This window comes from Rhinoraja longicauda, chromosome 11 (genome assembly GCF_053455715.1).
Source record: "Rhinoraja longicauda isolate Sanriku21f chromosome 11, sRhiLon1.1, whole genome shotgun sequence".
Classification (NCBI taxonomy): Eukaryota; Metazoa; Chordata; class Chondrichthyes; order Rajiformes; family Arhynchobatidae; genus Rhinoraja; species Rhinoraja longicauda.
In genome coordinates, this window is record NC_135963.1 from 47,620,325 (window position 1) to 47,888,302 (window position 267,978).

Consider the following 267,978-nt stretch of genomic DNA (forward strand, 5'->3'; position numbering starts at 1 on the left):
AGGCATTGGAGACATTACTCCGGTTCACCCTCCGACTAGCCCACGCTCCTCACATCCAACGTCTCCAACTCCCTCCTGATTATGCTGCCTTTCGAGCTTACAGGCGGGGTCCCGGCCCTGCCCACCAACAAGCCTTCAGGCGTGTTTCCGGTCCCGCTGAACTATGAGCCTTCAGGCATTTTTCCGGTCCTGCCGACCGATGTGCCTTCGGGCAGGTTACCGGCCCCGCCGACTGACGAGCCTTCGAGCACGTGACTGGTCTCCCTGACCGACAAGCCATCAGGCAGGTCCTGACGAGCCTTCAGGCAGGTTCCCTTTCCCACCAACAGACGAGCCTTCGGGCAGGTTACTGGTCCTGCTGACCAACGAGCCTTCGGTGGTCCCCGGTCAGGCTGTCTGATGAGCCTTCGGGCGGGTTCCTGGTCCCATCGACCACCGAGCCTTCAGGCAGGGTTCCCAGTCCTGTCGACAAGCTGAGCCTTCGGGCAAGGTCCCGCGACTGACGAACCAGGCACCGCGGCATCTCAGGAAGGCCTCCTCTGCGAGGCACCTCAGGAAGGCCTCCACCGCCTATAGAGCTTCCTATTTAAAACCGGTGCTCCTTCTGCTTTCTCTCGTCTTCCTCTTCCTCTTCAAGGTCCTAAATGAGTATTTCTCCTCTGTATTTACCGAGGAGAAGGACAGTAGGACGGAGGAAATTGGAGCAGTCACTGGAAGTGTCTTGAGAGCAGTCAGGGTTACTGTCGAAGAGGTACTGAAGGTACTGTCGTGTTTGAAAGTAGACAAATCTCCAGGGCCTGATCAGATATATTCGAGGACATTGCGGGAAAATAGAGAGGAAATTGCGGGAGGCCTGGTTGAAATTTATGAGTCGTCCTTAAATGCAGGGGAGGTGCCGGAAGACTGTGTGGCGCCTTCACGCCCATGTTGGTTTTGCATACAGCCTGTCACCGCTGGCAACTTGCCAGCAGCCTCACAAGAAGGTCCAGCCACAAGAGCTCAATAACAACTCCAAGGTCAGACGCACTAATTGGCCTTATCTGCACACGGATTATGATTGGTGAGAATGTAGGTAAAAGTGGCTTCTGGAATAAACACCACTTAGGTGAGCCAGACACCTACTCTGCCGTTTATTCCAGAAGCCACTTTTGATGGCGCAAGCTGGCGGGAGACGAAAAGATGGACGGCGATGTCTGGAAACTGAAGTTTCTCCGCTGCTTTCTACTGGTGCAGGGGCACCTGATAGATATGCTTTAATCAGCCAGGAAGTTATCACAAAAAGCTGGAGTAACTCAGCGGGTCAGGCAGCATCTCAAGAGAGAAGGAATGGTTCACGTTTCGGGTCAAGACCCTTCTTCAGATTGATGCCATGGAAGGGGGTGGGACAAAGAAAGGATGTAGTTGGAGACTCCTGACAGTGGGAGAACTGGGAGGGGAAGAGAGGGACGGAGGAGCTATCTAAAGTTAGAGAAGTCAATGTTCATACTGCTGGGGTGTAAGCTGCCCAAGCGAAATATGAGGTGCTGTTCCTCCAATTTGCGGTCGGCCTCACTGTGATAATGGAGGAGGCCCATGACAGAAAGGTCAGACTGGGAGTGGGAGGGGGAGTTGAAGTGCTGAGCCACCGGGAGATCAGGTTGGTTGTGGCGGACTGAGCGAAGGTGTTGAGCGAAATGATCGCCGAGCCTGCGTTTGGTCTCGCCGATGTAGAGAAGTTGACATCTGGAACAGCGGATACAATAGCTGACGTTGGAGGAGGTGCAGGTGAACCTCTGCCTCACCTGGAAAGACTGTTTGGGTCCTTGGATGGAGTCGAGGGGGGGAGGTAAAGGGACAGGTGATGCATCTCCTGCGGTTGCAGGGGAAAGTGCCTGGGGAGGGGGTGGTTTGGGTGGGAAGGGACGAGTGGACCTGAAACGTCACCCATTCCTTCTCTCCTGAGATGCTGCCTGACCCGCTGAGTTACTCCAGCGTTTTGTGATACCTTCGATTTATACCTGCATCTGCAGTTATTTTCCTACACTACTTTAATCAGCCAGCATTGACGAGCTCACAAAACAGGCTGACATTGTCATGGAGACAACCACTGCTCTGCAGGAGATTGGTTAGTGCAACAACAGTAAAGCCAGAAAATACACAGTAGGAACTGCAAATTGCAGCGCTCACTGCACAAGTCAAGGCTTTGGCAGCCCAGCAGAACCATCCCCATTTCAGGTTTAACGTAAACCTGGGGGTTGGAAACGACGAGGCCCGGCAGTAGAGGCGACTGCTGTCCGTGGGCAAACGAGCCACCGCCTTTTTCTCAGCGACCGCTCCTTGGGTATGCAATATCTCATTGACTCCGGCGCCGAGGTATCGGTCGTTCTTTCCAGTTCCCAAGAGCATTTTCACCCTAACCCCGGAAGTGTTCTCACTGCCGCAAACAATTCTAGCATACAGACATTTGGTCTGAAATCAATCCCGCTCGACTTCGGTTTGCAGAAAACGTTTCGCTGGATTTTCACAATCGCCGACGTATCAAAACCCATTATCGGAGCAGATTTTCTTGCACACTTCTTTTTGCTGATGGATTTTAAAAATCGCAACTGAAGCGATTACTGCACCCACGCACAGGTGAACCACATCTGGCGTCCAGCAATGACTATCTCTCACCTTACCAGCCTCTAACCTAGCACCCGCCCATATCAGGAGTTACTTAACAAATTTCCATGATTAATAACTCCGTCTTACCGGCACAATGATATCAAACGTCCTGTCATGCATCATATTCAGACCCGTGGCCCTCCAGTTTCGGCAAGAGCGCGCAGGTTACCTGTAGATCGCCTCAAAGTGGCAAAGGCCGAATTTGACCATATGTTGGAGCTCGGGATCATCTGCAGGTCTAAGAGCTGCTGGGCATCACCTCTTCACATGGTCCCGAAGAAGTCTCCCAGAGATAGGCGACGCTGCGGCAACTACCGTTCACTAAACAATGCCACTATTCCAGATCGATACAGCAGCCCACATTTGCAGGATTTCGCTGCAACCCTACAGGGTAAGCGGGTGTTCGCAAGCATCAATCTCATGCACGCGTATTATCAAATTCCAGTCGAGCCTGTCAATATTCCCAAGACAGCCATGGTCATTCCGTTCGGGACGTACAAATTTCTACGGATGCCGTTTGGTTTACGAAACGCAGAGCAATCGTTCCAGCGTTTCATGGACCACGTACTCTCCAGCCTCGATTTTGTCAACGCATACATCGAGAACATGTTGGTAGTGAGCTCCAGCGAAGACAACCACAAGAAACACCTGGGATTACTGTACCGGCATCTCGACGAATATGGGATTATCATTAACACGAACAAATGCATGTATGGCAATCGCGAACTCACTTTCCTCGGGCATCGTGTGATGGAGAACGGCATTATGCCTGGTAAAGCAAAGGTGCAGGAAATCCAAAACTACCTAGTGCCAAATTCGTTAAACCAATTACGGCGATTTTTGGGGATGATGAATTTCTACCACCGCTTTCTACCGAACACCACAGGTTCCCTATTACCCTTGACCAACTTACTCAAAGATTCAGCCAAGTCATCTTCAAAGAAACCGTTGTGTTTACCCGAGGATGCAGTGCAAGCCTTCAACACCGCTAAGAGGACTCTCGCCGACGCAACTTTGCTGGTCCATCAAAGGCCCAATGCCATATTTTCGCTCACCACTGGGAGCCGTCGTGGAGCAATGAGTCAATGGCAGGTGGGACGCTTTAGCATTCTTTTCGGCAAAATTATCACCCACTCAGATGAGGTACAGCACGTACGAGCGAGAACTTTTGACTATGTACCTCACCGTCAAGCATTTCCGCCATCTGTTGGAAGGCCGTCCCTACCGGTTTCCAAACCGGTCCCTCCACTGATCATTCTCGGCTTGACCACCCGCAGGCCCGGGGCTCCTCTGCTGGACCGAGCTGCCTGCCTGACCACCACGAGGCCGAGACCCTGGTCGCCATTGCTGCCACGAGGAACAGCACCAACATCCAATGTCTCTCCGACCCTCATCGCCTTCCCGGCTGATCCTAGGCCTGGACTACCAAAGCTACCGCCGCCAATGATTCTCACTGCCTCCCTGGGGCCACCGATATTGCTGCCGCCAACCCTCCCCGATTCCTCGGTGCATCAACGCTGCTGCCGTCGACCCCTACCATTACTCACCCCCCCCCCACACAGGCATCCCTCCCTCAGCAACTCCGCCAACCCTCACATCGCCAATACCCACCAGCCGGCCAGAGCCTCACCTGCATTCCAGGCTCAGCTCCAGGCCCACAGCCTCGATGCTGCAGACTCCAACACTACCTACTGCTCCCCTCCTCCTACAGGGAACCTCAGTAATGATTCTACTGGGTCTTCCCTCTTCTAACCAGGTTACCCTGACTACCCCCCACCCATACACTAGTCCTCACGCCACCCACCTGTCTGAGCCCCACCAGCAGAATCCCGCCTCAATTCCATCCACTCCTTTGCCTCCCTCTGGCCCCATCTCAGCATTTTCACTCCCCTTACCTACTCTAACCTCACCCGCTCTTAACGTACAACCCTCCGCTCACTCTGCAGCAACCCCAACATTATCATCAAACCCGCCAACAAGAGAGGTGATGTGGTAGTCTAGTGAGCTGAACCTCTACCGCGCTGAGGCCAGGCGCCAGCTCTCAGACACCTCCTCCTACCTACTCCTGGACCATGACCCCACAGATGAGCACCAGGCCATAATTTCGCAGACTATCTCTGCTTTTATCACTTCCGGCTGTCTGCCATCCACAGCCTCCAACCTTATCGTTCACCAGCCCCACAAGATCCGGTTTTACCTTTTCCCCAAAATCCATAAACACAACTGCCCTGGCAGAACCATTGTTTCTGCCTGATCCTGCCCCACTGAAATTATTTCTGTGTACCTCGACTCCATCCTATCCCCCCGGTCCAATCCCTCCCGACCTATGTCCAAGATATCTCACACGCCCTTCGTCTCATTAATGACGTCCGTTTTCCAGCCCACCATTTCCTCATCTTTACGATGGACGTTCAGTCACTCTACACCTCCACCCCCCCCCCCCCCCCACCAAGAAGGCCTTAAAGCCCACGTTTCATCCTCGACCACAGAACCAGCCAATTTCCCTCTACTAACACTCCGCCTAGCAGAGCGGGTCCTCAATCGCAACAATTTCTCTTTTCACTCTTCCTACTTGTTCCAAATCAAAGGCGTGGCCATGGGTACTCGTATGGGCCCAAACTATGCCTGTCTCTGTAGTATCATCATATCATATCATATCATATATATACAGCCGGAAACAGGCCTTTTCGGCCCTCCAAGTCCGTGCCGCCCAGCGATCCCCGTACATTAACACTATCCTACACCCACTAGGGACAATTTTTACAATTAGTACGTTGAACAATCCCTGTTCCGGGCATGCACTGGCCCTATCCCGGAACTCTAACTACAATACATTGACGACTGCATCAGAACTACCTCCTGCACCCATGCAGAACTCATGGACTTCATTAACTCAACTACCAATTTCCATCCTGCACTCAAATTCACGTGGACCATGAATACCTACCTCCCCTTTCTTGATCTCACCATCTCCATCACTGGAGATAGACTATCGACTGACATCTATTATAAACCAACTGACTCTCATGACTATCTTGACTACACTACATCCCACCCTGCCTCCTGGAAAGACTCTATCCCCTACAACCAATTCGTCCATCCACACCACATCTGCACCCAAGATTAGGTGTTCCATGCCAGGACATCCAAGATATCCTCATTCTTTAGGGAAAGGGGGTTCCCTTCTTCTATTATAGATGAGGCCCTCACATGTATCACAGTACCTCACAGTTCCGCTCTTGCTCCCTCTCCTCCCAGTCCTAACAGGGACAGAGACCCCCTAGCCCTCACCTTTCACCCCATCAGCCGTCGCATACAGCACATAATCCTCAGACATTTTCACCACCTCCAAAGGGATCCCACCAACAGCCAGCCACATTTTCCCATCTCCACCCCTTGTTGCTTTCTGCAGAGCATTCCCGCCGCAACTCCCTGGTTAACTCATCCCTTCCCGTCCAAACCACCCCTTCCCCAGGTAGCTTCCCCTGCAACCGCAGGAGATGCAACACCTGTCCCTATACCTCCTCCTTCGACTCTGTCCAGGGACCCCTACAGTCATTTCAGGTGAGGCAGAGATTCACTTGAACCTCCTCCAACCTCATCTACTGTATCAACTATTTCAGGTGTGGACTCCTATATATTGACGAGACCAAGCAGACTGGGCGATCGTTTCGCTGAACACCTTCGCTCAGTCCGCCTTTACCTATATGATCTCCCTGTTGCTAAACAATTTAACTCCCCTTCCCATTTCCATACTGAGCTTTTTGTCCTGGACCTCCTCCATTGTCAGTGAGGCCAAATTGGAGGAACAGCACCTCATATTTCACTTGGGCAGCTTACAACGCAATGGTATGATGCTTGATTTCTCTAACTTCAAGTAACCCTTGCATTCCTTCTCTCCGTCCCTCCCCCACCCTAATCATTGTACTGCTATCACTGTCATCCTGTACACTTTCACTGTATAACTTGTTTTCACCTATCCCACAGTCAACAATGGACCATTGTAGGCTCCACCTTTGCCTGATCGTTGTTGATTTTTGCATATCTTCCATTAATTTATTCTGTGTGCCGTTTATATCTCTCGTTTCACTTTCCCCGGCTCTCAGTCTGAAGAGGGGTCTCGACCCGAATCGTCACCTATTCCTTTTCCCCAGAGATGCTGCCTGACTCACTGGGTTACTCCAGCTTTTTGTGGCAGCCTTCTTCAACATCCTGTTAACCTTTATTGCCACTTTCAGGGAACTATGTACTTGCACTCCTCTGGTTCAATGGTACTTTATTGTCACATGTACGTGTAGTGACATTTTTTTTTTGCCATTGAGTTCAGTGACAAGCCATAAGGCATAATCATACTAAGTATAAGAGTGTAAGAACCATAGAGTCAGTACACAAGAGATGCAACATTTTGGGCACCCTTAGTAGTTACTCTGTTCCCTCTGTTCTACCTCATTCCCCAGGACACCACCGTTCTCTAGTACTACCCTAGTTTCTTCTTCTTCTTAAGCCCTTGGCTCCTCTAGGGAGCATAGGCCATTGACAAATGTCCTCCACCTCACTCGGTTGTTGGCGGTTCTTTCGAGATCTCCCCAGTTGAGCCCACTCCCAGACATTTCTGCCTGGACACATCTTCTCCAGCTGTTCCTGGGGCGACCCTTTTTCTTTTTTCCTTGGGGGTTCCATTTCAGAGCTTGCCGGGTAATGTTTGTGGCAGGTTTTTTGAGGGTGTGTCCAATCCAACTCTATTTTCTCTTTCGAATTTATAAGTCAATGGGATCCTGGCTTGTTCTTTTCCACAGGTCCACATTGCTTACTTTGTCTCTCCTCCAGATGTTTAGTATTCTCCTGAGGCAGGTGTTAATGAATGTTTGCAGCCTGTTTGTGTGTTTTGTCATTTTCCATGTCTCTGATCCATACAGCATTACCTGCTTCACATTTGAATTAAAGATGCGTAATTTGGTGTTAATTGAGATGTATTTTGAACTCCAGATCTTCCTGAGCATGTTAAACACCACCCTAGCCTTATTGATTCTGCTTTTTATGTCTGCATCTGCCCCTCCGGTGGTGTCCACCACACTGCCTAGGTATGTGAATGTTTCTACCTCCTCCAGGGCAGTGCTGTGCATGAGGATAGGGTTGCTGGTTTTGGAGTGGATCTTCATCACCTGGGTCTTTGCTGTATTGGGTGTAAGTCCAAGCTTTGTGGCAGCTTCTAAGAGTCTGTCCGTCTCCTCCTGCATTTGTATCTGTGTGTGTGAAAGGAGAACTATGTCGGCTGCAAAGTCAAGGTCATCTAGCAGTTCCCACATTGTCCACTGAATTCCATTTCTTTTCCCTTCAGTTGTTTCCATCATGATTCAATCAATTGCCAGTAGGAACAGGAATGGTGACAGTAGACATCCCTGCTTGATGCCCGTCTTGACACTAAAGCTCTGGGAGAGCTGGCCTGCATGCCTAACTACCCTTGTTTGACTTCCCAAAATGCACCACCTTGCACGTAAACTCACATTTGCCATTCATCCGCCCATTTATCTAGCTGTACAAGAATTCATTGCCATTTCTTGATAACCATCTTTACTGTCTATGATACCATACTATTTTAGTGTTATCTGCTGTGGTGTATTATGATAAGAATCGACGAGTGAGACGGGTTAGCATACAACATATAGCTGCTTTACTTCAACACCACCAGAGAGTGTAATACAGGTATCCCACAATGCTTTATACCCGGAACTACGGCAAGGCTCAGCTGCCAAAACACAAAAACTCAAAATGGTAAATACACCACATTACCCCCTTTTTAAAATAAAGGTAATCTTAAATAACTGAAATTAGCAAGTGCCTTATTACTAACAATAACCATTCCCAAAGTTACTACTATGCAAAGTTTTTTTATTCACAAAATGCTGGAGTAACTCAGCAGGTCAGGCAGCATCTCGGGAGAGAAGGAATGGGTGACGTTTCGGGTCAAGACCCTTCTTCAGACTGATGTCGGGGGTGGGACAAAGGAAGGATATAGGTGGAGACAGGAAGATAGAGGGAGATCTGGGAAGGAGGAGGGGAAGGGAGGGACAGAGGAGCTATCTGAAGTTGGAGAAGTCGACGTTCATACCACCGGGCCGCAAACTGCCCAGGCGAAATATGAGGTGCTGCTCCTCCAATTTCCGGCGGGCCTCACTATGGCACTGGAGGAGGCCCATGACAGAGAGGTCAGACTGGGAATGGGAGGGGGAGTTAAAGTGCTGGGCCACCGGGAGATCAGTTGCGTTAATGCGGACCGAGCGCAGGTGTTCAGCGAAGCGATCGCCGAGCCTGCGCTTGGTTTCGCCGATATAAATAAGTTGACATCTAGAGCAGCGGATGCAATAGATACTATGCAAAGTTACTTGTTATCACTAGAGACCCTCTTGTAGTTTTAACATGTCTCAGTCCATCTGTGTGTTCATATTAATGAAAACAATTTAAACAACTAAACAGTCCTTCATGCCGAACATTTCCTTTTTTTTGTAATGAAGCTTAAGGGACATAGCGGTCTGGAGGCTTCCTGACCCTTGATGATCGGCGTGGACTCAGCGGCGCAGCAGCTGCAGCTGTACGGTCCACAGTCCCTGGCTCGCTGCATGATGACATGTCCTCCGGCTGTGCGGGTTGGCTCGGTGCAGAAGTGTCAGTGTTTGAGTTTTCAGTGTCCTGATCCAGTCCATCTCCCATGACTCTGAATCTCAGCTGATCTCCATGTCTCCTGTAGGTGATGTCGGTGTCTCCTCCTTGTACTTTGTAAGACACCGGTCCTGTTTGATCCACTATGACTCCAGGAATCCATTTGCGTCCTCCCCCAGCCGTATTGTATAAATACACTGGGTCAGCCACTGAGAAACACCTGTCTGCTGCCCGGAGGTCATGGTGAAACTTCTGCTTGTACTGTTTTTTACGAACAGCGGCTGCTGTGTCCAGACGGATGAAATCCAGACGGGTGCGCACGTGTCTGTTCAGACTGACCAGTAGTGCAGTTTGGTGTGGTGCGATACTGCATCAAAAAGAGGGAGACCCTGTCCTCCACATCCATTGCGGTGTGTGTCAGCTTTTTCATTCCACCCTTGAATGACTGAACGTACCGTTCTGCCAGGCCATTCGAGGCAGGGTGACCAGGAGCACTTGTAGAATGAAGGATTCCATTCTGCTGCATGAAGTTTATAAACTCCTCTGACGTGAACTGCGTTCCATTATCCGTGACAATGTGCTCTGGCAATCCATAAACTGCGAACAGTCTTCTCAGTCGTGTGATAGTGGCTTGTGATGTGATGCTAGACATTTTAAACACCTCCAACCACTTGGAGTAAGCATCCACCACCAACATGAAAGTGTGTCCCAAAAATGGACCAGCAAGGTCTATGTGTAGTCTTTTCCAGCTCTGGCCAGGAAATTCCCATGGATGCAAAGGCATCTGACGAGGCATCCTTTGCTCCAATTGACATGACTCACATGCTCTGCAAACTTGCTCCACCTCTGCATCAACTTTAGGCCACCATACGTACTTGCATGTTAGTGCTTTCATTTTCACAATTCCTGGATGGCCAGAATGCAGCTCCTTTAACACAGTTTTTCTCAACTTTTCAGGAATCACCACTCTGGTGCCCCACAGGACACATCCTCGCTCTACTGAAAGTTCACATCTACGCGTGTGGAAAGCTTTCAGAGTCTCATCCACTTCAGCAGGCCAGCCGTCCATGACAAATTTCAGCACCTTTGACAACACGTTGTCTGTGCGTGTTGCACGTGCCACTTGGTCTGCGTACAGTGGAGCCTGCTCAAGATGTTCAGTTAACAGTGTGTATACGCTGTCAGTGACGGCTGTGGTCCCTGCGTCGTTTGTGTCAGGCAGCGGAACTCTTGAGAGGCCATCTGCATTACCATGTTTCTCTGAAGCACAGTACTCAATGTGATAATCATAGGCAGAGAGAATCATTGCCCATCTTTGGATTCGAGCTGCAGCCATGGTAGGTAGGCTTTTGTGTTCTCCAAACAGTGTTAGCAGGGGTTTGTGATCAGTCACAAGTTTGAATTTCCTCCCCCACAGGTACTGGTGAAACTTCTTTACACCAAAAATGAGCGCCAGTCCCTCTTTCTCAATCTGAGAATATTTCTTCTCAGCAGGGGATAATGTGCGTGATGAGAAGGCGATGGGGCGCTCCTCCCCTGTAGGCATTTTGTGTTATATGACAGCTCCAATGCCATACGCTGAGGAGTCACAAGCCAGAGTGAGAGGAAGCTTTTGGTCATAGTGCACCAGGATCTTGTCACTTGTGAGCAGCGATTTGCACTTGTCAAAAGCTTTCTGTTCTCGACTTTTCCACTCCCACGACACCTGGTCTTTCAGCAACCTGTACAGGGAAGCAAGCACGGTGCTTTGGTTGGGCATGAACCGTCCATAATAATTCACTAGTCCCAAGAAAGCTCTCAGCTCTTTCACACAGGTGGGGGCTGGTGCATCCTTTATTGCTCTGACTTTCTCCGGTGACGGCTGAATGCCCTGGCTGTTTAACACATGACCCAAGTATTCGATTTGTTTCTTTCCAAACTCACACTTTGACTCCCTGACTCTCAGTCCGCTCTCCTGCAGTCTCTGTAGCACTTTATGCAGGTTTTTCAGATGCTCTCGTTCAGTTTTTCCTGTGATGAGGAGATCATCCAGATACACCACTACATCCAGATCTTTCATGAGGTTCTCCATGATTCTTTGGAAGATGGAGGGTGCTGCGCTGACAACAAAAGCCAGTCTGTTATAGACAAATAAGCCTCGGTGTGTGTTAATGGTCAACAGTTTTTTTGATTCATCCTCCAGAAGTACCTGCTGGTACGCTGAGGCGAGGTCGATCTTTGAAAACACCTTTACTCCACTGAGGGTTGCCATCAGCTCCTCTATCCATGGCAAGGGATAAGTCTCTGTGGTGGCAGCTTGGTTTACAGTGAGTTTGTAATCTCCACAGACGGATGGTATGGTCCTTTTTTTCAACTGGAACAACGGGTGCTGCCCATTCACTATGTTTGACTGGAGTAATTATGTTGGCCTTTTCCAGTCGGTCCAATTCAGCCTACACTCGTGCTTTCATGGCAAAGGGCAGTGGACGGCTTTTGCAAAACTTTGGGCGGGCCCCTGGTTCCACCAGAATTGTTGCTTTGACATCACGCAGAGTGCCAAGTTCATCTTTAAACACTTCAGCGTGTAACTCCAGTACATCCTGTATTGATGTCAGGTGAGGCATCTCCTTAATATGCTTTATGTCTTCCTGATGAGACTTGTCACTGGCATGTTTAATTTCTTTCCAGTTTAAGGTGAGCTTTTTTAACCAGTTCCTTCCACACAAAGCTGGTCCTGCTCCCTTTACCACAATCATTGGTAGCAGTTCACTCTGACTCATATTTGACAGTGGCTTCAAACTGTCCCAACACAGGAATAACCTCCCCTGTGTATGTCTTCAGTGTGACTTCAGCAAGCCCTAGTGGTTGCTTTAAAAAGGTGGTCTGAAACAGCTCCTCTGAGATAATGCTCACGGCAGCTCCGGTGTCAATTTCTAGTTTGACTTCTTTGCCATTAACCACAAAACATGCCCTGTATGCTTGTTTAGTTGTTGCCATTTACTAATGAAAACATGGGCAACACTATTTCTTCTGCCTCCACATACTTTGTGTTTTTATCAGTCTGTCGTTTATATCTGCTCTGTGTCGGTGCTGCCGCCACTTTTCCTCTGCATGCCCTTTTAATATGCCCGGTTTTACCACAGTTGTAACACTTTGCATCTTTAAAGCGACACACCTGTGGGCTGTGATTTCTGCCGTTACATCTATGGCAGTTCCTCCCCGTTTGCTTAGCCGTGTGCGCATCCACTTTATGCACTTGGTTCGGACGTACCTCGTGTCCCCGCAGCTGCTGCGTGTCTCTCTCCGCAGTCTCCATGCTGAGGGCGATTTCAAATGCCCGTGCAAAAGTCAGGTTGGACTCCGACAACAGCCGGCGCTGGCTTGCCTCGTTACAAATCCCACTGACAAAACGGTCCCGAAGCGTTTCGTTCAACGTCGCTCCAAACTCAGTTAACTGCACACTGTTTCAGCTCCGCAACGTAACTGGTCACAGACTCGTCCGCCCACTGGTTGCATCGGTTAAAGCGGAATCTCTCCGGATTAAGCAACGGCTTGGGTTCAAAATGAGTCTTTAAAATGTTCACAATGTCGTCGTAGGACTTATTTTTTGGCTTCAGCGGCTGCACCAGGTTCCTTAACAGACCATATGTAGATTCTCCCATCACACTTAACAGAGTAGCCACTTGCTTCTCCACTGCAATGTCGTTAGCCTCAAAAAACTGCTCTAAACGTTCCACATACACCGACCAAGACTCCGTCTTTGGGGCGAACTCCCCTATGGAACCTATCATAGGCATTTTCTGCTTGTTTTATGCTCGTCGCCAACTTTAACTGTGGTGTATTATGATAAGAATCGACGAGTGAGACGGGTTAGCATACAACATATAGCTGCTTTACTTCAACACCACCAGAGAGTGTAATACAGGTATCCCACAATGCTTTACACCCGGAACTACGGCAAGGCTCAGCTGCCAAAACACAAAAACTCAAAATGGTAAATATACCACATCTGCAAACTGCAGTGCTCTAAGATTGCTTACCATCAACATCTCACAGGCAATTAAGGGGGGGGGCGGGAACAAATGCTGGCCATACCAGCGACATCCTAAACCTGAAAAATATTATAAGAAAAATAAATGGAGCATTGAGTCCAATTTTGTGTCCAATTCAGAAATCCGATAACTGTGTGAGAGTCAATACAGAAAAGTACAACTGGGCAGCCAATGGGAAAGAACATTGTTAAACAAAAACATGGAAACGGGTTGCAATCTTTTTGAGAACTTGATGGTCTAAAATGGCCATCGATACAGCCGTACAGGTTAGATACAAGGTACAGCTCTTGGTTCAAGCGATCATATGCCCCCGCGCAGCTCTTGACCATCCCTAAGTGTGAAGTGGTGGAGTAAAAGCGGGAGGTCGTTATTGCTTCTGCAACAAATAAGGCAGCAAACAATCTGAATGCTTCAAATACTGCACTGGGGATCTGGTTCGGGTGGCACCGAGCCATATATCAAAAATTGGCTGAAGCGGATAGCCATGGTCATAAGTAAACTGGGTCTGTGGAAGCAGAAAATGGGGAAAATTTTGGTCATCAGGTGTGAAATGCAGCGGGTCCCTGCTCCTATGCCACAGCAATCCTGGGTCGTCTTCCAGCTCATCTGGGGGTCAAAGATGGAGCCGGTCCAACGGCTCACAACGTACAAGTCAGCAAACAACAGGAGCAAAAGCATGCCAAATGTCACCCTCATCCTGATGGCCACCTTCGTGTGTGGCTGCATCAGGTTGTGTGTAGAGTCAAAGTACGTGGGCACTAAATGTCACTACCAGTAGAGGTTCCACCTGTCCCCCGTGTTGCGAAGGATGGCCTGGCACAGAAGCTGCGCAATGTGCCAGTCAGCCGGACATTGGAGCACCATCTGTCCTTTGTGGAAAAGTTATTCCAGACTAACACCTTTGACCACAAGCAGTGGTCGGCACAGAACATCTTGCAGGCAGTGCAGGGAAAGGATTATAGATAGATCCTGCGGCATTTTTCCCTGAGCAGACTTCCCAGCTTGTCTGGTGAAATACCTCATCGCCAAAACTCACCAACAAGCACCAATACCTTGCTTGGCTGGAGGTGAGAGGGGCCCTCAGTCAGATCCTTTCTGCACTGTTGGAACGTTACTACCAGTGCACGCTGCCCTTGCGAGGGCTGCAATGGAGAGGAGACGGTTGCCCACCCCTTTGCAGCCTGTTACGGTTTATCCTGAACAGCTCCATAACAGAGGACTCTCTGATTTATGGACTGTTCCCAGGGACGCATTCAGAGTCAAGTGCTGCTGGAAGGTCATCAACTTGGTGAAAGACGCTCTTTGGTCGGCCTGAACCGTGTTGATCTCCCAGCGGAGCGAGATGTCCGTTGGGGAATGTTGCCGACTGGCTTGTTGCAGACTGCAGGAGTACGTGCTGAGGGACGCACTGAAGCTTGGTGCAGCCAACGCCAAGGAAGGCTCTGTCGGGGAGGGCCGCAGTCTCGGGTCCTTCCCTGCTGGACATGGGGGGGCAGGGTGTGGTGGAGACGCCCCTCAAACAAGGGAAGGGTGATATCACCCCAGGGGGTTACACAAGGGCGCTCGGTATCATTATGTTTTTTGGGGAACGCCAAAGATTACGCTAACGAATGTATGTACAGCCGCAGAGGAAGTTTTGCACTGTTCTTGTTCTGTACGTATTTTTTTAAACCCTGGATCAAGTTTATTTTGATTTTGTTTTGAACACACATGTTCGCACCTGTTGCCTCGCCGCCGGCGGGAGGGGGAGGGGGGCGCTGGGTCCGTTGGGTGGGTGTTTGGCGCCCGCCGGTTTAAATGTGAGCTTGAGTGTCGCGTGGCTGGCGCGCGCTCCCACCCATTGTCTTGTCTCGTCGGTTTGTATCACCCGCGGCCGCGTCGGGGGTTTGGCGCCGATTGTGACCCCCTCCCCCTCCTACCTCCCCCTCTCTCCTCGCGCTCCCGGAGGCAGTTGGCCACAGCCCCAGAGCAACGGGCGGGTGCGGTCATGGCGTCGGCCTCCACCGAGACAGACATCACCTGCGAACAGAGCCAGAACCAGGACCAGGCGGCAGAAGTTGAGCTGGATGATAAAAGTGCTGGGAAAAACAATGGGGCCAGTTCGGTCCGCTCGTTGACTTCGTCTCCTCGGCCGGTAAAAGCGGCACAGCGAGAGCTGAAGCGCAGACCGACGGAATCGGAGGAGGTGGAAGAAGCGCACGTTCTGCCCTCGGTTTACGCGTCAACTGTCAAATTCACCCCAGAGAGCAGGATGAACATGTACTGCGATCAAATTTTAGCTTCTTGCAAGGTAGTGACATGTAAAACAACACGGGAGTGAAAGGAGGTGCATATATGTCTGGGAGGCAATCACTTCATTCACCATTCCTCAGCAAATGAAGCAGCCCATGGCTGTTGAGTGCAGCACCTGGACGACAATTAGACATAGACTTGGGGTAAAAGGTTCCAACTCTAATCTATCAATACCTGTCATAAAAGTCTCCTCTCAGCCTCCAACACTCCAGAGAAAACAATCCAAGTTTGTTCAACCCCTCCTTGTAGCTAATACCCTCTAATCTAGGCAGCATTCTGGTTTTTAAAACGGCTCAAAGTGCTGGAGTAATTCAGCGGGTCAGGCAGCATATCTGGAAAACATGATAAGGCGATGCTTTGGGTCAGGACCCTTCTTCAGACCTGCTGATTGGTTCCAGCACTTTTGCGTCTTTTTGTATGTAAACCAGCATCTGCAGTTCCAGGTCTGAAGAAGGGTCCTGACCCAAAGCATCGCCTTATGTTATCCAGCATTCTGGTAAACTTCGCATGCACTTTCTCAAAAGCCTCCATATCCTTCTTGCAATGAGGCGACTAGAATTGGACACTAAATATATCCGAATTTGGCGTCTGAAATATCAAAACTCTGGAACATTGAATTGCCAGTAAAGTCCCTCTTGCAACCAAGCCTCTGCAATAGCAACAACGTCACAGTTCCAAGCAGATCAGGCTCTACGTTCATTGCTTTACCCACAATACTCCTTGCATTGAAATATTCTTCAGTGCATCAGTTTCATCATATTCCTTAATCTTGCCTTAACTGTCCTTCCTTTGAGACGTACTGATTCTAACTTCTACTTCCACATTAGTCCTCTCATTTGCGGACTTTCTACTCTTGTTCCCACTCCCGTACCACTCTTGCTTAAACCCTCCTGAGTAACCCCTATAATTTTTCTGGAAGGATATTGGTCCCCATGGATTCAGGTGCAGTCCATTCCTCTTGTACGATACGATAGAACTTTATTTATCCCAGGAGGGAAATTGGTCTGCCAACAGTCATAAAACACAACTAGATACATGAAACATGAAATTAAAGTGACGAGTGGAAAGTCCAGGATTTGGGATGTGCAAAGATTGGGGAGGGGATGACAATGGACCAAGATATCTGAATTTTTTATCTGAAAAATCTGAATAAGATTAATGTAATAGAGTTCTTGATTTCTGCAGGATATTTTCCTTGCTCAGATATTGGTTTACTTATTTCAATGTGGAAATTGAACAAAATAATGCTAAAGTTTGCAATTCCTTGGTTGGCCATTAAGGTTCAGTGATTACAGCAATTTGGGAAGGATCTGAGTCATCCATAAGTGAAGCCAATGTAATGAGAGGTGGCGGAAGGGAGAAACCAAGCAAGATAACAACTATTTTCCTTTATCATATTATATTTTTTACAAATAAGCCCAGCCAAAGGCAGGGTGGATATTCATTGAGAAAATCTCCATTTTACTCTACATTTGCTTAGATAGGTGGCATGGTGCCCAGAAATGTCTTTGCCTATTTACTGTGACAGGCCATGTCTACATTTCAAGTGACCCTAAAGTAATACCGCACTTGGATTTTTTTTTACTGCATCTACGCAAGATTTAGAATAAGAATAAAAATTGCAAAAAAACCCCATTTTGGCCGATTGTGATAACAGCTCTTTAATTGTTCCACGTTTTTCAAATCACTCGAAATAACCTTTTACTACATACATTTGCTATTTTTATGACTTACTGCCTTTGATTACTATTAGTATTTGGTGTGTTTGCCATCTACGATTCCTTTGATCCTCACTCAGATTCGTACCTTCCAGGTTTTCTGTGTATTCTGCTTTCCAATGTAACGATGAGTTTCAATGTCAGCTATTGACCATTTGCAAATATATTAATATCCTCCTTGAAATTGTTCCATTCCCCCTCAAATTCACTATCTCCACCCCATTTTGGTGTCATACACTACTTTAGAAATTGATTTTAATCCCATAGTCTACAAAGTTATTTTTAATTCTCATTGGGAGGAGGTGGTATCTAAAACTCAAGGGTATAAAGGAGAGTAAGGAGGTTTAAAAGAGATCTGTAAGAATCCCCTGCACTCTAAAGAATAAAGACCTAAACTACACAACCTTTCCCTACAGCTCAGGTCTTGGCGATATTCTTGTAAATCTTCTCTGTGCTCCTTCTAGTTTTATGGCACCTTTCCTACAGCAGTTTGAACAAAACAGAGCAAGTGCAGCCTCACCAACATTTTGTACAATTGTAACATAATGTCTATACTTAATTCCCTGACTGATGAAGGCAGTATGCCAAAGGCTTCGTCACCCATCTATCTGTGATGTCGCTTTCAGGGAACTATGTACATACTCCTCGACCCTCTGGTCTGCAATACTTCCCGGGGCCCTGCCATTCTTTGTGAAGATCCTGCCCTGATTTGACTTCACAAAATGCAACATCCTACACTTTCTTGAATTAAAATGCATTTTCCATTCTTCAGCCCCCTTGCCAAGTTGATCAAGATCCTGCGATATTTTTTGATAATGATCTTCACTATAAACGATGCCATCTGTTTTAGTCTCATTTTCAGATTTACTAATCATGTCTTGCATATTCTCATCTAAATCGTTTATATAAATGACAAACAGCTGTGGCCCCTTCACTGAGCCCTGAGGCACACCACTGGAGACAGGTCTCCAGTCTAAAATACAAGTTTTCACCACCACCACTGCTTTCTACCAGCAAGTCAATTCTGTATCCATTTGGCTAGCTCTCCCTGGATCCCATGCGATCTAACCTTTTCAGAGTAACCTACATATGGAATCTTTTTCAACTGTACTGATGTTTTGAGTTGTTAATGGAAAGAGTAAACATCAATAAGGTAGTAGAATATTGTACAAATTCCCAATCTCACTCGGTGACTCGGTGCCCTGCTCCTTCAGGGGCTCTCCAGTGGTGTTCTCGGGGGGGCTTCCATGCACAGGGCATTGGGGTCATTCCTGGAGGGAAGCTTGGTGCCGTCCAGGCAGTCGGGCCAGCCAAAGTTGAACTGAGTCATGATGGGGACGCAGCGCCGCTGTGCCTGCTCACACATGGGTCTGCAGCCAGGGATGGAGGTGGACCCTTGGTCGGTGCACATGGGGGTGTAGAGCAAGCACAGGAAGAGCCGGAGGTGGACGTGACAGCCGTACTCGACTAGCGGCGCAAACTCGTGCAGTTTGATGGAGGCTTCCCGCTAGTTCTGGTGACCCATGTAGTTAGGCATCCTGTTCATGTTGCAGCCTGCTGTCTATGTTCAAGACATATGGACTTCAGCAAGGCCTTTTTGTAAGGCTCCATAAGAAAGATTTTACTTTTAAAACGTGCACTTTCCCATATCTACTTGTCATTAAACTGGAAAGTCTACAGAGCAGATTTACAAGGTTATTGCCAGGACTCAAGGGCCTAAACTATAAGGAGAGGAGGGGCAGCCCAGGACTTTATTCTGTGGAATGCAGGAGGCTGAAGAGTGATCTTGTAGAGGTGTATCAAATTATGAAGTGAATGCAGTGTCCTTTACCCAGGGTAGGCGAATCAAAAACTAGAGGATGTAGGTTTAAAGTGAGAGGGGCAGGATTTAATAGGAACCTAAAGGGCGACCTTTTCATTCAGAGGGTGGTAGGTATATTTAATGAGCTGCCAGAGGAGGAAGTTGAGGCAGATATTAAAGCAGCATTTAAAAGGCACTTGGTCAGATATGCAGGCAAATATGACAAGCTTAGATGGGGATTCTTGGTCAGCATGGACGTGTTGTGCCAAAGGGTCAGTTTCCATACTGTAGAACTCCATGACTCTACTTTCCACTGTACTTTCTCTTAATTGGGATAAACTGAATGTGTTGTTATGCAAAAGATATGTTCTCTCCCAGCTTCTGTTCTCAACCCTCAATATCATGATTTCTCCAACGTATTTACATCATGGTTTACATCATAATTATGACCTTTTCTGCACGTGGCACAAAAACTCTTCTCCCCACTGATTCACTTCAACCAATCTGTAGGGGTGCATTCTATATTCTCACCATTCTTTGGGTAAACAAGATTCTTCTGAATTTACTACATTTTTGGGGATAATCTTGCAATGAAGACCTCCAGTTATGTATGAACCATTTCAATATATATTTTAATGGCCACCATTGCCGAGATAGCCATTTGTATTTTTATCTGGTCTTATTCATTCCCCATTGCTAGAAGATCCAATAGTAAATTCTCCCTCACTAGGATTTATACATCTTAGTTTAGAAAACATTATATTGAAACTGCATTCCCTGATTCTTTACCTCTTCAGTTCAGTTAATATTTTGTCGTTGAAATCTCCCTTCATTATTATTCTGCGTTTTCTCTTTTCATTGATTTATCTGCATATTTCTTTATCCACCTTTCATCTGTTATGTAAACAACTCAATATGTGATTGTTCTTTTATTACATTTTGTTTTGATCTATATGGATTATATTTTTGTCTTCATTATAGCTGTGTACCTATTTCCATTGCTTTCAATTTATCCCTTACAGGTACCACTATTACATCTTTCCAGTTACCCACTGTATCTTATGTTTACATTTCCTTACATCGGTGAGACCAAGCGTGGTCTAGGCAACCGTTTCTCTGAACAGTTCTCTGAATAGGTATCACTTTTTGTTCTACACTGTGCAAAATATGGCAAATCTCTGCATTGAACTACATCTTCCAAGACCCTGATTATAAATCTATAAAGCTGCTTTGACCCAACTGCCATACCTCTTCTTGCAATTTGTGCTCTTGCACTCTACAACATAATCTGAAATCTCTTGCAGGATTTCTCAAAGTTTGCATTATTTCATTCTTTATTATCATAACCAAATTTCAAATACTTCCTCTTCTTCCTATTTACTAATTAGATAAAAAAAAGTAACCAAAAGAGATCTCGGCACAGAACTTAGGGGGTCACTCAAAATATTGTAAATAAACGCTGCGTTCTACAGTTTCTCTTCTTGAAATGATTGGATGTGATCTTCCTGTGTTAAGTTTAACCTAGTTCAGATGCAACAAACTACATTCCCCAGCTAATCTGAACTCTGCTAGTGAGCTACAGAAGAACACAAATAGGAAATATCCAGTGAAGAAGAAAAGCAGTTTTGGGACTGGGTGCAGCTTGGTTTGTGACTCCACAATTCTTTAGCCTCTGCAAATGATAGCTTGATTGATGTAATATAGTGTTGCCTTAGAGGAGAACACTGCAATACGTAAAATATTTTGTAGTGTGACAATTTTGATTAAATTGCATGACCTGGGCTGTCATAGTGCAAAGGGAGTAGATGGGGCAGAATTTCCTAAGTATCCCCAGGAAAGATTTCTGAAGCATTATGTGGATGGCCCTGCTAGAGAAGGGGCTACACTGTACTTTCTCTTAGAGAATGAAACTGGGGGAGCACTTTGGGATCAGTGACTATAATTCTATTAGTTTATAAAATAGTTATGGAAACAGATAGGACAGGTTTGCAAATTAAAATCCCAAATTGGGAAAAGACTAATTTTGATGGCAAAGGTTGCTTGGAAGAGACTGTTAACAGGTAACGGCATGTCTGGCAAGTGGGAGGCTTTTAAAAGTAAAATAGGGAGAGTTCGATTACCATGTTCCATTTAGAGTGATGGACAATGCTGGCAAATTATGGAAACCCAGTTGATGAAGGATATTGAAAGATTGAGGCATATGTTATGTATAGGCAGCTAGGATGAAGCAAATCCCTTAAGGATTGTAAGAGATGTAGGAAAACACAAGGGGATATGAGATATTTCTGCCAGACAAGGTAATAGACAATAGGTGCAGGAGTAGGCCATTCGGCCCTTCGAGCCAGCACCGCCATTCAATGTGATCATGGCTAAAGGAGAATCTTAAAAGATTCTATGAATATATTAAACATAAAAATTTAGCTATGGAGGGAGTACGTTTGGTTGCATATGTGTGGAGCCATGGGAGATGGGGTAGGTCTCAAATGAATGCTTCTCGTCTGTATCTTGGAAAAGGACATGGACGCAAGTCAGTTCATGGAAGAAAACAATGATGTCCTGAACATTCAACGTTCTGAAGGAAGATGTGCTGGGGTTCTTGAAACACATAAAGGTGCATGTCTCTGGGGTCTGACCAGGTGTATTCAGGACTTTGTGGAAACTAATGGAAGAAATTGTTGGGCAGGGCCGTAGACATTGGCTACACAGAATTTTCCAAAGCCTTTGACATGGTCCGATGTGATAGGCTTGTCTGGCAGGTTAAATCACAGGGTGAGCTAACAAAATTGGCTTGGTAGTGTCAGAGGGTAGTAGTGGAGGGTTATATTTCACATTGGAGACCTTTGACATGTGGTGTGCCACAGGAATTGGTTGTTGTTTGTCATATAGATGATTTGCAAGAGAATGCAGGTGGCATGATTAGTAAATTTGTGGATGATTGGTGGTATAGTGGACAGTGAAGAATGTTGTCTATAGTTGCAGGTCTAAAACAAGAAGGCGTAGGTTTAAGATGCGAGAGAAAAGATTTAGAAAGAAAAGATTTAAAGGGGATCTGAGGGGCAAGTTTTCAGAATGTGGTAGGTATATGGAACAACATGCTAGAGGAACTGATTAACTGATATAACTATGAAGTGTAAAAGACATTTGGACAGGCATGTGGATTAGATAGGTTGAGAGGAAGATTGACGAAGCGCTTGCAAATGGAACGAGCTTTGGCAGATACCTAAGTTGGCACGGATGAGATGGACTAAAAGGCCTGTTTCTGTGCTGTATAACAATGATTTAATATTAAGTTGAATTGAGCTGGAATAAAATATTTTTAAAATAATCTTTGTTATTTCTACAAAGGCGGAAGAAGCAGATGAAGCTATGAGCAAGTACCTCACTGAAAAGCTACGAGCAAAAAGCACATGGTTAGGAGTATGGAAAACAAATCCTGAGCTTTTCTTCGTAAAGTATGATGAAGGATCTATACCATATGTTGGTATTTTAGTTGAGGTAGGTTATATATATTTTTAATTCCAGGTTCTAAAGTCAGCTCATTGAAGTTGTTCTGTTTGTTGAGAAAGAGGACGAAGAAATACTATCATCCATCTTCAGTTGTGATGCTCCATGTATCACTAGCAATTAATAATGACTACATTTACAATTCTCACTCTATGTTGAAAATTCTAATCAGTTCCAATTACTTACCTCTTCCATTCTTTTTTTATTTCCAGTTGGCACTTAATTTTTATTCTCCTCACATTTACATCAACTCTCCCCAAATTCTATAACTCACCTACACACGAGGGACAATTTACAGTGGTCAATTAGCTTCTTTGGGATGTGGAAAGAGGAAACTCAGGCAATCAGAGGGAGAATATGTAAACTTAACACAGGCAGCACCTGAAGTCAGGATTAACCCAGATCTCTGGCTCTCTAAGGTACAACTTTACTAACTGTGCCACTGTGTCATTTAAATATTTATTTTTATATGGGTTGTAACACCTTAATGTGCAATGGCAGGAGGGCTTACAGGTTTTTCTTTTACACATAGAGCTTTTGAGGTGGCAGTATCAGACTATTATTTATCTCACCATGTGTAATCTTTGATTATGTAATGTGCAAGATTTAGTCATGGATAACTTCATGTCCCAGAAACTCATTTGTGATGTGAGGGTGTCTTTTTTATTTAATGATCTTCCAGCAGCTGTTGATATTTGTCCTATTGCATGTGTCTCTGGGAACAACCCACTATACTATGAAACACAGTTGTTGAAGATGAACATTGACAAAGACCACTGCATCTCTTTCCAGATTTTCTTGGCAAATGGGCATTTTAAAAGTAGGTGGATGAATGTAATGAATTATAAGGCTCCTGACCCGAAATGGCATCTGTCCATTCCCTCCACAGATGCTAACTAACCCGTTGAGTTCCTCCAGCACTACGTGTTTTCCTCAAGATTCTGATCATATGCTGTCAAAGGAAATTAACTTGGGCACGGACATTGTGGGCCAAAGGGTGTGTTCCTGTGCTTTACTGTTCTAAGTTCTATTAATTGGGATGGATTTTGTTGTGTTTTTGGTAGACATATTGATTTGTAACTAGACATGTGGCAAGTCAATCCAAAAGGCATTGAGATTAAATAAATACTTGAGACCATCTGCAATGTAGCAACGCTGATCATTCTGGTGAAAGGTGATTGATCCAAATCATTGACTTGTGTTTGTTTTCATGAATTCTGCTGACCAGTTTGAAGTTTTCCTGCATGTGCTATTTATTTTTCAATCTGCATTATTTTGTGTTTGGGATCTTTATACTTTTCACAATGAAGCTCAACAATATGTGCTTAAGTAGTGTCTTCATGTGACAAAGCTTCCCATATTTCACAGAAATACACTAAACCAAAAATTTAAACCAAGACAAAACAGAGACAAGACCAGGTGATTCTGGAGTGTAGATACACATTTTAAGGAGAGTTGTAAATGAGGAGGAACCATTAGAACGCAGAAAGATCAGAGGATTTCCAGAGCCTCATCCTTAAAAATAGCTGAAGAAACAGATTGTGGTGATGGGATGAAGGAAGCAACAAATAAACAAGAATCCAGAGTTGGGGGAATGTAGAGTACCTTGAGGATTAGATAACATTACAGAAGTAGGTAGTGTAGGAAAAAAACTGCAGATGCTAGTACAAATCGAAGGTATCACAAAATGCTGGAGTAACTCAGCAGGTCAGGCAGCATCTAGGAGAGAGGGAATGGGTGACGTTTCGGGTCGAAACCCTTCTTCAGAAGTAGGGAGAATCAATACCGTAGCGAATTTTGAATATGGAGATAGAATTAATTAATTGTGATATGAGCAGACCAGGGCACATATAAACAGGAGTGATGATTCAGCATGATTTTATGAATTACAATATTGACAGGAGAGACTGGATGAGCTCCAGTTTATGAAGGGTGAGAGTCACACAAGAAACAATTAGAATATAAAAATATGAAAATATAAACATTGATGAAGGATTCAGTTACAGAAGTAAACATAAGTTCAGAAACTGCCATCTGTTTTAGTATAATTTTGGTGTAGTTATCGTGAAGGTTGAATTAATGAATGAAAAGAGAAGAATGTTGGGCTGTCTGCCTTTGATATACACATACTTGGAAAGAGGTTAATTTTCTACAAGACAATATCTTTGTATTTTTTGTTCCACTTTCTTACCTCATTACCATTTCAAGCTCTTAAAGTTATTTGCCCACTCTGGTTATAAAATCAAAGTATGCAATGAACAAAGGGTTATACAAAGGTACGTAAAGGTACCTGTTCATGCAGAATTAAATAATGTTGAACAGATGGTGCCTTAAATGATTTTCTCAGTGTATGATGATAATCTTTTCACATATAGAACATGCACTTCTTAATGAAAATTGAATTTCACATTAATTCTAGGCAGTAACTTTTCATGTTGTATTTAATGCTTTGTAGGTTACATGTAGGCCACGACAGAGCCAATCTCATCTGCGAGCTACGGTATCAGTTATCGAACCATATTCTTCTAATATCGCTAATCTACCAAGAGAACTTGTTGAGGAAGTTTTGGATGAGTTAGACCACTGTGTTCCATTGTTGGAAGTTTATCCAATAGATGATCAGGATCCTATTGCATGCAGTATTGCTCAAGCTCTGGAAAATGTTAGGTAAATAAAAAAAGTACTATATCAATAATTACTTCAATTTCTGTTCATCCTTGTTTCCAATTATATCTGTTAATGACTTTTCAGGTTTTTTTATGATTTTCTATGGAGAGATTGGGATGATGAGGAAGGCTGTGAAAATTACACTGCACTAATAGAGGAGCGCATACGTTTGTAAGTCATTTCCATAAAATTGTTTCCAACAGTAACAACTAAAGACAAATGGAAAATTTAGAGATCACTGAAATTCAGCACTATATTGAATGTGTGTGAAAATGAACTAAGAAATTAAATGATTTTAAAATAATCTATGAATTCCAATCATGAACATGGGATATCTGTAGGCATAGAGAGTCCAAATACTGATGCCATTTTACCTGCCAGCACTATTTCTACTTCTGAATATATTAATCTTTACATGAAGCTTGGAGGTATGTTCAAAGCACCTTCACAGTTGGCGTTGAAGCAAAAAAACTGCAAATTATGTTCAATTCGGTTTAAAGTAGTTGTCGATAGAGATAGAGAGGGCACACGAGTTATAATGCAAAATTGGGGGTATGAGAGTGGGAGTTGCTCAAGTTGATTGGAGTAGATTGTTTGAAGGAAAAGGAATGTCAGGAAAGTGGGATGTTTTTAAAAGGCTAACAAAAGCTCAGGCCATGCACGTTGGAGTAAAGGGAAGGCAGGCAAAGGTAAGGAAGCTTGGATGACGAGGGAAATTGAGACTTTGGTCAAGAGTAAGAGGGAGGCTTGGAACAAGTATAGGCAGCTGGGATTAAGTGTACCTCTGGGCAAGTTTTGGGAACTACGGGGCAAACTAAAAAAGGAAATCAGAAGGGCAAAAAGGGGACAGGAGCACATTCTGGCAGATAGCATCAAGAATAATCCCAAGAGATTTTATGTACATAAAGGGAAAAGGGGTAACTAGAGAGGTGGGACCCCTCAGGAATCAAAGCAGTCAACTCTTTGTGGAGCCACATGAGATGGGCAAGGTCCTCAATTAGTATTTCCCCTCTGTTTCTACCACGGAGAAGGACAGGAGGACTAAGGAACTTGGGGCAGTCAATGGAAGTGTCTTGAGAGCAGTCAGTATTATGGTCAAAGAGTTGCTGAAGGTTCTGACATGTATGAAGGTAGACAAATCTCCCAGGCGAGATCCAATTTATCCGAGGACACTGGGGAATTAGAGAGGAAATTGCAGAAGCCCTAGCTGAAACTTACGAGTCGTCATTAAATACAGGAGAGGAGTAGGAAGATTGAAGGGTGGCAAATGTTGTGCTTTTATTCAAGAAGGGCTGCAGGGAAAAGGCTGGGAATTATAGGCCAGTGAGCTTAATATCTGTAGTTGGAAAGTTACTAAGAGAGTATTCTGAGGGATAGGATATACATGCATTTAGGTGAACAAGGACTGATTAGGGAGAGTCAGCATGGTTTTGTACGTGGGAGGTCTTGTCTCATTAATCTGAATTAGTTTTTTGAAGAAGTGACCAAAAAGGTTGATGAGGGCAGAGCTGTAGATATATATATATATGGATTTCAACAAAGCATTTGACAAGGTTCCACATGGTAGGGTGCTCTGGAAGGTTAGATTGCATGGATTCCAAGGAGAGATAGCTGAATGGGTAGAAGATTGGCTTCAAGGAAGAAAGCAGAGGGTAATGATGGAAGGTTGCTTCTCGGATTGGAGGCCTGTGACTAGTGGTGTGCCTCAGGTTTGGGCTGGGCCCATTGCTGTTCGTCATCTATATCAATGATTGGGATGAGAACGTACATGACAAAATTAGAAGTTTGCAGATGATACAAAAGCGGGTGGTATTGCAGATGGTGAAGATGGATGTCAAAAATTGCAGGAGGATCTTGATCGTTTGGCCAGGTGGGCTGAAGAATGGTTGGTGGAATTAAGAAATGTGAGGTGTTACATTTTGGAAAGTCTAACTTGGGCAGGACGTACACAGTGAATGGTAGGGCTTTGGGGAGTGTTGTGGAGCAGATGGATCTAGGAGTGCAGGTACATAATTTCATAATTTGAAGTTAGGTACTGGGATAAATTCTCTATTGAACTGTAATTTAGATGTGATTTCTTTTAAAATGCTACCAGATGGGGAATAATTGTAATTGTTAGTGACCATATGGTAGCAAGCAGATTTTACCAAACAACTGCTGTGTTATATTATTTTTCTGTTTACATATATTCACCGATTGATCTTTGTTAATCATTTTTAGATTTTATGATATTCAAGACGGTACAATACCAGGCCCTGTAGGCCAAAGATTTAAAAGAACTCTGGAAAAATATAGGAACAAACGTGTAGAGCTGATTGAGTACCAGAGCAATATAAGAGAAGATCCATCAGCAGCTGAAGCAGTGGAATGTTGGAAAAAATACTATGAGATCCTCATGATTTGTGGATTATTAAAAATCTGGGAAGATTTGCGTCTTAGGTAGTGACATCTAACTAAATCTTCGATATGTAACATTTTAATGCTAAATCATATATTGAAAACATACGTTGTATTTTGTTACTGCTATTTTACAATAATCATTTCCCTTTGAGAAGCTCACTGCACAATTATTGTGTTAGGGTATATAAATTACTTTAAAAGAAATTTGGTAACCATTTGAAAAAGAGGAACGTCAGTAGGTTCTCAGTTGAGTAATGGATTTAGGAGACCAATGTACAGAACTGCACTGGCACACACGACCAACTGAAAGCTTATTTCTGAGGTATAATTTTCAACTCCTTTTTCACATTTTCACACAAGATTATTTTTGGTCTTCTGTCCTCATTTCTTAACATTTCTGGCTTATGCATGTTGTTGTGAAATTTTGCATCCTTTCCCCACAGTTTTGTCAACTTGGAACTTTTTATAGACGGCATAATGGCAACGTGAAAATTCTCCATTGATTTTCTCTGACTATCCTAGAAATCACTGTTTTCGTTGATTTTTGTTATTAATTCCAGTTCAACAGGCAGTTCAATGTTTTTGATGTTTGTTTTAATTTGTTTATTCGTTTGTTTCTGCAAAGACAACTTTATTTTCATGGTTGTCATATTTACTCTCAAACTCAAGCTTGAAAGCAAACAGTCAATATAAGTCCTGTACCTGCCAAATCTTTTACGGATACCTTGCAAGAGTCCTTAGATCTAGCATATGATATCTGGTATTGCAGTTGTTTCTTGATAGGATTATTCTGGGAACCTGTCTCTGAAGATAAAAGGAAGGAGCATATAGAGAAAGAGCATATTGATTGGAGGCAAGTTTGGAAAAATCCTTAACTTTTCAATAGAGTGCAACAGATCCAGACCAACATGCCTGAGGTCTCTAAGAAACTATAAACAAAGGATTGAATTCTATAGGAAAGCAGTACCATCAGGGCCATTATACCATTCAACCTCTTTAAATCTGGATCAATGTGGTCTTCCTTATGATGAGAATATAACCTCAGTTATTCTAAAGTTCATACTTTAAATACATCAACGATTGATGTATCATTTATCGTTCTTCCAAGAATATCCCTAAACAGCCAGTTTAAACTCATAGTTTCACACAGGTTGCAGAACTCCCCCATATCCAAAGTGTTGTTGACTGTTCATAAATTACCACGCAGGCTCTTTGAAACAAAGTTGTCACATCATGAATAGCATGCAACTGTTGTTTGATGTAAACATTCTTGCTTTTCGAGAAACTGCCGTAATGTATTTCTATGAATACTTTCTCATTATTTGCAACGATTAGTAAGATAAAGTGTGGCTGCTTGAACATGTAACTATACCCTGCACTCAGCTTGTATTATCTCCTCTGAATCCAGACTGGACAACAAGATTCTTGTTTGTTTCACTCGAGTCATCTGATGCCATCATTAAAACATGTAGATGATTAATTATACTTTTCTCCGAATGGAGATTCGAGAACCTGTCATAAATCCAACATCAGTGAGGAGAAATGTCTTCCTTCATTTGGGAGTGTTTGAATTTTCAATCTCAGAGACCTATGAATGCTTGGTTGCACGGTTAATTCAATACTGAGATCTCTAGATTTTTGAACCCTAATATTATGGAAATAGCCATACAGCCCTACATGTGAATATAAGTAGAAATCCTATGATTTTCCCATTCGGCCAAAGGAATAATTACATGCGGAAGGAAAATATTAGTGTTCCTAGTGCAAAACTAGAGTCATGTGGAACAATGCAATAAACAGGAATAATGTGAAGGAAAATAAAACCTTGGAATGCTGGAGAGTTCATTCCATTTATTTTTATACCACAGATTGATTCTGGACATATTGCATATTATGATCTTGTAGCCATCTTTTGCCATACATGTTTGCCAGTTTTGTTTGGTTAGTTTTGTGTGAAAATATGCCACCTTTCTCTTTTAAATATACTGCACCAGTAATTTTTACAGTTGTATCTGAACATTTTGGGGACTTAATGGGTCTTTGCTTCCTGCACCTTGAATACGTTGTTTCAACAGAGAAAATAAAAGTCTTCTTCAAGATTCCACAGGCATTTAAGAACTTGTGATACTCAAATTGATAACTCTTAAATGACAAACCACTGGTTTTGTGCTTGCAGTTTGCTTTAACAATGCAAAGCAACCACACATTTTGGAAATTGAGACAGTCCCTCTTTTGGAAGTTTGATTAATCACGTCCATTTCTCATCTGCAAAACACAAAGTGCTGCAAGAACTCGGCAGTCAGGAAGCATCTGTAGAAGGAAATGTCAAACATTTTGGGTCGGGATCCTTCTTCAGACTGATGGAGTAGAGGGGCATATCTGAAATAAAGAGGTAAGGCAGGTGTGGGACAAGACCTAGCAAGTGATAGGTGGATCCAGGTGAGAGGTTGATTGGCAGATGAGTCAGGGGGAGAGAAGGGTGTCGCAAGTCTCTTGTGTCTCCATCTCTCATCAGTTTTTGTTGCAGATTAATGTTGACCCCAATATCTTAGTGATTATTCTATCAACTGGTTTTATTTCCTTTCTCAGTCAATATACACGAGTCCTGGAACAGCGGATACAGTAGATGAGGTTGAAATGCAGGTTTAAACCAAAATAGACCCAAATTGATCATCTTGTGGGCGCCGTGTTTCTTTAGCCAACAATGGACCATTGTGTGCTCCACGTTTTCTTGATCATCGTTACTTTTTTGCATATCTTTCATTCATTTGTTTTATATCTAACTACATCACCGTCTACATATCTTGTTTTCCCTTCCCCTGACTCACTTCTGAGAAGGGTCTCGACCTGGGGCATTGCCTATTCCTTTTCTCCAGAGATGCTGACTGGCCTGCTGAGTTGCTCCAGCTTTTTGTAATGAATTTTACCGTTATTTTTCACCAAGGTAGGTCACTGCAGTTTTAAAGAAGTTAATATTAATTTTTTGGAGACCTCAGGGGATTTGGGAGAGTTTCTCACTGACCCATTACCCGAGTTGCATAGTCTCTTGCTCAGAGTAGGGGAATCGAGGACCAGAGGACAGAGGTTTAAGGTGAAGGGGAAAAGATTTAAATGAAATTTGAGAGGTAACTTTTGTCACACAAAGCGTGGTGGGTGTATGGAACAAGCTGCCAGAGGAGGTAGTTGAGGCTGGGACTATCCCAACGTTTAAGAAGCAGTTAGACATGTACATGGATAGGACAGGTTTGGAGGGATGTGGACCAAACGCAGGCAGGTGGGACTAGTGTTGCTGGGACATGTTGGCCTGTGTGGGCAAGTTGGGCCGAAGGGCCTGTTTCCACACTATATCACTCTAATATTGAGTTAATCGTTAATGCAAACACCACATAATATATCTGTGGACCTACAGGTTATTTTAAAGATGTTTTTAACAGAACCTCTGAACAACCAATGTATGAATATGTTTACTATGCTACTTTTGGAGTATGATGTTCCATTTTGGCCACCCTTTTATAGGAAAGATGTTGTTAAGGTGGAAAGTGTGCAGAGAAGATTTACAAGGATGTTGCTAGGACTCAAAGGCCTGAGCTATGGGGAGTGATGAGCAGGCTAGGACTTAATTCCTTAGAGCGCAGGAGGATGAAGGGTGATCTTATAGAGGCGTATAAAATCATGAGGGGGATATGGTAAATGCAGAGAACATTTTGCACAGAGTACGTGAATCAAAAACCAGAGGACATAGGTTTAAGGTGAGGGGAACCATTTAATAGGAACCTGACGGCCAACTTTTTTATACAAAGGGTCGGTGGGTATATGAAACGAGCTGCCAGTGGAGGTAGTTGAGGTATGTAGTATCACAACATTCAAGAGAGATTTGGACAAGTACATGGATAGGAAAGATTCAGAAGAATATGAGCCAAACGCAGGCAGGTGGGACTAGTGCAGGGGGTATCATGGGCAAGTTGGGCTGGAGGGCTTTTTTCTATGACTAAACAGGATTAACAAGGCTATAAAACAATTAGCTTGTGGATTCTGCAGTACTGTGAAGACAATTCCAATAAAAAACTTATTGACTTTGTCACTATCTTAAATTTGAAAAGACATAATAATCCTAATTCTCTATCAAATTTCATACCAAGGTAGATTTCTTCAAAAGGAGATAACTGAACGAATATAAGGAAATGCCAAACTAAAATTTTGATCATGCAATGCAAGGTTTATGTGCATGATAAAATACAATCTTTATGATTGCATCAGCTGCACTAAACCATTGATGGCCATAAGCATATCTGCATTATATTGATTTTTGTTCAGAAACATGTTGGGGTCAGATAATGTGGACTACTCATTCAGAAGCAGATGTTAACAGCAAATGTATTTTGTTAGATGTGATTTGTTCGGATACATCCCAGGATGTGGAATCCGGTGCTGAGTACTTTTTTACAAGATATTTTAGCCTAAATGTTTATCCCTTCCAAAGGTTCTTTCTTGGGCTGCTCAACTAATGGGCATCAGGGGCGGCACAGTGGCGCAGCGGTAGAGTTAATGCCTTACAGTGTCTGAGACCCGGGTTCGATCCTGACTATGGGTGCTCTCTGTACAGAGTTTGTACGTTCTCCCTGTGACCGCATGGGTTTTCTCTGGGTGCTCCGGTTTCCTCCCACACTCTAAAGAAGTACAGATTTGTAGGTTAATTGGCTTTGATAAAATTGTCGCTAGTGTGTAGGATAGTGTCAGTGTATGGGGTGATCGCTGGTCAGCACGGACTCGATGGGCCGAAGGGCCTGTTTCCGCGCCGTGTCTCTAAAGTCTAAACTAATTCCTGATCACAACACTGTTCTTTATCGCCCTATTCCCCACTATTCCTTAGAATCCAATTATAGGCCTGATTCATGTCTCTCTCAATCTCTACTGTGCCAGCAAATAATCATGAATCATTTTACACAACAAGGTAATGTAACTTTGGGTAAAAAAAAACTCGTGTTGCTCTTTAATGCTAAGGAGTTAAAGCAGTTTATTTTGCTTAATGTTCCTTTCAGAGCGCATGGACCTTTCTTCCCACGAATACTACGACGCAGGAAAGGGCAAAGACCTTCTGGAAAAGTTGTTACTCATATTGTGGCAAATATGATGACAGCTGACATGGTGAGTTATTTCACTTTGTTGCAATTACTTCAGCTATTTAAAATGTCAGTCTGTTCCTTGCAAATTGAAGTGTGCGCATGTGCGGGACTCTCGGGCGGGCGAGGCCTGTGGAATCAGCGATAATTTCCAGACGCTTTGAAGATATGTATTACGGAAATTAGTTCCTTAAAGCTTAAATAAAGTTTAAGTAAATTGGAATTTTCATTTGCCTCACAACAATTTAAGCAACTCAATCTCAGAAGTTAAGCAGTGTGACGTCGAGATGGAAAAACTATTGAAACCACAACGCTTGGATCTGGATCCCAACTCACCTACTGCAGCAAAGGAATGGAAGCACTGGCTTCGTACACTAAATAACTTCTTTGATGAATGTGGCGACAATGCACCAGACAAATTCAGGACATTAATAAGCTCTGTCTCTTATGATGTATATAATTACATAGAGGAATGTACAACATGATTCTGCTATTGATGTACTAAGCAGACTCTTCGTTAAGACACCCAATGTAATATTTGCTCGACACCTTGCTACTCGTAAACAAAAACCTGGTGAGTCACTTGATGAGTTTTTACAAGAACTTCAAAGACTTAGTAAAGACTGTGCCTTCAAAGCAGTTACAGCTGATCAATATCGACAGGAACTTATTCGAGGATCGTTTATCAATGGTTTGGCATCGCCTTTAATACGATAGTGACTATTAGAAAACAAAATCTTGGATTTACAGTCAGCTTACAATCAAGCTTACTCATTAGACTTGGCTCAGAGAAATTCAGATGCTTATGGCTCATCTAATGTGTATTCTGCTGCAACTACTACCAAAAAATTCACCCAAGTAGTAACATGGAGCAAGCTACCAAGTACTAACATGGACCAAGTACTAACCCGAGCATTCTGCGCCCGGGATGAGGTGTTTCACACTAGGGCTTCCGAGATGTCCTCGTTCTTCAGAAAACGGGGCTTCCCCTCCTCCATTATAGATGAGGCTCTCACTAGGGTCTCTTCTACATCCCGCAACTCCGCTCTTGCTCCCCCTCCCCCCACTCACAACAAGAACAGAATCCCCCTCGTCCTCAACTTCCACCCCACCAGCCAGCGGATCCAACATATCATCCACCAACATTTCCGTCACCTACAACGGGACCCCACCACTGGCCATATCTTCCCATCCCCTACCCTCTCTGCGTTCCGCAGAGACCGTTCCCTCCGTAACTCCCTGGTCCACTCGTCCCTTCCTACCCAAACCACCCCAACCCCGGGCACTTTCCCCTGCAACCGCACGAGATGCAACACCTGTCCCTTTACCTCCCCCCTCAACTCCATCCAAGGACCCAAACAGTCTTTCCAGGTGAGACAAAGGTTCACCTGTACCTCCTCCAACCTCATCTATTGCATCCGCTGCTCTAGATGTCAACTTATCTACATCGGCGAAACCAAGCGCAGGCTCGGCAATCGCTTCGTTGAACACCTGCGCTCGGTCCGCATTAACAAAACTGATCTCCCGGTGACCGAGCACTTTAACTCCCCCTTCCATTCCCAGTCTGACCTTTCTGTCATGGGCCTCCTCCAGTGCCATAGTGAGGCCCGCCGGAAATTGGAGGAGCAGCACCTCATATTTCGCCTGGGCAGTTTGCAGCCCGGTGGTATGAACGTCGACTTCTCCAACTTCAGATAGCTCCTCTGTCCCTCCCTTCCCCTCCTCCTTCCCAGATCTCCCTCTATCTTCCTGTCTCCACCTATATCCTTCCTTTGTCCCGCCCCCCTGACATCAGTCTGAAGAAGGGTCTCGACCCGAAACGTCACCCATTCCTTCTTTCCCGAGATGCTGCCTGACCTGCTGAGTTCTCCAGCATTTTGTGAATAAAGCAAGCTGAAACAATTTCTACTGATAAATGTGCCCTTGCTGCAGCATATACTTATCCAAAAAGGAAGTATTACTTTTGCGGGGGTAATATTCATAATAGAGAGATATGTCCTGCTCGAGAGGCAACTTGTAATAGTTGTGGCAAGAAGGGACATTATTCTAGAGTATGCAGGTCCAAAGCAACTACTAAAAGTGTGACTGCTGCCATGTATATGTCTTCTCTATGTGCAATTACAGCTGCATTTCCTCAGAGCTTGTCTCACGCAGCTACAACGGTATCCATCAATGGCCATACACTTAATGTACTACTTGATTCTGGCAGTTCAGAAAGTTTTATAAATGAACAAGTTGTGTCTCGACTAAATCTAACTATAATTCCTTCAAATAGAGAAATCTCGATGGCTCTGACATATCATATCATATCATATATATACAGCCGGAAACAGGCCTTTTCGGCCCACCAAGTCCGTGCCGCCCAGCGATCCCCGTACATTAACACTATCCTACACCCACTAGGGACAATTTTTACATTTACCCAGCCAATTAACCTACATACCTGTACGTCTTTGGAGTGTGGGAGGAAACCGAAGATCTCGGAGAAAACCCACGCAGGTCACGGGGAGAACGTATCTCTCAATGCTCAAATTTTTGGATCTTGTATTGTAGACTTTATTCTGAACAAAACTAGTAATAAATCCGTATGTCTTGGTATTATGGAAAATTTGTGTAGCGATGTAATTCTAGGTCAGGATTTTCAGAAACAGCACAGATCACTTCAAATAAGGTATGAAGGAACTATGCCTGATCTTGTATTGTCAAAGTCACCAGTATTGTGTGTTTTTTCTGCTGCATCTGTTGAATGTCCTTCATTATTCACTAATTTATCCTCTTTAAGTGCAAGCCAATTGCTACAAAATCAAGACATTTTAGTAAGGATGACAAAAACTTTATCACCACAGAAGTAACTAATCTTTTACGAGAAGGGATCATAGAGCCCAGCTCTTCCCCTTGGAGGGCACAAGTTGTCGTGGTTAAGGACCCCTTGGAGAGACATGGAAAGAGACTCTGCATTGATTACTCTCAAACTATAAACCAGTTCACGGAGCTTGACGCATATCCATTACCTCGTATAGAAGATATTATCAATACGTTAGCTAAGTATAAGGTATTCTCTACTTTTGACCTAAAAAGTGCTTACTACCAAATTCCTTTGAAAGAATCAGAAAAGAAATACACCGCGTTTGAAGCAAATGGAAAATTATACCACTACTGCAGAGTTCCTTTTGGTGTAACTAATGGTGTGGCAGTTTTTCAGAGAGAGTTGGACAAACTTGTTGAACAGGAAAACCTTAAAGATACTTTCCCTTATCTTGATAATATGACTATTGCAGGAAAAGACCAAGCTGAACATGACAAAAATGTACAACGGTTTTTAGAAGTTGTACATTCTAAAAATCTAACATTAAATGTCAATAATATCAGTGTCATCAATTAATATTCTTGGTTATTGGGTTGGAAATGATATGATCAAGCCTGATCCAGAAAGACTCCGCCCACTCCGAGATACCTGTTCCAGCTACATTAAACTCTCTACGAAGGGTTCTTGGCATGTTTGCATATTATGCTAAATGGATACCAAATTTCTCTGACAAAATTCAGCCTTTGATTAGAGCAAAATCTTTCCCCCTTGACTCTACAGCAATTGGTGCCTTTATTTCTTTAAAGAAACAATTAGAATCTGCGACATTACACGCCATCGACGAGGATCTCCCCTTTGTTGTTGAATGTGATGCCTCTGATTTAGCAGTATCAGCAACATTAAATCAAGGAGGACGACAGCGGCTTTCATGTCGTACTCTCCAAGGTAGTGAATTGCATTACCCACCCGTCGAAAAGGAAGCTACAGCAATTATTGAAGCAGTGAGAAAATTGAGTCATTTCCTTGCTCGCCAGCACTTCACTTTGATAACAGATCAGCGTTCAGTAGCTTTTATGCTAGATAATCGGAAGCGAACAAAGATTAAAAACAGTAAAATTCCTGAATGGAGGATTGAATTATCTGCATCTGGTTATTCAATTGAGTACCGCCCTGGTAAGGATAATGTTGCTCCGGATGCATTAACTCGAGCATTTTGTGCCTCTACATTCTTCTGCACTCACTGATCTTCACAATGGGCTGTGTCATCCTGGAGTCACTCGTATGTTACACTATGTTCGTTCCAAAAACTTGCCTTTCTCTACAGAAGATGTGAAGATGACGTGTGCTTCATGTAGAATCTGTGCTGAATTAAAACCAAGGTTTTTCCGTCCTGAAGAAGGAAGATTGATCAAAGCTACTCAACCTATGGAACGTTTGAGTATTGACTTCAAAGGGCCTTTACCATCCTCCTCTCAAAATGTTTATATACTTACCATAGTTGATGAATATTCGAGGTTTCCATTTGCCTTTCCTTGTCCAAATATGTCAGCTGCTACGGTTATCAAATGTTTAGATCAACTGTTTTCATTCTGTGGATTTCCAAGTTACATACATTCTGATAGGGGCACCTCATTCATGTCAAAAGATTTAAAGGACTACCTTTCTAATAGAGGAATTGCAACAAGTAAAACAACACCATATCATCCTATTGGAAATGGTCACGACGGTTGAGAGGTATAACGGAATCATTTGGAGAGCAGTGAAACTGGCTTTAAGGTCAAACGACATACCAGATCGGCAGTGGGAATGTGTTCTACCAGATGCATTACACTCCATCTCCATCTCTACTGTCAACTGCTACCAATACTACTCCACATGAGCAGTTCTTTAACTTCAAACGGCATTCTTCTAGTGGTACTTCTCTGCCATCATGGTTGACTAGCCCTGGGCCTGTGTTGCTTCGTCGATATGTCCGATCAAATAAGAATGAGCCCTTTGTTGATGAAGTTGAACTGACTGATGTCAACCCTTATGCAATTATCAAGTATCAGGATGGATGTCAGTCAACCGTCTCACTTCGTGACCTTGCACCATGTCCATCTTCTCCATCAGCTCCATCACTCCTTGCTAATATTAATCGAGAACTTCCTTCAACACTCCCATCATCCCCTATGAAAACTTCTATAAGTAATTCTAAAATTAAAAATGTAAATAACAATATGAGTGAAGTTCTTTGACCAAGCAATATATGTACCACCAGCTATTGAAACACCATTATCTCCTGATGCTCCAGTGCTGCGACGGTCATCAAGACATACTAAACCCCCTGACCATCTCAACATAAATAGGAGGGAAGAATGAAGTGTGCGCATGTGCGGGACTCTCGGGCGGGCGAGGCCTGCGGAATCAGCAATAATTTCCAGACGCTTTGAAGATATGTATTACAGAAATGAGTTGCTTAAAGCTTAAATAAAGTTTAAGTAAATTGGAATTTTCATTTGCCTCACAACACAAGTGTTGAATAGAAACATAGAAACATAGAAAATAGGTGCAGGAGTAGGCCATTCGGCCCTTCGAGCCTGCACCGCCATTCAATATGATCATGGCTGATCATCCAGCTCAGTAACCTGTACCTGCCTTCTCTCCATACCCCCTGATCCCTTTAGCAAAAAGGGCCACATCTAACTCCCTCTTAAATATAGCCAATGAACTGGCCTCAACTACCTTTTGTGGCAGAGAATTCCACAGACTCACCACTCTCTGTGTGAAGAAATGTTTTCTCATCTCGCTCTCTGTGTGAAGAAATGTTTTCTCTTCTCGAATGTCAGCCCTGGTATTGTACATTATTCATCATCAATGTTTCTGACACAAAAAGTAAAATAATTTATTATGTTGCTTTTTCCAAGATCATGATCAAATGCAATCACATGTTATTGATTCTGATCTTCTAAACACACAGTTAACCAATTTGCCATTCACATAAAATCTATTATAACATCTCTGAACTTCATAACACATGATACATTTCCAGGATTACATTTTGTACACTAACTTCTATTTCATCTGCATTGCTATGAATTATTTGCACTATCAATTCTGTAAGATTTAATGAATGGCTGATGCCATCATTTTCACTTGTATTAATTAAATCTAGCTTAGCATTACGCTTATAGCTTATCTTGATTTCTTGGAGGTGTAATCATCAGAACTGCTGATTTTTAATTCATCTCGCAGTTTGCACTGAATAAGTTATAATGATTCCTTATAACATCTCCATTAAACTTTTCCCTTCTCACCTATAGCTGTGCCCTTAAGTGTTAGTTATTTCTAGTTTAGTTTATTGTTACATATACTGAAGTACAGAGAAAAGCTATTGGTCATTTCTCACCTTAATTCTTGACAACCATCTTACTGTTTATGATACCACCTATTTTACTGTTAACTGCAAACTCATTAACCATGCCTTGAACATGCTCATCCAAATAGTTTATACAGATAGCAAACAGCAGTTGGATCAGCATCAGGCCTTCAGTCCCGAAAAACAATCTTCTACCACACCCTCTGCTCCCTTTTGTTAGCCTCCTCATGTGAAAAAAAATGAATGCTGATGGCATATACGGTACGATAGAACTTTATTTATCCCAGGAGGGAAATTGATAAAACACAAAATACATGAAATTAAAGTGACGAATGGAAAGGATTGGGGATGTGCAAAGATTGGGGGGGGGGGGGGGGGGGAAGGAAGGGAGTCAGTCTACCCCATGACAGAAGGGGGAGGAGTTGTACAGTTTGATAGCCACAGGGAAGAAGGATCTCCCGTTGGCGTTCTGTACTGCATCTTAATGGAACCAGTCTGACCATGAATCCAACTCCGCCCCAGGACGGAGCCAACCTTCTAGATGAGATTGTTAATCCTATTGGCGTCCGTGGCCTTCGCCCTGCTGCTCCAGCATACGACAGCGAAGAAGATGGCACTGGCTACCACCGATTGTTAGACCATCTGCAGCTTCCTACTGCAGACATGAAGGAGCGGAGTCTTCTCAAAATGTCCAGCCAGCTTTGTCCCTTCTTGTACAGGGCCTCAGCATTCCTGGATCAGTCCAGTTTACTGTCCAGTTACACTAGCAAGATATTTATACTCCTTGGTAAACTGCACATACCCACAATTTATGGAGACAGGGGACAGGGGTGTTCATCTCCTAAGTCCACCACTAACTCCTTAGTCTCGTCGGTGTTGAGCTGCAGGTAATTTAGCCCACCACTCAACAAAGTTGCTGACTACACCTCTGTATTCAGCTTCCCACTCCTCACTGATGCTGCCCACAATTGCAGAGTCATCTGAAAACTTCTGCAGGTGGCAGGAGTCTGAGCTATTTCTGATGTCCGAGGTGTAGATGGTGACCAGGGAGAGAAGATTGTCCCCTGTGGGGCTCCTGTGTTGCTCGCTACCATGTCCGAGTCACAGTTCTGAAGCCTGACATATTGTGGTCCTCCAGTCAGGCAGTTGGTGATCCAGGATACCAATAGAGTGTCCACCCGCATCTTCGTCAGTTTGCTTCCCAGCAGTGCATGCCAGATGGTGTTAAAAGCACTGGAGAAGTAAAAAAACATGACTCTCAGAGCTTCCTAGCTAATCTAGTTGAGCATAGGAAAAATGGAGCATGCGGATGATGGCGTCCTCAACCCAATCTTTGTTTGGTAAGCGGAATGCAGGGGGTCAAGGTAGGGTTTAACCAGGGGTCACAGGTGAGTAAGCACTAGCCTCTCCAGGGACTTCATGATGTGTGAAGTCAGCGCCACCGGTTTGTAGTCAGAGGAGCTGGGACGTGTCCTCTTTGGTCCAGGAACCAGGCAGGATGTCTTCCACATCACAGGACCCCTCTCCAGGCTCAGGCTCAGGTTGAAGATATGCTGGAGTACTCTGCATAACTGGCTGGCACACGCCTTGAGGACCCTAGGGCTGATACCATCGGTACCCGTGGCCTGGAAGGAGTCTACTCAGCTCTTTCCTCATCTGTTCAGCCTTGATGGTCAGATACGACAAAGAAACATTAATTACTTCATCATATGGCAACACACACATCAGAAAGCAACACATTTCATCTTTTAACATTTACAAGTGTTTATTTGGTTTACTGTTTTAAATGTTTTCTGCAGGTTAAGGATTTCTCTGCTCATACACTGATTCAACAACATGATAACTTGGACGCATCCTTGGATAATTGTTTCAGTGGTGACACGGTAGTAATTTTTCCAGGAGAGTATCACGCTTCAGGATTTGGAATGCTAACAGATGATATCATCATAAAAGGTATATGATGGAGTAATTGATGTACTCTAATATATCACCATATTGAAATGTTAATTACATCTGGAGGTTGATGAATGTTTAGTATGGTGTATTTCAGATTGTATAATATCTGCACAGAAGGTTCCCTTTCAACATGATCCCTCGTTGTACAATTTCCTCGTGCAGTTTCACTTGATATTTCTACATTTGATTATTGAGCGACCTGCCATCTTCTCTAACCAAAGAAAAACACTATTAAGTGAAAACAGATTGCGGGAAAATCACCGCTTTTGTAGTGTATAATTTTTATTACAACATATTAAGATGATTTAATTAATTGGGTGGTACAAATCCAAACATGGATTTTGAATTATTTAAGTGGGCAGTACAGAAATATTGAATTTTATGGATGAAAATACATTTAAATACATTCCTATTTTCACATAAATTATTTTATAGCATCGATGTGCCTTTGTTTATTTAGCTGCTGATACTTCTGCAAATGGATGTGTAAATATCAATATTTTGTTTCTGTATGGGGTGCTCAGGTGGGAATTATACCTCTGGTTTGGAGTGGGGATGTTCTTGTCAAGCCCCTATTAAGCTTCTTGGCCACTATAGGTCCCTACCTGATAATCAACTGCCACACATGGCTCTAAACAGCTCTTGCATGTGACAGCGGCCTTACCCTAGAAGCTATGGAGGTCCTAAATAGACATTTAATCTGCGATAGATCATTAAAATACCTCAAACAGTTGTAGAAAATAATCAAAGTTTTTTTTTTCTAAAGCTTTGGAAGATAGTGGTAGAAGTAATAGCTTTGTAAGGTCCCTTGACAAATTCTAGTAGTGTATTTTGTAGGTAATGCCTCCCTGACTCTGCCACTGACAGATAGAGTGAAAGATTAAGATACTGCCCAAGGTGCCAATCAAAAGGGCTGCTTTGTCCTAGAAGATATTGAGCTACTTGAGCATTGTCACATTCATCCTGATTGGTAGAACAGTCCCAATCGACTTCCTAACGTGCCTTTAAAATGATGGGAAAGGTTTTGCAAATTCAGTGGGGAATCAACTTCTACAAATAACATTTCCAATGAGGAATGATTCCAACCATTGGTGAGTTTTATTCCCGATTTCCATTAATTTCAGCTTTAGGGTGCCTTGATACACAGGAAGGTAATCATTCACTCTGCATTTAGCCTTCCTTTTCTAGAGGAGACTACAGTGCATTCAGAAAATATTCAGACCCCTTCACTTTTTCCACATTTTGTTACATTACAGCCTTATTTTAAAATGGATTAAATTATTTTTTTTATATCATCAATCTACACACAATACCCTAGAATGAAGAAGTGAAAACAGGGTGTTTAGAAATTTTTGCAAAGTAATTAAAAAGAAATAACTGAAATATCACATTTACATAAGTATTCAGACCCTTTGCTATGACACTCAAAATTGAGCTTATGTTCATCCTGTTTCCATTGATTATCCTTGAGATGTTTCTACAACTTGATTGGAGTCCACCAGTGGTAAATTAAATTGATTGGACATGATTTGGAAAGGAACACACCTGTCTATATAAGGTCCCACAGTTGACAGTGCATGTCAGAGCAAAAACCAAGCGATGAAGGAATTGGCCGTAGACCTCCGAGACAGGATTGTGTCGAGACACAGATCTGGGGAAGGGGATAAAACATTTTCTACAGCATTGCAGGTCCCGAAGAGCACAGAGGCCTCCTTCATTCTTAAATGGAAGAACTTTGGAACCACCAGGACTCTTCATAGAGCTGGCCACCCAGCCAAACTGAGCAATCGGGGGAGAAGGACCTTGGTCAGGGAGGTGACCAAGAACCCGATGGTCACTCTGACAGAGCTCCAGAGTTCCTCTGTGAAGATGGGAGAACCTTCCAGAAGGACAACTATATCTGCAGCACCACCAATCAGGCCTTTGTGGTAGAGTGGCCAGATGGAAGCCACTCCTCAGTAAAAGGCACATGCCAGTCCGCTTGGAGTTTGCCAAAAGGCACCTAAAGGACTCTCAGACCATGAGAAACAAGATTCTCCGAAACCAAGATTGAACTCTTTGGCCTGAATGCCAAGTGTCACGTCTGGAGGAAACCAGGCACCGTTCATCACCTGGCCAATACCATACCTACGGTGAAGCATGGCGGTGGCAGCATCATGCTGTGGGGATGTTTTTCAGCGACAGGAACTGGTAGACTAGTCAGGATTGAGGGAAAGATGAACGGAGCAAAGTACAAATTAGATCCTTGATGAAAACCTGCTCCAGAGCGTTCTGGACCTCAGTCTGCGGCGGAGGTTCACCTTCCAACAAGACAACGACCCTAAGCACACAGCCAAGACATCGCAGGAGTGGCTCAGTGACAAGTCTGTGAATGTCCTTGAGTGGCCCAGCCAGAGCCCGGACTTGAACCCGATCGAACATCTCTGCAGGGACCTGAAAGTAGCTGTGCATCGACGCTCCCCATCCAACCTGACAGACCTTGAGGATCTGCAGAGAAGAATGGGAGAAGTTACCCAAATACAGGTGTGCCAAGCTTGTAGCGTCATACCCAAGAAGACTTGAGGCTGTAATCGCTGCCAAGGTGCCTCACGAAAGTACCGAGTAAAGGGTCAGTAGGAAAATAACTGCAGATGCTGGTACAAATCGAAGGTATCAGAAAATGCTGGAGTAACTCAGCGGATCAGGCAACATCTCTGGAGAGAAGGAATGGGTGACGTTTCGGGTCGAGACCCTTCTTGACTGATGTTGAGGGGGGGGGGCGGGACAAAGAAAAGCTTTGTAAATGTGATATTTCAGTTATTTCTTTCTAATTACTTTGTAAAATTTTCTAAACACCTATTTTTGCTTCATTCTGAAGAATGTGTGTAGATTGATGAAGATTTTTTTTTTTAATCCATTTTAAAATAAGGCTGTAACATAACAAAATGTGGAAAAAGTGAAGGGGTCTGAATAGTTTCTGAATGCACTGTACATTTGGAACAGCAATGCAGCATTAAATCCTGTTAAATGTTAAATAGCTCAACATACGAAATTAGGATGTCCATGGTTCTGGGGAGCAGCCCAATAGGTTAAACAGTTATCCCTTTGTTCTCAAGATAAGCTCCACTCTTGTAGCATTTTTTTCAGTGGTAAAGTATTGCATTAGAATATGAAGGATTATAAAAAGCATCTGGACTGTGACTATGTTTGATGTCAGTCTTCTCTGAGTTTTCATGAGTTTGGAAGCATGAGTTTACATGAGTTTCAAGCCATCATCAGCAAGATGCTTAGTCAGAAATAGGAAAGTAAAAAATAAGTTAAGTTTAAGTTTCAGAGAGGATGGAAAAGGAATAGCTAGAACAATGAATATCTCTGATAGAATGAGCCCATGGTTGTCATGGGAATAAATCGCAGATTAAGTTATCTGGTTGATAGATTAATGACAGAAATTAGGGACAAACCATGAACAGAAGAATGTAAAAGCATTCAACTGGGGGTAGTTAAAACACAAAGGAACACAAAAGCAGAGCTGTATGACATACCCAGTGAGAAAGAAAAATAGAGCCAATTTTACAGATGGTTGACCTGCAGCTAGCCAATTCTGACATGATCAAAACAATTGAGTTAAGTTGTAGAATTAGACTTTCCTTTATTTACGTAAATGTTGGCGTTTCTCAGATATGCCTGTTTAACTTTCTGAATAAAGTAAAGTCAGTTTTTCACACATGCAGAAATAAATATTACATTTCCAAATATAATTGATATTTAATCTCAATGTATTGTTTGAGTAATACTTAAAATTATATAATTACATCTGGCTTTCCAAAGTGCCCAATTAAGGCTTCATGATCCAGAGAGCATTAAACAAATCTGTATCAACTGATGGGAATTATTTTTTTAGAAAATCGCATCAGTAGTGAGATTGAAATTGATAGAATGTATTTATAAAGCAGAATTTGAACTTTGTTCTAATCAAAGGTGACTAAATTAAATAAATTGTTAAAACAAATTCAGGGCAAAAATGTTTGTTTCACTGACAGGCGCTGGAAACCGTGAAGAAATCGTAATCTTATCAGATCCTACACAAGACAATTTTGTCGCATCTAAATCCCAAAACATTAGCTTAATTCACCTTACTTTAGTACAGAGGGGAACTACTGATGGCATTGTGGTAGTAGAATCAGGTCACATGACGCTTGAAGACTGTGTTTTGAAATGCGAAGGCACTGGAGTTTGTGTACTCACAGGAGCAGCCTTAACCATGAAAAACTGCGAACTGACAGGAGCTCAGGTTAGTATACTTAAGTGACAATATAGAAACTGCTATCTGCATAAATACTTCACTGCCACAAGAAAAATATGTAACTTGATGCAGGATTTTGCATTGTTAAAGTCAGGACAAATGTATATCTGTTGCCCTAAGTTTGGGAAGTGATCTATATGCAAATAAATATATCTATCAGATGTCTCTGAAGAGACGAATCGAAGACCTAATACTCGATAACGGGTTCAGATAAGATTTTTTGATCTTCAAGCCAATATATTGTATCCTCAAATGGAAATGCAGGGGAACACCACCTACAAGCTCCCCTCCAAGTTGCCTATCTTCCTGACTTGAAAATATATTGTTTCTCCTTCAGCATTACTGAGTTTAAATCCTGCAATTCCCAGCTTGAGGCATCATCTGCATTGAACTTAGCTTGGACCCATTGGGAACCGTGCAGATTGTCTTTGTGGCATTTCTTTTGGGGCAGAAAACGCACATTGTTGTGCATTTGATTTTCATAAATTGCACTTTTTTGGAGGGCACTGGTGATGCTTGTAACAATGTATTATCAAAATCAAAATGATGAAACCATCTTCCCCATAATCATTGCAGATTAATATTTTGTGCTGTGGTGACCAAAGCGTATAATGTATTGTCTATTGTCTATAATCCTGATTTGGTTAGTCTAAACATATTGTTTTTTCATGTGACTTGAATTAAGCATGTAACACAATACCAATAGAAATTTTGTTTAAAAAAAAGTGAATTATAAATCAGTTGCAGTATGTCGGAAAAAAAACAAGTATTCTTGGTGTAGACACAAAATGCTGGAGTAACTCAGTGGGTCAGGCAGTATCTCGGGAGAGAAGGAATGGGTGACGTTTCGGGTCAAGACCCTTCTTCAGACAAGTATTTTTGGTGTGATCTGTTCAGTTCTTTTTAACATCTTAGTAAATCTTCATTTAATTAGTGTATTCATTCTAATCTTGACATTCTCTAAAGAATAAAGAGAATTACTTCTGGGATAGTACGGATGGGATACATTTTCATAGTGTTGGTGATTGTGTTCTTTCTATAATGGGTATTTAATTAATCAAGCAATATGTCTCCCGAACCCATAAGTTGAAAATGAACTTTGACACGTCTATTATTCCCAGATTTTCCAGTTTATTAAGTCACTGTAATTATATTAAAACCACATTTTTCAACTAAGTGATCCGCAATTCATGAGAAGAACAAATTAAATGGACATTTTTTTATTGATTGCATTTTCCCCTAATTTATGTTTGAAATTTCATTGTTTTGTTTGATTAATTTAAAAACATTACACCTAAATTAGTAATTCAATTTTGCATAGGCATTGATAATTTCATTATCTATAGGTTTCAGTGACCACAAAAATATTAGATACTTGCTGAAGATGTTATGTTGAAGTTAAACATTATTTTTTACAGGGACCAGGTGTTGAGCTATATCCAGGAAGCGTTGCTTCTTTAGAAGGAAATGATATATACAAATGCAGTAATATTAAAAGTTCTGATGTCCTCAAGAGCATGTTAGGTGGAATTAAACTGAAGGTAAGACCAATATATTTTACATTCATTCCTTTTAATATTTCAATATTTCTCGAGAGTAATTTAATTCTGGAGAAAAGACTGGAAACATTAGCTGTTGACATGTAATTAAATAATATTTTATGCTGCAGAGGCTGCAGTTTTTGTTAAATAATTTACCGAAATATAAGTGCTATGAACTGAGCCTTCAGTTATAAACAGTTAAAATAAACATAGCACAAAAAGCAAGGAAATTTGTGTTTGGTAGATTATTTCTTTGTTGTAACAATGCTTCTTGGCAATAAATCTTATACCATTGGAAAGCCTGTTTATTTCCCTTTTAAATGGTGCCACATTTGTAAGGAACATGCATTTGTGGGATGAGCAGCAGAGCTGAGTATATGGGTTGCGCCCATGAAAAATTTGTCAAATCTTCTCTGCCAATGCCAAACAGCTTATTCTGCTGTTGCTATTGACTCTTGTTTTGAGCTTCTGGTACCCCCAGGTACTGACAATCAGGTGCCTGATTGGCACCTGATTGGCAGCATCTGTGAGCATGGGCCCTGCTACAGTGGTCAGTAGGTGTCTGCTCCAAGAATCGGCATGCCACGTTTGACTGATCTGGATAGGGCCCGTGCGATAGGGCAACTTCAAGCTGGTGTTCCGCAAAACCAAGTTGCGGCATTATTTGGAGTGAGCCCTAGTACCATCTCCAAAGTGAAGGCCAAGTTCCATATAACGGGGGATGTCAGAGACAGGCCGCCAAGTGGGCGTCCCAAGAAGACGACACCCGAAGAAGACCGTTTCCTCACCCTGTCAGCACTTAGGAACCGTAGGCTGTCTTCTACAGATTTGCAGTCAAGGTTTGCAGGACGATATGGCCGACGGCTCTCTGCCCAGACAATTCGGAACAGACTGCACGCAGCCGATCTCCGGTCTCATAGGGCTGCCAGGAGGCCTGCCATGACTGCCCTTCACCGTCAGGCCCGTTTGCGCTGGTGTCGGCAACACGTGCACTGGAACCTGAACATGTGGAGGAACGTTATGTTCAGCGATGAGTCCAGATTCTGCCTACGGCAGTTGGATCATAGGGTCAAAGTGTGGAGAAGACGCGGAGAACGCTATGCTGATTGCTGCACCGATAGAGTAACATCTTTTGGTGGAGGCAGTGTGATGGTGTGGGGCGGCATCTCCCTCACTGGAAAAACGAGGCTTGTCATCATTGGAGGCAATCTCAATGCAGAGAGATATCGAGATGAGATTCTGCAACCAGTGGCAATCCCATATCTCCACAGTCTGGGACCGAACTCTATCCTCCAAGATGACAATGCTCGCCCCCAGAGCAGGGTTTCTCAGAGACTACCTCCAGAATTTGGGAGTGGAGAGGATGGAATGGCCTGCCAGCAGTCCTGACCTCAACCCCATTGAACACTTGTGGATCAGCTTGGGCGTGCTGTTCATGCCAGAGTGACCAACACAACCACGTTGGCTGACTTGCGACAAATGCTGGTTGAAGAATGGGATGCCATCCCACGACAGTGTGTGACCAGGCTGGTGACCAGCATGAGGAGGAGGTGCCAGGCTGTTGTGGCTGTGTATGGTTCTTCCACACGCTACTGAGGCTCCTGTTTATTAAATTAATAAATTGTTAAATTGCCAATATGTCTTGTTTCTTCAGACTTCAATCATCCAATCCACCAAACAACACCGAACAAGAGTCAATGGCAGAATAAGCTGTTTGGCATTGGCAGAGAAGATTTAGCAGATTTTTCATGGGCGCAACCCACATACTCAGCTCTGCTGCTCATCCCACAAATGCATGTTCCTTACAAATGTGGCACCATTTAAAAGGGAAATAAACAGGCTTTCCAACGGTATAAGATTTATTGCCAAGAAGCATTGTTACAACAAAGAAATAATCTACCAAACACAAATTTCCTTGCTTTTTGTGCTATGTTTATATGTTTACACTTTGGTAATACAAGGTGGAATTTAGAATTCTCACATAACGTTCCATTATTTACCCCACTTTCATGAAGATGTTGCTGTTGCTAAGTAGTCACCATAATCTTTGGATAGTATCCCAATTACCTCAATCCTGGGGAAATAACAAATTGCTGGAGGAACTCGGAGTCAAGCAGCATCTCTGCCTCACACACCGAACAACTCATCTAAAAATTAACTTTGCACATACCTTCATATTTTCAAATAGCATACACTTACCAGACCTAAGAATTGCGGAAGGTTAGGAAGAGACTCACATCATTTTCAAACGCAAACTCAGATGCAGACATTTTGCATCATGTAAAATTTAGCTTAGCGTGCTATTAGACAGTCTGTGTGGTTTGCATGTTCTTCCTGTGACCATGTGGGTTTCCTCCCACATCCCAAAAAGGTGTGGGTTTGTAGGTTAATCAGCCTTTATAAATTGCCCCCCTTGAGTGTAGGAAGTGGAAGCGAAAGTGGGATGATAGAACTAGTGTGAACAGGTGATCAATGGTTGACATGGACTCGATGGGCCGAAGAGCCTGTTTCGACGCTTTATCTGTAAACTATCTCTAAGCTAAAAAGGTGGATGGGGTAGCTAACATACCAGTTCTACAAATAACTCAACGGAGGATTCGATTGGGATAGTCTACTGCTGCAGCTGATGGGTGCGCACTGTGAATTTCCTGGTATTTTGGCAGGAATGTTGGGAAGTATCTTTAATTTTAGGGAGCATGAAAATATCCTTCATCAACCTTTGTGCATAGGTTTGAATTTATTCTTCTCAGCGTAAAGTTGTTGCCTACTCCATCAGTAAACATGCAGGCCAGCCATTCTGCCATGTCTTCAGGCCAACATCTGATTCCAAATCAGAAACCCACCAATGCTTTGCTATGGTAGTTCAGACCTCTCAGAAAAGTACAGCTTTCTGCCATTTTGCCAAGTGTGGTTGCCACATATTACTGGATTGAGAACCTGTTGCCAGAAATGCTAGGCACGGAATTGCTTAAGGTCATTTGCTGCCTGCATTGGGCAGTCACGCACACAAAGGCATGAAAGACAGGTGTACAATATAACTTTTTATGTGATTTTATTTGAAATATTGATACGTCATTGTAATATTTTGCCAATGTAATCAATTGGATCATGCCGACTATAAATTTGCATACTCAGTTGGGAAATCAACGCTCAATGTTATTGCAGTTGGTCTCAACAACCCAGCCAGAAGCCTGGCTCCGTATATTGCATCATCCTCTTCTTCCTGCTCTAGCCGTTTCCCTAGACCTGATGGCGAGAACTAAGTGGCTATGATTTCAAGTTATGTGCCGTCATATCATCTTTGAGACCCACTGTGCTGAATACTGCATGGCTCTTTGGAGTGATCCGGGCAACAGAATCACTGCTTCAGAAACGGAAATCTCCAAATCAAAGATATAGCCATGGGCACTCGCATGGGGCCCAGCTATTGCCCGCCTCTTTGTAGGGTATGGTGAACAATCCCTATTCCAGGCATACACTGACCCTATCCCCAAACTTCATCTCCTCTACTCATTCTTACATTCTAGCCATCTTTTGGTCTGTAAAGCGATTGGTGTCGGAATGGTCTTTTGCTAATTTTTTGCAATATTGGTGATTGGATACCAGAAATGTTTGTGCTGTGTAAGATCATATACAAAACAGAATCCAGTGATTGTAATTCTTTCTGGCCGAAGTGCAATTTCACACAATACCTGCCAGGTGGGTGGGTGGTAAGTCTTTTCTGATATTTGGAGGGTGAGGTAGCACAGCTAAGTGGATTGCACAGCGTACATTATTTGGCAGGTGATAGTCACTTCCAGTGTTCCAGATAATCAGGTGCAGGCAGTGTCTCTGGCTACATCAGCTGAACTCCATGTTTAGGAGCTGGAGTGTCAGCTGGAGTCATGTGTGGAGAGCACAGATAGCGAAGTGATCACACGACAATTTAACAGGAGCAAAGAAAGCACCAGGATGAGGTACAGGAGACTGCTAATCAGTACTAATCTGAAACCAATTTTCCCCTGTAGATAATATGGTAATTGTTTTAAAGGGATTATCCTGTCAAGCATGAGTGACCTTCCATGATTCCCAAAAAAGCAAGCACACATACGACACTAAAGTGGAACCATATTAGCGTCCATTGTTGGCCAAACAAGCAGTCAAATTTTGTGTCCAATTTCTCATACTGATAACGTATCAGGATAGTCTACTCTGATCGTGGATCTATATAAATGCATGTTGTTCCTTTGTCTTCCAGGGAAGGTTTTTACAAAGGTAATGAATGTGATTGAGGAATTGCTGAGATAGGACCTGATATTTCATTGTACGAAAACTGCTTTATTTCCTTTAGGTTCTGCCACCACCAAAACTGAAGCTCCATAACAATTATGTTCATTCCAACAATGGCTATGGTGTTACCATAATTCAGCCGGATGATAGATATTGTCATGATGCAGATGAGAATGTATTGGAATGTGCTGCAGGAGGTGATAAGAGGGATGATCTGGTGAAAGCAATGCAGAATATGAGTCTTGAAATGAACAACAACAAGTTTGAAAACAATTCAATGGGAGAAATAGGCGTAATTGTTTGTTAATTACTCAGATGGAAAATACTGCAAATTAGAAACAGTTGAAATAGCCTTGAGTCAAAAACAGATCCGTAATTAACTGTTAACAAAATTTGTTCAATATTTTTATTTGTAATGAATACATCATTTAAGAAGCTCACATATAAACTCAAAACAAAAATAAAAAACAGTTCATACATTCTGTATATTAAACTATTTAAGCTAGCTTCTCCATCAACATATTGGGCAATAAGTGTGATGTTAATCTGTTCAATAGCTGTGATTCAAACTTTAAAAAAGTTTCCAGCCTGCTGCCAGCTTTTTTTAAATTCTCAATTAAAAGCTGATTAAAGACATGGGACTCCCACCCTTCCCTAGAGTTCATGATCTTTCCACACTTGTTTTGGATTGACTGTTTATATTTAGGAACAGGAAAGTTGAACATTGAGTAAGCTTATGACAAATTCAAAATGGCATTGAAATGGTGCTGATTTTCAGAAAAACATCAAATGTCTGGGAAAGTTTGTGCACACAGACACACAAGTTCTTAGAAGATGGAACCATCTCTGTAAGGCCCGTGAGGCTTAATAGAAGTCTTTCAAGCCTAACATCTGACAGCACTCAGATCTACAAAATGAAATAATGTACTTTTCACTACAGGTTGTAGTTGTATTTAAGGGTGTAATGGAGTATGTATGTATTTCATTAAATGACGTTTAATTTTGCAGTGTCTATTGACATTGCATTATGAACAAGGCGTATGTATGGGTGTAAATCCTCTGCAGAATTACAAGCTTTGTGCAGATTGATTTGAAAGCCTTAAAATTTGAAACAAAATAAATCTGCATCAAAAGAAGAATTGCTTGATTACTTTTCACATTTAAAGTTCAAGTTGCTTTTACCGACCAACAGGAAAATGGGGTATTGATTTTTGAATTTATACAATGATTGTTTCTGTAATATCATCACAGATACACTATATAAAAATGGTAAATAACATTTGGTGTAGATCCTCGATTAAAATAACATGTTTCTCTATTCCTCTGGCTAGAACTGGACTGTGCTTCCTACACTCTTGGCTGAATATTCCAAAAAGAAACATTTAACCACTAAATTGGTTCTACCATAAATCAAGGTGCTCATGACATAATATGCCCAGTTAGCTGAAGACTTAATTTCCACCACTTTGTTGGTCAATTCAGTGAAATAAGAACTTCCATGGAGTCCTAAATTAGAGAAGACAAACTACTTATATGCTGATTTTATTGAATCAGGAGAGAATTACCCAAATATTGTCCATTCATAAATATTTCAATTTCAAATGTCATGTAATATTATTTCTGTTCACTTTTACGCTTCACTGCCTCTACAATTCACCAGCTTCACCATTTGTCTTGGACACCAAGCACCATCCTCTAATAATTCATTAACCTTACATATTATGTCCCACAAAAACTCAAATTCATCTATTATTCTGCCCTCACTGACTGACACTGGTTTGCTGATTGCCATCATGTTAACATTCAACCAAACCCCATCAGTGCAGTCATTACCCAGCCTGCAGAATATATATTTATTCAAATTAATGAATTCACCTCAAATCCTATTGTTGGTAGCAGAAAGATCATGTGCTCATTTCACGTTTTCTGGAGATTTATTTAACTCTTCTTCACCAACTAAAACCATCAAGAACCTCAAGAATGTCTGACATATCTGTAGTTGATGCCCAAATTAAAATTGAATAGAAACAACGATCTATCATTAAATAACCACTCTGCTGTTTAAGAATGATGAGAGGGGTAAACCATGGAATTATAAACCAGTTAGTGCTCAATTATAGAATTTAAACATATGGATAACATAGGTACCTTGAAAGTTTTTAGGTAAATCAGTGTGATTGACATGTTTAGGAAGGAATTGCAGATGTTGGTTTACACGGAAAAAAAACCCCCCACAAAATGGTGGGGTAACTCAGCGGGTCAGACAGCATCTCTGGATAAAAGGAACATCACCCATTCCTTCTATCCAGAGATGCTGCCTGTCCCACTGAGTTACTCCAGCATTTTGGGACTATTGACATGTTGCTTTCTACCCTATTAAATTTGCTAAGATATGAAGTTTGGCAGTTTGGTAAGATTATAGCTAGAAGCATAAAATAAGGAAATAAATGGTAACTGCCTGGGCAAAAGTGGAGCAAACAAACTTCAGTTTAGCTAAATTTCTCAAGCTCTCGAAGACTAGTGCATTTTCTAAATGGTGAAAGGCTGAAACCAGTTGCTTGGACTTGTAGTTTTCATACATAGATCATTAAAAGTATCATGATCTGTACAGAAATAATTTAAAAGGTTATTAAAGTTAAAAGCTGCAGATTTTGGAAATCCATATACACAGGCTATTTTATCATCTGGAATCAAACCATCCCTCGGTCTATGCTTCTCAAAACAGAACATGGTTCATTGTATCTACCGTAATAAATTCTGATGCTGCAAATAAAAAAGTAAATTATGACTGCTTCAGCATTCAGTTATTGTTTCAATAACTCACTATCACCAATTCTATCGGAGAAATAAAATAAATGGTTCTCTACCACAAGGTCAAAAAAGAGTGCTTTGTCTTCAATTGAGCTTTCCTTGAATACACATTATTACCCTCTGCTCGGTAAAGCAATGAGCAATCATTTGATCTCCATGTACTAGAAGGCCTGGGTCTTTCCCGTACCATGTCCCCTTGGCTCACTGGTGCAGGACTCTTCACAGCAAAGTGAATGACGCTGCAGACTCCAGTTTACAAAACTCAATTCATTAAAATAATGCAACAAATTATCATTAACAGGCCATAGAACAATCCCTCTCCTCTTTAATTCCTGCCATGGAGCAACATACTCTTCGATTGAATTAATCTAAAAACAGCCATTAAAGAGTTTGTTTTCATTATGACAGTTCTCATTGATGCTTTTAATGTATTACCTCATTACGCAAATACAAATCTTTCCGGTTTTTATTTCTTCTGCAATACAATGAAAATATGAAGACATTCAAAACTAGCTATTCACTATATAAATGTTAATGTGCTTGGAAATTTTAAGTTGGTATTTAGATGTGTCATAAGTATATGCCCTCCCTGTATGATTGCACCTTAAAATGCAGACCATATAGAAAACATTTGCATAAAAACAAACTGAAACTGATTACAATTGCAATGTGCATGCACTGTTGTTTTACTTAAAACAATTAAATACAAAGCTGTGTTACTATCAATGCATATAAATTGTGCACAAATTGTGCACAAATGCAACTTTTGGTCATCTGTATTTTTCTAGACGATACCTTGGTCTTCATATCCTCCTCCATACCCTCCACCACCCCGGTTACCACTATATCCTCCACCACCTCGGTTATCACCATATCCATCACCACCCCAGTTACCACCACCACCTTGGCTCCCACTGTATCCACTGACACCCTGGTTCCCACCATGTCCACTGCCACTCTGGTTCGCACCATATGCACCACCACCCCTGTTATCAGTCAAACTATCACCACCATATCGACCACCACTGGTCTGGTTACTACCGTATCCACCACCACCCCCAGTGTCACAGCTTCCATCACGGCTCTGGTTACCAATGCATCCACCACCTCGGTTGCTACTGAATCCACTTGCACCACCACGAATACCATCATTATTATCACCACCACTCTGGTAGCCTCCACTTCCACCTTGAGAGGCACCATATCCTCCACTTCCAGCTCTACCATATCCTCCACCACTACCACTTTGGTATCCACCACCACTGTTTTGGTAGCTGCGATATCCACCACTTTGGTAGTTTCCCCCACCACCTCGTCCTCCTCCAGAATATCCTGAACCATAACTGCCACGAGAACTACCATATCCATTTCCTCTTCCATAACCGCCTCCTCCCCTATAACCTGAAGCACGACCACCATATCCTTGACTGTCAAAACGTGCCATCTTGGGAGGACGAGGACCATCACCAAATCTGTAAAAACAAAAAATAATTTCATTAATAGCATGAAAAAATTAAGAAAAGGTTAGTGTCAATAATTTATACTTATCTATTTTCTCTCCAAGGTCAAGCTTTCAATCCTGTTAATATTCTGTACAAAAGCATAACTATATGTTGCTTATAAAGCAACATACAATAAATGAATTGTAATTGCACTATATTCCCCCTAAAATAAATTATTACATTTCTTTGTTTCATGTTCTAAAACCACCAACAAGTTAATAGTTGCAAAGCAAAAGGCAGACATTAATGAATAAAAGGCAGTCACTAGTGTGTGCCTTTTGCTTGTCTGCCTAAGAGGCCATTCATACAAAAATAAGTGTTCAGAGAAGTGAAAGGGTGTTTGATGAATGTGTAACTGCTGTCCTTAGTTCTCTCTTCGCATAACAGCCACATGCTGAAGAACCAGAATGCCGGCTGAAATCTATGACAGAAATGAAAGTGAAACGTATCAAGCTTATACAGGTGAAAAGGTATATTTGGTATTGGCTTTTTATTGTTGTGCACCAGTGTCATAGAGTCATAATCAGTGAAAAACTTAATTTTGCTATTCAGCCAAATCATATTACATACGAGTACAAACAATCAAACCATACACAAGGTAGTGCAAAAAAACCTGAATGCAGAACAGTGTTATAATAGTTTGGGCAGATTGCACATTGCTCATGGTAGATAGGAGGAGATTAATTTGCATGCAATTAGGATGTCCTGACCACAAATAAAAAACATATTTTAGGGTGCTACAGTGACACTGCAAATGGTGGTGCTGTCTAACTGTTCCAGGCTCTTGGCACTGGTTTCATTCTCCAGTGCTGTTTTTGTAATATTTGTACAATGTCCCTGCAACCACATTATCTCTTGAGTGCTTCAATTCCCATCCACATTCAAAAGATATTGCTGGTTGATAGACTAATGGATTACTGTAAATAATGCATTGGTGTGTGGGGGTAGTCTCGTTGGCAATGGTATAGTTTTATTATTTACAACTGTACTGAAATAGTGAAAAGCTTTTGTTTGTGTGCTATCCAGTCAGATTATACACGAGCACTATAAAATAAATATAAACACACCAATAAAATAGGATGTACAAAGAGAAAAATACTCGAAAACGAGAAATAACATGAAACAAAAATAACCACTCATGATTTACTTTGGAGAGGTTTAAGTTTAGATTTATTGCTGTTACGAGTACCGAGGTTCAGTGAAAAGCTTTGTATTGCATGTTATTCAATCAATTCAGATTCATAAATATAATCAAGTCACCACACAAGTACGATAGGTAGAAAGATACAGTGTGTATGGGATAAAGTTATTAGCATTGTAGCTTACCAGTTTCAGAGACAATGTGCGCAATGGGGTAGATGTGAATTCGGACAGTACCCTACTTATTGGAAGGACTGTTCAAAAGGACAATGACCCACTGCAACCTCATCCCTGTCAACGCAGTCCTCCACCCACTCAGCACCAATCATAATATTATTTCAATCTCACTGACGAGAGGCACATCCTCATACCTACCCCATTGACCATGAACCAGGCCACAATCTCCCAACCTTCACCGATTCTATCACCTTCAGCGATCTCTCCTGCACAGCCTCCCAGTTTATTACTGCCCAATTGTTGTCCATTTCTATCTCCTTCCCAAAATCCACCAGCAAGATTGTTTCTGCCTGATCATGCCCCACCAAACACTTCTCCAAATACTGATTCTATATTGTTGACCCTTATCCCGGCCTGACCTCACATGCTCTTCGCCACCTCAACAACTTCCTATTCCTAGGCCCCTATCACCTCATCTTTACCATGGACATCCAGTGCTTCTGCACCTCCATTCCCAATCAAGGAGGCTTCAAGGCCCTCTCTGGTTCTTCCTCAAACAGAGAACCAATTAAGTCCCCTCAACTAACACTCTGCTCTGCCAGGAGGAACTTGTCACCATTAACAACTTCACTTTTGACCTCTCTCTTCAAGATAAGGATGCAGCAAAAGGCACTCACATGGGCCCCAGTTATGACCATTTTTTTGTTAGTTATACTGAACACTCCTTGTTCCAAATGTTCCCCGGTACCATTCCTAATTTGCTCTACTACATTGATGACTGCGTCATGGCTTCCTATCTGAGTTGACTGAAATACAAAGCTTTTCACTCTACTGGTGACAATAATAAACCTAAACTTAAACCTCGCCAAAGTAAATCATAAGCAGTGATTTAAAAAAAATTGTTTCTTCCATGCAGAATGCATTGATTTCATCAACTTTACTACTCTTTGCAAACTTTCTGAAGAATGCAAACAAAATTTTTGACTGTAAAACTCTTGCATTGAAATACTTGCATTCACATTGATCAGAATATGCATTCTAATTCATGTGACCTCATGAATTTCAAAGAATTACACAAAGTGCTTTCTAAAACTTAACATGCAGTTCACCTTGTGTTTGCCATAAGATTAATGCCTGCTGCTCCAGGTTTTGAAATCTGCCGGATCATATTCAGCAGCCGTTCATGTGTAGGGTCCATTTGTCGTACAAATTCAGGATCCTTAGCAACTTCAACAACCAGTGCCTCCATTCCTGCACGCAAAGCAACAATTGCAGCTGCAGCATAGTGTGGCATCTTCAACCTTATCCTACAAAGCAAAAATTACTATAAGCATTTAATGCAACCAACATTAAAAGGATCAACATGGTCGATCCTTACCCAGGAATCCACAACAGTCAAATAATAAATTCATACATCAACTTCAGGGAACATGTCTTAATAAATAAAACATGAGAGAATTATAGAAAGAAACAACTGCTGATGCTGGTTAATACACAAAAAGATACAAATTGCTGAGATAACTCAGCAGGTCAGGCAGCATCTCTGCAGAACATGGTTAGGTGACATTTCAGGCCGAGACCCTTCTTCAGACCTTCCAGAGATACTTCCTGATCTCCTGAATTAGTTCAGCAATGTGTCCTTTTGTAAATTATATAACTATTGCTTAACTGTTTCTAAATTGGCTACACTATACTTAAGTTTTTTTAGGACACAAGTTAAATGATACGCCATAATTTGCATTTTAGTATCTCCAGATCTTTACTCATGAAGGGGAGTATCTCAATGCATACGGGGGTAGGGCGGCATGGTGGCGCAGCAGTAGAGTTGCTGCCTTACAGCGAATGCAGCGCCGGACTCAGGTTCGATCCTGACTACGGGCGCCGTCTGTACGGAGTTTGTACGTTCTCCCCGTGACCTGCGTGGGTTTTCTCCGAGATCTTCGGTTTCCTCCCACACTCCAAAGACGTACAGGTATGTAGGTTAATTGACTGGGTAAATGTAAAAATTGTCCCTAATGTGTGTAGGATAGTGTTAATGTGCGGGGATCGCTGGGCGGCGCAGACTCGGTGGGCCGAAGGGCTGTATCTCTAAATCTAAAAAAAAATCTAAATCGGCAACGTTTGAAGAAGCAGCAAGTATTAACTGAATAGAAACATATCAATACAGTGTTAACTTGATGTTTTTTAAAAGGCCAAAGACAAGTGTAAAGTGGAGGCAAATCAAGGTAACAGAGAGGTATAAGCATGAAATGCAACTGATATGGTGCAATCCAAGAGCACTTGGGATGCACAAAAAATGCTGAGCTTGCCAGCAATGTTTATAACTTTAAAATTAAATTAACATTTTTGAACAATACTCCCATAAATAACAAGTTGAATATGGAGTATAGTGTTCAGTTTTGGTCACCCTGCTCAAGGAAGGATGTCATTAAGCTGGAAAGAATGCAGAAGATTTACGAGGATGTTGCCAGGACTTGGGATCTATAGGGAAAGGTTGGACAGGCTAGGATTTTATTCCTTGGAGCACAGGAGGCTGAAGCGTAATCTTATAGGTGTATAATATTATGAGGAGGGATAGATAGGGTGAATGCACCCTATCTTTTACCCAGGTTAGGGAAATCAACAATCAGAGGACATAGGTTTAAGGTGAGAGGGGAAAGATTTAATAGGAACCCAAGGGGCAATTTTTTCACTCGGAAGGTGGTGGGTATATGGAACGTGCTGCCAGAGGAGATAGTTGAGGAAGCTACTATAATAACATTTAAGAGACATTTAGACACATACAAGGTTTATTGGGATATCGGCCAAACATGGGTAACTAAGTCCAGCTTAGATGCAACATCCCAACTCGGCATGTATGAATTGGGTCGAAGGGGCAGGTTTGACTGTAGATTATATCTCAGATACCAATTTGATATTCTTCTTTAACAGAGATAAAAATTAAATTACTGTAAACGTCAAAGTTACTTACCATTCATCCATCAAAATAATTTCACCGTTTCCTGTCACCTTCTTTGAACCATAAAAGAGTAACTGGAGTGGAGTAACTAAAGTCATTGCCTTTGCGGATACAGCACGGGTTCGGATCTAGAAAAGAAATAACCAATCACTACTACCCAAGTAATATGACAAGCTGCCAATTTTTCAAACAACATCTTTTTTTTTTTAAAAGAAAAATAATAATTATAGGACTGAACAAATTTTCCCTACAAAGACTGTATCTGGTGAACAGATTAAGATTTGAATGCAAATCTTTCCAGGCAACCAATTTCAAAGTCCACTAACTTTTATGAGGTAGAATAGAATTCTCAAGTACAGTTCCAAAACAAGTTTTATTCACGTTCTCTGCTTCATTTTGGAAATAGCTTGTGCACAAGTTTAGACTGCAGCCTTCCAAAAAAGACCAAAGAAGGGAAAAACATTCAAGAGGGAACTTTTGCATTAAACTACATGATTGCATCCATTGTTTAAACTTCCTCCATTAAACATTGTAATTCAGCAAGAATCGGGAATCTATTGTAACATTATCATCTTACACCAATAGCACTGGAACCAAATTGGGAGAATGACCTCTTCTGGAGTGCTCAATTTAAAATAAGCCTAACTTTAAATTTGATTCAATTTGTACAGCAACCAGTTAATTGATTTTACTCAATTTAAAAAGTTGCAATCTATAACATTTACATTTCAGTCTGTTGGCTCAATGAACATAAAACATAAAATAGTGCAGCACAGGAAAAGGTCCTACGGGGTGCCATGACCAACCCTTATCTACCTCCACGTAATCCATATCCTTCCATAGCTATAAGCATATCCATGTGCCAATCCAAATCTCTTAAATGCCATTATCGTATCTGCCTTCACTACCACCACGCCTGACAGTGCGTTCCAGGCATTCATCGTTCTGTGTAAAAAAAACTTGTCCTCCACATCTCCTTTAAACTTTGCCCCCCTCACCTTAAAGCTATGCCCACTGGCATTTAATATTCCCATCCTGGGAAAAAGGTTCTGACTGTATACATCTATGTTCTCATCATTTGATACACTTTTATCAGGTCTCTTTCAAAGCTCCAGCATTCTAGACAAAACAGTCCAACCTCTCGTAGTTAAGGTCATAAGGAATAGATGTAGAATTAGGCCATTCGGCCCATCAAGTCTACTCTGCCATTCAATCCTGGCTGATCTATCTCTCCCTCCTCTCCTGCCTTCTCCACATAACCTCTGACACCTGTCTAGTTGCTAATACTGTAATTCAGGCAACATTCTGGTAAACCACCCTTTTCAAAGCCGTCATATTCTTTTTGTAATGGGGTGGCCAGAACAGCACACAATGTTCCAAATGCAGCCTAAAGTACTATAAACCTACATCATGACTTTCTGATTCTTATACAATGCCCTGTCCAATGAAGGCAAGCATATTCTCTGTATCTCACTTATCTATTTGTGTTGCCGTTTTCAGAGAGTTATGGGACTGGGACACCAAGATTGCTCTGGATATCAATGCTGAGTTAAAGGTGAGTTAAACCTGAGTTAAAGGTTTTATCATTGTGTATTTTTCCTTTACATTCGATTTCCCAAAGTGCAACACCTCACATTTGCTCAGATTAAAAATCATCTGCCATTTCTCCCCCTCATTTCTGGAGATGATCCACTCCTGCTGCATACTTTTGAGTTTTCCTCACAATCCACAACCCCAGCAAACTTGGTGTCATCTGCAAACATACTAATCAACCCATCTATGTTTACATCCAAGTCATTTACATATATCATCAACAACAGAGGTCCCAGCACAGATCCCTGCACAACTCCATTGGTCACAAACCTCCAACCTGAATATTGTCCTTCTCCCACAACTCTCTCAGTAAGTCAGTTATGAATCCATAAGACCAAGTCACTGCTAATTCCATGCATCCTAATCTTCTGGATCAGCGTACCATGGAGGACTTTATCAAATGCCTTACTAAAATCCATGCAGGCTCAACATCCACTCTCTTACCCTCATCAATCACTTTTGTTGCCTCCTCAAAAAACTCAATCAACTTAGTAAGAAACCACCTGCCGTGCACAAAGCTGTGCTGACTGTCCCTAATTAACCCATTCTCTGCCAAATGGGAGTAGATGCTATCCCATAGAATTCTCTCCAATAGCTTCCCTGCCACTGACACGAGGCTCACCAGCCTATAATTCCCTGGATTCTTTCTACTTCCCTTCTCAAACAAAGGAAAACCACTGGCAGCTTTCCTGTCCTCCAGGAGCTCGCCTACGGCAAGAGAAAATGCAAAGATCTTCATCCAGGATCACACTGTTGCCTCTGTCAATAACCTGGGATAGATCATATCAGGCCCAGGTGGTTTATCCACCTTGATGCTCTTCAAGGGCCCCAAATACAAGCACATCAAATTGACCTTCACATCCTTGCCAAGATTGGTAAAGTGAGAAAAAAAATCAAAATAATTACAGTTCCCACTATGTTTCCAATTTGTTTCAAATACTGTACAAATGGAATCAAGGGGAATATGGCAACAAAACATTTGAATGTAAAATAATGATGCAAATGCAGATCTTGCTCTGGACAATGAGAAGTGTGTAGCTGTTATTACTCACCTTTTCTCCAAACACAAAGAAGGGAGAAGGATATTTTGTATCCTGATTGCTGAAGGGACAATTGACAGAAGACTTATGGATAAGTGCATTACGACCCTCTGTTGTTAATATTTTTCGTTTTTCCTTGTGGTAGCACACATTTGGATAAAGTCCAAAGCAAAGAAGTGAGATAACCAGATCAAGGTTATTATCTGGTCCAGTATTGTTAAACACTTGAGTCATCAGACAGTCTATTTAGAAGGGAAGGGAAAAAGCATTGATCAATATTGAAGTCATACTTATTGAAAAAGCATCTATTCTGTCCCAATTCCTATCATATCAAGGAACACATCAGATAGCATGATCCAGGGCCCAAATCACAATATAAAGGATCTGCCATTCAGTACCAAAATGAAAAAAAATCTTCAGCTAGAGGGTAGTTAACCTTTGCAGTTTTCTCAAGAAGATGTACTCATTGAGTATATTCAAGACAGGAAACAGTCATCCAGTGTGGAAACAGGTCCTTCAGCACAACTTGCCCACGCTGACCAACATGCACCATCTATACTAGTCCCTTCTGCCCGCTTTTGACCCATACCCCACAAAACCTACCCTATCCATGTACCGGTCTAAATGGTTTTTAAACATTATGATAGTACTTGCCTCAACTACCTCTTCCGGCAGCTTGTTTGATACACCCACCACCCTTTGTGTAAAAAGGTTGCCCCTCACATCCCCAGTCAATCTTCCCTCCCTACTTCTACTGGTTCTCGGTTCCCTTACTCTGGTCAAAAGACTGCATTTACCCTTTTTATTACGCTTATGATTTTGTACACCTCTATTAGATCACCCCTCATCCTTCTGCGTTCCAAGGAATAAGTGCTGGCAACATCCTGGTAAATCTTCTCTGCATCCTTTCCAGCTTGACAACATCTTTCCTACAACATGGTGACCAAAACTGAACATAATACTCTAAATGTGGCCTCACCAACATCTTATATAACTGTAACATGACCTCCCAACTTCTATACTCAATACTCTGACTGCTGAAAGCCAATGTAAGTAAAGCCATCTTGACCACCCTTTCCACCTGTGACACCACTTTCAAGGAACTATGCACCTGCACCCTTAGATCCCTCTGCTCTCCAACGCTCAGAGTCCTACCCACATTAGGTCCTGTCCACATTAGACCCCAAAATGTAACACCTCACATTTCTCTGTTATTAAATTCCATTAACCATTCCTCAGCCCACTTGCACAACCGATCAAGAACCTACTGCAATTTATTTTTGACAACCATCTTCAGTTTCTACACCACCCACTTTAATGACATCTACAAACTTGTTAATTATACCATGTGCATTCTCATCCAAATCACTGATATAGAGGACAAACAATAAGGGGCCCACGGGCAACAAAAAAAAAGGGGATCAAAAAAATTGGATTTTGTTTGAAATTTTACACACAAAATTACCAGTTTCAAGCCTCTTTTAGTGCATTTCAAAGTGCTGTGTTTTATATTTTAACCCTGTCTTAATTAATTTAGTCTCCTTTTTCCCCTTCTGATTTCCTTTATCTTGCTCCTCGGCTCCCAAAACTCCTCTCGGGATATATTTGATGCCAGTTGCTCACACCTGCCCCATGTCTCCTTCTTACTCTTGACCAGAGCCTCAATTTCCCTCATCATCCAAGCTTCCTTACGCTCACCTGCCTTTCCATTAATTATAATAGAAACATGCATGACCTGGACTCTCATTAACACACTTTAAAATCCCCCTTTGGATGTCCCTTTTCCTTCAAACAATCTGTTTCAATCAACTTGAGCGAGTTCCTGTCTTATACTTTCAAAGATGGCCTTGCCAAATTTAGAATTTTAACTCATAGGCCCTCCCCGTTCCTATCCATAATTATCTTAAACCTAATAGAACAGAGGTCGCTGGTCACAAAAGGCTCATCCATGAACACTTCATCCACTTGCCCCTCCTAATTTCCCAAGACTAGATCAATAGATAGATTCTGAATATTAAGTGAATCAAGGGATTGGGAGCTGGTTCATGCCACTGAAGTAAAAAGAAACCTCAAAGAACAGTGAGAGTAGATTTAACAGTCACATTTCAAAGAGAAACTGAAACATATCTGAAGGCAAAATATCATTTTGATGCGAGGACAATGTGTGGCTACCTCAATAGTTCTTTTAAAGTGGTGGCATGAAGTTAATATTGTAAATGGCAATGCCCTAAGTTTTTAAGATTCCATGATTCCTGTAATAATTTGCTTCTCTGACAGACTGAAGGCATTTACCCCGGTGCTCACCCACAACACACTTTAACAAGACCATTGTCTAAAAAAAACAAGAGATTATTTTTTTCTCACCAAATGAACAATTGTATTATTGTATAAGAAAATAACTGCAGATGCTGGTACAAATCGATTTATTCACAAAATGCTGGAGTAACTCAGCAGGTCAGGCAGCATCTAGGGAGAGAAGGAATTGGGTGACGTTTCGGGTCGAGACCCTTCTTCAGACTGATGTCAGGGGGGCGGGACAAAGGAAGGATATAGGTGGAGACAGGAAGATAGAGGGAGATCTGGGAAGGGAGGGACAGAGGAACTATCTAAAGTTGGAGAAGTCGATGTTCATGCCACTGGGCTTCAAACTGCCCAGGCGAAATATGAGGTGCTGTTCCTCCAATTTCCGGTGGGCCTCACTATGGCACTGGAGGAGGCCCATGACAGAAAGGTCAGACTGGGAATGGGAGGGGGAGTTGAAGTGCTCGGCCATGTGCTCTGTTCCTTTTTCTTGAAAAAAGTCTTCACTAAGATAACGTACTAGAATGCGTAACCGATCCAGAAACACACTGCATCAACTGAAATGGATCCTTCTATTTGACGTCACAATGACCAGCTACTTATAATAGTTACATCGGCATTAAACAGATTTGACATGATCAAAAAATAGATAAATTTACCTTCAGGGAAGCCAGAATTGATGAGGATGTCCTTCAACTGAACCTTAGCTTCCCATGTCATCCTCAAAGTAGCCATGTTTAATCTTTTATGCTCACAAAATCGTATCTCTGCATCTTCTCCTCCCATTCTAGAAAGCAGAAAATAGAAGTGCTCAAATTAAATATATTTCACAGAATTACCACAGCCCTATACTATACAACAATGGAAATGCAGTTGACTGATCATCAGTCTCTCTATTCATCATTGGAATACCTTGCATCGTCCCAGGCCTGGAAAACTGACAGCAGGGCCACATGATCTGAATATCTGGTTCCTGAAAAATTCCTGTGCACATAGCCAAGGCGTTTGCCTTCATTAATGAAAGGCTCTGGAAAACAGGTAGCAGCAGATATGGTGCACACAGCATCACCAACACTGCAACAAAGAAAAACAATTCACCATTAAATCCTCATCGACAGGAACACCTTTCCAACCTCATTCGTAACTAAAGAAATTCTAATACAGATTAACACATTTGTCAAACTAAGAACATTCAAATAAAATCAGAAAGGCAAAAAGGGAACAGATTTCCCACACAGCTAATGCTTATGGAGCAATATCATTAGTTTAATTCAGCTCCAAGGAAAACCCACCATCCACAGGAAATAATTAAAAACATGTGCTCCAAATCCAAACCTAATTCTTCTTGCAACCAAAGATGATTTGATTAGAAATTCATATCGTAAGTTAAGTCTCACATTTATCAAATTTAAGGAATCTAAAAGTAATATCCCTGAACTTTCTTGATAGTGTGCAAAACATATCAAAGAGGTTTTGTGTTCCCACATAATCCCATTTCCTGCATATGATTAAAATCTTACAGCGTATTTGTGTTTGATGTTTGTCCACTTGGAGCATTTTGTAACCCCTACCCCCACTCAAGATATTAAGAAGGTGCCAATTATAGTAGGGATTGTAATATCTAGTCCTATAAGCTCAACTGTTGCCTACCTACAAATTACCTACTATTATGAAAGGAATATTGGAGTATAAATATACTGTGACTTTCTCAGAAACCAATAATTCACAATTATTGAACGAGCAGAACATATGGATCAAAGTGCATATTATGCTTTTATATCAAATATGTATGCCTAAAACTTTCTTTGGACTGACAATCTCACAATAGCAATATACTTTAATAAATGACCATTGGACATGTTAGATACATAACCACCGTACTGTTGAAAGGTAAAGTAATATAACATCAAAAATGCCAGAACTCCAAGATATCCTTCATTGCTTCCACTCTATAACAGTAGGAACTGTGTACACAGAAACGAAATAAGTGTTCAGAATATATCAGACTTCAATATGTCAGGACTAACAAGACTTAAGTGGGTTGAATCTGTCCTAACATTTCAAGTTTTATAAATAAGTTAAACTTTCAAAAATTATTCAATAAGAATCCGCTATGTAGTGACATTCAGAAAGTTTTGTCAGGATGAGGGTTTATCCTGTCTTAAAAATCGTGGATAACTCAAAACTCAGGTTTCCATTTGCATATCTTTAATGTGAAGTATAACAAGAGTATGGTAAATGTGTCATCTATAGACAAAGAAGCCAATTATTATTAAAGACGAGTTTTGTTTCAATAAATCGCTTATCAGTTTCACAGTTCCTCATGTGGCACATTCCAATTCCTGGGATCCAAATAGTAGATCATCCCTGAGTTACAAAAATGTTCATGTTGATCTTGTTCCTAACTCGGAAAATACACACAATCAATCAGTATAAGGTAACTGACTTAGTTATCAATCCCACTGGCAAGGGAGGTGCTGTGGTAGTCTGGCGCGCTGACCTCTACTGGACAAAGGCCAGACGATAACTCTCAGACACCTCCGCCTACTTATCCTTGAACCCTGACCCCACTGACGAGCACCAGAACTTAATCACTAACACTATCACTGATCTCACCAATTCCGGCGCTCTGCCCTCTAATGCCTCCAAACCTTATTGTTCCCCAGCCCCGCACGGCCCGATTTTAACTTCTCCCTAAAATCCACAAACAGAACTGTCCTGGCAGACCCATTGTTTCTGCCTGTTCATGTCCCACCAAATTAATTTCCACCTACCTCGCTCGACTCCATCCTATCCCCCCCGGTCAAATCCCTCCCTACCCATGTCCAAGACACCTCACGTGTTCTCCGTCTCCTCAATAACTCAGTTTCCAGGCCCCCACTCCCTCATCTTTACCATGGATGTGCAGTCACTCTACACCTCCATCCCCCACAAGGATGGTCTTGAAGCCCTCCGTGTCTTCCTCGACCGCAGAACCAGCCAATCTCCATCTACCAATACTCTCCTCCGCCTAACAGAGTTGGTTCTTAACCCAACAACTTCTCCTTTGACTTCTCCCACTTCCTCCAAACCCGAGGCGTAGCTATGGGCACTCGCATGGGCCCTAGCTATGCCTGCCTCTTTGTCGGGTACGTCAAACAATCCCTGTTCCAGACGTACACTGGCCCCATCCCCGAACTCTACCTCCGCTATGTTGACGACTGCATTGGTGCTACCTCTTGTACCCATGCAGAACTCACTGACCATAAATTTCACCACTCATTTCCATCCTGCTCTTAAATATACAGACCATCTCCGACATCTCCCTACCGTTTTTGGATTTCACCATCTTCATCACAGGAGAGACGAGTGACCGACATCTACTATAAACCTATTGACTCCCACAGGTATCTTGACTACACTTCTTCCCACCCTGTTTCCTGTAAAAACTCTATCCCCTACTCCCAATTCCTCCGTCTACGCCGCATCTGCGCCCAGGATGAGGTGTTTCATGCTAGGGCATCAGAGATATCACAAAATGCTGGAGTAACTCAGCAGGTCAGGCAGCATCTCAGAAGGAATGGGTGACGTTTCGGGTCGAGACCCTTCTTCCGACATCAGAGATGTCCTCATTCTATAGGAAACGAGGGATCCCCTCCTCCATTATAGATGAGGTTCTCACTAGGGCCTCTTCTATATCCCACAGCTCCGCTCTTGCTCCCCCTCTCCCCATTCGTAACAACGATAGAGTCCCCCTTGTCCTCACCTTCCACCCCATCAGCCAGCGTATACAACAAATTATCCTCCAACATTTCCGTCACCTCCAACGGGATCCCACTACTGGCCACAGCTTCCCATCTCCACCCCTTTCTGCTTTCCGCAGAGACCGTTCTCTCCGTAACTTCCTGGTCCACTCGTCCCTTCCTACCCAAACCACCCCCTCCCCAGGTACTTTTCCCTGCAATCGCAGGAGATGCAACACCTGTCCCTTTACCTCCCCCCTCGACTCCATCCAAGGACCCAAACAGTCTTTCCAGGTGAGGCAGAGGTTCACCTGCACCTCCTCCAACCTCATCTATTGTATCCACTGTTCCAGATGTCAACTTCTCTACATCGGCGAGACCAAATGCAGGTTCAGCAATCATTTCGCTCAACACCTTCGCTCAGTCCGCCTTAACCATCCTGATCTCCCGGTGGCTCAGCACTTCAACTTCCCCTCCCACTCCCAGTCTGACCTTTCTATTATGGGCCTCCTCCATTGTGATAGTGAGGCCCAGTGCAAATTGGAGAAACAGCATCTTATATTTTGCTTGGGCAGTTTACACCCCAGCGATATGAACATTGACTTCTCTAACTTCAGATAGCTCCTCTGTCCCGCTCTTTCCCCTCCCCCTTCCCAGTTCTCCCACTGTCCTCCTGTCTCCAACTACATCCTATCTTTGTCCCACCCCCTCCCCTGACATCAATCTGAAGAAGGGTCTCAACCCAATACGTCACCCATTCCTTCTCTCCTGAGATGCTGCCTGTACTGCTGAGTTACTCCAGCATTTTGTGTCTACCCAGTATATGGTAATCATACCTCCATAGTATTGTGATGAAACAAAAGCACATATGACTGACAAGAAACAGATAGCAATAGAAACAGATATTCATAGGAATTAACAAATATATGTACAGGTGCCTATAAGCCGGGCTCATAAACCAGGGACAGCCTTGGATTGCTGCATTGGATTCAGGAATACAATACTTTCCAAGTAATCTCTGTGTTAACTTACTGGAAGATGCAGCCCATAATCATCATTTTGCCTAGACGTGGTTCAATAGGAAGACGAGCCAGGATACGGCCCAATGGAGTCAGCTCATCATTAGTATCCAAAGCATCAAGTTCTGAGAAAGAGAATAACTTTTATTAAGCCACACCATATCCAATATATTAAATGCTTATTAAATGCATTTGGTGTGCAGTCATAGCTATACAGTATGGAAACAGTCACCTTGTCTATACTGATCAAGTTGGCAAATGCCTATTAGAGAGAGCAAGTCAGTAGATGGGCTGGCTTCAAATAGTTTAGTTTAGATATACACTATGGAAACAGGCTCTTCAGCCCACTGAGTCCACACTGGCCACTGATTACCCGTTCACACTAGTTCTGTTATCCCACTTTCTCATCCACTCCTTACATAATGGGGGCAATTTACAGCAGCCAATTAACCCACAATCCCACACGTCTTTGGGATATATGAGGAAACAGGAGCACACAGAGGAAACAGGAGCACACAAAGGAAACCCACATGGTTACAGTGCAAACTCCACAGACAGTACGAAAGGGCAGGTTCATATCCGGGTCTCTGGAGCTGTGAGGCAGTAGCTCCACCATGTATGGAAGAACTCGTAACAACCTATATCCCAAGGACATGGGTTATTTGGCCATTGTAAATTGGCAATAGCGTGTGGATGAGTGGTGGAGGATAAAGGGATGGGGATCATTGATGGGAGCAAGATGGGTCAGGGTAGGATTAATGTGAAAGTGGATGCTTTGTGTTCAGCATCGACTCATTGGACTGAGGGGACTGCTTCCATGTTGTATCTGATTCTAATAACCTGTCACAAGGTTCAAGATATTAGGAAAGGTAGTGGGACAGTATTATTCCTAAGGCTTTGAAGGACGTGTCTAAACGAGAGTGGTTACATATGTAACATAGCAATTGGTTGAAAAAGCTCACAGCTCACCAACTCTGGGAGCAGATCAGTGGGTTGGGGAGCAGTGATGGGACTTTACGCCTATTAGCATATTATCTGTTGTGGGAAAATTCTGGAAGAAACTAGCTATTCGTTTGGAGAAGGTTAGTGCAATCATAACAAGTCAACAAGGGAAATTCATCTGAAGGCTCGTCTGAAGAAGGATCTCCACCCGAAACATCACCCATTCCTTCTCTCCAGAGATGCTGCCTGGCCCGCTGAGTTACGCCAGCTTTTGGTATCTATCTAAGGGAAATTCATCTTTGACTAATGTGCAAGAATTCATTGAGGATGTAACAAGCAAAGTTAATAGAAGAAAACCAGCATGCAGTGTTTTAGAATTTTCAGAAGGCATTTGATAAGATGCAACATGAAAGGCTGGTGCACGAGGCAAGAGCTCATAGTATTAGGTGAAGTGTGTAAATATGAGCAATTACTAGTAATCAGAGAGAAATCTGAGAGTCAGAATGAATGGAACGTTTTCAGATTATAGTCATTGAGTCATACAGAGTGGAAACAGGCCTTTCGGCCCAACTTGCCCTCTCCCGCCAACATGTCCCAGCGACACGATCCACCTGACTGCGTTTAGCCCATACCCCCCTAAACCTATCCTATCCATGTACCTGTCTAAATGTTTCTTAAACATTGAAATAGTACCTGCCTCAATTACCTCCTCCTGCAGCTTATTCCATACACCCACCTTGTGTGGAAAAAGTTACCCCTCAGGTTCCTGTTAAATCTTTCCCCCCTTCATCTTAAACCTATGTCCTCTGGTTCTCGATTGCCCTACTCTGGGTAAGAGACTCTCTACCTGATTAATTCCTCTCATGATCTTGTACACCTCCATAAGATCACCCCTCATTCTGCGCGGCAAGAAATAGAGTGCTATCCTTCTCAACCTGTCCCTATAGCTCAGGCCCTCGAGCCCAGGCAATATCCTCATAAATCTCTGCACCCTTTCCAACTTGAACATTCTCCAGTACTTTCTCCAATTTTGATTTCACATTTTTCATTACCTCCTCAGTTACCAGTGAATGGTTCATCCTTCCCATTCAATCCCCCTTTCTAATTGGGATAAAATAGTAATTTGGGTCATGATGAATACTAGTTTGGATAAATGAATAATTCAATCTGTACTGATGTTAATACAACTGTCCTTTCCATTTAGGTTTTCAATGTTTCAATATTACTGAACTATCTACCGATGATTAAATAGAACAGAATCTCACAATACAAATCACAATGCAAGTGTATGTCTCTTAATTTCTTTCTAGTATTTCCCATTCAAAGTTGCACAACTTTTAAATACAATTTAGCGGTAATTTACAGCAAGGTAGTTTCACCCTTTACAAGTAACCATTAGTTTTATATATAAAGCAGCTTTTATATCATGTAACTAGGATTCACCTCGCAAAGTGTGTTCTGCTTCAATAACTGCATCCAAAGGTGGGGGTTCAATTGCTTTAGCCAAGAATGGTCCAATTCCTCCCAGACGAAGAAGTTTGATGCTCAAAGCCACTTCGTGAAGAGGCGTGCGGAATATCTCAGGAGTCATGTGCGTCTCAAGTCTGAGAGTAGACAAAGTTAGACTGTTAGTGAAACACCACCAGAACCTAATACTATTCAGAAATTCATATTTTTCCATATTAATTGATAATTAGTTCTGAAAAAGTTGCTAACCATTTTAACTCCCCATTCTGTCCTGAGCCTCCTCCATTGCCAGAGTGAGGCCACATGCAAACAGGAGGAACGTTGTGTAGCTTACAACTCAACGGTATGAACATCGAATTATCCAACTTTATCTAACCTCTACCAAACACTGCCCCTCCCCTAAGCCCCAGCTGACCTTGCACGTATCTCTCCTCTCCCCTCCCCCCCTTCTCCATCTACATTCCTGAACAATTCGCACCTCGCCAATCTTTCGGCTACACAATTTTGCAAATCTCTAACCTTCTATCTCACATCTTGTGTGTGTTCATCTCTGGCCTTTGTCCAACCAACTGCCGAGCAAACACCCCCTAGTCTTTGTTCACCTATAACCTGCCATGCTTTGGCCTGCCCCTCCGCTCATTCATTCCTCCCAATCCTGCAATCAGTCTGAAGAAGGGTCCCGACCCGAAACATCAACTAACATGCCTTCCAGCAATGCTACCTGACCCGCTGAGTTACTCCAGCATTTCTTTCCTCTGCAAATTTAAACCTATTTCAACCAATTTAAAACTTGAATACAAATCTATTGAAGATCAAACTTCAGTGACCTATAATGTAAGGCTCACTTATAAATACTTCTGCTCATTTTGGACTTTAAAAATCAATTATTTCATTCATACCTCTCAAATCGTGCCCTGCTGCAGAGATGGAAGCAGAAGCCAGGTCGGACACGACCTGCTCTACCCCGTCGCTGCTCCAAATTGGTTTTGGAAGCCCACACTGTGGCGTAGTTGGTCATATTGTTGTGAGATGTAAAAAGCTTCATTTTTTGCCTGAAAAATACATGTAAATAAAATGAACACAGTTAACATGAGAATGACCAATTCAAACTTGTTAATGAAAGATTTCTGAGTATTTCTGAATATTTCTTTAGGTATGTCTAAGGCACGATATCATATCAAAACTCAAGAACTCAAGAAATACAATTCCGGCATGCAAAAGATGAACCATCAATTGAAGCAATGGCAAATCATTCATCATCTGCTTATAAATTCTTCACAAATTACAAGCAAAAAAATCTCATGTCTATCCTACACAAGAACTTTATGTTTTATTAAAAGCACAAGAGGATCACAGTAGTCGTGCTAAATTACGGCAAGCTTATTTTCTCTTGAATTACGGGGCCGCTGAAAGAGGGATTCATGTTGAAGCTGATGTGATAGTGGCGCTCTGCCAGGAATGGGTGAGGATACCAATCAGTTCTTAGCCTATGTGGAGCAAGAAGTTCAACTGTTTGAATGAATATTTATTGACCTTTGCGTATCAAGACAGAGATTGTATTAAACTCGATGGTTTCACTGTCTTTCACAAACTTCCACTTTCTTAAAAAATTCCCCTCTGCCCTCAATTTCTTCCAAAATCTTCTCCAGAATATCCAATTAATTTTTTGCGCCCTTATTTAAAAACTTTGCTTCCTATCTAGTATAATAACTAATATTTGCATCCCTTCACAAATAAGGGATCATTCATCAAGGCAGATGAGAAAATAAATCGCTTCGCCCAGGTAATGACTCTGGATTTCTCTACCTACCAGAACAATGGAGGCTTCCTGTTATGTTGAGGAATATGAAGGAAATCATGGGGTAGAGGGTTAGTACAGGTATGTGGAACTGATGAAAAATATCAGCCTTGATCTTACGGAATTGCAAAGCTGGCACGTGGACAAACGGCTTAATTCTGTGCTTTATTATATTTTTATGTGGTATTTGGAAGGATTCATAAATTTGTTGTTATTTGGCCAATCTCACATCCAAATACAGGAACAGAGCAAATGTTCATTGACAGTTGCTATGCGGAATTTTTTTGCTATATCTTTTCAAAATACATACCATATTCTAAAAAGATTCTTCTCGAAACCACTTTATGAAAGGTTTAGAAGGACAAGGGTCAAAAGCAGGCAAATGAGACTAACTTAAGACAGGCATCTTGGTCGGCATGGACAACCTGGCTCGAAGGGCCGGTTTGGCATGCTCTATGATTCTAGAGAGATTCTGAAACATTAAAGTTGCTGTTACATTCATATGAACTCCGGCAATTTATTTATTCAAATATTTGCAAATGTATATTTTGCTTAAAAATTAAAAAGTAAATAATGACGTACTTGCATGAATCAATGACATAAACCACATCATTGATGGTAATACTGGTTTCTGCAATATTTGTGGCCAAAATGACCTGGTGAAGAATAATTAAAAAAGATCATTGCACATATATTTGACTTGTTTCACAGAATTCCACACTGCTTAATATTTATTGCAAGGATACTGAAAAAGCTTCATCTACCTCGCAGTTTTTTTGCTGATTCAGTGCTGATTACAGAAAAGCCTACTTTATATTCCTTTTATAGGTCCACAACCCACAATTTACCCTTCATTCCACCCTCACCAGAATTCAGTTTTTTAAAAAAATTTGTAGTTGTACTCTAAATACAATGTTATCAACTAATAACAAGAGTAAATTCTCATTCGTGTCTAAATTAGAATATACTACTGTATCTAACCTTTCTCACTCCTGGCGGTACAGGATCGAACACCCTGCGCTGTTCCTCTCTTGGAATCTGCGAATGTAATGGCAGAATTCTGTATCTGTGGTTTCCTGTTAAGTAGAAAAAGGTTTTAGTGCTTCACTAAAATACTTCACTATTTCTCATTAAGAACATATTCTACCTTTAAAAAGTATTCTACAAAATGCTTCAATAAGTCAGGTAACTTTCTTTTAATATTAACATTAATTTTTGCAGTTTACATATACATTTAATAATTGACAAGTTTAAGATTCGGAAACTTATTTGACGTTCTAAATTTTGTTTTACTTAGTTATCTTATATCAGAGAATTTTTATGAGAACGATCATTTCCATAGTAAGTTGCACATCAAAATGTCTCAGCCGAACACAATTCTCAACTATATTGATATCAATCAGGATAGTCAAAATAGTTATTCTTAGTATTCACTGAACACGTTTATAAAATTTTGGAAGATAAAATACAACAAAACTACTTTTATTTCACACCTTTCTAGGTGTTATGATGAAATGAATGTGGCTAATATCCTTTTTTAAACTATGGACAGTAGGAAAACCATAATTACTCTCAAATCACATGTCATAAAAGTTGGACTGAGGATAAATAAACATTATTCAGATCAGCAAATAAATTGGAGAAAATAGCTTGCATAAAAAGAGAAGCACAAACCAAAGTGTGAATTAACTTCCAGATGTCTTTGCATGGCAAAAATCAAGTTCCACCCAGGCAAGAAAATAAGAACTGCCCCATCTACATCCAATGTTTCAATATACTTGAGTAATGCTTCGACTAGTTCAAATGGGGTCTCCTTTTCACTCATCTGAGACAGAGCACGTTTGGTTTCTGGCCCATAATCATCACCACAAATGTTGTTGCAGTTAACCTGTAACAATAAAAGTGGAAGAAATGGTATTTATTTCATTTAAATTGAATCAAGTATGTTGAATTATAATAATGTCTACATTACTTTTTTTCTGACCAATTGCTGGTTTTAAAGGACAACTAGCAAAGAGTTGGGCCCATTCCCACACCCCCCATTCTCTCCTCCCCCAACCCCAATCTTACTCTCCCTACACCCCCCCCTTTCCCCAAGAGCTCCCCTTTTCCCAGTACCCCTCTTTCCCCCACCACCAAGCCCCCTCCGGACGACCCCTGTTGTCCCCCTCCCCAGTCCCCATTCTCAGACCCCCACATTCTCTCTCCCCCAGACACACTCTTACTCTCCCCCACCCCCCCTTTCCCCATCACACCCCTTTCCCCTACTCTCTCTTGCCCCCAGCACCAACAGGTCCGGGGGGGGGGGGGGGGGGCGGGGAGCGCATCAGTGAAAGGTCCGGGGGGGGGGAGCGGTTAGTGAAAGGTCCGGGGGGGGTGGGGGGGGGTGCGCATCAGTGAAAGGTCCGGGGGGGGGGGGGGGGGGGGGGGGGAGCATCAGTGAAAGGTCCGGGGGGGGGGGGGGGATAGCGGGGAGAGGGTCTCCCGGGTGTGGGAGAGAGGAGAGAAGCAAGGGGAGAGGAGCAGAGACGCACAGCAGCGCCACGCTGAAAGCCTTCAATAAATCAGTAGGAGGGGAGTGAATGGGCATTTTGACGTCACACGCTGAAGGCCATGGAAAAAACGGCCAGAATTATTTTTTTTTTACTAAAACCTCTGTAACTTAAAAAATATACGACCGAATCAAATAAAAATATCATTTTCCAGCAGCATTCAGCGTGGTGATTAAGGCGGTGCAAAAATCGTGGCACTATGGTTCACCATTTCTGCCGAAATCAGCCGAAATAACTGAGAGAAAAAAAGTTATGACTTTTAAACCTCTGTAACTTTAAAAATATACGACCGAATTAAATAAAAATATCATTTTCGGCAAGCGTCCAGCGTGGTGATTAAGACGGTGCAAAATTGTGGCGCTACGGTTCACCGTTTTGCAGAAATCAGCCGAAATCACTGTTACAAACATACATACAAATCAGAGTTTTAGTAGTATTATTATTATATTAAGATGTGGAGATTTATACATTGAGAGTTTAAATATCTCCAATGAAATTCCAGATTTGTTTCTACCTCTTCATCATCACCACCACCATCCTCATCTCGGTCCTTTTTCTTCTTGTCCCTCGGAGGAGGAACGAAACGAGTCATCTGGATACCGTCTTCCAAGAAATATTCTAGAATAATCAGCAAAAGTACTTGAAGTAGTAAATTAATCAAAGCAGAAATAACAAAAATCTGCCTTATAATTTGAAATCAAGAAAGGCAGGTCACAGATTACAAATGGTAAAAATCTGTAGCCGGGGGTTAATAGTTTAGGCTGATTTCAACAGCAGACAAACCCACAAATCAGACAGACGTAACAATTAAACATATGCTACAAAGATGTACTGAATTGTTCGAATGATCAATACCCAGATGCATCTAAAACCCAGACTTAACATAAAGGGTCAGCCAACTGGGATTGAACTAAGAAACAATTATTTCACACAAATATTTGCAAATCTAGTCATGAAGCATGAAAATAGCTACTAATAAATCAGTCACATTTACTATTCTCCCTGGGAGAAAAATATTAAAACTTTTAGCTTGAAGATTTTTCTTAGAATGATGATTGATGTGTCAGAAATCAACTCATTTTCTCATTAAACTCTCTTTCAACTAAATTACTTACTCTGTTAACTAAAACAATATGCACACATTGGAGTAAAACACAAAGAGCTGGAGCAACTTTGTGCGTCAGGCAACATTTGTGGAGAAAATAGATAGGTGACATTGTAAGTCAGGACCCTTCTCCAGACTGATTGTAGTTGGAGGGAGAGAGCTGGAAAAGAGGCACAGGCGGAACGAATCCCGCAAATAGAGAAAGGTGAGAAGGTTTGAATGGCACATGGATGGAGTAAGCGACAAAGGCTAGAGATGATAAGGAGCGAAAAGGGTATGAGATGAAGAGAGGAGTGAAATGTAAAGCTAGAGGCAAGGATATTGGTGGAAGGGGACAGTGAAGATGGGCAAGAGAGGGAGGAAGGAGAGCAAGATAGTGGGAGAAATGGGTGTACACCAAAGTAGGGAGAAGGATTTGGGGCACAAGAAAAAGAGAGGGGGAAGGGGAGGAAGGCGTTACTTAACAATGGGGAATTCAATGCTCATACCATTGGGTTGGAGGCTACCCAAGAAAATTAACTTCTCAGACTTAACGTAACATCATCCCTCCCCCCCCCTTCCTATGCTCCAAAACCCATCCCAACCGCGCCCTGATGCGTACCCTTTTCTCCCACAATATCTTCCTCTTTTCCCCCACTCTTCCACCTTTATCCCTCCCTCTGGCTTTACCTTTCTCTCCTGATCGGACATTCTTTTGTCTTCTTTTCAAGTCTAGCCTTTGTCAATTACTCCACTCATCTGCCAATCAAACCCTCCTCACCTGCACTCACCTATCATTTGTCAGGCTATGACCAACCCCACCTTTTTTCCAGGTTTCTCACCCCCACTACAATCATTGTGATGACCCAAAACATCACCTATTCTTTCCCTTTGCAGATGCTGCCTGACCTGCAGTTAATCCAGCACTTTGCATTTTACCAAGATACCAGCATCTGCAGTTTCTTGTGGCTCACGCACAAACAGAACGTGCTTTAAAAGATGCACAAACCATTAGAAAGGATAAAATTGCAAGATTATTATGTACCTTGAACAGCGAATGTTCTTCCATGCACTTCGATTATTGGACAGTTAAAAAAATACTCTCTGAACATGGTCGTGTCAATGGTGGCAGACATGAGAAGAACATGGATATCAGGGTATGTTTGGACAACATCACGTAAAACCACAAGAAGAAAATCAGTCTGAAAGAAAATTATGGATAATTTTGATTTACAAAATTGAACTGTTCAATACAATACAAAGATTATTGAACACTGGAAAATAATCAAAGATGTATAATTGCACTGGAACTGGGTTAACAAACTCTTCAAAGAAAGGGATATTTGGCACACTCATTGAGAAATCCAAAGTGGGGAAAGCTTAAACTATTTAGGCAAGTATCTACAATCAAGCCCTGGTCAAGGTTCAAGCCTTGAAATACAATCCACAGATATATCCCAAGCAACTCTGCAGTGAAAATTGATTTAGGCATTTCAACATCACACCAATTTCTCATCGATTGTCCTAAAGAGAAAATTTGTTCTTTTACATTTTGTCAAAAATATCTTGTTGATATAGAACAACAACCCACCATTACCCACATTACTGTAGTGATTGACAAATAAGCAAGGATCTCTAGATCATGATCTGGCACATACTCTTTGGTAATAAATCTTTCGAAGTTTAGGAAAAAAAATCATAAACATAAAACTATTTTTCAGGCTGAGGGGAAATTTCTGGATTCAAGATGCCACATAATTGATAAACATCAAGAAATCGGAAAATTGAGGCAGTACTGCAAGATTATATAAACCATGCCCTTTATCGCATTCAAAGTTTGTAAAGGCAAAGGGATAGATTGTGAAAGTAATAAATGCACTACATTGCCAACTGGTGGCTTGTAAAAAAGGGTCAATAAAGAATGTCAATAATAGACCTCCACTAACAAGACATCCCATAGAGTTCAGGTACTTACATTAATATCTCTTTCATGAATTTCATCCACAATTACATGACTTATGCCACGAAGGCCAGCTTCTAGCTTCCTCAGCAGTACACCTAAAATAGTATAAAATGCATCATATTTACTAAGAACAAAGCATTACATTTGATGTCTATCTTTGGGAAGACTGCATGGTTTGGGCCTGACCCATGTAGTGGTGTAATTTTACTTATCTGTATACTGCTCAAGCTCTGTTATTAACTGCGATAATATATATCTGACCCCACGTCTATGCCACCTCACTAAAGGCTCACCACGTTGAAATCTGCAAGATATTCCTATTGTGAAAAAACATCAACCTAATCCTTTAACCAGAAAGACAATAGTGATAATTTCTCTTCAAAGTTGGACTTTTACATTTCTTCAAGTCTTCCTTCCTGAACTGAAGATGAATTGGTTTCAGTTCACAAGTTGGAAAACAGTGCCATCCAGTTCAACTGAGGGCTCTAAAATTAAACATTGATAAATTGCCAAGCATAGAAATAGACAGGCCAAGCATTTAAAACAAGCAAGGGAGGAAATCGCACAGGGTCTATCATTTCTCAATCCTTTCTGGTTGCATATGTGGCATTGGAGGACTGGAAGACCACTAAGATGACATTGGCATTCATAAAAAAGGAAAAAGATATAGACAGATAACTTTGGAAAAGAGAGCCCAGCATCTCTAATTGCAAAAGTTCTGTTGGGCAGGAGCGGGCAGGGTGGCAGAGGCTGGTGGGAGAAAAGAGGAGGGGGCCTAGCGGTGGTTGGGTGTGCCTTGTCATTGACGGCAGACTAAGGCTGTGGTGTGGGCCACCTCGGCCAACCTGTAGGGTAGTTGATGGGGAGGAGCTCGTTAGTGCAGGCCAGCGCTTAGTTTTAAGGTGAAACAAAACAAACTGCTGCAGTAAATCAGATTGAATCAGTCTGAAGAAGGGTCCGAACGTCACCTACCCGTGTTCCCCAGGGTTGCTGCCTAACTCACAAAGTTACTCCAGCACTTTGTGCCCTTTTGCATATTAGCCAATATCTGGAGTTCTTTGTTTCAACTTCATACTATAATAACTTACTTGGTTATAGTGGACAAATGGCAACAACAGACACCACTCTTCCCCTACGGTCTATTAAAACAAGTGTTAGTTTTTGCAAAAGTACTATTTAATTAAGGTGAGTTAGCATAATTTGTTACACGAGGTTCGGAGTTGATTAAATTGACTGAATTATTTTACAGAATAGCAAGGGATATCAAAAACGTGATGCATTTTATGTAGCCTAAGTAGATCAGAAAAGTAACGTTGTTTACAAGTTGATTGTGGATACAGTATTCATCTGAGCTCAGTGTGAGTCTCAGTAATAATCACAGATAACTTGTACTTAAATGCAGGATCATAGAAAAGACCACAAACAAAAGCCTAGAGGAACTCAATGGGTCAGGCTTCATCTGTGGAGGGAATGGACAGACAATGTTTCAGGTCACGACGATTCTTCAGACATGGAGTAAAATAAAGGTAAAGCCTCGCAAGTGATAGGTGAATACAGATGAGAAGGGTGATTGGCAGATGATTGGAGTAAGTGACAAAGGCTCGGGGTGAAAAAAGGGACAAAAAAGTCAGATAAAGGTAGAGTGGAAAAGGTTTTTTTCTTTTTTTTCCACCTTCCATCACAGTGAGGAATGTGGAGAAGTCACTGTGGTGGATGTTTATGTTAAAATGTATTTTGTGTGTCTTGTTGCTTTTTATTACTATGACTGGCAAATCTAATTCCTCGTATGTTGCAAAACATACTTGGCTAATAAAGTATGATGATGATTATTATGATTATGAAATGCAAGCTGGAGGGTTGTCGTGGAAGAGGACGGGGGGAGGGAAAGAAAGGGGGGAAGTATAGGGGAAATATGGGACCGAGATGGCAGATGTGTGAGAAATGTGTGCGCATTGGTGTGGAGGGGGCAGGCGGTGTTCCGAAGATGTTTTCTGTCCATTTTCTCTACAGATGGTGCGTGACCACTGAGTTCCTCCAGCAATTTGTTTTTTGCTCAAGATTCCAGCATCTGCAGATTCCTGTGTTGTCATAGTAGACAATTGCCGGTGTTGCCAGTGTGAATGATAGCAAGGAAGAAAGTTCCAGACCACAGAAGCTGTTAATGACTAGATGGTCACAAACGTTGCAAACAGAATTTAATTTTTTTTAAATCAACCTAAGAAAAAGAAGCAGACCACTGGTCCCTACACTTTCTCTGCCATTCACTATCTAAGCTCCATTTTTTTTTGTATCAGTTCCATCTTTTAATTTACCTACTATTTAAAAAATCTTTCAATGGCAGTTTTGGATATACTCAATAACCAAGCCTCTACAGCCTTCTTGGTTGAAGAATTCTGTAGAAGCATTGCCGTCGAAAGAAGAGATTTTTTCTCAGCTCTTGTCTGAATAACCAATGTCTCATTTTAGTTCAGTAAGACAACGATTTGGAACAATCCAATTAAAGCTAAGCTTCAAAAAAAATTGCTTCCAAAATTAAAACTTCCCCACCGTGTGCCATTCCAGCTTTCCCTAAATATCTGCATCTTGTACAAGGCTTTCAAATCATAAAAAGTAAAAATTAAAGTGATATGGTCTACAAGGACTGACAATGGTAAATGTTACTGTAAGATAGCTGTCATGCAAATACCAACCTACAGTACAGAACATTATGCTGCCATGTGGCCTTGGCAATATGGATTCAAACCGAACACTGTAACCACAGCTCTTGCCCAGCTCTTCTCCTCGTTCATAACCAACACGCTCTGCAACTGACACAGCACTAATACGTCGAGGCTGGAAAAGGACAATGTAACAGTGAAAGCGTGATGTACATAACTTCCAGTACTAAGGGTTTACCTTACAAAACATCTGTATGTATTCTCACAGTACCTAATCCGCTTCATGCTTACAAGAAATTGAAATTAACATTTTTTCCATTTACTTTTATAGTTGTTTAAATAATTAACTATCACATTAAAAATAATATACCTTTGTGTCAGAAAAATACTTATATTCATTTAAATTGTGCATTACAATTTTTTTGTGTGCTATCTATGACCTACACATAATTTCTAAACAATAACCTTAAAATTGCAAGCTGATGTTCAGTTATTTGGAAGCATTTTTTGAGATGGGTGAGAAAAGAGAACAATATCTTTTTTTTTGTGATTCCCAGATATTTCAAGAACTTCTCTAAAGCTTCTAAACTATTGAGAAACTCCATCAGTTTCGAATTATACACAAAAATGGACTGCACAGATAAACATACCCAAACCTATATGGACATTGGAGTTTATGAACTGTGGAAAATCAACTCATATTTAAAACATTATTAGTAGTACAAATTGATCCCAAGGCACTTTGCAGGAATATTATGAACCAAAAAAACTGATGCTGAATCGAAAATTGATTTTAATGATTGTTAAAAGTGGGTGCGGAGAAGAGGTTTAGGATTCAATTTCAGACGTCAGGGCTTTGGGAGTTGAAGGTACACCTCTCAATGTTGGAGCAATTAAATCTGAGCATGTTCAAAAAGCCAAAACTAAAGGAAGGTGGATGTCTTGAAGGGTTATACGATTTAGTAATGTTTAAGAAATAGGAATGGGCAGAAAAGCAAATAATTTGATGAGGAAAATAATTTTAAAATCTGATGAGTTGCTAAGCTAGGAGGCAGTGTGAGTAATCAAACACAAATGTGATGATTTCACTCGTGCCTGAGGGGAACGATAGTATACTGGTAGTACTTTAGAATGGCTTCCGATTTTGTAAATAAAGCAACACTAGCAAACAATCTATTGGAATTGTCAGATCCAGAGGCAACATGGAGGTGATTTTTAGCAGCAGTCAAGCTGAGACAGGGTAGAGATAAGCTTTGTATCCATGTCATCACAATCCTAACAAAGTTCAAATCTCAGTTCAGGATTATGAACAATCAGGTTCATTTTCAGACAGATGTCGGGGAGGTGGATGACACCAGTGGCATACTCAGGAACATTCTGTAATCTATAATTGATGCACGACAGGCCCTATAACTTTGTTATGTATCCAACTGCAATAACCTGTCCACTGTAGGTTTATCTAAAACCAAGTGAACAAATCCATTCCTTTGCAGATGGAGTCGAAGCAAATTAAGTGGACAAGCAAAGAGACTAACTTGTACATTAAAATAGTACATTGGTGGCCTGTCTTCCACAAGTATTTCTCACGCACCTGTGTGACTACAATGTTGCATTCGGAACCTTTCCCTTTCTTGATATAATCATCCAGAATGTATTGAGGGACCTGAGTAGTTTTACCACATCCAGTTTGCCCTCGAATAATGATTACTGAACTACAATTGACTGCTTCAAGAATTGCGGCTTCAAAGTTTTTGACCGGCAGTTGGGTTCTATCACTCAGTATCTGTGTATGAAACAAAATCCAACTGTCAGTTAGAAGACAATTGCACGTTTAAAAATAATCAATTAGTGGGTTCAATACAGGTGCTCCTCAGCGTACAACGGAGATCCGAGAAACCCATCGCAAACCGAAAACATTGTAAGTCAAAATGCATTTAATATACGTGATCACAAGGCCGGAAGCGAGCTGTGGCTCGCTACGGGTCGCTGCCATTTGCGCCATCGCAAAGTCGAAATATCGAAAGTCGAAGCATCGTAAGCCGGGGAGCACCTGTACATCCAAATTATTCCAAATTTCCAGTGTTACAAATAAAAATAACTTATATTTGTATATCATCTTGGAAATATGAAAACATAGTAAAATATTCACAACTAGCTACATAAAGAAATACTAAGATTGATAAAAGTTTAGTAAACAAAAAGCTAGAATTTAAGGAGCAATTTAAAAGGAGAAAGAGACATTAGAGCTTTAGTTTAAGTCCCAAATAAAGGCAAGATTGACAATGACACAATGATTAAATTCAGGATGCACAAAGATTGCAGAAAACGCAGATGTTGCCAGGTTGTAAAGTCAGGGGAGTTTTCAGAGTTAATGGGAGGTATGGAGTCTCAACGAGATTTATACTCAAATGCGGAGCCATTGGTAAATTGGTCCAATCCCTCATAAGATTTTGTTTACTTCAGAGATTATTTATTTCTCTAAATTTTAACATGAATTAGCGCATCTTATCTCCTCACAGGGTAATCCTCACTCCACAACTCAATCTTGGAGATTTACACTGCCACAAACTCACGTACTGGACCAATATTGTGGTCTCACTAATGCACCATACAACTTTAGCAGGACTTGCTTATTTAATTTATGGCATCTCTCTAACTTCATGTTGTACCTCCATACCTCCTTCCTGCACCTATACATACAGATGTTTACCAATTTATCACCATTAAAAAAATATTTCCCACATCATGCTACTACCTTCTTATTCATTTGACAAACCTGCCCTTGTGCTCATGCCTCACAGGTCACAGTCCCACCTAATCCTCCATCAACATCAGTAGCAAACTTAGATATGCAACATTTTGTCTTTTCAGTTAAGTCATTTATGTAAATTGTGAACATACGAGGGTCCAACATCGATCACATTACTGTGGCACCAAATAAATTACACTGAAAAATGTCCATTAATTTCAATTCTCCTTCATTAACTAATCTCATATTTCTTCCTCTCTGCCAGTAGATTGCCCACAACCTCAGCAACTTTTGTTATGAAACAAACTTTTAAGTGGCACTTTAAAATTCAAATATGCTACATCTGCAGAATCCACTCTACACCCCCAAATCAAATATATGCTTTTCATACAGTCATGCCGAGTGCCTAACCATATCATAATTTCGTAAGTTCGAGGAGCAGAATTAGGCCACTCGGCCCATCAAGTCTACTCCGCCATTCAATCATGGCTGATCTATCTTTCCCTAATACTCCCTTAACCACCCGTCACTTGATTGAATAACTGGTATTTAAAATTACTAACTGAATAATGCAAGGTATCCATTAAAAATATATAGTTACATACATTTTGCAGATTGGTATCATTCTGCATCTGAAAATGTAGCTCATCCTTCAAATCCAGACTGATTTGCTCAGGCGTTGCCTATAAAAAGGATAACAGAGTTATACTAGAACATCTGACTATGTCTGTTAAATAACAAATAGAAAAAACATTTTCAAAGGAATCTTCCACTCATAAGATCAGATGAAATCAAAAAAGATCATGCAACTGTATTGCTGAGGAAATTGTGCACCATTGACTTTTTACAAAAGTAGGCAATGTTTTTGAGTCGCTCTTTGTCGGATTTGAGAGTTGAATGAATGATGATTGCAATTAGTAGGTTGTCTTTGTAAACTATTCAATTAAAGTAAAATTGATTCTCATTGAAACAATGACAGCAAATGTTGGTAATAGCTGGAGTGGCCAAACGATAATGGATATTTTCAGCAGTGGCTTTAATTTGGGGACCCTTGATTGTACAAGTCATCTTCATCATTTTAACAGATGATGTTGATTATATGTAATTAGAACAGACTTTGACTTTATGATAACAATTTCAAGTTTGCAAATCCAAAAAATAAAAACCATATGCTGAAATGCTTCAAACCTGAATTTTAGAACCTAATGTGAAACTGGCATCTATACTGAAATGGGGAATGAGTAGTCAGTATTTCTAAAATGGATTTAAATTTTGTTACATTTACATTACACTGCCCTCTTCGATATAATCTGTACCAAGAATGCCATTTTTGATTAGAATATTCAAGCCACATATTGAGGCCTCTGCGTTCATAATTAAACCCCTAGGCTCGTGATTGAACACCTCAATTAAAGATGTATGCCAGTTAGATTACGGAATTATTACACCTTAACCTACAAGATCATGATATCCATTGTTGTACACTTAAAGCAAAAGATAACATATAATGAAGACCATTAGAAATTGTGGATTTATACAGAGCATGTATTGCACTAACATATGCAAGTGGTCCTTCGTCTATGTTGCTGCTGGTCCAAGGATTCCAGTTCACTTGAGGAGGTGACCATGGTACAACTCCTGCAAAGCTCTGTCGCATAGATGGTTCAAAATGGGCAAGCTTCCCAATCGTCAGTGAAACTGGATTGTCTGGGTCTTCGGGCTACGGGATAAAACAATTGCAGATCATTATGACAATTAGCCTGTGAATGCACCAATAAACAAATTAATCATGTGAACTATCAAAATGATTGCTTTGGGACAGATCCTCTATGTCAGCTTCTCTTGTGGGAAATACCTCTGTAAGAAGGTGAGGAAGTAAAGGCATCAAATCTCTTAAATCTGTCTCTAGACAATGTCTCTAAACGGCAATTACTTTAAAAAAAATCACCACCTCTTGAAGCATCCCAAGCACTTCTGTGATGATGACTGAGAACCTGAACATACACTAGATTTGAGTATAATCCAGATAACAGTTACAGAGATGAAAGCTGAGCAATTCATGTGAAACATAATTTTAAATTCTCCAAATGATTCACCCTAAAATGACAATCGGCTTCTGAGGTGAAAGTTATGCTCCAAGTAATTATCAGTGCTTTCCTTCTTTACTCCTTTTGTACATTGCAAATCCTATAGACGTCCAACAGTAGCTTTACCAAGAGCAGTCCAGTGCAGTCTCCCTTCAGGTATTCCTATGTAGTTCTACTGATCACTCATCAATGATCTGATTATCAACAGGAACATTAAGTGTAAATTGTATTAATTGTATTAAGTGTGAAAAATCAGTACACCATCCAAATATGTGGCATCACTGCATTAACTACCAACAAAAATGGTAAACTTGATATCACAACATAGAAAACAATGATGTAACATTTTAATCTAATTTTTAAATCAAATCAAAACCAATTGGTTAGATTCTCCAGATGTTTTTTTACTCAATTACATGTACTTACTGGTGGGGCCAACTGCAATCCCAGTTCATTGACAACAGAATCAAGCTGGCGTTCCAGATCCCCTGCAATATTCACCTCGTATGGTTCCACCTGAAGAACAAACAATTCTAACTTTTAAATCTGTTTGCCCATGATTGTGGTATCATAAACAAGTACACTTTAGTGCAAAACAAAAGTTACATGCTGGAGTTAGATAAAAGCAAAGTCCGACACTAAACCATTCTTGAAGTAGTTGGCATTACTGTGCATTTTGCGAGAACTTTAATTTTGCATGGAGCTGGAACCCAAGTGATCCTGGTTGGGCAGTAACTGCTGCATTTTTCAACGTAACATTCAGAAGTAATTATTCTGCGAGTCATTAAGTTACATACTTTTTCAATCTCTTTCTTTTTTGTATGTCCAGTGAAAGCTTCAAACACTCCTAGATGGTAGAGCTGTCGGACCAATGACAGTGCACATGATTGTGCAGCCAGCTTCTTGTTTGAACCATGTTCACGGGCTGTGATTTCTTGAGGGAGAGAATGACAGAAAGTTCAAATTCATTTATTTATTTATCTATCAGCACATTTATTTTTTCAGACTTTCCAATCTGCTAACTCAATAAAAGACAGATAAAAATCAGGTCAAGCAATACGATGCTCTGACTTGCATCACTTGCGAAGTTACACTATCATGGTACCTAATTTTCTGATATTTTGCAATTTCAGATAAACTCGAGTTTTAATCCTCAAATGTGTTTTTTAGAATTTGGTGATGACAATCAAAATGAGCTCGTATAAATTAAACAGGAACTTACTTTTCAACCACCGGAAAATAATGTAAAATTTCTTTTCATGGCAATTGCCTTCTAAAATATTTGGTGTTATACATATAATTCCAAACCAATTCACTTTAAATTATGGCCCAATACACCTTGCTTTACAAAATCACAATCAATAATCAAAATTATCCAGCTGACTGAAGACAATACAAATTTCAATGAATGCGGTTTTACTAACTAGGATAACAGATTGTCCAGTCAGGATATTTCACAGGCATTATCAGTTTATTATGGGAAATGATGACAAGGATGCAATGTAAGAGCATTCTAAATAGAAAAAAACAGTAAACTCTCGTTACAACGGACAATGGGGGGGGGGGGGATGGTGTTCGTTATTGCTGACTGTCCACAGTAAACAGCTAAGAGATTTATTCCAACCACCCAGCAGTCACTCTGTGAAACAACAAGCTGTTTTGAAATGAAAAGTTATTTTCAATAGCTCAAAATTTATTTTTGTCACTGCTAAAAATATTTAAGGCTGTTTGTAACATTGTAGAAGAGTTAAGTGTCCATTGAAGCAATTGCTTGTCAATTTAAATTCCTTGTCAATTTCAATATCCTCCACAGTGTAACGCGCAGCCTGTGTTCTTAAAGAGACAGCCCACTACAACCAAAATCCATAATAAAGTCTGGAATAATGAGGGTTCACTGTAACTGAATGAAAGCTTGACATTCTTTGCAATCTTATGCTTCTAGAGGTACAACATATTATTCAAAGATATGTACAAAGGAAAATAAAACAACAAATCATTTTTCAATTCCTCTAATACCAAGTACATATTGATGGGATTTATTCACAAAATGCTGGAGTAACTCAGCAGGTCAGGCAGCATCTCGGGAGAGAAGGAATGGGTGACGTTTCGGGTCGAGACCCTTTTTCAGACTGATGTCAGGGGGGCGGGACAAAGGAAGGATATAGGTGGAGACAGGAAGATAGAGGGAGATCTGTCCCTCTCTTCCCCTCCTCCTTCCCAGATCTCCCTCTATCTTCCTGTCTCCACCTATATCCTTCCTTTGTCCCGCCCCCCTGACATCAGTCTGAAGAAGGGTCTCGACCCGAAACGTCACCCATTCTTTCTCTCCCGAGATGCTGCCTGACCTGCTGAGTTACTACAGCATTTTGTGAATAAATACCTTCGATTTGTACCAGCATCTGCAGTTATTTTCTTATACATATTGATGGAAATTTGCCTGGTCCAAAACCCAAGGATAGCTTTCAAAACTAACCCTGAAGTGGATGCAAAACATAGAAAATAGGTGCAGGAGGCCATTTGGCCCTTCGAGCTTGCACCGTCATTCATTGTGATCATGGCTGATCATCCACAATCAGTAACCCGTGCCTGCCTTCTCCCCATATCCCTTGAGTCCGCTAGCCCCTGGAGCTCTATCTAACTCTTTTAAATTCATCCAGTGAATTGGCCTCTACTGCTTTCTGTGGCAGAGAATCTGGGTGATGGCCAAAACTGGGAGGTGCATGTTTTTGCACATGGATCAGAATACTTCCTATTCCTTTGATTATTACATGTTTTTCTGTTTCATTTGCTGGTATAAATATGCCATATGCCATGATCACCCATGTGGCAATTCATTCTTAGCAGCAGAATGTGAATTATGATATCTTTATTGCACTATGCAGCAACTGTGGGATAGACAACCCTACACACTCGCATTCAAAATGAGACCCTGTCCAAACTTCCATCTTAAAACACAAAATCCCACTGATGACTATAAATCATGAGTACAAAACCTTTATCCAACAAGAATCTTACCTTCATGTTACTGCTGCCTAAAAGCACATTTTCTTTTTACTAGTGCATTCATCAAATATTGACTCAAGTGCACTCCTTCCCAAATGTTAGTCCTGAGCCAAGCTCCTGATATTATGTTAATCATCTACATTTACTCTGCTGGGCATTTTCTCATTTTTAATTCATTAAGAGAAAGTTGCCATTTAAATAGCTCAGCAATTACCAAAGTACAAAACAACAAAAGACAATGTGACTGACAGGAATATTGTGATAGAATTGTCCATTAATTTTTGCAAAATATTTTTATCGAAAATTAATAAAACATAAATTGTCTGCCTCTTTTATTTTTTAAATTCAATTCACCTCCATAACTACAATCTCCACTAAAGTTAAAAATTCTGTGCTGTCCTGCAGAAATATTCTCCCAGTTTTATTCTCAGTATACCTAATTTGTTAATTCACATGCCACGTTAAAGTCCTTGAGAAACTTTTACACAGCAATCAAGTTTTGATCATCACTTATTTTAACAACTTCCATACAAGCTTTATTATCAACAGCTGTTCATGTCCAAACTTAAGTGGCTACTTACTTCTTCCCAGTTGTCTCACGTGAAGAGACATCTCTGCAATAAAACTCCTGCAATGACATGCACAACATCAAATTAGCTCCATCATTTTAGCCCTTCTACATTCCTGATTATACCAAACTGTAAAATAAATTCCAGAAAAGCACATGACATTTGATTAAAGAAACTGTTAGTTTTTAATTTATGATTTAAGAAGGAATGCAAGACTCTGCAAATTTCTCATTTTGCAGCAGTGGTCACAAAATCTCACGGTAAGTTTTTAAACATACAATATATTCTACCTTTTGATGGGTACCTAAGTAAACCAGATCAATACTCAATGCATTTTCAAAACAAGCACAACCAATTTTAACAAAGTGATAGAAGCATTTGGAATGATGTGTAATTGATGGCACTAGTGACACTGGATAGTAATTAAAGATGAAATATTTATACTCATAATTGCCCACAAGGTGATTTTCTAATTTGAAACATGGGAGATGGGAGGAAATCCAGGGGAGCCTATTACAAACACCAGCATACCTTGAGGGGGATGGGTGTAACATAGCATTATAGCCAAACCCTCAGTATGCAGCCTGAGGGTTTGGCTATAATGCTATGTTATACCCATGTTTGGTACAAAGATACCAAATTGCAATAGAAGAAAATCAAAAATAAACACCAGAATTCTGTGAGATTATGGTTAATTTCTGGGTTTACATCAATACATTTTTTGCCAAAAACAGCAGGGTACAACTTAATTTTAAACCTCCCATGCAGTTTGATCTTGTTGAATATAGCAATTTCCATAATCCACACTTTGGCCATTATAAACAGAAATGTTGGGTGGGAACATTTAGATATAAAGTATTTAATAAACTATAAACATTTGTGAATCCACATTGTACCTGCGTCAGAAACAAAATAGATGACTGATGCAATGAATAAAACAATGCTAAATCGAAAGCATCGAATTTCCCAGTTTTAGGAAGAAGTGTGCTCACTGGAGCCCAATTTTTAAAAAAAATGTTTACACACAATTTTATAATTCTGCATTACTATTTGGAGCCCACTAAACTACATAATCAGTCAAAACAGATTTTAATTATGGAGACAATCTGTAAAACATGCACAGACAAAAATAAAATTATGATTGGTATAGAGGTTTTAAGCTGCAGAATGAATTTCTTCATTTAACCGACTGCAACCTGAACAAAATATAAACAGGTCAAATATAATAAAAACATTCATGCGTTTAATATGAAAAGGACCTTTAACATTGGTAATAGCATTTCATAAATAATTAATTTCAACTACGCATTAGTATTTAAATGGAAAACTGTTGAGCTGGAACTAGTTTGCTTTTCAGACAATCCCATTTATGAATCTTATTATTCAAATGATCTGATGCCTTAAACATATGCATCAACACACAAGTTTTCGGCATGCATTTTCGAATATATCAAATGATATGACCGAAAGGTTCATTTTCAATTTTCCACTGGCCAGGAAACAAGTTCTTGGTATCCACAGTTTTCCTTTGATACTTAACATGCTTCTTTTTATCTGTGCAACTCACTTCCAATCCTATATTTGGTCAACTGAGATCAAGCACAGCAACTTCACGATTCAGAGAAGCCTGTTTATAGGCCCAATATCCACCATTCTTGGATGCCAGTATGTTTCTCTGCCAAGCTCAATAAAGTTCCAATCTCCATCAGCCCTAGGTCCCCTAGAATACCTACAGGAAAAGTGACACCAGAAATCAATAGCTGTGTATGATTGCTTTGACCATTATCCTACAATGGAAGGATTCCATGTGACAGCTTAGTGCGGCCTAAGCAACGTCACATGTTTGCAAGAGAGATTTCTGGTGTCACCGCACTCCCATGAGAAATTAAATAAGGGATGGACAGATTTGTCACTTTAATTCAGAAAATTTATATCAACATTTTATTCATTACAGCAGTCAAAATGTCTGCCACAATTTTGGAAATTAGTGAATACAGTACTTTAATAAAAACATGACTGTACATTCACCCCAATGGGTTATTACAATTAATTTATAGTGATATTAAGTCGACAATATCGGCCATACTCAGCAGGTCAGGGATCATCTGTGGAGAGAGAGGCAATTAACATTTTGAATCTATGACCTGTTGGAAGTAGATAAGTTAGAAAAGTATAGGTTTTAATATGCAGCAAAGTGGAGCAGGGGTGAGAAGAAAAAAATGTTAGGCTGAGAGACAGAAGAGATTATTGATTATTGATTATTAGTCAATAATGCAAGATAAAATAATAATGGATAAGCTGTTTTAAGGGGCACTAAAAATAATTTGAAATCAAATTCAAATGGAATAACTCAGGTCAAGCAGCATCTCTGGAGAACATGGATAAGTAGCGTTTCAGGTTGGGACCCTTCTTCAGGCTAATTGTGGGGATGGGGGAGTTAGAAAGCTGGAAGAGGGAAGGGCAGAACAAAGCCTGGCAAGTAATGGGTGGATACAGATGAGGGTTTTTTTAAAATAGGTAGACGGTTGGATCCATTGCCAGAGATGAAAAGATAAAAGGAGTGAGAGTAAAGGATTGCAGAGTAGCAAATTGTGAAGCTAGATGAAGGAATGTAGGTGAAGGGAAGGGTGAAATAGGAGCAAGTCCAGGTGGGACACAGGGGAAAGAGGGGGAAATAGGGGGAGGTGGGTGGCTACCCCAAATTTGAGAATCCAATGTTAAAACTCTTGAGTTATGCTACTCAAGCGGAATATGAGATGCAGTGTCTGTTGTTTGCATGTGGCCTCACTTCAGCAATGGAATCTGCACAGGACAGTAAGGTTACCATTCCCATACTGACCTTTCTGTCCTGGACCGCTTCCATTGCCAGAGTTAGGCCACATGCAAATTGGAGGAATAGCATCTCATATTACACTTGGATATCTTACAACCCAACTCCACGGACATTGAATTCTCCAATTTTAGATAACTAAACCATCCTCCTCTCTCCTCTGTGGATTACACATATTTCTCCCCTGCCACCTACATTTCTCCCTCGAACTTCATAATTTGGAACTCTTCTCACACCTTCTATCTTTTCATCTTGGTCTTTTGTCCAACCACCTGCTTCTCAATGCACCCCCCCCCCCCCCCCCCCCAATTCACCTGTGTCCACCTATTACCTGCTTGGCTTTGTCCTGCCCTTTCTCTCTTCCAGCTTTCTTTCCCCTCCCCCTCCAATCAGTTTGAAGAAGGGTCCTGACCTGAAAAGTAACCTATCCATGTTCTCCAGAGATGGAGTTACTCCAGCAATTTGAATCAGAAGTTAATACTGTTCCTCAATCTTACTCTGAACTTCTTTGGAACAGCATAGGAGGTCAAGGACAGAAAATGGGAATATAAAGGATAGGCTCAGGTAATCCATGTGAACTGAAAAAAGGCATTCGCAACCAGAAATGGGGCCAAGCTGTGCCCCTCTGTGCATTATTTGAAGTAATGTTAAAGTCCTACCAGAGCTCCTTTCCCTGTCTCTTTTCCAAGATACCAAAAAGCTGCAAAACTACTTTGTACTTTTGGTCTGAATAAGGAACCATCAAATTTGTCGCCATTTTCCTCTTTTTTTGTTCATCTTCATACAATCTCCTCTTTCTATGTTTTGTTAACTTGGCACCATTTTCCAATGACGTTAGAACTTTGCAGATTCAATTAGGAATTTAACAACTACAGCTAATTCAGGCAATTTTATTTTCCGGCACAGTAATCTCTCTTAGTAACTGCAGATATTGATTCTTGTTTCCTAAATACATCTTCTCCATACCTTTGTTTCTTTCTTTGTCTCATCACCACTCTTCTTTTGCTTACAATATTTCCCTTTCTACCATTCAATTTCTCATGCCTTACACTTTATTAATAATTTCCCTTTTGTTCTCTCCATCCCTTCTTTAAAATTTGTTTGTCTAATTTTTCAGCATTCTGTCCAATGGTCATCAATTTGAGCCTTTAAGTTGTTCCAGTATTTTTTTTTCAGATTTCTAACATCTGCAGTATTTTTCTCTACATCAACATATGAGGGGGTGTTGAATATTTTGCACCAACAAAATTTACAATCTGAAGACCCAAGTAACTGCAGATGTTGGAATCTTGAGCAAAACACAAAGAACTGGAGGGGTTCAGCAGGATAGGCGGCATCTGTGGAGGGAATGGGCAGGCAATGTTTCGGGTTGGACGGGGATTGGGGAGAAAGGTGGAAACGAGGTGGGAATAGGCTAAAGCGTGGAAAGTGAACAGTAGTAGAGCAGCAGAAATCACAGAGGGGGAGCAATGAAAGAGGGTTTTCACAGAACTCCAGTCAAAGCAAGGAGAACTTCTTCAAAGTGAGCATTCTTTGTGGAGATTTGGTAATGGAGCAGTAAAATGGACACACCGGGAAGTGCAGATGGTGGAATTGTGAGCAAAATACAAAATGCTGGTAGATGTCATCAGATCAAGCAGCAAAACACAAAGAACGAGCAGAATTACAAACATTTGTAACCTCTAAACATAACAAACAACTTGGAGGATTTGTCAACAGATCTCTTCTGTTTGACTCAAGAAAGTTACCCCCTCCCAATGGGAATCACCCAGCCTTAGTATAATGACGCAAGAGTTGTGTGAAATTTTCAGATTTTCATCCCCAATTTGCAGATGTCTACTACAACATAGAAGTGCTCTTAGCATTCATAGGGGTACCAGGCTATTACCCCCTAGAAAGCTGTGTGTAGCAAGGCAGGCTGGCTGAGAAACATACTGGTACCATAACTATGACATATGGAATAATTTGATTTTCAAGCAAACAGAAAGTTTCATGTGCAACCTGTCACATTTTTGTCATTCAAGTTTTTAAAAGACCTGCTTATACTGACCTTTTCACAGATCAGTATACAATACTTTTTTTTTGCTCCTATGGTATAAAATGATTGGAGAATTATAGACACAAGGATCTATAGATGTTGGTTTTCAAAGAAAGACACAAAGTGCTGGAGGAACTCCGTGGGTTAGGCAGCATCTCTTGAGAACATGAAAGGGCGATGTTTCAGGTCGATCTCGACCCGGAATATCACCCATCCAAGTTCTCTGGAGATGCTGCCTGGCCCGCTGTTACTCCAGCACGTTGCCGCCTATTTTTTTGGAGAATTATACTCTGAAAAATCTATTTGAATTGACTACCAGTTAAATTAGTCAATTCTTCTGCTTTCATATTGAAGTATTCAAAACCAGTTAAAATACAATATCCATGAAATACAATGAAGGCATTGATAGCAAGGCTAGCATTTATTATTCATCCCTTACTGCCTTCAGAAGGTGGTTAGCCATCTTCTTAAACAGCCGCAGTCCTTCTAATGAAGGTAATAAAAACAGAAAATGCTAGAAACACTGAGCAGGATAGAAGAGATTCTTCATCAGAATTATGACTTAAAATGTTTCTTTTTACAAATATGCTGCCTATCCTGTTGATTGCTAGAAGTATTTTCTACTTTTATTTCAAATTTTCCAGTATTTTGTTTTATTTCTATATTTTAGATTTTTAGTTTAGTTTAGAGATACAGCACAGAAACAGGGCCTTTGACCCAACATGTATGTGCCAACCAACGATCCCCATACACTAGCACTATCCTACGCACTAGGGACAATTTACAAAAACCAATCAACCTACAAACCTATACAACTTTGGTGTTTGGGAGGAAACCGAAGTACCAGGAGAAAACCACGCAGTCACGGGGAGAACATACAACCTCCATGCAGACAGCACCCTTAGTCAGGATCGAACCAGGGTCTCCGGCACTGTAAGGCAGCGACACTACTGCTGTGCCACCATGCCATCGTCACACTTTCTGTTTTTAATTTTTGGAGGAAATACTGCATTAGTGCTTCTGGATTGGGTTTTTCAAGATTTAGATCCAGACAATTTAAGTCAACATAATGTACGTGACTAAGAGTCATCAAGGTATACAGCGTGGAAACAGACTCTTCGGTCCAACTTGGTACTCAAAGCTAATCTCAAGGTTTCATGTGTCTGTTCGAGAGAAACCTACATGAGTCAGCAGAAAACTCGGAAGCCCCCAGCCTCTGACCTGCTCTTGTAGCCAAAGTATTTTCATAGCTAAACCAGATAAATGTTATAGTCAATGGAAATACAAGGAAATTAATTGGGGGGGGGGGGGGGGGGTGCAGGAGGAGGGGGCATTGTGCTTTGCGATAGCTGAACGTCAAGGGTAGCTGCCATAATCCAAATACAGAATTTAGGTCAAAATAATCTAAGTTATGTAACCTAAATAATACAAATCCAACATAGAATAGTTGCTCAGGTTTACATATCACTTCAAATGACACAAATGAAGTAAAGTAAAATTTCTAGTCTATTTACATTCATTTAGCATTATGAATTTTACATTATATCAACCTTGCATTCGCTATTGTTTAATAATATTATTTGTTTTGCTCCCTTACGCTACTATCTTCTTTGGCATTCTTTGTCTTGATGACCATTTTCAACCATTGTATGACATGATGGTGGTCAAATGGCCAGAAAAAAAATTAAGTATTTCTGCACTTAGCATAACATTATCTAAGTGACATTGGAATTATCTGGAAGAAGATTCACCTGTCTTTCCGTCTCTGTCAATGCAAAGTTCAAGTCAAATGGGTAAAATACAGAATTTTTTAGATTTTGCTCTCAAATAGATTATATCAATTGTTTTTGCTATCTAGAAAATCTGCATCAGACAAATCAATCGTGGGCATAAAGTAACCAAGTGTCAAATGTTGATAATTCAGAAATGCAAGAACAGTTTGAAATTTAATGAGATGCATTTTCCTTTTATCATTAACAGTTTATCCCAAGTCTTAAGTGGCGCACTGTTTAGAACACAATCTGTCCTACTTTTGGGATATTAAGTTCCAAGATTTTAAATGTAAATAAACCAAACGATGAAAGTGTGCAGTTTGAGTTGGGTGTGATCAATCATCAAACTATATTAAATTATATATTTATTATAGTAAATGAGAAAGCAATATTTAACAAATTAATACCCAACTTAAATGAAATATATTTAAGGCACAAAACCCAACATAAAGTGTGGTCAAGCTGTCCAACAAAACGAGTTAAGTAAAGATCAAAGGAAAAAGCTAAACATGTTGTTAAAAAAAGCAGAACAAAATATTTTAGATGTCAGCAAAGGTAAGCCAAGAAATTGATAAAGAAAAATAAAGCATACTCCAAAAATAATTGAGCAACAAGGACTACAAATGTTTCTGTAGATATAAAATAAATTAGATGTAATTCTAGCCTCTTACAGACTGAGAAACAAGAAATTGCAATGGAGAAAAAGAAAATGGCAGAAATTAAACCAATATTTTGAGTCTGTCCTTATGGAAGAAAATACAGAATACCTTTAGGGGGGGGGGAAAGAGCAAGTCGGGTTGAATGAGGAACTGAAAGAAATTAAAATAAAAAACACCAGAGAAATTAAAGGAGCAAAATGCAGATAAATTACCAGAACGCGGAGGCTGGCATCTCAAAATTTTGAAAGAGGTGGTAATTCCTCTGGTAAATGTCATCTTTCAAAATTCTGCAGTTTATTGAACGGTTTTATAGACTGAAAAGTCACAAATGTAATTCTACCAATTAAGAAAGGAGTGAAAAAACGCAAAACTACTACCACTTAATGATATCAATCGTTGTGAAATTGCTTGAGCCTGTTATTAAGTGGGATTAAGGGCACATAAAAAGCAAAATAATTGGATACGGTTGAATGAAGAGAAGAGAAATAATGTTTGGCAAATCCAAGAGATTTTCTTGATAATTAGTCGAACAAATAACAGGGGATCAAAGGATGTGGTGCATTTGAACTTCCAGAATGCTTTGGAGAAGCGCCACACTATAAATCATTGAACAAAATAGAAGCACGTGGGTTTGGAGTAATGTACTAGCAATGGATTGAGTATTGTTTCGAATCAAAACAAACAAGTCATATTTGGGTTGAGGTGCTACAGATTTGTGCTGAGGGGTGCTAGTCTTTCACAGTTTGCTGGTAAAACATCACATGTGGGTTGTGCAGAGGATTCAGAGCGGCTTCAAAGAGATAAAGGCAGGCTGAACTATTGGAAAATAATACAGCAAATGGAATGGAAAAGCAGGTAATAGAACAATTGATTTCTGAGATTGGAGAGAAGTTGTACCCATGTAAGAGGTTAAACTGATAGCAACTGGCACAAGGGGCCATTCTCTGCTTCTCTTGTTTATGCTATGCTCTTTATGTTGGCCGAGGCATATAGGTCAGAATATTTTACACCCGTCTTAAAAAACACTTCATACCTTGGATAATAGTTCACCCTAAAGCTATGTAGCACTCTTGTAATATTGCAATGTTATTAGGTCAAGAAAAATAAATCTCTGGAGTAGAATGTCAGCCTGCTCTTCAAATCAAAGGTGAATATGTCAGAATAAACCAAGTATGACAATTATTAAACATTTAAGATTAAAAAAAAGTATATTGATCCAATTATCCACCTGAGCTAGCTCACTTTACTTATCATTTATTCATTTCTCTGGATTCCATTACACGTTATTTCCACTTCAAACAAAGCAATATACCTGTCACCTTCTTCAATGTGGACAGGTTGAAATAACAATATACACTGATAAGCCAAAACATTATGACCACCTGCCTAATATGCTGTTGGTCCTCTGTGTGCCGCCAAAACAGCACCGACCCGCCGAGGCATGGACTCTACAAGACCCCTGAAGGTGTCCTGTGGTATCAGGCACTTAAACATTAGCAGCAAATCCTTCAAGTCCTGTAAGTTGCGAGGTGGAGCCTCCATGGATCGGACTTGTCGATCCAGCACATCCCACAGATGCTCAATCGGATGGAGATCTGGAGAATTTGGAGGCCAGGGCAACACCATGAACACTTCATCATGTTCCTCAAACCATTCCCGAACAATGTGTGCAGTGTGGCAGGGCGTATTATCCTGCTGAAAGAGGCCACTGCCATCAGGGAATACCATGCCATGAGGGGTGTACCTGGACTGCAACGATGTTTAGGTAGGTGAATCGTGTCAAATTGACGTCCACATGAATGGCCAGATCCAGGGTTTGCCAGCAGAACATTGTCCAGAGCATCACACTCCCTCCACTGGCTTGTCGTCTTCCCACAGTGCATCCTGGTGCCATCACATCCCCAGATAAACGGCGCACATGTTCACGGCCATAATAATAATACATTCCTTTATTCGCCCCACATTCCTTTATTCGTCCCACATCGTCCACACTGTGGATAGTGCTATCCACTATCCACAGCAGCAAAGTGGATAGCAAGAGATCATTCATTAACGTGATCTAAAACAAAACGTGACTGGCGATCTTCTTCCACTGCTCCAAAGTCCAGTCCCGACGCTCGAGTGCCCAATGTAGGCGCTTTCGACGGTGGACAGGGGTCATCACGGCCTGCGGCTACGCGGCCCCATACGCAGCAAGGTGCGATACACTGTGTATTGTGACACATTCCTCCCATGACCACCATTAAAATTTTCTGTGACTTGTGCCACAGTAGACCTTCTGTTGGTTCGAATCAGACGGGATAGCCTTTGTTGCCCCCGCGCATCGATGAGCCTTGGGTGCCCAACACCCTGTTGCCGGTTTGTGGTTTGTCCTTCCTCGGACCACTGTTGGTAGGTATTCACCACTGCTGACTGGGAATACCCCACAAGCCTTGCCGTTTCAGAGATGCTCTGACCCAGTTGTCTGGCCATAACAATTTGGTCCTTGTCAAAGTCGCTCAGGTCTTTACTCCTGCCCATTTCTCTTGCATCCAACACATCAACTTCAAGAACTGACTGTTCACTTGCTGCCTAATATATCCCACCCCTTGACAGGTGCCATTGTAACAAGATAACCAATGCTATTCACTTCGCCTGTCAGAGATCATAATGTTTTGATTCATCAGTGTATATCTGTGTAGGAAGGAACTGCAGATGCTGGTTTAAACCGGGTGGCACCAGCAATGGCTGCCTCACCAACAGTCTGTCTGTCCCTTCCTTCTTTGTTGTTTTATAGTATGTGTTAAATGTATGTTTTAGTGTTCTTTAGCTTGTTTTATGGACGGAGATGCGATTTCTTTTCCGTATCGTATCTCCGTCCGCACTGCAGCCTAACATCATGGAGCTGGCGGCCTCTTGCTGGAGTCCGACTTCGTGAGCTCCAACCGCGGGAGCCTGCAGGACTTAACATCGTGGAGCTGGTGATCCCTTTGCCAGGGATCGACCTCGGGAGCTCCAACCACGGGAGTCTGCAGACTTTGATACTGGATCTCGCGGTCCCTGGTTAGAAAACGACTTCGGGAGCTCCAAGCCGCAGGGGCTTCGGCCGCTCCGACATGGGAGCTTCGATCACCCTGACGCAGGGGCTTCGATCTCCGGCTGCGGGAACTTTGATCGCCCCAACAGATGGTACGACTGCCCCGACCACGGGAGAATAAAGAGGGAAGAAGATTAGACTTTATTGTCTTCCATCACAGTGAGGAATGTGGGGAATCCGCTGTGGTGGATGTTAACTTTTATGTAGTTGTGTGTCTTGTTGCTTTTTTTAAGAATAGCTGTATGGTAATTCGAATATCACTGTACCTTGATTGGTACACGTGGCAATAAAAGACCTTCGAAACCTTTGAACTGGAGATACAAAATGCTGGAGTTGCTCAGCGGGACAGGCAGCATCTCTGGATAGAAGGAATGGGTGACATTTCGGGTCGAGGCCCTTCTGCAGACTGAAAGTCTCGAGAAAGGGAAACGAGATATTGATGATGATGTAGAGAGATATAGAACAAATGAATGAAAGATATGCAAAAATGTAACAATGATGAAGGAAACAACCCAGTGTTATGAATATTGATTTCTCTAACTTCAAGTAACCACTGCATTCTTTCTCCCCACCCAAGTCACACCAGCTTTTCGTTCTCACCTAGCTACAGCTAACAATGACCAGTTTCCTTCATCATTGTTACTTTTTTGCATATCTTTCATTCATTTGTTCTATATCTCTCTACATCATCGTCTATATCTCTTGTTTCCTTTTCCCGTGACTTTCAGTCTGAAGAAGGGTCTCGACCCGAAACCAGGGCTGTGGGGTCGATACCCAAAACACCCGACGTCGACTCCTTGATTCTAGTGTATCCTACACTGATCCCGAACCTTAGGTATAATAATTCTAAATCGGCTATGATGACATTACACAAGATGGCATTTCATAAGAACTACATGAATCATCAGCCTATTCAAAAATTATCCAGACATGTTCACTCAGTAGCAGGTGTAGGGAAATCAGCTGGTGATGGCGTTTGTTTACGTTTTGTTTCTCGTCATTCTGCCGCCAGATGGCAACACTGATGTGATTTCTCATTCTCTCGGGTGGAAATAAGGTGTGCGGCATGTTTAAAAAGTGAGATTTTTTCCCAATATACGTAGTCTCTGAAATTTATGTTGAGGTCGGAGTCGGAACTTTTTTACCGACTGACTCCAGCAGCACCGAAATTGCTCCGACTCCACAGCCTTGCCCAAAACGTCACCTATTCCTTCTCTCCAGAGATGCTGCCTGTCCCGCTGAGTTACTTCAGTATTTTGTGTCTATCTTCAATATAATATGTCTATCGCAGGAACCCAATCTTATATCTGAAGTAGGGATAAATTGGATCGCATGAAATGAAAACCTTGAACAGAATTTATGCAGAATTCCTCAAATTGATTACTCCCCAACCAAAATATGTCAAACCTGTTGTGATCAGGTCCCACTTGAGCATATTTATAGTCAGCTTGAATCTTCTCTTTTTGGAAGAATTGATTGAGCTGAGCTTTGGAATTTTCAAGTGTCCAGTTGCCATGAAGACCAGCATTCAGATCCAACCCTTCACACTCCAGAGTCTAGAAAAAAAAGTTATTGATTTAGAGATATGCACAGAAATAAATTAAAAAAAGATATTGGAAGTAGATATTTGATCAGACAGTATCAATAAGGGGAGAAGAAATATCTGATAACCTTTTCTTAGTACAGGTTGATTTTCTAGGACCCTTGGCTCCAGAACCTTTCTGGATTATCAGATTATCTGGACAAAGAGTCATGTGATAATGAAACAACAATACACCTCTGGCCCGCAAATGACACCCCTCTCGTGTGTCTAAACCACCAGAAACTTAAATAAAACAAATATAAAATGTAAACTGAATGTGATTGGAATGGCCTGCCAACCCATCCCCAGTTTGCACTGTCATGACAGAGGGACGTGACCGTAAACAGCATTTGCCACTTGAATAATGTTATATACAGCAGATAATCCTCCAACATTTTCACCACCTCCAACAGGATCCCACTACTGACCACCTCTTCCCATCTCCACCCCTTTCTGCTTGCAGAGACCGTTCTCTCCGAAACTCCCTGGTCCACTCGCCCTTCCCACCCAAACCACTCCCTCCCCAGGTGCTTTCCCCTGCAACCGCAGATGTTCACTTGCACCTTCTCCAACCTCATATGATCAGCCATGATCACATTGAATGGCAGTGCTGGCTCAAAGGGCCAAATGGCCTACTCCTGCACCTATTGTCTTTCTACTGCATCCACTGTTCTAGGTGTCAACTTCTCTACATCGGTGAGACCAAGCGCAGGCTCGGCGATCGTTTCGCTCAACACCTCCGCTCAGTCCGTCTTAACTTACCTGATCTCCCGGTTGCTCAGCACTTCAACTCCCCCTCCCATTCCAAATCTGACCTTTTTGTCTCCATTGTCAGAATGAGGCCCAGCGCAAATTGGAGGAACAGCACCTCATATTTAACTTGGGTGGTTTACACCCCAGCGATATGAACATTGGCCTTCTCTAACTTCAAATAGCCCTTGCTTTGCCTCTCTCTCCATCCCCTCCCCCTTCCCAATTCTCTCACCAGTCTTACTGTCTCCGATTATATTCTATCATTGTCCCGCCCGCTCGCCTCACATCAATCTGAAGAAGGGTCTCGACCTGAAACATCACTCATTCCTTCTCTCCAGAGATGCTGCCTGTCCCGCTGAGTTACTCCAGCATTTTGTGTCTACCTAATCATTCTATTGGTTGGATGGATAAATGGTGTGACAAACGTAGCGTGGTATTAATTCTTGGTTTGGATGAACTGAATCAACTGATGCAATATCTCTTAGCTGGAGAAAGCATCAGATTAAGTTGGGCATGTTCCATACTTTGATTTGTGTAGGGTCAATCCTAGTCCAGTCTAAACTTAACTTTGCACCATTGTAAATAACCTTGTTCGGAAGTAAAAATCTTGGTTGATGCTAACTCTGAAAAATAGAAACCCATTACAGCTTTATTACCACCCTAGTCTGAGACTAAATCCCCTTGCCACATTACAAAGTATATTTATCAACTAGACATTAAATGTTTTATTAACATGCAGTTATGAACATATGTAACAAAGAAACCCAAATAAATTCCTGAATCTATGATCTCAATAGAGGTGCCCTCTTTTCAGGTGATTAATCGTTATTGGTTCAGTAGGATTTATTTCAATCTGAAAACTAAAAGGCAAACAGCTGGTCTCGTGTTTGGCAAAAAAATAATCAAACTGTGGTAATGAAGTAATCAAAGTCCTTCACATTACCTCATTATTTCACAAGAACAACAATCACTTACTGCTTGGGCTTCTTGTTCATCCCGCTTTTCATAATACTCCTTTAGATTGGCTCCACGTTCCCAATAACCTCCGAATCCCCTTTCCTTGCCTCCAGAATCTATATCAAAAGTCATTTTATGCAATATTGAATAAACCAACATTGTTACATTCTTTCACATTATAAAATTATTGCCAGTGTTGTACATCATAGAAACAGCCCTTGCAACCCACTGTATATTGGCTGATCATTATGCCTACATACAGACCTCCCAACATTTGATTTTACAAATTCATAATTTTGATGTCCAAAATCAGAATTTTACATCAAAATTCATAATATGGCGCGTAATGCAACTTTTCAGCAAAAAAAAGTATGCACGCCAAATGCTCATACGCGTTGCGCTACATTCATGTGTGAAAAACGACTATTATTTCCAACAGTCTGTAGTTCTTGGACAACTTGTACAATGTCAGGCCTATCATGAGTCTATTCTACTATTTATACCACTGACATCAGTGGTGGGGAAGATGCTGGAGTCAATTATAAAAGACGGAATTGCTGAGCATTTGGATAACAGTAACGGGATCATTCCGAGTCAGCATGGATTTACGAAGGGGAAATCATGCTTGACAAATCTACTGGAATTTTTTGAGGATGTAACTAGGAAAATTGACAGGGGAGAGTCAGTGGATGTGGTGTACCTCGACTTTCAGAAAGCCTTCGAGATTAGTGGGCAAAATTAGAGCACATGGTATTGGGGGTAGGGTACTGACATGGATAGAAAATTGGTTGAGACAGACAGAAAGCAAAGAGTGAGGATAAATGGGTCCCTTTCGGAATGGCAGGCAGTGACCAGTGGGGTACCGCAAGGTTCGGTGCTGGGACCCCAGCTATTTACGATATACATTAATGACTTAGATGAAGGGATTAAAAGTACCATTAGCAAATTTGCAGATGATACTAAGCTGGGGGGTAGTGTGAATTGTGTGGAAGATGCAATAAGGCTGCAGGGTGACTTGGACAGGTTGTGTGAGTGGGCGGATGGATACATGGCAGATGCAGTTTAATGTAGATAAGTGTGAGGTTATTCACTTTGGAAGAAAGAATAGAAAGGCAGATTATTATCTGAATGGTGTCAAGTTAGGAAGAGGGGATGTTCAACGAGATCTGGGTGTCCTAGTGCATCAGTCACTGAAAGGAAGCATGCAGGTACAGCTGGCAGTGAAGAAAGCCAATGGAATGTTGGCCTTCGTAACAAGAGGAGTTGAGTATAGGAGCAAAGAGGTCCTTCTACAGTTGTACCGGGCCCTGGTGAGACCGCACCTGGAGTACTGTGTGCAGTTTTGGTCTCCAAATTTGAGGAAGGATATTCTTGCTATTGAGGGCGTGCAGCGTAGGTTCACTAGGTTAATTCCCGGAATGGCGGGACTGTCGTATGTTGAAAGGCTGGAGCAATTAGGCTTGTATACACTGGAATTTAGAAGGATGAGGGGGGATCTTATTGAAACATATAAGATAATTAGGGGATTGGACACATTAGAGGCAGGAAACATGTTCCCAATGTTGGGGGAGTCCAGAACAAGGGGCTACAGTTTAAGAATAAGGGGTAGGCCATTTAGAACGGAGATGAGGAAGAACTTTTTCAGTCAGAGAGTGGTGAAGGTGTGGAATTCTCTGCCTCAGAGGGCGGTGGAGGCCAGTTCGTTGGATGCTTTCAAGAGAGAGCTGGATAGAGCTCTTAAGGATAGCGGAGTGAGGGGGTATGGGGAGAAGGCAGGAACGGGGTACTGATTGAGAGTGATCAGCCATGATCGCATTGAATGGCTGCTCGAAGGGTTGAATGGCCTACTTCTGCACCTATTGTCTATTGTCTATAGAAAGGTTATTGAACAAGGATACTTTTTGCAACACAGAGAAAAAATTGTTTCGTTTTGTTTTTTCTATTTTGCTTTTTCCTTACACATTCCAATTCTCTTGGTATTGAATGAAAGAACAATGGTCATAAAATGCATGACTAAGTTATGAAGAAAGAGTTGATATATGCGACTCGACTAAGCATTTCATAAGCATCCTCGAAGGATTTCATATGCGAGTCTGTGACCCTGCTAACAAGGATCGCATCGATATTGACCATCCGAAAACAGTCTGTAATTTCGATCACTCCTATACCAGACCTCCCAACATTTGATTTTACAAATTCATAATTTTGATGTCCAAAATTCAGAATTTTACATCAAAATTCATAATATGGCACGTAATGCAACTTTTCAGCAAAAAAAAGTTTGCACGCCAAATGCGCATACACGTTGCGCTACATTCACGTGTGAAAAACTACTATTATTTCCAACAGTCTGTAGTTCTTGGACTACATGTACAATGTCAGGACTATCATGAGTATATTCTACTATTATAGAAAGGTTATTGAACAGAAATACTTTTTACAACAAAGAAAAAATTGTTTTGTTTTGTTTTTTCTATTTTGCTTTTTCCTTACACATCCCAATTCTCTTGGTATTGAATAAAAGAACAATGGTCATCAAATGTATGATTAAGTTATGAAGAGGGTTTCATTAAAAACTGCACATACCTAATTTAATTGAAGACATACTTGCTCCAGTGGTCTTCAACAGCAAATCACAACGGTCCATGTCCCGCCCAACCCTACTCCCCCCCCCACTCCCCCTCTCCCCACCCCCCCCTACTCCCCCACACCTGCCACTGTATGTTTCTTTTTTTTCCTAGTCAGATGTGCAGCACTTTGGTCAACGTGGGTTGTTTTTAAATGTGCTATACAAATAAATTGACTTGACTTGACTTGACCTCCTCCCCTTTCCCCCCAAATCCACTCCCCACTCCCCTCCCACACTTTCTCCCCACTCCACTGCCCCCCTCCCCCCAACCGCCCCCCATCCTCTCTCAACATTAACGTGCCTCACGCTCCGCAGCGAGGCCAGGCCAGGGCAGCGGTGAGAGGCCAGGCCAGCGGCGAGATGAAGCCGGGCCAGCGGCGAGGCGAGGCAAGGCGAGACCAGGCCAGCGGTGAGGCGAGGCAAGCAGCGGGGCATGTTTTTTTACGGAAAAATGCGAGGCGAAATCAGAATGGCGGAAATGAAATAAGAAAGCGGACAAGACGAGGCCGGGCAAGCGGCGAGGTGAGGCGAGGCCAGGCTAACGGCGAAGCGAGGCGAGTGCAGCGGCGAGGCCGGGCCAGCGGTGAGGCGAGGCAAGCAGCGGGGCATGTTTTTATACGGAAAAATGCGAGGCGAAATCAGAATGGCGGAAATGAAATAAGAAAGCTGAAACTTTCCACCAAATTCGGAAGGGTTGGGACGTCTGCTATACCATCTGGCACAGCGTTTCTCAGCCTTTTTACCCTTGCAGAACCCTTGAAATAATTTGTCTCAGGGAACCCCTACATTAAAAATTCGTCACTTACAGCTCATGTCACTGACCACTAAAGCCGTTTCACACTGGCGCCATATAGACGTCGCTAAATATATTCCCTATGAATATTATACTTTTCAGGCATGTGAGTGAGGTAAAAAAAAAAAAGGAAAAGAGCCGAGCGCTTGCCCGAGGTGTAGAGCGGGGGTCAAAAAATTGGAGATTTTACACACAAAATTACCAGCTTCAAGCCTCTTTTAGTGCATTTCAAAGTAAAAACGGACATTACAAAATAATGTGAATATGTCACTGTGTACTAATAACATTTTTATTATTTTAATTAATTTAGTTATATAATCTTGCACTTAAATGTAATATTTACTCATTACAGTTCCACCACTGATTTCATGGCACTCTTGGTTCCAGAGCTTTGCTGGTTTATCCAGCCAGCCAAGGAAGTCGGCTATGGGGATAGATGTGCTGGCTCCAGCTTGGCTGGAGTTCCAGAGCCCCTGCTGCAGGTTGCAAATTCAATACACCAATCGGCCGTGGAAGTCCCGATGAGGTCGAGATTGGCTGCCTTGCCCAGCCTAGGTGCCACATTTTCAGGGAGACTGCCAGGGCGGTGGAACCCTAGCGGCCTCTAGCAGCCGAATTGACAAATTGCAATTACCGACTGTCTTGCGGAAAAATGTGAGGCAAAATCGGAATGGCGGAAATGAAATAAGAGAACGGAAACTTTCCGCCAAATTCGGACGGGTTGGGAGGGGTGTGTATACTAATCATAACTGTTTGGGTCCTGCCCATGTTAGACTTTCCAAAATGCAAAACTTCACATTTCTCTGTATTCAATTCCATCAACCATTCCTCAGCCCACCCGGCCAAACAATCAGTTTGTAATTTTTGGCATCCATTTTCACTATCTGCAATACCACCCACTTTCATATAGTTTGCAAACTTGCTCCGTAGAAAGCATTTTATCAGGATGCATCATAACCTGGTTTGCCTCCATCCAAGACCGCAAGAAATTGCACAGGGTTTTGGACGTGGCCCAGACCATCAAGCAAACCAACTTCCCTTCCATTAACTTCATCTACACTTCACGCTGCCTCAGCAAGGCCATCAGCATAATTAAGGACCAGTCTCCACCCCAGTCACTCCCTCTTCTCCCCTCTGGCAAGAGGTACAGAAGTTTGAAAATGCAGAAACTCCCAGATTCAGGGACAGTTTCTTCCCAGCTGTTATCATGCAAGTGAACAGTCCTCTCATCATCAGCTAGGATGGATCCCAACCTCCCATCTACCTCATTGAAGACCTTTGAACCATCTTTCATCTGACTTTATCTTGCACTAAATGTTGTTCCCATTATCCTTAATCTGTGCACTATTGATGGTTTGATTGTAATCATGTCTGGTCTTTTCTTTGACTGGACAACATGTAAACAGAAGTTTTTCACTGTACCTTGGCACACTTGACAGTAATAAACTTAACTAATCTAAACGTACAATTGTACACCCAGCTTTAGTCTGATTTTTAGTTGAGTCTGATTTTTGCCTCATTTTGCAGTCACATAAACGCGAATAACTGACGTACGTCATCACAGGTCTGAAACTGCCAGTACACTAAAAAAATACAGAAATACTCACCATCTGCCTGCTTTGTAGCTAAATGAGGAGCACATGGAGCACTGGGTGGCAATTCCCCTGGCACACCAGCTTCACTGTTATCAACAGCATCAGGTTCAACCCCCTGTCAAAATTAAATAACCTAACATAAATATTCATCAAACAGTACTGATTTAGTTGTTTTATGCATTAAGTTCAGGTAACTGCAAGCATGAAACTTCTACTCTGTGATATGCTTAAATCTTTCTACCTAAATGTTAAAGTTGAAGAAAAGTACTAACAGATGGAAGTATTCCAAAGACTGAAATAAATTTAAAATGTATTTCTCCTTACAGTGCCGATATTCTAACTATTGTTAGAATCCACACAGAATTGTCTCAAAAGCAAACGTGGAAAATATTTTAAAATTAAATATCCGTTTCACTCTTTATCAACACAAACTCTAATATAGAAAGGAGAATAGGAGAAACATTGATCGAAGCTGTAAGTGCACTAGCCTTCAAGCTGGGAACCTCATCTGCTTTCATCTCTCCAGTTCGAACCAGGTAATTGACAAAGTCTCTGGCAGCATTTGTCTGGGCATCCTTCTTGCTGGTAGAATTTCCCAGACCAGTGTAATTAAATCCATCTACACGGACCTAAGGGAAAATAAGTTTGATGAATTAGTACATTTTCAGATTCTCTTTCCTTAGTGTTGTTTTGTACCTCTGCATTTAAGTTACATTATATACAGCTGCTTATAGCAGGTATTAGAATACAAAAATGATCATTCCACTCAAGATCTCAAAAGAGATAATAATCAATGCTGATTTTAATTGTAGTCAAGTCAAGTCAAGTCAATTTATTTGTATAGCACATTTAAAAACAACCCACGTTGACCAAAGTGCTGTACATCTGTTTAGGTACTAAGGAAAAAATTAAACATACAGTAGCACACAAACATATCAGCACATACAAAACAGTTCACAGCGCCTCCTCAATGGGCCTCAAACGCTAGGGAGTAGAAATAGGTTTTGAGCCTGGACTTAAAGGAGTCGATGGAGGGGGCAGTTCTGATGGGGAGAGGGATGCTGTTCCACAGTCTAGGAGCTGCAACCGCAAAAGCGTGGTCACCCCTGAACTTAAGCCTAGACCGCGGGATAGTGAGTAGCCCCAAGTCAGCCGACCTGAGGGACCTGGAGTTAGAGAGGTTAGAAGATTTTTGATGTAGGGGGGGAATGTCCATTTAGGGCTTTATAAGTGAATAGGAGGAGCTTGAAGTTGATTCTGTACCGTACAGGGAGCCAGTGGAGAGAGGCCAGAATCGGCGTGATGTGGTCCCTTTTTCGGGTACCCGTCAGGAGTCTCGCTGCGGCGTTTTGGACCAGTTGTAGGCGGGACAGGGATGATTGGCTGATCCCAGTGTATAGGGAGTTGCAGTAGTCTAGGCGGGAGGAAATGAAAGCGTGAATGATTTTTTCAGTCGTCGAATTGGAGGAAAGGTTTGATTTTAGCTATGGTACGAAGTTGGAAGAAGCTGGCTTTTACCACAGCGTTGACTTGCTTGTCAAACTTTAATGCAGAGTCAAATATCACGCCGAGGTTTTTGACATGCAGTTTGACTAGGCAGGATAGGCTTCCAAGACTGCCTGTTATCGATTTGATGGAGTCGGGGGGGCCAAATAGGATGACCTCAGACTTGCTCTCGTTTAATTGGAGGAAGTTCTGTGCCATCCAACATTTTATGTCCTCAAGGCAGTGCAAGAGGCTGTTTAGATTTGACCGGTTGTTGGGTTTCAGGGGGAGGTAAAGCTTTGCCGTGCCTTTGAATGATTTGGCCAAGGGGGAGCATGTATAGAGAGAAGAGAATGGGGCCTAGAATGGAGCATTGTGGAACTCCGCAGGAGAGGCTAGCTGGAGAAGAGGAATAACTGCCGATGTTGATGGCGAAACTCCTATCTTTGTGGTAAGAAACGAACCAGCTCAGGGCAGTGCCATCAATGCCAACCGCGTACCGGAGACGGTCAATAAGGATGGTGTGGTCCACTGTATCGAACGCTGCGCTGAGGTCGAGAAGGAGCAGGATTGCACAGTCGCCGGTGTCGATGGCGAGAAGCAGGTCGTTGTGTACCTTCAACAAGGCAGACTCTGTGCTGTGGTGGGCTCTGAAACCTGACTGGAAACCTATTGTAAGATCCAATAGCCACAGACGTTGGCCATTTTGTCCAGGATATACGCTCCATCTTTCAATAAGAACATGTCTGATCTTTTGCCTCAGCTCTACTTTTCTGTACTTTTCTGTACTCATCTAGGTTTCTTGATTCCATTAACATCTAAAAATCTGTCAATCTCTGTAATGTACACAGCGACTGCGCCTCTACTGTGATCATAGGAAGAGATATACAAAAATTCATGTCGCTTGGATTAAGAAATATCTCCTCAGCTTCTGCAGTTGTATAGGGCCCTGGTAAGACCACATCTGGAGTATTGTGTACAGTTTTGGTCTCCTAATTTGAGGAAGGACATCCTTGTAGCGCAGTACAGCGTAGGTTCACGAGATTGATCCCTGGGATGGCGGGACTGTTAAATGAGGAAAGATTGAAAAGACTAGGCTTGTATTCACTGGAGTTTAGAAGGATGAGAGGGGATCTTATAGAAACAAATAAAATAATAAAAGAACTGGACAAGCTAGATGCAGGAAAAATGTTCCCAATGTTGGGCAAGTCCAGAACCAGGCTTAGAATAAAAGGGAGGCCAGTTAAAACTGAGGTGAGATAAAACTTTTTCACCCGGAGTTGTGAATTTGTGGAATTCTCTGCCACAGAGGGCAGTGAAAGCCAAATCACTGGATGGATTTAAGAGAGAGTTAGATAGAGCTCTAGGGGCTATTGGAATCAAGGGAATATGGGGAGAAGGCAGGCACGGGGTATTGATTGGGGACGATCAGCCATGATCACAATGAATGGCCGTGCTGGCTCGAAGGGCCAAATGGCCTCCTCCTGCACCTATTTTCTATGTTTCTATGTTTATCCTGACGGAACAACAACTTGAGAGCATGACCCCAGGTTCTCGAGACCTGAGCGAGAGGAAACATCTCTGTGATTTTAATGTCGCAATAAGATCACCTCTGCTGGTTTAAACTCAAGAGTATAGACCAGTCTGCTTAACCCCTCAAATTATCAACTGCACAGTCCAGGAATCAATGTGGTACTGACATTCTACATGCCTACTACATTTGCGCCATTGCAAATAAAAATGTGCAATGTAGCAAGCTCAACCTGCACGCAATATTCTAGTTTTAGTAGTGTGGCCAAGCACTCCTCAAAACAGTGAGCTGGGATTTACGCGAAAAATAGACGAGCTGACTCTGGACTAACGTAGAATCCAAATCCACAAAACTAGCTGGACCAGACAATCAGTCTGCACTCACAGGTAGTGATCCTATGGCAAGAATAGGTGCTACTGACTTCAATGCAGGTCTATTGATTTACTGATTGAATATTTAAAACAAGTTTCGAAGGCTGGCATTAGAAGCTCCCCCCAAATTTATTATACTTTGAAATGAGGAGGATTGGCCCTCCCAATATGTCATTAAATTGGTCAAGCCCAAACAATGATCTGGAAGGTCAGAGCAGGGCTATAACTAACCCCCCTCAGCAAGCTAGAGCATTAAGGACCAAAGGCCGTGAAGGTCTATTCTAAGGGGTCCAACCAAGAGAGCAAAAACAGCACCACCACCCAGTAAAACATGGTTGATGAAATATTGGTATAAGCGCTCAGAAAATATAGGAACATCAGTGGGATCCTTTAAAACTGGATTTTTTATACACAAAACACAATACATAAAAACTTTATTTTTTATACACAAAACCTTTTCAATAATGGCCAAAATTCTGTTTCAAAATTGGTAGTTGTAAACTTTCTATAATTGAACAGCATTGTCTTTTGAACTCTTATAATTTAACAATATTTTCTACTTTTTTCTATCATGTTAGATGCCAAATCTATAATCTCCCATTGATCTTCAATCACACCAGAAAAATTGAGCATTAATCAGGAGACACATGTGACTGCAGATGCTGGAATCTACTGCAAAAACTATACCGCTACAGCAACTCAGCAGATTAAGCAGGTCACCCATTCCTTCTCTCCCGAGATGCTGCCTGACCCGCTGAGTTACTCCAGCATTTGATTGAATGAATGAATGAATGAATAAGTTTATTGCCCAAGTATGCATATACAAGGAATATGCCTTGGTGCTCCGCTCACAAATGACAACACAAACATGCAGTTAACAATTAAGAATAATGCATAACCACATCAAAACATTAAGGATACAATATTACGGTCTAAACATGTGGGTGAAAATAAACCAGAGCAAATAGAGACTACAGACTTTGGTTATTGAGTAGAACTATCACTCGTGGGAAAAAAGCTGTTTTTATGTCGCTTCCTGGCACTTGCAGTGTCCAGTTCGTCAATGGGGGGAAGGTTGCAGCCAACAACCTTCTCAGCTGTGCGAACGTTCCGTTGCAGCCTCCGGATGTCATGCTTGGTGGCTGAGTCAAACCAGACCATGATGGAGAAGGTGAGGACAGACTCAATGATAGCAGTATAGAATTGGACCATCATTGCCTGTGGCAGATTGTGTTTCTTCAGTTGTCGCAGGAAGTACATCCTCTGTTGGGCCTTTTTGACTGTGGAGTCGATGGTGGCCCCCCATTTAAGGTCCCTGGAGATGATGGTTCCAAGGAACTTAAATGACTCCACAGATGTGACTATGGTGTTGTTGATGGTGAGTGGGGGGAGGGGAGGGGGATCCCTTCGAAAGTCTACAATTAGTTCCACTGTCTTGAAAGCATTGAGCTCCAGGTTGTTGCGATGGCACCAGGACACCAGCTGTGTACTTCCCCTCTGTAGGCAGATTCCTCCCCATCCTGGATCAGTCCAATCAGGGTAGTGTCATCCGCAAACTTGAGGAGCTTGACAGAGGAGTCTGTGGAGGTGCAGTCGTTGGTGCAGAGAGAGTAAAAGAGAGGGGAGAGTACGCAGCCTTGCGGAGCTCCTATGCTGAGGGTCTGCGGGTCCGAGATGTGCTTTCCCAGCCTCACATGCTGGTTCCTGTCCGTCAGGAAGTTGATGATCCACTGACAAAGGGGTTCAGGCACAGTCAGCTGGGAGACTTTCATATCTACTTTCTTGTACTCTCTATTTTGTATCTACTTTCAATTTTAACCAGCATCTGCAGTTTTTTTTCTACATAGATCGAGCAGCCTCTTGTATAACTTTTTATATATTTCAAAAGAAAACTATTTGTAATGCAAAATATAGACAAAACAAAATCCGTGCAAAATTCGTAACAACTTATAACTGATTCTTAAACTCAATAGAATACAGACACAGTCTGCTCTTCACAGACCAAACCCCTTATAGGTTTGCATAAGATTATAAGTAGACCCACTAAAGTTTGAATAGCCTAATATCCAGTGCATACAACTGTTTTTCAAATCGATCATTTTAGCAAAAAAAAAGACATAGGTGCAAGAGAATAAACATAATTCAATATAAAATATGCAAAGAATTTTGAAAAATGAACACGGTGTAAGATGTAGAATTTCAGTGGGTGCAAGTTAAAAAACAGTCCATCTTAAGTCAAAGTGCAAGACAAAACATAATTCTGTTACATTTGCTCTCTATCCAAACATTTCTGCAAACAGATTTGGTTTTGGACCCAAAATCTTCAATTTTCAATGGAATAAATGCAACCAAAAATGTCATACCTCACACACAAACTTTTGTCTGTTCTTGTTACCAGCTGCACGGATGTCATAATTTGGTGTAACCTTGCGTTTTCCGCACCAAGCGTACAAAAAATTCTTTATGTCCGTCATGACTTCACTTGATTGTTAGTCAACATCAATGTTAAATTTTGCTCACTAAGGAAATTAAACATTAACCACATGTAAATAATACATTATAACCGTCCATTCTTGAAAAAAATCACAATTCATTTTGGTTTCCCGTTTTAATAGTTATCCAATCTTCATTATGTCTCAGTGGCTATTTCTTGCCATTCTGAATAACTTCTCTATACAAATGCTAGTTAGAGGAGTGACCTTAAAAGGTATACAAGATTTTGAGGGGATGGTCAAAGGTAGATGGTCACAGTCTTTACGCAGGGATGGGGAAGCTTAAACTAAAGGGCATAGATGTAATGAGGCACAAGAGACTGCAGATTCTGGCAACTGTAGCAAAAAAAAAGCTGCTGGAGGAAATCAGCAGGTTTTGGCAACATCTGGGGAGGAAAATCACAATCACAATAAAACTTTATTAGCCAAGTATGCTTTGCAACATACGAGGAACTTTATTTGCCATACAGTCATAACAGTAAAAAGCAACAGGACACACAAAATACATTTTAACATGAACATCCACCACAGTGACTCCTCCACATTCCTCACTGTGATAGAAGGTGATGTTTCGGGTCAAGACCCTTCATTTAAACACAATTGATTTAAGGTGAGGGGGAAACAATTTAAAGGAATCCATGGGGCACACATGGTTTTTACACAGAGTGGTATGTGAAACAAACTGCAAGAGCAAGTGACCGAAGTGGGCACAATTGCAATTAATCATACTTTAGTAATTTAATTACTAAATTGAATATAATGTAGAAAGGTAAATGGTTTCGAAAGATTTTGAGGAATATTGGACAAACACATGCAAATGGAATTGCTTGGATAGACAATTTGGTCGGCATGGATAAATTGGACTGTTTTCTTGCTCACCAACTCAATGTCTATTTTAAACATCACTTTGATATCAAAGGAATTATATTTGCAGGTGAAGCAAAGATTTAAGTTAAACTGGAAGATAAAATAATATGTATTTAGTGATGACAATGTGCTCTCTGCAAAACTGAGGAAACTAAAAGTAGATTGAATGACAGCTTTGCAGAACACCTTATACATACTACAAGGGTGAACCTAAGCTACCAATTGTTGTCATTTTAATTCTACCTCTACCAAGCCATCTGTATATTTGGCATCATACACTGCAGTCACAATGCAAAATAAGCACAATGAATTGCACCTCACCCTGCAAATAAACATGAAACAGCCTTCCAGAATCAATCAAAGCCTGTATAAATAAGATGATCAGTTTTCCAGATCACTTGTATAAATAAGATGATCAATTTTCCAGATCACTTGTATAAATAAGATGATCAATGTTCAAGATCACTTGTGTCAGATGGCTCCCCAATAAGCACTGTAATAATGGAGAAGACTCCTTACACAGCTAAAGCAATCATTGCTTGTAAGTTGTTTTGTTTTGCTCAATATCATTTGCCGGTTTCAATGTATTTATTTATACATGAATACTTTTAGAACATTATACAATGTTTATGGGGGATTCTGCTGGTTACAAAGACAACTTATTGTAGCCTCAATGTGTAGGAAAGAACTACAGGTGTTGGTTTAAATCGCAGGTGGACATAATGCTGGAGTAGCTCAGCGGGACAGGCAGCACCTCTGGAGAGAGAGTGGGTCGATGCTGCCTGTCCCGCTGAGTTACTCCAGCTTTTTGTGTCTACCTTTATAACGGCCTCATATTTTTTTTCACAGAAAATTTATGGCCCTGTCCCTTTCAAACAAGAATAATGCTTCAGCAGAAGTGTACCATAATTAGTATATTAGATTGGTAAGTGAATTGGTACATTAGATTGGTAAGTGGAATATGAGTGTGCGCGTGGTCTCATGGTGGTAACGGGGGAAGCCCAGGAAGGACTGGGACTGGGACTGGGAAGTGGAGATACAATGGTCAACAACCGGGAACTGCAGTTTGCCCTGGCGGAATAATTGTAAATGTTCGGCGAATCGGTCGAATTCCCATCCACCCACTGAACGCCACAGGGAGAAAACTCTGCGCATCGCACTCGCTCACGGATTTGAAGGCACGTTTCAGCCGATGGCAGCTCTCGCTTGCCTTTGTGCAGCTGAGCGCCTCGCAGGGACCGGGCCGCCCGGTCGCAACGTGCGCGGTAGCGGGCAGGAGCCCAACGCAGGCGCAGCCGGCCTGCGGCACCGGACCAGGCGGCGCCGAGATACGGCCATCCCGACATCACACACAGCGCGGTGTCCACGACCACCGTCGGAGGAAGGTGGTGTCGGTGTCGCCTCCTTCCCTTCGGCCTGAGAGCGGCGGCCGCGTCCTTCCTCCTCCTCCTCCTCCTCCCCCTCCCCAGTTCCCTGAACAGCGAAACTTCTTTCTCCTCACCGTAGACCGCAGCTCCGGCCAGTGAGTGAGTGAGTGTCCGGTCGGCGAGTGTCCGGAGTGAGAGCGGGTCCCGTCGCTGAGCACCGGCCGACTCAAGTGGAGCCGCGATCACCCGTCGGCAGCCGCACAAAATGGCGCCGGCTGGCCACCCGGGCAACCCAACTGGACAATAGAAAGGGGAGACCTCTAACATCGTACAGCATATTTCTTTTTAAAACTTATTTTGGCCAAGGCTTTTTAAAATAATGATTATGCAATATATTTTGTTACAGTAAGTTCATTAAACATTGTGTCTATCACTTGATTTTATATCTTGATTTGTTTAATTTCCTTGATTTGATTCCCCTCCCAGTTCCCATTGTGCACCATTGGTTTATGCTGCAGGTCTGCGTGACGTCATGGGCTGCAGCAGTGGGCGGGGTCTATGGCCGTAGGCGGGGCCTGTGTGAGTCTGACATTAAGTGTGGACTAATAAATGTCATACGGAAAGGTGTGGAAGAGTGTGTTCCTATGACAACCATCCGAATGTTCCCCAAATGGAAGTTTTGGATGAACCAGGAGATCCCCAATCTTCTGAGAACCACATCTCTGGCATTCAAGTCAAGCAACACAGATTCATCGAAGTCCAGATATCACATTGCCTCAAAAAGGCTAAGAGACATTTGCTCTAAACTGGAGGATGAGGTGGACGTTCAGCAGCTGTGGCCAGGCTTGCATGCCATCACATCTGATAAGGTGAAACCTTAAGCATCAGCTCAAGCATCAAACTCAAGCATCAGCGAAGCATCACTCCCAGATGAGCTCCATGCGTTCTCTGCATGCTTCAACAGGGAGAACACTGATATGCCTTCCTGGGTGAAACTCTGGACCTGATGGTATACATCTCAAAACCTGTGCGGAGTAACTGACTGGTATTCTTGCAGAAATTTATCTATGTACCATCTATCAGTAAATGGTGATTTTACTCCATTACACTGCTGCTGTAATATGTTCACAATATTTAAGTCATTCCCAGAACTAAATAGCAATACAGGGTCTCGACATGGTTCCATTCCTAAAGACTGTTCATAACCCGAACAGTTTGCCAATCAGAAATACAACCACAAACTGAGTTCCCATTTGGTAGAAGATCCCTACAGCAGCCAGCAGATCCATCCCATCAGTCTTCCAAACGTTGATTCATTTGTTCAGGCTGTACATAAGTTGGGCGTTTGTAAGGTGGAAAGGAGGACCTGTGTAAATCTGGTTCCATTGCCAAAATTACACACTTCACAAAATATTCAATGTTCAATTAAAGTACAGAGCCATTTGGTTATAACAGACAAAATTAAACATTTTGATGGATTTATTATCATAACATTAAGCTTTTTCGAAACAACTTTGAAACGAATCAGGAAAGGGTAGGAAGATGTACAATCTCCATCAGTTTACAATCCCCTCAATGAAACAAAAACAGAGAAACAAGGAACTGCAGGTGCTGATCTACAAAAAAGACACAAGTGCTGGAACACAAGCTGAGGAAGAGCCCCACCCAGAACGTCACCTAGCCATGTTCTCCACAGATGCTGCCTGACCCGCTGAGTTACTCCAGCACTTTGTCTCTTTTTCTTTTGAAGTAAATCATTGTTATCTGAACTTTATATTAAATCTGTGACTGCCTTGCCTGTCTGTCCTTTCTTCTTTTTGTTATTTTTAGTACACGTTAAATGTATGTTTTAGTGTTCCTTAGTTTGTTTTATGTGGAGGGAGGGGGGGTTGGGGGAAACTTTTTATCAATCACTTACCTCGACAGATGTGCATTTTTCCGTATCGTATCTCCGTCCCCACTGCGGTCTAACATTGTGGAGTTGGCGGCCTTTCCTGGAGACCAGCCCGGCGCTTCAACCGCAAGCGCGGCGTGAACGTACCATCGCGGAGCTTGCAATCCCTTTGTCGGGGATCGACTGTGGAGAGCTCCAACTGCAGGGCCTGTGGACTTTTACATCGTGAGGCCTGCGGTCTCTGGTCAGAAGAGGTCGACTCGGGAGCTCCATGCCGTGGAGAATTTTAACCGCCCCGATGGGGGAGTTTCGATCCCGACATGAGGGCTTCGGATCGTCGGCTGCAGGGGCTTCGATCGCCCCGACTGCAGATGGTTCGACTGCCCATGACCGCGGGAGAACAAAGAGGAAGCAGATTGGACTTTATTGCCTTCCATCACAGTGAGGAATGTGCAATCCACCATGGTGGATGTTTATGTTAACTTTTATGTGGTTGAGTGTCTTGTTGCTTTTCACTTAGTATGGCTATTGGGTAACTCAAATTTCACTGTACCTTAATTGGTACATGTGACAATAAACTGACCTTGAAACCTTTTCTCTTTAACTTGTCTGTCATTCAGTAAAACAAATAACATCACTGATAGATTATTAGGTTTATACAATAGATTAGATCAGTTTAAATCTCAAAGATGCATAAATAGTCTATGATTGTAAGACCACATAACAATGTTATAGAATCGAATAGAATAGCCTTTATTGTCATCCAAAAACATGAAATTACGTTACCCACTTCAACAATGAGATGCAATAAAAAATAAAGCAATAAAACACACAATCACAAAAACCAACCTAAAACAAAAAATATCCATCACAGTGAGTCTCTTCCAGTCACCTCCTCACTGTGATGGAAGGCCAGAATGTCTTCTCTCTTCCCCTGCCGTCTTCGCCCGCGGTCCCAGGGACCTGCGAGCTTCAGACGTCCACATGGCCCGCGGCCAATCGCCTTAAATTGATCAATTGTCTTAAATTGACGAAGGTGAATAAATCCCAAGCTCTTGATGCTATTGAGAGATCTTTGCAGAAAATGTGAAGTTTGGAAATTGGAAGGGACACAGTTTAAGTTGAAAGGAACCCAATGACCAAATAATGTAACAAACCTCTGCCTAGATTTAGTGATTACTAGACCAAGTTGGGCCCATTCCTCGTAGAGGGGGAACAGGGAAGGGGAGAGGGTGTTGTCACTGAGTGAGCCCTGGACTTAAAGCCTCTCCTGTATTGGTGTAGCACCCTCACCCTCAACCCCCCACTCAATCCCCCTTATCACCCCCTCCTCCCCTCACTGACCCACTCCATCCCCCCTACCCCACCCCCACTTGTCCCTCCCCTGCCCCCACCCCCACTCCCCCAGCCCTGCCTCCACGCCCATTCCCCCCTCCCCACCTCTATTCCCCCCTCCCCCTCTCCTGCCCCCCACCTCTCTCCCTCCCCACCCCCACTCTCTCCTGCCCCCACTCTCCCTGCCCGCACCCCACTCTCCCCACGCCCAATCTTCCCTCCTCCTCTCCCCCACCCCTACTCTCCCTTCCTCCCCACCCCCACTCTCTCCTGCCCCCCACTGTCCGTGCCCACACTCCATTCTCCCCCACCCCCAATCTTCCCACCCCCACCCCACTCTTCTCCCCGCCCCCACCCTGCCCTCCTCTCCACCCCCACTCTCCTCCCCACCCCTCCCCCCAAATCTCTCCTTCCCCTCCCCCCAAATCTCTCCTTCCCCACCCCCACTCTCCTCCCCCTCCCCCTATTCTCCCCACTTCCACTCTCACTCTTACCCCAACCCCCTCACCCTCTCCCCCACACCCACTGTCCCCTTCCCCCCACCCCTCCTCCCCCCACTCACACTCAACCCAACCCCCTCTCTCCCACCCCCACTCTCTCCTTCCCCCCACCCCCACTCCCTCCCCCTCACTCTCTCCCACCCCCACTCGCCCCCACCACCCCATTTCTCCCTCACTCTCTCCTTCCCCCACCCCCTCCTTCCCCACTCTCTCCTCCGACCCTCAGCCTCCCCTCCACCCACTCGGCCCCCACTCCCCTCCGCGGACCCGTTGGCGGCGAAAGCCACTTACCACTATCTGTGCGTGGAGGGAGAAGGAGGGAGCTCCGGAGTGCGGCGGCTGTGGCCTGGCCGAGTTGGGAGTACTCGAGGACGGTGACGGTGGCGGCCCGGGGACTACTGGTGAGACCCAGCAGAGGTGGGAGGCGGATAGCGCAGCAGGGTCTGGGACTACTCGAGGCCGGTGGCGCGCACAAGATGGCGGAGCGTGAGGAGGAGAAGAGCGGCCGCCATCTTTGAGAAGTCACGACGGGGCCGTCAGTGGCAGCGGCCGCTGAAGGAGGAGGAGAAGCTGCCCGCTGCGGGTTGTGTGCGGTGACGGTGCAGCGCGCTGGGCCCAGGCGATAGCGGGGGCTCGAGGACGCCATGGGTTGAAGGGACGGAAGGGAAGAATGAGTGGACCATCAGTCCGTCCATCTCCCTCCTGCTCGGAGTGTCCCCCGGGTGTGGGAGAGTGGCAAGAGAAGCGAGGGGAGAGAGGAGAGGTGAGCGGAGGGAGGAGAGAGCGGAGCCCCTGGTTGCGGGCGGGCGGCTCCGCTAACGGCGTCCATCTTGTTTGTGCGAGCGAGGAGAGAGGATGTCGTACGCACAGCACTTTGAAAAAATGTGTTTAGAAATGAAAGTTTTAAACTTTAAAATGTCTGTAACTTCAAAAATATAAGACCAATTTAAATAAAACTTGTTATAAACAGTCGCCAGGACAGTGGTGATTAAGGTGGCGCTAAAATTGTGACGCTATGGTTTATGGTTTTGGCTGCAGGTCCACATGTCACATGTCTCTCAGATAGATATACATACATACAAATATATATATATATATATATAGAAGATCTGAGTTTCAGTATATCGATAGATATATATAGATGTTACTTGGGCAATGGATTGGATGCATCCCTGGTTGCTGATCCGAGAGGATAAAAATAATATACAAATTCAAATAGTAATAGATTTATAGTACTGGTCCACTACCAATTTTTTGGCAACTGGCATCACCTTTAATTCGGACGTTATGAGAGAGCACTTGATATGCCCCCCCCCCCAGAAGTCCCCCTGAAAATGTGGCACCTAGGCCAGGTACTTCCATGGGACCTCATCGGGATTTCTGCAGCCATTCCGTGGGCGGCCGGGGCTCTGGAACTCTGGCCCGTTGGAGCTGGCAGATCCGTTCCCATAGCCAACTTTTGAGGCCCAGTTTGCAGGCCAGTATCTCGGCTCCCCATTGGGCTAGGCAGACCTTTCAACTCCTCTTGGAGGCCCTGTGACCTCTGTTGGTCCAGCAAAATGGATAATTCAGAAAGGTTCTGGAACTAAGAGTGCCAGAAAAGTCAGGAGTGGACCTGCACTTGCAATTTATCAAAAATATTACCCATTTCCTGAGTTTTTAGAAAATTACATTTGTGCACATTTTGCAATGTTTTTACCAGCAAAAATGCAAAATACATTAATTCAACGTGTTACAGACATTGATACCAACATCCATTTCTATAGCACAGGAGTGTTACTGCAGAGCAAAAAAGAAAACTGGTCTTAAATGGAAGTATTGACATTGATGACCAATATCTTCATTAAAGAGGTAGATCTTAAGCTATACCTTGAATAAGAAAGAGGTTAAAAAGTTCCAGATGCTTCAATCGTGGCAGAGTATAACTGAGCATGATGCAAAGAATAAATATTGGAATGAACAAGGAGCTTTGGTGAGTTTAGTTATCTTGGAAGGTTATAAAGCTGGAGGAGATTCTAGAGGATGCTAAGGTCAAGACCACAGAGGATTTTAAAAACAAGATCAAGATACAGAGATGTGTGAATGGAGCAGTGTAAATTAGGGTACGGATGGCAGAGTTTGGAAGACCAGAGTAGTACCTGGGAGGCTGGCCGGCGATCTACTGGAATAGCCAAGCACAGAGTCAACAAAGTCAATCAGAGAAAAGCATGGTCAGAACAATTCAGGTAACCTTGCAGACACCACAAAATATAGCTCCGAATTAAAAAACACTGAAATTTCAAACCAGCTGATTCAGCTTCAAGCATCTGCCAAGAAGGTGGTTAGGGAAGTTGAACACCGAATAGATTTTGCAATAGAATTGAAGATGGATAGGGATGGTGAATACAGAATAGATTTTGCAACAGGATTGAAGATAATGGATGTTGGAGGTCAGGGAAACGAACAATGATGATCAAAAAGGATTTTTTAAAATCTCATTGTAGTTTTTTAAATTATTTTCTTTCTTGGGACAAATGTGTTTTTCCCAAATATATATTTATATCTGTCCAGTTAACAGATGCAGCAGCCTGTAACAGATTTGTCCCAATAAAAAACAAAATGAAAGAAGTTATTTTTTTTTCAATGTTAAAATTTGGAAAACATAAAATCTCTTTAATGCTCTTTCTTCTAACTGCAATGTATAATGTGCAGCAGACCTGATTTAAATTGGTGCTTAACACATCTTATGTAGCTCTTATAGTTACATATAAGGTGGAGTGTGTACATTTTGGGAAGCACTGTTACAAAATTGTAAAGGAGCATTGATTCTTCAGTTAACATGCCTTCTCATTCTTTGAACTTCCAGATCAAGACAAAATTACATACTTCACCGGAAACATGATGAACATTATTCCTAAAATTCAGTAATGCGAAAACAATTATTCAATTAAATTACAGATTGAACACCAACTTTCCAGCACCATTGGTTCCTGAGCCTTTCTGGATTATCCGTTTTTCCGTACCAACAGAGGCACTTGACAATGAAATGACAATACATCCCTGGACTGCTAATGACGGCCCTCCTGTGCCTCTAAAGCACCATGGAGTGCCAGAAACATCAATAAAACACATGCAGAATATAAATTGATTGTGAATGGAATGAATGGCCTGCTGACCCATCCACGGCCTCCACCGTCTCCCCGCCCGTTTAGAGCCCCTATTTCTGACCCCACTCCCAACTCGCAAAGTGCACCAGGGACCCCTCTCACCTGCTGCTGTTTATCCACTCCCCGCTTGACCACGTCCACCTTCTTCTCCCATCGCTCTGTCCAGTCGGCCTCTTTCCACCCCACCACCTCCACCTCCTTCTACCCTGGAGTCGCCGACATAGTCTACCTTGGGAGTGACAGCAGGTGAGAGGGGAGGGAGACCCACCGTAACCGCGCCTAGTTTTCAAGTGAATCGACGTAAAGTGCTGGAGTAACTCAGCTGAGTGAATCAATCCGATGAAGGTTCCTGATGTCACCTGCCCAGACAAAAGGACACAAAGTGCTGGTAATTCAGTGGGGGCATGTCAGTGACTCCGGGGGTGCAGGAAGTCATGGCGGGGGGTGAGGGGAGGAAGAGGAGGAGGCCGACTGAACAGAGCAACGGAGAAGCAGGCAATGGTGATCGAGCGGGGAGCAGATAAAGCAGTAGGTGAGAGTCGGGAGTGGGCTCTAAATGGCTGGGAAGACAGTGGGAGCCGGGGATGGATCAGCAGGTTATTCCATTCACATTCAGTTTACAATGCCATCTGTGGCCAATCAGGGAATTTAAACTGAGATCTCTTAATTTTGTCCGGATTATAAGGGGGGTAACCCATCAGTTGCCGGAAGATCGGTGTTCAACCTGTATTGCCTTAGTCTCTCATATATGCAGCCATGAGAGCAAGATGAAATATGCATTCTCATTGCCATGCATGACAATTCAAGTGTATTAATTGCTTATTATTATTGGGGATATTTAGTCCAACAATCCCAGGATTTTTAGTTTTGCCAATATTTGTGCTTTCTTCTCTTCACTGCATTTCAGCAATGGCAGCCTTGGTGGACCTAATGGAATGCCTGAAACCAGTATCATAGTAGCCTTGTTTTCTGCTACACCAAAACCTGTGGAAAAAATTATATGATATAAATAATACATGATGCATGATTTAATTTGGCATTCATTCCAAACAGTTTGATCAAATTTCTTGACTTCTAATCCAATTAAAGTATTGTCACACTGCAAAACAATTGCTTAATTTGCTGCTTGCGTTTGGAATACGCATTTGGCATGATTGTTTTTGTAACACGACTTTTTACAACACTGGGTTTCTTCAGAATGCAGAAACGAGCTGCATTAACAGAATAATATATAGAACCTACACTGGTACTAAACATGGTGTTGGCTGTGACTGAGTGGTTAGAAACCTCACTTGAAATACAGTCTGTGGATTCAAGTTCAACTCCATCAAATTGAACCCAAAAATGAAGGCTGACACTCTAGAACAATGACAATGTGCTGTACTGTCAGAGGTAATGATTTTCTGACTCGATGTTTACATGTGGCCCAGTTTGATCTCTTTAACGAACATGAAAGATGAAAGATCTCATGTGTAGGAAAATAACTGCAGATGCTGGTACAAATCGACGGTATCACAAAATGCTGGAGTAACTCAGCAGGTCAGGCAGCACCTCAGGAGAGAAAGAATGGGTGACGTTTCGGGTCAAGACCCTTTTTTCAGTATGAAAGATCTCATGGCATTTCTAATAAATGCAAGAGAATTATTATTGATGTTTAGATGATATTCACCTTCAATCAGTTTACAAAATTGCACGACTTGGTCACTATCACATTGTTATTTCACAGAGTTCACCTCCTATTGACTTCCTGCATTACGGTAGCTACTACATTAAAAAAGTGCTGCAATGGTTACAAAACATTTTTGGTATGTTCTGAAGTGAAATGATTGGCTTTTTCCTATAATCAATATTGCATTCACACAAACATTGACAAATCTTCTCCAGCATTGTGATCAGGAGCAGGGGACAAAGTCAATTTATGATTTTTTTAAAAAAAGATATTAATTATAGGTATTAACTGGGGTGGCACAGAATCTAGTTCAACACTGTCCTTTGGTGCCGTCTGTGTGGAGTTTGCACGTTCTCCCTGTGACTGCGTGAGCTTCCTCCGGGTGCTCCAGTTTCTTCCCACATCCCCAAGACATGCGGGTTTCTAGGTTAATTGGCCTCTGTAAATTGCCGCTAGTGTGTAGGGATGGATTTAAAAGTGGAATAACATAGTACGAGTGCCTGCATGGACTTGGTGGGCCAAAAAGCCTCTCAACGCTGTTGCATTGAGCAAATCATCATGGATCAAATCTCATATTGATTGATTAGTAGGACTAGATGTTACAATCCCTAAAGTTTGCACTACAATTGACTGGTGTTGTTCTTGGGGGTGACCACTAGGTGATGTTGCTACCATTCAGAGTAAGAATTAGCATTACTCTATGCTGTGCACTTGCCTATCATTACAAATAGACCTCAAACAGAAAAGTCATACAATAGAGAATCTTGAATATGTCAGTCTACTTACCAAGGCAGGTCACATAGCCAATGAATTCCTGAACTATTGCCTGCAAAAGAAAACAGGTTAAAGAAAAGTGCACGTATGCTTCCTAAAAGTATACACATCTTTCTGCTGACTGAATAACATGCAACAAAGGTTTTTCACTGTACCTCGGGACACGGGACCATAAACTAAACTGAACTGAACTGAATTGAACTGATGTGGCAAGGAAGGAAATTGAAAATAGATAAAGCTATCACATTCTAAGCAGTTTTATTTTAAGAACCAAAATATTCAGTTCAATGGAAACAAAATCCTCTTCTTCGCTTGGGACTTAAACAAGATTGCTCAGATTGAATTCCAAACTGCTGCAACTTTATCCCAGAAGCCCATTCTGCCTTTTGCAGTTTTTTCTTATTTTCTTTCACTGTCCTGCAAAAATCAATCCCAGATTTAAAATTCATAAACGATTTATAATAAAGTGTTTGAGGAAGAAATTTCAAAGTGTCTGCCATTTTCTGCATGAAGGCCAACATCTAGCCCAGAGGGGCAAACCCACCACCCACATGGAAAGAATTGTAGGACACATTCAATGCATGAACAAATCTCCTCATTGGCCCCAAGTACCTAAATCCTAATGTGTAGGAAGGAACTGCAGATGCTGGTTTACACCAAAGATGGACACAAAATGCTGGAGTAACTCAGTGGGACAGGCAGCATCTCTGGAGAGAAGGGATGGGTGACATTTCGGCTCAAGACTCTCGACACGAAACGTCACCCATTCCTTCTCTCCAGAGAAGCTGCCTGTCCCGCTGAGTTTTTCCAGCATTTTGTGTCCATCTTTAGCAGAATCCTAACTTCTACGTCTCTCAAAGACGGTGATAACTCTTATTGGAATGTGTACAGGCCATCGATGATGGAGCCATCTGCTGGATGAATGGAAGATATCAGCTGAGCCAAAGCAAACTGTTCATGGGCCACAATAACTTGCCCATTAGAATCTGTTGCTGATACATAGCTCTGACATGACGTCTCAGTTGACTGGACTGACAGACTGATTTTTTAGCTTTCTATGTTATATAGAATATATAGTATAAGACAATAACTGCAGATGCTGGTACAAATTGAAGGTATTTATTCACAAAATGCTGGAGTAACTCAGCAGGTCAGGCAGCATCTCAGGAGAGAAGGAATGGGTGACGTTTCGGGTCGAGACCCTTCTTCAGACTGATGTCAGGGGGGCGGGACAAAGGAAGGATATAGGTGGAGACAAGAAGATAGAGGGAGATCTGGGAAAGGGGGAGGGGAAGAGAGGGACAGAGGAACTATCTAAAGTGGGAGATGTTCATACCACTGGGCTGCAAGCTGCCCAGGCGAAATATGAGGTGCTGTTCCTCCAATTTCCAGTGGGCCTCACTGTGGCACTGGAGGAGGCCCATGACAGAAAGGTCAGACTGGGAATGGGAGGGGGAGTTGAAGTGCATGTTATATAAAAGATCACTTAATAAGCCACAATCTGAAACATAAACAGTAAATGCTGGAAATCAAGCGGCATCTGCTGAGAGAGAAGCGTGAATTTCGTTTCTATCTCCACATATGTGACCACCTGCCCTGACTGTTTACAGGATCTTCTGTTTTTATAACACTCATGGAAGGTATGGATTTAATTTTTTAACTATTTCCTCCTATCCTGGACGCCTAAAACTGGTGACACTACTGCTCACAGTATCTAGCTGGGGCAGTGACAAGTGGGGTGCCTCAAGGTGCTGGGACCCCAGTTGTTCACAATATATATTAACGATATATATTTAGACGAGGGAATTAAATATAATGTCTCTAAGTTTGCGGATGACACAAAGCTGGGTGGCAGTGTGAGCTGCGAGGAGGATGCTATGAGGCTGCAGGGTGACTTGGATAAGTTGGGTGAGTGGGCAGAAGCATGGCAGATGCAGTAATAATGTGGATAAATAGGGGGTTACCCACTTTGGTGACAAGAACAGGACGGCAGATTATTATCTGAATGGTGTCAGATTAGTAGAAGGGGAGGTGTCATGAGACCTGGGTGTGCTTGTACATCAGTCACTGAAAGTAAGCATGCAGGTACAGCAGGCAGTGAAGAAAGCTAATGGCATGTTGGCCTTCATTGCGAGAGGATTTGCGTTTAGGAGCAAGGAGGTCCTACTGCAATTGGACAGGGCCCTGGTGAGACCGCCCTGGAGTATTGTGTGCAATTTTGGTCTACTAATTTGTGGAAGGTCATTATTGCTATTGAGGAAGTGCAGCGTAGGTTCACCAGGTTAATTCCCGGGATGGCGGGACTGACATATGATGAAAGAATGGGTCGACTGGGCTTGTATTCGCTGGAATTTAGAAGGATGAGAGGGGATCTTTTTTACCCAGAGAGTTGTGAATCTGGAATTCTCTGCCACAGAAGGTAGTGGAGGCCAATTCACTTGATGTTTTCAAGAGAGAGTTAGATTTAGCTCGCCGGGCTAAAGGAATCAAGGGATATGGGGAAAAAGCCGGAACAGGGTACTGATTGTGGATGATCAGCCATGATCATCTTGAATGGCGGTGCTGGCTCGAAGGGCCGAATGGCCTACTCCTTCCTGCGCCTATTTTCCATGTTTCTAATCAGGATATTGATTAGCTGTAGCAAAATGCCCAATTCCTTGCACTCACATTTTTTAGACATAAACTGACATCAGGTTATTTTCCGAATTTGTCCACAATATTCTAAGGTACAATATTTTCCAGATACAAGGTCCCACAAATACCACAACCTCCAATATTTGCAATATTTGAACAGGATTTTAGAATCAAAATGGCCATGACAAAATCTATAACCCACAGTTTTGTCCATACATTCTGTTAATATTACTCCACAACAACCCCCATTTGATGGTGTGCTGTCTGTGTGTCTAAATAAACCTCAAAGTGGTATTCTACCCAAATTATCCAAACTATTTGGAAATATTTTGCACCCCGATAGATTCTCACGTTTTGTACCTTAGACAAACCACATACTCTGTACATGATCCTAGTTTTTGGCTGAATATTTAATTGCAGGTGGAAATAAAGTAGAATCTCCAAATTGCAAGCCAATATCTTATAACAAAAAAAAAAAATCACCTGATCATGATCATGTGAGAACAATAGTCAATGTCACTCCTTGCATTTGATTTTTGAGCAACTTGCTTTTCTGTGGTACTGTTCCCATAGAACATTCAAACGCTTAAGGAGAAATAAACATGAAGAATAACAGATTGAATAGAGTCAAAGATGTGGTTGAAGTAGGGGAATTCTGAAGATTTGTTTTTAAAATAGGTGGATAGTGCAAGGAATACTAGAGGACTAGCTATCATTAGATTTGGGGCTGAATAGGCGGATTATTTTCTAGAAGAACTATTTCAGACGAGAATATTTGAGATATATCTACTACACATAGTGTAAAAGATCAATTGTTGGTGACTTCACCCGTGAGCAGAAATAACCTTAATGACATTTCAACAGGGTTTCTCAAGTCATCTGGCATTTGAAACAAATACAAAGCATCTTCACCATCCTGATGTGAATTTTCCACTTTCCCCGTGAAATTTAGAAAACACAAATTGCTGATGATGAGAGTTTGAGTGGGTGCGTCTTTTCTACAGGTACAAGTAAAATCGCGATGGAAATAATTAATTTACCTGCTGCTCCCGAGCCAAGTTGTAGTCTTGTTTCGCAAAATAACTCAGCATCCTTTTAAATAAATTCCCAAGATAATTGTATGTGCTAAAGAAAAATGGTACAGTAAAGTTAGTCATTAGAAATCTGCCTTAATTTGACTCTTCAACTTTAACTTTTCAGTAAACAGTTGATGAAAAACATTCAAAGGCTCTGGCTACTGGATAATTTTCACTTTATGATTTACAAGTTTTCCAGAGATCAGAAACCCAGATTGTATCGATAAAAGACAACATTATGAAACAGCTCACACGCAAAGGCACTGCTTTCAGAAGACTGAATAAATGAAATGACTGAATGAGTAAATGAAACTTTCTGTAACATTATCAGGCAACAGCAGAGTATGAATACCATGACAGCAGCTTTTACTTGAGGCAAGCTGATGAAATGGGAATTGGCAATATTTTAAGAAAATCTATCCATTTTGGGGCAAACTCATTGGTTTGCTCAATGAATGAATGAATGAATAAGTTGATGAATGAATGAATAGGATTATTGGCCAAGTATGTACACATACAAGGAATGTGCCTTGGTGCTTTCACAAATAAACAATGTCTCGATATCTGTAACATGCACCTTGAATACAGAAAGTTCAGACCAACAATAACCAGTCAAATTGAACAAATATTTAGGAGAAGTTGCATAGGTAGAAGGGAGTTTACAGAGCATGAGGCAGGGTGTGAACATGCATCAGAGAAAGTGAGAAAACACCTGTTAATGCAAGGAATGAAGCAAACTTGCATTGTGCACCATTACATCAGACCTGGCCATATATGGTTCGCTGTCACTCATAAAACATTCATATCTTTGCGGGATTATCAAATCAGCCTGTTAAGATGCAAAATATTTTATTCATCTTTAAAAGCAAAAATATTTTATATACCATTCATCATTTTTTAAGGAGCTATTTTTTTAATGTCTCAGAAATTGTTTTTTTTGGAGGTTTTGAAATTCTGCTTTGCTGCAGAGGCCTGACCAAAGATACTAGAGGAGCATGATAGACCATTCGACCCTAAACACCACAGTGTGTCACGGTGCCATTTTAGTAGGCAGAAACTTGCAGAAACATTTTTAAAGAAAAATAACAAAAATCTGTGAATTGATAGATGAGATATATTCTGCATTTTAATGGAATCATCACACATATTGTTTCTCCAAAACACTGATTACACTACGAGAGGCATAGCAAACGGTGGGTTTTGCCTACTAAAATGGCAGACGTTATGCTCCTTCGTGTACTACACTTCAGTGTAGGCGATTTCAACTGAGTGGTCCATCTTGTTCCTGCAATATCTTTGTGCCATGTCTTAGTCAACTGCCAATTTTTTTACAAACTAATTTCATGGACAGTCAACATTCTGGCCATCTCTGGATTCCCCTTGCCACACAGGTCATTATGACATTGAGGATCTTAGCAAAGAGAAATTCCTGCTTGTTTCTGCAAGTTGCCACTGGGAGGACCACCCAAGGCAAGTTAGTATGTTATTGTACACATAAATGGGAAGCAGTAGATCTGACCACATGAATATACATTAAAAATAACAAAATAATGATTCATGGCAAAAATCTAAACTTTGAAATGGCCTTGGAAATATACTACATACTCTCCTTGGGACACGTCCCCAGAAAATCACAATTTCAATCAGTGCTAAAAAAAATCAACTGTCTAGTTAAATGTAGACATGCAGAGATACTCAACGTTAACCCATAAATGTTGTCGGTGGTTAGTGGTTCAGAATACAGTGAAAGCGATGTGGGACTTGCCAGCACCATCCGTCAACCTCCCCCGGGAGAATATAGTCCCAGAAACAATAGTGTAATTTCCAGAGCCTCAGAATGAAAAATGAATTTACCCAGTCACCAAATGGACTATTGATAATTCTAATATTAAAAAATTCATACACTGATTACTAAAAAATATATATTTTATTTAAATTATGAGGAAAATCTCAAAGATTACCTGCCAACAGCTCCAGTTGCTCCTAATACCAATGCAGACAAGAGTAGCTGGAGAACAAAATCTTTGGTTACACAGCAATTGTAAACTATGAGATGTGTCCAGATTGCAAACCATCAGAAGTGTTCAAATCACATGAAGTGACCATGAAATCTGATCATACTGACTACATTTATATTTCTAACTTGCTGGGGGGTTTTCTTGTTAGGATTTATGGGCCTAGAGATTGGTTAGGGTCCTTTCAAATGCAATTGGTCTATTATTTTTGCTGAAATTAGATTTGAATGGCAGCAAAGCAACACACATTCAAACTAATAAATGTTAATTCTTTAAAAATCAGTATCTCCTCACCCTCTATTATTTTTATTGAAGCCAGATTTTTAAAAAAAAGCTTATTTATCCTTCTTCTGTCCTTTAAGACAATCTGATGAAGACTCAAGGAAAGCTCTCTAATCTTGCAAAATCAGTCAGAAAATAGAAATTAGGGCGGGCTGGTGGCGCAGCAGTGGAATTGCTGCCTTACAGCGCCAGAGACCCAAGTTCTATCCTGACTACAGGTGCTGTCTGTACGGAGTTTATACAGTCTCCCCATGACTGCGTGGGTTTTCTCCGAGTACTCTGGTATCATCCTACACTAAAGACATACAGATTAATTGGCTTTGGTAAATTTGTAAATCGTCTCTGGTATGCAGGATAGTGCTAGTGTAAGGGGTAATTGCTGGTCGGTGCACTCGGTGTGCCGAAGGCCCTGTTTCACCACTGTATCTCTAAACTAAACTAAATAAAGTATTTCAAGCAAGGAATCCATACATAAATTAGGAATAAGAGTGATCTGTACTCCAATGGTTACAAAACATTTGCAGAACAATGAACAAATCTCAATTGCTTTATAATCAGAGTTTAACATTTTTGACATAATGGTAAATCTGTACAAAATGATGTCTGGCTTAGAATTTTGTCTTTGCTGAGCTACACAAAAGCGGACTGTCATCAAACTGGTGTTTACTTAATGTTCTCTACAGATTTATTACCTCATACGTCCTCAAAGTTTAAGAATAAGGGGTAGGCCATTTAGAACGGAGATGAGGAAGAACTTTTTCAGTCAGAGAGTGGTGAAGGTGTGGAATTCTCTGCCTCAGAAGGCAGTGGAGGCCAGTTCGTTGGATGCTTTCAAGAGAGAGCTGGATAGAGCTCTTAAGGATAGCGGAGTGAGGGGGTATGGGGAGAAGGCAGGAACGGGGTACTGATTGAGAGTGATCAGCCATGATCGCATTGAATGGCGGTGCTGGCTCGAAGGGCTGAATGGCCTACTCCTGCACCTATTGTCTATTGTCAAATGATAATTTTTTAATTCTCAGAATATTTTGGGCCTTTGACACAGCTTCATGTGCATGGGTATAGTCTTGCACTTTTGAGTCTATCTGCCTCTGCAAAAGCAAATCTCTAAAGTCAGCATGAGGGGAATTAACGCAATTTTGATCAGGGACCAGAGAACCACTTAAAAGTTATGTGTAGGAAGGAACTGCAGATGCTGGTTTAAACCAAAGATAGACACAAGCACCTGGAGTAACTCTGCGGGACAGTCAGCATCTCTGGAGAGAAGGAATGGGTGACGTTTCGGGTCGAGACCCTTCTTCAGACTGGTCTTAAAAGTAACTTTGGAAATTGACATGCTAAAACAAAAAACTACATTGGATTTTAAACAGTGCAAAAAGAAGTTTCCATGTGACCACCCACAGTAATCAGGTGTCACTGTCTGTTAAGAATGCAACTACTAGTTTAACCATGAGTGGCCTTTGAAACTGACAAGCAATTGGTTCTATTAACACTTGGACAATCATACTTTTAAATGACGTAACATATATCCTTCACTATTTTCGTGCAGTAAAAAACAAACTTATTGCCATTGAAAAGACATGTATCTTTGAAAATACTGCAGGAAAAATAACTTTGTGAATACGAGTCCAAAGCTCTCTAGCCCAAACCCCCTCTCCCTGTTAACACAATTGGCTTGATAACACGAACTGTTATCACACAAATTTTCTTAGGATTATAACTACTGCATTATAGCAGAACTACTTGTAATTGATCATAAAATATCAAAACTTCCATACCTCATCTTTTCCATAGAGCAAGTCAAATTTATCCTTGTATTTGTTAACACATTGACCCAAATCCAACAAGTCGCTGCTGGTGAACTTCAAGCCCCGGAATGTTGGAATCTTTTTTTCAATTCCATCCAGCAGTTCCACAGCTTTAACTGCAAGGAACAAAAGTTCCATTAGATTCCAGTGACCATGACAGTTGTGAGTCTCAGCTGTACAAAATGCAATACTTACAAGATACTCCAGTTAGCTCAGGAAGGTGGTAATAATAGAAAGGGATACCAGGGGCAGCTGATGCAACTTCCTTAAGATACTCCACCAAAGCATCTGAAATAACAATTACATTTGTTTACCTGCTTTATATCTTCCAGATGGAAACTTTTTAAGCTATTGCTCTTGAAATGTAATTAATTGTGCAAAATATTCTGTGATGTTCAAATATGAAAACATTGAATAAATGAACAATGTATTATTGGTGGGTCTCTGCAGATGTTGCTCATGGTACAATAACAGCACTGAATGAATTCCTTGCTGTGGCAGGAAAGTCTGGACAAAAACAGTGGGACTTAAAAAAAAATTGGTTTGAAATTTGAATCAATGCTAAGGTGATGTTAATAATAACATTAAGGTGTTTCTGCTGTGTTGACGTTTCCAAGAATGCTTTCACAGAGGGAAATTAGTTTTTCGTAGCACTAATCAAAAGGAACATATTTTTTCCTCACTTGCTACAGATCTAGGAAATCTATAAATTGTAGAAAGTTAGTCAGAGAATTTCAGATCCAAAATAAACAGTGATTTATCATACCAAAACAAATGCTGAGATCTATTCATCATGAAATTGTCTTGAAAATTTGCAAACGCTCTAGAAATTTTAATTTTGATTTTCCCAAAACGTTAAGATTTTATAATGAGAAAAAAAATCCACGTAATCAAATAGCTAAGTGGTAAATGTGTATATTAGGTGCCAAATTTAATATTCCCTCCAATCCTAATCTCAAACTCCCATCTCAAGTTTAATTCCCATCTCCTTTCATATCCTCTGCATATCCACCTTGTCCAGCAAACTCATGACCTGCTTTCTCAATGTGTAGGAAGGAACTGCAGATGCTGGTTTAAACCAAAGATGGACACAAAATGCTGGAGTACCTCAGAGAGACTGGCTGCATCTCTGGAGAGAAGGAATGGGTGACGTTTTGGGACGAGAGCCTTCTTCAGGCACGAAGGATCTGAAGATAGGTCTCGACCGAAACATCACCCATTCCTTCTCTCCTGTCCCACTGGGTAACTCCAGCATTTGGGGTCTATCTCCTGTTTTCTCAATCCAGTTTCCGATAAATAACTGATCATTCCACCTCCACCACTGGCCCAAATGTTAGCTGATTTTCTCCCCTCAGAACCTCATCCTTCATGCTTACAATCCCTGAACCTCTTCAGTTTGCAAGCCCCTGCTTTCTTCTCCCAAGCCCCTGAGCACACTGTGACCTTTCAAATCCATGCTCAGTCACCATGAACTCTTCCTTAGAATCACTCCAAATCATACTTCAGCAACAGAACTCTGCGGCCACCTCTTGCTCCACCATGGACGTGTTTCCAATTGTGTTTTCCACTTTTGTTTTCCACAGTATTTTAATTTTCACAGTCTTGTATAATTCATGTTCTGTATGTTGCCAGAGCCTCTGTGACTCACTGCACAAGGTGCTGCATGCAAGCATTTCAAGTCTATTCTTTGTGTCATCACCATACTTGTGCATTTGATAATAAAATTGACCCCAAATATTTTATCCACAATTCATTTTTGAATGTGCTATTTCATCCATATTGTTGTGGAAATACTGCTCAAAGAATTAAAATTCTCAATATATCAATTTACTCTTTACATTATTGCATGGAATAACAACATAAATAAACAACCTGTACTTTGAGGCTTGAAAAAAAATGGTGCAATAACTGCAATCCCAGAAGCATTACACTTGGCAGCATGTTCTGCCTGCAACAACAAAAATAATATGTTACTTGCATGTATGAACTATTGCAAAATTATAACACGAAATATTAAATATTTAATATAAAACATTAATGCATTTTAGCAGATCCTGTGTTGTCATTGCACAAATTGGAAAAGTCGAAGATAGACACAAAATGCTGGAGTAACTCAGCGGGACAGGCAGCATCGCTGGAGAGAAGGAATGGGAGACGTTTCGGGTCAAGACCTTTCTTCAGACTGAGTGTCAGGGAAGAGGGAGTTACAGAGATCAGGAAGTGTCAGAGATTAAAAGAGATGAAGTACAAGGAAAATGTAGAATAGCTCATTGTTAGCTTGGAGAAGGTGACAACAAATCAAACAGAGATACAATGTAAACAGGGGGACAGTCAGACTGGTCGGGAAACTGGGAAGGGGTAGAGATGGCGAGAGAGGGAAAGCAAGGGTTACTTGAAGTTAGAGAAGTCAATATTCATATCGCTGGGGTGTAAGCTGCCCAAGCCAAATATGAGGTGCAGTTCCTCCAATTTGCGCTGGGCCTCACTCTGACAATGGAGGAGGCCCAGTGCAGAAAGGTCAGTGTGGGAATGGGAGGGAGAGTTAAAGTGTTTAGCAAAGTCATTTTGCTTGCTCTTCAGTCCATTAAAAAACGAAAGAAAAACCCCACAAAAACATCAAAAGGAATCAAATTTAAAATTTACACTGTACAGGAGTCATGAAATGTTTCTACCATGTTTGTAATTCCAATAATTAATCCACATAGTTCATTAACTTGACAAATATATTGTCAGAAAATAATGGATTATAGCCCACTTCCAGCACTACAGCACAAAATACAAATTGGCTAAGTTATTAATGCAGCGTTTAGAGGAGATTAAATTATTAGGAAGTATTATTTTTTGCACTGAACATCACATTAACTGAACCCTGAACGCAAGTGGAAATATAGTCAAGTCAAGCCAATTTTATTGTATAGCACATTTAAAAACAACCCATGTTGACCAACGTGCTGTACATCAGTTCAGGTACTAAGGACGAACATACCATGGCACACAAACATAACAGCACATACATAAACAGTTCACAGCGCCCCCTCAGAGGGCCTCAAATGCTAGGGAGTAGAAATAGGTTTTGAGCCTGGACTTAAAGGAGTCGATGAAGGGGGCAGTTCTGATGGGGAGAGGGATGCTGTTCCAGTCTAGGAGCTGCAACCGCAAAAGCGCAGTCACCCCTGAGCTTAAGCCTAGACCGCAGGATAGTCAGTAGCCCCAAGTCGGCCGACCTGAAAGACCTGGTGATAAGAGTGGTGGGTTAGAAGATTTTTGATATGGGGGGGGGGGGGGGGGCAAGCCCGTTTAGGGCTTTGTATGTGAATAGGAGGAGCTTGAAGTTGAGCCAGTGGAGAGAGGCCAGAATCGGGGTGATGTGGTCCCTTTTACGGGTACCCGTCAGGAGTCTCGCTGTGGTGTTTTGGACCAATTGCAGGCGGGACAGGCATGATTGGCTGATCCCAGTGTATAGGGAGTTGCGGTAGTCTAGGTGGGAGGAAATGAATGCGTGGATGATTTTTTCCAATGTCGTCAAATTGGAGGAATGGTTTGATTTTAGCTATGGTACGAAGTTGGAAGAAGCTGGCTTTTACCACAGCGTTGACTTGCTTGTCAAATTTTAATGCAGAGTCAAATATCACGCCAAGGTTTTTGACATGCGGTTTGACGAGGGAGGATAGGCTTCCAAGGCTGCCTGTTATCGTTTTGATGGAGTCCGGGGGGGAGGGGGTGAATAGGATCTCAGACTTGCTCTCGTTTAGTTGAAGGAAGTTCTGTGCACCAAAATATTCAAGGGGAAGAATTTTTAAAGAAAGATCACAGCAAATTTTGATCTGATATTTTTAATCAATCGGACATGACTAATCTTGAATGAACAATAAGATATATTTTGTTGATCATTTTAAAATTAAAATAAAAAGGACCATTGAGCAGGTCAGGCAGCGTTAGTGTAAAGAAAGTGTTAATGTTTCAGGCTGAAGATCAGGTCATAAAGGTCTGTGTGTGAAAACATGTTAAATTGCAAAATAAGTTGGGGGAAGGGATAGACCAAGGACGTAGCTCTGATTGGAAGAGGTCAGGGTTGCCAAAATCATTCCAGTCACTCAGTTAACAGTTGCTTTATTTTCCCTCACCTGCACTCATTAATCGCTTTACCAACTGGCTTCATAAATATTGGAATCACCTCATCAATCTTGGACCCATCCACCAGACAGAGTTCTATTTATTCCTCTCTCACGCTCACTCTAAATCAAGTCTAACTTGTTTCATTTGTTGTGTTCTCATTTCAGATGACGAGTCGGCAAACTGGAATGTTCCCTCTGCGGGGCGGCTCTCTTCACCGATGCAGACTGCCCCGGGTGTTCCCAGCAGTTTCTATTTTATTTCAAATTTCCAGAAACTGGACATATTGATTTTCAATTTCTGGTTGCCATCTATTTACTAAAACTCTCGTTTGTTTGTTTGCTTGTTCCTGAACTACAGCCAAAACGGTACACCATAGTGCGACAATTTAAGGCCCACCTTGCTCACCATCGTCCCTTTGGTGCTAATGGAATTGAAATCGGTGTTATATTTTTTAAGTTATTCACATCTATCTCCTAGGGAGGGAGGGGGAGAAGGGAGGGAGGGGGAGGAGGGAGGATAAGGGGGGGGGTTGAAGGGGAGGGGGAGGGGGAAGGGGTAAGGGGAAGGGGAAGGGGAAGGGGGAGGGGAAGGGGGAGGGGAAGGGGGAGGGGAAGGGGAAGGGGAGGGGGAGGGGAAGGGGGAGGGGAAGGGGGAGGGGGAGGGGGAGGGGAAGGGGGAGGGGGAGGGGGAGGGTGCTGCAACAATGCAGGTGAGGTTTGGGCCCAACGGGTCCACTTGGTCTAGTTTTGTTTTAAAAACCATTGCCCAAGATTGGCCAAATTGCTTACCTGTATTGACTTTGCAAGCTAATCACAATTGTTTCAATAAGGAGATTTGATTGTTCATTGCATTGTTATTGGTTAATAGCATTTAATCTCTTTAGGTATCACAAAATGCTGGAGTAACTCAGCGAGTCAAGCAGCATCTCAGGAGAGAAGGAATGGGTGACGTTTCGGGTCGAGACCCTTCTTCAGACCCTTTAATCTCTTAAAAGTCCTTCTGTGTAACTAACTAAAGTTTTTGATGTGTTGGTTTTGGGCGGCACGGTGGTGCAGCGATAGAGTTGCTGCCTTACCGTGCCGGAGACCCGGGCTCGTTCCTGACGATGGGTGCTGTCTGTATGGAGTTTGTACATTCTCCCAGTGACCATGTGGGTTTTCTCTGGGTGCTCCGGTTTCCACCCACACTCCAAAGATGTACAGATTTGTAGGTTAATTGGCTTTGGTTAAAATAAAATTGTCCCTAGCGTGCTGGATAATGCTAATGTACAGGGCGGACTCAGTGGGTCAAAGGGCCTGTTTCTGCGCTGTATCTCTACAGTCTAAAGTGTCAATCATTGGAACAGACACTGACAGTGTGCTAGCAACTCCCACATTAAGGAGGAGGTTGCATTCCGAGAGAACAGTTTTCATATTGTGATTTTCCATAACACAAAGCCACATCATATCATCATATATATATACAGCCGGAAACAGGCCTTTTCGGCCCACCAAGTCCGTGCCGCCCAGCGATCCCCGTACATTAACACTATCCTACACCCACTAGTGTGCATGTGCAAGAAACTATTTGAACAGTATCAGGAGGGTTACCTGTACTGCAAGTTTGTTAGAGACAAAATGCTGGAGGTATTAGCCAGCATCTGCAGTTCCTTTTTATTACTGCAAAGTATGTTGATTGCCACTTGCAGCACACTCAGTACTGCCCCTGAGCTGTATTAATTGGCTGCCACAAAGGACAGGTTATACTCTGTTTCATAATTCCTTGCAAGAATTCTATTAGAAACATTCAAACATTCATAAGGAGCAAAGTGAAGGCAAGATAAAATTCTTGTCAGGTTCAAGTTTGTGCATATTGTGATTAAAAAATATCTGTTGCACATTTGAGTCAGTTTGTCTGATCACATCGATAAATTTACAAAAATTATTTTAACACGATCAATAATGTGCGTTACATCATTCCCTTTAACTCAAGTTGGCTTATGTCCAGTCTGTCTAATTGAGCAGCTGACAGACATTCATATCATCAAGTAAAAAGTCTATCCCCTACTCCCAATTCCTCCGTCTAGGCCGCATCTGTGCCCAGGATGAGGTGTTTCACACTAGGGCATCAGAGATATCCTCATTCTTTTGAAAACGGGGCATCCCCTCTTCCATTATAGATGAGGCTCTCACTAGGGCCTCCTCTATATCCCACAGCTCTGCTCTTGCTCCCCATTCATAACAGGGATAGAGTCCCCCTTGTCCTCACCTTCCACCCCATCAGCCATCGTATACAAACAAATTATCCTCCAACATTTCCGTCACCTCCACCAGGATCCCACTACTGGCCACATCTTCCCATCTCCTCCCCTTTCTGCTTTCCGCAGAGACCGTTCCCTCCGTAACTCTCTGGTCCACTCGTCCCTTCCCACCCAAACCACTCCCTCCCCAGGTACTTTCCCCTGCAACCGCAGGAGATGCAACAACTGTCCGTTTACCTCCCCCCTCGACTCCATCCAAGGACCCAAACAGTCTTTCCAGGTGAGGCAGAGGTTCACCTGCACCTCCTCCAGCCTCATCTATTGTATCCGCTGTTCCAGATGTCAACTTCTCTACATCGGCGAGACCAAACGCAGGCTCGGCGATCGTTTCGCTCCATACCTTCGTTCAGTCCGCCTTAACCAACCTGATCTCCCTGTGGCTCAGGACTTTAACTCCCACTCCCAGTCTGACCTTTCTGTCATGGGCCTCCTCCATTGTCATAGTGAGGCCCAGTGCAAATTGGAGGAACAGCACCTCATATTTTGCTTGGGCAGCTTACACCCCAGTGGTATGAACATTGATTTCTCCAACTTCAGATAGCTCCTCTGTCCCTCTCTTTCCCCTCCCCCTTCCCAGTTCTCCCACTGTCTTCCTGTCTCCACCTACATCCTTCCTTTGTCCCGCCCCCTCCCCTGACATCAGTCTGAAGAAGGGTCTCAACCAGAAACATCACCCATTCCTTCTCTCCTGAGATGCTGCCTGACCCGCTGAGTTACTCCAGCTTTTTGTGATACCTTCATATCATCAATGATTCGTATCATTTGGGGGCATTTCAATTGGCAATGGTTGCCTTTGACCAGTGAAACAAAACATGATTCAGAAGATAATGTTTGTAAGGAAACACAAAAACACACTGCAATAAAGTAATCCAGAGATTTAAGCGATATCGCATGGGAATCGGCTTGTTTTGTAACTGGAGGAACTAAAAGTACTAGTCTGGCCTACAGTCAAATAGCAATTCAAATAAATCATCTAATACTGGGTTACTTCTGAATATCAAAAGGAGAACGATAAAAGTTCAAATTGTAGCTGAAAGGACTAACTGTTAGCAATTGCTGCAAGCATCTTTAAATTAAAAACTGTTTTCAATAAGTACCCATACTAAGAATAATAGTACCATAATGATTATAACGTAGGCAATGAGTCTCAAATTTGCCCCTTGTAGTCCTAAAAATTCTCATGACAATAGGGTGTTACTTTTCAGTGAGGTGAAGTAATTAATGCACAGCAAACAGGGATTTTTTTCAATTTATCTGAAAATCTGAATTAAAATCTTAATATGCTGACAACGAAAGTCCCAGACCAGCTGGAAATCTTCATTCAGAAATGTGATTCAACAATTGAACCACAGGCCCATCAAGTCCACGCCAACCATCAATCACCCATTCATCGTAGTTCTATGTTATCCCACTATCGCATCTACTCTCTGAACACGAGGGGACAATTTTTCTCTCCCGCTGAGTTACTCCAGCATTTTGTGTTTACACCCGGAGGAAACCCACAAGGTCACAGAGAGAACGTGCAAACTCCACACAGACAGCACCCAAGGTCAGGATCAAACCCGAGTTTCTGGCGCTATGAGGCAGTAGCCCTGTCAGCTGCACCAATGAGAATTTCACCCATTCTTCGGAACATCAAAGGTTACAGGCTCTTTCTCTTCCCACTGGACATCTCGCTCATTCCAAAAATAAAGTTAGTCAACGTGAACTGCACTCCCCCAGAGTAGAGAGCCTTCCTTATATTAAATTCCACCTTTTGGATACAAGGGTCAGAGGCACACTGCACATCCCCAGTTGCACTTCAGGCGATGATGATGAGCTGCCTCTTTAATTACTGGTCCTTCAGCTAAAGAGACTCCATAATGTTGTGGAGAAGAATGTTGACCCAATCTGAGAAAAACAGTAATTTGCTTTAAATTCAGTGGTGTGGGGTACGGTTGGAATAGTCTAGTACGTTGCCACAGTGCATTTTGTAGATGTTATGCACTGTGATCCCAGTGCACCGGTGCCGAGGGCTAGTTTACTAACCCAGTAGGATGTCAAGGATAGCCCAGCTCCCACCGAGACAGTGGAGTATTCTATTACATTCCTAACTTGAGCCTCGCAGTTCATAAAAAGATTTGGAATGTTAAGCAGCACATCACATGGAGTCATAGAGTGATACAGTGTGGAAACAGGCCCTTCGGCCCAACTTGCCAACATGTCCCAGCTACACCAGTCCCATCTGCCTGCGTTTGATCCATGTCCCTCCAAACTTGTCCTATCCATGTACCTATCTAACTGCTTCTTAAACATTGGGATAGTCCCAGCATCAACTACCTCCTCCGGCAGCTTGTTCAATACACCCACCACCCTTTCTGTGAAAAGGTTACCCCTCAGGTTCAAGGTGAAGGGGAAAAGTTTTAATGTCCGTGCCAACGGTACGGCACGGTAGCGCAGCGGTAGAGTTGCTGCTTTACAGCTTTACAGCGAATGCAGCGCCGGAGACTCAGGTTCAATCCTGACTACGGGTGCTGCACTGTAAGGATTTTGTACGTTCTCCCCGTGACCTGCGTGGGTTTTCTCCGAGATCTTCGGTTTCCTCCCACACTCCAAAGACGTACAGGTATGTAGGTTAATTGGCTGGGTAAATGTAAAAATTGTCCCTAGTGGGTGTAGGATAGTGTTAATGTACGGGGATCACTGGGCGGCACGGACTTGGAGGGCCGAAAAGGCCTGTTTCCGGCTGTATATATATGATATGATATGATAATGATAACAGCGATCCCTATCCTACACACTAGGGACACACTAACACTATCCTACACACTAGGGACAATTTACAATTAAACCAAGCCAATTAACCTACAAACCTATATGTCTTTGGAGTGTGGGAGGAAACGAAAGATCTCGAAGAAAACCCAAGCAGGTCGCGGGGAGAACGTACAAACTCCAGACAGACAAGCACCCTTATTCAGGATTGAACCCGGGTCTGTGGCACTGTAAGGAAGAAGCTCTACCACTATGCCACCGTGCCGCCCCAGCGCTTGTAAATGCCCTGTGACTATTCAACTCACTCTCACACTGAACCAATATGTTACAGACATCAATACATACGCACTCACCATTAAAGCTTCAGATAAAGCTTAGCAGGGTTGTACTCTAACTTAAATAACCCAAAGGGAAGACAAACTGATCTTCCTGGGCAACTTGAATACCAGTGTGGGGAGGGATGCAACCTTCTGCCAATTAAGTTCTTATTTGACAAATTGCTTGAGACACAGTCTTGACAGAAAACATTGTTTCACCAGAAGGACATGCATTAGATATCACAGAACCCCAGGTCTGCAAGAACTGACACATGTTAGATCAAGTCTTCTGAATGAGGGAGCGCAAAATCAAGACATAGTGCTGGAGTAACTCAGCGGGTCAGGCAGCATCTCTGGAGAACATGGAAAGGTGGTGTTTCAGGTGAGCATCTTTGTTCAGACCGATTGTGGTGAAGTGGGGGGGGGGGGGGGGGGGAGGAGGAGAGAAAGCTGGAAGAGAGGTAACAAAGCCTGGTGATAGGTGGATACAAGTGTACAAGTGAGGGGGGGAGTTGATTGGCAGATGGTTCAACAAAGGCCAGAGATGTAAAGACAAAAGTGTGAGATAAGGAGATAAGGATAGAAACAGATTCTGAAGTCAAAATATAGGTGGGAAGGATGGAGGAAGGGGAGGGGGGAAATGGGTGCAATTCCAGTTCGGGAACTGGGAAGAGAGGGCGGAAAAGTAGGGAGTGGGGGGAGAGAAGGGGGGGGAGGTGTTTGTAGTTTAGTTACCTACAACCAATCTCCCTCCCACCTCCCCGCAAAGATATCTGCATAATTCGCACTGTCAGATACTGACTACTGGACTGAACAATTGCCTAATCCACTCTGTCATCTCCAAGTAAGTGTGAAAATATCAGCATGAACTGATGCACTGGCATTCATTCAATAAAAATGATCAAAGCTGTTCTGCTCAGGCAACACCCCGTAAACCGTCAGTCTGAAGAAGGGTCTCGACCCGAAACGTCACCCATTCCTTCTCAATACAATACATCTTTATTGTCATTGTACAGGGGTACAACGAGATTGGGAATGCGCCTCCCATACGATGCAATAATTTAATTAATTTAAACAACAACAACCCAACAAAACAAATTGCAACAGTTTTAAGACAGAATAGTGGTTTATCTGATTCTCTCCTGAGATGCTGCCTGACCTGCTGAGTTACTCCAGCATTTTGTGAATAAATACCCCGTAAACAATCCATCAACCCAACCCTACAGAAGCCACAAAGTATGCTCAGCTTCTCGGCTGCCTGGATGTTAATCATAAATGGCAACTGGGAAGCCTCGCGGCTTCTGTAACAAGAAGCACCACAACTGGTTTGACGACAATGGCCAGATTGAGGATTCATGAATCTTCCATGAATAGAAGCCATTTTCTTGCTGTTTATGTTGCACCTCTGACAGTCTTCCTGTGGGAGTGCAATTATTCTTTAGAATTAATGGGAATTATTCAATTTATAGCAGTAACATTCAAAAGTCATGGTTCCTAAACCTGTAATTGAACTGCGATTCGCAGACAATGCACATATTTGAACCTACTCACAGGCAGAGCTTTAAGCAAGTATCGATGCTCTCATTGAAACAAGAGAGGATGGGCATTAAGTTCAACATTAATATGACATAGGCCCTCGAACCCTAACCCTGCACTACGATACATGACTCACTCCAAGATCTTGAGCAACGCAAATCTAACCAAACTGCAGTGCCTTGCAAGGATGCGTTCTCAACCCTTTACTATACCTTCTATACACTCACAACTGTGCAGCTGAATATTAAAGTTCACATTCCAGTTTATTGTCACAGCACGAGTACAGTGATGCACAGGTATAATGAACATTTTGCTTGCAGCAGCCTCACAGGCACATACTCAGACAAACACGCAGTCTGAAGGTGTGTCTCAACCTGAAACATCACCTATCCATGTTCTCCAGGGTTGCTGCCTGACCTGCTGAGTTACTCCAGCACTTTTTACAAGAAAAAATAATCATGCATAAAATTCTACAAGAAAGACTGTGCTATAAAGCAAGACATTAGTGCAAAGACAGATAATTAGGAAAGAGGAAAACATTCATTGAAGTGCATGAGGAGGGTTGTAATGTTCCGTTGTCAAGTCGGGGTGTTGGCTGGTTCACAAACTTGATAGTTGTAGGAAAGTAGCAACTCCAGACTAAATTTTGTTCTCACTATGGTAAACTTTATTAACTTTATTTATATGTTATAACTGTAATTCTTTTTTGTGCACAATCCGCAGGCATTGCCACTTTCATTTCACTGCACATCGTGTATGTGTATGTGACAAATAAACTTGACTTGACTTGAACTTGGTGGTGAGGGACTTCAGGCTTCTGTGCCTCCTGGCTAATGGAAGCACTAAGAACAGGGTATGGCCTGAATGATGGGGATCATAGAGACATACAGCATGGAAATAGGTCCTTAAACTCAACTAGCCCATGCCAACCAAGATGTCCCATCTACACTACTCCCACCTGCCTGTGTTTGGCCCGTATCTCTCTAAACCTTTCATATCCAAATGTTAATTTTATGTTAAAAAAAATAAATTTTTTATACATAAAATGAACATTTGGATATGAAAGGTTTAGAGAGATAAGGGCCAAACACAGGGAGGTGGGAGTAGTGTAGATGGGACATCTTGGTTGGCATGGGCTAGTCCAAATGTTGTTATAGTACCTGCCTCAACTACCTCCTCTGGCAGCTCGGTCCATATGCTCACCATCCTGTGTTGTGAAAAAGTTGCCCCTCACGTTCCTATTAAATCTTTCCCCTCTCACCGTAAACCTATGTCCTCTGGTTCTTGATTTCCCTGTGAAGACTGAGCATTCACCCCATCTATTCCTCTCATGGTCCTATACAACTTTATAAGAACACTCCTCATCCTCCTGGAATAAGGAATAAGGAGCTCCAAGGAATAAGTTACAGTGCAACAGAGAATGTTGCTCATTAGCAGAAGAAACCATTTAGGCAGCAATTCATCTGAAGGCCACTCAGTATAACCTGCTACGGTTAGAACAGAAATAATTTTTACAGTATAAGGAAACTGCATAATTAAGGGTTTTATCCTTCAAATGGCTTAATAAAAGTCCAGATCCAGGAAGTAATCTTTTGAAGGAAAAATAACTACAGGTGCTGGTTTACAATAGACAATAGACAATAGGTGCAGGAGTAGGCCATTCAGCCCTTCGAGCCAGCACCGCCATTCAATGCGATCATGGCTGATCACTCTCAATCAGTACCCCGTTCCTGCCTTCTCCCCATACCCCCTCACTCCGCTATCCTTAAGAGCTCTATCCAGCTCTCTCTTGAAAGCATCCAACGAACTGGCCTCCACTGCCTTCTGAGGCAGAGAATTCCACACCTTCACCACCCTCTGACTGAAAAAGTTCTTCCTCATCTCCGTTCTAAATGGCCTACCCCTTATTCTCAAACTGTGGCCCCTTGTTCTGGACTCCCCCAACATTGGGAACATGTTATCTGCCTCTAATGTGTCCAATCCCCTAATTATCTTATATGTTTCAATAAGATCCCCCCTCATCCTTCTAAATTCCAGTGTATACAAGCCCAATCGCTCCAGCCTTTCAACATACGACAGTCCCGCCATTCCGGGAATTAACCTAGTGAACCTACGCTGCACGCCCTAAATCGAAGGGTTCCGTCCGAAGAAGGGTCTGGACCCGAAACGTCACCCATTCCTTCTCTCCAAAGATGCTGCCTGTCTCACTGAGTTACTCCACCATTTTGTGTCTACCAGTAGTCTTTTGAATGCAGGTTTTCAAGGTTTTGGACAAGAACGGAAGATGACAAAATAAGAGTCTCTCAAACCGGTCATTTCCAAAAGAAAAAGAAAATAAGTGAAAGAATATTATATCACTCTGGAATTATGGCTAATAATAAAAACAAACTTGAAAACAGATATTCAAAAAGCCACCAATAAAAGATTGTTTTCCCTCGCTGCTGAGAATGGAAGATTATTTCAGCCAAGATGATCCAATTCTGATGAATTTCAATATTTTCTTATACATTTCATTTGAAATTGTCAATATTCATGAGCATTTATTTGCATCTCAATTTAGGTCATTCTCTTTTTTTTTTAAAGTTGAATACAAACAAAATGTAATTACAGCCAAAATATTTAATAATTATTGAAGCTCACCAATTGTCGAGATTCTTTTATACTCAAGGAACCAACATGAATGATCACCTGGTCTAACCTACAGAGGGAGAGGGAGAAAGATAATACAATTAAATGTAAACAAGTTCAAAAAGTAAACGTAAACTTTGATAAAAGAGGCAGATGGAAAAACAGAAGCCAGGATCGAATTTTTTGGACTTTTAGCATTACAAGTGAACAGTTGCAATGGTAACATTCTCTTATAAATTATTCGTAGCTAGCTAGATAGGAATTCAAGTGCAGACATCAATCCTGTAGGCAATATTATGGTTCTGAGTTTGGTGCCTTCATCACTTGAAGAAAGAGGTTTTTTTGGGTTTTTTTTGTCATTGTCGTCGTTAAATGTACGTTTTGTTTTATTTTTAATTCTGTGTATGTGGGGGGGTGGTGGGGGGGTTGGGGGAAACCTTTTTTCAAATCTCCTCCTCAACGGAGATGCGACCTTTACCGTGTCGTATCTCCGTTCGCGCTACGGCCTAACACCGTGGAGTCGGCGGCCTCCAGCTGGGATCGACCTCAAAGACTCCGGTCGCAGGGCCTGGACTTACCATCTCGGAGGCTTCGGCCGTGGGCCCTGCAGACCGCAACATCAGGAGTTCGCAGGTCCCTGGCTGGCGACCGGCTTTCGGGAGCTCCAGCCGTAGCAGCTTCGACCGCCCGAAGCGCGAGGTACGATCGACCCGCCCGCAGGCCCTTCATCGCCCTGCGTGGCTCGGCCGCAGCACTTTCCATCGCCCGGTGGGGGCTCAGGACTTTCATCGGCCTGCTCGGCTCGGCTCGGCCCTGGGACTTTCCATCGCCCGGTGGGGGCTCAGGACTTTCATCGGCCTGCTCGGCTCGGCCCTGGGACTTTCCATCGCCCGGTGGGGGCTTCAAAAAGTTGGGAGCCTCGATCACCTCGTGGCACCACGGGAGAAGAATGAGGAGGAGATAAGACTTTGCCTTCCATCACAGTGAGGGTATGCCTAGAGCAATCACTGTGATGGCTGTTTGTGTAAAAAATTATATCTGTGTGTCTTGTGCTTTTTAATGTCTACTGCCGGACCCTGACGTGAGAGGACGCTGGCGTTGTGTATTCGCCGCTTTTCCGTCAGGATAGTTTGTCTGTTTGTTTCTATGTTAATTGTTTTTGTAAAGCGCTTTGAGCACGCGATAAGGCGCTATATAAAATAAATGAATTATTATTATTATTATTAAAAGTTCCGGAAGTTCCGTCAAAAGTTTCCTGGTTGAACAACTGTAATGCATTTTGTGGATAGCAGACACAGCAGTTGCAGTGCAACACTGATGGAAGGAATAAATGTTTATGTCCATTGAATCTATCTACTCTTCACGCTGCCTCGACGAGGTCACTTGCATAATCAAGGAGCAGTCTCACCCCGGTCACTCCCTCTTCTCCCCTCTCCCATCAGGCTGGAGGTACGGGAGCTTGAAAACGCACAGCTCCAGATTCAGGGACAGTTTCTTCCCAGCTGCTACCAAGCAACTGAACCGCCCTCTCACCATCTAGAGAGCAGGCCTGCTCTCCCATCTAATTTATTGGAGACCTTCGAACTATCATTGATTGGACTTTTTGCACTAAATATTATACCCTTTATCCTGTATCAGAACTGGGGATGGTGGAATTGTAATCATGTATAATCTTTCCGCTGACTGGAAAGCACGCAACAAAATGCTTTTCATGGTACCTCATGCACATGACAATAATAAACAAGGTAAATTAACAGCATTCCATTGAACTTTTGATTTGAGGTTGGATACCCTGCCTCTGGGCTGCTTTTGTAGCCTGGAATGGCTGGTCCAGTTGACGTTTTCGTCAATGGTGACCACAGGATGTTGATGATAGGTGTGACAATGATAACCACATGGAATATCTTGCTGTAAATAATCATAGCCTGGCATTATAGTGGGGCAAATACTAGTTAGTAAGCCGTGCCCAAATGTTGTTGAGGTCTTGTTACATGCAAGCAAGGGTGTCTTCATGTGGCTCAGGAGTTGAGAATGGAATTAACAGTTGAGCAATCATCTGCAAACAAGCCCATTAATGACCTTATGATAGAATGTAGACACACGATGCTGAAGTAACACAGCGGGTCAGGCAGCATCTCTGAAGAGAAGGAATGGGTGATGTTTTGGGTCGAGACCCTTCTTCAGACTCGAAATGTCACCCATTCCTTCTCTCCCGAGATGCTGCCTGACCCGCTGAGTTACTCCAGCATTTTGTGTCTACCTTCGATTTAAACCAGCATTTGCAGTTTTTTTCCCCAACACATTATGATAGAATGTGATTGAAGAAGCACACGAAGAAAGCTGAGCCAGGACTGCCCTGAAAAACTGCAAGTTGAGATGAGTGATCTTCAAGGCCTACACCATATCCCTTTATGAAATTGCAAGTTAAACCGCGCAATGTTTTGTCCTTGATGCCCATTCATTTCAATTTTTCTGGGATTCCTTCATGACTCACTGTCAAATGGTTCTTTGATGTCAAGAGCAGTCACTGTCACTTCTAGAATTTAGCTTTTAAATACATCTTTGCCCCACAGACCATAAAGCCAAGTGGTCCTTCAAACTACAGACCAGGTACATGGAGTAAGTAATTACTTAGAGCCAGTTCACAGCCCTGTTGGTGACACATTCTATTGTTTTGCTGATGATTGATAGTCAATGATTAGATGGGCTGGGTTTGTCTAGCATTTTTGTAAACAGGTTACAAGTGGGCAATTTTCCAGTCATTGTATATGCCGGTCTTTAACAATGATCGAGATAGTTTGCCTCCACACAGGGGTCAGCCGGTTCAATGCCAACATGCATCGTTGGGGATTGCGTCCATCAGCAGCCTGCGTGTGTGGAGCAGACCAGCAAACAGCGCAGCACGTCATTTTCGACTGCACTGTCCTCCGTCCCCCTGGTGGAGTGGTAGACCTCACGGCCCTCGACAACAGCACATTGCACTGGCTACAGCGCCTGGAGGGCGTTACATAAGTTCTGCTGCCTCAAACGCAAGAAGAAGATGATAGTTTGGCAACAGATATAAACGACTTCTGCAACTACAGCCAAGATGTTGCCTAGTTAAATAGCTTTTGCTGTATCTAGTGCTCTTAACTTATTTGCTGTTATACGTGGCGACTAAATTTGGCTAAACATTAGCTTTAGTAATGGGGAAAGGAGGGCAGGATTTCACAACAAAACCAAAAATCACTCATCTTCTTAGCACTTTCAGTTGGACATAATTGTATACTCTTCACCCTGAAGTTTTGAAAACCATTTAATTGGTGACTATCTTCCAACTATGTTGTATGCACGCGCCCTTTATGGGCGTTTCTATAATCAAAGGCAAACTGACAGATCAAAGGTTTTTCATTGATCAAGAACCAATCCCAACTGTGTCAGAGAAGCCAATCAAAAGTCTGGGGAGATGGTATGACTCTAAACTGAAGGACACTGATCAGGCAAACGAGCTTAGGCAAGAAATCATCAAAGGTCTAGCGAACATCGACCGATCCATGTTGCCTGGAAAGCTGAAAATCTGGTGCCTGCAGTTTGGGTTACTACCCCGCCTTATGTGGCCACTAACCATGTATGACATCACCCTCACAAGAGTTGAGAAGATGGAAAGAACAATCAGCTCTTTTGTGAGAAAGTGGTTAGGTGTTCCTCGATGCCTGAGCAACGTAGGCCTGTACGGTCAGGGGGTACTTCAGCTGCCTCTCGCCAGCCTCACAGAGGAGTTCAAGTGCACTAAAGTCAGACTGGAGATGACTCTGGCAGAATCGAGGGACACTGTCATCCGAGCTGCTGCCCCAACCCTGGCAACAGGAAAGAAGTGGACGGCTAAGAATGCGACACAGCAGGCAAAATCTGCTCTCCACCAAGGCGACATGATTGGGCAAGTCCAACATGGAAGAAGTGGCTTGAGGCTTGGCGGAAAGCGACCTTGCTGGAACAAGGCATCCTCACTGGAGCGCCGGAAGTTGGTCACGGCCGAAGTCCGCCGACAGGAGGAGTCGAGTAGGTGTGCCAAGGCTGTGTCGCAAGCTAAACAGGGCCAGTGGATGAGATGGGAGAGTGTGGAAAAGCGGAAGATCAGCTGGAAGGACATGTGGGAGATGGAGGCGAGCAGGGTAAGCTTCCTCATTCGGGCAACCTATGATGTCCTTCCTAGCCCAAAAAATCTCAACCAATGGCTGGGCGAAGATCCATCATGCCCCCTGTGTTCAACACCAGCCACGCTTAAGCACATCCTCGCTGGGTGTAAAGTAAGCCTCTCCCAAGGACGGTACACCTGGAGACATAATCAAGTGCTCAAATGCCTGGCAGCGACTCTGGAAAGCAGGAGAACAACCAACAATGCCCTGCCGCCCAGAACAACCAACCCAGTTATGCCAATTGCCTTTGTTCGGGAGGGGGAACAAAAGCAACGGAAAATTCCACCAAGGACAAGGTTTGGACAGCTGGAGGCAGCCCGGGACTGGCAGATGCTGGTGGATGTGGACCAACGGCTTACAGTTCCATCAGAGATAGTCATCACCAACTTGAGGCCTGATCTTGTCCTCTGGTCCAACTCTCTGCGCATGGTGTATTTTGTGGAGCTCACAGCCCCTTGGGAGGATGCTGTGCAGGAAGCCTTTGAAAGAAAGAAACTGCGCTACACAGAGCTTGCAGCGGAGGTAGAACAGCGGGGCTGGAGAGCAAAGATCTGCCCGGTAGAAGTTGGATGTCGAGGATTTGTGGCAACATCTACCGTAAGACTGATGAAGGACCTGGGGATCAGCGGACAAGCCCTACGCCAGGCTATCAAGGAAACATCGCAGGTGGCAGAGCGGAGTAGCCAGTGGCTCTGGCTGAAGAGGAAAGACCCCATTTGGTCTCCCAAATAAGCCGGCTAGGCAGATGCAGAGGGGGGTGGTTCTGGGACGCCAGAATGCACTGCTGAGCCTACTGGAGACGTTGTGGGTCCAATCAGCGAAATGTCGATGAAAGTAGGTGCCCACTTGATAACCCCAATGAAGTGTCTGCCTAGCCTTTCTCAACATCGGAGGAGCATAGGTGAGTGCATAAGCCTCCCATCACCACCGGGAGCAAGTTGACATTTGGCACTTTGGATTTCTAACATCTTGTCCTGTGTATTTGGAAACATATACTCTTCACCCTGAAGTTTTGAAAACCATTTAATTGGTGACTATCTTCCAACTATGTTGTATGCACGCGCCCTTTATGGCAGCATTCTAACCTCTTGGTTATAAAGTTGTTGTATAGCACCAGAGTCTTGGGCACAAATATTTAGGCTGTTATGTTAGTGAGATTCTGAGGAAGTGCTGCCATTTTTCAGTGAGAAATTCAGCTGAGGCCTTGCTGCCCACAAGAAGCTGTATGGGGTCGTAAAGAGCTATATTGAAAAGCAGCAAAAACCTTCCTGTCAAAATTATAGCATTTGTTCATCAGACAATCCTATTAAAATAAATTGTGTATGATTATTATGGTTGCTGGAGGTTGCCGTGAGAAAATTTATCATTGCTGAATAACAATATCGCTACATTTAATGTGGAGGTTTCACAGGTTGTAAAGCGCTTGGGGTCCTCAATGTTATGAAAGACTCAATAAACTAAAGGACTTTTCTATATTTACATTTCTCACAAAATAAGGCTGTTGCTTTAGTATCATCTGTTGCTGTAAAACCTAACATAAATTCCACATTCTAACTCAAAGTTAGGTGTTACGGGGAGAAGGCAGAAGAATGGGGTTAGGAGGGAGTGATAGAACAGCCACGATTGAATGGCGGAGTAAACTTGATGGGCCGAATGGCCTAATTCTACTCCTATCACATGACCTTATGACTTATGACCTTAAATGCATTAAAATGGAAAGGTAAGGTCACCTACTTCTCAATACAATTCATTTGGTCAGTTCTAAAAATTAATCTGGAATATGAATATGGCTTCCACACACAGAAAATATAATGTTCTATGGAAACCTAATTTTTAACATTGTGTGGCTGGCTTTGGCTTTAGATTTAGATTTATTTCTATTATTAATAAAGCCAAAGCCAAAGCCAGCCACACAACATTAAAAATGAGGTTTCCATAGAACAGTATATTTTCTGTGTGTGGAAGCCACATTCACACGGCACCATCGCCATCACGATACAACCAGCGGCAAGGATCAGGGACCATGACTGAGGAGTTCACTGCAGTGGATTTCAATAGCAAGATTCCGAAGCACTCAATCTTAGGAAACATAAACAAGAATTCAAGAGGAACCCATTTATGACTCAAAACGAAACTTAGTTCAAAATTTAAGTTGTCAAGGGTTGTCAAGGTTGAGCGCTTGAAGCGGTCTTAGATTCTTTGGACAAGAATGAAAAGAAACTAAGTGTTTCTGCTCTTTCTTGCCATCCAGCAACTTCTGTCAGGAAATGTGTGCACACGGACTGTGCAGAAGAACATGAAACTCAGCTGTTCATGCCTTCACTGTCAAGGTTCTTACACGAGCAGTGTGCATTAGAATCAAAACAGTGCACAAGCAGCACGCTTTACACTCTGGGTCTCCAAAATATATAAATAGACATCTAGTGCATGGTTGTGATAAATGATCTATGAACAGTATCTAAATGTGAGCACTCACTTGCCCTTTCCCTTGTTAATCCATTCTTCAGCAACCAATTTTCTTTCTTCAACACTGAGTGACAAGCCTTCTCCAGTAGTTCCATTGACTGGAAAACAACAGAGAAAACATATGACACTACAGGTTCTTTAAATAAATTCAGTTCTGGAAATTGGTACAATTGTTACAATAGACAATAGGTGCAGGAGGAGGCCATTTGGCCCTTCGAGCCAGCACTGCCATTCAATGTGATCATGGCTGATCATTCTTAATTCAGTACCCCGTTCCTGCCTTCTCCCCATACCCCCTGACTCCGCTATCCTTAAGAGCTCTATCTAGCTCTCTCTTGAATGCATTCAGAGAATTGGCCGCCACTGCCCTCTGAGGCAGAGAATTCCACAGATTCACAACTCTCTGACTGAAAAAGTTTTTCCTCATCTCAGTTCTAAATGGCCTACCCCTTATTCTTAAACTGTGGCCCCTTGTTCTGGACTCCCCCAACATTGGGAACATGTTTCCTGCCTCTAACGTGTCCAACCCCTTAATAATCTTATACGTTTCGATAAGATCTCCTCTCATCCTTCTAAATTCCAGTGTATACAAGCCTAGTCGCTCCAGTCTTTCAACATACAATTAATACTCCGGATTGTCAAAGCCGCCACAACCAGACATAAAAACACCTTTTTTCCCCACGAGTAGTAGCTCTACTCAATAACCAAAGTCTATCGTCTCTTTTTTGCTCAGGTTTATTTTCACCCAAATGTTTAAACTGCAATGTTGTACCCTAATTGTTTTGATGTGGTTATGCTTTATTCTTAATTGTTAACTGTATGTTTGTGTTGTCATTTGTAAGCGGAGCACCAAGGCACATTCCTTGTACATGCACATACTTGGCCAATAAACTTATTCATTCATTCATACAACTATTTATACATCACCTTGAGCATAGCAAATTTAGTTAGACATTTACTAATGTAAGGAATAAAGATGTTACTCCATGTTGGTGACCAGTGTGAGAATGAGAGAAACTGCAAACAAAATGCAACTGCAGAACTGTACCACATTTGGAAAGGGGTGGGGGGGGGGGGGGGGGGGGGGGTTATAATAGGCAAATGGAGCTAGGTTGGGGAGAGGTAAAATGCAAAAGAGAAAGAGGGGGAAAAAACGCTGACTTGAAGGTGATTGGCGGAAATGGAAAAGGGGTTATGGGGAGGGGGAATTCAGCTGATGGGGGTGGAGTCAGAGGCTGGTAAGCAACAGGTAAGGGAGGGACGATTTGCAGAAGGAAACAGATGGGGGGAAGGAAGGGAGGGAAACCATTAAGGTGGATAATTGTTTTGTCCTGATGGAATCTATCCAGTATATAGAGGGAGGCAAGAAAGGAAAAGGCTGGGTGGGGCCTTGACAAATCTTTGTATCCTACTTTGTCATCGTCGAGGTTGCTCAAGATTGAAGAGTAGCAAATGTTGTTTCAAGAGAGGGTTAGATTTAGCTCTTAGGGCTAAAGGAATCAAGGGACATGGGAAAAAAAGCAGGAACGGTGTACTGATTTTAGATGATCAGCCATGATCACATTGAAGGCGGTGCTGGATCAAAGGGCCGAATGGCCTACTCCTGCACCTATTTTTCCATGTTTCTATGTTTCCTTGTTTAAGAAGGGTAATTGGGGATAATCCAGGAAATAACACACTGCTGTGATTTATATTTGTGGTAAGAAAATTAATGATGATTGCTAAGAACAGGTTTTACTCATAATGTGAAAAGCATGGACTTGACAGGGATATCCAGTGAAGGTTTTTGAGGGGAAGATGCACATTCACAAATTTGAGGTGGTGATAAAGATGACTGATAAAGGTAGGGCAAGGGATGGTATCTACACACTTTAGTTTAGAGATACAACGCGTAAACAGGCCCTTCGGCCCACCAAGTCCGCGCCGACCAACGATTTCCGCATATTTACACTATCCTACACCCACTAGGGACAATTTTTACATTTACTAAGCCAATTCATCTACATACCTGTACGTCTTTGGAGTGTGGGAGGAAACCGAAGAGCTCGGAGAAAACTCAACCGGTCACGGGGAGAACGTACAAACTCCGTACAGACAGCACCCGTAGTCGGGCTCGAACCCGGGTCTGCGATGCTGTAAGTGGTGTAAGGCAGCAACTCTACCGCTGCGCCACATTTTACAAGGTTGCTCATGATAGGATGTTTCAGAACACTAAATCACATGGGATCCATGGGTATTTGGTAAATTGGATGCAAAATTTGCTTAGTCATACAAAATAGAAGAGTGGTGGAGGGTATTTATTATCTGGTGGTCTGTAATCAGTGAAGTTCCACATGGATCAGTGCTGGAACCTCCATTATTTATAGAAAAAGTATATATTTGAATGACGATACAAGTGGTATAATTAGTAGGTTTGCAAACAACATGAAATTGGTAGTTTAGATTGTGAGGAAGGTTGTTAATTGTTTTCTAACATTGCTCTCCTCAGTATCAAACCATTTGTAAGACTTGATTTTCATATTGTGGCGCATCGAGAAAGGCCCGAAATAAAGGCGAGGAGCCGGGTATTATTTCACAGTTATCAGACTGGTCGAGTCTGCTGGAATAGCTTCGCGCCCAAAACCTTGTCCTTGTATACCTAGTACAGGACCGCCCCCCTGGACTGGTCCTCCTTGGGCACAGTCCGGATGCCCAGCAAGACCCATGGATCGCTCGCTTTGGGGTGCCGGTGGTCATCTCATCGGACCGGGGGCCACAGTTCACCTCTGAGCTGTGGTCGGCCATGGCCCACCTGTTGGGCATGCGGCTGCACCACACCACGGCCTATCACCCGCAGGCAAACGGCCTGGTGGAGAGGTTCCACCGGCAGCTGAAGACAGCGCTGAAGGCGCGACTCTCCGGCCCCGACTGGATGGATGAGCTACCATGGGTCTTGCTGGGCATCCGGACTGCACCCAAGGAGTACCTGGCTTCATCATCAGCGGAGCTCGTATATGGGTCCCCGCTCACGGTGCCCGAGGAGTTTGTGCCCTCGTTGCCGGGGCGAGAGGAACCGCCCTCATCCACCCTACAGCGCCTTCGAGAGCGAGTTGGCAAGCTCGCACCGGTGCCGACGTCCCGCCATGGGACATTCGGCCCTTATGTGCCATCGGCCCTCCGGGATTGCGCCTTTGTGTTCCTGCGCCGTGACGCCCACCGGACGCCACTCCAGAGCCCGTATGAGGGCCCGTACTGGGTACTGGAGCACAGACAGACAACGTTTGTCTTGGACATGGGGGGCCGGCCGGAGGCCGTGTCAATTGACCGCCTGAAGCCGGCCCACTTAGACATCGACCAACCAGTGTGGGTTGCCCAGCCTCGGCCACGAGGTCACCCACCTTTGCGGGTCCCACCACCTGTCCCTCCAACTGTTCCTCCGCCAGCCCCTCTGTCGACCGATTTCCGTACGCGGTCCGGTCGGGTTGTGCGACCACCAGTGCGGTTCGTGCCTCCGGTTCTGGGGGGGGGTCCTGTGGTGGCTCCCAAGGGTCGGGCCATACCACTACCGACCCCTCTGCACGGGAATGGACCAGTCCAGGGGGGCGGTCCTGTACTAGGTATATAAGGACAAGGTTTTGGGCGCGAAGCTATTCCAGCAGACTCGACCAGTCTGATAACTGTGAAATAAACCGAACGTCCCGAAATACGCAGCTCCTCGCCTTTATTTCGGGCCTCTCTCGACGCGCCACAATATAGTATTTCATTGCATATTGAAACAAGACTTGTCAATGTGGTTATTTTTTAGATGGACAAGTGCCATTTTTATTTCCTACTTGTTTCATTATCATTATGCAGTACACAACAAAAGTATAGATGCCAGTCCCATGTTGATACTGACAACTTTTGGAGACTTGTTGATGGAAAAAAAAAAACTGGTTACCTCGCTAAGGACATAGTTTGGAATCCACCTGCATGGATCATCTCACTGCCACCCTGAATCATTCTCTTGCTCAATCTTCCAACTACCGATGTATGCAAGACAAAGTTCTTATCTAGTGGTCATGACCCATGCATTGAATACTTCCTATTTACAATGGATACCCCAAATTGACAAAACCAATGCACAATAGCCGAGGTGAAACCATGTTTCATGAAGAAAGAGGACGCCTTGGATGTCCTAGAGTGGAAAGCCTCATCATGAGAGCAGATGTGGCAGAGAGGGAGAAATTGAGAATAAGGGATGGCGTCCTAACACGAGTTAGAGTGGGAGATAGTGTAGTCAAGGTACCTGTATTAGCCTATTTTAACTTTTGAGAGTAAACCAAGGATAAATATGAAATTTGGGGGTGTCAGAGGAGAGAGATAAATAGCAAAATAACATGGAACGATGGGACTTTTGAGTTCCAGCATACACTTACCAAAAATATTTCTAATCCCTTGCACCTTTACCAGATAATCAATATATTGACCAATGACAGGGAGATTAATTTCACTGCAAGACAAAAAACAACATTTCCAAATGATACATTTGTTGCCATATAAGTGAGTTGGCATTAAATCTTAAATGGTGTTCACTTTCTTACTCATCATTTGTCAGGGGAGTGAAGGTTGCTGCCACCAAACCACAAAGCCTTTTGCTGCTCATTTCTACCTGAAGGAAAAACACATTGATTAAATATTGAGAAGTTCAAATTGAGCATCTAGGTACACACTAAAAGAGGGGGAGGGTGCTGCACCAATGCAGGAGAGGTTTGGGCCCAATGGGTCAACTTGGTCTAGTACAAAACTAAAGATAAACTAAAACAAACATACATTTTACAACAAACTACAAAGACAAAGAAGGAAAAAGACGAGACAGACCGTTGGCGAAGCAGCCCTGGTAGTAACGAGATAAAACCTCCGGAATCATTGAAATGATGCCAATTTTAAGTTACTGTGGATGTCATTGTAGAATCGTGTCATTGTCACAGCGTGGAGTTGCTGCCTCACAGCGCTCTCAGCGTCGGAGACCCATGTTCGATCCCGACCTCGCTGTCTGGAGCTACGGGACGGGTGGGTTTTCTCCGAGATGTTCGGTTTCCTCCCACAGTTTGTAGATTAATTGGCTTGGTGCATGAGTCCCTGGTGTGTAGGATGGTGTTAATGGGACCGAAGGGCCAGTTTCAGGATATCTTTATTTGTTTTTTGGACGAAATTTAGTCACCCACAATCCAACAATAAAAGCAGTAAAATAAACAAATGACACAACCCCAACCAACACAAAAAAAAAGAAAAAGAAACATCCATCACAGTGAGTCTCCTCCAGTCCGCGCTCAATCTCTAAACTAAATGAATAGGATTTGAGGGCTGTCGGCGTCAGTGAGAAGAACAAAGTTAAAGTGGGCGAGTGCAAATCCCGTGACTGGGATCCCGTGACAGCTTCCTCAACCATGAAGTGAAGCGACCAACCTAAACGCACAGTCAGAGCAGCAGATTGCTAATGCACGTACACTGCGAGAAACTGAGACATTGGGATGTCGGAGGGGAGGGGGACGGGCAGGGCAGGGCAGGACAGGGACGGGCTGAAGCACCAGCAACCCCCGCAGGGACCCTGCAAGATGAACCTACGTCTCCTCCCTGGGCCATCCTTACCTGCGCCGCTCGTTGATGCCCGGTGCTGGTGTAGCCGCCTCACTCAATGACAGGCAGGCCAGGCCGCTGATCATTGTGTGTCAGCTGATCGCTCGGAAGCCGCCTCCTCCATCGCCTTTGTGAATGGATGCATGCATGGGTGGATAGATGCCAGCCAGCCACTTGCACACTTGCGGTGACTGCAAACTTCAAAAGCACCTGCTTAGACCGAGGAGTCGAACATTCAGACGAAAACAATTCTACAATTCTTCCCATTCCACGTGGGTAACTTACAACGGACGGTATGAATGAACATCGAAGACAGACACAACAATTCTGGAGTAACTCAGCGGGACTAACTCAGGCAGCATCTGTGGAGAGAAGGAATGAGTGACGTTTCAGGTCCAGACAGATGGGTCTTGACACAAAACGTCACCCATTCCTTCTCACCGGAGATGCTGCCGGTCAGGCTGAGTTACTCTAGCATTTTGTGTCTGTCTTCGATGTAAACCAGCATCTGCAGTTCCTTCATGGTATGAACATTGGTATGAACATTGATATGAACATTGATATGATCATCAAGTAAAAAACCCCAACCCCCCTCCTTTCCGTAGCCCTCATCCTCACCTTAGTGCACTTCTGTTTTCCCATCATCTCCCAACTCTCCCCCCCTCCCCCCCCCCCCCAAACTCTGTCAACCTGACCCAAAATGGTGCTGATCCATTCCCTCCACGGATGCCTGAGCTCCTTCAGCTCTTTGTGTTTTGTTCAAGATTCTAATATAAACAAATTTTGTATATATAGTATTTCCTCCCTGAGATTTTGCTTCAGACGGCTGTGAATGTCCTGGTTTGAATGTATTCAAGGTTGAGATCGATAGATTCTTGGAGCCTTTGAAAATCAACTGGGAATTAGGGTCTATGCCAATGAAAGGAACTTGGAAACTCTGGATTGACCATATAGACCATTTGCTGTATATGTTTGTGATGTTCTGAATGGTAGTCACTTTTGGCAAATGTAGGAGCAAATATGTTTACATAGTAAGATAGCACAAACACCTACCGGTTTATAAATGGGAAACTTGTTTCTACTGTTGCTGGTTGAGCAACAATAGAAAACGCCTGGAGCACCCATAGGAAATCCGTGGAGTCACAAGGAGAATATGCAAACTCCACACTGACAGCACCAGAGGTCAGAATTGAACCTGGGTTTCAAGAGCTGAGCTCTATTGGATCCCTGAGGAGGTGAATTCCAAATGCAGTGTGAAAGTGAGGACCAAAACCACTGCCTTCAACTTAAATGAGGACAATTACAATGGTGGAGTTGTATAAGGTGAACTGGGAAAATGCTGGGACCGGTCAGTAGATGAACAGTGGCAGATACAGCAGCACAGCTAATAGAGCTATGGCCCCACAGTGCCATAGACCTGGGTTCAATGCATTCCTTGGGTGCTGTCTGTCGAGAGCTTACATGCTCTCCCCGTGACTGTTAGTGTCGAAAATGAGGCTGGCGAATTAATACAAGGAAACCAAAAAATGGCAGATATGTTAAATCGTTTTTTTTACATCAGTCATCACTGTGAAGGATATGGCATACATTCATCAAATGGGCTAATTTCAAATAACATGGAGCAATTTTTACAAATCTTGGTCACATTGGATGAAGTATTAGAGAAACAAACTGGTCAAAAGGCGAACAAATCGCCAGCACCCAAGAGCTTTAAATGAAGTGGCTGCAAAGATAGTGGAGCAATTGGTTCAAAATGATCAAAACCTGCTCAACACCAGGAGATACCAGAAGATTGGAAAACAGCTAAGGTGACTTCCTTATTTAGAAAGGGAGGAAGGAAGCAAACTATAGACCAGTTAGTTTAATAGCAATTGTTGGCAAGATGTTTGAGTCAATAATCAAAAAATAATCTAATCATTTAGGAAAGCCGAATATGATCAAACCTAATCAATGTGGTTTTATGAAAGGTGAATCATGTTTGACAAATGCGCTTGAATTCTTTGTAGAAGTGACAGACGAGTTAATAGAGGGGAACTCTAGAAGTGGTAGAAGTCATATATTTAGATTTCCAAAAGGCATTTTACAAGGTGCAATGTAAGAGGCTGATATATAACCTAAGAGCCCTAAGGTACTGGAAGAAGTATGGTGTGTAAATTGAAAACTGATGGTCACATAGAAAATAAGATTTGAAATAAGTGGAACTCAAGGCAGGCAGTAGAAGAAGCACATGCAGCTCAGGCATGCAGACATTGTTGGTAGGGTGCAGCAAGGGAAAGGAGGCTTAGGGTTCAGCACAGGGAAATCAATGTGAAGTCAGGCAGGTCCAACAGAGAGGAGGGCATTGGTTGTAGAGCAGGTACATCGTCAGAAGGAAGCAGTGAGATGTGTAAGGGCAGGGACAGTGGATGAACTGTGAAAGTGTACAAAAGAGGAGGTTTAGCTGGAGGGACCTGGGGTGTATGGAGGCCGGGCACTTAAGTTTCCTTATAAGGGCTATTTATGATGTGCTGCCATCACCGCAGAACCTCAAACAATGGGTAGGTGGGGAGTCGGCGTGTTCCTTGTGTTCAGAGGTGGCAACGTTGAGGCATATTTTGTCAGGATGTAGGACTAGTCTTTCTCAGGGTTGGTATACTTGGCGGCATAATCAGGTATTGAAGTGCACAGCTGCAGCAATTGAGAGGAGACCACAAGTGAATTCAGTAGGCATCAGGACTGAGAGTGTAGAGGAAGGAAGTTTGCAGATACGTCTGTGTCAGGCCAGTTATGGGGAGCCATTGATTGGGAAATGCAGGTAGATTTAAGAGTAAAGTTTGTTGTTCTGCACAAAATAATTAGTACTAGTTTGAGGCCTGATATAGTGTTATGGTCAGTTAGTCAGTGGGTAGTGTATGCTATAGAACTGACGGTGCCTTGGGAGAACTTAGTGGATGAGGCTTATGAAAGGAAAAGGTTTAGATGTGTAGAGTTGACAGCAGAAGTTGAGCAGCGAGGATGGAGAGCAACGGTAGAGGTGGGTTGTAGAGGTTTCATAGTGAGATCGACCACGTCGCTCTTTGGAGAGCTAGGAATTTGCAGACAGAGTTTGCGTCAGGCTGTAAAGCAGATGTCAGAGGCAGCAGAGCAAGGCAGTAGGTGGATTTGGTGAAGAAGAAATAGTGTCAGAGGTTTCAAAGGTCTTTTATTGTCACATGTACCAATTCAGGTACAGTGATATGCAAATTACCATACAGCCATACGAAAAAGAAAAAAAAAGCATCAAGACACACAACTATATAAAAGTTAACATAAACATCCACCAGAGCGGATTCCCCACATTCCTCACTGTGATGGAAAGCAATAAAGTCTAACTTCTTCCTCTTTATTCTCCCGCGGTTGGGGCATCCGTTGGGGCGATCGAAACTACCGCAGCTGGCGGTCGAAGCTCCTGCGTTGGGGCAATCAAAATTCCCGCATCAGGGCGGTCAGTGGAGTTCCTGAGGGCGGTCTCTGACCAGAGATCGCGGGCTCCATGATGTTAAGTTCGCAAGCACCCACGGTTGGAGCCCAGAGGCCGATCCCTGGCAAAGGGATCGCGGGCTCCGCGATGGTAAGTCCGCAGGCAACCGCGGTGGAGCTCTCAAAATCGGTCTCCAGCAAAGGCCCCCAACTCCTCGATGTTAGGCTGCAGTGCGGATGGAGATACGATATGGAAAAAAATCGCATCTCCGTCGAGGTAAGAAATTAGAAAAAGTTTCCCCCAACTCCACCCCCCCCTACATAAAACAAGCTAAAGAACACGAAAAATATACATTTAACTCATACAATTAAAACACAAAGAAGGAAAGGACAGACAGACTGTTGGGTGAGGCAGCCATTGCTGACGCCACCCGGTGGTTACAGTTGGGGGCAGAAAGGAATGCCAGAACCAACTGTTGAGCCTTCCGGTGATGTCGCAGGCCTAACTCAACGAAACACCAATGAGGGGAGGTGCCCACTTGATAACCACAATGATATACCTGCATCTACAGGATCTTTTTTAAACAGCTCATTAATATGTAGGCAGCTGATTTTTGCATATGGAGTCATTTATTGTAAGTTGATATCTTTAGTTAGTTAGATAATACTTTGGCTTTGAGCTTGGTTTTCTTAGTTGAACACCTATCCTGGAGTTAGAGCACAAGTACTTTGTGTTTTAATTGTAATACAATAGCTTATCAAAGGATGATACAGTCAGCTCCACAAACTGCACATTTTGTTCAACATCCTTGGGAATATGCAGGTCGTTATCAAATTCACTCAGATACGATACGGGATGATAGAACTTTATTTATCCCAGGAGGGAAATTAATTTGCCAACAGTCATAAAACACAAAATACATGACAATTAAGTGACGAGCGGTAAGGCTTTGGGGATGTGCAAAGATTGAGGTGGTGGGGGGTCAGTCTCAGTCTCACGATCCCACGACAGAAGGGGGAGGAGTTGTACAGTTTAATAGCCACAGGGAAGAAGAATCTCCTGTGGTGTTCTGTGCTGCATCTTGGTGGAACCAGTCTGTTGCTGAAGGTGCTCCTCAGATTGACCAGTGTGTCATGGAGGGGGTGAGCTGTATTGTCCAGGATGCTCTGCAGTTTGGAGCATCCTCCCCTCCAAGACCACCTCCCAGGAATCCAACTCCGCCGCCAGGACGGAGCCAGCCTTCCTGACGAGATTGTTGATCATATTGGCGTCCGCAGCCTTCGCCCTGCTGCCCCAGCACACGGCAGCGAAGTAGATGGCACTGGCTACCACCGATTGGTAGAACATCTGCAGCATCTCACTGCAGATGTTGAAGGAGCGGAGCCTTCTCAAAAAGTACAGGCCGCTCTGTCCCTTATACAGGGCCTCAGCATTCCTGGACCAGTCCAGTTTACTGTCCCAGGTACACTCACAAGATATTTGTACTCCCTGGTAAACTGCACATCCACACCATTGATGGAGACAGGGGACAGGGGTATTCCTCTCCTCCTAAAGGCCACCACCAACTTCTTAGTCTCGTCGGTGTTGAGCTGCAGGTAATTTAGCCCACCACTCAACAAAGTTGCTGACTACACCTCTGTATTCAGCTTCCCACTCCTCACTGATGCAGCCCATAATTGCAGAGTCATTTGAAAACCTCTGCAGGTGGCAGGAGTCTGAGTTATTTCTGATGTCCGAGGTGTAGATGGTGAACAGGGAGAGAGGATTGTCCCCTGTGGGGCTCCTGTGTTGCTCACTACCATGTCCGAGTCACAGTTCTGTAGCCTGACATATTGTGGTCCTCCAGTCAGGCAGTTGGTGATCCAGGATACCAATAGAGTGTCCACCCGCATCTTCGTCGGTTTGCTCCCCAGCAGTGCAGGCTGGATGGTGTTAAAAGCACTGGAGAAGTCAAAAAACATCTCTCACAATGCTTCCCGGCTTATCCAGGTGAGCATAGGAAAGATGGAGCAGGTGGATGATGGCGTCCTCAACCCCCATCTTTGTTTGGTAAGCGGACTGCAGGGGGTCCAGGTCGGGTTTAACCAGGGGTCGCAGGTGAGTGAGCACCAGTCTCTCCAGGGATTTCATGATGTGTGAAGTCAGCACCACCAGTTTGTAGTCATTGGAGTAGCTGGGACGTGTCCTCTTTGGTCCAGGAACCAGGCAGGATGTCGTCCACATCACAGAACCCCTCTCCAGGCTCAGGCTCAGGTTGATGTACTGGAGTACTCCGCACAACTGGCTGGCATATGCCTCGAGTATCCTCGGGCTGACATCATCGGGACCCGTGGTTTTGCCTGGACGGAGTCTGCTCAGCTCCTTCCTCACCTGCTCAGCCTTGATGGTCAGGCTCGGCAAAGAAAGGGCAGAGGAAGTGGACCAGGGGGATTGAGGGGAGATTCTGTTGGGGAGCAGGGGGAGGGTGGGCAGAGGCCCCACCATCAAATCTATTTTAAAAAACAGGTTTAGCTCATTGGCCCAGTCCTGATTGCTTTCCCTCCCCAGGCAACAGGTCTTTGTGTAGCCTGAAATGCTCTTCATCCCGCTCCACACACCCCCCACGTTCTGCTGAAGTTTCAGCTCCAGCTTCCTCCTGTGGTCGTCCTTGCCCTGTCTCAGTCTCTGAGGGCCTTCAGGTCTTTCTACACCCGTTTCACCTCCTCCCTGTCACCATTCCTGAAGACCCTCTTCGTATGGTTGAGAAGGGCCTTTATGTCACAGGTGACCCAGGGCTTGTTGTTGGGGAAACACAGTCTCTTCAGGGATAACATTATTCACACAGAACTTTATGGAGCTCGTAACACAGACTGGGATGCACTCCGTAGTCCCCATGGAGAGGATATTGATGGATTTACGGTCTGTGTCCTCAAAACAGCCCTGTAGAGCATCATAGGCCTCCTGTGACCACCTCCTCGCTGACCTTGTAGTCGCAGGCAGCCTCTGGACCATTGGCTTATACCTAGGTTGTAGGTGAACCAGGATGTGGTCGGAACTTCCCAGTGGCGTAAGGGCGATGGAGATGTATGCCTCTTTAACATTGGCATACTGCAGGTCCAATGTTTTCATATCCCTGGTGGGACAGTCAACAAACTGAGTGAAAGTGTGTAGGGTAGTATCCAAAGTCACGTGGTTGAAGTCCCCCGCGATAGCGCTGAAAGCACTCGGTTGTTGTGTCTGTAGTCACGCGGTGACTGTGTGGATGTTGGCGGCCGGATGAATGTAAACAGCCATCACAATGGTGTGTTAGAATTCCCTGGGCATATAGTATGGACGGAGACCCACAGCCAGTTCAATGTCCGGGCTACACACACGCTCCTTAACCGTGATGTGACCAGGGTTGCACCATTTATTGTTAACGAAAATAGCAAGTCCCCTACCTTTACGCTTGCCACTCTCACTGCAGTCCCTGTGCACCCGAACAGTCTGAAAGCCATCCATACTCGTGTTGAACTCAGGGATGTCCTCATGGAGCCATGTCTCCGTGAAACACAGCACATTGCTCTCTCTGGGTCTTCACTAGTGCAGCTAGCACATCAATCTCGTTAGCCAGCAATCTGGCAACCAGATAAATATGCTGAGAATTTGAAATGGAAAAGGAGAGAGGAAGAAACACTATTTCAAAAGAATAAACTGTTTCATACTGAATTATCCACACCAATTTGCAAACAAGAGTGAGACTTTCAAAATGGAAGTATCATTCAACCTAGAGTTAATGTAGGGCAGTCACCTAATGCAAGCTGAATGAACAGCAGAGAGCAAGCAAATTCATGAACAGAAGAGTTTTGGATGACCTAAGGTTTGTGATGGCTAAATTGAAGATGGGTAGGGCTTCATATAATCAGTTAAACATTAAGGGGAAAAAACTTGGAGGCTTGGGAAATTACAGAAAATAGTGAGGTCCTTAAACATAACATTACCAAAGAGGCGATGTTGGCAACCTTGAGTTGCATAAAAGTGGATAAATTCACCAAGTGTATCCAAGAATGTTGTAGGAAGCAGGAGAAGAAATTTCAGTGAGCCCTGCCAGAGGTTTGTGTAATGAGTGAGGCGCCAAAAGACTGGAAGGTGGCTAATGTTGTTCATTTATTTAAAAAGGGCTCCAAGGACATGCCAGGGAACCATGGGCCAGTGAGCCTTATGTAAGTGGTTAGAAACTTTCTGGAGGGCATTCTGAAAGGCGACGTAGAGTCATCAGTCTGAAGAAGGGTCTCGACCCGAAACGTCACCCTTTCCTTCTCTCCAGAGATGCTGCCTGGTCCAGAGTTACTCCTGCATGTTGTGTCTAGCTTCAAGGTAGATATGGCCTTGTTAAGACTTCAAAAAAGGCTAAAAGGGACTTTCACTCTAAACTGGAGGACCAGGCGAATGTTCAGCAGCTGTGGCAGGGCTGGAATGCTATCATTTGACGACACCAACATTGGTGATGCGGTGGACAGTGACCGATGAAGGTTGTTGTCTCAGGTTTAAAAAAGAATCAACTGGAAAGTAGGCAAAGGATTGTCGGTGGAATTGAACTAAAACATGTAAAAAGTGATTGGGATTTGAGGTGAAACCAGGGCAAGGCATATATAGTGAATGATAGGGTCCTGAGGACTGTTATAGAACAGAATTATATACATGTAACTGGGGGTGTTAAAGTGGGGACATAGTGGGGAAAGATGGTGAATGAGGTATTATGGCATTCTTGCCTTCATCCGATGGGGCATTAAGCACAAGATTTGAGATTTCAGCCAAAGAGACCATGTTGAGCAACACTGAAGCAGCCCACAAATTGCGTTCTTCCGCCTTCCTCAACGCGGAAATAACAATGCCGGGAGGAAGTGAGAGCGCGGTGGCTGCCGGGAGTTGTAGTCCAATATCGGTGGATTAACGGGGGTGTGTGTGTGTGTGTGTGTGTCCGTGTTGCCGGGGAGACGGAGAGGGGAGCCCGCGTTGCCGGGGAGACGGCGGGGAGGGGTGTGTTGCCGGGGAGACGGGGGGGGGGGGGGGGGGCGTGTTGCCGGGGAGACGGGGGGGGGAGAGGGGGGGCGTGTTGCCGGGGAGACGGGGGGGGCGTGTTGCCGGGGAGACGGGGGGGGGGCGTGTTGCCGGCGCGGCCTTGGCCGTTGACGCCGCTATTTATGGGCTCTGGGGGGGCGGCGCGCGCTGACTACGCTGCCTGCTTCACAAGCGCCGCCTGTGACGTGTGCGGACTGCACGTTGCGGCGGGCACAGATGGTAACATGGCGGCGGCCGTGTTGCAGCAGTTGCTTGATCGCGCTGAATTTGCCAAAATACCCAAAAATGTCGTGTCCAAGCTCGAGAAGCTCATCTCCGACAAAGATATGGACGTTGATACGGTGAAGGCCAAGTACGAGCGTTTGAAAGTGGACAGCGGTAGGTGAAAGATGAAAGCGCGGTTGTCCTCGCTCGATTTGCCACAGCCTGGCCCTGGAGTCAGATGCAATGTTCAGTCGCTTCCGTTGTCGAGAAACGACCCCCTCTTATTTCTAATCAGCTCTAGGATAACAAAAAAACCCGACAAATCAACGATTAGAAACGTCACCTTTATCTCCATAGATGCTGCTTGGTTTCAGTATTTCTATCGTATGTTTTTATTTAGAGCATTTAACGAAAATATGTTTTAAATTGCTCGAGCTAGTTTGTATCTAAAAAATTTACAATTTTAGTTTGATAGATTGTTGGTTTGGAGACATACGGAACTGTAGATGCAGGAATCTTGAGCAAAACAAGTTCTGGAGGAACTCAGTAGGCCAGGCAACATCTGTAGAGGGAATGGACAGGCAAGGCTTTGGATTGGAAGGGATTGACTGTCACGAAATGTTGTTTGTCTATTCCCTCTCCAGATGCTGTTTGACCTATTGATTTCCTTCCGTTCTTTACATTTGGATATCCTATTATATTGGATGCAACTTTTTTTTTTGTATTTCATGGTTTGTCTTTCCTATGCCATGCCACATCCTTCCTTTATGTCCAGGTGAGGGAGTGGGGGCCTGGGAACCGGAAGTTATCGAGGAGATGGAGAGCGTGTGAGGTGTCTTGGACGTGGGTGGGGAGGGATTTAACCAGGTGGGATAGGATGGAGTCGAGGTAGGTGGAAATAAGTTCAGTGGGACATGAGCAGGCAGAGACAATGGGTCTGCTGGGACAGTTCTGTTTATTCAGGATCAGTTCCTGTGGATTTGAGAGTAGTTAATGTTATCCCACTTTTTAAGGAAGGAGGGAGAGAGAAAACAGGAAATTATAGACCAGTTAGTTTGACATCGGTGGTGGGGAAGATGCTGAAGCCATTTGTAAAAGACGAAATTGCGGAGCATTTGGATAGCAGTAATAGGATCGTTCCGAGTCAGCATGGATTTACGAAGGGGAAATCATCCTTGACTAATCTTCTGGAATTTTTTGAGGATGTAACTAGCTGGGTGGCAGTGTGAACTGTGAGGAAGATGCTATGAGGTTGCAGGGTGACTTGGACAGGTTGTGTGAGTGGGCGGATGCATGGCAGATGCAGTTTAATGTGGATAAATGTGAGGTTATCCACTTTGGTGGTAAGAATAGGAAGGCAGATTATGTGAATGGTGTCAAGTTAGGAAAAGGGAACATACAACGAGACCTGGGTGTCCTAGTCAAGTCAAGTTTATTTGTCACATGCATATACACGATGTGCAGTGAAATGAAAGTGGCAACGCCTGCGGATTGTGCTAAACTACAAAACAGAATAGAAAAAATAAATTTTTACCCAAAAAATAAATGAATACAGTAAATTAAATTAGTCCCTGGTGATATGAGAGTTAACAGTCCTGATGGCCTGTGGGAAGAAACTCCGTCTCATCCTCTCTGTTTTCACAGCGTGACAGCGGAGGCGTTTTCCTGACCTTAGCAGCTGGAACAGTCCGTTGCTGGGGTGGTAGGGGTCCCCCATAATGTTGCTGGCTCTGGATCTGCACCTCCTATTGTATAGGTCCTGCAGGGGGGCGAGTGTAGTTCCCATAGTGCGTTCAGCCGAACGTACTACTCTCCGCAGAGCCTTCTTGTCCTGGGCAGTGCTGTTCCCAAACCAGATTGTGATGTTCCCGGACAAGATGCTTTCCACAGCCCCAGAGTAGAAGCACTGAAGGATCCTCAGAGAGACTAAATTTCCTAAACTGTTTGAAGTGGCATCAGTGCATCAGTCATTGAAAGGAAGCATGCAGGTACAGCAGCCAGTGAAGAAAGCCAATGGAATGTTGGCCTTCATAACAAGAGAAGTTGAGTATAGGAGCAAAGAGGTCCTTCTGCAGTTGTACAGGGCCCTAGTGAGACTGCACCTGTGTGCAGTTTTGGTCTCCAAATTTGAGGAAGGATATTCTTGCTATTGAGGGCTTGCAGCGTAGGTTCACGAGGTTAATCCCCGGAATGGCGGGACTGTCATATGTTGAAAGACTGGAGCGACTAGGCTTCTATACACTGGAATTTAGAAGGATGAGAGGGGATCTTATCGAAACGTATAAGATTATTAAAGGGTTGGACACGTTAGAGGCAGGAAACATGTTCCCAATGTTGGGGGAGTCCATAACCAGGGGCCACAGTTTAAGAATAAGGGGTAGGCCATTTAGAACGGAGATGAGGAAAAAACGTTTTCAGTCAGAGAGTTGTAAATCTGTGGAATTCTCTGCCTCAGAGGGCAGTGGAGGCCAATTCTCTGAATGCATTCAAGAGAGAGCTAGATAGAGCTCTTAAGGATAGTGGAGTCAGGGGGTATGTGGAGAAGGCGGGAAGGGGGTACTGATTGAGAATGATCAGCCATGATCACATTGAATGGCGGTGCTGGCTCGAAGGGCCGAATGGCCTACTCCTGCACCTATTTTCTATTGTCTATAATGTGTAGTCAGCATGCAACATAATTTTAGGATTTTGCCTTTTCTATGGGTTATACTTATTGATGTGCATTAGATACCATAGGGTTTTGAGACTGACTATCCTTTGATGATTTAGTTTAACTTGGCTCTCGATTCCTGCCCCAAATTCTCAGATTTCCTGTAAAGCACACTAGCCAACCAAAATGAGCTTTGACCTGGGTTAGTATGTGGAACTGTGGTGTTGAAGCCATTGCAGATAATTGGTTGAGAGACAGGAAAGACTAGTTGCTCAATGTTCCAAGGTTTAGATGTTTCAGATGTGATGGAAAAGAGGTGAGGTGTTGTATTATGGGTCAGGATAATGTCACAGCTTTACTCAGAGAGACACCTTGGAAGACTGGAACACTGAGTTGTGGGTGATTTTAATTTCCCAATATTGATTGGGACTTCATTTGTGCCAGTGGACTAGATGTGACAGAATTTGTTTGATGCATACAGGAGGGTTTCTTGAATCAAGCTGAAGTTAGTCCCATGAGTGAAGGTGCCATATTAGACATTATACAGGAAAATGAGTCTGAATAGCTGATCGTGTTGGGAACAGAAGGAGAGTGTTGTAGTGTGTGTATGTCTATGAGATGGGTAGATATAAAAATAAACATAAAATAATAGTGTAAAAAGAGAAAACCAGTGTTCCCAAGTTTATGTAGTTCAGAGCTTATTTGGAGGTTATAGTGTTTAATAGCCTGATGGCTCTAGGGAAGAAGCTGTTCCTCAACCTATACATTAGTTTTCAGGTTCCGATATCATCTTCCTGATGATAGGAGTGAATTGTGTGTCCTGGGTGGTGTGGGTCTTTGATGATGCTGGCTGCCTTTTCGAGGCAGCAATTCCTGTAAATCCCTTTGATGGTGGGGAGGTCAAGTATCCCTGATTGACTTGGCAGTGTTAATCACTGTTTGCAGTCGTCTTCGCCTCTGAGCTTTCAAGTTGTTGAGCCAGGCTGTGATGCAACCAATCAATACACTCTGTACCGTGCACCTGTCGAACTTCAAGGGAGTATTCTCTGACATACCAACTCTCAGAAACCTTCTCGTGAAGTAGAGGTGTTGATGGGTTTGCTTTTTAATTATTCTGGGTCCAGGAAAGTTGTTCAGAGATATGCACGTCCAGGAATCTGAAACTTTGATTCTCTCCATTATTGTTGGTTCTCATTCTTCCTCTTTGAAAGTCCACAATCAATTCCTTAGGCTCACAGATATTGAGAGCCAGGTTGTTGTGCTGGCCCCCATTTGGTCAGTCGATTGGCCTCCCCTTTTATACTCTGACTCATCATCATCTGTAATATGTCCAACAACGGTGGTGTTGTCGGCAAACTTGAAGATGGCGTTTGCACGGCTAGATAGTCGTGTGTCTAGAGTGAATGATCATAATTCTGAAAGTTTTCAGAGTATTGTGGATTGGTATTGATTTATTATTGTCATGTGTATTATCCAGGTGAATGACACTACATATAAGTACAATCAAACCACACGAGTACAGCAGGTAGTGGGAAAAGGGAGAGGAAACACTGCGGAATATAATGATACAGCTACAGAGAAAGTGCTGATAAAAAGTGCCACAGCCCAATTAGGTTTATTGGGAGATCAGGAACACATCGTGGTTTATGATGAATCTGTTCAAAAGCTTGGAAGAAGCTATATTTGAATCTGGAGTTGCATGCATTCAAGCTCTCAATTTGGGATGTTTTCTCTGGAGTGTCAAAGGAAATTAGTAATATCACTGCAGAAATGTTGAATTTCTTTAGTCTTCTGAGGAAATGGTGGCATTGGGTGCTTTCTTGACAATAACATCGGTGTGGTTGGACCAGCATATTTTCCCATGAAGTTCCCAGCCATCTCCACTTCAGCACCATTGTTGCAGCCTGGGACACGTGGGACACCTGCATCCTGAAGTCACTGACTAGCTCCTTCATTTTGCAGATATTGAGGGAGAGTTTGTTGTTTTGACACCACCCCATTCCTGTTCTCCAGCTTGTCATTTTTTAAAATCTGGCCCGCTGTGATGACAGGACTTGACTATATAATTGTAAGTGTACAATAATTATAGCAAGGGGATGAGAACACATCTTTGCAGGGCATCTGTACTGAGCATCATTGCAACAGTATTGGGCAGACACCAGAGAGAGTAGATTGGGAGCAGATGTTTTGGAGTAAATTCACATCTGACATGTAGGAGTTATAGGCCAATGAGCCTTGCATCATTGCATGGGAAATTGCTGAAGACTCTTGAAGGACAGGATTTGCTTGTATTTGGGAAAGCATGGACATGACAGGGAAAATCAATATGACCATGTGCATGGGAGAGGTCCTATCTGTCAATTTTTCTTTTAAGGGGGTGATGAAGTTGATTGAGGCTAGTAGGCCAATGGCTGATGAATACATGGGCATCCAATAAAGCATTTGACAAGGTCTCTAACGATTGGCTGATTCAGAAAATTATGTCAGATGGGGTCCACTGAGTTTGTAAGTGGGATATAAAAAATGGCTTGATCAGAAAGAACAGAGAATTGTGGCAGGGATGTGTTTCTCTGACTGGAGGGTGGGACCAGTAGCGTTTCACAGCGATCAGTGCTGGGACCTCTTGTGATAATCTGGATTAAAATGTAGGTGGTCTGATCAATAAATTTGCAGGTGCCACAACAATTGGTGGGAGTTGTGGAAAGCAAGGAAGATTGTTAAAAAATGCAACAGAATATAGATGATTGGAAATCTAGGCAGAGAAATGACAAATGGAGTTTAGTCTGGACTAGATGTTTCATTTTGGGAGGTCAAATGCAAGAGGATAAATACAATAATTAGCAGGATAGCATTGATGTACAGTGGGATCTTTGGAATGCAAGTCCATTGAAAGAGGCAATGCAAATGGGTATGGTGGTAAAGGTGGTATATGGTAAACCATTACCATCATTAGTTGGGCATTAAGTAGAAGTTGGGAAGACAAGTTGGCTGTATAAACATTGGTTGGGCTACATTCAGATTGTTGTGTTCCAGTTCTGGTTGCCACATTCCAGGAAGGATCTGGAGATTTTGGGGAGGATGCACAAGAGCTTCACCAGGATGTTTACTAGCATTTAAGCGTGTCCAGGAAAGATTCCTCAAGTAATATGTAGTTGGCCTCACTAAAAGATGTATTCCCAATCTACCTATTGTGGTTTGTAGGAAGGAGTCTGAGAGATGGGATTTATCACAATTTAAAATGGGAAAATGTAGTCTCCAGGAACAGGGGATGCTGGTTAACCAGAAACCGGGTCACATGAAACGTTACGGAGATTGAGGAGGTCCAGGAATACATCGGACCCGGCTCATCTTAGGATCAGCCTTGAGACCCTCACTGGTGAAAACATGTCCCACATAGTTCACCTTGTTGACACGGAACCTGCACTTGTTGGGGTTGAGTTTTAAATGTACCTCCCTGGCACGATTGAGTACCTTTCTTAAGTTAACATAGTGCTCCTGCACATCCTTACCCGCCACGATAATGTCATCGACAACAATCGCACAGGGGTATCTGTCAAAGAGCTGCTCCATAGAGCGTTGAAACACTTCACTGGCCGCGTTAATCCCGAATGGCATCCGCAAGAATCTGTACCGTCCGAAGGATGTGCTGAAAGTAGTGAGCAGAGATGAAATTTGCCAGAACGAGGTCTTGGCGTCGAGAGAGGAGAACACTGCGCCTTGCCCATGTGTGCGGCCACCTCCTCCAATGGTGCGCATCGGGTGATGAGGTCGCTTGAGTGCAGTGTTTAAATCCCTCGGGTTGATGCATATACGTATCTCCTGCTTGTTCTTCTTGGTGGCGGCCACCATCGAGGACACCCTGGTGCTGATCGCTTTAGCTATAGTCCGATCGCAATCACACATAAGGGTCATGATCGTCTCGGCAGGTGTGGTAACTGCACCAGCCTTTTCGTGGTGTGCAGCAGCCATGAATAATCGTAATCCTCTTTGAAGGTGTGCCAACGTTCACCGATGTTGCCGTCGAAGACAAGTGGATCAGGATTCCGAAAAGATTCAGCCATGGTTAGAGAAGTCAAAAGTCTTGAAGAAACAAATGGTGGTGACTCAAAAAGCTAAATTAATCCCACTTCTAACACCATGTTTGTGAGTGGGTACATTAAGAGGCACTCCGGCGTATATAAGTCCTTTATTAGCAGATCATTGGCCGTACAGATGCTGGCTACCGTTACCTCCAGCCCTCAGGATAGTCTCCTATCTAACACCAGGATAACGCAGTACAAAACCCGGCCTGGATTATGGACCGGATGCACAACAGTAAAACCAGACATGGATCTACAGGCCCAGTTTCTCCTGCGTAGCCGAAGCGTCTCCTGTAGCTCGGCTGCGATCTTCGGCGGGGAACGGTGGGGACTGCATGGACCCGTTTCCGGGCGGGGTGCGTCTCCCGGGGCTGTGGGTGGGCGAGAGTGGACAGGGAGAAGGCGCTGATCTCGGCCCCATTTCTCCTGCTGCGAGCAGCGGGAACGGCGGCCATCTTGTTGGACCCTCTGACACAGCTTCTGCGGCGCGCTGCAGCATGGGAGGAAGGTTAGTCAGGAGTGGGGCACACCGGTCCTCCCGCTGGTCCTCCGAGGGGGGGGGGAGCGAATTTATTAAAGTTTTTTATAAGGTAAATTGTTTTTAAAAAGTAACAAAGGTGGGTTTATTCACACCACAGGGAAATGGTGAGTAGGGTGAGCCTAAAATTGTGGCGCTATTGTGTACTGTTTTGGCTGTGTAGAGGGCATGGTACACACACAAACACAAACAAACCGAGAGGTTTAGTAGTATACTAGACAAAGTGGGCCCCGTTGAGCCCAATCCTCGTAGAGGGGGGGCAGGGAAGGGGAGAGGGTGTGACTAAGGAGGTCACTCTCTCCTCCCCCACCCCCACTCTAACTGTGCCCCACCTCCCCTTTCCCCACGACCCCCCTTTTCCCCACTCCTCACCCCGCAATCTTTCCTCCCCCACCGCCACTCTCACTCTCCCCCACCTCCCCTTTCCCCACCACCCCCCTTTCCCCCACTCTCTTCCCCCCACCCCCCATTCTGTCCTCCCCCCACCCCCCCATTCTCTCCTCCCCAGCCCCACTCTTACTCTCTCCCACCCCCCCTTTCCTCACCACCCACCTTTACCCCATTCTCTCCTCCCCCACCCCCCCATTCTCTCCTCCCCCCCACTTCCCCATTCTCTCCTCCCCCACCCCCCATTCTCTCCTCCCCAGCCCTACTCTTACTCTCCCCCACCACCCCCCTTTCCCCCACTCTCTCTTACCCCGACCACCAACCCCCCCACCCCCGCTGTCCCCCTCCCCAGTCACACTCCCTCCCACCCCCACTCTCTCCTCCCACCCTCCCCCTCCCCCCCCCACTCTTACCCTCCCCCCTTTCCCCACCAGCCCCCCTCCTCCCCAACCCCCACCTGCCTCCCCCACTCTCTCCTCCCCCCACCCTCACCCCACTCCTACCCCCATTCTCCCCTCCACCTACTCGTCCCCCCACTCCTCTCTGTGGAGCCGTTGCGGCGAAAGCCACTTACCGAGCGTGCAGGGAGAAGGAGGGAGTGCTGGACTGCTGGAGACGGGCAGCGCGTTGGCGGCTATGGCCTAGCCGAGCTGGGATTACTAGCGGCGGTTGTGGGGAAGAGAGAGGAGAGAAGCGAGAGGAGAGGGGGGCCCCTGATTGCGGGCGGGCGTCTCCGCTAACGACGTCCATCTTGTTTGTGCGAGTGAAGAGGGAGGCCGTGCGTGCCCTATGGTGACATCAGACGCACAGCACTGAAAAAAAGTGTTTAGAAATGAGAGTTTTAAACTTTCAAATGTCTGTGTAACTTAAAAAATATACGACCAATTAAAATAAAACTTGTTATAAACAGTCGCCACGAGAGTGGTGATTAAGGTGGCGCAAAAATTGTGTCGCTATGGTTTACCGTTTTGGCAAAATCACAGAAATACATATATTTACATACGGATATATATGGATATATACAAGGTCTGAGTTTTAGTAGTAGTAGATAGGTAGGTAGGTTCTCTGTATCTGTAAAAGATAATATCACCATTTGGACATCAGTTTCTTTTCTAGTTCGCTTTATGAATTTTGTCTTAATATTGATTTGTTCTTAAATCTTCATGATTTATCAGGCACGTTGACAGTAGTAATAAATTAATCGTACTAGTTTGTTAGATCACAATGTGCAAACCAAAAGTAAGATGAAACAAAAATCCAGAGGATACTGAGAATGAGGCATGTTTAATATGTCCGTTTGTGAAAGCTTGTGAAATGATTTATAAGGGAAACGGACATCTTAAGAGGGGTATTGTTCGTTTGCATATACAGGGAGGTAATCTATTAATACTACAACATAGATTTGGTAAGGTACATATTGCAGCCTTCAGTAAGAAAGTTTAATTGATCTGTGCCCAATCCACATAACATCCAATCAAAAAGATTAACATCTAAAAAAAGGAGTTTGGATCATTCTTCATTACTTCCTTTCAAATAAAAGCAAGGAGAAAAGGACTCAACCTTTTGCATCAACATGCAAAAGGTGGCACAGTGGTAGAGTTCCTGCCTTACAGCGAATGCAGCGCCGGAGACTTAGGTTCGATCCTGACTACGGGCGCCGTCTGTATGGAGTTTGTACGTTCTCCCCGTGACCTGCGTGGGTTTTCGCCGAGATCTTCGGTTTCCTCCCACACTCCAAAGACGTACAGGTATGTAGGTTAATTGACTGGGCAAATGTAAAAATTGTCCCTAGGTGTGTAGGATAGTGTTAATGTGCGGGGATCGCTGGGCGGCGCGGACCTGGTGGGCCGAAGGTCCTGTTTCCGCGCTGTATCTCTAAATCTAAAAAAAATGTCCTTATTCAACTTTGAATGGATCTACAATGGACTCTTGGCATTGTAAACCATTTTAGGCCACAAACAATCAGGTACATATTAAACATGCTCCACCATATTTTCCTTTTGATAAGCTCGTCTTTTTGTTGCTGTGATATAAAATGATGCATAGAAATATAGATTCTGAAATTGCCTAAAGAAGTAATTTGAGATTTTAGTTCTCATTGTGTGATTTGCATCTCGTTGCTGACCCATTAGCAAAAAAATCCATATACTTTACTGTTGGACAGCTTTCATCCAGATAATAATAACAAAATTGGAAATGGCTCAGCAAACCACCTCAAAAGGATTATGAAATTGCAATGTGGTAATTTGAAGATTTTGGAAAGTTGTCATTTATAATTTTATTAATAATTCTACTCTTGGGCAACAACATCAAAAATATCTTACAACTTCTCGGGGGGGGGGGGGGGGGGGTTAGCAAGATCATCTGCATTGATTAAGATTTAGATTTGTTGCATCTTTTGATATTTGTATACAAGATAAATGGAAACTTTTTTGCTTTTCTCGGAACGTGGTGATTTGGGTATCATTAACAGGATTAACAGGATTAACAGGATTAACAGGAACTGCATTTATTACTCATCCAATCCTAGGTGGTCTTTTGAAGGTGGTGGTGACAACTTTGTGGGGTTCCTGTGGGTACCAAAGATTTTTAATCTTGAGTTCTGTGATTGCGATTATTTCTGGAAATGTCCCCTTAGCATGCTTTTTTATGTAAGCTTTGGTACTTTGCACTGGACAAAAAGATCTTATTTGAATCCATGCAAAATGGCGTGGGGAAAAATCTGCATTATACAAGTTTTTCTCAGCCTTTTATGAGCATAGGTTAAGCTCGCTAGCAACAGGTTCACCTTTGCCAACCCCCTGAGTTTGGTAATGTCCACAGGATGTGAGCACATAATGGAGGCTTGTGCATCATAATAGTACTGCATTGTTTTGGTCAAACATTTTACAGCAACATTTGTGGTTGCATATGTGGCTGTATCACTGATCCCATGGCTCATTTTCAAACAGCAGGACCTCTTCCAACGTAAGACAAATTTGAATGTGTACACCAATACCAACCATCTAGATTTTCTAAATGTTGATCATAAACACAATTGCGGGTCAGTATTCACAAATTTGTTCACATATTTTCTGCCATAAACTACTCTTTTTGCCTGAAGTTATTGTTAACCTGTGAAGTACTTTGCAATATCCTGAGGGAATGCAGGAGGTATATTATGTCAGTAATCCCAAAGTTTTAATTTGCAGGAGGCTTCCGTTCCATTTAACGTGCTTTGAGGTGCTTCTAATTTTATTATTGGGCTGTGTACAATTTAACAGGGATAATGAATTTGGTGGACTGTTGAAAAGTCTGTGACAAATAAACTTGACTTGGTGAAAGAAAACCTAGCATTCTTACCCAGCATAGTCTATTATGATTACTGTTTTCAGGGCAACATAGTTAACTTCTCACTCAAGGGAAATGGACTAGGTTAGTTGGTTTCCTCAAGCCACGAATCAGATGCTCCAAGCCTCATCACGTTCTTGGGAATTAGATTATATAAATGCTTCCCTGGCCCAGGGATGCTTGAAATGAAAAATCACACCGATTTTCAAGCAACGGGTGGTCCGGCGCCTCATCTAATCTGGGCAAAATTACAAGAGCGTACTTGAATCCCCACCCCCTGGAAGTCCCCTCATAAATGTGGCATCTAGACCGGGTGGCGTGGCCAATCTCTACCTCGTCTGAACTTCGGTGGCCGATCAGTTGGATCAAATTTACTCGCTGAGGCTCTGGAGGTCTGCCTAGGACTGGGCCGACTTTGCGGGCCGATGTCTCTAGTCGTCTGCCTGGGTATCGTTTGGGTACCGTTGGACTTCTCTCGGAGGTAGACCTGTAATTACTATTGCTTTATGTTTATTACCCATTGCCATAACTTAATTCAAATCTTCTTGGTTCTATTTGACCGGGTTTTTGTAAACATTTTATCTTTCAGATTGAAAGAATTTGTATATCTAATCATACTGTGCACTCTTTTACTTTTAATTATTTGGAATTTGAAACGGGTTACTTGATAAATAATTTATTAACTCAGGTGCATTTTAATGTAAACTTTGGTTGGATAATAAATTTGCATAGAGTGTACAAATATCAGTGCATAGATTAATAGTTGCAGAGAGTTCAAATTAAAAACATTTATGATAACATTTCAGAGCAACAGTACTTTGAAGTGGAAAAACGACTGACCCAGACACAGGAAAAGTTAGTATCAGAGACTCAAGAATGTCAGAATTTGCGTGAAGAACTTTCTACACTTAGTAAGTACTACTGCAAAAGTTCAAAAGTTTTAAGATGGGTTAATTTCTAAAGGTACTGGGTGTGGTCAGATGGGTTCATCCATTTTCTTTGTGATTTCATGTATTTGTTCTTTACAGGCGACCAATTAAAAGATACTAAGGGCAAAAATAAGGACCTAGAATCTGCTAAGGACAGACTTATGAATACAGAGGTACGCAATGTGAAATACAGTATTTTACCTATCCTTTGCATTTGCCATCTTACCCAACTCTCCTTATCTCCACAGATGTTGCATTTTACCTCCATAAATTTTGAGTACATCCAACGTTTTATTGATTTTTCAATGAATGTTGATAGAATGAAATGGAGGAAAAGCTCTTCATCTAACCAGAGAATGTAGTAACTGTTAGCTGTGGTCCATATTGCATGACATGCAGGAAGAGAGGACCCGGCGATGCCCTCATAGGGCAGGTTATAAAGTGATAGTTAAACAGCATAGAAATGGGACTTTCAGTCCGACTCATCTTTGTCAATTAAGATGTCTGTCTAAGCTGGCCCTGTTTATGGCACATATCAATAAATCTTTTCTATCCATGTACCTGTCCAAATGTCCAATATTTATATTGTAATGGTGCCCACCTCCACAGCTTCATCTGGTAGCTCATTCCCTATATCCACCATCTACTGTGTGGAGAAAGTTGCCTCTTGGATATCATCAATCCTACTCTTTCATCTTAATTCTATGCCTTGTAGTTTTAAAAATACTTACTCTGGGAACTAGTTTGTGATCATCACCTTGTCAACACTTCTCATGATTTTATATACCTCAATCCCCTATACTCTGGGGAAAAAAATAGTCTCAACTGACCCAGCCTCTTCCTATAACTCAAGCCCTTGTAAGCTTAACACTCTTGTAACTCTTTTCTGCCTCCTTTTCAGCTAAATTACATCTATCCTATATCTGGGTGACCAGAAATGCACACAATACTCCAAGTGTATGCAGTCTTACCAAAGACTTGTACAAGTGTCCCAACTCCTGTACTCGATACATTGATTGCTGAAGGAAAGTATGCCAAACACTGTCTCTAGGAATGCTGCCTGATCCGCTGGAGTTACTCCAGTATTTTGAGTCTTTCCTTGGTAAATCAGCATGTGCAGTTCCTTGTTTCTACTGTCTTCATCACTCTATTTACCCATGCCCTCAACCCATGCAGAAGCAGAGATGAGAACAGATGAAAAGGTTGGGATAGAGGGATCTGGATCATGTGCTGGCAGATAGGATTGGTGAGATTGACATTGTCGGCAGAGATGCAGTGCGCTCTTCAGTGTTCTATGAATCAAGAGGGAATAAGTAAAACAGAAATGCAGAAATGTAACATGCAAGTGTAGCAATCTGGAAGTTGAATGGGGTGTTGGCTTTTATTACAAGGTGTTTGGAGTATTTGGAGGTAATGGTTTATTATCATGTGTAAGCTCACATAATACAGTGCATAGTTTTGTTGCGTGCTATCGAATCAAAATCATACTATACAATACAATACAATACAATATATCTTTATTGTCATTGTACCCAGGGGTACAACGAGATTGGGAATGCGCCTCCCATACGATGCAATAATTTAAGTAATTTAGACAACAGCAACCCGACGAAACAATTGTAACAGTTTTAGACAGGGTAAAGTGCAAGTTGATCTATGCGTTGTGACCATCCGGCTCAGCAGGACCGGTTCATAGCAGCTATGGCCCTGGGGATGAAGCTGTTCCTGAGTCTGGAGGTGCGGGCGTAGAAGGCCTTGTATCGTCTGCCCGATGGAAGGAGTTCGAACAGACTGTTGCAGGGGTGTGAAGAGTCTTTGTGGATGCTGGTGGCTTTTCTGAGGCATCGTGTGTTGTAGATGCCCTCCAAGTCTGGTAGCTGTGTTCCGATGGCCCTCTGTGCTCTATGGACTACCCGCTGTAGAGCTTTCCTTTCTGCCTCCGTGCAGCTGAGGTACCACACAGGGATGCCATGCGTTAGGATGCTCTCTATGGTGCAGCGGTAGAAGGTCATCAGCAGCTGTTGGGGTAGACCAGACTTTTTCAGTGTTCTTAGGTAGAACAGTCTTTGTTGTGCCTTCTTGACCAGCGCAGCAGTGTTATTGGACCATGTTAGGTCCTCCGAAATGTGAGTGCCCAGAAACTTGAAGCTGGACACTCTCTCCACACTGTCCCCATTGATGGAGATCGGGGCATATTCCCCGTTATGTGACCTACGGAAGTTGATGATCAGCTCCTTGGTCTTGCTGGTATTTAGGGACAGGTTGTTATCCGAGCACCAGTCCGCCAGGTTCTGCACCTCCGCTCTATAGTTTGTTTCATCCCCGTTGGTGATAAGCCCGATCACCGTTGTGTCGTCTGCAAACTTGACAATGGTGTTGGTGTCGAATGCAGGAACACAGTCGTGTGTGAAGAGGGAGTAGAGCATGGGGCTCAGAACACAGCCCTGTGGTGTGCCGGTACTCAGGGTGATAGTGGAGGACAGGTGCGGGCCCATTCTCACTGCCTGCGGTCATTCCAGCAGGATGTCCAGGATCCAGTCACATAATGATACATAAGTGCAATCTAGTCATTCGCAAGTGTAGGTAGTACAAGGAGAAATATAGTGCACAATATAGTGTTACAGATTTTAGCCTTACAGCAACAGGAAAAGTGCAAGGTCTGCAATCAGGTGGATTGAAAAATCAGATCTACAATCTAACTTCTGGAAATAACAGTGGGAAGGGAGCAATGTTTAATAGAGGATTGTGAATCCCATCTATAGATGGTCTATCATTATCACTGCTTGTAGTAAGCTGTTATTGGTGGCTTGAACCATTGTCTTTCCTGGAAAATATAAATAAGAGTATTATGTTTAATTTTCATTTCGTTTCAATACAGAGCCAGCTTTCTCGTGCAAAAGAAGAGTTGGATAATGAAAAACGAGAGCTAGTGAGAACACTTGAACGTAGATCACAGCAAATGGAACATTTGAATGGTATGTTGAGTAACCATTAAAATTTAGTACCTAATTGCAACAGCCCTTAAAGATGTATATACCGTAACTTTGAAAGTTTTAGCACATTTCTAATAATGTGTGATGTGCAAAGTAATTTGCCAATGACGTTAACCTCCTATCATTGTACGTACCTTTTACCTCTTCAAAGCTGTGATCTTCACGTGTCTGAAAACAAAAGTTTTGTTATAAGTTAAACAAAGCTGAAAAGGAGATGGGAATAGGATCTTGGATAATATGGGATGACATACGGGTGGTAGTGAAGAATGATCTTGTCGTTACCAGCAAGGGCAGCAAAAATTATAAGTTGGAATCCCCCCCTCCATTAAAAAATACATTTGTAAAGAATAATAACAAAATAAGACGTGATACTAGCAAAGATAACATGGGGAGGGTTTTTTTTTTAGCAAGAGTGTACAAATCAATTTGGTCAAACTCAAATTTCATCTACTTTTTGGGACAATTTCCTGGAGCATTGTTATTATGTCAGTTTGTTTCAGACTTTGTCTTGTGTAGCAAGATGGGGTTAATTAGTAATTTAGTGGTGGAGCATTGGAAAAAAGGATTTGGTGTTGTAAAATTTAATGTTGCTTCCTTTGCAACATTAGGTCAGAGACTAGAATCTTGAACAAAATAAATCCCATTAATGGTGAGAGAGATGCATTTGCTCAGGGAAATTTAGTTGGGATGCTTTAAGTGTATAGACCAGAAAATATTCTATTATATATTTTGTATATAATACATAATATATAATATATAATTTATAATATAATTTATAATACCTTAAACCTCTGCAGGTATATTAATTCAAAGAAGGATTTCTAATGCCATCTAAGATCATCCCTCAACCTCCTGCCCTTCAAGGAATAAAATTCTAGCCTGCCCAATCCCTCCCTGCACCTCAGGCCCTTGAGTCCTGGCAGACCCTTGTAAATCTTCCCTGCACTCTTTCCAGCTTAATGGCATCTTTCCTGTAACAGGGTGACGAAACACAATACTCTACTCACTAATATTTTGTACAACTGTAATATAACATCCATACTTCTTTACTCAATTCTCTGACCAATGAAGGCCAAATGCTACCTGTGACACGACATACTTTTTGAAAACAATTTTAACAGCTGGTGAGATGGTGAATGAGTCTAATGGACTGATAAAGGATTACAGGAGACGGGGTTTACCATTTTACAGCACTCTGAGCTTTGCATCATTCAGGTGTAGGCAGGGAAATGTATGACAAGTGCAGATGATTCACTGAGGCTGGATGAATGAAAAGGTATCGTGCACCTGATGCGCCTTCTAGATTTCTTTGTGCAAAATTGTCTGGCATCATTGGGTAATAAGACCACAGTAGTGAAAAGAACTAAAGTATGTAGAGCAACAGCAGTAGTGGAGTGTCCGGAGTGGTTTGGTGCTGATGTAGAGTTGTGTGTAGGATTGTGCAGGGTGATTGAGGAATCCCATGGTTGATGGGAAGAAGCAGTTCTTGAACCTTAGGGTGACGATTCGCAGGCTTCTGTAACATATTCCTGGTGGTAGCAATGAGAAGAGAGTATTGCCATGGTGTGTTATCTATGATATTAACTGCCTTCTTAAGGCATCAGTACAGTTGGTGGTTGGGCAGTCAGTACCCCTGAAAGACGGCAGGGGTTGAGGCTTGTCACCCTGGTGATCTTGGGCAGTGGATGTTTTTTAAAATGGGCGGGAACCTTGGGTAGTGACGGGTTAAAGAGAAGGATCTTCCCGAGGTGCAGAGTTCCATGAAAGTGTTGTCAGAGATGGATAAAATGGTAAACAAGGCTTTTGGTACATAGGGCTTCATCTGTCAGATTATTGAGTATGGAAGTAGGGACATTATGTTACAGTTGTAAAAGATGTTGGTGAGGCTGGATTTGGAGTGTTGTGTTCTGTTTTGGTCACCCTGCTATAGGAAGGATATCATCAAGCTGGAAAGAGTGCAGAGATGATTTACGAAAGGGAAAGGTTGGGCAGGCTTGGGCTAGAGGACAAAGGTTTAAGGTGAGAGGGAAAAAAATTAACTGAGGGGCAGCATTTTCACGCAGAAGATAAGGTCATAAGAAATAGGAGTAGATCAAGTCTTCTCTGCCATTCAATCATGGCTGATCTATCTCTCCCTCCTAACCCTATTCTCCTGCCTTCTCCCCATAACCTCTGACACCTGTACTAATCAAGAATCTATCTCTGCCTTAAAAATATCCACTGACTTGGTCTCCGCAACCTTCTGTGGCAAAGAATTCCACAGATTCACCACACTGACTAAAAAAAACCTCTCCTCATCCTCCTAAAAGAACGTCCTTTAATTATGAGACTATGACCTCTAGTCCTAGATTCTCCCACTAGTGGAAACATCCCCTCCACATCCAGTTGGGGGGGGGTATGTGGAACGACCTGCCAGAGGAGGTAGTTGAGGTAATAGATTGGAAAGGTTTCGAGGGATATATCTGGGCCAAATGCAGGCAAATGGGACTTGCTTAGATGGGGTGTCTTGATCGGCATCGGTGAGTTGGGCCAAACAACGTAAAGAAACTTAATGAATTGAACCATTTTGTCTTTCTGTAGAGGATTTGAAACGTCTAAATGATAAACTTGTGGAAGCACATTCAGCAAAGATAGACCTTCAGTTAAAACTCGATGAACTTCAAGTGTCAGACGTCTCTATTAAGGTGAGCTGCAGTCTGTCGATGGCTACCAGGTGAAATATTGCTGATTTTATACTCTTTTTAAACTGCATTTAAACTGCAACTCACTAGATTTTATGACCACATCTTTTATATAATGAAATCATAATTAACCATTGTTTCTTCCTTAGCCTCTGGTTCATGTGGTTCATAACAATACTTCCTTTCAATTATTTGCAAGTGATTCTTGTTTTTTCAATGCAGAATTGTCCAATTCAATGGGGTTGAAGTAACGTCTTTAATTGCGTAATATAAACCACGATTGCTGTCTAACCATGATTTATTAAGGCTCTTTCAAAATTCCACACTCCAAGTATTTGATTTTGTGTGCATTTAAATTATGTGATGAGTTATGCAAAGCGGAGGAGAAAATAGATTGAGGAGCATACTTCAGAAAAAAATCATCAGGGCAAAAGGGGGGCATGCGATAGCTTTGACAGATAAGATAAGGAAAATCCAGAAAAAGTATGAAGAGAACGAAAACGACACAGTGCTGGAGGTCAGGTCAGGCAGCATCTCTGGAGATGACATTTTGGGTTGAGACCCTTCTTCAGACTAGAGAGAGGTTAGAAACAGAAAAATAGGTGCAGGGGTAGGCCATTCGGCCCTTTGAGCCAGCACATCCCGCCTTTCAAATATGATCATGGCTGATCATCTAAAATCAGTACTCCGTTCCCGCTTTTTTCCCCATATCCTTTGATTCCTTTAGCCCCAAGAACTAAATCTAACTCTCTTGAAAACATCCAGTGAATTGGCCTCCACTGCCTTCTGTGGCAGAGAATTCCACAGATTCACAACTCTGGGTGAAAAAGTTTTTCCTCATCTCAGACCTAAATGGCCTACCCCTTATCTTAAACTGTGACCCCTGATTCTGGACTCCCTCAACATCGGGAACATTTTTCCTGCATCCAGCCTGTCCAATCCTTTAAGAATTCTATATGTTTCTATAAGATCCCCTCTCATCCTTCTAAATTCCAGTGAATACAAGCCCATTCTTTCATCATGTGTCAGTCCCGCTATCCCGGGAATTAACCTTTTAAACCTTCGCTGCCCTCCCTCAATAGCAAGAATGTCCTTCCTCAAATTAGGAGACCAAAATTGCACACACTATTCCAGCTGCGGTCTCACCAGGGCCCTGTACAACTGCAGTTGTACAGTTAGGGCCCACAGAAACCAAAGAGGGCATCTGTGTGGAGCCTTCAGGATGGGTGATGTCCTCAATGAATAAAACCTATTCATTTAAAATGTAGGAAGGCAGATAAATCTCTGGGGCCTGATCAGATATGTCTAAGCACACTGTGAAGGAAGAAATTGCAGATACTTTGACTGAGATGTATGAATATTTGTTTGATGCAGGTAGGATGCTGGAAGACTAGAGGGCAGTAAATGTGCTTCTATTTAAGGAGGGTGGCTAATGTTGGTCCTCTATTTAAGAAGGGCTTCATAGCAAAACATGGGAATGATAAGCCATAAGGCGAGCATCTATGTCAGGCAAATTATTGGTAAGGATTTCCAATGAAAAAAATGTACATGCATTTGAATATGCGGCAGTAAACTTGGGTTTTGTGTGTAGGTATAAATACATTGTTCTCTGAAAGTAGTGTCGTAGGTAGAGTGGTGAAGAAGGTTTTTGCTCTGTTGGCCTTCATCGTTCCGGGTATTGAATATAGGCGTTGGGATGTTATTTACAGTTGTACAAGGCTTTAATGAGGCCTCAATTGGAGTATTGTGTTCTGTTTTGGTCACAGCGGAGAGGATTCATGAGGGGGTTGTCAGAACTTCAGGGTCTGAGCTGCAGGGAGAGGTTGGGCAAGCTAGGCCTTTATTCCTAGTAGCACAGGATGATGAGGGTGATCTTATAGAGGTGTATAAAATGACGAAGATAACTAAAAAGGCAATACGGGGAGAAAAGATGAGGTACGAGGGTAAGCTAGCCAATAATATAAAGGAGGATAGTAAAAGCTTTTTTAGGTATGTGAAGAGGAAAAAAATAGTCAAGGCAAATGTGGGTCCCTTGAAGTCAGAAGCAGGGGAATTTATTATGGGAAACAAGGAAATGGCAGACGAGGTGAACCGGCACTTTGGATTTGTCTTCACTAAGGAAGATACAAACTATCTCCCAGATGTTCTAGTGGCCAGAGATCCTGGGGTGATGGAGGAACTGAAGGAGATTCACATTGGGCAGGAAATGGTGTTGGGTAGACTGATGGGACTGAAGCCTGATAAATCCCCAGGGCCTGATGGTCTACATCCCAAGGTACTTAAGGAGGTGGCTCTAGAAATTGTGGACGCATTGGTGATCATTTTCCAATGTTCTATAGATTCAGGATCAGTTCCTATGGATTGGAGGGTAGCTAATGTTATCCCACTTTTTAAGAAGGAGGGAGAGAGAAAACAGGAAATTATAGACCAGTTAGTCTGACATCAGTATTGGGGAAGATGCTGGAGTCAATTATAAAAGACGAAATTGCAGAGCATTTTGATAGCAGTAACAGGATCGTTCCGAGTCAGCATGGATTTACAAAGGGGAAATCATGCTTGACTAGTCTTCTGGAATTTTTTGAGGATGTAACGAGGAAAATTCACAGGGGAGAACCAGTGGATGTGGTGTACCTCGACTTTCAGAAAACCTTCGACAAGGTCCAACATAGGAGATTAGTGGGCAACATTAGAGCACATGGTATAAGAAAATAACTGCAGATGCTGGTACAAATCGATTTATTCACAAAATGCTGGAGTAACTCAGCAGGTCAGGCAGCATTTTGGGAGAGAAGGAATGGGTGACGTTTCGGGTCGAGACCCTTCTTCAAACTGAGACCCCTGAAGAAGGGTCTCGACCCGAAACGTCACCCATTCCTTCTCTCCCGAGATGCTGCCTGACCTGCTGAGTTACTCCAGCATTTTGTGAATAAATGAGAGCACATGGTATTGGGGGTAGGGTCCTAATATGGATAGAAAATTGGTTGATAGAGAGAAAGCAAAGAGTGGGGATAAATGGGTCCCTTTCAGAATGGCAGGCAGCGACTAGTGGGGTACCGCAAGGCTTGGTGCTGGGACCGCAGCTAATTACAATATACATTAATGACTTGGATGAAGGGATTAAAAGTGTCATTAGCAAATTTGCTTTGGTGGTAGTGTGAGCTGTGAGGAAGATGCTATGAGGTTGCAGGGTGACTTGGACAGGTTGTGTGAGTGGGTGGATGCATGGCAGATGCAGTTTAATGTGGATAAGTGTGAGGTTATCCACTTTGGTGGTAAGAATAGGAAGGCAGATTATTATCTGAATGGTGTCAAGTTAGGAAAAGGGGACGTACAATGAGATCTTGGTATCCTAGTGCATCAGTCACTGAAAGGAAGCATGCAGGTACAGCAGACAGTGAAGAAAGCCAATGGAATGTTGGCCTTCATAACAAGAGGAGTTGAGTATAGGAGCAAAGAGGTCGTTCTGCAGTTGTATAAGGCCCTAATGAGACCGCACCTGGAGTACTGTGCAGTTTTGGTCTCCAAATTTGAGGAAGGATATTCTTGCTATTGAGGGCGTGCAGCGTAGGTTTATTAGGTTAATTCCCGGAATGGCGGGACTGTCATATGTTGAAAGACTGGAGCGGCTAGGCTTGTATACACTTGAATTTAGGATGAGAGAGGATCTTATCGAAACATATAAGATTATTAAGGGTTGGACATGTTGGAGGCAGGAAACATATTCCCAATGTTGGGGTAGTCCAGAACCAGGGGCCACAGTTTAAGAATAAGGGGTAGGCCATTTAGAACGGAGATGAGGAAAAACTTTTTCAGTCAGAGAGTTGTAAATCTGTGGAATTCACTGCTCAGAACGCAGTGGAGGCCAATTCTCTGAATGCATTCAAGAGAGAGCTAGATAGAGCTCTTAAGGATAGTGGAGTCAGTGGGTATGGGGAGAAGGCAGGAACGGGGTACTGATTGAGAATGATCAGCCATGATCACATTGAATGGTGGTGCTGGCACGAAGGGCCTATTGTCTATTGACGAGGGTAATATATAAGGTGAATGCAATCTTTTGCTCAGGGTAGGGGAACCGAAACCTTGATAGAGGGCAAAGGTTTAAGATGAGAGGAGAAAGATTTAATGGGAACCCGAAGGGCAACTTTCTCACATAGGGTGGTAGATATATGGAACGGGCTGCCGGAGGAAGTAGTTAGTAACAGTAACATTTAAAAGACAAAAAGACATTTGGACAAGATATATGGAAAGGAAAGGATAAAAGGGGTATGGGTCAGGCACATGGAAGTGGGACTAGCTTGGATGGGTCTTAGTGGTCAGAGTGGACGAGTTGGTCTCATCATGCACATATTATTGGACTCATGCACGTATTCATAGATATGTTTGAACGTTTTGAAGGTGGGGCTTGTTGTTGATCTTGTGAGTATGTGGGCAATGATGGTTGATTGTAGCAGTAATTCACAAGGTGAGATTCCTGGAATAAAATTGAGTTTTATGAAGAAATTGAATATTTTGGGCTTCATTTACTGGAGTTAACAATGATAAATGATTGCATTGAAAAGTGTAAGATTTTGAAAGACATTCACAAGTAAATGCTGAGAGTCCGTTTCTTCTGGCTGGAGCATCAAAATTAAATACAGTGGTTCCAAGAAAAGGTCAAATACTGCGTTTCATGCAGCAAGTGTATCACCTGCCAGCACAAAGGCTTTCCACAAGTCAGGAACGTGATAAAATATTCTCCACTTGCTCCATCTGGATCAAAGCAGGCTGTTTGATTTATATCGTTCCCACTGCCTAAATATTCTGCTGAATGATCTGATAACGTAACCTCTAAGGAAGATAAGTAGCAAATGCATGGGAACACCAGTACCTGCAAGTTCTATTTCAAGAGTTGGATGTTCATCATTGTTAGGTCTAAAATGCTCTCAACCTGAAAACACAATGGAAATACATACCCTCACTAATCGGAGTTGTGCACACCACATTCTTAAGGGCTATTTGCGGTGGGTAATCATTGCCATCCTTGCCTGTAACACCCAGATCTCGAAAATGAATAAAAACTTTTTTTTGATCCTCTTGTTACTAAACCCTTTTCTTTTTTTTGCAGTATCGTGAGAAACGTCTTGAGCAAGAAAAGGAATTATTAATGAGTCAAAACAGTTGGTTGAACACAGAATTAAAGACAAAAACTGATGAGCTGCTAGGATATCGTCGAGAAAAAAGTAATGAAATTCTCGAACTCCGGTGTAATTTGGAGAACAAAAAAGATGAGGTAATCTGTCTCTTGTGCTTGGTGAATACAAAGGAATACAGTTTCTTCATCAACAATCCTAAGTGCATCTCTTTTTAGCTGCAAGTTTACTTTCGAGAAGAGCCATGGGATTTTTTTTCATTTCTGAACTCAATGAAAGGGACTTGGTTTAATATTAAAAAAGTAGAAATTCAATTAATATACAACTCACATTTTGCACAGTTCCAGGGCTATAACCTATCACCTTCTGACTTGAAGGGTGTTTGCTGCTGAATGAGCTTGTTTTTTTACCCTTACCTGTGAAACCTTCCTGAAAGCGTTTGAGTTTGATTCTTTCCTACTGGGTTGCGGCGTTGTTGATTTTGACTGCAATGCTTTACATGAGTTGCGGTGTTGTTGATTTTGACTGCAATGCTTTACAGGTCTGTAGCCTGGAAGAACAAATCCGTACTTTAAAGTCAGCTAAGGAAAACTTTGAGGAACAAGTTGAGGATTTAATGAATAAGTTGAAGGAGGTTAGTATTTTGTTCACTATCATTGAATGAGCATCAGATAATATTCCAAAATAGAGTGTATGGCCTCAACCCATTTGTGACTACATTAACGTAGTCGCCTGTTGTTAATTTCTTAATTGTGTTTCTTTTTTTTCTTACAATTTTAAAATGTGCTGTTATACTGATAAGTCACCACTAGTTTGTGTACAACTTGGCAGCACGTTTTAGAAATTAAACCGTTTGGTGTCGGGTATTTTACTAAAAATCAATTTGTAAGCGTTGATGCATGGGGCCTGTCCGGATTTGTACAACCTTCAATAGTTATGTATTTTTTCACAATTAGTCCAAGGAACAGTCAGCAACCATGGAAGAGAGGTTTCGAAATGAATTGAATGCACACGTGAAGCTGTCCAATTTGTACAAGGTATGTTTTTGTTTTTCTGCATTTTATTAATAATTTTTGCGTAATGATTTGTTAATTCTGTAAGGAAGATCTCTATCCCAAATGACCATAGCATGGGTCTTTATCCCTGCATTGTCTGTCATTCTATCTTGTCTAACTTCCTAATTCTCGGCATTAACTTAAATGTATCCATTCCATCAACTTAAATGTTATCTTGAAGCTAATACATTCCTGCATGTACTTCATACCACTTTTTGTTGTCAGAACATTAAACATTTTTACATTTGACTTTGATGTGGTTGAAAAGTTGCAGTGGCTCTAACCCTCTAGGAAGTGCCACTGTCTCTGTTCCTCCATCCTAGTTTAAAATATCACAGAGCAGTTCCAGATATATGTAAGAAAATAACTGTAGATGCTGGTACAAATTGAAGGTATTTATTCACAAAATGCTGGAGTAACTCAGCAGGTCAGGCAGCATCTCAGGAGAGAAGGAATTCCTTCTCTCCAGAGATGCTCCAGATATATGTGAACCTTTTTATTCCATGGATAATGGTTTTGGTAACCACTTTAACGTGGTAATCCCAAATATCCAGCATGATTCACGCCTCCATGACAAAAGGAGAATTCTGCCTTTTTTAATGGTCCTGCATTTTTCACAACTTGGCCACCAAAGATGGATCCCCTTGGTGATTGACGATTTATCTGTTTTTAGCATTGGTAGCTTTTTTCCAATCTCCATCAATTTTCATGTCATTATTTTTATTTATTTTTTGATTTTGACAATATCCTCTCCTTTAATGTGTGTTGAAACTGAATATATCGTGTTTTAACTGTTTGCTTTTCTTTATGGATTGCCTTTTTTGTTCACGAGTGTTTGGATTTTTAAAACAACCATGCACGAATGTTGTATGGTATAAATGCCAAGCCTTGAATGTTTGCAGGGTGCAGCTAATGACTCTGAAACTAAAGCAACGGAACTCAGCAGAGCTGTCGAGGAGCTTCACAGTCTATTGAAGCAGGCAAATGAAGGTATGTCAACCTCAAGCATTCTGCTGCATTTTATGTTGGTTTTTGTATATGGTTTGAGGTGCTTGTAAAATTATGTTGATTGTCATTTGTTATAGCTCATAAAGTAACTGAAGATCGGCTGAGTGAGACAGAGACCTCTAAAAGCAGAGCAGCTACTGAACAGCATGAAAAGATCATGAAACTTGAAAAAGAATTGGAAAATGCTAACCATCTTCTTACAACGACCAAGCTTAAAGGTGCCTTATTAGTTTGATACTGAAGGCTATTCAGGAACAGTAAAAATGGTTTGACATCTGACAATGTGTTTTTTTATGGTAGGAGCTGCCAATCTATCAGAAGATGAGCTAGCAGCTATGTCACCTACTGCAGCTGCTGTGGCCAAGATTGTGAAACCTGGAATGAAGCTCACAGAGGTACATTGGTTGTGTTATCTAACTAATGTTTACTTCAGTATATCTTTCCTATAGAAGTGCATTTTCAAAGGGTTGGAATAACACACAAAGTTCTGCCACTGGATATCATATCAAAAAGTTGCAACCACCATGTTGTACTTTATATCGGGGTAGCTCACATGTTGTGAAATAATGTTTGTTGTTGATTTTTCTTTTCCTATACTGTGATAGTTGGAATAGAGCACGGCAGTATTTAATTCCAAGATCCTGAAATAGATGATATTATAATGTGCGGAATTGCCGCATTCTAGATTCAAATTTTCTTTGCTTTGTGCAGTTCTTTACAGGCAGAGAAGAAAGTAACATTTTCAGTTCACGACTGACCTTTTCCTTGTATCTTTACAGTTTTTCTTGCTACCAATTTGCAAGAGAAACAATCTGGTAAATAAGTGGTTAAGACCCATCAAAGCATCTTTGTGTTGAGAAGCAGCAGCAGCAGCTGCTTTTTATAGCTGAGGCTTCAATCGTTATTTCCATAGATTATAGTCGCGTTAATAATGCTGAAAACCTGTAACTGAAATTTACATCAGTAAATGCATGGCGTGTTGTTTATTGGTTTGTGACATTACAGCAGTGAAAATGCAGAGTTTTTGCTAAACACTAATATTATTTGGAATTAGATTACATTGTATGCACAAATGTAATTTGGATGAAATTAAATACTTAATGTCTTTGCAGTTATATAATGGATATGTTGAAGCCCAAGATCAGTTGCTATTAGCGAAGCAGGAAAATAAGAGAGTGAATAAGTATTTGGATGAAATTGTGAAAGAAGTTGAGATGAAGGCCCCGCTTCTGAAGCGTCAGCGCGAAGAATATGAACGTGTGCAGAAGGCTGTGGCTAATCTCTCCGCCAAATTAGAAGATGCCATGAAGGTAGTTTTTGTTCTAAACCTGCTTGCCAGTTATTTGGTTTGAAAATATCTTTGCTTACATAATGCATATTTCATACGTAATTGCATTCTGAAAATGCAAATATGCAGGGAATAGAATATTTGTCACAGACAAGCAAATGGGATCAGTGGAGATATGTGCAGTGATTGTGGACCTGGTGGTTGGAAATTTCCTTTTCTAAGCTGTATCACTCTATACTTCTATATTTAATATAAAGAAATGTAAAAATGTATATTTGTAACTTTTTTTGAGCAATCATTAGGTTTTTCTATTTTAATAATGAATCTCACTTGCGTATTTTGCAAAATCCGGTGATCAAAGTAGTCTTGTGAAAGTTAATGGGAACTATGGATAATCGTTGAACTATCATTATAAAATAAATTCTCCAGAACCGCTTCAGTATATTTTGTATGTGGAAACATTTCTCTAAACATGCTACATAAAAACAATTAATGTTGTAAAAGAATTGTTGCATTATGTGAATCACTGGTGAAATCTGCTTCCGTAGGAAATTCGACGTTTGCAAAAATGTACTGATGAGGCGAATAAGCATGCTTCATTGCTTACCAGGGAGAACCAGAGATACAAAATGCAAGTGTCAGATCTCTCACAGCAGGTTAGCATTTAATGCTTATTGTGTTTTGTCCTAATATCAGCTTTCTTTGTGAAACAATAATCGTGTGAATGGAGGGAATAAATCAAAACAGAAGCTTTCCTGCCTAATTTAACTTTGTCAAGCTTTGTGTTGGTTTGAGATGTTTTCACCTGGGACGATATTACTATTGATGTGCCTTATTGATGTAATATCCTCTAGAGAGATCTAAAGTTGCAGTTATCTTTGTGTGTAATTGACTTGCTAATTGCTCGTGTGACATAGATATGTTTGTGTTTGATTCAGAATAGGGTGCTTCTGATGGAATTAGAAGACGCACGAGGAAATCATATTTTGCGTGAAGACGAAGTTAGTTCTGCTGACATAAGCAGTTCTTCTGAAGTCATTTCACAGCATCTGGTGACCTATCGCAATGTTGAGGAACTGCAACAACAGAATCAACAACTACTGGTGACTGTTCGTGAACTAGCTGAAAAACAGGAAAAGGAAGAGCAGGAAAAAACTACTTCACGGTTAGTGATGCAAATTATTTAGAATTTTTTAAACGTTGGTTGTGGATCTGAAAATGTCTTGTAAACCCGTTGAAAGGTTGCTTTCTTTTTGCTGCACAATTATCTGTGCAGGTATATATCAGTTTCATCTCTTAATGCTGCCCACAGAAGAATTAATTTAACATTTGTCCTCTGGTCATATTCTGGTCATTTGAAAAACCTTTCTTGGTTTCTATCTTGTTTCTGTAAAAACAAGATCATGCTGGATACTGAAGCCAGGCTGTATCAGTGGAAAGAGGAAAAGCTGTTGAAGGTACAGGCCAATGACTTAAATGTGAGCGAGGAACAATTAGAATGCAAGCCTGCTCTATGTTGCAGAGAACGGAGAAAGCAAAGGGAAAAGAGTTTAAAAGAGTTGAGATGAAGAGCAACTGAATGATAATAAGATGGTATTGAAGGTGACAATTGGCAGTTAAGGTTTGTTAATTGCAACTGAACCACCTGGAGGAGCTGCTTCCAGTGGAGGACCAATGAGAACAAACATGGGAAAAATGGAACTGCGATGCAGAACACAGCAGTTGATGGAAATCAGAAGTGAAAAAGAATGCTGGCAGTACCCAGCAGTTTAAGCATCATCTGTGCAGAACATGCAAACTAGAGATGTCCTGTACATTCACAAAACCCAATTTGCATTCTGATTTTGTGTTCAAACCACTTTTGTTTGTACCACAGGATGACTTCCATCCCTAATTATTGTACCATATATGATTTCTTTCCTAAATGAATTTTAGTTTCCTGTAAATTAATGAATCAATGTCAGAATCTACTCAATCCCATCATGGCATTGCTGTTATTCTAAACCCGACCATTAAGCAAGTCGTGGATGCTTTCTGGCAGCATTCTGTGCTGATTTTCTTTGTGAATTAATTGCATCAATGGGTTTAACACTTTTGATTCAGACCCTTGATTAGTACGGGTGTCAGGGGTTATGGGGAGAAGGCAGGAGAATGGAGTTAGGAGGGAGAAATAGATCAGCCACGATTGAATGGCAGAGTAGACTTGATGGGCTGAATGGCCTAATTCTGCTCCTTTTACGTGTCCCAAAATCTTTGGCCTTTTTGTCAATTACCCTATTTCCTGCTGTCTCGTGTCTCTGCTTTCGGTTTCTGATAGACATTCGTTGCTTCGCCGTCACTGGTCATGCCCTCACTGGTCAAGAGGAAGTGTTTTCTCTTCCTAAATTCTACTGAAAAATATTTCAACCAATAAAATTAATCTTTTTGAATTATAGAATTTCTGAACTTCAGCTGAATCTTGCGGAGGCTCTCAATGAACTTGAGCGACTTCGTGAAGCCAGAAGTCATCAGATGCAACTAGTGGAATCAATTGTCCGACAGCGGGACATGTACCGTACGTTGCTTGCACAGATGACTGGGGTGACAATTCCAATCCAGGGTAAGGAGGGATGCATCAAATGTTATTTAATTGAGAGGAATGTGAAAAAATGAGAGTGAGAAATGTTTGGTACAATTTATGGTTCTATGGCAGTGCCATAGGAAACTCATGACTGCAATCGTGCAGTGGGGTCAAGTAGAAATTAATGGATTTGATCCAATCATCTAATTGAAAAATAGGTACGTGTGGTGCTCTGATGTGGTACTTCACAGAAGTAAAGACAAATTGTCCCATAGTCTGTTGTGTGACCAACAGTACGGTGCAACAGATCAATAAGTTATTCATGGAATGCAAGGATATGAGCTTAGTGGGAATCAAATGTGATCTTGCTGAATGGTGAAGCAAGAGTGAGCAGCCTTTTATTTCTAAGGGTGTTTATGGAGGGCAAGGCGCAAGAGATTGAATAATGTGGAGCTTAGGACTGAATGGGTCATACATTGCTGGTGTTTCAGTCCAGGAACATATGTTGGTGCGACGTCTGGAGTGATCAGCAAGCATGTTGGGCTATAAGATTTCATCATTTAACTGGAGCAAAAATAATCATTAAGGATGTAGCTATTAAAATGTATTTGGTATCACAAAATGCTGGAGTAACTCAGCAGGTCAGGTACCTTGCTCATTTCCTCTGGCTTCCGGCATAAATTTCACGTGTTGTCCTGGAGTAGTCTTTTACCCTCTTGCTTTTAACATGCAGGTAGTTCTGCTATAATGCGATAGTTCCATTCCAAAGAAATTTGGGAAAGGGGGATTGGGGGCTAGAGTTTCAGGCCAGTGATAACCACCAGGTCAATGGCCAAATCAACCAAGTCAATTTTCTTAAGATAGTTCAAAAGTCATAATTAAGTTTTTGTTCTTCTGCTGCCCACAAACAAAATTAGGTAACACAACAGAAGAAATGCCTTTAATCTCATCCACTCCGAAAAGGTCTCCAGGTCAAACAAAACCATTGCCACTCACATCCACTCCAGCTCCAATTCCTTCAGTGGAATCTACAGAACTTGTTCAAGCAAGAACAGCATTGAAACAGGTAACAAAGTCAAAAATTGTTACTTATGTAAAATTTATAGACCATCAAACATTTTACTGTGTTTTTATAATGGTATCACAGTGGAAAAATTGTGTAAATAATTATAATGGTAAACACTGGTTAATTTTCATCATTGTATGTATTTGTTGTTGAGTTTAAAACTAATTTTTGACATTTCAATCACAAATTCTTATTCTGTATAACAACAATGACATGGCATATGTATGTTAATCATATCTAATCTTCTTAATTGGTGTATGTATCATTGCCCTCGTCAGTAAAACATATCCATGTTTTCTTCCCCTAATTCAACATTTATCCATTTCCCAAATCTGATGCATTTCTGATTCATCACATTTACCCTCTGTAATGTTGACAGAACCAGGGAATTAGAGGAGCAAATATGTGGAAGATTGTAGACAGCTGTAAGAATAATAAGATTTTAAGAACAGGAGGTACTTCCTTTCATTTGCTGGGATTGTCATAGTGCCAAGTATGAATAAAATAAAACGGGGAAGGTGGCTCAACCGTGGCTAATGAGGGAAATTAGGGAGATTGTTAAATCTAAGGAAGAGGCATATAAATTGGCCAGAGGAAGCAGCAAACCACTGGCAGAAATTTAGAATTCAACAGAGGACAAAGGGATTAATTAAGAGGGGGGAAAATAGCATGAAAGAAAGCTTGTGGGGAATATAAAAACTGACTGTTAAAGCTTCTTTAGATATGTGATGAGGAAAAGATTAGTGAAGACAAATGTAGGTCCCTTACAGTCAGAAACAGGTGAATTTATAATGGCGAAACAAGGAAATGCCAGACCAGTTAAACAAGTACTTTGTGTCATCCTTGGAGAAAACAGAACCAATGTCCCGGAAATACTAGGGGACTGAGGATCTAGTGGGAAGGAGGAACTGAAGGAAATCCACATTAGTCAGGAAATGGTGTTTGACAACTTGTTGGAACTGAAGGCAGATAAATCCCAAGGGCCTGATGGTCTGCATTCATGGGTACTCAAGGAGGTGGCCCTAGGAATCGTGGATGCATTGGTGATAATTTTCCAATGTTCTATAGACTCTGGATCAGTTCCTATGGACAGGAGAGTAGCTAATGTAACCCCCCCTTTTTAAGAAAGGAGGGAAGGAGAAAATAGAGAATTATAGTCCAGTTAGCCTTACGGTAGTGGGGAAGATGCTTGAGTTGATTATTCAAGATGTAATAGCAGCACATTTGGAAAGCAGTGACAGGATCGGTCCAAGTCAGCATGGATTTATGAAGGTGAAATCATGCTTGACTAATCTTCTGGAATTTGTTGAGGATGTAGCAAGTAGAATGGATAAGGGAGAGCCAGTGGATGTGGTGTATCTGGACTTTCAAAAAACCTTTGACAGGGTCCCACACGAGATTAGTGTTCAAAATTAGAGCTCATGGTGGGGGTAGGGTATTGACATGGATAGAGAACTGGTTGGCAGACAGAAAGCAAAGAGTAGGAATTAACAGGTCCTTTTCAGAATGGCAGGCAGTGACTAGTGGGGTGCCACAAGGCTCACTGCTGGGACCACTGTTATTTACAATATATATTAACGATTTAGACGAGGCAATTACAATACAATGCAATATATTCCTTTACTTGTCCCACACTGGGGAAATTTACAGTGTTACAGCAGCAAAGTGGATAGCAAGAGACATTCATTATAAATAAAAATAAAGATAAGGATAATCGTCATCATTTATTGTGTTTTACCTTTACTGTTACTGTAATGTAACATCTCCAAGTTTGCGGATGACACAAAGCTGGGTAGCAGTGTGAGCTGCGAGGAGGATGCTATGAGGCTGCAGGGTGACTTGGATAGGTTGGGTGAGTGGGCAGATGCATGGCAGATGCAGTATAATGTGGATAAATGTGAGGTTATCTACTTTGGTGGCAAGAACAAGAAGGCAGATTATTATCTGAATGCTGTCAGATTAGGAGAAGGGGAGTGCGTGCAGCAAGACCTGGGTGTCCTTGTACATCAGTCACTGAAAGTAAGCATGCAGGTACAGTAGGCAGTGAAGAAAGCAAATGACATGTTGGCCTCCATAGCGAGAGGATTTGAGTACAGGAGCAAGGAGGTCCTACTGCAGTTGTACAGGGGCCTGGTTAGACCACACCTGGAGTATTGTGTGCAATTCTGGTCTCCTAATTTGAGGAAGGACATTCTTGCTATTGAGGGAGTGCAGCGTAGGTTCATCAGGTTAATTCCCAGGATGGCTGGACTGACATGTGATGAAAGAATGGGTCGACTGGGCTTGTATTTACTGGAATTTAGAAGGATGAGAGGGGATCTTATAGAAACATAACATTCTTTAGGGATTGGACAGGCAAGATGCAGGAAAAATGTTCCCGATGTTGGGGGCATCCAGAACCAGGGGTCACAGTTTAAGAATAAGGGGTAGGCCATTTAGGTCTGAGATGAGAAAAAAACTTTTTCCCCAGAGAATTGTGAATCTGTGGAGTTCTCTGCCACAGTAGGCAGTGGAGGCCAATTCACTGGATGTTTTCAAGAGTGTTAGATTTAGCTCTTAGGGCTAACGGAATCAAGGGATATGGGGAGAAAGCAGGATCGGGGTACTGATTTTGGATGATCAGCCATATCATTTTGAATGGCGGTGCCGGCTCGAATGGCCTACTCCTGCACCTATTTTCTATGTATCTATGAATGAGCTGCAGGTGTCAGTGATCTCGTGTATTATAGGAGATTTAAAATCTTAAATCTGCAGTAATGTCTGTAAATTACTGAATATGCTAAATTTCAAAGTTAATAATATAACTTTATAAAGGGTTTAAATCATTGTTTGTTAGAACCAGAAAATAAATGTGTGCAGAGTGCTAACATTTTAAGATTCTATTTTAAAAATCTCTTTTCAGCTTCAATTACATTTTGAAAATTACAAAAAGGAAAAGGGAGAGAATGACAGAATATCAAATGAGCAGAATGAGAAACTTCAAGATCAACTGACCCAGATGAGAACTCAAACCACAAAACTGTCCACACAATTAGAATTCGCTTCCAAACGGTATGCGTGGAGAATCAGAACCTATTGTTACTATGATTTTCAGGGACACTCATTTAGAAACTATGATTCCCCAAAATTGCCCAAACTGCTACTTGCTGCATTCTAATTATGAAAAGTTATTTAAAAATATATTTTTTAAAGTATTCTCCAGGGTTTTTTAACTCTGTTTTTTGACCCATTCGTCTTCAGTTAATTAAATTCCAACAACACTTCTTCCACACTTCTGAGAAATTTGATCCTGTTCACACCTTAGACTGAATGTTTAGGGGTCAGCAGTACATCCAGTACATTGTTCTCTTTCTCTTATAAATTTCCAAATCATGCGTACTAATTCTAAAAAATGGGGATAATGAGTGGGGAATCTTTCATCACTGACCTCACTTACTGTGGATGGGCACAAAATATGGGGTGGCACAGCTGGTAGAGCTACTCCCTTACAGCACCAGAAACCCGGGTTCAATCTTGACCTTGGTGCTGTCTGTGTAAAGTTTGCTGTCTGTGTAAAGTTTGCACGTTCTCCCTGTGACCGCGTGGGTTTTCTCCTGATGATCCGGTTTCCTCCCTCATCCCAAAGACGCGCGGGTTTGTAGGTTACTTGGCCTCCGTAAATTGCCTCCAGTGTGTAAGGAGTGGATGCGAAACTGGGGTAAGATTGAACTTGTGTGAACAGGTGATCGATGGTCAGCGTGGGCCGAAGGGCCTGTTTCCATGCTGAATTTCTTTTTTTTAAAACGTAACAAATTTTTGCATTTAGATATGAGATGCTGCAAAACAATGTAGATGGATTCCGCCGTGAAATAGCTTCTTTGCGAGATAGATGTCAGAAGCTTACCACAACTGTTCAGAAGCAAGAGCACATCATAAACAGCATGACCCAAGATTTGCGAGCATCAAATGAAAAATTGGCTTTGGAGGAGGTGAGAATTTTATTAAAACGCTATCCCACATGGTTACGTGACAGTTTATGTAGTGACATTTACGTTGTATTAAAGGAGTCAAGGTATTTTTTGACTATTGCATTAAATTAATATTCCATCCTATTTGAAATATCTTTGAAGTGTTTCACATGTTCTATGCCATTGCACATTATTTGTACATTAAATTAATTCTGTAGGCGGCATAAAATTAATTAATTAAAAATATACCATATTTTCTAAATCTTTCATATTTTTATGGAAAAGATCCATTTCATTTGAATAGTATTGGAATACTTTCGTTTGAATAGTGGTGGAATAGTTTTGGAAAGCAGAGCAAGTGAACATTTTGTTTATATTCCCCAACTCCCATGCAGACTCGAGGAGAAAATCTGAGGAAAGAGAAAGATATGTTGAAAATGGTAGAAATGCGCCTCACCCAAGAACGGGATTCAAAGTTTGCAGAGCACAGGGGACAAAGTTTGCTACTAACAAATTTGCAGTCAATTCAGGTATGCTATGCACCATTTAGCCCTGTCACGTGTGACAATAAAGTATTCCATTCCATTTGCGAAATTGGGCGAAGAATAAAATTGATTATTTATACAAGATTTAATATCGGCAGTAATATAGATTATGTTGAAATTATCTTGTAGTTAACTGATATTTTCACTTTCCAAAGTGTATTTGGTAATAAAATGTATCATAGAAGAATAATATCTTAACAGGACGAGGTTATAATAGCCCATGGAAACGGCATTAAGTTTTGAGGGAAGTTTTGGTCTGTTTTCTTCTGGAATATGCAGAATTAGTTATTTTTTGAGAAAATCCCTTGTTCACAAATCTATTTCCATTTAATTTTTGACAATATCTAGCTGAGTTTGGAACGTGCGGAAACTGAGACCAGGCAACGTTTAAACAACCAGATTGAAAAACAAGAGCGTGATATTGAGAAACTGAAAAAGAAATGTGACTATGAAGTAGATCAACGTCATTTGCTTGTCAGAAACCAAGAAGTACGTTTGTATCCTTTAAAAAAAAAAAGATACAAAATATATAATGTTTTTAGTCATATGTTTAGACAAATTTAATATAATTTCTGTTCTTTTTTTAAAGATCCAACTTAGGGAAGTCAAGAAGCAGCTTGAAACAGAGTCTGTTCTTCACACAAAGACAAAAGAACTTCTGAAAAATTCAGATCAAGAAATTAGTACCTTGAAGTTACACCTTAATAATATTGAAGCTAAATTGGCAGAGACTATCGGGAGCGTTTCCAAAGGTAAGCCATCTGCCGGGACGTGGTTTATATCTGTAAATAGATCCATGTTTTTCTGTCTCTTTCTTTACCTAGGGCTCACTCCCACCTCCTTTCTTTAAAGTAGAATAAACCTTCAATATGGATATTCTTGTTATGTTTGCTGGCTGATGGGTAATGTGCATCTCTACGTTTAATGTATAAATTCTAATTTGATTCTTGTTTTGTTTCTAATTATACCAACCGTATTATTGCTTGTCAATTGGTTATATTGACAAAAATCTGTTTCAATTCATAATGCATGAAAAAAATAGAGAGAATCCTAGTTTTTGTTTCTCCCCCACCCCCCATTCCACCCCATCCTACACACTTGGACGTGGGTTGAGTTAGCGACTAAATACTTATTGGTGGAGTTTATTTTGGAGAAATGTTAGAAAGTTAGTTCACTGACATCAATTGTAAAGGATAATTAATTGGAATAAGTTCCTCCATATAAAGTGTGGAATTATTGTTAATAGAAATTATAGTTGTTCATGTACTTGTCTGATTTATTTCCAGGTGAATGTAACATGGAAGAAGATGTTGATAACCTCCGCGCACAGCTTAGACAGGCTGAGGAGCAAGCAAGTGACTTAAGAGAACGCCTCAAGACTACTACCACCAATGTGGAACAATACAGAGATTTGGTCCTTAGTTTGGAGGAGTCTCTCAGTAAAGAGAAACTGGTCAGTAACTTGTACATGCATCACTTTAAAGAAATGTAATGTTTCCTGTGGTTATGAGTGTAACAACAGAAAATAGGAAGCAGGAAGGAGCATGCCAACGAGCCTTCTCCACAATTCAGTAAGCGGCACGGTGGCGCAGCGGTAGAGTTGCTGCTTTACAGCGAATGCAGCGCCGGAGACTCAGGTTCGATCCTGACTACGGGTGCTGTACTGTAAGGAGTTTGTACGTTCTCCCCGTGACCTGCGTAGGTTTTCTCCGAGATCTTCGGTTTCCTCCCACACTCCAAAGACGTACAGGTATGTAGGTTAATTGACTGGGTAAATGTTTTTTTTTTAAATTGTCCCTAGTTGTGTGTAGGATAGTGTTAATGTGCGGGGATCGCTGGGCGATGTGGACTTGGTGGGCCGAAAAGGCCTGTTTCCGCGCTGTATCTGAAATATGAAAATAAAAATAATGGCTCATAGAATTTTAGTCTCAATGCCCTATTTCCTGCCCAATTCCAATTTTGGGAGTCAACAGAGTAAACATTTTTAAAGCACTGCTTGCCGTTTGCGTGTTTTTAAATATCAAGACCACTGCATTGCTCCTGGAACAGTTCAAGGTTTCAAGGTCAGTTTATGTCACATGTACCAATTGTCACAGGTACAGTGAAATTCAGATTACTATTGCTATTGTGTTCAGCACAGTTTCTCTTTATCCAGTTCCTTCAGGCCAACATTTTATTAGCATTCCTATATAATTGCCTTATCTGCATTGTTGTTTGATACACTAGGAGCTCCATTTGGATCCTTTCCTGATGTATCATTTTGTAGTCTTGCTCCACTTGATAATTCACTTTTTCATTCTTCTAGAATGGCTAGTCAACTTCTTGCCCACTCAATTAATTTGTATCCCTTTATGGGCTCTGTCCTCGTAACTTGTATCAGGAGCAAATTTCAAAGAGCCTCTATTTTTAAAGGAGAAACCAGTTAAATGGTTGTTCAATTCAACTATTTTTCCCGTCGTGAACTGACATTGAATGTAAATGACAGCTATATTTTGCGCTGGAAAATTTCTCTTCAAACTGACGTCCCTTCTATAAACATAGCATGAATAAATAAGAATGGTGATGTGTATTTGCACCCTTTTACATTTTGTTGCCTGATATTCAGTTCTGTGGCCTGAAACCATAGCCTCTTGCCCTGTTTGCTTTGCAAAATCTGGAGCACTTTGTTTACTGCAGGGATTCAAGGCATGCAGAAATGGGAATAATTAATTGTATTTCTTTATCTTAAAAATTTGCCACTTATCCTTTAATTCTGCTGTTTCAATTTATGCCTATCAACTTGCAATATACTGAGCCTATACAAATAATTTTGCGTGTGACTGGTATTTGGCTCAGTAGCTGGGACTGGATCCATACACCACCAGAATTTATTGGAATGTTGTGAATAATTTTACATATTTTGTGCTTGCTGTCTGCTCTCAGGTAACAGAAGAGGTGAGGGTTGCGGTAGAATCTCGACTCAAAGAATCTGCAGAATATCTGGTGCAGTTAGAGAAACGTTTGGTGGAAGCTGAGAATGAAAAACAAGCTCTCACTGACGAGAAGCACAAAGCGATTGAAAATTTGGAGCAGCAGGTAATCAAAGTATATAGGAAATGGCGATCGTAATCGCTTGTAAGACAAAAACCCATTCACAAATTGTTGTTTAGCAGATCGAATGTTTTAATTCTGAGATGGGTAAAGTTAGATGGTTCAGTATTCAGATTTATTTATTCAATGGTGCTTTTATTGTCATGTGCGAAGTGCAAATACACAGTGAAATTATTTTCTTACAAACAGTCTAGTAGTTTTGCCATACCCAAACACATCTCTGATTGGCAAATTTTACAGAAATAGTCTACTGATCCGCATGCAAGAGGCGTTACGTTTTGGTGCCATTTTCAAAATCCTGTCTGCACTCTAGTTCTGAGCAGCGGCAGATCCAGACAAACTCCAGCCTCTGCGGACTGCCTTGCCTTATTCCTTGCTTTACCCACTCTTTCTGCTAAAAATGATAGATTACTTAAATGAAAGACAAGTAACTTGCACTTGAATTTTGAAAGCTCTTGGAAAATGGCATAATTATATAAATAGTTTGTGTAATCATAATGGCAACATAATTTCATTTAGTCATATGTAAAATTTGGTTGTTAATTGCTGTAGTAATGCAGGATCTTTTAATTACAGGAATGATCAGTGTTACTGTTGGCATTAACATTTAACTTTATACACATGAGGATGTGCACAATTTTACAAATTAAATACGTGTTTAGCTAGGAGTTGTCCGAATGATGAGCATCACCAGATCATCAAATGTTAGTTGTGTGTTTAACCCGTCTGATGATTTGACTTGACCTATTTTTGGATCAGCCAAAATGATATAGCAATGAAGAGCTCTTGAGCATATAATGGATCTCTTTCAAGCAGTAAAAATGGATTACAATTTCCTATAAGGCCTTCATACATTTTCAAGTTATCTTTTTAAATGCTGTGGTTAAATGAAATAATGAATTAATGATGTCAATCTACTAGAGTGATTTTGATCTGGATGTAGAGTGACATGAGCCTCAAGGCGTTGGCTTTTTTCAGTTGTGCCAGTTGATATGAAAGAAGCACATGCATGTATTTGTTTTTCTTTTAAGAAAGCATGTGGTCATGCTCCAGATTTAATAATGACACTGAAATTGGAATCTTCTTATCATTTTATTACTGGTGCATATGTGGATGCAGCTTTATTTTAATCCATTGTTCCATTATTTTAATTGAAGACATCTGAACTGAGGAGGAATCTGAGCAGCCTTCAGGCAGAGCTTCAGGATGCTGTTCAGCGAGCTGCTGCTGCAGCAACCAATGAACAGCAAGCAAGGGCTGACTGCCACGAACAGGTATGTGTTAGGTACATTGGGCTCAGTAGCTCTGAATGTTGTGTGAATCATGGCTGATCAACACTTACAAATACATTTCAACTCTCTCAAAGGACCCACAAGTATTTTACAAACTTCTTTCACTTTTGAGAGAGTTGAGCATTATTTCTAAGTGTGTATATGTATAAGGGAGTTATATTCATGACTGTGAGACTAAATTCTGCTCCAAGACCATGTACAAGTTTGAATGCGATACCACTGTAGTGGGCCGGATTTCGAACAATGATGTGATGGAGGAAGGAGATAGTGAGTTAAGTAAAATGGTGTCAGGACAACAACCTCCCCTCAACGTCAGCAAGACAAAAGAGCTAGTTATTGACTTCAGGAAGTGCGGTGGTTGTGCACTTTCCAATCAGCATCAATAGTTTTTTAAAAGAAACATTTTCAAGATATTTGTTTTGTTTCAGTTTTATTACTTTAATTAAAAGACTGGTGTTTTTAGGCCAGAGTGGCATCTGAAGCACAGAACAAGTATGAACGTGAACTGATGCTGCATGCTGCTGATGTGGAAGCACTACAGATTGCCAAGGAGCAAGTTTCAACAAATGCACAGGTTCGGCAGAAGTTGGAAGATACTGCTCAAAGGGCTGAGGCCCAAATGTTGGAGTGCAAGGCTGCTAAGGCTGAAATTGAAAGAATGTTAAAGGTAAGTAGCTTGGGAATTTGGGTTAATTTCATTCCAGGATATATATTTGTCAACGAAAATGACATGATTACATTTATCCGACCTCATCTTGTTTTTAGTTTTGTTTCTTAAAATAATATCTAAATATTCTCAGTTGAATTTAGATGTCGTTTGTCTATTTTGAATCCTGTGTTGATGCCTCAATCCATTGCCATTTTTGTTTGTCCACCTCCTTGGCACTTTTTAATATAACTTCACCCATTTTGAATTATTTTTTTGTTTACAATACAAAGTTGTAGTCTTTGAAGATCAATCTAATCAATTTCCTGCCTTTTCACTAGTAAACCATTTTCCTTTTGAGTCTTGCCCAAATTGTTATCCTTTATTTCTTCCTAATCAATGGAGCATTGGAAATAAACATAGCAAACGGAATGGCCTTTAGCAGTTGTTTTATAAGTTGACCAACTATGGGCGAGTACTCCAGTACGCATCCTTATCTACCTTGTCTTCAATTTTTGTTCAGAACAATTTCTGGATATGATGGAAATGAGGCCATTTAAATCTGATTGAATGTAATAAAATGCTGTGCACTTTTTAGAATAAATTTGAATGAAACTGGTTGAAGTTTATCATATTTTCAATGAGGATATTTTGTGTAGGATGAAGTTACCAAACTGACTGCACGTTGTGAGGATCTGCAGAAACAGAACAAGATGTTGCTTGAGCAAGTGGAGAGCCTTAGTGATAAGATTGTGACTGCAGTGCAAGAAACAACTCAAAATTCCTTCAGTGTCTCTTTCAATGAAGAAGGGAAGTCCCAGGAACAGTTACTTGAAATTCTGAGGTAAATGTGATAATAGTGTGGCATATTCATTGAAATGATAGAATAAAACAATGTTGGGAAGCTGCATTTATGTTACAACATTTGGGCTGCCAGCATCTTATTTAAATCAAAATTAAGTTGCATTGTCCTGGTAGGAAGCTTCATTTGTATCATAAGAAATTGGAATTGGAGAACTTAACAGTCTGCATTGTCAAGTGAAATCTTTGTAACTAGCATAAGCTATGTGCCCTTACCAGCAATTCCATTTCCTCTCCCAGCATTTCCTCTATTGCTGCACCAGATTGTGTCTATTAAGGGCAGCTTATATACAAACCCAAGCTGAATTCTGTTCACTTGACAAAATCCATCACAAAGACCCATCCCTGATGTGGTATGCCTGAGTCCATATGCCACTGAAGCCCATGTTTATAATGGTCTTCCATTGACAAGATTCCTTAATAAAGTTTGTAATATCCTGCATCAACTTCTATTTCTCCGTTGCCTCTGATTTGCTTATCCATAACCAACTGCCTTCAAGCCTGGTCTTAAACATTGTCTTTACCTCCACCAGACCCCCCGCCTATCATCTTGACTTCACTGGATTTTGTCTCCCATTCTACCACTTTGCCATAGCAAATTTATTTCTGTGCAGTATCTTGGGATGCTTTTCTTAGAGAATCAGAGGATGGTTTGGGAACTTATTGAATTAGTAATTTTGTACTGAAATATTTTGTCAGCAAGAATTATTATTTTAAATTTAAGGGTTTGTTATAACAGATAAATTGTTTCCTATTATATTGGGATAAAGCTTACTGCATGCATTGTATATGAGTGTGATTTGATGCCGAGGTTTTCCATAGATGTAAAAGATTAATCTCTTCTCTGAGGTTGATCTGCAGAACCCCCACACTTGCCCGTCCACATTTATAGTGTATACCTTTAATTTATAGTCGAGTTGTGCTACTTTGGTATCTTACTACGTTTCCGCAACATTACAGAACATGTACATTGAATTGTTAGCCTTTGTGGGATCTGTTGTGACCCGCTCGTTTTGGCTAATAATCGCACATGCAAAAGAAGAAAGTGAACCTGAGAAATGAAGACATTTAACATTTTCAATCTAAATCTGCACACCATAGGTTTGTGCGACGTGAAAGGGAAATTGCAGAAACCAAGTTTGAGGTTGCCCAAGTGGAGGCTCTGCGCTATCGTCAACGAGTGGAGAATTTGGAGAGAGAGCTGAAGGAGGTGCAGGACAGTCTCAACTCTGAAAGGGAAAAGGTCCAGGTAATTGTTCTAGTTTGAGCTACAAAATCTCCGCAGAAAACATTGGAGGATGGAATAGAAAAGGGGGGAAATTGTAAGCTTTTGACCAATGAAGATATTGCTGGCAACCATTCATTTCAAATTTTGTTTAAGTATTTTTAACATACAACTTTTTTGATTTGGCAATTTGCTTTACAGTTTGAATTTGTTTTTGGATAGGTAACTGCCAAAACTCTGGCACAACATGACGAGCTGATGAGAAAGACCGAGACAATGAATGTTCTAATTGAGACGAATAAAATGCTACGAGATGAGAAAGAAAGGTTGGAGCAAGAACTCCAGCAATCAAGGGCAAAGGTCAGTATACTTCCCGAGATCAGCATTTTGCAAGGAATTAGTAAAATGGGCAAGTCAGTTCAGTCCTGTCATGCAGGTAGAGTTTGCATACTTTGAGCACTGGTATACAACGCACCACTAGAAATAACAACAGTCAAGCAGATAATGGTTTCAGAATAATGGGGTGTGTACAGGCATGATTGAGTAGCCTTGCTCTTTGAAATTGTACAAAGAGATCTTTGACAGGACTGTATGCCCACTTAAGAGTCGAGTCAAGTCAATTTTATTTGTATAGCACATTTAAAAACAACCCACGTTGACCAAAGTGCTGTACATCAGTTCAGGTACTAAGAACGAACATACAATGGCACACAAACATAACAGCACAAACAGCATAAACAATTCACAGCACTTTGTGAGTAGAAATAGGTTTTGAGCATGGACTTAAAGGAGTCGATGGAGGGGGCAGTTCTGATGGGGAGAGGGATGCTGTTCCACAGTCTAGGAGCTGCAACCGCAAAAGCGCGGTCACCCCTGAGCTTAAGCCTAGACCACGGGATAGTCAGTAGCCCCAAGTCGGCTGACCTGAGGGACCTGAAGATAGAGTGGTGGGTTAGAGGATTTTTGATATGGGGGGGGGAGGGGCAAACCCGTTTAGGGCTTTGTATGTGAATTGGAGGAGCTTGAAGTTGATTCTGTGCCGTACTGGGAGCCAGTGGAGAGAGGCCAGAATCGGGGTGATGTAGTCCCTTTTACAGGTACCCTTTTAAGAGAACATGTAGGTCCTGGAAAAGGTGTGCCCCCTGTCAACATATCGAGTCGGTTCTAGGCATTGAACTGTTCCTATCCATTGGGCTTTTATGAATTATTATTCAAGAAATAGTACATTTTTAGGGAGCACTAACTTGAGATGCAAATAGTATAATGGTTTGTTGCATGATTCTTAGATTCGTAAGCTAGAATCTGACATCCTTCCTCTTCAAGAATCCAACACTGAGCTCAGTGAGAAAAGTGGTATGTTGCAAGCAGAGAAGAAATTGCTGGATGAAGATCTCAAACGCTGGAAGGCCCGTGCCCAGGTATGACAGGCAATTTATTTAAATTATTATTCATTGCATTTGGAGGTTCAGTTGCTCATTGCCATTTGTGTAGCTTTTGGCTGGAGAGTCCATATTAATAACAATTGGTGCTACAATGAGGGTAGTCTCAGATTTATGGCATTGAGGTAAAAATGTGGGATCTATCTATGTTTGGTGTCCTGTAAGGCGCCTTTATTTTTCTGACAAATACTAATTAACTTTGCGTGTGATCGATTGCCTCTCCAGTTTAGATTCATCGTGGTATACAATATTGAAATGGGCTCTTTGACCCAACTGATCAATAGACAATAGGTGCAGGAGGAGGCCATTCGGCCCTTCGAGCCAGCACCGTCATTCAATGTGATCATGGCTGATCATTCTCAATCAGTACCCCGTTCCTGCCTTCTCCCCATACCGCCTGACTCAGCTGTCCTTAAGAGCTCTATCTAGCTCTCTCTTGATCCATGCCTGCCAAGATGCCTTTCTTTGCAAATCCCATCTACCTGTGTTTGGCCCATATGCTTCTAATCCTTTCTCATTCATGTATTTATCCAAATATCTTTTAACCATTGTAGTAGTACCTGCCTCTGGCGCCAGCTCTGGCATCTTGTTATATACACCCACCGCACTCTGTGTGGAAAAACCCACCCCTCAGATAATTTATAAATTTTCCCTCTCTTAAGGCGATGGCCTCTAAAGTGAATGCTCAGGTTTTTTTCCCAGGGTAGAGGATTCAAAAACAAGAGGGCATAGCCTCATAGGCTTAAGGTGAGTGGAGTGATTTAACGGGACCTCTTGGACAACTTTATCATCCCATATCTCTGCCAGAGGAAGCTGGAAAAGTGGATACAATTGTTTAAAAGACATTTGGACAAATAAAAGGATAGGCAGAGTTCAGATGACTATGGGCCAAATGTAGGCGTATATGACTGGACCAGTAGGCCAATTTGGTTGGTATGGACAAGATGGGATGACAGGCCTGTGAATGTGATCTGTAGCTCTGACTGTATCTTGTAACCTTGGAAAAAAAATACAAATTCACTGTGTATTTCACTGTAAATACAAATTCACTGTGTATTTTTGCAAACTTACAAAATGTGCAACCTATATTTAATTGCCAAATCAATAATATATAACAGGATCCAGCAGTGAATGCCTGTAACACACCGCAGTTTGAATTATTTTATTGCGTATATATTATCTGATTCATAATTATTTAGTTGAAATTCTTATCAATTAATTGAATCTTGCTTTGATACATTTGAAACTTGAATGAATAACATTTATTAAAATACCTTTGTATTTAAGCAATTAATCAGCCAGCAGAAGGAGACGGACCCTGATGAGTATAAAAAGCTAATTTCAGAGAAAGATACAAATACCAAACGTATTCAACAACTAACTGAAGAAACCGGGAAATTGAAAACTGAAGTTGCCAGGTAAACAAGTGTGCCGTGTATGTGTTGTGTAGAAGCAAAACCAGTTACAATGCTTCGATCTTTGGGTGTGAGCGACTTTGATCATACAGGTGGTCCAGTTACTTTACAAGCACAATACATGAATAATGGCTACATATAAAGGTACTGCCAGGAAACAAAATGTAAATGCTGGAAATATGCATAGAGAGCAGAAAGTAGAAAATGCTGCAAACTGGAGGAACAGTACCTCGTATTCCACTTGGGTATTTTACAATCCAAAAATCTGAACATTGAATTCTCCAACTTCAGCAAATTCCACCCCCTCTCACTGTTCTCGGTACGCTCCCATTTCTCCCACTATCTCTCAGTCCACCCCTGCTCTTCTCCAATCCCTGATCGCCCATTCCTTTTCCCCTATTTCTTCCACCTGTCCAGCTTTACATTTCACTCCTTTCTCCTCATTTGACCTATTTTGTCTCCATTTCTCCTAGAACCTTTGTCACTTTATCTAGACATCTGCCAATCAACCCCCCCCCCCCACCACCACCTGTATACCACCTATCACTTGCCAGTTTTTGCCCCATTTCAACCCCTTGTACCTAACATTCTCTCCACTGTCCCCTGCTGAGGTTAATCTGAACAAAAATGGTCCCAACCTGAAACATCACCCCTCCATTCCTTCCCCAGATGTTGCCTTACCCACTGTGTTCCTCCAGCGCATAGTGTTTTCCTCAGGATTTCAGAATCTGCAGTTTCCTGTGTCTTAATTAAAATAAAAATTGTTTTATATTGCATTTACTCAACACCAATTTTGACGCATTTGTAATATTTTTAAATGTCTGACTATTGAAATCTGCTTTGTTTGCAGACTGAATGCTTCATCTTCTGTATCACAACGTGATGTACAGACATTGAAGACCGAACTTGGTAGAGTGTCTGTTGATCGGGATAAACTAAAACAAGAAATGATGGCAAGGGTGGCAGATATCCAGGAAAAGAACAAAACTATTACCCAGGTTAAAAAGATTGGTCGTAGATACAAGACCCAGTATGAGGAGCTGAAAGCGCAGTATGATAAGGTAAATTGTGACTATTTATTTAAATAAGTTTATCCAAGCTAAGATTTTTAAACTTTGTTTTGTTCCAAAGAGTGATGTATTTCCTGATCCATTAAGATGTTTAATTTCACTCTCTTTGACATTGTTATTTGTAAAAACGTACTATTAAGGTGAATTATAACTAATCTCACTATAATTCGTGTCCCTCCAAATCATTTCCAATAAAGTCTTACCACTGCTATAGAGCTCACTGAGTTGTAGTTTCTTGGCTTTTAACCCTGCTGTACTAAAATAAAGCAACAACATTAGCTCTCCTAGTCTTTCTGTACCTAGTAGCATTGTGATTAACTAAGTCAGAACAATCTTTGCAAGGGTCCCAACAATCTCCCATAACATCAAAGGATACTCCTGGCCTTGGAGATTTATCCACCTTTGTGTTTCTGGACCTCCAACACCACCTCCCTTGTAATATTAGAAGTATAAGAAAATAACTGCAGATGCTGGTACAAATCGAAGGTATTTATTCACAAAATGCTGGAGTAACTCAGCAGGTCAGGCAGCATCTCTGGAGAGAAGGAATGAGTGACGTTTCGGGTCGAGACCCTTCTTCAGACTTCAGAGATGCTGCCTGACCTGAGTTACTCCAGCATTTTGTGAATAAATTCCCTCGTAATATTGATAAATTTCAGGATATGACTGTTCCTTCCCCTGAACTCGATAGCTTCATGGTAAATACAGACGTATTCATTTAAGACTGCTAATTTCCATACATTGATTGCCACATTGATCCTCAAGGTGAGCTACTCTCTCCCATGCTACCTTTTCACTATTCAAGGATCTCTTTTGATCTGCCTATATCTGACATATATTTTCTCTTTTTTCCTGACCAGTTCCTCAATATCCCTCACCAACCAAGGTGTCTTAATCTTAACAGCCTTGCCCATCACCGTAACAGGAACTTGATTTAAAAAATATTGGCCTTCTGTGCATTATGCCCCATATTCCAATTTGATCACCCTTCCATGGCATTAGGTTTCATCATTGAATTTGTTCAGTGAATGTTATGTTAAAAGAATGCATGAAAGTTTTTCTCAGGAGATCATATCCATCCTTTTAATCAGTTTTGTCCAACTTTTGTTCTGTCTTCCAGATGGTTGCTGAAACTTCTTCCCAACGTTCAGCCGAGCAGCAGGCAGAACAATCCTCTGCTCAAGCCACTCATGATTTGCAAGATGCTTTGGCTCAGTCTGAATCCCGAGCTAAAGCATTGGAGTCCCAGGCTGAAGCCCTGCAGAAGGTAAGTCACAAAGTGGTTGTGCCCGCATCCTGTTCAGATTGTCTTGATATTTGGGGCTTTATTTGTACGCAAGTGTAAAGTATTGTCAGGCTGTGATGTACCTCACTTTTTCCTGCTTTTAATGTGATCACTTTGGATGACTGAAGTATTTGTAGTTTAGTTGAGTTTATTGTCACATGTGCCAAGGTACAGGGAAAAGCTTTTTTTGTTACGTGTTATCCAGTCAGTGGTCAGGACCGCTCTCTAGTTGGTGATAGGATGATAACAGCTGGAAGAAACTGTCCCTGAATCTGGGGTATGTGTTTTCACACATTTGTACCTCTTACCTGATGGGAGATAGAAGAAGAGGGAGTGTGTATAGGTTTGTCCTTGATTATGCCGGTGGCTTTAACGAGGCAGCGTGAACTGTAGATGGAGTCAATGGAATGGAGGTCGGTTTCGTGACAGTCTGGACTGTTACTTAAATGGAGATTGTGCACGGGATGAAAGAGATTTAGGAATGACACCCTTATGCTACATTCATTGGAAATTTAAATAAAACACTTCAGAATCTGGGAGAAAGAAAATTAATGTTTGAGGAAAGTGGTCTCGAAGAAATATCTGCGACAATAGACAATAGGTGCAGGAGTAGGCCATTCGGCCCTTCGAGCAAGCACCACCATTCAATGTGATCGTGGCTGATCATTCTCAATCAGTACCCCATTCCTGCTTTCTCCCCATACCCCCTGACTCCGCTATCTTTAAGTGCTCTATCTAGTTCTCTCTTGAATGCATTCAGAGACTTGGCCTCCACTGCCCTCTGAGGCAGTGAATTCCACAGATTTACAACTCTCTGACTGAAAAAGTTTTTCCTCATCTCCGTTCTAAATGGCCTACCCCTTATTCTTAAACTGTGGCCCCTGGTTCTGGACTCCCCCAACATTGGGAACATGTTTCCTGCCTCTAACGTGTCCAACCCCTTAATAATCTTATATGCTTCGATAAGATCCCCTTTCATCCTTCTAAATTCCAGTTTTTACAAGCCTAGCCGCTCCAGTCTTTCAACATGAGCTACTGTGCTCATCCGCTTTTTTAATATGGATTGACCGATGAAGATAGTTTGCTATGTTAGGTACACAGCTTCATTGATCAAATGGTTCATACGTTTCTATTCTTAACCAATATAGTCTAACATGAGTGTAATCTTATACATGTAGCCTGTTGAATAACCATAACTTTCTGTATTTTTTTCAGTCTGTAAGTGAGAAGGAATCTGAAGTGAAAAAGTTACAGGATGAAGTAACCCAGTTGCAAGGAGAGCTTTCACGCTTGCGCCAGGAACTGCAGGAGAAAGCAAACCTTGAAGAACAGCTTCGACAACAGATACTGGAGAAAGAAGAGAAGACCAAGAAAGCAATATTGATAGCTAAACAGAAGATAACACAGCTAGCTGGTCAGCCATTTGTATTTTTGCAAATTCATTACATAGTGAATAGAACAATGATTGCAGTAAAGAACAGATAATTAGAGGTCATGCTTGTACCGTCACACTTCAGAGATACAGCGCAGAAATAAGCTATTCAGCCCACCTACTTGCACCAAACAGTGATCACCCCAGTACATTACACTATCCAACACACTAGGGACAGACACTACGATTTCTACCAAAGCCAATTAACCTACAAACCTATACGTCTTTGGATTGTGGGAAGAAACCGAAACCCCCGGAGGAAACCCACGTGGTTACAGAGAGAACGTACAAATTTTGTATAGACTACACCCTTATTCAGGATCCAACCTAGGAAGGGGAGTGCCTAAATCCTAAACTGGATCAAATTGCAATAAGCTTTAATCTCCTTGATTAAGTACAAAGGAATGTAATGCTAAAGTATTGTAGTAGTGCCGCAGGTGGTTCAGCTGTTCCACAGTCCCAGCGATCCAAGTTTATCTTGAGTTTACACATTCTCCTTGTAGCTGCAAGGGCTTCCTCTGGTTCTCCATTTTGCTCTTACATCCCAAATGCAAGTTGATTGTTGGGTAATTACTTAAACTGCCCCTTGTATAGTTTGCTGGTGTGAGAATTGGAGAGGTGTTAATGGACGTGTAAGAAAATAAGATATGGACAAATAAGAGGTGAAGGGAGAATCAGGTTAATGGGAGAGAATTGTATTAATATATAGAGATGCCAGAGGCAAATGGGCAAATGTTTCCAATGTTGTTACTATACATTTGCATATGACAATGCACTCTTCTTGACTTTCCAGAAATATAGGAAAATAAAATTGTGATGTTTTTATTTGGGGGTTATAAAGAGAATATTGAAGAAAATTCGCTTTGCATCAGTTAAATAAACTGCTCCAACCAAGAACAGAGATAAAACTTGCTCTAATGTTATGAATTTGTCTTTGAAGCTTTCTTGTTACTAATCCTAATAACCTTTTATCTTCCAACATGAGAATAAATGTGTAGAGCAATGATATTTTGCTGATTTGGAATTAAGCCAGTTGGTTTGTTTTAGGTTTGAAGGAACAATTGGCAAAGGAGAATGAAGAGCTGAAGCAGCACAACGAGGAGTTTAAGCAGCGTGTCAGTAGTTTGGATCAGCAACGAGAGGAGCTGGAGGTGCGCATGAGTGCACTGAAATCACAGTATGACGGTCACATCACTCGACTCAAACGAGAGCTGAAAGAACACCAGGAACGACATGAACAACGCGAGGAACCACAAGAACTAACCATCAAGGTATGTGCAGAAAGGTCCTGCTGTGCAAATGTTGAATTATCAAGATGAAAGATCTATATATATAATTTTAATTGACAACATTGGAAAGGGAATTTGATACTTGATTCATTTATATGGTATAATATGATCTGTATGCTTTTTGGTGGTAATTGCCGTATGACTAAATACTTGGAGAATAAAAATGTTAATTCATTGAGCCACATTAAACGGTGCAGAGATATCCACAAAAATACAGTATCATATCATATCATATATATACAGCCGGAAACAGGCCTTTTCGGCCCACCAAGTCCGTGCCGCCCAGCGATCCCCGTACATTAACACTATCCTACACCCACTAGGGACAATTTTTACATTTACCCAGCCAATTAACCTACATACCTGTACGTCTTTGGAGTGTGGGAGGAAACCGAAGATCTCGGAGAAAACCCACGCAGGTCACGGGGAGAACGTACAAACTCCTTACAGTGCAGCACCCGTAGTCAGGATCGAACCTGAGTCTCCGGCGCTGCATTCGCTGTAAAGCAGCAACTCTACCTATTCTCTGTTTGTCTCTGCATCTGCATCAGGTTATTCAGAACGTCCTTTGGTTATATAAAAACATTGAGTTTCCTGAAAATTCAAGTAATTTTGTATTGTAAATTATTTTCATCTGCATTGCGCATATAAATAGTTGTGACTGCCTCAGCAAAGTTTTTTAAGAACTGTTGCTCCATCTTTTAATTATGGTATGAAAATCTAGCGGTTTAAATCAAAAAGGTATATGAGAAATTATTTTTAATGCATTGGAATGGCCTATGTGACTTCCTAAATACAGAATATAATCATTTGTTACATTTTTAATGCATAACATAATGTGACACCAATGATAAGATTTATTTCTGTTTTACATTAGACTTCTGAACCACAGAGACAGTTGGATCCACAGAGGCAGATCACTTTGAAACAAACTACCGTGTCTACAGACAGGGGGAGGTAAGAATAAGCATTATCTGTAGCCATGTCATTTATTTTGTTTACAACTAGCCCCAAATATCAATATAAAGCAGTACTTTGCATATCCCTATCCTAAATTCTCATTTAACTAAATGAAGAACGCTGTCTTTTTTAACACAAGATTTGGCAACGGAATTTAACTCTGCTGTTCAATCTTGTTTTACTTTTAAAAAGAAGCATAATCTTGCAGCTTTTAAGTTACAGCAAATTCCAGTAGGGTTGTATGCTTACAGTCAGAGTTGATTATTTTCTGTTCATTTTTTATTATACTTTCATTATGAAAGGCCATCTTTATATGATAAAACTTTCTTTAAAATGTTATACAGTTCATGTTCATCTGATCCACCAACGGCCAATATCAAGCCAACCCCTCTCGTGGCAACACCTAGTAAGGTAGCTGCTGGTCCAGCACCTGGCAGTAAGTCCACACCAAGAGCCAGTATTCGTCCAATGGTCACTCCAGCGACTGTCACAGGATCAGCCACAACACCGACTGCAACGGTGATGCCAACAACACAAGTTGAAACTCAAGAAGGTATCTAGTTTAAACATTGAACTGTGTAGCATTCACAGCTATCTAATAACCTTAAGCTATCAACTGTCTCATAATCACATTGGCTTGCCACTGTGGAAGACAATTTCATTTTTGAAACCAATTATATTTTGTTTAATGGAAAACTATGTTCTAATAGTCAGTTTTGCCCGTGCCTTTATTCAGCAGCCATACAGTCAGAAGGGCCAGTGGAACATGTAACCGTTTTCGGTAGCACAAGTGGAACAGTGCGTTCAACGAGTCCAAATATCCCGAACTTGTCACAGCCAATTTTAACAGTCCAACAGCAGCAGACACAGGCAACAGCCTTTGTACAGCCCACCCAACAATCTCTTCAGCAGATAGAGCCAGCAAATCAGGAACTTTCAACAAACCACGGAGATGTGGTGCAGAACCCCCAATTAGAACGACCATCCACTTCGACAGCTGTATTTGGAACAGGTTAGTTTATGTTGTGATCTGAAAATGATTTCTTCAAAATATAACTTAATCCCAAAAATCAAAAAGAACTACCAGATGCTGGAAATCTGTAACAGTTTAATTTAATTTAACGATACAGTGCAGAAATAGGCCCTTCGGCCCACTGAATCTGTGCCGCCCAGTGATCCCAGCACACCAACAATATTCTTACACTCATTAGGGTGTACAATTTTACCAAGCCAATTAACCTACAAACCTGTACGTCTTTGGAGTGTGGGAGGAAAACCCACACAGGTCAAAGGGAGAACATGCAAACTCCAGACAGACAGCACCTATGGTCAGCATTGAACCCGAGTCTCTGGCGCTGTAAAGCAGCAATTCTACTGCTGCACCCCATTGTGGCCCATGAGAAAAATTCCAACTCTTAAGATTAAGATTTAAGTTGTCGAGAACGAACCATGATGGAAATACTCAGCAGGACAGTCCATCCCTTTGGGAAGAGAAAGGGGCAAATGTTTTAAGATTGGAGTTTCCACCTTTTGTCTCTGACAGGGAAACATTGACTATGTTTATCTTCTTGCATTTTATTTTTCTGTTCTCGACAACTTAATCATCTTAACCTTGAGTTGTAATTTTTCTCTTCAGGCTTAAGTAATTTTGTCATTTAGAAATGAGAGCGAGTCATTCAACTCATGTCTGTTCTGACAATTCTGTCGACCGCGGCTGATCTGCATTAACTCCACTCTTTTACTACACATCCCGTGACATCCTTGAATAACAAACATCTTATTGGCCTCAGTCTTGGAAGTGTCAACAGTCTTAGCATTAAAAATGCAGTGGGGATGGGTGGTTGGGGAAGAATTCCATACTAGGCTCTTGTTTTATCTTTGAAGGTTTGCCTTGGAATAGTCATGACTTTATGCAGCACAAAAGCAATTAGTTGATGCCGACCACGATGTCTCCCTGTACTTCTCTGATTTGCCTGTGCTTGGCCCATTATTCCTTTTTTAGATTTAAGATAGTGCACCATGGTCCATATGGCATAGTCGTCATATCCTTAATTCACCATTGTTTGGCGAATTAATAATTATGAACACCATTATTTGGTGAATTAATAACTAATGTATTGGACAACTTCTTTTGTCTAGTTCTTTTAATGAGCCATTCTCGCGCAAGTGAATAAATTTGTGGAATTTTAGAATCTTTTTGGGCATTTTGAGTTTGAAATGATGGTTTCATAAGGTGTCACCTTTCAGTTTCAGGTTCCACTACTATATCCAAGCGTCAGCGTGAAGATGATGACGAGATCAATGCAGACAACACCGTTCACGTCCAGGATGAGTCTTTGGAACATCAATCAAAGAAGTTGAAACTTACCCAACGAGCAGTACGTGAGGTGGTTGATGTATTCCTGGTGTAATTGGAAAATAGACATGAAGTAGGGCTATGGAAGCATCTCTTGATTCAATCACATAAACAGGAAAATCAATTGTATGTTTTTGGAAATCCAGAACAAATGAGCAAAATAAAATTGGAGACAAACCATAAAGGAATGCAGTTCGAGAGTGTTTCCACAAAAGGGTGTTGTAATCTAGAACCATCCCCCTCAAGTGCACGTGAATGGTCAAACATGTGCCATTTTCTAAATCCATCAGATGGATGATTAGAGAGAAGGGCATCATGATAAATGAGGGTACACTATTGAATAGCAGTAATCTAATTAATGGCTGAATATATACAGTTTGCCTTCATAGAAGACAGTGGAGGCAAATTCACTGGATTAATTTAAAAGAGAGTTAGATAGAGGTCTAGGAGCTAGTGGAATCAAGGGATATGGGGAGAAGGCAGGCACATGTTACGAATTGTAGATGATCAGCCATGATCACAAAGAATGGTGGTGCTGGCGCGACGGGCCAAATGGCCTCCTCCAGCACCTATTTTCTATGTTTCTATGAACTGGCCTGTTAACATTCAGTATGTTTGTGAATGGAAAATAGCTTGGAAATATTTATGAAATCTATTCAATATGCAGTAAAACTCTGATAATCTGTCACTATCGGGACTTTCGTGGTACTAGGGTGGCAGATTTTCCAGACTATAGGGTATTGCACGCATTGAATTCACTTTTTTATCTGTTAAACAGCATTACAATGAATTTTCCAGTGAACCAGAGAAATATGATGGTAGCACATTAACCGGAACTTCAGTGAATAGGAAGGAAACCCAATGAGCCTTGTGCTGAACCATCGAGATTTGCCAATAGTTCGATGGTGGATTTTCAGAGTTTCTGTAGTCAGAAGAGGAGTGTTAGGGAAAAAATATATCTACACTGAAATTCTTGCTCCACAGCTAGTTTTTGAAATGTTTTTGTAGAATTAATGTTAAAGGCTGACATCATTGAAAACTATACTACTAAATTGTTTCAACCTCAGGAAGAGCACATGCAAGAGGTGGATGAAAGCACAGAAGCAGATACTGAAATGCAGATGCAGTCAGAGAACTTGGATTCACAGGACTCTCTCACCCAAGTGAGTTAATTGCCACCAATCAATTTTAGACTGGATTGAAATGGGTGTAATATTACATCCTGACTAGGTATCTCAGCTCCTGAAGTCCAAAACATCTTTTGTTCATTGACATTTATTCTCCTTTGCATGAAATTCTTTTTGTCATTTTGCACAACTGGTGCAATTTGCCCATATTGGTAATATTTAATCCAGTTAATGTGTAAGTTTAAGGACCTATCTCCTTGACATCATGCACTGTTGACAGCATGGATGCCATGGGGCCCAACGGCCTGTTATTATGGTGCATGATTCTTTCCAAAAAGCATTGTTGAATTCTCCTCCATCTGTAACCAGGGAATCGGCATTGATCAGAAATGGAATGGGTCACCACACATCTTCTGTGATAATAACAACATATCAGAACTTTGTATTCTGTAGAGTATAGCCTATTTCTTATCCACAAAATATTATGTAAATAATTTATTAATAGCTAGACCAATATTTGATGCCCTCAAAAAACAACAAAATAACCAGACTATTCTCTACCAGCCTGGAAGAGTGTGGAACCTTCAAGAATAACCATGCAAGAAGCGCAGTAACATTCAGGACAAAACAAAGTTTGTTAATCAACACCCCAACCATCATCTTGAATATCTGGTTCCCTGCACAACAACAACCCAATGCCTGCTCTCTGCATATTATTTGGACTATTTTGCAACTCCCTGCCGTAGGCCTCTCCCACAAATTTATGACCTTTGTCACAAGTTGAAGTTGAGAGGTCATGGGTGCCTCTTTGACTTAGAACTACATCATCCTTCCTTCCTTTAACCTTAAACCTAGAGCTCCTGATCAAAAAGCACATTGAGAGTATATTCATTACACAACCTGCAGTGCTTCAAGAAGACTGTTAGCCATCAATACTCATCGTCCAATTACGAGACATACTGTACTTTTAATGAAGTACAGTTGTCTCAGGAAAATTCACTTCTAGAAGTGAAAACTGGAGCGCCAGTGTGTATTCACAGCTCTCTGCTGAAAAATAGGAATCAAGTGTGAAGATCTAAAAGGTGTTTCCGAGACAGTCAGACAAGAAGAGTAATCTCATTGTGCAATGTTTGCTCGGTTCTATTTCAACAATGAAATGCAGCAAACTACAAGGATTTTTTTCCATGACTAATCTGAGGAAGGGCCTCGACCCGAAACGTCACCCATTCCTTCTCTCCAGAGATGCTGCCTGTTTTACTGATTTACTCCAGCTTTTTGTGTCTATATACAAGGATTGCTTTGCCTGCACTTACAAACCTGTAATCTCTGCACCATTACCCTTAAAAAAAAAAAAAGATTGGCAGTCAGGATACCTCTATGATGGTATATATTACTGAACAAAATGAGCCATATAATTGCACTTAAGTGAAACTGTTATTAAAATTGATTGCAAAGAAGTCAAGGTAGGATCTGAGCAAAATATTTCAAAAACTTCTGCATTGATGAATTTCCACAATGTAAAGAACTTGGCAATATGAATTTACAACAGCTTAAGCAGATAACACATGGAACCCAACAACAAATCTAAGGCAACAAGATTTTGTATATTGTTTGTACTTGCATGTAATATTTGTAATTATGGAGTAATTTGTTCTTATTAATGCAGTAATTTGCCCAATGAAAAATAATTCCTATTCTTGTTTGTAGGTGGTTATTGAAGAATATCCACCTTCTCAACTGATGGAAGATAATGAAGAGATTTCACATCCTTTGAACTTGATCCCCCAACCACCAGAACATCAACAAAATACTCAGTCATCACAAAATTCTCAGACACAAACTGAATACATTATTATTGAGAGTGATGAAGATCCAGACAACGAAGAGGACCAAGAGCAGGTAAAAATTCTGAAGCTGAATGAGATTTAATTCATATAGTGTTTGGCAGATATCTCGGCCCAATCCACATTTTGAGCAGAGTTTTATTACCAATAGTAGACATTTTGAAGTAAGAAAACATCCACTGTTCATAAGTAACTTCCTGGCACAAGTCGATCTACCTTTTGCCGTAAACATATAGGGACTTTGCTTCCATTGAGGCAGAGGGCTCCAAAGACAGTAGAGTTGCTGCCTTGCAGTGCTAGAGACCCGAGTTCGATCCTGACTATGGGTGCTGTATGTACAGAGTTTGTACGTACTCCCCGTGACTGCCTGGGTTTTTTCTGGGTGCTCCGGCTTTCTCTCACATTCAAAAGGCATGCACGTTTGTAGGTTAATTGGCTGCTGTAAATTGTTCCTCGGAGAGAGCTAGTGGACGGGTGATGGTGGTCAGCATGGCCTCTGTTGGGCCTTGGGGCCTTGTCTCCATGCTGTATCCCTAAACATCAAAGTAAACAGTCCTCCAGTCTGAGGTAGGGTCTCGACCCGAAACCTCACTCATTCCTTCTCTCCAGAGATGTTGCCTGACCCACTGAGTTACTCCAGCATTTTGTCCCCCAGATGTGGTCAGCCACCTCGCAATACTCCAGGCATCATGTCACGGTTGAATGAGTGGCTTACAATAACAATCAATTATTGTATTTGCACTCTAGCCTTTTGTTAATTATTAGTAACTCTGGAAAATGATTCTGCATCTCATTATTTAGCCAATATGCTTTATTTTATAAATGAGCAATTTGCATTTCTCCACATTATGATGCATTTGTCAAACCTTTGCTGCCTCGCCGTATTTCCCTTTGTATCCTCCTTGTGTTGTCTTTGTAACTTAATTTCCTTCCTATCTTTGAGTCGTAAGCAAATTTTCTTTGATCCTTTTCAACTCTTAACAGTAAGCCCAAGCACTGGTCCTTGTTACAACCACTCATTATAGTAAAACCATTACTCTGCCATCCTCAGAACATTGCTGTCACATGGGATGATTTTCTAGACTATTGGATTCCACTCAATACCACAACACATTTTTGTTTTGCATGATTCAAAACAGTATAATTTTCTAATGAATCCTGTGAGTTAAAAGGGAGCACAGAAAAAGAATGAGGTCAAATGAGCTGAAGCATGCAGGAATAGAGGACACCAACTCTGGCTGTAAAATTTCTACAGTCTGGACCCCAGCTTCGGCTGCATGTGTCCTTTCCACAATGGCAGAGTTAGAAACCTAGCCAGCATCCTATCGTCCAACTAGTTCTTGTGGAGAAAATTAGCATGATTCTCTTGCAAAATAGCTGCCTCAAGTTCAATATATCGGTAGACAACTAATTATTGAAAGACATTTGCCTGGAAATTTTCCATTTATCTTTCAATTGCATGAGCTGAAGAATCTGACTTCAAATGTTTTCCACCATTTTAGGAGGAATATGAAGAAGAGGAGGAAGAGGAAGAAGATGACGATACTGGCATTGAGGATGGTGATGGTGAAGATAGTAATGAGGGTAGTGCTGAAGGAGAAAATAATTATGATGGCAATGTTGAGGTATGCAGGTTTTTTGAGATCATTCCAGTGAAGCTGACAAATGTCATGATGAGAATTTCTAAAGAATGATTCAGTTATAGATACTTAATTTCTCCTCTCTTTGCCCCGTCTTTGTGGATACTAATTATTGTAAACATTCATTTGGGGTTACCCGTCGAGGGGAGACTCGGCAAGTTTTGCAACTTGCTGCTGTTAAAACCTCGCTTGAAACTGGGCTGCTTTCTTCACCAAATACATTTTTTGCTGTAGTTTGGTGAGTACAACAGAGTGCTGCACTCTATGCGCTGATCAGCCAAAACATTATGACCACTGACAGATGAAGTGAATAACATTGAATATCTTGTTACAATGGCACCTGTCAAGGGGTGGGATATATTAGGCAGCAAGTGAACAGTCAGTTCTTGATGTTGATGTGTTGGATGCAGGGGAAATGGGCAGGAGTAAAGACCTGAGAGACTTTGACAAGGGCCAAATTGTTATGGCCAGACGACTGGGTCAGAGCATCTCTGAAACAGCAAGGCTTGTGGGGTGCTCCTGTCAGCAGTGGTGAGTACCTACTGACAGTGGTCCAAGGAGGGACAAACCACAAACCGGCGACAGGGTGTTGGGCACCCAAGGCTCATCGGTGCGCGAGGGCCACAAAGGCTATCCCGTCTGGTCCGAACCGACAGAAGGTCTACTGTGGCACAAGTCAAATTTTAATGGTGCTCACGGGAGGAATATGTCACAATACACAGTGCATCGCACCCTGCTGCATATGGGGCTGCACACGGAGGACCAACAGCATATTCGGCAGGTGGTCATAATGTTTTGGCTCATCAGGTCATAATGTTTTGGCTGATCGGTGTATGTGATGTGCACAAGGCTCCATGCAATTGAAATGTCACTTCTGAATTACAACTTCTATGAAAGTACATCAACGTTCCATTAGCCTTTTTTTTAATCCAGTTTATCTTTGCATTAATCTGTGACGGACATTTTATTGGAAATTCTACACTTTTCTCAATCTGAGCATGGAAGTACAAATTGTCTAAGACCTGTGCTGAATGACCTCCACAAATTTTAAAGTTGAATTCTTATGTGCCAAACATTTGCACACTGTCTTTGATCTTTAACCGCTTTACCCGATGCCATGTAAACATGTACTGCACCTCCAAGTAATCTTTAACAGAGGCCATGGCGCTGCTGCTTCATAAGGAGCTTAAACCTGTCATTGATCAAGTTCTAACTATTATGCTTGTGAGGTCGACACAGAACTGTTTGGAATTGGGGTGAAATTGAAATGTATTTGCCCCTCAGTCTGAGGGGTTTGATGTGGGAGTCATTAATTCAGAGCTATTCAATGATGGCCTGTTCATAACATCTTTTTTATTAAGGCCTGGGCTTGCAAGATTTTTTAATTAAAAAAAATGTGTCTGCATGGCACAGTCACAGTAGTTATACTGGTGGTAGGATTATACTGGTAGCAGGAGTGAGGTGATGATAGTTAGCAACTTGTGTTTAGGATCTTGACGTTAAATAACCTTTGGGAGGGGCCACGAAAGGTGTTCTTATAAAATGATCAAGACTTAAAAAAAAAAAGTCATGCAATATTAGAAATATGAGATTTCCTCGAGTGCAATTGACAGTACAATTTGCTGCTGGAAGTGTTCACTTTCAGCTAGTTGTCTCATGTTTTTGGTGCACTTTCCAATTTGGTGTGATCTGGGAATATACCTTTGTTACTTTTGATTTTTTTTTGTTTGTCCTTTTTTGGTAACTAATGTTTGATATTCGGATGCTGCTGGATTAATTTTCACAGCCTGCTTGTCGGGATATTTACTGAAAGCTCTTCATCGACTGTTTTTTCTACACAGGTTGCGGATGGGACAGATCCCAGTGCAGATGAGCAAACTACAAGAGAAAGTACTCACATTTCAGAGGATAATTGTAAGTCAGGAAATTCTTTGATTTAAAAGGAAACTTGATTGTTAAAATTAAAGCACTCATAAAATTTATTGGATTTTAAACATTTTGCTGAGCAATTTTAGTGAAATAACACTAACACTAAATCTCTTGCCTATTTTACATTAAATGTTATCAGTCTTGGTTTTCTTAAAATATCCAACAGTAGAGGTTCATAGGTAGCTTTAAGTTTAGCTACTAAAGGCCACAGTTTCATGGTGATGATGAGATGTGCATTGCTCTTTACCTACAAAGCCCACACAGAAAATTGTTAGTTCACCCTCGTTATAGATGATGTCCAGGTCCTTGTGGACAAATGTGAAATTGTGTGGGTAAGGCATTGGAGTCCTGTCGATAGAAATGCTGAAAAAATTATTTGACAATTGACTTGCTCCAGCTTTAACTACTGTTAATTAATTAGTTACAATGTTCAAAAGGCTCATTCAGAAATGTTCAATATTTTTAAACCATTAATCAAACAAATCAGAAAAATAAAAATGCTTAAATCAGTACAATACAAGTTCATTTGATTCCTTAAAAAACGAATTGTTCAAATTGCAAATGAACTTCCTCATTTGCAATTCCTCATTGCATTGAAATGACTGGAGTCGTTGAACCTGCACCAAGTTTAACCTTTAGTGCAGGTTCAGCCGATAGATTCCAAGTGAAAACAAATAGTCAGCTAAACTCCAGCAATCGCCTTGAGAAATTTCTTGTTCTTTACGTCAGGAAATATCAAATCTTCAAGGGGAAACAAGGGCCTTTTTATAGGACAGCATTTTAGTCCTTTGTCATTGTATAGAGTAGAACTGTGACCTTCACAACCTTTAAAGCCGAGCACAACAATGATGACCAATTCAGATGACAATACAGATTTAGCATGTTGTGCATTGTAATGTCGTTGTTTATATTATAAATAAACTTTTAGAGAATAATGAATATGGTCACTTTGTGTAACTTCTGATCTCGTGTCAAGTGGGAATTATTTTATTTAACTTGTGCAATTTATTTTGTGCTAATGGGCTAAGGCTTCTTGGTAACAAGCATTTTCTATTTTGTCAACAGCTGGAGGTGAAGGTAGTGTCACCACAACAGAGTCCTACACTCCAGAAGCTCCAAGAGAGCAGCAGGCAACTGAAAGACAAGCTCCCCGGCTTTTGAGATCACCAAGAAGACCACCGCATCCTCTTCCTCCAAGACTAACAATTCAGCCTCCCGCCCAAGAACTGGGACCACCTGCCCAGGTGCTTAAAACTAAGTTGGCACAAGTTTATTTCTCTTATACATTTTGATGTTCACCCCAAAATCTGTAGCTAATTGTTTTGGGTATTTTCTTTCAATTGTTCATTAACAAATCAATTGTAGCCTCTTTTTTTAAAGTTGGGTTGGCTTTATTGAATGTTGTTTAACTGATAAAATCTCAAATGGTTTTGTATCAGAGATTAGCAATACAGGTATGAACAGCAATTTGTTTAAGTTTCTGTGGTGTCGTATACTCGCATGTGCAGGTAGTTCTGCTATAACAAGTGCTTCCATAACACTAATTGGATATAACACAAGATATAGGGAGATTAGAGAACGCAGTTTGCAGTACGCCAGTCAAATTGGCTATAAAGCAATTGTGATCAGGAGCTTGAGAACAACTTAAAAGTTACTTTGCAAATTGACATTACCGAAAAAAACTCTTGAGGGTAAAAAAAGTATAGGGCCTCCTCAGTAGTCGGACTCCAGTTGCTACTGAAACTGCAGTTGGCCATTGAGATGGGACAAGCACTTGCTTCTTCTGATACATGGGGAATCTTGGTCGTCATGGGTAGATTGGGCTGAAACGCCTGTTTTCATGTTATCTGATTCTATGTACCTGAGTATTAAAAAGCACAAAATATATTTTGCAAGACCCTAAGCACAAGAATTGTCAGAGAAATGTCCTAAATTCAAATTTAAAATATGCCCTGTTTCATAAATTTTGAATGATGTCCAAGTTTCTGTTTTACTAATTGAACATCATATGAGGAACACAATTTTCCATAATATTTGTTGTAATCATTTTTCTTCCTATTACACAGAGATTCCCCCCAGCTCGACGGCCATCATCAAGTCGAGGAGGTATCCAGCTTACTCCAGGCATTGGAGGCGTGGTAAGTAACCAAATTCTTAGTGCATCACTTAGGAATAATGTATGCCATGTTTCAATTGTTTCCTCCAAACTGGTTATGATTTTCTTTTATAGCTACCAGCTGACCATTTTGAGAATTACCAATCAACCAGTTTGTGGATTTGCAAGCCCATGAATTGATTGAATTAATTAATTCATTTATTTCTGTTTTTTTTCTTCATATAACTGTGATTTGTGGCAGTATACCTTCTGTCTGCATAAATCCGATTAACAATTGGTGGCTCTTCCATTGGTGACTCGTCCACAGCATTTCTGTTGCCACATGTCTTAAATCTTGTATTAAAATATGCCAATGCATGTGCGAACTATTAATTTTGAGTTTTGAAATGCACTGGTCTTGCTAAAAATACTTTTCCTGCTCAGATGATGCAATCAAATGATATTATTTGCCTTCTCTTAAGTACACTGTTTTCTTAAATGCACATTTCCTTTGACTGGTATTATCACTTTTATCAGCATCAACATTTCTTTGATGAAGATGACAGAATGGTACCCAGTACACCAACACTCGTTGTGCCCCACCGATCAGATGGGTTTGCAGAAGCCATTCAGTAAGTGGATTTCTCTGTTATTGTCCTCGAAGTTCAGAATAAGGCATCTTCAAAATACTTTGGGGAGCCAAGAGGCATGTTTCTATACAATAATATAACAAGATGGGTTTTTTCAGCACTGGTTAATTGAGATTGGCTTTTTATTCTGACTGGCTATCATCAATTTAATGTATTCTGAAGTTGGGAGTGTCAAAAACAATAAGTTTGAGCTATTTTGAATATTTGTGAACTTCAAATAAATATAAGAAAAACTGACTTTTTCCATGACAGTCATATGTTTATTTGAAGGTATGACGGTTGTCTATTTAAAATTAGCTTTAAACACACCTTGCTGCGTGCTTTGAACTTGGATAATATGTATACTTTGTGCACCTTTGAATTTAAAGCTGATGTTAAAAACTTTGCTTAGTTCTCCCCAGGTTACAGGAGTCCCTCGCTTTAGGTTTGGACCACCGGAAGACATGAATCAAACTAGTTCAAGTCAGTCTGATCTTGGACAATTGGCATCACAAGGAGGTAACATTTATACCAAAAAAATCTATATCTCTTCAACATACACAGCATATTCTAAACACAGGACCGTGAAACGATTGTGGCACTGGTCAGAGTGAAGTAGTTCCTGGGCCTACCGCAAGCGCACGGTGAAAGTGGACGTCCAAGACCTACAGGCAGATGTAGAAGGGGGAAGAGGGTGGAAGGGGAGTGGGGGCAGCAGTGCAAAGCCCCGTCTTGCTAGGATTCCCCAGCACTACTTGGGAGAATCGCCACTCTGAACCAGCACAGCAAATTGTTTTTTATGAATTTTGCTGTACTGTAATATTTTTATTATTATTGATTTTTATTAACTTGGATTCAGCTTTAATGATTTTAAGTATCTCTGCATGTCAGTTGAACAATGTCTTGTGTTTTGACTGAAGATAAAGCTGTACTCCCAGCTTTTCTTTCTGTCAGGGGCATTGGAAAATATCATGATTGGGGTACCCATACCATACCATTATGGCCCAATTTCCAACGAAAACACATGGCTGGAACCGGGTGTGGAAGGCTAGCTAAAGCAATGTAAATGAGAGTGATTGTACCACAAGTGGCAATTCAGAGTGGGTTCGACAGGTCAATGTTATTCAGAACCTCAGTAACAATGCTCCAGATGCTTTTTGCAGATTAATACTTCGAGCACAAATTTCTTTGTGTAATATTTGTAGTACCTAATTTTTTTCCATAAAGGTAGGGAAGTACTCTGAAGATTTAGATTTGTTTTTTCTATTGATCAGTGATTCTATTGATCATTTTGATTCTTTCCCTGTTTTGCTGGTAGGAACTGAACTTTTATCATGTCACAAACTTGACCCTGAGAATTGGTTACCACATGTATGAATGGTAACAACCTGTCCAGTACTGGAGTATTGCTGTTGATTAATGATCAGCTCCAGATATCTCCATTTCAATAAATCATCTAAGTAAACTATTTACTTGGATTCAAATACTTTTTCAAAAGAAAGTGTTCTGAAATGTTGCTATATACGTAGCTGCCACAATGTTTTCCAATGTCCCATCTTGAACATGCTAACCTTTTTACTGATCGAAACAAATCCTGTTTGCCTTCATTGGAACCGTATCCTCTTTTGCCTCCCCTATTTTAGTGCCTGTCCAAATGTCTCTTAAATCTAGTGATTGTGTCTGACCCCATCATCTCCTCTGGCAGCGAATTCCAGAGATATCAACCAATCTCTCTGTAACAACAGCATAGCCCTTTTAAAAACCCTTTAAAACCCGTTCACTTTCAACATGTGCTATCTATTTTCTGATCACCCCTCCCATGATTCTGACTAACTTATTCCATCTGTTCCTCTAATAATTTTATATACCTCTCTCAGGCCAGACTCCTTCACTGAAAACAAGCCCAGCCTATCCAATACCTCCCCATAGCTAAAGTCATCCAAACAAGACAACGTCTTGGCAAATCTTCTCTGCACACTCCAGCATAACCAACTGTGCACAATACTCCAAGTGCGGCCTCGCCAGTGTTTTGTAACATAATGTCCCATCTTTTGTATTCCATACGCTGACCTGAATGAGAAAGCATGCCAAACTTCATCTTATCTATCTGTGTTGCCACTTTCAGGGAATTATGGACTTGAAAGCTGGGGTTCAATGTATATAATATTGTAATTATATCATTACAATATAGTATGTTATTTGCTTATTCTCAAGATTTTTTTAAGAACTAATCTGTGCTAATAAGTATCTTCACCATGGCTCTGCAGGGCTAGGAATGTATGAGACTCCCATTTACCTTGCTGCTGTGCACGAAGATGAGTCTGGAGGCCGCAGTGTACCTACCACACCGTTGCAAGTTCATGCACCAGGTATGGATTTGTTGAACACCTTGTTTTTCTACTGAAGCTTAAAATAATGAATTTATTTTAAATGCTTCTGACAGTGGTGCACATATTTGGGCATTTGGTTTTTGCAGAAGAATTTCTAAGACACATAAATAACCAGCTTTAAATTGCCTAATTTACCCGTCTAACCTTCCCTCTTTAACCTCCACATTATTGCATTTGTCTTGTTGTTCAGGTTGCTGTACATGGCAATCTAAGTATAGCTAGTCCATTAATAATGGTGGATCTCGTCTTGAGACAACGCCTGTTTCTGAGCCATGTGCTTTACTTGGTGGCAGCAGCATCTGGGAACGCTTTGGGACAGATTAGCTCCCAGCAGATGTTTGACACAAGTTATTCATGACCCTTGCACTTTCCCTCAGGCAATTCTTTTTATACTAGTCCTTATGTAATTGAAATGAAGAATTTTTAATACCAAGCATATTTTAAACCATGAAATTAAGTTGGGATATTGTCATTCAAAATGGCATGGGAAAAATGGATCCTGAATCCCACGCATCTTAAACTTCTGGATTAGTCTACCACAAGGGACTTTATCAAATGCCTTACTGAAATCCATGTACATACCATCCACTGCCCTGCCCTCGTTGATCAGCTTTGTCACCCCCTGAAAATTCTTGAGTTTGTCAGACGTGACCTGTTGCAAAGTATAGTCACTGTCCCTAATATGTCCATTATTTTCCTAATGCACGTATATCCTATCCTGAAGAATCCTTTGCAATAGCTCCCTCATCACAGTTGTGAGGCTCATCAGCCTATAATTTTGTGATTTACCTCTACTTCCCTTAAAAAAAAAAAAGGACCAACATTGGTTACTCTCCAGTCCTCTGCAACCTCGTGTGGCTAGAGAAGGTACAAAGGTCTTTGTCAAGGCCCCTGCGAGATCTCCCCTCTTGCCTTTCTCAACAACCTGGGGTAGATCCCTTTAGGTCCTTGGAATTGATGTACCTTAATGCTCTTCAAGAGCTCCAACACCACCTTCTTTGTGATCTGAAACTGACCTAGCATATTGGTATTCTCCACACTGATTTCATTGTCCTCAATATCCTTCTCAGATGAATTCAGATGCAAAGTACTTGTTTAGTAACTCATCCACACCCCTGACTCAAAACACAAATTGCCTCCTTTATCCTTCAGCTTATTCCTGGTTATTCTTGTTTTTATGTGTGTATAAAAAGTTTGGGATTTTCTTTAATCTGATTTAACAGTGACATATCCTGGCCCATTTTTGACCCTTCTAATTGCTCCTGTGAATTCCTTCCTGCTTTTTTATACTCCTCAAAGGCCCTGTCGGATTTCATATTTTTGAACCTTGAATACACTTCCTTTTTCTTTGTGACCAAAGTTACAATGTCTTTGATCATCCAAGGCCTCCTTACCTTTCTGTCGTGAGTTATATCAAAGGTCCTGTTCCCGTGATGTCTGACTGGCAATCTACTCGTTCCAGGTCTTGTTCAGATAAATCTTTGGCCTGCTTTCAATGCATTTATATTTTTCTGAAATAAGACAACTGATGGTGTACATTTGTTGCCACATTTTTTTAAATGTTCTAGCCCCAGTTAGTTATGTAGTTCCTTTCTTTCAGTGACTGTTTTCAATGAGGGATCACAGGCAGATATAACTGAGCATGCCTCTCAATCTGTCCCTATGATTGCAACGTCCACAAGCAATCTAACCAGCACTGTTGAATCTGGAGGTGGTGATGATGGTGATGAAGTGTTTATAGAAGGAGCAGACCAAGAAGGGTAAGATTGAAAATACTGCTCAATTTTGGTGCTTAATTCTTTTAAAGGGCCAATTAAATCATTGACTTTCACAAATGCTTGCATTTTGTTATTTTTCCGAAACTTAAATCTTACTTCAAAATGGGTTTTAGCAATTTAATTGCGAAAGTTGACTACATTTTAAATGGACTCTACATCAAACATGAATTGACCATCTGTGCGTGGAGCTAGGAGATATTAAAGGGATCCTACATAAATACTTCTCACTTCTATTCATGAAACGACATTGTAGTTGGAGGATTCAACGAAAGAGAAGGCGGAAATGTCTAGTGCGAGTTTCTATAGAGGTGGTACTTGATAGCTTCGTGGTCTCAAAGGTAGATGAATCCCCAGAACCAGAGGAGATTGATCCCAAGCAGGTGTGGGAGGAAATGGAAGAGATTGCCAGGGCTCTATCTGGGAGTTTTGCTCACGAGATACCGGATGCCCGGAGGATAACAAATATAGTCCCTCTGTTCCATGAAGAGAAGGGAAAAACCTGGTAATTACAGACTCTGATCCAACATCAATAGTAGGGAAGTTAATTGGAAAATGACGGACAGGATTATTGATAAGTTGGAAAGGCTTGAAGTAATCGGAGAGCCGGCATGACTTTGCCAAGGGCCTATCCTGTCTGACCAATCTGATTGAATATTGCTAAGTGCAGGGCAGTAGATGTGGTTTGCGTGGGCTTCAGTAAGGCCTTTGTGTCCCACGTGGAAGACTGGTCCAGAAGGTTAGCACCCATGGACTGCAGGGCAAGTTGGTAAATTGGTTCCAAAACTGTCTTGGCACTAGTAATCCCATTTCCTTCTGCAGATCTGCCCAACCCCCCTGAGTTCCTGCATCAGATTGTTTGTTGCTCCAGATTCCAGCAGCAGCTGTTGCTTCCCCCATGTCAAAGCTAAATAAAACTAGGTGACGACAATTTAGGGTGGAGGGTATGAAATGGACTGTTCCCATGCTGTATAACTCAATAAGTAGTGTACTGTGGGTATTGTGGAATGTTAACTGTGAATATGTGGAAAACAGTCAAAAGTCCATGAAGTCACCTTTATCAGACATGTTCCAGCTTTGTGCGCCAACGACTGCACTATCCATTTTAATTCTATGGAGAGCAAAATGCTGTTGACTACAAAAAACGGAAACTTCGTCATTGCCTAAGGCAATATATCCCAGAGACTTAAAAAATTCCAGTCCATCATTGTATAGGAATTTGTTCATTTATTAGGTCTGCAACATGTTTTTGCTATTCTGTGTAAAGTCCTTTATAGATCAGATTCATTACTTTCCATAACTGAGCCTTAATCCTGTATATTGTACCTGGAATATAATGAGGATTTTAAACCTATCCTCTTATTCACCAATCCTCAGATTAACCATCTAACTGGACCAGAATCGTGTCTCTATTACTCTGATCTTCAAAAATATCCCCCTCTGACTGTACATCTCTAATCAAAGAAGCATCAAATCTTTGATTCCATCCTATTGATGCCATGCTTCATGCAAACTTCTGTTATGTACAAAATGCAGAATTACGTTCATTAATGTAATGCAACAATTTGTGTATTCAATATGTAACCTGGGTGTGGTGTACATTTAGTGCTAGTGTCTGAGCATAAAGCTGAACATAGTTTTGTTCCATTTATGAATTACTGGGCCATAGGCTCAGAACAGTTACAAGTGTTCAGTGCAGCATCTTGCAGTGAAAATTTGTTCAAGCTGCTGTGAACTGCACCACCTCACATTTTTTTAGGTACATTCCGGGTTTTATTTACATGTACATTTAACCAAACCTTTTCGTAATTTGGTTGAGGAAGTTGTGTTCATCAGATCATTGACCTCTTGTGCATCTGATAGATAATATTCCTTGTTGGTTTTCTATTCCTTTTTCTTTCAAAGGGAAAGAAATACCTTAACTCAGCCATCTTTCCAATTATCTGTGGTGGTTCATCAACAAAGCATTATGATGTGCTCTAGTGTTTATTTTTAACAAGTCTATTTTTCTGTGTTTATTTGTTTCCTTTTCAATTTTTCATAGTTGCTTGTATGCAAAGTGCTTCACCCTATGCAATGGTTAGGTAGTAAACTAAATATACTTTTCCCCTTTCCCCATTCCCAGACTTGGTTCAGATGTTATGTTGGAAATTGAAGGACATCAAGAGGAAGAATCTGCACAGCCATCTGAGGAAGCTGATATTCCATCCACCAGCCAGGATCCTCCTTCCAGTTCAGCTGGTACGTAATTTGAAAGTGCTGTGGTGGTGCATGAACTTATTGAGCTGAGCAGGTAGAGAGGAATGTGGGGAATCTGCTGTGGTGGATGTTTATGTTGACTTTTATGTAGTTGTGTGTCTTACTTCTTTTTTTTTTAGTATGGCTGTATGGTAAATCGAGTTTCACTGTACCTTAATTGGTACATGTGACAATAAAATACTCTTTGAAGTTAAGGAAATTACCACTGAGTTCCTGAAACAGGGGAAAGGGCAATATTGTTAGTTCTGCAATGGAATATAATGGAAACCATATGTGAAATTTGTAGATTTAAAAAAAAAAAAATGACATGCATTTTATGTAAGGCCTTTCATACCATCCAACAGCTTAAATCTTTGAGGCTTGTCGATATGGTTTGCACCTAATGAAATACCAAAGTTGGAGATACAGTTGCAAGGTCCCACAAGGAGCAAAGTGATAATCAACTTTTTGGGGGTATTGTTCTTAGAAGATAAATGAAAAAGGGTAAATTTCTTGGAACTCGTGCTTTGTTGGGTCTTTGTTCTTGAATCATGTGAAAAATGACAGCACCCTTGTTTAACTTCCAAGATCATATCTCCAACATTGCCATATTCCTTCTATTCCGCTGATATTCCAATATTCCATGAATATTGCAATATCAGCTTATTTTTGTATTCTGATCTCTGGTGAAGTGTGAGCACAGCCATCAGACAAAAGTGCCGCCTCGGTTGTTTTGTTATAGAACAAAGTATTTATGGTTATCTGGGAAGTGAGTTTTACTTTAACGATAACAGTATAAAAACCTTATTGGTCATGAAGTTACGAGTGTCCGAGTGTTTTAACTTGAGTTTGTTGAACTTGCGTAACCCTTTCTGTGCATCTCAGTTTTTAATGGCAATGTTTCTGGTAGACGCTGCGATCTCACGGCCTAAACCGTTGAGAAGGGTTCGACTTTATCCACAGATGGGAAGAACTGCTGTTGGAGGGCGACAGTTCCTTAGCCGAAGAGGTAAGAAGCACTCCATTTATATTGTGCACCCTGGAATGCAATGCTTTACATGGGAGAAGATTTTTTTGTAATCTTTGACAAGGTTCTGGGGGGAGGGGGAAAAATCTAAGATTAGGGGGTGGTCAGTAGGATGAAGTCGTCCAGATTTAGCGGAAATCTTTGTTAGGTATAATATGGCCTGAATTGTGGGTTAACCATATGGATTGACCTTTTCAAAGGTGCAGGAACTCATTTGAGAAACCCCTGCTGAGTAATGAACGTATTTGCCTATTATGTTATAGGAGTGCGTTCTCCCCCTGGAGTCTCATTACCCCTCACTTTCTTGTACTCGGGCAATCCATTTTTACTCATGCTCATCAATTCCCCTTTGATTCCTTTGTCACTACTTACTTGGTGTATGTAATACGAGGGATATTACAGTAACCAGTTAACCTGCCAGCACTTCCTTGGGATATTGGGAAGAAACCTTTAGGGTGTTGTGCCAATTGCTGGTTAAGACCAAGCTCTACAGATCAGGTTTCATGAGCAGTATATTTACCAGTGCAAACTTCAATACAAAATAAAGGGACTGTGTTTATAATTTATGCTTCAGTGTTTAGTTATATAATGTTATATTGCAGTTACACAGGAAGGAGACAATTCAATTTATAAAACAATTGTTCTTGGTCATAAGATAAGGTTATTATGTTTCTCATTACAGGTATGAACCTTTCAATGGGAGGAAGAAGAGGCATAAACAGAGGAAATCATAGTTGAAGTGCATGTACCCATGTGAAGCGTATTGATCCCTAGTCATTGGTTTGGCTTCTTGCTACAATAAAAACAAATTTTTGAACTTCAGACATTTGTGGGTTCTTGTTCCATTGCAGTCTTTTTCAATTGAAAACTAAAATGATTTCCTTTTTACTTTGTGTTGAAGCTTGTTTTCTTTTTTTTTCAAACGTTTGCTAATGGCATTCATACAAGTCCTTTGTTATACTTCTTTTCATCTCAGTAGCTTTCAGGTTCACTGGATTAACCTTGTAGGATTTCTCTAAAATAGACAGAAATAAATGAAGGTGAAACATGCAATATTTAGTTTAAAAATAAAACTGAGAGGTTGTTTCCTTCTACTACAGTGGATAGGAGAGGAACTTAAAGCATTGTTGTAACATTGAAATTTAGCTTGAGCTCCAACAATAACAGGTGAATAAACTATAAATTAGATTTTTATGGTTAACTTTTCAACGTCAACCATTGGGAGGAGAAATTCTATTTAACTGTTACACAATTTTATTTAATGCTAATGAGTTACCTGTTCATAAACTGCTTTTACAAGAGGGTTTTTTTTTAAGTCAAGAGTTTGCACCTCAATGTGATTCTATTTTAAATAAATAATCCTCCCCAACATTGCTATTGATAGGATCATGGGATCTATTGCAAAGCTAATATCTAATGCAAGATCAAGTGGATTAGCAACACTTGCACCTGTGATCACAAGGCAACTTTCAGAAAATGCCAGCAATCAGAAATGAAATCAAAATGTTATAAATACTCTGCAAGTCAGCATCTTTCGGGTTCTAGTGGAAGACATAGACATAGAACTTTACCCTTCTTTCGGGATGCTGCCTGGTTTGTGTATGTTTATCTTTTGGGGGGGGGGGGTTGCACTGGGTGTTAAGAGCTATTTCCTTTCAAAGACCTGACAACACTTGTAACAATATTAAAAAAATTTTTGCAAACATTTGATTTGGAACGGTTGTAAGAACACAAGAAAATATCCTTTGCACCTGAACTCCGCTGGCCTTAATATATCCATACATTTTGCTACCCATGCTTAAAAAAAGTATTGCTTTTGATCTAAAAAACTGATTGTTCAATCATCAACAACTTGGGTAAGAGGATTCCAACATTTACTATCTTATGATGGGTGAGGATGGGAATATGAATTCTGGATCTGAAAGAGTGCAGAGATTTACGAGGATGTTGTCAGGACTTGAGGGCGTGACCTGTAGAGAGGTTTAGTTTAGAGATACAGCATGGAAACAAGCCCTTCGGTCCACTGAGTCTGCGCTGACCAGCGATCCTTGCACATTAACACTATCCTACACACACAAGGGACAATTTACAATTGCACCAATCCAATTAACCTACATGCCTGAACGTCTTTGGAGTTTGGGAGGAAACCCACACGGTCACGAGGAGTACGTACAAACTGTACAGACAGCACCCATAGTCGGGATCGAACCCGAGTCTCTGGCGCTCCATGCTCCTGAGCATGGGAGAATGAGAGGTGATCTTATAGAAATGTATGATCATGAGGGGAATAGATAGAGTAGACACACAGTCTTTTATCCAGAGTAAGGGAATCAGGAACCACAGGACATGGGTTTAAGATGAGGAAAAAGATTTAATTGGAATCTAAGGGGCATATTTTTCACACAAAGGGTGGTGGGTTTATGAAATTACCTGAGAAGGAGGTAGTTGAGGCAGATACTACAACATTTCAAAGGCATTTGACAGGCACATGGATAGGGATTCAGAGGGATATGGGCCAAACGTGGGCAGGTGGGACTAGTGTAGATGCAGCACCTTGATGAGCATAGGCAAACTGGGCCGAAGGGCCCATTTTCATGCTATATGACTATTAATTGGATGTAATCTATTTGAAAATCTCGCCAAAATTGTTTTGCTTTTGCTTGTCTAAATACTCCCTATCACTTGAAATAAACTACCATATCTCTCGTCTGCTTTCTAGTTCGTATAAGTAACATTTGCAATTGACTAATTCCTCTTTTCCTCATTTTTTAAAATACCTTGTTGAGTGCCTAGATAAGTACAAACCAAGCTGAAACTTACCAGATGAGAGAACATAGTATTGATATCTTTCTGCAAGTCTCGGGTTTGGAAGTGAAATGGCTGAAGTGATTCTTATTGGAAACCCATTCCAATTCTTTCTTATGGACATCTCAACAGAAAGTTTATCTAGAAAAAGAGTTAATTAGTGAAAAGTAAATATTTGAATTTGTGACAAAAGAGAAGTAGTTTTCCTTTGTTTTTTAGCTGACCATGGCTCCAAGCCCAGTTCAGTTTCCCATTTTGAGAAACTCATTGTGACATACAATCATAACAACCAGGTTGCAATTGCTGATCTTTTTTTAAAAAGTTTATTCGCTCTCAACTGTTGGACTATTTGTACATTCTACCCAAAATGCTTGTAGCATTTCTGCTTTTGAATGAGATGACCAAAAAAAACTGCTGATTGGGAGGATAAGCAATATTGGTTTTTTTTATATAAACATAGCACAAAAAGTAAGGAAATTTGTGTTTGGTAGATTATTTCTTTGTTGTAACAATGCTTCTTGGCAATAAATCTTATACCGTTGGAAAGCCTGTTTATTTCCCTTTTAAATGGTGCCACATTTGTAAGGAACATGCATTTGTGGGATGAGCAGCAGAGCTGAGTATGTGGGTTGCGCCCATGAAAAATCTGCCAAATCTTCTCTGCCAATGCCAAACAGCTTATTCTGCCATTGACTCTTCGGTGTTGTTTGGTGGATTGGATGATTGAAGTCTGAAGAAACAAGACATATTGGCAATTTAACAATTTATTCGTTTAATAAACAGGAGCCACAGTAGCGTGTGGAAGAACCATACACAGCCATAACAGCCTGGCACCTCCTCCTCATGCTGGTCACCAGCCTGGTCACACACTGTTGTGGGATGGCATCCCATTCTTGTCAGCACCTGGGGGTACCAGAAGCTCAAAACAAGAGTCAATAGCAACGGCAGAATAAGCTGTTTGGCATTGGCAGAGAAGATTTGGCAAATTTTTCATGGGCGCAACCCATATACTCAGCTCTGCTGCTCATCCCACAAATGCATGTTCCTTACAAATGTGGCACCATTTAAAAGGGAAATAAACAGGCTTTCCAACGGTATAAGATTTATTGCCAAGAAGCATTGTTACAACAAAGAAATAATCTACCAAACACAAATTTCCTTACTTTTTGTGCTATGTTTATATAGAGGTTTCTGATGTGTTCTGTTGCAAATACTTTTTTTTATATTAAATCAGAATAAACATTAGACTAGTCAATTCACCAATGGCTAGAAACATTAGCATTATTCTCGATCATATTAAATCATCTGCAGCTGAAAAAAATAAAACATGTTGAGAAGAAATGTGTTCTGATGCACACAATTATAATCACTAGATCACTCCTATTTAAATTTTACAAAACAATTAGTAACCATGTGGGCTAGATAGCAGTGGAGATGGTGATTCTCAAGTGCTTTCTGGAAAATTATTCAGTGTGGTATTAAAAATGACAAAATCTGTTGCATTGTTGTCATGATTTTAATATATGATACCATGTTTCAGGATGAGTTCAGAACAATGTGTTATATTTGCACAGCACATTTAGTTAATTGAGTAAAAGTGTTTTTTTTTGGCATCTCAATTTTCCAGAACCCCATGAATCTTAATCTAGTCAATGACACAAAACACACCCACCCCTGCACCATCGATTGTTGAATATTCAGATATTAAATTTTGATTTTTAGGAAGTTGACAAACTTAGAGCTCCACAAATTGGCTTCAAAACCACCTGCTTTAGCTACTGAATTTGCACACATTAAAAACTTAGTACCTATTTTTTGCAGTGTCCTGTTTTTTTGTATAACCACCATTGCTTGCCGCCTGTGACGTTGCCTTACCACCTGATAAGCGAAGTTCTGAGCGCGTTCTCGTGGGCAAGTTGAGAACGATCTTTGATACACATATTTCTGGTATACTCCACCTGGAACATACAATGCATTTTCATTAATGACCATTTTTAGTAACTGGATGACCGTTTGAGCATTTGGAATTAGTTTGGTTTAGAGATGCAGTGTGGAAGCAGGCCCATCGGCCCACAGAGTCTGCATCGACCAACGATCACCCATTACACACTAGGGACAATTTACAGAAGCCAATTAACCTACAAACCTGCATGTCTTTGGCATGTGGGAGGAAACCAGAGCACCTGGAGAAAACCCATGCAGTCACATGGAGAATAAGCAAACACTTTAAAGTCAGCACTTGCAGTCCAGGGTCTGGTGTCAGGCAACAGCTGTGCCACTGTGCAATCTGTTATTGTAATTGTTTATTTTGTAAAAATAGTGTTCATGGACAATTGTTAATTATGACAGGTGGCTATTTGGCCCATCAGATCCATCTCCCAGCAGAGCATTCTAATTGTTCTAATCATTCCCAATCCACCTCAAATTTCCTTCACATATTCACCAACTCCCTTTTAATTTTAGTTCCATTTAGCAACACTGGGGTCAATTTTCAATAGAAAATTAACATCACAGCACAGCTCTGGGTTATGGAAGGAAACCAAAGTATGCAGGGGTAAAACCACCCAGTTAAAGTGGAGACCATGCCAAGTCTACCCAGGACAGAATCAACCCCAGGTTGTTAGAACAAGTGGGTGTCCTTGCCTGTTAAAATCTGAAGCTTAGCAAAGAAATTGTGTACTTTGGATGTGTATGGTAAAATACTCGTTCAAGTATTATCTTGTAGATTGTTAACTTCCATTAAACAGCAAAAATTGAATTGAGATTTGCAAGAGAACTGATGAAATAACCTCTTTTGAAGAAGTACACAGTTTCAGGTCTGTTGTTAAACGCAGCCACGGAGAGGGCAGCTGTAACTTTCCCATTCAAGCCTGAAAATCCGGCTGCAATGTTTCGAGGATACCCACTGTCCATGGCCCCATTCTGAAATCGCCAGTACTCTTCATCCTGCAAATTAAACAAAGTGTTTTTGGAGAAATATACAATGAACAAATCGTCACACCCCAGCAGACGATGGAAATTCAAGATGTTCATTGATAACACATTTCACTTGGTTACTTTTAAATTCATCAGGCTGCACAGTAGGACAATGCAGGAAGATCAAACACTTCTGTTTTTATAGTACCTGGATTTGAGTGTGCTGCCACAGTAATCGAGTGGTATTGTTGAATGCCATTTTGCTTCAATTTCTCAATAGTTTTTGCAATGCATTACTTTTCTTTAGTACTGCTCTATGCTTCCCATCATCAGCTGAGAGTTGAGCCCATGGGGAATCAGGTTAAACAGGACGAAGGTAGATACAAAATGCTGGTGTAACTCAGCGGGTTAGGCAGCTTCTCAGGAGAGAAGGAATGGGTGACGTTTCGAATCAAGGCCCTTCTTCAGACATTTCGGGTCGAGACCCTTCTTCAGTCCATCAGTCTGAAGAAGGGTCTCGACCCGAAATGTCACCCATTCCTTCTCTCCTGAGATGCTACCTGACCCGCTGAGTTACTCCAGCATTTTGTATCTACCTTTGATTTGAACCAGCATCTGCAGTTATTTTCCTACATATGTTAAACAGAACAATCTGCAGACAGCCGAGTATAATGTACTTTGGATTATGCTAGTTTGCACTTCATGATTTCTCTTGAATTGCAGGCATGTCAAATATAAATTCACCACCATTATCAGCAGCTTTATTGTCAAAAAATCAGCTTATTGGTGGAAGATATCCTGGAAGAGTAATCTTTCTGCATTTTACCTCTATTCTATCACCACCTCCTTCCTCAATGGCATGTTGTGCTAGCCTCAACAGTGACTGCAGATATCTAATGGGCAGCCAGCATCACCAACGAGCAACATCAGCCTGGCCATGCTCTCATTTCATTCCTACCATCAGGAAGATGGTGTAGGAGCATGAAAACTGACCACCAGGTTCACCGATGGCTTCTTCCCAAATAACCATCAGGCTCTTGAACACTACACAACATTAACCTCAACTATGAAGTATGGACTGCTTTTGGCTGCACAAAGGACCTAAAGTATTTTTGCACTAGTACACTATTGGGATTCTTAATTAATTTTTTTTGTTTATGTACTTTCTACATGTATTATATTTACAGGCCTGTTATGCTGCTGCGAGTAAGAATTTGATTCGGTGGTTGGTATATTTGACACTGAAGCACTCTTTTATACGATTATAGATTGCAAATGCAGGAACCCAATTTCGCTCACCTGATGTGATCTTAATTCAAAGGTGGAATTGTAGATCCACATTTTCATAAGTTTAGGCTGCTGTTTTCATGGAAATGAGGCGAGGTTGCCTTGCAATTCAGATATTTGCACTTCTAGTGAGCAACCATGTTATAGTTGGTTGTATGGATCAATTTAAATCGTAAACAGGCCATGTGTGGTACTTTGGATTGAATTGCCTGAGAGGGTGTTTGAAGCACAATCTACAGCAACTTTCAGAAGATAATTGGATAAATAATTTCCAGTACCACGAGGAAAAGAACAGTGTGACACGTCCCACGATGTATAGAATAAAAGCAGGAAGAAAGGGGTTTACGAAATCTTGATTTGGTTTCTTGAGTAAATTCATGAGAAAGTATTAAATCTACCGACATTCCACATCTCAGCAATTACAAACACCATTGGTGTCAAGATGGTTACTTCATTGAGCAAGCAAAGGGACAAAGAACCTTACCTTAAAAAAATATGTTTGTCCTTTGCAGTTGCACCTTGTGAAGACAGTGTCTATTGGCGATGGAATTCCCCACACGTTGGTGATGCTACGAGGGTGGTCTAATGTTAGTCCTTGCTGGCTTATTGTCCAAAACAAATGGCCTGAAAAACATACAATTAAGTCATTTAGTGAATAGCTTTAACAGAATGAAACGGTAACTGGTATGTTGGAATATTTCTGATGGTAGCACATACTTTATAATTATTACCAGGCAAATGATCAATGACTGATCATCAGTGAGCATTTCATGCCATTATATTATTGCCAAAACAGTTGGATTAAGATTCCAACTGGCTTCATCCTGCGGGCGGCACGGTAGCGCAGCGGTAGAGTTGCTGCTTTACAGCGAATGCAGCGCCGTCGACTCAGGTTCGATCCTGACTACGGGTGCTGCTCTGTAAGGAGTTTGTACGTTCTCCCCGTGACCTGCGTGGGTTTTCTCCGAGATCTTCGGTTTCCTCCCACACTCCAAAGACGTGCAGGTATGTAGGTTAATTGGCTGGGTAAATATAAAAATTGTCCCTAGTGGGTGTAGGATAGTGTTAATGTGCGGGGATCACTGGGCGGCACGGACTTGGTGGGCCGAAAAGGCCTGTTTCCGGCTGTATATATATGATATGATATGATTATGCTGGAAAACATTCTGCAGCACCACCCAGTCGCCCTGGCCAATGTGTTCTCATTCTGGCAGGGGATGAGTTGCAACATTTCCAGCTCAACAGACATGCTCATTCTGACTGACATACACTCAGTTTGGGTTAAAAAATATGAGCCATGCTTAAAATGTAAAATACTTGTGTGTGTTAAATTATCTTGAGATCCGACCATCTATTTTTAATCATGAGTGACATTAGACATTTGTCCAGAGTTGAGGCTCTGGCTCATTCTCAGAGGTAGAGCCAAACTGTAAATGAAACACTTTAGAGCTGATCACTATCAGGCAGGGGCAGGCAGCAAATGCCAACCTCTCTCAATGTAAAGAGAAATATTCAAAGCTTGACATTTATGCACTTTCCAAATCTACAGTTTCCTTCATAACGTACCTCTAAAAATATACGTGGTTCCATTCTGTAGAGTTGTCGAAGCATCGGAAGGCTTCTTATTACACAGATCGGGATCGTTAAGACTGTCTAAAATGGTAATTTGAATAATTATTGGATTTTCATAAACACAAAATCATCCACATTTCGTAATTTAACATTTATTAAAACTTGTTATTTCACATTTAGTTATACACTTCACTTGCAAATTTATGCTTGTGACATTCATCATCATGTGGCATAGAAATGCAGTGAGTTACAACAGGATTGTTATAGAAACGTAGACAATAGGTGCAGGAGGAGGCCATTTGGCCCTTCGAGCCAGCACCGCCATTCATTGTGATCATGGCTGATCATCCACAATCAGTAACCTGTGCCTACCCTTCTCCCCATATCCATCGATTCTGCTAGCCCCTAGAGCTCTGTCTAACTCTCTCTTGAATACATCCAGTGATTGGCCTCCATTGCCTTCTGTGGCAGAGAATTCCACAGATTCACAACTCTCTGGGTGAATAAGTTTCTTCTCACCTCAGTTTTAAATGGCCTCCCCTTTGTTCTTAGACTGTGGCCCCTGGTTCTATGCCACATTAATGAAGAGGCTTTTTCCATAAAAGCATTCCAACTCTTTTTTTCTGATGTTATTCCATAAATTATTATATTAACTGAATTAAGGTTCATAACTTGTCATTCAGCTGTTTGAAACCAAGATGCAGGGGTTACATGCTCTAACCCATTAAGTTACAGGACCTTCATTTGTTCATGTGCAACAATCATTGAGTTGTGTGCATTGTTACTTTTTTCTGTTCCTAGTTCACACATAGATTCCCTCAATATTAATGATAATTAAGAGCAAGTAAATTGTATACCTTACCTTCATATGACTGGATTTTCTCTGTTGTTTGATTTTCTGGTTCAACTGATGGTAATGGAAATTTAGTTACCATGTTACCATTCTCAGCAGGACCAGTGACCTATGAAAATGAAAGACATTTAAGTTTGTTTTAGTAATAGAGGAGGGAGTTTTATTTTTGGTGCTTCAGTTTTCCCGACCTGTAACGTTCTGTAGCACCAGGCTGCATTTATATTGCATTGCTGTAATGATTGGACCAAAATGATGTTTTTCAACTAGGCATAATTATGGTAGTGGAATCATTCAAATTTACTTGAACTGTTTATGAATTACTTCATATAAGTCAGATGAACCTATTTCAAACAAGAGTTGTTGAAGGATGAAGTCATGCACTTTCAATGAAAGGCACTTCACTTCAAAAATAAATACCCATGCTAGAAAGAGTGGGGGTGAAGAAATGCTTTGCGTTTCTCCTGCTGAAACCACATTAAGATGCCACACCCCTCTTAGCTGACAGTACTTTCCTGCTTTCTGGCCATGGATTGTTGAAGAGCCCTCCCTGGAGATGGAGAGGTGGGGAGTGTCAGCCTTGTTAATCCCACTGAGAGAACAGATTTGTACTGGAAGCAGAAGGAATCATTTGTAAAATATATTATTTGGGAATTTTGGACGATAAGCAATTGGAAAGTGAGCTGAATTCAACCTCTAAGGTGGACAATTGATTTACATGGTTCTCTTCTTTTGAAATGGCTGTTACCACTAACAAGAACAGACTTACCTATCCTGGATTTAAGATTTATTCTGCATTGTTTGATTTTGTACAGTTAAAAATAAATTTGTACTGGTTTAGCTATACAAATTCTTAAAATTGACAGGCTGCATGGTTTTCTTTTTATTTATGTTAAGATTTATTACCTGTGTTTATCAGGAGCAATGGGCATTATTGTTTCTCATTTTTAACTTTTGAATCTGTTGAAATTGATTCTTCTGTACCGGCCTTTACTTCTATATTTATGTTAACATGTTCATAGCCACTGGTCTTTGCAAGATATTAACTTGTGCTACAAACCTGCACACTTTTTGTAGCATTGGATCTTGTGGCACAGCTTTTGCAGGTGCACTAGCTTGCAATATTCTCTCTTTATCTAAATCTGAACCAGTAAAGGAGTTTATACCGACCAGCAATCACCCATACACCAGTTCTATCCTATACACTCGGGTCAATTTACAGAAGCCAATTAACCTACAAACCTGCACGTGTTTGGAATGTTGGAGGAAACCGGAGCACTCGGAATAAAACCCCTGCAGTCACAGGGAGAATGAACAGACTTTGTACAGACAGCAACTGTAGTGAGGATAGAACCTGGGTCTCTGGCACTGTAAAGCAGCAACTCTACCAATGTGCCACTGTGCCACCCTAATATTGATGCTAGATAATCTGGGTCATCAGGATTAATTATATTGTTATGAGCAAAATGCTGCAAAATGTAGGATTTTTTGTTCTTTGATCCTTCAAGATTAATTGGTTTACTTAGTTCTCTCTCCACATATTTAGAAAATGAGGAACCATCGTGAACTGTGAACATCGCCATTTCTTCTTTATTTAAAATTTTAGAATCTGCGGTCTCATATCCAGTGACAGAGGTTCTAGTCGATCATCTTTCCAATATGTTATATTCACTTAATCTTTTAGTTACCTTGTTATCCAAGACTTTAGCATTGATAAATCCTTCTTCAGGAACAGGGTACGCTGTCATTCCTTGACCCAGGATTTTAGAATTAGTAGGGCTATCCTTATTAATGGGGGATGTTACCACTCCTTTATCCGAGATTTTTGACCCAATGATCCAATATTCAGGGACATGAAGCACAGCAGATCCTTTATCCAAGATTTTAGTATTGTTAAAACCATCGAAAGGAACAGAGTGCGCTACTGTTCCTTTATTCAAGACTGTAGGATCTGCGGAACTGCCTTTGCTCATGGAGGATGTTATCATTCCATTGCCCAAGGTTTTAGAATCTGTGGTCTTATCTTCCATTACAGGAAACATAGGTGTTCCATTTTTCAAGAATATAGAACCTGTGGAATTACCTACAGATGTTGTCATTTCATCGCCCATGATTTTAGAATCCATGTCACTATATTTTTTAGGAGAGGCTGCCAGTTTTACTTTATCCAGGATTTTAAAACCTGCGGTCCATTTTTGGGGAGAATTAGACATCGCCATTTCTTTAGCCAAGACTTTAGAACCTGTGGTCCCATTTTCGGAAGAGTCAGACATTGTCATTTCTTTATCCAAAATCTTAGAATGAGTGGATCCATCTTCAGATGGAGAGGATATTGATTCTTTGGCCATGATTTTGGAAACTATTGTCTTAAATTCTGGAACAGGAGATGTTTTTATCTCTTTATCCAATATTATAGAGTCTAAAGGTGCATCTTCAGGGACAGCGGGCATTGGCATTGGCTTGGTTAAGATTTGAGAATTCATTGTCCCACCATCAGGGAAAGGTGTTGACACTCTTTCATCTGAAATATTTAAAACCATGGTCCTAATCTCATCACTGGTGGGTGTTGTCATTCTGTTATCTACAATATGAGATACCATGTAAACATCTCCAGTGACAGAGGGATGTGTCATTCCTTCATTAGATATATTGGAATGTATTTTCTCACCTTCAGAAATCGGGGTAATCATTCCTGTGTCCAGAAATTTCAAATGCGTGGAACTAACTACGTTACCAGAGGGTGTTGTCCTTCCTTCATCTCTACTTTTAAAATCCCTGGATGCATTGCAAGGAACAGAGGCTGTTGTCATTATTTTGTGCAGTATTTTGGAATTAGTGATGCCATCTGATGGGACAAGGGATGTTGATTTTCCTTTATCAAAGATTTTAGAGTCTGTAGACCTATGTTCAATAATGGAGGGCACCGTAATGACTTTATCCAAGATTTTAGAATGTATAATCCTATCTCCAGGAATGGCTGGTTCTGTCGTTCTGCTAGCCAAGATTTTGGAACCTGTGGTCCCATCTTCAGGAGTAGGTGATGTTATCATTGTATTATGCAAGGTTTTAGAATCCATAGAAACATTTTTGTGAAAAGATGTTGTTGCCAATCCTTTATCCAAGGCTTTAAAACTGATGGATGGAACTTCGGGAACAGACAGAGTTGTCATTCCGTTATCCAACATTTTGGAAACTGCTGAAATATCTTCAGTAACAGAGGACATGGGCCTTCCATTAGTCAAGATTTTTGTAATGATTGAACCATCTTCAGGAACAGTAGTTATTATTCCTTTATCCAATACATTAGTTATCATGGAAGACTCTTTTGGGATGATGTGTGTTGTTACTCCTGTATCGAGGATTTTAGATGCCATGGAATCTTCAGAAACTAAATGCATGGTCTTATCTTTAGAAACAAAAGATGTTATTATTCCCATGTGATAGGATGTAGAATCGGTGGAGCTATCATCATGAATGGGGGATGCTGTCAATTTGTTCTCTAATAATTCAGAATCTGTATTCCTATCTTCAGAAAATGTGGATAGTTCCCTTCCTATATTTAAGATTTTTGTAGCTCTAGTCCCATTTTCAAGAGTGTTGGATGTTGTATTGCTATTCAAGGTTTTTGAATCAATGGATGCACCTTCAAGAACAGAGGGAGTTGTTATTTCTTTATCCAAGGTTATAAAATCTGGGGAAACTGAGGCCACTGTTAGTTTGTCCGAGAGTTTAGAACTTGTGGAATCATTTTCAGAAACAGAGGGTGTTCTTTTACCCAATATTTCAGGATCTGCAGAAGTCTCTTTTGGCATGATGGACATTGTCAGTTCTATATTTGATAATTCCAAATATGCAGTTCCATCTTGAGCAACATCTTTGAATAATCCTCTAGAATCTCTTGTCACCTTTTTCGTAACAAGAGGAGTTCCTGACATGTCTTTGTCCAAGAGTTTAGAAGATGGGGTCTGTTTTTCAGGAATGGAGGACATTGTTATTCCTGTACTCCTGATTTTAGGATCTGTGGATTCATGTACAGGAATTATGGTGGATTTATTTCTTTTATTTAAGATTATAGAATCTGTAGCAACATCTTCATTGTCTGAAGGAACTGACATTTGCTTGTCCAAGATTTTCTGAACAGTGAAATTCTTTTCAGGAGCAATGGTTGTTATTCCTTTTGGTAAGATTTTAGAATGCATGGTTCCATCTTCATGAACAGAAGAAGTTGTCTTTGCATTATTCAAGATTTCTGAATCTGTGGAAGTATCTCCAGCAGTAGTGGGAGAAGCCAGTTTATTACCCAAGCCGTGAGAAACTGTGATCCCAATTTCAGTAAAAGGGGCAGTTATTATTCTTTTGTTCATGGTCCCATTATTGGGAATGTTAGGTATTGTTATTACTTGATCCAACACCTTAGAATGCATGAATCTATTTTCAGGATCAGTAGCATTTGCTGTTGTCACATTGTGAGATACAGGTGACGTTGCTGTTATTCCTTTAACCAAGATATTTGAATCGGTGGAATCACTTTTAGGAACAGCAGTGGTTATTCCTTTATCCAAGATGTTCGAATCCAAGAATCCATCTTCAGGATCAGTAGGAGCTGCTGTTCTGTTAGTGAAGAATGTGGACGTTGCATCCTTGGTTAACGATATAGTTATTTGATGAAAAGTTGAAGAATCTGAAGGAACAGATGGAGATGTCATTCCATCAATCGGTATATTAGAACTTCTAGAAGCCTTTTCAGAGATGGCATGTGTCGTCAATCCTGCCTCAAATATTTTAGATTCCATAGAAGTATTTTTTCTGATGAAGGCTGTTGGCGTTGTTTTACCCAAGATTTTAGTATCCGTGGTCACATCAACAGGAACAAAGGAACCTGTCATTTTGTTATTCGAGATTTTAGAGGCTGTGGAAGTAACTGAGGGCAACACATTCTTATTATTCCAGATTTCTGAGTTTATCGAATTGAGTTCAGGAACAATTGGTGTTGCTTCATTATTCAGCAGTTTGGAATCATCGGTCCTATCTTCAGGAGCTGTCCTTCCTTCGTCTAATATAGTAGGAATCGAGGAAGCTTTTTCTGGAGCAGGTGATGTTGTTATTTCCCTATCTGAGTCTGAAATTTTGGGTTCGATGGAAGCAACATCTGTGATAAAGTCTGCAGTCATTCCTTTGTCCAAGAATAAATAATCTACAGGGTCATTTTCAGGACCAGTGTCTGTTGATTTTATGGTAGGTGCGATTTGTGAATATGTTTTCCTATCTTGAGGATCAAGCAACATTGTTATTCCTTTACCCAAGATTCTTCGATCGGTTGAATCATCCTCAGGAATAGTGGTTGTTATTCCATTATCTAAGATTTTAACATTTATGGTTGTATCTTCAGGAACCAAATGTGTCTTTGCATTATCCAAGATTTCTGGATCTGTGGAAGAATTCCCATTAATAGTGGGAATTGCCGGATTTTTACCAAGGGTATTTGAATCTGTGATCCCCATTTCAGCAAAAGGAGCAGCTGTTATTCCGTTATTTGTGGACTCATTAAGTACATAAGATGTTGTTATTAATTTATCCAAGATTATTGAATCCGTGAATCCATCTTTGGGATCAGAAGGAGTTGCTGTTTTGTTATCCAAGAATGCGAAATCCATGTTTGCATCTTCAGGAAATGAGTATGATGTCGTTATTTTATAAAAGGCGTTAGAATCTGTAGTTTCAGTTTCTGGAATAGAGGATGCAATGTTTCTATTATCCAAGACTTGTGAATCTGCAGAAGCAGTTACAGGAATAGTGGGAGTTGTTCTTTCATTAATTAAAACTCTACGATCCATGGAAGTTTCTTCAAGGAAAGTGGGTGTTGTCATTTCTGACTCCAAGATTTTTGTTCCTTCAGGAGCATCTTGTGGGATAGAGACTGTTTTTGTTATTTTATCAAAGTTTTCAGAATCTGTGGTTACATCAACAGGAACAGAGGAATTTGCGATTATGGTATCCATGTATTTAAAACTTGTGGAAATGTCCTCAGTAGCTGAAGGCATTGTCTTTGCATTGCTCTCAATTTCTGAATCCATAAAATCATTTTCAGGTATAGTGGCTGCTACTTTACCCAGGATTCCATCTTCAGGAACAGAGAACGTTGTCATTTCTTTGTTAGATGTACCTGGAACTGCTGAAGGCTCATTTGGGACAGTGAATGGTGTTATTCCTGTTGAAGTTTTAGGTTCCATGGAAGTAACTTCTGCGTCAGTGGCCGTTGGAATTCCCTTATCCAAAAACATAGAATTAGTGGAGGCATCTTCATGAACAGTGTCTGTTGACACTACTTTGGAACTTGTAGAACCTCCTTGAGTGATCGAGGTCATTGCCACCCCATTGTTCGTGATTTCTAAATCCAGGGAATCATCATCACCATCAGGAACAGTGCTTGTTTTAATTCTTCCTTGCAACATTTTAGGATCCATGGACCCACTTTCAAAAATGCTGGATGTTGTCATTATGTTTTCCAAGAGTTTAGATTGTATCTTCTTATCTTGAAGTACGGATGTAGTCATTCCTGTTTCCAGGAATTTTGAATCTGTAAACTTATCTTCATTAGTAAAGGTTGGTGTGAATCCTTCACTTACGACTTTAGAATCCCTTGTCCCATCCACATGATCAGAGAGTGTAGTCAACACTCTATTCAAGATTTCAGAATCAGTGGTTCCATCTTCAGGAATAGATGATGGTCTGAATACAATATTGGAGATTTGAGGATCATTTCTTCTACCATTGGTAACAACGGGCATTGTTGTTATTTTCAGAGACATCTTAGAATCCTTGGTAGTAGCTTGAGGAACAGAAGGAGTTGTCAGTCTGGTATCAATTATTTCAGAATATTGGGAATAATCTGCAGGAACAGAGGAGGTTGTATTTTTACGCACGATTTTAAAACTATTGGATGGGCCTTCAGTAACTGCTCGTGCTGTTGTTCCATTGTTCATGGTTTTTGAATCCATGGAATTATTTTCATAAATAATAGTTGTTATATTGTCCACGATTTTAGGAACAAGAAGTGTTTTTATTCCTTTATCCAGTGTACTACTAACTGAGGAAGCCTCTTTTAGGTCAGAGCGTGTTGTTAGAGGTGTATCTGAGGTTTTGATGCCTTGAGGGTGCACTTCTGCCGCAGAAAGTGTTGTCTTCCCTTTATCCCAAAATATAGAATCTATGGTGTCATCTTCAGGAAGAGGTGATGTTATTATTCCTTTATTCAAGACTGTTGAGTTTGTGAAAGCTTCTTCTGGAAGAGTGGTTGCTTTTATTCCTTTATCCATGATTTTAGGTGATACAAGCTTACCTTCAAGAACACTGCGAGCATCATGCATTGATGTACTGTTATTAATTTTAGAATCTATGGTCCCAACTTCAGGAAGAGCTATTGCTGTTATTGCATTATCTAGGATGTTCGAATCTGTGGAAGCCACTGCAGGGACATTGGGTGCTCCCAATTCTTTATCCAAAACATTGGAGTCTGTTATCCCATCCACAGAAAAAAAAGCATTTGTTATTAAAGATATTCCTTTATCCAATATTGTAGACTTTGTGGAAGCATCTTCAGGGAAAGGGGACGTCTTCATTACTTTAGACTGGATTTTAGAACTAATGGTCTCATCTGCTGGAACCGTGAGCATTGTCATGCCATTAGACACGATTGCAGAATCAGTAGAAGCATTGGCATGAGCAGAGAAATTTCCCACTCCACTCTTCAATATATTCGGACCTGCTGATGCATCTTCAGGGACTGGATGCATTTTCATATCTGTATCTAAGGTTTTAGATTCGGTGGAGTTATTTTGTGGCATAAAGGCTGTTGTCCTTCCTTTATCTAGAATTTTAAAATCTGTGGATGCATCTGAGGGAACAGGGTATGTTTTTATTCTACTATCCAAGATTTTAGACCTTGTGGAAACATCTGTAATTGAGAGCATCATGGTACCAGTATTCAGGATTTCTAAATCCTCTGAACCACTTGCAGGAATAGTGGTTGTTATCTTTTTATCTAGGATCATCGATTTACTGGTCACATCTTCAGGAATGGAGCTTGTTGTCATTTCTTGGCTCAGTTTATTGGGATCTGAAGAAGAATCGTCTGCAGCAACGTGAGTTGTCATTCCTGCGACTGAGATTTTAAAATCTACACTCCCATCTTGAGGAACAGTGTTCATTGTCATTCCATTAATCATGAGTTGAGAATCTGTCATCTTATACTCAGGAACTTTGGACCATGATGTTATTTTATGCAGGATTCCAAAATCCGTCATCACTTCTCCTAGACTTGGAGTAGCCGTAGGTGTCACAGTTTGAAATAAAATTTTAGATTCCATAATCTCATTTTCAGGAACAGAAGGAGCTGCCAATTCACTATCCAAGAGTTTTAAATGAATGGAAGTATCTTCAGAAAGTGGTGTTGTCAATTCCCGATCCAAGATTTTGGAATATCTGATCCCATCTTCAGGAAAAGTAGAAGTTGTTATTTTATGTGAGCTTTGAGAATTAGTGGCCACGCCTGCCGAAACAGGGAATAATGTAATTCCATCATCTAAGATTCTTGAACTTGTCAAAGCATCTAGAGGAACAGAAGTTGTTCTATTATCCAATATATTAGAACCCATTGAGGTCTCTACAGGAACAGGGTGTGTCTGCATTCTTGTACCCATGATGTTATAATTCATAAACTCACCTTCTTCAACACCAAGGGTCGTCATTTTGCTAACCAAGGTTTTAGAATACGTATTCCCAACTTCAATAACAGATGATGTAGCCATTCCTGTATCCAAGATTTTAGAATCTGTGAAACTATCTTTATTAGCAAAAGGTGTTGTCAATCCCTCATCAAAACTTCTCACATCCTTGGTCTTATCCTCAGGACCAGAGAGTGTTGTCACCACTTTATGCATGATTTTAGGATCCCTGGTCCTATCCTCTGGAAATGTAGAAGATGTCATTATTTTATACAATATTTTAGATGCTGTGGTCTCACCTACTGAAACAGAAAGCAATGTAATTCCTTTATCCGAGAAGCTAGCACCCATAGAAGCAACTGCAGGAGGAGCAGATCCTGTAACTCTACTCCCTGATATTCTAGAACCAGCAAAAATCTCTTCAGGGTCAGCAATTGTTGTCATTCCCTTCTTCAAGATTTTGGAATATGTGGAAGCAACTTTTGGGATAAAAGTTGCTGTTGTTCTTTTATCCAGGATATTAGAATTTGAGGAATGATCTACAGGAACTGAGGGAGTTGTCATTCTATTATGTAGCGTTTTAGTACTCATGGAAGTATCCTCAGAAACTGAGGGCACGGATATCCTATTGTTTGGGAGTTTTGAACTGAAGGAATCACTTTCAGGAACAGTTGTTATTTCCTTATCTAGTGTTTTAGAATCATTGGTCCTACTTTTAGGAGTGGATAGTGTTGTCATTCTTCTATCCAATATACTTGGAACTGAGGAAACCTCTTCTGGGATAATGTGTGTTATTATATGTGTGCCTGAGATTTTAGATTCTATGGAGGCAACTTTTGTGCTCAAGGCTGTTGGCATTCCTTTATCCAAAAACATAGAATCTGTAGTTCCATGTTTAGGAACAATTGACATTGTTACTCCTTTACTCAAGATTTTTGAATTCATGGATGTTTCATCAGGAAGAGTGTTTTTTTCCATTCCTTCATCCAATCTTTTACGATCAGTGGATCTATCTTCAGAAACACTGTGCATTGTCATTCTGTTATCCCAGGCTTTAGAGTGCATCCTCCCATCTTCAAGAGAAGATGTGGTCATTCCTTTCTCTAAGAGTTTAGAATCTGTGAAACTATCTGCGTTAGCGAAGGGCGTTGTCAATCCTCGTCCTAAGACTTTAATGTACCTGGTCCCATCCTCAGACATGGAAGATGTAGTCATTAAATTATCAAGGATTTTAGAAGCCCTGGTCCTACCCTTGGGAACGGAGGGTGTTGTCACCAGTTTATGCAAGATTTTAGGATCCCTGGTCCTATCCTCAGGAAATGGGGAAGATGTCATAATTTTATACAATATTTTGGATGCTGTTGTCTCACCTACCGGACCAGAAAGCGATGTCATTCCCTTATCCAAGATTCTCGTATCCATGGAAACAGCTGCGGAAGGAGCAGAAGTTGACATTCCATTCTCCGATATTCTAGAGCCATTGGCTGTCGTTCCCTTGTCCAAGATTTTTGAATCCATGGAAACATCTTTTGGCATGATGGCTGTTGTTCCTTTATTCCGGATTCTGGATTTTTTAGATTGATCCAGAGGAACTGAAGGGGTTGTTATTCTATCACTCAGGGGTTCAGACTTGTTGGAAACATCTTTGGTGACCAAGGGCACCGTCATCCTGTTGTTTGGGATTTTTGAATTGAGGAAATCACTTTCAGGAACAGCTGTCAATTCTTTATCGAAGATTTTGGAATCATTGGACCCGTCTTCAGGGGTGGGATAAGTTGTCATTCCTCTATCCAATATACCAGGAACTAAGGAAGTCTCTTCTGAGGCAGCACGCATTGTTATTCGTGCATGTGAAATTTCAGGTTCTATGGAAGTAACTTTTGTCCTAGCGGCTGTTGTCATTCTTTTATCCAAAAACATAGAATCTGTGATGCCACCTTCAGGAACAGTTGTTGTTGCCGTTGTTTCTTTAACTAAGATTTTTGAATTTGTGGAAGCAATCTCAGGAACATTGGTTGTTTTCATTCTTTTATCCGGGATTTTGGGATCTGTGGAGTTATCTTCAGGAACGACAGGTGTTGTCATTCTGTTATTCCAGGTTTCAGAATCCTTGAGTTCAGGTTCAGGAACAGGAGATGTTGCCATGATTTTCACAAACATTGTAGAGTCAATGGTACGATCTTCTGAAACAGAAGGTGTTGTCATTCCATTATCCAACATTTTAGTGTCCTTGGAAGCATCTACAGGAGAACGAGTTGTAGTTATTATTCCTTTATCTAAGATTTTAGGATCATCTTTGCCATTTTCAAATTTGATGGAATTTATGGTGGTCAATCCTTCAATTTCCTTAGCTTTTTCATTTTCTGTAAAAGTAAGTTTTGATAAATCAGAAAAACTGATAATTCACTAACAAGTCATCTTAATTTATTATGCACATACTCCCGCTCGCTATCAATTGATTACTTGACAATGGAAACTTGATTTTGTTTTGATTGTGAGCAATGTCCAAACTTTATCACCAGGTGATTTTTCTTTTTACCCTAATTAATCACGGAAGCCGACAACTCCGTGTTCAGTTAACATAGTCCTTTGCTAATATTCTGGGAAGTGTTGTTGCACAGTTTCTCGTTATTCAAATTTTCTTTGAAATTTCTGTGGATCTTATTCCTGACAGATGCCTCAATAGTCCCTACCTTTGTGCCTGGATTTTCAATGTCTTTGCCTCCAATGGACACCACGTATTGAGTGAGGACCATGTGTTTGTCCATCATTAACGTTATCTGTAATCCAGAAATTACAGCTGCCTGGTCTCTCCATTAAGACTTCTGGTTCAAGAGGGATTCCAATTCTAGTCTCACTGGCAAAGCTATTCTTCCTCAAACTAATTCAATTTAATGTGTGATTCTTAAAGCTCATTCATTACTTTTGTGTCCCCTTTAACTATTGCCAGAGCTTTTGTTAACATAACATGCTATGAGGATGCAGGGTGACTTGAACATGTTGTGCGAGTGGGCAGATGCATAGCAGATGCAGTTTAATGTGGATAAATGTGTGGTTATCCAGTTTGGTGTCAGGAAGGCAAATTATTATCTGAATGGTGTCAAGTTAGGAAAAGGGGAAGTACAATGAGATTTGGGTGTCCTAGTTCATCAGTCACTGAAAGTAGGCATGCAGGTACAGCAGGCAGTGAAGAAAGCCAAAGGAATGTTGGCCTTCATAACAAGAGGAGTTGAGTATAGGAGCAAAGAGGTCCTTCTGCAGTTGTACAGGGCCCTAGTGAGACTGCACCCGTGTGCAGTTTTGGTCTCCAAATTTGAGGAAGGATATTCTTGCTATTGAGGGCGTGCAGCGTAGGTTCACTAGGTTAATCCGGGGAATGGCGGGACTGTCGTATGTTGAAAGACTGGAGCGACTAGGCTTGTATACACTGGAAATTTGAAGGATGAGAGGGGATCTTATTGAAACATGTAAGATTATTAAGGGATTGGACATGCTAGAGGCAGGAAACATGTTCCCGATGTTGGTGGAGTCCCGAACCAGGGGCCACAGTTTAAGAATAAGATGTAGGCCATTTAGAACGGAGATGAGGGAAAACTTTTTCACTCAGAGAGTTGTGAAGCTGTGGAACTCTCTGCCTCAGAAGGCCAATTCCCTGGATTGCTTTCAAGAGAGAGTTTGATAGAGCTCTTATATGATAGTGGAGTCAAGGGATATGGGGAGAAGGCAGGAACGAGGTACTGATCGTGGATGATCAGCCATGATCACGGTGAATGGTGGTGCTGGCTCGAAGGGCCGAATGGCCTACTCGTGCACCTATTGTCTATTATCAATCATTTCACCATAAACTGTGTTTTCTACAGTTGGCTTTCAATAGTTTTTATTAATACATTGTGAATTTCTCCCCAGTCTAATGATCCTTGTTCTTTGGCCTTCCATAAAAGGTTCTTCTTGTCATGCAAGTTAAGGAGTCCATGCCTGCTGATAAATAGCATGTATTATTATTATTGTTGTTCTGAAGCAGCTCAATAGCATAACGCAGTTATCAGCCTAGAATCTGCACACAGAATCTGACTGCACGGTGCAGTATAAATATTACATTTGACAATGGTGCTAATTTAAAAAGGTTTTGACACATGGCTGAGCGGCACACTATTGAGCATATCCCAATTTGTTAGAAGAAAACTGTTCCATACTTGGCTTCAAGTGTTCTTCCTTGATTTTTGCATTATCATTCAAATGGTTGGCAGAATCTTGTTGGAGCAGAGTATCACTGATCATCTCAGCTTGGCCTGCTGTTGGTTTCTTTGTGAAGCTGGTGACTGGTAAATGTGACTTTGTAGGTGCAATCGTGGGAGTTTTCCGGATGTCTACGATTAAAAATTAGTTCAGAGTGAATCATCACAATTTATTTCTCATGTTTACAGTTCATGTTTATTGTAATTATAATGCAGTTTGTGCCAGCAATAGAATAAAAAAGAACAGCATGGACTAGAAATTGATATTGGGCACTTAAAACATGCTCAAAAATTATTGTATGGCAAATCAAGAAATATTTAATTCAGGATTGTCCATAGTAGGCAGGTCTAGTGCTGGGGAACCTAAATGCAGCATAGAATGAGGATGGCTGTTAATCGAGGCCTGAAGGTGGGGTGGTTAGAGACAGAAATGTTTGTGTTTGGACACACGTCAATGCCAGAGTGTTGGGGAGGGAGGTGGGAGAGGATAGAGAGAACATCAGACCTCTGGGGAAAATGGTGGCCAGAGTTCTCGAGGAGTAGTCACAATCACGTTTATCTTTGGGGGGAAAAAAGCAATTTTAGATGTGTAACTCCAATGAAAACAAAGTTACACATCTAGACTTGTTACGTTACATGCAGGTGACAACATTAGAAAGAGACCAGCAATAGAGGAGAGGTGAACTGAATCTTAAAAAAATTATTACTTTGAAAGCAAATCTATAAATCCATTCAACCAGGAGCGAATTTCTAAATTCATGGGCAAGGAACAACTGAAATGCTATAATGGGAAACTTCACGGTTTTTTAATGCATTGGGCAGGTGAGAGTCAAATGGCTACTTTTCATCTAGATCTTTCAAATTGCAATATAAATGGAGGTTTCTGATTTTTTTTGTGATTTACGATTTGATTGAAGATAAATTACAGCTCCACATGTTAATAATTCAATTAGGTGTCAGCAATTTAAACAATCTTTTATGTTATTATTCTTTGTTAATTCTCTTGCAGGAGAAACTCCAGGCACGTTTCTCATGAAAGGTTTCCTAGCTGCTTCAGAAATGGAAAGGACCAGTGCTGATTGAAGTATCAATACAACACAAGCCAGATTTTTCTCTTAGTTTTTAAGATATTACTGCTCGAGTCATCAAACATTGTCATTATTAACTTCAGCTAAAATGTTATCTTGCGTAACCCACAGAGAAAATTTGAAAGAAAACTTAAGACATGCACCCACAGCTTGGCAGCAGTACCCTTATCGTACCTCCTCCACAGTTTGCATCAAAATCAGCACAGCAGTCACCGTATTTCACACAGGTGGAATCACACTGGCATTTTCGTCCTCGTTGATGCTTCTCATAGCAGCGTCCAGAACAGGAGGTTTCTGTACAAAGAACAGGATTGGTATACTATATGGTAAACATAGAAAATAGGTGCAGAAATAGGCCATGCCGCCCTTAAGCCAGCACCACCATTCATTATGATCATAGCTGATCATCCAAAATCATTACCCCGTTCCTGCTTTCCCCCCATATCCCTTGATTCCTTTAGCCCTAAGAGCTAGATCTAACTTTTGTTTGAATACATCAAGAAAGGAGTGTGCAAAGAACATGGTCACTTTGTTGACTGGTCTCGAGAATGTGATGGAGTACTGAGCAAGGTAACTCAGTAACATCTCATGTGTAGGAAGGAACTGCAGATGCTGGTTTACACCAAAGATAGACACAAAATGATGGATTAACTCAGCGGGACAGGCAGCATATCTGGACAGAAGGAATGGGTGACATTTCAAAACATCACCCATTCCTTCTATCCAGAGATGCTGCCTGCCCGGATGAGTTACTTCAGCATTTGCCGGCTATCTTCAGTAACATCTCAGCTGGAATAGTTTTGAAAGTGGAGGATGAATATGGCTATCGCCCTCTGCTTTGTGTGCACACAATTACATTACATTTTCACTATACACACACATACCTTCTGGCAACATGCAGAGACATAAGAATAACCAATAAGCTGAGATACACAAGTGTGTATTTTGGGGCTGGTTATCAAAATGAGCCTTTGCATTCTGCAGATTATGAAATAACATGACAATATAAGACAGCACTTGATTAAATTCATATCTGTTAAACGAGAACAAATGTAGCTACTTTTGGAATTTATGTATCCCACTCAGGTTTTTTGTTAGTTTGAAATCAGAGTGCAAGATTTTATCTTTGAATAGGTAGAGATTTGTTTCCTGGACAGGTACTTCCCAGAGGTTAATAAATGTTTCAACACATTGGGCGAGATGTTGAGCTGCTATTTACCTGATGTACAGAGAGCTCTGTAATCTTCACAGCATTCATCATAACGAATACATTCACTGTCACAGTTGCAAACGTGGCGTCGCTCGTACCTGGAAACACATCTTCCACTGCAGCTAGCTTCATTTTACAAAGAAAGAAAAACACAAAAGTGCATGAAGATTCCAAATATAGAAATCTACTTTACTGAGACGGGCTCACCGATATCATCACAAAATTGCATATTCATAATTCCTTCTTTGTTTTTAAGTCATTTTCCAGATTTGAATGTACTAATAAGCAAAGATAATGGAGGAGCAAGATAGACCACTCAACCCTAAAAACTGTAGTAGGTCATGGGTAAATTTCAGCGCCATTTTAGTAGGCAGGTTCTGTGTGCTAGACTGGGCAGTGTTCACAACTTTCTGTGATTTCTTCGTATATAAAATGTTTGCAAACAATTATTTTTGTTCAACTTCTTCGCTAAGTTGATAGTTGACATTTATAACTATTTCTTGTTGCTGCTTCGTGATCTTTAAACTTTGGATGTTACTGATTGAATATTTGCACTAGAGATCCACTCTGTCTGTATCAGGCCAATTGATCATATTTAATGAACTGTTCTTCTTTGCTTTTTCTGTTCATTTTAATTTCACCTCCATGAGCTGTATCTCTTTTTGTTTTATTTGAAAAAGGCATGGAAGCAGAGATTAGGCATTTGCAAACAATAAAACTCTACTGTGTCCACAATATAATTGAAAAGACATTTAACTTTATACTTAGAGACAAAAAAATTGAATTGGTGAATTGATTAGTTAAAAACCCTTGACAGCCACTAAAATGACCAATGCTGCCTGACATGGTACAGAAGCATGAATCCAATTCAAATAGACACAGTGGTGGAGTAAATCACCGGGCCAGGCAGCATCTCTGGAGAAAAAGGATGGGTGATGTTTCAGATTGGGACCCTTCTTCAGACAAGGGGGGGGGGGAAGAGGTGAAGAGCTGGTATAAACCAGGACCTGATCTTTTCATTGGTTAGGAGCAAAGAGGTCCTTCTACAGTTGTACCGGGCCCTGGTGAGACCGCACCTGGAGTACTGTGTGCAGTTTTGGTCTCCAAATTTGAGGAAGGATATTCTTGCTATTGAGGGCGTGCAGCGTAGGTTCACTAGGTTAATTCCCGGAATGGCGGGACTGTCGTATGTTGAAAGGCTGGAGCAATTAGGCTTGTATACATTGGAATTTAGAGGGATGAGGGGGGATCTTATTGAAACATATAAGATAATTAGGGGATTGGACACATTAGAGGCAGGAAACATGTTCCCAATGTTGGGGAGTCCAGAACAAGGGGCCACAGTTTAAGAATAAGGGGTAGGCCATTTAGAACGGAGATGAGGAAGAACTTTTTCAGTCAGAGAGTGGTGAAGGTGTGGAATTCTCTGCCTCAGAAGGCAGTGGAGCCAGTTCATTGGATGCTTTCAAGAGAGAGCTGGATAGAGCTCTTAAGGATAGCGGAGTGAGGGGGTATGGGGAGAAGGCAGGAACGGGGTACTGATTGAGAGTGATCAGCCATGATCGCATTGAATGGCGGTGCTGGCTCGAAGGGCTGAATGGCTTACTCCTGCACCTATTGTCTATTGTCTATTGTCTATTAGCTGATATGCGAAACAGTGCAACCCTGTATATCTCGCACACAAAATGATATAAATCTTATCATGAATGACAGAAATAGAAAGTGTTATCCTTGTTTATGAATTTCATTTTTGAATGATTTAAAATTGAGGGGGTTGGTGCAATATACTGCTAACCCACAAATGAGACATTCACATTTGAAAAATCCATAAATCACAACAAAAAAAACAAGAAGGCGCCTATGTTATTTGACCAACTTATCGGTTGAATTTAAATATGATTTTTTTTACAGGTTGTAGGGTAGTGGGTAAGGATCGTGTTAATACATGGAACTCATTTTTCACAAAAGTGAGGGTTAGCACTATGTTGCACCAACCCCTTCAATTATATGTTAAACTCAAAATGAAACTATGGTAGCGAAGTACATTATTCATGTCTGAAGCTAGCACTTCTGTAACAGTGTAAGTATATATGCATTACATTTTATTACACTAATATAGAATGACAAAAAGGAAAAAATATCTTGTCATGTGTTTATAGTTATTTTATTCACAATATTAGGATTTCTGGAAATAAGTTTGATGTAACTGATTGGGAATGTGTATGGGTAGGTCCTAAAGAAATGTATGTGAGAGAAAAGTGATCATGATAGGGAGAACTATGTGCTGAGAAGTGTGTACATGACTAATTACATACATGCGCGAGAGAGAGAGAGAGAGAGAGAGAGAGAGAGACACTAAGTTAAATGTGTGCAGAGTGTGTGTTAGAGCAATACAAGGGAAACTGCACAAAAGAGGGGGCTGGGGAGGAAGGATGGGAGGGAAATGGTAAGAAATATGGGGAAGGGGAGGGGGAAGGGGGAGGGGAAGGGGAGGGGAAGGGGGAAGGGAAAGGGGGAGGGGGAAGGGGAGGGGGAAGGGGAGGGGGAGGGAGAAGGGGGAGGGAGAAGGGGGAGAGGGAAGGGAAGGGGGAAGGGGGACGACCAAGTACTTATTAGGAGCAGAATTAGGCCATTCGGCCCATCAAGGCTACTCTGCCATTCAAGTCAAGTCAAGTCAAGCCAAATTTATTTGTCACATACACATACACGATGTGCAGTGAAATGAAAGTGGCAATGCCTGCGGATTGTGCACAAAAAAGAATTACAGTTACAGCATATAATAAGTTAATAAGTTACTAAAAATAAATAGTGTAGACAAAAATTTAGTCTCTGGGGTTATAAAAGTTGACAATCCTCTCCGTTTTTACAGCGTGACAGCGGAGGCGTTTGCCTGATCGTAGCATCTGGAACAGTCCATTACTGGGGTGGCAGGGGTCCCTCATGATCTTGCTTGCTCTGGCTGATCCATCTCTCCCTCCCAACCCCATTCTCTTGCCTTCTCCCCACAACCAAGAAAGACACCTCTCTTCTGACTGAACTCGCGTCACTAATTCGGGCTACCCGTGAAACAATTGTATTCTCAGAAAAAAAATCAAATTCTTTGCCAGTCTCACTGAAGAAGAAAGAGATCTTTCCATCATCCGTGCCGGGATTCTCCTGGAAAAACTCTGAACCCACGAATGATGGACACTGGAGCCAATTAAGGGGAGACAGTGCGGCCCCGGGGGAGAGGGGGAGAGGGGGAGGGGGGGGAGAGGGGGAGGGGGGGGAGAGGGGGAGGGGGGGGAGAGGGGGGGAGAGGGGGTGAGGGGGAGAGGGGGAGAGATCAGAGCGGGCTCCTGGTGAGGGAGGTGGGGATAGCGGAGCAATAGTGGACCTACGGTGGGGAGGGGGGTGTGGAATAGCGGGGTTCAGGGGGAGAGGGAGAGGGTCTCCGGGATGGGTGTGGGGAGGGGAGATAGCGAGGCTCCGGCGGGGAGTAGTGGTGGGGTGGTGGGGGTGGTAGTGGAGCCCCTGAAGGGGTGGGGAGATGCGAGGAGAGGCAGCGGGTTGGGGCCGGAGCGAGGGGTGGGGAGGCAGCTGGGCTCAGGGGGGAGTGTAGACCATCATTACGTGCAGACACTGTCAGGCATCAGCACTTTGAGGCAACGCCTGTGGAAGTTTGAAAATAGGTTTATTGCTGCACCAGACGAGCGAGAGCCAGAGAGAGAGAGAGCCAGAGAGAGAGAGAGAGAGAGAGAGAGAGAGAGCCAGAGAGAGAGAGAGAGAGAGAGCCAGAGAGAGAGCCAGAGAGAGAGAGAGAGAGAGAGCCAGAGAGAGAGAGCCAGAGAGAGAGAGCCAGAGAGAGAGAGCCAGAGAGAGAGCCAGAGAGAGAGAGAGCCAGAGAGAGAGAGAGAGCCAGAGAGAGAGAGAGAGCCAGAGAGAGAGAGAGAGCCAGAGAGAGAGACAGAGAGAGAGCCAGAGAGAGAGCCAGAGAGAGAGCCAGAGAGAGAGCCAGAGAGAGAGAGAGAGAGAGAGCCAGAGAGAGAGAGAGAGAGAGCCAGAGAGAGAGAGAGAGAGAGCCAGAGAGAGAGAGAGAGAGAGAGAGAGCCAGAGAGAGAGAGAGAGAGAGAGCCAGAGAGAGAGCGCCAGAGAGAGAGAGAGAGAGCCAGAGAGAAAGAGCAAGAGAGAGCTTCAGGCTTGTGACTGAGGCGTGGGACAGAAAACAAGCACAGTTGGCTATTTTCTTTCAATTAATGCAATTGGGAAAAACTGACTTTCCAAAGTCAGCAAAGGGTTAAAAGGAGACATTGGAGTTGAGAAAATGGGAGGAGAGGAGAGGAGAGAAGAGAAGAGAAGAGAAGAGAAGAGAAGAGAAGAGAAGAGAAGAGAAGAGAAGAGAAGAGAAGAGAAGAGAAGAGAAGAGAAGAGAAGCAATTGGGAAGGTGGATCTGTCTACATCTGTTGTGGAGGAGAGGAGGTGAGGATAAGTGATGTCGGAAAAAACCCTGCAGATGCTGGTTTAAATCGAAGGTAGACACAAAATGCTGGAGTAACTCAGCGGGTCAGGCAGCATCTCTGGAGAGAAGGAACGGGTGATATATCTGATCTGAAGAAGGGTCTCTCGACCCAGTCCTCTCCAGAGATGCTGTCTGACTCGCTGAGTTACTCCAGCATTTTGTGTCTACGCTAAGGATAAGTGATAACAGAGTAAGGGGCGGGAGGGCAAGGCAACTGGAAAGATCACTCTGAGAAGTAATGGAGTTTGGAATGAACTCACGGAATGCAGTGAAGGGGAATAAGGACAAAAGACTGAACCCAATGCAGATCAATGCACCCCTCGGTTTAGGGTAGATGGCTGTGAATGAGAATTGTAACTGACTTTTAACTTGTTTAAATTAAATAGAACAACGCAAGGCAACTGTAGCACAAATGCTTCGTTGTCCTCGCCACTGTGCAGTTATCAAAGCTATTGAAGTCATTTAGTCATTAACGTTATTTCATTTCCAGCACTTACCTTGAGTTGCGATCATTACTGGCAAGTTCATGGAGGACACAATTAAAAGAATGGTTTGCCATTTCATGAGATTTTGAGGATTGACCATCATCATCTGTAAGTATATGGAGGAAATACGGTTGTAATTTGAGAGAATAATATACACCGATGAGCCAAAACATTATGACCACTGACAGGTGAAGTGAATAACATTGATTATCTTGTTACAATGGCACCTGTCAAGGGGTGGGTTATATTAGGCAGCAAGTGAACCGTCAGTTCTTGAAGTTGGATGCAGGAGAAACGGGCAGGAGTAAAGAACTGAGCGACTTTGGCAAGGGCCAAATTGTTATGGCCAGACGACTGGATCAGAGCAACTCTGAAACAGCAAGGCTTGTGGGG

The 267,978-nt window shown here is 41.8% G+C and overlaps 5 protein-coding genes across 10 annotated transcripts; 2 read left to right on the forward strand and 3 right to left on the reverse strand.

The window, feature by feature from the left end:
- The first annotated feature begins 15,318 nt into the window (after window positions 1-15,318).
- LOC144598136 (testicular spindle-associated protein SHCBP1L-like) lies at window positions 15,319-51,352 on the forward strand. Its single transcript, XM_078408028.1, has 10 exons — window positions 15,319-15,621; window positions 22,488-22,637; window positions 25,102-25,313; window positions 25,398-25,484; window positions 27,534-27,752; window positions 32,753-32,858; window positions 40,797-40,950; window positions 44,973-45,223; window positions 46,654-46,776; window positions 51,107-51,352. Exons 1-10 carry the CDS (start codon window positions 15,319-15,321, stop codon window positions 51,350-51,352), a joined length of 1,851 nt encoding a protein of 616 aa, XP_078264154.1.
- Window positions 51,353-51,445: 93 nt separating this feature from the next.
- On the reverse strand, window positions 51,446-117,247 carry dhx9 (DEAH (Asp-Glu-Ala-His) box helicase 9). 2 transcript variants are annotated; one of them, XM_078407590.1, is made up of 28 exons: window positions 117,112-117,247; window positions 114,615-114,770; window positions 109,353-109,493; window positions 108,877-108,979; window positions 103,866-103,963; window positions 101,963-102,111; window positions 90,193-90,239; window positions 87,406-87,542; window positions 87,035-87,124; window positions 86,080-86,241; window positions 85,127-85,204; window positions 83,364-83,555; window positions 81,806-81,947; window positions 79,128-79,210; window positions 78,198-78,354; window positions 76,583-76,686; window positions 75,191-75,404; window positions 74,498-74,592; window positions 74,099-74,172; window positions 72,618-72,770; window positions 71,695-71,855; window positions 69,323-69,434; window positions 65,481-65,642; window positions 65,228-65,355; window positions 62,280-62,509; window positions 59,647-59,762; window positions 57,785-57,982; window positions 51,446-55,328 (listed from the first exon to the last, which is right to left on the reverse strand). In XM_078407590.1, exons 2-28 carry the CDS (start codon window positions 114,723-114,725, stop codon window positions 54,641-54,643), a joined length of 4,125 nt encoding a protein of 1,374 aa, XP_078263716.1. In that variant the 5' UTR covers window positions 114,726-114,770; window positions 117,112-117,247; the 3' UTR covers window positions 51,446-54,640. The 2 variants fall into 2 exon arrangements, with proteins under 2 accessions (XP_078263716.1, XP_078263717.1); XM_078407591.1 differs by lacking the exons at window positions 101,963-102,111; window positions 103,866-103,963; window positions 108,877-108,979; ... (1 more) ...; window positions 114,615-114,770; window positions 117,112-117,247 and adding an exon at window positions 91,748-91,839.
- Window positions 117,248-120,970: 3,723 nt separating this feature from the next.
- npl (N-acetylneuraminate pyruvate lyase (dihydrodipicolinate synthase)) lies at window positions 120,971-160,111 on the reverse strand. Of its 2 annotated transcripts, none has more exons than XM_078407592.1 (12): window positions 160,006-160,111; window positions 158,958-159,025; window positions 158,793-158,866; window positions 154,406-154,493; window positions 147,767-147,824; window positions 135,980-136,055; window positions 134,303-134,395; window positions 134,078-134,223; window positions 131,967-132,013; window positions 129,970-130,054; window positions 126,308-126,347; window positions 120,971-124,836 (listed from the first exon to the last, which is right to left on the reverse strand). In XM_078407592.1, the coding sequence occupies exons 2-12, from the start codon at window positions 159,017-159,019 to the stop codon at window positions 124,691-124,693; spliced, it is 915 nt and encodes a 304-aa protein (XP_078263718.1). In that variant the 5' UTR covers window positions 159,020-159,025; window positions 160,006-160,111; the 3' UTR covers window positions 120,971-124,690. The 2 variants fall into 2 exon arrangements, with proteins under 2 accessions (XP_078263718.1, XP_078263720.1); XM_078407594.1 differs by having other exon boundaries at window positions 158,958-159,021; window positions 160,006-160,067.
- Window positions 160,112-168,656: 8,545 nt separating this feature from the next.
- Window positions 168,657-238,741, forward strand: tprb (translocated promoter region b, nuclear basket protein). 4 transcript variants are annotated; one of them, XM_078407605.1, is made up of 51 exons: window positions 168,657-168,850; window positions 180,467-180,571; window positions 180,689-180,762; window positions 183,468-183,564; window positions 186,163-186,266; window positions 191,368-191,532; window positions 191,934-192,026; window positions 192,349-192,429; window positions 193,350-193,437; window positions 193,533-193,673; window positions 193,756-193,850; window positions 194,568-194,765; window positions 195,292-195,399; window positions 195,682-195,908; window positions 197,179-197,342; window positions 198,221-198,369; window positions 201,272-201,420; window positions 202,175-202,337; window positions 202,712-202,846; window positions 203,210-203,350; window positions 203,451-203,613; window positions 204,148-204,314; window positions 205,784-205,936; window positions 207,109-207,225; window positions 207,707-207,910; window positions 208,549-208,733; window positions 209,852-209,999; window positions 210,198-210,335; window positions 211,262-211,393; window positions 212,702-212,832; window positions 213,680-213,890; window positions 215,020-215,166; window positions 216,400-216,598; window positions 217,664-217,887; window positions 218,783-218,862; window positions 219,210-219,418; window positions 219,602-219,877; window positions 221,113-221,252; window positions 222,289-222,384; window positions 224,056-224,247; window positions 225,695-225,817; window positions 227,674-227,746; window positions 228,827-229,005; window positions 229,828-229,899; window positions 230,394-230,488; window positions 230,898-231,004; window positions 232,753-232,854; window positions 234,476-234,635; window positions 236,776-236,891; window positions 237,799-237,897; window positions 238,598-238,741. In XM_078407605.1, exons 1-51 carry the CDS (start codon window positions 168,697-168,699, stop codon window positions 238,651-238,653), a joined length of 7,125 nt encoding a protein of 2,374 aa, XP_078263731.1. In that variant the 5' UTR covers window positions 168,657-168,696; the 3' UTR covers window positions 238,654-238,741. The 4 variants fall into 4 exon arrangements, with proteins under 4 accessions (XP_078263731.1, XP_078263732.1, XP_078263733.1 ...); XM_078407606.1 differs by having other exon boundaries at window positions 221,113-221,243; XM_078407607.1 differs by lacking the exon at window positions 222,289-222,384.
- On the reverse strand, window positions 238,490-267,685 carry prg4b (proteoglycan 4b). The gene is made up of 11 exons (XM_078407846.1): window positions 267,598-267,685; window positions 262,611-262,727; window positions 261,566-261,685; window positions 257,443-258,431; window positions 247,358-247,457; window positions 246,490-246,576; window positions 245,408-245,547; window positions 243,510-243,666; window positions 242,529-242,678; window positions 240,736-240,861; window positions 238,490-238,930 (listed from the first exon to the last, which is right to left on the reverse strand). Exons 1-11 carry the CDS (start codon window positions 267,683-267,685, stop codon window positions 238,845-238,847), a joined length of 2,160 nt encoding a protein of 719 aa, XP_078263972.1. The 3' UTR covers window positions 238,490-238,844.
- Window positions 267,686-267,978: the final 293 nt, after the last annotated feature.

What these genes read in the sequence shown, in the direction of transcription:
- LOC144598136 (XM_078408028.1), top strand. Translation starts at nt 15,319, where the DNA reads ATGGCGTCGGCCTCCACCGAGACAGACATCACCTGCGAACAGAGCCAG. An exon ending in ATAGAGGAGCGCATACGTTT is followed by an intron (nt 25,485 to 27,533) that starts GTAAGTCATTTC and finishes AATCATTTTTAG; the next exon opens with ATTTTATGATATTCAAGACG. An exon ending in TAGGTGGAATTAAACTGAAG is followed by an intron (nt 46,777 to 51,106) that starts GTAAGACCAATA and finishes TATTTCCTTTAG; the next exon opens with GTTCTGCCACCACCAAAACT.
- prg4b (XM_078407846.1), bottom strand. Translation starts at nt 267,685, where the DNA reads ATGGTCAATCCTCAAAATCTCATGAAATGGCAAACCATTCTTTTAATT. An exon ending in AACCACGTATATTTTTAGAG is followed by an intron (nt 245,548 to 246,489) that starts GTACGTTATGAA and finishes TATGTTTTTCAG; the next exon opens with GCCATTTGTTTTGGACAATA. An exon ending in TGTGTACTTCTTCAAAAGAG is followed by an intron (nt 242,679 to 243,509) that starts GTTATTTCATCA and finishes TGTATGTTCCAG; the next exon opens with GTGGAGTATACCAGAAATAT.
- npl (XM_078407592.1), bottom strand. Translation starts at nt 159,019, where the DNA reads ATGAGCAGCAAAAGGCTTTGTGGTTTGGTGGCAGCAACCTTCACTCCC. An exon ending in ATTAACAAGGGAAAGGGCAA is followed by an intron (nt 147,825 to 154,405) that starts GTGAGTGCTCAC and finishes CTCCCTCTGTAG; the next exon opens with GTTAGACCAGGTGATCATTC. An exon ending in TTTCAAGCCTCAAAGTACAG is followed by an intron (nt 134,396 to 135,979) that starts GTTGTTTATTTA and finishes TTGTTATTTCAG; the next exon opens with ATGCTTTGGTGGAGTATCTT.
- dhx9 (XM_078407590.1), bottom strand. Translation starts at nt 114,725, where the DNA reads ATGACGGACATAAAGAATTTTTTGTACGCTTGGTGCGGAAAACGCAAG. An exon ending in GTGGGACCTGATCACAACAG is followed by an intron (nt 90,240 to 101,962) that starts GTTTGACATATT and finishes ATGTCATTGCAG; the next exon opens with GAGTTTTATTGCAGAGATGT. An exon ending in AGCAGAACACACTTTGCGAG is followed by an intron (nt 69,435 to 71,694) that starts GTGAATCCTAGT and finishes TCTCTTTCTCAG; the next exon opens with AACTTGATGCTTTGGATACT.
- tprb (XM_078407605.1), top strand. Translation starts at nt 168,697, where the DNA reads ATGGCGGCGGCCGTGTTGCAGCAGTTGCTTGATCGCGCTGAATTTGCC. An exon ending in TGTCAGATCTCTCACAGCAG is followed by an intron (nt 195,400 to 195,681) that starts GTTAGCATTTAA and finishes TGTTTGATTCAG; the next exon opens with AATAGGGTGCTTCTGATGGA. An exon ending in ACAGTTCCTTAGCCGAAGAG is followed by an intron (nt 237,898 to 238,597) that starts GTAAGAAGCACT and finishes TTCTCATTACAG; the next exon opens with GTATGAACCTTTCAATGGGA.